At 38.0% G+C, this 245,287-nt stretch overlaps 20 protein-coding genes, 3 long non-coding RNA genes and 6 other non-coding genes across 41 annotated transcripts; 21 read left to right on the plus strand and 8 right to left on the minus strand.

Moving 5' to 3' along the window:
• The first annotated feature begins 9,949 nt into the window (after window positions 1-9,949).
• LOC103701745 (probable trehalose-phosphate phosphatase 6) lies at window positions 9,950-13,041 on the plus strand. Its single transcript, XM_008783906.3, has 11 exons — window positions 9,950-10,504; window positions 10,666-10,806; window positions 10,979-11,050; window positions 11,159-11,257; window positions 11,375-11,428; window positions 11,710-11,811; window positions 11,923-12,000; window positions 12,124-12,193; window positions 12,330-12,400; window positions 12,509-12,601; window positions 12,695-13,041. The coding sequence occupies exons 1-11, from the start codon at window positions 10,205-10,207 to the stop codon at window positions 12,764-12,766; spliced, it is 1,152 nt and encodes a 383-aa protein (XP_008782128.2). The 5' UTR covers window positions 9,950-10,204; the 3' UTR covers window positions 12,767-13,041.
• A 9,885-nt stretch (window positions 13,042-22,926) lies between these two features.
• On the minus strand, window positions 22,927-24,044 carry LOC103701746 (NDR1/HIN1-like protein 13). Its single transcript, XM_008783907.3, has one exon. It carries the CDS (start codon window positions 24,016-24,018, stop codon window positions 23,188-23,190), a length of 831 nt encoding a protein of 276 aa, XP_008782129.2. The 5' UTR covers window positions 24,019-24,044; the 3' UTR covers window positions 22,927-23,187.
• Window positions 24,045-25,386: 1,342 nt separating this feature from the next.
• LOC103701747 lies at window positions 25,387-33,992 on the plus strand. Its single transcript, XR_603213.4, has 4 exons — window positions 25,387-26,108; window positions 32,347-32,439; window positions 32,535-32,811; window positions 33,565-33,992. It is a non-coding gene; the product is annotated as an uncharacterized LOC103701747 (long non-coding RNA).
• Window positions 33,993-40,850: 6,858 nt separating this feature from the next.
• On the plus strand, window positions 40,851-43,391 carry LOC103701748 (putative protein TPRXL). The gene has a single exon (XM_026802478.2). It carries the CDS (start codon window positions 41,484-41,486, stop codon window positions 42,495-42,497), a length of 1,014 nt encoding a protein of 337 aa, XP_026658279.2. The 5' UTR covers window positions 40,851-41,483; the 3' UTR covers window positions 42,498-43,391.
• Window positions 43,392-45,793: 2,402 nt separating this feature from the next.
• Window positions 45,794-48,508, plus strand: LOC120111887 (protein disulfide isomerase-like 5-4). 2 transcript variants are annotated; one of them, XM_039130026.1, is made up of 7 exons: window positions 45,794-46,007; window positions 46,775-46,841; window positions 47,019-47,165; window positions 47,561-47,722; window positions 47,796-47,873; window positions 47,957-48,145; window positions 48,252-48,508. In XM_039130026.1, the coding sequence occupies exons 3-6, from the start codon at window positions 47,022-47,024 to the stop codon at window positions 48,032-48,034; spliced, it is 462 nt and encodes a 153-aa protein (XP_038985954.1). In that variant the 5' UTR covers window positions 45,794-46,007; window positions 46,775-46,841; window positions 47,019-47,021; the 3' UTR covers window positions 48,035-48,145; window positions 48,252-48,508. The 2 variants fall into 2 exon arrangements, with proteins under 2 accessions (XP_038985954.1, XP_038985955.1); XM_039130027.1 differs by having other exon boundaries at window positions 47,796-47,843.
• An 8,821-nt stretch (window positions 48,509-57,329) lies between these two features.
• On the plus strand, window positions 57,330-70,419 carry LOC103701749 (eukaryotic translation initiation factor 3 subunit I-like). The gene is made up of 9 exons (XM_008783909.4): window positions 57,330-57,633; window positions 58,731-58,946; window positions 59,341-59,468; window positions 60,150-60,269; window positions 60,379-60,468; window positions 64,953-65,039; window positions 65,136-65,215; window positions 69,812-69,910; window positions 70,015-70,419. The coding sequence occupies exons 1-8, from the start codon at window positions 57,450-57,452 to the stop codon at window positions 69,885-69,887; spliced, it is 981 nt and encodes a 326-aa protein (XP_008782131.1). The 5' UTR covers window positions 57,330-57,449; the 3' UTR covers window positions 69,888-69,910; window positions 70,015-70,419.
• Window positions 67,098-67,187, plus strand: LOC113462389. The gene has a single exon (XR_003384650.1). It is a non-coding gene; the product is annotated as a small nucleolar RNA U54 (small nucleolar RNA).
• Window positions 67,922-68,015, plus strand: LOC113462392. Its single transcript, XR_003384653.2, has one exon. It is a non-coding gene; the product is annotated as a small nucleolar RNA U54 (small nucleolar RNA).
• On the plus strand, window positions 68,594-68,679 carry LOC113462390. Its single transcript, XR_003384651.2, has one exon. It is a non-coding gene; the product is annotated as a small nucleolar RNA U54 (small nucleolar RNA).
• On the plus strand, window positions 68,801-68,884 carry LOC113462391. Its single transcript, XR_003384652.2, has one exon. It is a non-coding gene; the product is annotated as a small nucleolar RNA U54 (small nucleolar RNA).
• On the plus strand, window positions 69,061-69,145 carry LOC113462393. The gene has a single exon (XR_003384654.2). It is a non-coding gene; the product is annotated as a small nucleolar RNA U54 (small nucleolar RNA).
• Window positions 70,420-74,855: 4,436 nt separating the features above from the next.
• Window positions 74,856-80,628, plus strand: LOC103701750. Its single transcript, XM_039130028.1, has 5 exons — window positions 74,856-75,051; window positions 75,148-75,221; window positions 77,484-77,619; window positions 78,361-78,666; window positions 80,118-80,628. Exons 1-5 carry the CDS (start codon window positions 74,932-74,934, stop codon window positions 80,388-80,390), a joined length of 909 nt encoding a protein of 302 aa, XP_038985956.1. The 5' UTR covers window positions 74,856-74,931; the 3' UTR covers window positions 80,391-80,628.
• A 6,685-nt stretch (window positions 80,629-87,313) lies between these two features.
• LOC103701752 (pumilio homolog 2-like) lies at window positions 87,314-97,985 on the plus strand. Its single transcript, XM_008783912.4, has 5 exons — window positions 87,314-89,084; window positions 89,222-89,384; window positions 92,587-92,750; window positions 97,151-97,409; window positions 97,493-97,985. Exons 1-5 carry the CDS (start codon window positions 87,613-87,615, stop codon window positions 97,598-97,600), a joined length of 2,166 nt encoding a protein of 721 aa, XP_008782134.2. The 5' UTR covers window positions 87,314-87,612; the 3' UTR covers window positions 97,601-97,985.
• Window positions 97,986-98,894: 909 nt separating this feature from the next.
• LOC103701753 (annexin D2-like) lies at window positions 98,895-102,445 on the minus strand. The gene is made up of 5 exons (XM_008783913.4): window positions 102,285-102,445; window positions 101,990-102,135; window positions 101,656-101,874; window positions 100,364-100,576; window positions 98,895-99,492 (listed from the first exon to the last, which is right to left on the minus strand). Exons 1-5 carry the CDS (start codon window positions 102,358-102,360, stop codon window positions 99,199-99,201), a joined length of 948 nt encoding a protein of 315 aa, XP_008782135.2. The 5' UTR covers window positions 102,361-102,445; the 3' UTR covers window positions 98,895-99,198.
• Window positions 102,446-103,041: 596 nt separating this feature from the next.
• TRNAR-ACG lies at window positions 103,042-103,114 on the minus strand. The gene has a single exon. It is a non-coding gene; the product is annotated as a tRNA-Arg (tRNA).
• Window positions 103,115-105,984: 2,870 nt separating this feature from the next.
• LOC103701754 (protein LNK1-like) lies at window positions 105,985-121,202 on the plus strand. Its single transcript, XM_039130029.1, has 8 exons — window positions 105,985-106,076; window positions 106,503-106,630; window positions 109,221-109,747; window positions 109,862-110,159; window positions 110,273-110,371; window positions 113,592-114,236; window positions 114,825-114,973; window positions 120,614-121,202. Exons 2-8 carry the CDS (start codon window positions 106,580-106,582, stop codon window positions 120,759-120,761), a joined length of 1,917 nt encoding a protein of 638 aa, XP_038985957.1. The 5' UTR covers window positions 105,985-106,076; window positions 106,503-106,579; the 3' UTR covers window positions 120,762-121,202.
• A 4,477-nt stretch (window positions 121,203-125,679) lies between these two features.
• LOC103701755 (copper-transporting ATPase PAA1, chloroplastic-like) lies at window positions 125,680-130,085 on the minus strand. 5 transcript variants are annotated; one of them, XR_003384637.2, is made up of 6 exons: window positions 129,561-130,085; window positions 129,397-129,450; window positions 128,432-128,585; window positions 126,773-126,854; window positions 126,135-126,222; window positions 125,680-125,977 (listed from the first exon to the last, which is right to left on the minus strand). XR_003384637.2 is itself a non-coding variant. In XM_008783916.4 (5 exons), exons 1-4 carry the CDS (start codon window positions 130,008-130,010, stop codon window positions 126,179-126,181), a joined length of 702 nt encoding a protein of 233 aa, XP_008782138.2. In that variant the 5' UTR covers window positions 130,011-130,084; the 3' UTR covers window positions 125,680-125,977; window positions 126,135-126,178. The 5 variants fall into 5 exon arrangements, 3 of the variants coding, with proteins under 3 accessions (XP_008782138.2, XP_008782139.2, XP_017696978.2); XR_003384636.2 differs by having other exon boundaries at window positions 126,773-126,869; XM_008783916.4 differs by lacking the exon at window positions 126,773-126,854 and having other exon boundaries at window positions 129,561-130,084.
• A 2,579-nt stretch (window positions 130,086-132,664) lies between these two features.
• On the minus strand, window positions 132,665-134,077 carry LOC120111888 (proline-rich receptor-like protein kinase PERK9). Its single transcript, XM_039130030.1, has 2 exons — window positions 133,443-134,077; window positions 132,665-133,168 (listed from the first exon to the last, which is right to left on the minus strand). Exons 1-2 carry the CDS (start codon window positions 134,043-134,045, stop codon window positions 133,040-133,042), a joined length of 732 nt encoding a protein of 243 aa, XP_038985958.1. The 5' UTR covers window positions 134,046-134,077; the 3' UTR covers window positions 132,665-133,039.
• Window positions 133,928-135,175, plus strand: LOC120111889. The gene is made up of 2 exons (XR_005513296.1): window positions 133,928-134,194; window positions 134,651-135,175. It is a non-coding gene; the product is annotated as an uncharacterized LOC120111889 (long non-coding RNA).
• LOC103701756 (ras-related protein RABH1e) lies at window positions 134,309-146,678 on the minus strand. Its single transcript, XM_008783920.4, has 6 exons — window positions 146,426-146,678; window positions 140,202-140,272; window positions 137,706-137,794; window positions 136,429-136,540; window positions 134,886-134,976; window positions 134,309-134,803 (listed from the first exon to the last, which is right to left on the minus strand). Exons 1-6 carry the CDS (start codon window positions 146,540-146,542, stop codon window positions 134,660-134,662), a joined length of 624 nt encoding a protein of 207 aa, XP_008782142.2. The 5' UTR covers window positions 146,543-146,678; the 3' UTR covers window positions 134,309-134,659.
• Window positions 146,679-151,296: 4,618 nt separating this feature from the next.
• On the plus strand, window positions 151,297-152,552 carry LOC103701757. Its single transcript, XM_008783921.4, has 2 exons — window positions 151,297-151,594; window positions 151,760-152,552. The coding sequence occupies exons 1-2, from the start codon at window positions 151,388-151,390 to the stop codon at window positions 152,177-152,179; spliced, it is 627 nt and encodes a 208-aa protein (XP_008782143.2). The 5' UTR covers window positions 151,297-151,387; the 3' UTR covers window positions 152,180-152,552.
• Window positions 152,553-155,528: 2,976 nt separating this feature from the next.
• Window positions 155,529-156,292, plus strand: LOC120112046. Of its 2 annotated transcripts, none has more exons than XR_005513555.1 (2): window positions 155,529-155,752; window positions 155,833-156,292. It is a non-coding gene; the product is annotated as an uncharacterized LOC120112046 (long non-coding RNA). The 2 variants fall into 2 exon arrangements; XR_005513556.1 differs by having other exon boundaries at window positions 155,529-155,725.
• Window positions 156,293-158,234: 1,942 nt separating this feature from the next.
• Window positions 158,235-160,916, plus strand: LOC103701885 (pentatricopeptide repeat-containing protein At4g19890). Its single transcript, XM_008784104.4, has one exon. It carries the CDS (start codon window positions 158,556-158,558, stop codon window positions 160,695-160,697), a length of 2,142 nt encoding a protein of 713 aa, XP_008782326.2. The 5' UTR covers window positions 158,235-158,555; the 3' UTR covers window positions 160,698-160,916.
• A 1,567-nt stretch (window positions 160,917-162,483) lies between these two features.
• On the plus strand, window positions 162,484-176,161 carry LOC103701760 (probable mitochondrial adenine nucleotide transporter BTL3). 5 transcript variants are annotated; one of them, XM_039130033.1, is made up of 8 exons: window positions 162,484-163,030; window positions 167,282-167,585; window positions 167,946-168,416; window positions 168,531-168,630; window positions 169,983-170,040; window positions 170,216-170,639; window positions 174,550-174,669; window positions 176,101-176,161. In XM_039130033.1, the coding sequence occupies exons 1-4, from the start codon at window positions 162,687-162,689 to the stop codon at window positions 168,597-168,599; spliced, it is 1,188 nt and encodes a 395-aa protein (XP_038985961.1). In that variant the 5' UTR covers window positions 162,484-162,686; the 3' UTR covers window positions 168,600-168,630; window positions 169,983-170,040; window positions 170,216-170,639; window positions 174,550-174,669; window positions 176,101-176,161. The 5 variants fall into 5 exon arrangements, with proteins under 5 accessions (XP_038985961.1, XP_038985960.1, XP_008782148.2 ...); XM_039130032.1 differs by having other exon boundaries at window positions 162,485-163,030; window positions 169,980-170,040; XM_008783926.4 differs by having other exon boundaries at window positions 162,486-163,030; window positions 168,531-168,653; window positions 169,980-170,040.
• Window positions 176,162-176,953: 792 nt separating this feature from the next.
• On the plus strand, window positions 176,954-188,002 carry LOC103701758 (calmodulin-binding transcription activator 3-like). The gene is given in 10 exon segments (XM_026802482.2): window positions 176,954-180,048; window positions 181,037-181,214; window positions 181,335-181,460; window positions 181,559-181,878; window positions 182,281-182,373; window positions 182,375-182,668; window positions 182,829-183,529; window positions 183,620-184,202; window positions 186,179-186,502; window positions 187,671-188,002. Coding segments are annotated over 10 exon segments (2,763 nt in total). The 5' UTR covers window positions 176,954-180,012; the 3' UTR covers window positions 187,779-188,002.
• Window positions 188,003-189,807: 1,805 nt separating this feature from the next.
• On the plus strand, window positions 189,808-208,093 carry LOC103701762 (transmembrane protein 135 homolog). Of its 3 annotated transcripts, none has more exons than XM_008783931.4 (8): window positions 189,808-190,413; window positions 190,502-190,642; window positions 197,807-198,034; window positions 201,121-201,328; window positions 202,800-202,936; window positions 205,375-205,487; window positions 206,930-206,996; window positions 207,083-208,093. In XM_008783931.4, exons 1-8 carry the CDS (start codon window positions 190,151-190,153, stop codon window positions 207,105-207,107), a joined length of 1,182 nt encoding a protein of 393 aa, XP_008782153.1. In that variant the 5' UTR covers window positions 189,808-190,150; the 3' UTR covers window positions 207,108-208,093. The 3 variants fall into 3 exon arrangements, with proteins under 3 accessions (XP_008782153.1, XP_008782152.2, XP_026658287.2); XM_008783930.4 differs by having other exon boundaries at window positions 189,997-190,413; window positions 205,375-205,455; XM_026802486.2 differs by having other exon boundaries at window positions 190,000-190,413; window positions 197,815-198,034; window positions 205,375-205,455; window positions 207,083-207,473.
• Window positions 208,094-212,592: 4,499 nt separating this feature from the next.
• On the plus strand, window positions 212,593-219,126 carry LOC103701761 (ubiquitin carboxyl-terminal hydrolase 4-like). Its single transcript, XM_017841522.3, has 6 exons — window positions 212,593-212,978; window positions 215,248-215,364; window positions 216,471-216,569; window positions 217,291-217,479; window positions 217,596-217,777; window positions 218,254-219,126. The coding sequence occupies exons 1-6, from the start codon at window positions 212,856-212,858 to the stop codon at window positions 218,651-218,653; spliced, it is 1,110 nt and encodes a 369-aa protein (XP_017697011.1). The 5' UTR covers window positions 212,593-212,855; the 3' UTR covers window positions 218,654-219,126.
• Window positions 219,127-222,073: 2,947 nt separating this feature from the next.
• LOC103701886 (transcription factor MYB93-like) lies at window positions 222,074-223,517 on the minus strand. Its single transcript, XM_008784105.4, has 3 exons — window positions 223,364-223,517; window positions 223,135-223,264; window positions 222,074-223,014 (listed from the first exon to the last, which is right to left on the minus strand). Exons 1-3 carry the CDS (start codon window positions 223,494-223,496, stop codon window positions 222,318-222,320), a joined length of 960 nt encoding a protein of 319 aa, XP_008782327.1. The 5' UTR covers window positions 223,497-223,517; the 3' UTR covers window positions 222,074-222,317.
• A 12,928-nt stretch (window positions 223,518-236,445) lies between these two features.
• On the minus strand, window positions 236,446-237,812 carry LOC103701763 (tubulin-folding cofactor C). The gene has a single exon (XM_008783932.4). It carries the CDS (start codon window positions 237,676-237,678, stop codon window positions 236,587-236,589), a length of 1,092 nt encoding a protein of 363 aa, XP_008782154.2. The 5' UTR covers window positions 237,679-237,812; the 3' UTR covers window positions 236,446-236,586.
• Between the last annotated feature and the right edge of the window lie 7,475 nt (window positions 237,813-245,287).

Raw genomic sequence — 245,287 nt, forward strand, 5'->3', positions numbered from 1 at the left:
ATCCAGGACTCAAGTCATGTGGATGGTGGGTTGCAACTGATACATGACATTCGCAGCCTCTTGGGGAAGTGCGCCTCCCATCGAATTACTCATATCTACCGAGAGGCAAATAGCGCGACGGACTGGGTGGCTTCCTTTGCGGCTCATAATTTTGGAGATTTTATTTAGGATAATCATGTCTCGATCCTGTCTTCCTTGTATTCTCTTCTTCTTTCTGACTTTATGAACTGCACTCACACTCATTGCGTGTGACGAGCCGATGTACCAAAAAAAAAAAACTGTCAATAGACTTTGCTGATTAGCTGAGATTCTCTGCTAGTTGCTAGATATTGCTAATGATAGCAATTAGGAATAGAACTTTGCTTATTGGCTGAGATGCTTTGCTAATTGCCAGGTATTGCGGAGGATAGCAAATGGGGATAGAATAGTGACACGAGATTCCTACTTTATTTGTTCTCTCTTTTGCGGAGGACGAAAATATTAGAACCTTACGATGCAGGCCCCTTGAGTTATTCCTTCCATACCACTTTCACGTGCACCATCCAGAAATTCTTGCTCCATCTTCCTCCGGGCTGCCAATTAACTTATTCTCCGATAACTTATTCCGATCATCGTTACTTAAACCTTCATGTTATCCTAGCATGTTAGTCCGTTCCCCGAGCCATCTTCGAGGGAAGTAAACAAAACTTGGGGAATCCAAAGACTCCTTACGTACGTGCTGACATCCATCCCATTGGATTTGTTTACTTTGTTTTATTTGTCTTTAGAGAGAGGGAGAGGTAGGAATGGATTTTATTCCACCAGATTTTGTTCCCGAGTTGGCTCTTCGCACTGAAGTGAATCTAATCAATTGCCGACCGCATGGAATTGCACGTGAAATGATATCTTGCTTAATATAATCCTTAGGAAGAATCGAAGAAAACCCGAGACGAAGAACCTTTGAGAGCATTTGTTCCATGAAATCGGAAATTGTCCCAACTCAATACCTTACTCAAAATGGCTAGCCAGAAGGTATTATTTAAATTCTTTCATCTTATATAAGTACCTAAAATTTATCCAGCAAATAACCGACGTAGGACTAAATACACGACTACACAAGTCCTTACAGAAATATGGACCGTGTAAAGATTTTTAAGAGCTCCTCCAAGTAGTAGTTATATTCGAGGAAATGGATGGTGTATAACATATTTTAGTAGGTCAAATTAAAATAAAGTGATGACATTAGTCTTGTTCATTTAAAATCATCCACTCCTAGCTCTATCAAATGAGAACCATAAAGTTATGATCTAAAGACCTCCATTAAGCATTCTGCATGCACATAAGAAAATCACTGGAGACATATATATTTTTGATTTAATCGTTATCCATGTCTTGCCATTAAGCAAGGACAGATGTGGTTGCATGGCCCTTTTTTTTTTCAGTTTTTGTCCCCACTCATCATGTTTCCTCTTGAGATTTTGTCCTTTCCACCCTTCCCTACTCTTTTACTTTTCTTTGTGACGTTGGATTTATGTGTCGATGCAAACTTTCCATTAACATATTCTCATGAGGCAGTTGAATGCCACAAAAGAGATCGAGAATCCACATGGGAGCTGAGTGCGTGCTGCTATGTAGTTTCTTGGTAGTTTCTTCATAGGATTTTAAAGTTCCAACAATGAGGATTGCGTAAAATAATGGATTTTGGAGGCTGCCCCTATAGCATACCACCTCCATTAGTAAACACCCATAGCTTATGAACAAGGTTTTCTTCCCAAGTATTAATAGAGAGCAAAATTTTATAAAAAATATATAATGTACATTACTATCCATAAATTTATTTAGTCATTTCCCAAAGGACAATTACATTGGTTTTTGAAAGGAATTATGAGAACAGAGAAACAAGGCTGAAACAAATAATATTATTTCATGAACAAATGACAACTGTAAAGGCTAATATCACAATGTACAAAAATCTAGTTGCATTTTATAGCTGTTTAGATCTGTACGGTTGCTATGAGCCTGACTTATTCGGAGTCATTAAGCTGTGGGCGAAACAAATATAAAATACGAGGATTAGAGAAAACAGAGAGCATTGGTACTACTATTGAAGGGGAGAGAATATATTAATTGCCACCCTGAGCCTAAGTGCATGAATCTGACCTGATGAATAGGAAAAGAGAAGGTACGACACAAAAAGCATGATATCTGATAAGATGCAGAGGATATATGATTCATTTGATAAGACTCATAATGTGGAGAGAAGGATTTGGTGCAGCTCCTTTTGATCATATCATATGTGAAATAAGAGAGGAACCTCGGGGATTTGGCTTCAAAGCCGTTTGTTCCGGATTGGGTGGGTCATGACTTGGAAGTACTTCCTGAGATTAGGTAGGTCCACTGAGCTCCAGCAAAAAATAATTAATGCACTCCCAACGTAATCTCGCCCACGCCTGTGGTTTCGAGAAATTATACTCCACATTACATAATGGTACACCACACCAATTGTCTTACCTTATTTTTATAAGCTCTATTCATTATGTGCTCATCTTAAATTACTGTCTCTCCTCGTTTTGTCTCGAATTGTGATTGCGGTATACTATTGATATGGTGCACATAGTATAAGATATAATCTTTCGGTATTGTTCGGCCTTCGGTGTCAAGACTGTGTGCGTAGGCTGGAACTACTAATAGGTCACATAGGATGCTACATCATAGTCAAATCAATTTAGGTGTAATTCAAAGACAAAGCTTTTAAAATTACAGTCAGAGCATCTTTTTATTTTGTTGTTATTTTTTATATTTTTATTTCTCTACAAATTAGTAGAGAATATCACATAGAGATTAATTTTAAAAGTAATAAATATTTGCTACTAAAAACTCTAAAGATTTTACAAAAAAAAGCCGAATGAGAATATAGAGGCATCAATGATCTCATGATATATTTATAAACAAAAGGATTTCCATGCATGTTCGGTCTAGGGCAATTTCTTATTGAATTTTCTTCTCAACTATAGGTTCTTTAAAACCATATGGGTCATATTAAGAAAAAAAAATAATTTAATAAACTTGTGTTGCAGCTTAGGTAGGATTGTTCCCCTGAGAGCTACGTCAGGTACATGTCGTCAACTTTTTCTTTAAGTTTTTCTAATGTAATGGCTAGTTGGTACGATGACAAATCTGAACCTGTCAGATCCCGTGAGTTCAAGTTTTCCAAGTTAATTATTTTAAATTATTTTCCAATAATGTAAAAACTTGACTTATGGTACTTCACCATATCTTGATGCAAAATTACACCTAAGTGATCATGAATTCAACTTCTAAAACCAAAGTCAATTATGGGATCTCTGTCGTGTTGAGTTTAGATTCTACCAGATACACCCGTGTTACTTGCGTTAATGCCATGCACCAACATGGACTTAGCCAGCAAAACAAACAAACTGGTCATTGGCATTCAAGGTGGCTACATCCCAATGTCTAAAGTTACAAGGACAACTAATATTAATGTCATTATTAGTTTTGGACACCCATCACTTGTTGAAGGTGACATTACCCTACTTTTCCACTCTATCAACCACCTAACTTGTAAAGAAACTTCCATGAATCTCACCTAACCTTAAGATAACAAAAAGAAATTTTAACAAAGATAAAAAAAGGATAAAAAAAGTTTACCAAATTTTAGCCTGTTATGCTTAACACGTATCAGGAAAGATGGATCCAGCCCATGATGGCCTGGATGATTGCTACCTTTATTTAAATCACATCATTTGCCATGGCAGTTAACGTCGGTTGAGGCACCCACCACACACATGAAATCTGCGTGCAGCTTCTCCCGCCACTCTGTGGGCTCCTGAAAGCTGTTTAATTTGTTTTTTAATTTTATTGGATGCACCTGTATTCATCAGATATGATCCACTGACCTTAGCAGCAGCAGCAGCAGCAAAAAAAAAAAAAAAAAAAGTGGGCCCACTCCCTACTAGTCATTCTTTTCATAAGACTTTTTGCAAATTATTTTTTTTCTGAAATATGATAATGAGCATTGTTGAGCAACTAAGCCAATTTCTGTAAACTTAAAATGGAAAAAAATTACTAATGATAGCTGATTCATCGAATCTTTGTTCTAACTATTTAAATATATATTTGATTTTTCAATAAGTTTTTGCTTTTATTTTGTGTTAGACTTTTCTTACAAAATACATATTGAGAAATTTTTTTTGATTTATATGAAAAATAGCCAGCATCGTGCAATGCTCTCAATAAAAATAATGCATCTTGATACCAAAAAAGAAAAGAATGCATGCACCTTATCAAAATCAATCAATATGATTATTTCTCTATAATAATCAAGATTGATGTAATAGATGCGATTAATCAGGGTGCTGCATACCAAACATCCAATTCAAATAGAATATATTACATAGTAAATCATTTTTGAGACTATAGACAAGCAAGCTATCACAACTCAAAATAAAGACTCTTGTAGCAAACATACGGGATTCATTTGGTTTGCAGAAAAAAAAGGAGAAAAAGTGTGGTTAACGCAAAAGTAATAAGATGCCTCTTATTTGGTTGAAGTTTTCAAAAGAGAAAGTTGGAAAAGCTGTATTTCCATGGGAATATGATTTCCATGTTTCATGGAAAAATCTTTTCAATGAAAAACATGGGCAAGTTACTTTCCCGTGAGCTGGAAATTACTCCATATTTATTTTTTCTCAAAAAAGCCCTTCAGCATTAAAGATGCATCAAAGACCTAATTTTTATTAAGGATATAATAGAAATTACACATAACTTTTTTAGGAAAGTGGATGGTCAACCAAATATAAGCACTCTGAAAATCTGTCACTTTTCTATTGTTAACCAAACATGCCAAAAATACTTTTTCAGGCATCCTCTTCCTAAGAATTTACTTTATAGGAATCATATTTCTAGGAGGAAAAATACTTCCCGCGAACCAAACGAGCTCATGGTTTCTCCCTCTCTTTTTTTTTCTTTGAAAACTAGAATATATGGAAGCCTGCTCAAAGATTAAAGAATCCTAATCTATTGCATCAAAGCAAGAGTTTGTTGGCTTAACCAGTTATCATTTTTTTTAATACATCCGTGGAAAACTTTTGTTAAACCCTGGACTGACGTTAGAATTCAACACGCGTTAGCGGTGGCTGTGGGCCGACAGCGGGGCCCGCGACGCACACCGCCCTCGAGGACCACATATTTGGGTTCACACGCTCGGGCCCCACAGGATCCGTCGAGTCTTCATCACGTGGCCTTCTCCATCTCAACCTTAGGGTTTGTTTCTGGGTGAGATTCGCGTGTCGATAGCGTTGGTTCCTTTCTCAGTTCCCCTTCTAGCTGCTTGTTGGGAAACTGCCAGCATGCTACCTTGTCGCGGTGCACTGGTCCTGCGGAACCAAATTAAATCAAGCATGGAAATCCACGGAACCAGTAAGAGACCGAAACGTCTTCCCAAGGTTTCGTTTCCAAGTGGATCCGGAGGAACACTATAAATTATAAAATTATATAATTTAGAAAGAAGCAAGCATGCTCATTCCGCAACCTCACTATCAGCTTGATTAAAGCGTTATATGCGAATCATTGATTTCGACTCCATCGGTTAAAGAATTGATTAAAATAATAATGAGGTGGTTGATTAGTTAAAATAAGATGGACATACCAATGCAAGTGAATAACTACGAAGGTGATGAGGGGGCATTGGTGTAACATTCATGTCTTTCTCAAGATTGCTTGTAGAAAGAAAAGAAAAAGAGAAAATGTCAAAAAAGAGAAATAAAAAATAAATTTCACATATTTTATATAAAAAAAATCTACATGAGATATGGAAAGCAACTTTTCGAAGGTTGAAAATTGTAGCAATTATTTTACTAAAAATACCCTTAAGCCATCATGATTTTTTTTTAATAACTATTTTTAATAGTTAATCTTAAATTACTAAAATATACTATTAAAAATTACTATAATATAAAAAAGTTATCTCATTATTAAACATTGTTAGAACTCTAAAAACTCAAGCTACTAAATATTTTTAATACCTATTTTTTTTATTTTTAAAAAATATTTTTTGATTTAAAAATATTTAAAATAGCTATTTAAATTTATGCATGTGATGTTCCATAGGTGGCACGAATTTTGCACAATTTTTTGAGGAAAGTAAATGGTTAGCCAAATATAAGTTAAGTGTATTTTTTATGTCACTTTTCTGTAGTTAACCAAATATGAAAAAATTACTTTCGTAGGTATCAATAGCTAGGTATGAGCTTTCCAAAAAAAAATATTTTAGAAAGGTAAAAATTTTCTGCAAACCAAATGCATCCTTAAAGTTAGTATTTTCTAAGGAGACATAGCTATTAAACTAGCAAGTAGTTTATCTTCTGGCCACAATGAAGAAGAGAGTTTTTTTTTAAAAAAAAAACAAAATTAAAAATTTACGTAGTCAAAAGGTTTATTTTGGTAAAATGGTTCATTTCCTTCTTAGGGGCATAACTTAGGTCTGCGTCGTATGTATAAATTTTATTTGATAGGAGATGTAACCCCCATAATTTAATTTGATTGTACATGGTATTGATTATTTGTTATACAATAGATGGTTGAATGAATATCAATAAGAACCTGTGTCTCTTGTGAGTTACACTCTGCTGTCAAATTTCTTAGCAAGATGTGTAATTCATCGGAGATTAGTTTTCAATCGTGATGAAGTAGAGCTCATTGGTAATACATTGTGGTTTGCAATATATTGCAACTTAAGGGAGTACAATTTTTAATATTTTTTTAATATTTTTTTCGGGTCGTATTAGAGGATTGCATGATTTAAGGAGCATGTACTAGCAAATGTGGTATTTTAGTTGTAGGGAGTGTACCTACATATTATACAAGTACGAGAACCAGGCTATTTCATTATGGATATTTTGATGATGCCATTTATTTGAGCAATTCTCTTTTGCCAATTAGGCTCTAAATAAATTACCGATATTTAATCTAAATTTCAGTAGTCAACTTGATAATATTCAGGTGTGACTTACTTAAGTTATGAATTTATCATAAACTTATTATTACCCCCTCCTGCCTCCATAATCCATACAGGAAACAATTTCTTTTAGATTGGTGCTAGCTACTTCGTGCATGGAAGGGTCTTTTTAATTTTGGCCTATGCCTCAACATCAATCAGAGTTTTTTTTTTTTTCCAATGAGTTTGCTGTAAAATGAATCCAAGATTGTGTTAGCTGCATTTTGAGTTTTTTTTGTCTTCTAGTAGCCTAAGCGCACTTATGTTTGCTAACTTTTAATTGCATATATAGTTCAAGTAGTGACATTTTGCCACAAAAATGAATGTGCTAGAAGTGCTGCATTATTTCACAAGACCATCATTTCACCATGCATGCTAAAAGGTTAAGACTCTCTGTTGCATCTTGCGTCGTGAGCATTGATAGAAGACCAAAATATAACTAAAAGGAAAATGATAGAAAATAATTTAACTATTTTATGCCTGGTACCAGGATAGCCATTATCTTTTTAATTAACAGCTAACTTAGTTCACAGGTGTCATTAATGGTTTTCACAGCTGGTAAATCATGTCACCTTGCGTGCTGCCATGCACAATTATAGCTACGAATATAATGATATTCTTTAGAAAATGTATCTAACTTCTACCCAAAAAAAGGGAAAAAAAGGTAATGTATCTAATTTTTTGAAATTTTCAAAAGATCCGCACAAACATCCATGAGGATGGATGTCTCTGAAACTTTCCTGTACGAGCTTGGAGAGGATGAAAGTATTATTTAACAAAACATCGAGAAAGATAAGTTTTAGAATCATTATCAACGAAACATAAATCACAATCGCTTGTTCTTAGACACCATTCATCTTAGTACATCTTGGTACATCATTACAGGAACGAATAATTATGATTAATGGCAATGCATGGCCATTTAGTGGATCGATGTAGTGCTGGAAATAATTTCTTGGGGCATGCCAGGACCATGGAAGTCACAAAGTACGACAACGAGGCAAAAGACCAAGACCACTCACAACACAGTGACATGAAGATACGAATCTTCAGAGTCATGAGACGGAGAAATATGTCCTAGGCTTGACAAAGGCGATAGAGATTGCGTAACAACTCAGGACTTCACCCCAAAACTCTAAATAGAAATTCATATTTCAGAGCCCGTGCAGGTGAATAAGTTTAGTACGATATCGCTGAAAAGTATCTTGAATAAGGTTCTAGAGTGTTACAGTTCGGCAGGCCAATGAGGCTCCACGATAGCAAACTTAGGAGCGTCAAAAGGCATGTGCGAAAGATAGACAGAGAACCTTTCTTTTCTTTACTTTTCTTTGTCTTGGTTCATGCACAGCCCAAAGACTTTTGACACACAGGAAAGCACAGTCTGTCATTATGAAAGAAAGGATCTGAGAAGAGGTGGAGTGGTCGGTTCCCCATTTGCTTCTTGCAAGTGTCTTCATGTTGGACTCGTAATTGCCATAAAAACTACTTTTTAATACTAACAAGGATCTATTGTTTCAAGGATGTACTTTTGCCCCCAAAAAAAAAAACTTTTTAGATGGATCTTATTAATTTGTTTACAACATACATATTTCGCATTGTGCTTTGAGTCTTTGACACATCCAAACGAGCATGGAATTGTGACAATTTTCATGCGGAAATTTCAGCAGCTCGTGCATGCCGGAAGTATTCATATGACGACTTATAATCTCGAGGGCCTGAATTCATTGAGGATATGTATCCAAGGTGGATTGCTTTGGATGTAGTGTTTATTTAAACGAGAGATCTGAAACACAGGATTTAATAATATAGTTTATGACATATTCAAACTATAGGAAATTCCTACATTTATGTTTCATAGGATCTAACGTACAAAAGAAAGTTAGAAACTCGGATTTATGTCTGAATGTCATCATCTCTGCCAAGATTTTTTAACACCTATTTGCTTTGAATCCATCAGCATATATATATGATGCTAAGAAAAAGCTTGTGCAGCAGACAAACTACAACCACCAATGCAGAAACCAGGCAACAGCGTTGGAAGTAGGAATGAGAAGTTTTACAAACCATCAAACAACTAAAAATCGACAACCAATACTTCTCCTATTTTGCGTCATGTTGCTCGCAACATCTTGATTCCCCTTGGAATTCTATGGGCCTTTCCCATGTCTTTCGCTCTATAGGACCAACCAGAGCTACCAAATCCCACCCCTCATCGATCGGCTACTTTTACCAACGAGTTAAGAAATAGTAATCACCAGCCTCATCGCATGAAGAGAACTGGTTAACTTCCAAGAAATATTTATGGTATATTGAAGAACCCTTCCATATCGGGCAGCCGGTTTTTGGGTGGCCGGGCAGCCCACAGGTGCAGTTTCCTGGGGGCCTCACTTTAGTTTCAGAAACTTTTTGAGAAGACGACACCCCAAAAAATATAAAAAAACTTATGGCAAATAAAGCCGGTGGTAGAGGCGGAGAAAGTGGAGTCACGGACGTGACCGCTCCTTGCAATTAGCTGGTTTGGAGAAAATAGCCCACGAATCCGTGGGTGCTTGACGCGGCAAAACGGACAGGGGGGTTGTATTCTTTCGCGCGAAAAAAGGATTCACCTTCCTTCCCGCGAATTCACCGTTGGATCGCGCAACGGCCACTCGCTTCAGTTCATTGCGATCTGTGCGTGGAGCGATCCAATGGTTGATGCTTTGAAAGAATATCAATCATTCTTTAACGGGAAAGATGAAACCCGAATCCCGCGGCAAACACGTGTGCGTCGAGTGCCGGGCCACCTGGCGCCTCATCATGCCCGCGCTCCCACGCTAAAAGACGGCGGGAAAGTTTGGTGCCTGCGTCGGGCCCACAGGGCCCGGTGACTCGGTCGCACCGTTTTGTCCGTCTCGGGGCTGCCCGCCTCTTATAAATCCCGGGCAACTCCGCCTCTCCCTCCACAGCTCTCAACTAAACAAAATCGAGCTAGTCTTCCTCGCTTCCTTCTATTGCTCCCCTTCTTCTTTCTTTGCTACAAGAAGAGGAGCAGAGAAAAGGATTCTTTTTTTTCTTCTTCTTCTTTTTCTTTGAGGGTAAGGGAGGCAGAAGCCATCCAAATCAAAAAAGACTTATCATATTGCAATTTCAATCTTTATATTGGAAGTTTTGTCGTACCGAAAATTGTTTAAAAGTGTTATAAGCAGAGGAGAACAAATCTTGGTGTCGAAGATGACGAAGCAGAATGTGATGATGCCGGAGGAGATGGCCATCACGGCGGCGACGGCCGCAGGGAAGGTGGCGAACTCGTCCACACACTTGTTGTTCCCGCCGCCGCGTGGGAATAGCGGCAACGTCAATTATGCGAGTTATAAGAGGCTTCTAAGCCAGCTTGAGCTTAACGGTGGCAGTGGGAGGCTCAATGCGTGGGTCGACTCGATGAGGGCGTCATCTCCCACACATATCAAGTCGGATTCTCCGCTCGCATCCCCGGTCGTAGCCTCTGATGATGAAGAGTATGAGAATTGGAAGGTAAGTGCTTTTTTTTTTTTTTTTGTATCTCCCTCTTGTTGGAGTTTTTAGCTGAAACATTTCGATACTGGAGTTTACTTGTTTCCACCATTTTGCTTACAAAAATAATATTAGAATTTGCTTTTGGATTGGTTATTGAAGAATGTTGCTACTGTGGTTAGAAACAACATCCATCGGCGTTAGACATGTTCGACGAGATCACGGCTGCGTCGAAGGGGAAGCAGATCGTGATGTTCCTCGACTACGACGGGACCCTATCTCCGATCGTCGATGACCCTGATCGTGCGTTTATGTCTGATAACGTTAGTTCGATCACCATTGAATATTTTCTTTAGCATGATAGTCTCCTCTCCTCTCCTCTCCTCTATATGCTCTGTTTCTCCTCTGCTTTTCTGCATCTTCCCAGAATTGCAGGTAGTATCATATGGTACAGTAAAGGTTAGATTTTGACATTTGGTTTCTTCTTGGTATCAGATGAGGTCAGCTGTTAGGGAAGTGGCAAGAAGTTTCCCAACTGCTATTGTAAGCGGAAGATGCAGAGACAAGGTGTGTATATATATATATATATTCCCATTTCTTCCCACCATTTGAGGAGAGATGGAACTCCTTCTACCCTTTCTAACTCATTTCCTGCTCTTCTTTGCTTATGGACAGGTGTATAGCTTTGTACAATTAAGGGAGTTGTACTACGCCGGTAGCCATGGCATGGACATCAAAGGACCTGCCAAACAGCCCAAACACACGAAAGCTAAGGTGGCCTTCCCCATTCCTTCTCTTCTGATAAAAGACGATGACTTTTTCCACATGTTCTTCCATTCTTTTAGTTTATTATTTACTCATCTGTTATTTTATTCTATACGGTTGGTTTAGGCAAACGCACTTCTCTTTCAACCGGCAAGTGAGTTCCTGCCCATGATAGATGCGGTGAGGTTTGCTTCCCTGAAACTTCCTGCGTAGATTCAGTCAAAAAAGAGAAACTTCCAATGTAGTTTTTGTTTCTTTATTTATTTACTTTTTATTTATAAAGCTATATTTCCAGTACTCTACCCCCAGTAGAACGCCGTATCAATTCATTGCTCTTTCCTAATCTAATTAAAATATGAATAGAGTGCTTGGATTTAGTCAGTCATCGCACTCATGCTCTATCCTCCAGAGACCACTCCATATTTCTAGTTTTAACTAATATATCATTTTTTTGTTTGAAGGTTTACGAGGCATTGGTCGAGAAAACTGAATCCACTCCGGGGGCCAAGGTGGAGAATAATAAGTTCTGTGTATCAGTCCACTTCCGCTGTGTGGATGAGAAGGTTAAGAGAGCTCGTTTTATATATTGGAAGTGCTAGCTGCAGCCTTATTTTTCACCATAGATGGAATGGTGTCATTTATTTAAAGACCATTTTCTGCCAACTTTTAAACAGAAATGGAGTGCATTAGCCGAGCAGGTTAGATTAGTGCTCAAGGACTACCCCAGACTCCGGCTCACCCAAGGAAGAAAGGTGCGGACATAGCTCAAAACCATGGCCATAGTTTTGAAGCTCTGCTTGTATAGAAGTATACCATTTCAGCTTTGTATCTACTTGCATGAATGTGACTCGGGTTGTTTGCTTCTTGACCTCTAGGTGTTGGAGATTCGTCCTACTATCAAATGGGACAAGGGGAAGGCCCTCGAGTTTCTATTAGAGTCTCTTGGTAAGCCTTCACACGCATTACATCACATCCTTTTTTATCACTTTCAGAATATTAGTTTGCATGTTGCTCTTCTAGTTGCGTCGGTCATCAACCTTCAACCACGACCGGCCACTTTTAATACTCTTTTGCTCTCTAGGATTTGCCGACTGCAACGACGTGTTCCCGATATATATCGGAGATGATCGCACCGATGAAGATGCTTTCAAGGTACTCAATCATTGGTATCTTCTGAGTTAGATGAACATCAACTATATGAACTCCATGGTGAACAGAAGTTTTAAGACTCTGTATTTGTTAAATGGATATATGTTTTAGGTATTGCGTGATAGAGGACAGGGCATAGGCATTCTTGTTTCCAAATTTCCAAAGGAGACCAGTGCCTCCTATTCTCTCCGAGAGCCTGCCGAGGTGATACTAGCTAATTGCCAATTTGATGCCAAACTTTTGATAAAAATATTGAGATATCATGCTGATATCATTATTTTTTAAATGTTTGCATAGGTTATGGACTTCTTACATCGCCTGGTGAACTGGAAGCGTCTCTCCCTCAAGGAACGTGAGAAAGTACTGTAAATAACATAGGATGCAACCCATCATCCCCAGGAAAAGTCCTGGGTTGGGACTAGATGGGAAGAGTTGTTTTCTTGCTCGAGGAAAAGTAGTCGTTATAAATAGTGCCGTTTCTCTTTTATTCTAGTTGCCTTTTTCTTTTCTTCTAGTAGGCCTTTTCTCGCCTCCTCCTATTGGGCCAGCTAGAAAGCATATCAAATTGTCTTCCTGGCCAGTCTTGTAATGATAAATTTTATGTACAATGAAAGAAAAAATAGCAATTGTTTTTGCCCATACAAGAAATATCCTATTATTCGATCTCATGTTATCACATGATTTCGGATATATAGGGTTTAAGAATTAATGTATTTGTAAGCGAGCTGATCAAGCCCAATGACTCTAAGGTGATCTAAGATCCTAAAAGATATGTTTCTTAGGAAGAATATATATATGTGTGATTTTGATCACAAGAGTATTAATCTTGCAGTTTGCTGCATATAAACAAATGGACAACTGCGATATGGGTGGATGGATCTTTTCATTTCACATTTGCATGCTAAAAGATCCCAAGGAAATGGATGTTCTCATCAACATTATGGAAAGTTTCTTACTATGGGATGCAAACTACTTAAAAAACTAACTGCTGATATATATGTCACCTCAAAGAGCCTATTAACATCAATGAAGAGTGTCACAAATTGGAATTCCTCTTGGACCTAACAAAAAAAAGGAGGAAACAATAATAACTCAAAGTGACATTGAGAGCGAAATATTTACTTTAGAGCACCTGCACTAGTTGAGTCAGATTCAGCAGAAAAAAGGTTAAAAAGCTAGACACGTGCCACATTAAACACGTGTAAGGATCAGTACATTAATCATTGTCCTCTCTTAATCATATGAAGCTGTGCTTGGCTTTGACATAGGCTGCATGCTCTTGAAGCAACATGGTGTATTAAATTTTTTCACTCTCCTGCTTGTTTTGGCTCAAAAAGTTTGCTGCTTCAATAGGAAATATTCACTTCGGTTACCGTATCGTCTGAATTTTAACAGCGCAGCGCAGGCATAACTTCAATAGTGCACTTTATAAAAAGAAAATGGAAACCATTTAGGAGAAAATTTCTACTAGCTGAACTAGTTTTGTTGGAGTTTTAATTAAAATAAAATATTTAAAATTTTTTATCTCCTAAACTTTAGCTACTTTAAACGCTTTAAAATACTTTTTTTGTGAGACGACCCTTTCAGAAAAGTTGTAACTCTTGTAAAGATAATATTGGTTTATAAAAAGATATATATCTTCGGAACCATTTTGTCACTTCGATTTTCTGAATAGAGTATATAAATTGCCTCTTCTATGATTGATTCTAATCAAATCCAATCTCTCTCTTTCTCACGGGTATTCTGTTTTCCAAAAATTTCTTCCACAGATAGTTAATTCTTTCACTCTTCAACCTTTTTTTTTATCTTTTTTTCTTTTCTGGATATTTGAAGGAGTCGGTCGGATCAAGCCTCTCCAGTAATCATGCTCGTTAGAGGAGGATCAAGCTGAGCCGAGTTTTATACCTTAGGGACGAGATTACTGCAAACCCGCATATATGGGACGAATCACGTTCTTAGGTAGTGTATATCACACACCTCGTTCTAGATAAGCTATTTTCAATCTTCTGATTTTATTCTAGTAAATTATTTTTTTATAATACTTCTATAAAATAAAGATACAGCAGTTTCTAGGCAAAATATATTTGCAACAAGTTTTGCAGTAGAAATAGCTGGTTTGACCCATAAGTTGAGGTATATATCACCATTTTGGGATGCTGTTCATCTGCTTTGGCTTATATTTAATACCAAAGATTGTCGAAGTTAAAGTGTTTGGAACTACTCAAGTTGGTCATCCTTTAATCTCCATATCTCATAGGAATCATTTGCAGATGAAAAAGGTTGTAGTTGCTTCAAAGAATCTCACAAGAGTCTGGTTCCAATCATATTAACGTGCTGCTTTAAAATTTCGCTTCTGGCACGCACTGAGGGAGGTTAGAAAGGGGGAAAAAAAATCAGAACCATACTTTTCAGGCTAGTCCAGAATTTGTGAGTTGTACTTTAATCTCCATTTGTCGTAGGTATCATTTTCAGACGCAAAAGTGCTCGTTTCTCCAAAAAGAGTTTGGTAACAATCACACTAGTGCGCTTTTCTGTTAATGAAAGATATTTGTTTGCAGATAGTTCCAGAATGAAACCATATCAGATGATCAGAAAGATACCTCACGGACTCCCCTATTTTCAGTTTTATATCATCACTTCCTGGTATCACAAAGCCTCTCGTTTTGCAGTGAGTTTACAGAATTTCGAAAGAAGAAGAGGAAAATAAATTCTAGCGCTTTTTTAATTTTAATTGAATCAACTTATCTAATTTCAGAACTTTGTTATAAAAAAGAAGAAGAAGAAGAAGACATGTAAGCTACTAGTTGATATTTTCAATATTAGAAACGACCCTTCATTTTAGACACACAACCCAAGTTAAAATGTTGTGATAAAAGTATAGGTTGGGCCCCATTCAAATGAAATGGCTTGGAGTTGACAAGCTCTATGCTCCTAATTTTTGTAAATACAAGCCTAGGTTTATTATAAGCAACTTAATTGTTTGGCCACATTGGTCTAATTTCATTTCAAAAGGACTAAGAAACCATAAATGCATTTTGATATTTTTAATATCAAAATCAGCTATAAGAAAATTCAAGATTATCTAAGAGGAGAAGTGCTTGAACTTTACAGATTTGGCGTTTTCTTTTGTTCCAATTTCTGTGTCATTTAAATTGGCAGGTTTGCTTTTAGTATATTCTTTTGGGAAGCAAATGCTTCAAGTAAAATATGAAAGCTGTATTCCTTCACTGAGGTCAAGGATAATACCACAATTTTGTAGTGAAATCTAAGTGATGGTGGTAGACTTATTCCTTTTAGAAGCTCAGTTTTTCTTCGTTATTCCTCTCTCTCTCCTTCTCTCTGGGATCTCAGGCTGTAAGAAGAAAAAGAAAGCTAGTGTCAACTAGAGAAATGAGAAAGCTAATAAATTCAAAATCTGACCTCTTTCTTTTTCATTTTAAGAACACCCATCTGATAGTTCACTGCATTAATTCCATGGTGCTATATGTCACATATCCTTGCTTCGCACTCTTAAAAAACATGCGTGATGCTGTCGTTAGCACAAATGCAACACTCTATTATCAGAAAAATACATGTATGATCTCTGCTCCCTTCTTCCTTATAAAACCCCTTCACCCTCTTTCTAGATCCAAAATATAATATGATAATCAGAATGCAGCTCTTTATGCTTCTTTGCAGTATCAAAAAATGGTCCTAGAGATCCCCAACTCAATATGCTGGAAAAGTTCCTTCAGAACTAGATTATGCGATGCAACCACTATAGGATGCATGAGCTGACATAGATGTATATGAAACAATGATTCCTGTTGGTTGTCTAAATAACCTGAATAAAGTTTCTAATTAATCAAACTTGAGTTGCTACGGCAGAGCTTATAAATCAGATGTGCAGAGAGTAACAGAGGCAACACACTGAAGGGATTTTTCTTATGTCTTTTAAGACTTCATTCTAAGACAGCAGGGCTTACAAATTTTCTGAAAACACATTGGACAGTTCTGGAACATTAAAGAGAGCAGACATGATCATAGAGAAATGAAGAGACACATTGACCATACAACTTGGACTGCATAGGAAAGACAACAGTAATCAAAACAGGTTCTAAGTGCATCAACTTCCAACAATTTCTAGCTCACTATCTTACACCAAAATATGAGGTAACCCATTCTTCCAGAATCTAGAGTTGGGCACAAAACTAAACATAGCACAAATCTAAGACAGAGACAAAACTCCTTGGGCACAAATCCCACATGAGAATCTAGAGTTTCAATTACTTTCTCTAGAAAACTGGGCACCCACCATGCCTCCAAAACATAGCATCATACACCCCCAGCATTGGCCGCCTTTGATCTCAAACAGCCCCACATGAAAACAAGTGGAGTCTCCCCATTATTTAGAAGCTTTTTTAATGTATAAGGGAGTTGGGAGATCCTTTTAACTAGTTAGGCCACGAAAGGGACTCAGAGCTTGCACGCTCAGCGGCGTAAAGGAACATGGTTGAGGGAGGATCGAGTTGGATTCCACTTAGAGCTCCTTTTCCTGAGCAGCACCTGAACCTCTAGTGGGGACACTGCCATGCCTCGAAACCTCTTTGACAGACGCTTCATGCGTGGAAAGATGATGTCCACTGAACTCGGGCCATTATAATTGATGGCTAGGCTGAAATAATCCAAGTGATGGAAGCTCAGATTACTGGTGGCAGCGGCCCTCTCAGGACAGCGACCCATCTTCAATTAATGACACACCGAGCATGAATCTTTTAGGATACGTTTGGTTCGCCAAAATTTTTGCCTAAAATATTTTTTTAAAAAAATAATATATAAAAAAAATAATTTTTGTATATTTAGTTGGAGGCACATTCTGCTTATATTTAGCTGAATATTTACTTTCCTAAAAAAGTTGTTTAAAATGCCTAATATACTCTTAGTAAAAGAAAGGGTTATTACCTCATCCTATCTAAAAATTATTTCAATTAGGTGGGAATTAGACTTTCCTACGTCCATTATAATATTTTTTTAGGAAGTTAATACTTCAGTATATAATGTCTGAAGAAGTAGTTTTTGCATATTTAGTTGACCATGGAAAAGTGCACATTCTATATATAGTTGCCTATGTTTGATCTAGCATATTTAGAAAAAAAATTACCTCAATTTCAAAATCATAAAATATGAAAATCTTATTTCTATGTGAAAGTTATTATTTTTATCTCCCTACTTTGAAGATTTCAACCAAGCATGCGGTCTTTCTCTATTTTTTCGTCGATCATACTTTTTTCCTTGTCCTTATGCGAACTACATGAGTCCAAAATATATGGTTCTTATTCTCCTAGAAAAACTATTTTTCTATTTCTCTTTTTTAAAAACTCTAACAAAATATGTGGCTTTTTTTTATTTTTTTGTTGACCACATTTTCCTAGCTCCTCTTCCCATGAGCAAAATGAGCCCTGAAAACCAAAAAACATTGCTTGAAGAAAAGAAACATTGGATTTAATATAATGATCAAAGCGATTGGGATATGGTTTAGATGAATCTTGCTATAGAGAACATGCTCGTCTTTAGGATTGAAACATGTCATCCATGAAGTCTAGACTAGCTCGCATGCCAGTTCTATGTCGCTGATAGCATGGGAGAGAAGATTGCCGAGTAACAACGACAGGTACATGATTGAAGGAGTTGGCTAGAGAAGAGCCTTGCAGCTTACGTGTCCGTGGAGCGGTTCTGGGCTACGTGCGTTGCAGGGAGAGGATGAGGACTACTTTGGTTCAAAAATAAAATAAAATAAAATAAAATATTTTTTGAAAAAATAATTTTTAAAAATATAATATCTGAAAAAATATTTTTAGCATATTTGATTGATTATAAAAAAGTGATGTATTTTAGAATGGCTTATGTTTGGTTAAGCCTATCCTTTTCTAAAAAAATTATATAAAATACCTATTCTATTTTTAATAAAGAAAAAGATCTTTTTCATGAATTTTGATGACTTAAGAATACTTTTGAGAAAAAAATCATAATTTTCAAAATAGAAAAGTAGTTTTTTTTTCATTTCTATCATGAGTTTTTTTTTATAAAATATAGAAATATTATTCTTATAGAAATACTATTTTTTCACCTTTTTTTAAAAAAAATCTAACTAAACTTTTTTTTTCGTGAACTAGAGTCCTGACGAAATGATTAGTCGAGTGGTGTGTGGATGATTGATTGAGATGTGCATGCATTTGCATCAGTTTGGTAAATTAGGCTGTTTATGACATCGAGTGATGCCCCCCTCCTCACGAAATCGAACGATTGATGCTTGCAGTTGAGTCATCATCTCTCAAAATAGTTGAGTACTAGACGTGGTATGCAAATTGGTAGCGAAAAATCTTTGGCCATTCTAGATTCTGGTGTTTTTTGTTAAAATCTTTGTAAAATTGCTTGGAATATTCAGCAACAAATGCTTCTGCTTATTAGTCTGGATGAGGTTCTTTTCTCTACTGATCATTAGATACTTAGTTTGGAACCATTTAGCCTCTTTCTCTTTTACTTGTTCATCTCCTCTCTTGACAATGTAACTCATCTATGTTGTAAATATGATTAATCTTCAATAAAAGCCGGATAGCTTCTTTCTGCCTTCCCTTTACATCAAAAAAAAAAGGATCGTCCTTACTCTGCGGCAGGCATAGAAAGGATGAAGTGTATTATGACTATTTTGTCATTTAATACATGCAAAAATAATAAGAAATATATAAAAATAAGTTGAGGTGCATTTATCCATGATATGAGTAAAAACTTACAAACAAATGCAAAAGGGTTCTGGTTATGGTAAGCAACACTATAACATAGTAGTTGCATCAAAGGGTGGGCAAAAAATTAGTCAAACCATAAATTTGATCTGAACATGTCTCTTCGGTTTGGTTTATATTATTTTTTTTTAAATTCAGTTTGGTGTTGATTTGAGAAAGTATTGAATAAAAAAATTTGATTCAATTTTGATTTGAATTTTCAAAAAACTAATTAACCGACCCGACCTAACCCGACCCATGTGCATAAATATACATATATTTCACTTTTATTTTTTATTATATTTTATCTTATATATAAAATGAATTTTTTATGTTTAGATTTAGTGCAGCCTATTGAGTCCAATCTATTAAACATCAACTCCATATAAAATAAAATATTTATATTTAGACGTAGCCTAATCTATTTAACCCAATTCAGCGAACATCAACCTGATAAATCGAATTCCAACGATTTTTGTAGATGTTGTTTTAGTTTCAATTTTGGTTTTAGAGAATAGGTTTAATCAGTTCGGTTTTGGGTATATCTCCAAACCGGCTCGACTCAACTTGTGCGTACACCTAGTTCCACCCCTCATCAACTCATTAGGAGAAGATGTATTTTGAGTCAACCCGACCCACTTAGACCTAAACCGACTTGTGCTAAAGAACTCATAGGGCCGGGTCGGGTTCTAATATTGGACCCATTTTATTTTTTGAACCGGGTTTGAATTTATTAAATACTGATCTGATCCGACTGATCTGATTCATTTGATTTTTAGAGCAATTTTGGATTTTCAATTCTATAATTTAATTCGAACTTGTAAGTGAGAGGAGGCAAAAGAGGCGAAGACGGCACTGGCCGAGGCTTTCAAGATGGCAAAGCGGGTGGAGTTGTACGATGCAACTGTTCACTTGAAGCAGTTGTAGAGCAAGTCTCAAGTCGATGGCTTGGGTTGGGTAGTTGTTGATGCTGCCAAGTTCAAACTGGCAATTGAGAAGACTACTGACAGAAAATATGTGGCTGAATGCCCTTTGGATTTGAGAGATACCGAAGACAACCAAACTTGGCCACCGTGATGTAGCTCTTTGCAAGAAAGAGATGGAGTAAACTGAGATTCCAGTCTCTTATGATGGGATAGGGTGCCACATATGTACCTGCAACAAATGCTGTCCTAAGTGCCTATAGAAATGTTTTAGACAGGTTTATTTACTTCTATTAGAGAAAAACCCACGAATGTGCTTTTGAATTAGGCTTTGTTTTCTTCTATTTATAGGTTTGCTTCAGTCTCATCATAATGCTCATTAAGAATATTTGCAGTGACAACTTAAGTTGTATCCTTGTCTAATATTTTTGTTCTTTACAAAATTACTTTGCATGTTGAGAATCTAATTCTTTATTAACTAATGCAGTTTTACTAGCATGAAAAAGACTACTCCAGTTTCTTTGAAATTCTAAGATCTGGTATCTACCTTTTGATCTAGCATTGCATTGTGTTCCAATATGCGAGTTTCCAAGAATGGGGCATAAATGCAAATGCCTGAAGATGCGAAACCTGTCCATAGCTAAGCTGATCCTTACCATGAAAAGCCGTCTGAATGAATCAGATTTTGAAATCTAAAATGTATGAAATAAATAAAACAATGTCATGGATCTTGATCGCCAAACTCTTTTAATGTAGTGTGGTGACTAAAAGATCATCTCAATGGAGATCCAATATACGTGATTATATACGACCTATGCACAATTTTAATTCTGAGCCGGACCTGAACCCAACCCAACCCAGACCTGAATTTTTGGGGTTCGGACTGGGTTATACATGGATCTGACCCAACCTAAATGATCTGTTGAGTTAGAAATTTTAGCCGTGTATCTGATTTGACCCGATCCGATCTTCCATTGGGTTAGGTCTGGTTCCAACATTAGAACCCAAACAAGGAATCAGGTTGGGCCGAGATCACTCATGATCCGGCCTGGCTGACCCATTTGCACTCCTATCATAACATAATTTAGAGAATCATCAAACTCGCTATGGACCATATTGGCCACTTCAGGAAGATTTGGACAAAATCCTGAGCATGATCCACCACATCCAAGGGCTATTCAATCATTAAAGCATCTAGAGGCCATAAATTTCCCGTCAAACATCATCCGAAGGGGTTCCCACTAATATGAGGCTTTAAAAATATTTAGTTCAAGAGACGGGCTGATCAAAGTAGAAGTTTTATTTTTTAAATAAGATTTTTAGTAAGTATATATTTCAATCTAAGAGAGATTAGATGATATAATAAAAAATAAAAGTTGATGTAGAATGTAAGATCTATGTTTAATAAAATTTTAGAATTTTTCGTCATTATATTTATTGGTTACTTATAATCTCTTTTAACTAGAAAAAAAAAAAATTTGTCCCAGATTTTGAAACGGCGAATCTCTCTAGTATAAATAGATAAATGTGTAGTAGTTTTAATCATCTTTAATAAAAGTAAAGGACTGAGAACCTGCTCTTAAAATTTTTAATATTTTTTATTATTTTGCTCTAAGAGATGGTAGTTGAGTTGATCAAAGAAATTAATCCTTTCTTTTTCTCGGACAAATTACAAGGTGTTTTCCCAAATATATGTTCCATCATGACCACAAAATGTTTGGTGACACTTCCACCATTTTTCTCAAAGAAAACCGAAGGGAGAGAGATAGAGAGCTTGGTAAGCCATCAAATGTGGCTTTGCCCATAAGAAGCTAGATTTGCTCCTTCCAAGAAAAATAACAATAAAATTTTTATGCAAACATACTTATTAAGACTTTTCTGGCTCAACTGCATCCAAATCATAACTGAGATTAGACATAGGTGTAAAGTCCGTTAGACCTAACTTATCAAATTTTGAGATACACCTGAATATGCCTTAGCAATTAGGTCAAGCGACCAAGGATTTGGGTTGACAAATAACACGGGTAAACCTAATGGGCTTTCGAGTGGCCTTGGCCTATGCTCTGGAGTACTATAAATGTTGGCTTAAACTATATTAAATGTTGGCTCTGGATGAGAAAGACTACTAAATAGATCATGATGGAACTAGAGAACATTAGGATTAAGCTCGTACCTGAAAATTTGGCCCATTCCAATCCCCAGCAGGCATAGCCTGATATCAGATGGTCAACTTCACCATCATCTTTGTCATCCAGGCCTTTTGATTTCCAACAAATAGAATGTCAATTTTAATGAAGCAAATGTATCAAGTTTACAGCTGCAAAAGAATAAATCAAGTATAGGTGCACTTTTGTTATTATTTTAGGGGAAAAAGTTGTTATTTTAAAATTGTTAGAACTACCTGCATTCTATCCTTGAAAAGTGGATGAATCAATATACTGAGCATTGTGGAACGTTCAAACAAGCATGAATTAAGCATCCATTATGATTGATTTTGGCTTATATTTTTACCAAATAGTAATTAGTCAGTCAGGATGACAAAGATCTACGACAATTAGTTGTGCGAGATTAGCTAACAACGAACTCTGAAGAGAAGATTTGCCAATTCTAATTAAGAAAAAGGAAAACTAGAGAAAGAACAGGCTGCAGAACAACCACTAATGAGTTATTCTAACCCTACGACCCTATGCAACAAAATTTAAAAAAACATCAAGGTTTGGAGGATCAACATGTGACTAAAGTCTACAACAATATATTGCACGAATTTGCCATCGCTTTAAGGATCTCTATACAAAAGCTTCCTATAAAGAAGCCATATTACCTTAGAGAGAGAAGAAAGCTATGCAGCTTTCTCAGAATAGTTTGAAGAGTTTATTATTTCAATAGTAGATATCGTTGACGGAGAGTAACCCACTTATTCAATTATCTCTATCCCGTGTACATTTTTATCAAACTCATAATTCTTTGAATTGGTACAGCCCTAAAAGAGTTAGGAGGAGGAGGAAGAACAAGCAGCAGCAGCGGCACTTAAAAGAACGAATTAGACAAAAGACATAAGGAGATCGAGAAGATCTTCTTCCACTGTTCGAGCTTTCCACTACCACCCTCGTCAGGTGAACTTGGTCTCGCACTCCTGCGACACGACACGGGCCTCCTTCGCCAGTCCACTGACCTCAATGTCACACGCTACATCCATGCTTTTGCTTCCCATAACCATCCCGCCAATCGTCTTCCCCACCGAGAATTCAATCATCAAGGACATGGGGATGACGTCCTTCGACCCTTGTAGACTACTTTGGATCTGTTTTGGTAGCACAATGTGCGATCCCTGGAGGACAAGATGGAAGGTGGTTGTGTTCTCGTACCCTTGATCTAAGGCCTGCGTCTTTCCCACTGCGATGTTTGCACCCTGGTGGGCAAGGATGGCCTTCCCGCCAGCCCCGTAGGAGTACCCCATGCGCAAGCTCGGGTTCTCGACCCTCATCGTGAGATCGTACTCGGGCTTCGGGATGAGGGAGCCGGCTCGAGGATTTGGATTCTTCAGCACCAGTCGGATGACGGAGAAGGAGGGGTCCGCAGGTCGCACGACCAAGAGGTAGATAATGGCGATGATGGCGGCGAGGATGCCAAGGACGAGGGCGATGCCGATGGCCCACTTAAGACACGGGACGATGGGCCGCCGCTGGCGGCGGTCGATGTGGTTGTTGCGGTACTGCTCGACGATCTTGGCATTCTCCGGAGGCGGCACGCGGTAGATTTGCTCCTTGGGGACTTGGACGACGTAGGTCTCGGTGGGGCGGGGCGGGGGATTCGGGTTGGCCGGGGCAGCCGGTGGGAGGGAGGGCCTGCCGTCGGTGGTGTCGGTGGGGGTGGTGGTGGTGGTCGGCTCGGGCCCAGGTGGAGGTGGTCGCGGCGGCGTGGCGGCGACCCGCTCCGCCATGGCGGGACGGCGGGGAGGGGGGGTTGAGGGGGAGGGCAAGAGGGGTAATGGCGAGGGGGAGAGAGAAAAGGGGAGGGGTTTGCATGGCGGGCGAGTGGAGGGAGTTGGAGAGCAGAGGGGGAGAAACAAGCGGACGCATGCAAGGCCGCATGGTTACCGCGTTGCCCATCATTGGAGAATAAGCAATGCTTGACTCGGTCAACGAGGTATCATAGACCGAATGTTTTCGGGGGTATCCGAACCCACTGCAAACTAGCCTGGACCGGCCTAACCGTTTTGGACCGGCACTTGGGTTTGCTATATCATACTATTTTACCCAACTGACCCCTCTCGCTAATCACTATAGTACTTCTTCCTTTCCAACTTTTAATTTATTGCAGCGGATGGGACTCAACCTTTTGGTCCATATATGCTGCACTCTTCCAAAACGTTACTCATATTCTATTTGAAGGCAATTCAGTTACAGTGGTGGGTTGAATAATGAAGGGTGTAATTGATGGATGTCAAATAAAAGGGTGTAGACCCAGGTCCCAGCGGGCCGCCCAACCAAGCTCGAGGTTAGCCATGCCCGTTGAAGCTCATGCATGGTGTTTTATGTGGCTAACTGCTCTGAAAAAATCTTGTGGCTAGGGGAGAGGAGATTATTCAGTGCATAACGAAACTTATTTTTTTTTTTTTGACTGTTTTAGATGTATTCATACTTAATATATATGATATATCCATTTTGGCAGCAGAAAAAAAAAGAAGAAAAGAAGAAGAAGAAGCAGCTCACGCATCATGGTGAGGTTGAAGGTGCTGATGCCAATGATAAAAATATTTTATGGGTCATTTGCCCGCCGAGATAGGTTTCTTGGTTTGAAGGTAGCCAGGGGCACGATCGTCATTTGCCATCTATAATTATTTTAACCCGGGTCCATTGTTAATTGAAGAGACGGGTTTGTTTGCAAATTAAATTAACATCATCTGCGTCAATTTATAAATAGAAAAAACAAGAGGTGCTATATACAATTTCAATAAAGTCTTGGACGCGATATACAAAAACTAGAGGAGGAGTTGCGTTCGGTCTGAGCTAGTTCCGGCTTTCGGTTGCCGAGACTGGTTCAGACTAATTGACTAAACACAAGCACTTTTACGTATCACCCCTTATATTATATAAGTATAAAAATTCCATAACACTGAAAGGGGAGTCTCCACTCCCACATGGGTTCGGTTCTATTAAAAATAAGGTGACACCCATATATACCTATCAGAGCACGCATCTCTATACGCCTCCGGACGGAGAGTCACGCTTCGTCACATGATCACACATGAGAGTTTCCGAAGATCGGTCACAACTCTTGGACCTTTGCTCTGATACCACTGAAAGTGGAGAGTCTCCACTCCTACATGGGTTCGGTTCTATTAAAACTTACTGATTTACCTTTTCGCGGATTCGGATCCCCAATAGTAGTTGACCCGTTACCACGCTTCCTCAAGTTGCAGCAGATGAGGAAAGGCGGTTTCCCGGGCGGCGCCCTTCCCACCTTCGTCGCGCAAGGGTTTATCGGCGGTTATCCCGCACCCTACTCCCGGCCGTGAAACCCTTATAAAACCCTCACCCACCCTTCTCTTCCTCCAATCAGACCCTCCCAAAACCCTCTCCGCCCCTTGAATCGATTCACTCCCGGATCCGGCCGCCATGCCGAAGGTCTACGGCACCGGGACCTACGACTTCTTCCGTCGAGCCCGGCCAGTGGCCGGCGGCGGAGACGCTTCCGGAGAACCCGCCGGAGCAGCGGCCGGGAGGGAACCTCTCGAACACCATCACCCTGCTTGAGATCCAGCGGGACCGGCTCACCAAGATCGCGGCGGCCAACTGGCTGAAGACCGCCGGGGCGGATGCCTCGGCCCGGAAGTTCGATCCAGAGATGGTGAGGGAGATCTACGAGACGGAGCTTTTGGTCTCCGGGGGCCGGAAGATGGTCCCCCTCCAGAGGGTCATGATTCTGGAGGTGAGCCAGTAATTGGAGAACTATCTGTGGCCTAATTTCGATCCGGAGACTGCTACATTTTAGCATGTCATGTCGATGATCCTCATGGTTAATGAGAAGGTATAGGCTGTTTATTTAGAAGTTACGAGCCTTAAAAGAAGAAAATATTGGCACAATTAGGTTTTCTATTAACTCTATTGATTTTCAAGTTCCGGAGAATGTACGGTATACACAACATTTCAGTTTTTTTGTTTTTTTTAAATCTCTTTCCTGTAAAACCTATATGTTTATGATACACTCTACTCAAATTAGTACAATTAGCAAGGTTTAAGGCATTTTGACATACCAGTCCATATCGTACCATTTCAAGACAGACATGGTACATTGGCCTGTGCTCTTGTATCATTTATGTTGGTTCATGCTAACCAACACAACTGATATTAACACTATTTTGCGGAAATGGGTTTTTGACACGTGAGTGGCATGGCTTAATCGAGGAAGCGGAAGGGGGAGGAAGCGGAAAGGAGAAGAACTCAAGCTCAAATATGGAGAAAAGAAATTCAATTACTCCAAAGGTCTGAAAAGTTATGCTTTTGCAAGTGCGAGGGCATCTCCTCTTATAGAACGGATTACAAAGGTGGATTCCAATTCATTTTGGAGTCCGAAAGTTAGTTTATCGCTTATGGCCGACAGATAAAGCAATGACTCGACTTAAAGAAAGAAAATGAAGGACCGAAAAGACTCAAAGCAAAATAAAGTAAGGCATCTTGCTTTTTACAAAGTAGCCTTTCGAAAAGCGTCTTCCTCTTTCTCTAGTCAGGAGCGATTCCTTCCGCCTGAAGAAAAGGTGAGGTTGACTTGATATGACTAAAGCTTCTTTTACAAAAATAGCTTTTTCAAAAAGTAGATTCTTTTTGCTTGCTGGAGAAGATATTGCTTCATTCGCATTGATGTACTGGCATGATGTGCTGGCAAAGCTGATTTGGCATTAAGCAGCTTTAATAAAGACGATTCTCTTTGTTGAATGGAGGAGATATCTTCTGCAGAAAGCTATGTGCTGATGTAGACTTCATGGACATTGTCCTATTTGGCTCTGCTTCAAATGTGGAGTAGAATTGCTGTTTCATGTGGTTCAAACATTTGGCCATGCTTGTGTCTACATCAGCACATAGCTTTCGGCGGAAGATATCTCCTCCAGCCAACAAAGAGAATCATCTTTATTAAAGCTGCTTAATGCCAAATCAGCTTTGCTAGCACATCAATGCGAATGAAGCAATATCTTCTCCAGCAAGCAAAAAGAATTTACTTTTTGAAAAAGCTACTTTTGTAAAAGAAGCTTTAGTCATATCAAGTCAACCTCACATTTTCTTTAGGCGGAAGGAATCGCTCCCGACCAGAGAAAGAGGAAGATGCTTTTCGAAAAGCTACTTTGTAAAAAGCAAGATGCCTTGCTTTATTTTACTTTAAGTCTTTTCGGTCCTTTCTTTTCTTTCTTTAAGTTGAATCATTGATTTATCAATCGGCCATAAGCGACAGACTAACTTTCGGACTCCAAAATGAATTGGAATCCATTTTTGTAACCCGGTCTATAAGAGGAGATGCCCTCGCACTTGTTAAGACAGAATCTTTCAGACCTTTGGAGTAATTGAATTTCTTTTCTCCACATCTGAGCTTGCGTTCTTCCCTAATATCCTCCCCACTATTTACAATCATGACGCTTGTTGTGCCAGTCCTTGAGCAGCACAAGGTGGCATATGATACTTAAACCCTATGAATCAAGGTGAGAGTTGATTAATTCAAAAGTTTTAAAAGATGGCATCCTTGGCTTCCTAAACAAGTGGGGGTTGCCCAGATGTCCACCTTAACATTTTTTTTATCATGTTCAAGGCTTCGAGCATGGAAAGTAGGGTTGAATTTCAAATTACTATTGGGTGTTGGCAAGTTTGTAGTTTTCATTGACCTATTACATCTTATCTGATAAGTTATGTTTTATCTATTAGATTGTAATTATATTTTTAGTTTTCTCTGTATATTTTTTGTTTGTTTTTAGTTTATTATTTTTGGGAAGCTTGATCTTTGGACGCTTACCTAGGTACCCACGTAACACCTAGTCATTAGGCAGCCCTGTGGTCTCCCGTCGTTCACCACTATCTTTAAGACATTGATCCATTCCAAGTCCAAGTAGAATAACCTAAACCTGTGTAGATCATTGACTTTAATTATTTGATGTTGCATTGTTTAATGCTGCAACTCGTGCCACTATATGGCTACCTATTGAGATTCAAGACCATAGAGTATTAAAGTGTGAGACTGACAATAAACCTCATCATCCTTTAAGGGGCATATATTTAAGGTCCATGTGCAACTTGCCTGCAGACCCTTAAATGGATAAAGATAATGAAAAGGAAATGAGAAAACAAAGAGATGGGGAGATCATTACAAGAAAGTGAAGGGGAGAAAGAGAGAGAGTATGGGAGAGAATAGACTGCAGAAACTAGTTCTTGCTAAAAGATAAGGTGGTCAATTTGAGGGAAAGCATAACTAAGATGTGCCTCTCAGCTCCCAATGCTCTCTTTCCTGCCCGGTGCTGGAAGGTCGGAAGGAGAAGTGTAATAATGCTTTAGAGATATTATTGCAACAGTGCTTCCATTTAGCATTTTGTGCTTCTCAATGGCCTTTGTGGATAAGTTAGCAGCCTGACGATCTATCCTGATAAATGGAATACTATTACTTGTTTACTTTTCACTTTCCCTCAATAAAAATGATAGTCTACTTTAATGTGATTTTCTCCCTTGTGGCATATGTAATCATAAGTTGTGAATAACAGAATAGCTATGAGCCTATGACGATGTACCTTTTGCTAAAGTTTTTATTATATTCATCTCAACACAAAGTGCTCATAACCATATATTCTATGTCATGAGTTTAACATCCTAATATTCTTGACTACGATTGGTGGTTGATGCCTTATCAGCGAACATGTCATGTCTGCATCTTGTGTGCCTTGAGCTTGTAAATGATGATCAATACGAGATAAATCTCGATGGATGCATATTAGAACATCGAGGGTGACATTCTACAGCTTAGCAAGAATAAGCTAATGGTCTGCATCATATGAAAAGTTAGAAAGTATAATTCTTAGATACATTGTCTCCTCTTTCACCACATTGGCTCATCCATTAGGTCTCCCTGCCCTGGTCTAATTATGAAACTGTGATCAATCAAAGGAAGAAGGTGATCCCATATTATTTAGGATAGGAACCTATTCTTCATATGATGATTGACTAAAAGCAATTACTTTTGCAGTCATGAGGTTTCTATATGCTTCTAAACTTATACATCATTGGTGAAGGGTTGACGAGCACTCAAATCCTTGTACTAACTTGTGAGTGCAATGCAATAAGAGAGTTGTTTCTCCCTTTTTGAATGAAAAGTATACTAGACCTTGATGCAGACAGTCTGGTCGTACATTAGGCGACACTTTCCCAATGATGTCTGTTTCTTCTATGATGCCTTAAGGAGACATTAAAGCTGTGTTTTTAGCTATAAATTGTCCCATAACAAAGTTAAAGTTGGTCATCTTCATGGTTCCATTCTGCTAACTGGATATCATCCCCAATATGAGAAGCAACATGCGTCTCCTTGCTTTTTGTTTATAGATTGAACATTTATTTTTCTATATCAATGTAGGTGTTCTTTTTCTATCATCAAATTTATCAAAGATAAATGGCACTTGTACACAGTTAACTGTCATTTTAAAACCATTTTAAAGGGTAATGATCTAATGTAGTGATGACGATCCACACATGCATAACAATCAGCTCTCTATTGGGTGGCACTCATTGAATTTGTTGCATAAGGTGAACACTATAATGTCTTCAAAAACTTTCACTTGAAAGGGGAAGCTTTTTGCAATATCTGTGATTACTTGCTCTACACTCATTATGGCTCCAAATGAAACATGTTTGTTGGCCCTAAGACACAACATGGTACAATATTGAATTCATGTGATTGTACAACAGATGGGCAAAAAAGGGAAACGTAGGGATATGCCCTTAAATCGTATCTGTACTTGTTTTATGAAGAAAAAAGGAACTAACACAAAAATAGTGAAATAGGAAGGTGGAATTGAGATCAATCTTAGGCTTTTCTTGTACCATTGTAGAACTCAGAAGTGCTAGAATATTGTATCAAGATCAAATTGTAGCAAATACATAGAGGGACATGTGATAAAGGTGATAGGATAGGACTAAAGTTTTGAAGTGATGCATAATATTGCAGGGAAAAGTTTTTCTAGCCATGCATAAGTTTAATGCCCATAGCTGTGCGACCAACCATCTCTATCATTCAAGTGCTCTAGGTAAACATGCATAGAACACTTTACCTTTGATCAAGGTTTGAAAACTTGGTTTTGGTTTTGGTTTTAGCCAAGTTTTTGGAGTTTCGGTTTTGGCAGTTCCAACAGTATTTGAAGTTCCGCTCAAAGTTTTGGAGTTATGGTAAAAAAGAATAAAAAAGTTGAAGAATAAAAAGAAAGTAAAAGGAATAAAGGATGCCAATAAAAGGTATTGTACATCTTAGAGTATTTTGTGCTATATAGTTTCTTTATATGTGTAATTTTGACAATTTAGTCTGAAGTAACTGTTTCATATCAGTTAAATTTGGTATAATGATAATTATTCTTCTGAACATATTGAATTTTAGTTTTTCAAAAAAAAAAAGATACTATAGAGTTATCTTATTATCTATCTCCTTTTTTAACCAAAGAAAAAAAACAAAAACATTGAAAGTTGATATTGTAGAGCCTATTATTTAAATAATTAAAGTTATTATCCTATACAATTATAAACACCAAAAAATACTCAATTTTTTATGACTAATTTCAATCAATTTTGATCGGCACCACCAAAACCGACCTAAATTGCAGAAACTACCCAAAACTGGAAATTTGGCCAATTAGCTTTGGTACAGTCTTGGATGAAATTGTTCTGTTCTGCTCAAAAGTTGAAGCCTCGCCTTTGATCATCCATTTAATCATTTACAATTTGTTCAAAGCATTTTAAGTTAGTTTTTGCTCAATATTGGGATCCCACAAAGATGAGGTTTGAGTTATATACATGAAATGTATATGTAGATAGCTTCAATAAAGAGTTAGGGAAATAAGAACAAGAAGATTCTAATTATTTAAGAGGAGGAAGGAAAAAAAAAGTCTTCTCTAGATATACCTCAAAAGTGAAGACATGAATAAGATGAGAAAAAAAGAGGTAAAGGAAATTTACTTTCCAAACATTTAGACAAGTGCTCCAGCTGTTTGAAATCCATTTAAATGCCATAGATGGTTTACTTCTATAGCTGTTTGGCGGCCTTGGAAATTGGCAACCCTGTTGTTGAGTGATTGCTTTTTGATTTTTTTTTCTACTAGTGCTGTTGCTAATTGTCAAGAGGCCATAGCTTGCTTTTTTGGTGTGAGAAAACGGGGTTAGGCCTTGTTTTTTGGTGCAAGGAAAAGGGGTTGGGCCTTAGGGTTTGTTATTCTTATTTCAGTAAACCACCAAATTGGCAAAGGTGAAGACATGGTTATTCGTTTTATTCTGGTGAATCTTATAGGAAGAATAAAATTGTTTTGGAGATGGGAGGTGCAGGAATCTCTTACTTTTGGACCCTTCTATAGCTTTTTTGTCCTTCAATTTTGGACTGTGGTTTTAACAGTGTAGTCTAGAATCCAACAGATTTTGAAGTTTCAAGATATTGTGTCAAAAATTATGAGAGAAAACAATCATCTTTAATGATCATATTGCTTTGGGAGATAAGACATACAAACAAGAAATCCTTTTCATGCTTAAGAAGAAACCATCAACTATCTACTTCTTCTTAGTTATTCTCTAATAATAGCATTATGAAGAATCAAAAGTCTGGATAATGGTTGGTTGTCATATGATAACAAGTAGAGAGCTTGGAGGACCATATCTCAAGCTTTTAGTGGAAAATCTGAAATGAAAGAACTAGGAGAATTAGTTGAAACAAAATCTGAGGTATATATGGATGATTCCTGTGTTTTCTATTTGCATGTGCAATGGAGGGGGGATCTGTTTTGTCATGTTGGGCTGATGCAAAAGTTTACCCTATTAGAGTCATTCCTTTTTGAGTTTATCCATGTCACTAAACTGTATCTTTTTGAGGTGGTTATTTTGCCTGCATGCTAGGTTATTTAATTCCTCTTTTAATGAGAACAAAATCTAAAGAGAATGATTTTAAAGCAATTTTGGAGTCCATACAGCACCTTATGAATGAATCATGTATAGTTCCTGATTGGTTGCATAATATATTTTTGGGTTATGGAAACCCCTCTGCTGTGCAGCGGACAAACATGCCTGACCTCCTGGAAGTGGTGGATTTCAAAGACACATTTCTTGATGCAAACCATTTGAGAGACAGCTTTCCAGATTTTCTGGTTAGTCTTGTTATATTTTAATTTTCCTTATTCAGATTGCATATATAATGTCTATTTGTGTTGCATTTTGTGTTTCTAACCTTTTCTTTTTTCAGCATGTTTAGGTTTTGCTTTGTTAATCCAGATGGTACAAAGGACTCGAATCCTAGTCCTCCATTCCGGGTTAAGCTTCTCAAAACAATGAAGGGCAACAATCATGCTCTTCCAGGCAATAAGGAGTCTAGCAATATGTCTGGCTTGAATGATGAAAATATGGCCAACCAAGGTTCTGAAAAGGAAAAGATTTTTGTTGCGGCATATGTTCCTGCCGATCGTGGGACTTATCCCCAAGATCAACCAAAGCAAAATTCAGTTAGATTTACACCAATGCAGGTACTTTTTTGTTCTCTTCATTTTCACTGGTAGTGATAACTAGATTAGTTTTGGAGAAATAGTTTATTTTGAGGATATGGTTAAGAGTATCATTTATTTTCAGTTGTTTTCTGGTCACTGCCTAGTATAGCAGCAATGTACCATCTCCACCTTAATCTATTAAAGTTCTGTTGTTACAGAGTATTGTATAGCAATATAATTGTTGCTTATCAAGCATCTATGATGTAAAATCATTTCCTACGTATGTTCACCAAAACAAGTGTGGATTGGCAATCTTCTATATGATTTATTTTATTTTTTGATATATATTTATAATTACAGAATTATAAGATAACTGGATTATTATACTGGATCATTTAATAGCTCTACATGGGTCTGTAAAACAAGTGAGCCGTTTGTGATTAACTTGTGTTTGCCTTGAGATATGAGTGGGAATTCGCTCAACTATCTATCTGTATATGTATATATATATATGTATGGAAGCCATGAGGGTCCTTTGGCTCTCACTTGATCTCTCAAAAACAAGATGTTCATGAGCAGCTTGAGTTTGGCTCGAAACTACGTGAGCTGGTTCAAGCTCAACTTGATAACAGAAACAAACTGAACAGCTTGCTTGATTTTTCATTTACACTCCTAGTCTATTTAACCTACTTTTTAAATTATATAAAGTGAGAGATACTGGTTGCATCTCAGGGCGTCAACCTAACCTTTCAACTTAACACTTCATGGTGATCGTGTCTATCTATTTTGCAGATTGGAGCAATTATTTCAGGTATGCAGCCTGGGTTGACAATGGTTGTTGGTCCACCTGATACAGGAAAGACAGATACAGCTGTGCAAATTTTGAATGTTCTTTATCATAATTGCCCTTCACAGAGAATGTTAATTATCACCCATTCCAATCAGGCTTTAAATGATCTTTTCGAGAAAATAATGCAGGTATACCTATCATGTCTCTTTGGAGATTATTGTTGTATGGGACGGTAGTTTCTCTTTGAAAAAGATAGTGAAATTTGAGGTTCTGATGGTTACAACACATAGTTGATGGTCAAAGAAGGCATTGTTGTAACTAAGAACTTTTTCTCTATTGATTCATATGTATTTTAGGTAATAAACAAACACTATATGTCTGAATCATTTAAGGACAAGTTTATATTAAAATACATATTTAGTCTGGGTAAGCTGAAGTTGTTTCTGAACCTTCTTTTGGGTCGTTTTAGATCAGCTAAGGTGTCATATTCTATGCCCATTTCCAAACTTACATGTTTGATGTATTTTTACTGCATGTTTGATGTATTTTTACTACATTGTTTGATGGATTTTAGCTGTTCTATTTGTATTTATGTTCTGCCTCAAGGTTTTTAAATTTTTTTGTTTAATTATTCGGAAATCTTTGCAATGTTTTATTATAATAATAACAAGCCTTTTCTTTCTGATATGTTGTCATGTTGCTCTTTATGTATTAACAAATTAGTTCCATCAACAAAATTGCAGTAACAAACTAGACATGTTTGAGTTCGATGACTAAATTTGTTCTTTGTTTATTTTGGTCTGATGCAGTAAATCCTGTTTTTCCTCAGACAGATAACTAGACAAATGTATTCTCATTGGCATATGCCACTTACGCTACTAGGTTATGTCAAATGCACATATTAGTCCAAACTTTTGGACAGACCTGGAAGTTAGACATTGATGCAATAAAATATATTATGTCTTATTTAAAAACAATAATATAATTACAATGTCTTAATGATAATGCACAAATGCTACTTAATGGACAAACCTTTTTTTTTTGTGAAGTGTGCAAGTCAATCTAAGAAATTAAATTTATGGACTTGATCCAAAGAACTAGCTATAAAAATTTAGATTTGGATGAAGCAAATTCTATGTCTCGCCATATAAACAGAAGCATGGAATAAATTCTTTTACATAGAACTGCTACTTAACCTGCCTACATCTTTGAGTATAAAAATTTAAAGCCATGACTTTTGTCAAAATTAGATTATATTAACCAAAAACTTCATATGAACCATTGGATTTAGAACTATTATGTTGGAGCATAATGTAAAACTGTTTATAGCCATATTCAAAAGACTGACGGTCACTCTGAACACAATGGCTTTTGATTGACACAATGTAGAAAATTAGAGATACATGCTTGCAGATGAGGTAATAGGTAATATCTCTGTTAGTGCACTCTTTCCTTAAAATAAGCCCTCGTGCTTTCCATTATTACTGTGGAACAACCTGGTGATGGAAGAAGATTAAGATCAGAGAGCATGGCGGTCACTTTTACAGGTATAACCAACAGAAACAAGTATCAAATTACGAGTTACTTCTCAAATAATCGGTTCCTGTTTTAATGGGAATGTTGTGACTCTAGTCATGAATATGTTTTTGAAATAAATGGTGGCTTTTCCTGTAGTTGCCTAGGTTGCTAAATTGAACCGACTTGCAATATAGTTCAGTCTAACATGAAAAAAAAAATGAATTAGGAATTCTATGTAAAAATTTAAGCCTAATTCACTCAATCTCCTTTTATCTTTCAGCGTCTTACTCTCTATAAAAGTGACTGCATATTACCTATCTCACGTTATTTCAGTATTCTGAATCATTTTATGAAAAGACTTTCGATAAATCAAAATAAAAATTGGCATCGAATTTTGCTACTCTAAATTAAAAAAAGAAACAAAAAGTACTTGTGCAGATGTTAAATATGGATAATATTAGCGGGCACCAGCTAGTGCAGCTGGTAAAGTCACTGGGTTGTGGTACAACCGGGCGACCGGGTAAAGGTGACGCACTCTACTTTCTAAAATGGAAAAATATAGACAATCAGGATATTCTTGTAAAAGACTTGTTAATTTTTTCTTATAACTAATGTTAGAATAAGGTTAAAAGCACATCTGATTTGATACAGGTTGGACATCAGAAATCCATATATGTACATTTAGTCGATGAATATGGATATAAATATTGATATATTCATATTTGTTTTAAAAGAATACAAATACATATATAGATTGTCAATGTGGATATAAACGTGAATATAAATTGGACTGAAACTTTATGAAAACCAAATCAAAGATATCTATAGAATCAAAATTAAATTGAAAATAAGTTAATATTGTCTCTTATTAAATTGAAAGTCTATGAAAGTTATATAGAACTTAAATTGTATTGCAAATAGAGGTAGATATTCAAATATGAATTGGATAGTTGTACATTCATATCTGTATTTGCTTTTTGTTTGATAAATGTGGATATGGATACGACTACAAATATTAGTCGGATGTTAAAATTTGTATCCACATCTGAATAGATTTAGATATGAAAATGGATATGTATGAATATTATCTAGGTCATAGTTTTACTCTTATGTTATGCCTCATATAGAAAGGGCCTATGCTTCCTTAGTTGCAAGGTGCTATAATCCTTGACTCTAGGCTCCTCAAATTCCTGCACCATAGACATGATGTCATTGACTTCCAACAGGAGAACTATACGATATGTAGCACATAGGTCAACTGGCTCTTAATCGAACATAATGTGAGCTAATGCTCTCAATACCTGAATCTACGGAGGAAAGTATGTTGGTGGTACAAGACATGGACCTATAGATTAGGTGTATACCCATTGAGCATAGTGCTGTCACTCCGACTTGTAAACCTCTCCAGAGCTCGGTTGGATATAGGTCCAAAGTCAAACCTACTGAAAATTTCAGGCTAGATCTCGATTTAAGGTTTTGAGACCCAACCTGACCCAATCCCTGCTAGCTACCTGGTTTATTTGTACATATTATTAATTTTATATATATGCACTTCAATCTGTAAACTTTGATATATGAAATTTTGTTCTATAACTTAGCGGGGTAAAAGAAAAAAATTATTACATGTTAGAATATATTTGGATACTTATACTTGACTTTAGATTAAGCATATCTTTTCAATTTTAAATCAATCATTATTCTATGGTTAATTATCAAATAATTGTATTCATGATTTAATTTTTATAGATTTAACTGGATATTTAATTGATATAGATGGCTTTGGTTTGATTAATTGTTTAAATATAATTTTTGGACTCAGTGGGCACAGAATTCGATCCACAATTATCTAAACTTGATCGGAAAGTAGGTATGATATAGATCTTAGCATTCGTTCGAATCTAACCTGAGAAATTGATCCTTTTTTTATTACCCAAACTTGCGCCTTACTTGATGCTTTAATGGCCAGGGTATAGATCAAAATTTTGACGCAACACCCCAATAAGTCGACGTCTAGACCAGATCCGACCCAAACCTAATAGCACCCTTAATGTAACCCCTATCTTGGCCCATTCCAAGTGTTCACCGTTAACAAGAATACGTAAGAAATCTAACATAACATTTTTTTTTTTTTTTTGGTACATCGGTAGCTCATATACGACGGGTGTGGGTGCAGCTAACATATTATTTTTCAATAGTTAAGGAAACAGAATATCTAAGTGAGTTAATCAGCAATTTAGCTGATCTAATCTAATGACTGCATAAGATAAGGATAGTTCCCAAGCATCTAGAAACAGGTGAGCTAATATCATACGCAAAAGGTTCCAAGCTTTAAGCATCAAGGCCTCTAGTATCATTTGACCAAAATGTTTCGTAGGCTAGACTTAGGGCTAAGATAAACTAGCATCGTGACAATTCCACAAACCCAATACTTTAGGTATCCAACTTGAAGTGGTCATTAGCTGTTATCCTGTTAATAAATAATGATTTTAATTTTTAATCTCGTATCATCTCAGGAACAGGATTTTATTCTTCAAAAAATGGCATTGTCATGCAATAAATTATTGCTCTGGTCCATTATTTCCTTCCATGACATCGAATTCCGGTGGCTATAAGCTAACATCTTTCTTCAAGTAAAAGAAGAAGGAGGAGAAGACACACTAGTTAAGGAAAATATCAACTATTATTTCTTTTTGATGGTCAATAACATTATTGGGGGAATATCACTTAAAACCTCCGTTAGGCTTCAAGTGGTGAGATATCAAATAGCCTAGTCAAGGTCACGCAGCCCGGACAGGGACTGGAAACAACATCAAGTTCTCGTGTTAAGAAACTCCATCTTTCCTCAGGCGTCACGAGCCCACTATCAGCCATTGTTCTCCGTCGACCAAACGGAGCTGCGAACTGGTTGAAACCTTCCACGTACATGAACTTTAGGTAGGCCCAGGTGGTGCTCTTTTTGAAGTTATACGCGTCAGTTTACGGTTTGCTTGCTATCTTCTGCTGCTGTAGGAGCTCATCTTGTGATGGGAACAAGGCCAATCTATTGACCAGTCAACCCTGACTCACTTGTGAAACAGATGGGGACATGAACGGCATCTGGTTGGGGCCCATTGATTGGGATACGTGGACCATTGAATAAACCAAACATTGGGCAGGTCCACTGTAGCATTGCAGAAGGGAGGTCCCAGGGCAGGTTGGATAGCAGGTCTTCCAACCCAACCCTAATGCATGACATGTGTTTTTGGTAGTCACAAAGGAGGCTGTTGCCCAAATACAAAAAGGAGAACAATACATCATTACACTCAATATCGACCATAAGATCGCACCTTAAGCATCAGTCGTAAGTAGAAGATTCAATTGTTCTCGAATGGTAGAGCTTTCCTTTCAGCAGACATTTCTCACTCTTAAGTATCAGCCGTAGGTAGAAAATTCTACTGTTCTCGAATAGTAGAGCTTTCTTCCCAACAGACATCTCTCACTTTTTCTTTTCAAGCCAGCCAATTCGCCGCCCGATTTCCTTCATAGTTAACTATGGGCAGCCTTAAACGTAGTTAACGCGGCTTTTATTTGTAAAATATCTTTCAACAGGACGAAAAACAAGGACTTTAGACGCTTCATTAATCCAAGATATTGCATTAATAGAGTCTCCCTCTATCCATACCTTGGTTGCTCTGAATTAAAAAATGGCCACCATTAATCCTCCTCGAGATGCTGCTAACTCTACATAAAATCAATATTTGAATGCATGGTGCATTCTTTGCATAATAACAGTGACCGATTTTATAGTTGATCGATGAAATTTCATCGGCATAGTCTCTTATGATTTGAGACACCTTGCTTTGGATGAGAGCGTGATTAATTTAATGTGGGTCATGTTGTTAATAGTCGCAACAAACTTTGTGCATGGTTCAACTAATTTGAACTTCCAAAACAAGGGAAGATGAGAAAAGAGGCAATTGGGGAAAAGCATCTCGCTATCTTTGTACAAGTCAAGAGATGAGATGTTAAATAGAAGGGTAGGAAATGAGCATGAATGGAAGCTGATGGCTTAAGTGAGAAGAAATTGTGAATGCTTATACTAAATAGCTTGTGACTAGGTCAGAAAAGGTGCGGAGGTTGGAGCAAAGCGGTAGGAATAGCTCCACCAAACAAACCCGCCATTTGTGTGAAGGGATGGCTCGAAAACCTAAAAAGGACCAAAAAAAAAAACATGGATAACATAGCAATACAGACTCCAGAGTATGTTTTTTTGGGGTTTGATTCCACCAACAGGAGCCTTCTTTAAAACATAAATCCAAGCCATAGGCCACGAGTTACTAATTTAACCAATGATCTCTCTCTCTCTCTCTCTCTCTCTCTCTCTCTCTCTCTCTCCCCGCGTGCGCGCTGAGATGGTATCCAAACAAAGATAAGGTGATAAGAGAAGAAGGATGAAATTTGGAAAGTGGTCTTTCAGGCTAAGCATATGTTCAGAAAGGCAAACGAGGCATGGATTGGGTGGCTTCGTATATGGTCAGTCGCTCCGGAGGCACCTTATGGGTTGGAAAAGGAGAGTTGTCTAAAGCACTCCGAAACTTATTGTTTTCTGACTTCATTAGATGTACTTATACTCGAACTGTATGAATCATCCGTCTAGCGCGCGTGCAAAAAAAAAAAAAAAAAAAAAAAAAAAAGAAGGATGGAGGGATGGGATGGCCCTTCCTCTCTTCTTCAATTATTAAATGATACTTCTCCTAAAATTATTATTTAAAAAAAACAACAGAGAAGCTTGAAAAATTTTACTCAATAAGCCTTGTCAATGTTAGAAATATCCACTAATTCTTATAGTAAATTTAAAAAATTAAGTCATATATCAGGTCAATAATTAAATACAATATCATAGTACCACACTACCAAGCGAATCGAGTTTGCAAACATGCACTTAGTGATATAAATGCTATGTTCTCTTGTTTCTTCCAAATTTATTTATTATAAAGTACTAATATAATAATTTTATTATCTAAAAAATCAACCTTACATCACCTTGATTCTTTTGTCCAACTCCGTTCCCTTTTTTCTTTCTAAATACCGAACCTTTGGTATCTTCAAGACTTTTATTTTGGATGAGATATCATAGTTTATATTGGTATAAGGCACCAACTAATATAAATGTATTTAAAATCTCCTCTCTTATGTTGTTAACTGCTATCTCGGCCATCTTCGAGATCAATAAATTGACCAAGATCTATTTGATCTTTTATCGTAGTGAAATAAAGTTTTTTATTGAATAAATAGTAATATGTCTAGTATAAACTAATTGCTTATTTTAATTTAGATTTTTTGCATGAATACCCTTCTAAATATCAAATTTTGCATGAATATCCTTCCAAAATTGATATTTGCATGTATACCCTCGTAAAACTCTGTTATTGTACAAATGCCCGTACGGTTGTTCTAACGGTATTAAAAAAATCGTATTTATATTAATTAGAAATAAAATAAAATTTTAAAATTACGCTATTGTCCCTATTTTCTTTTTCTGCTTTTAGGATCGCGATCTATTTGTATGTCTATCCAATAAGAGTATTTTAGTCATTTTAAATTGAAACCGTTAATTTTTTAACGTCGTTAGATAGATAGCATGAGTACATATGCAAAAGCAAAAATAAAAAAAAAGGTAGAATGACAAAACAAGTGTTTTATAAGGGTATACGTACAAATATCAATTTTGGAAGGTATTCATGCAAAATCCAATATTTAAGAGAATATTCATGCAAAAAATTCTTTTAAGAGGTTGAGATATCCATGTCTTGGTTCCTATTTATATCAATGGAGATCTTGAAATGTCATAGGTTTCCAAAATTTTGTCATCGTTTATTTGGAATAAAATGGATTTTGGTGCACCTCTGCACCAATCACGCATCCTGGCTTTGCGCCTGGCAACCATTCACAGGGACCCCTGGCCCACCTCCTTGCGAGCTCCGGAGGATATTCCAAGTGGAAACATGAGCTCAATCCGTCCCCTCTTCTAGATGGAAGCTCTTAAAGCAGATCCCCTCCCTCTCTCTCTCTCCCCCATCTTCTCCTCTGCACCCACCAAAGAAAAATCATTTTAACTTTTTTCCAACCCGTCAGAGATCTGTGGGCTGCGCTCTTAGAAGAGAAAAGTAAGCATCAAAGAAGGCAAACGCCTCTTTCTCTCTCTCTCCCCTCTTCCCCCTTTTTCCAGCCCCTATATTCTCTGATCCACTCCCTTGTAAGCTTGGGCACTTGCTAAAAACTCTTTCCTAGCATCATTACCCATCTCCCTTCATGGGTTCAAACTCTTGATCCCTCTGACCACCAAATATATATCCATCTTCTTAATTTTCTCCATCTTTCTCTCTTTCCTCACCTTTTTCTTTCCCTTAATTCCTCATCATCCATGGATTCTAGCAACAGTGGAAGCATCCAATCCTCGAGCAGCGGCGGCGACGATGACTACGACTCCCGGACGGAGGCCATCTCCTCCTTCTTAAACCTCCCACCACCAGCAGCACCACCACCTCTTTCCCCTTCTCACCACCTCCACCAGCACCCTTCTCCTTCCTCCTTTATCTCTCTATCACCCTACCTCAACACCTTCCCTTCCACTCCGTCCGACCCCTACCCTCTCAGCCTCGACATGGCATGGGCTAAATCTCTTCCTTCATCATCGCTATCGGAACCGGGTTGCACCATCCTTGGTGGCTTGACCACCGCTACCTCATCATCATCGACAACAACAACAACATCATCATCATCGAAAACCATGGCAGTCGGTGCACCCAGTCACTGTCTACATTCAGGCAACACTAGCCTCAACCCCTCATCGGTGCAACTACAGACCCAGCCTGCTCAACCGGCCGCCGCTCCCCGAGGCTCCAAGAAGCGGTCACGGGCGTCACGGCGGGCACCGACCACCGTCCTCACAACCGACACATCCAACTTCCGTGCCATGGTGCAGGAGTTCACCGGATTCCCTGCAGCACCCTTCATCTCCTCCCCGTTCTCCCGCCCTCGCCTCGACCTCTTCCCTGCAGCCGCCGCCGCCGCCGCCCCACCTTACCTACTAAGGCCCTTTCCTCAAAAGGTTCAAGCTCCCCTCTTTGCTCCCCTCTCTTCTTCTCCCTCCTCCTCCCCCTCCTCCAGTGTTGCTGCTTCTATTGCAAGAAGTAGTACTGCCAATGCAAACACTGGTGCTCCATCTGCAACTTGTTCTAACTCAAGTTCAAGCAGTACTACTTCATCTAGTAACTATCAATGGCCTTCTATTGGTCTCCGACACCCAAATCTACTAAATACGCAAAGCCCAAACTTCACCTTCCAATCCCCCTCCAACCTCCACCTACTCCCGATCACAACTCATCCACCATGCCCGCCTTTGGAGGCGCTTCAGACTTCGCCGCCGGGGGTCTAGGGAGCCTCCTCGCCATGGAGGGAACGAAACTGAGCAGCCGAGATGACGGATTCTCGGGCTGGGCTGGTGGCTCAGCATCGGAGGGCAGGGATCGATCCCAGCTAAGGTCGGTCATCGGAAATTACGGCGGTTTGCAGCTGGTTAGCAGCCATGCAGAGAAGGAGTCTGGGAGCATGACAGCGGCTAGGGGTGAAGGTAGAGTGGATTCATGGATTCTTTCTTCAGATTAGAAGATCCGTATTGTAGGCAAAGTGGAAGGGATGGAAGGAAAAGGGGGTTTCTGTGGAGAAGTAGATCATTGCTTCCGTTACGCTATCACCAGTATAGCTGCTGTACGCATCACGCTCTCTTTCTATTAGTACGTGTATATGATTTATCCTGTGCTTTTCTTTTTAATCACTATGCATCTAAAAGCGTACAGGCTTTTAAAAGTTTTTATCTGGGTTTCTCATGTCTTTATCAAACTAAGCTCGGCCAAATCCTTGCTTGGATTCTTACAAAATCTGACCTCCTAAGGCATTGGCCACAGAGCCACGAGCAGACAACGAAGGGACTTCACTTGTGTACCGTATCCAACAAAAGTTTGGTGCTGCAATGGTAGAGACTATGGGATGCTGGGGAGTTTATTACCATGTGTTTCCTTTTGTATCAGTGCTTATGTTTCAAGATAGTAGTAGTATCTCTATTTCTGCTTTTGACTTGTGTGGTCAGGAGTGATTGGCGGAGAGATATGGGGTCGGTTAATTAGCCACCAAAGTAATAAATGATAACAGCAGAAGCTCCTGATGTGCTCTTACTTTGAAGCTTTTTTTAAGGTTGCTAATTGAAGCACGTACGAGATTTTCCCTGATCCATTTATGGCATGCCAAATATAACTCTGGAGCTTTGCCTATAGATTTACACTTATCATGTCTCCCAATCTTCTAAGTTCCACAACTATAGCATACTCGTTGTGAATGATCTGTTATCTATTAAGCGGATCGAGAGACTCAATTTAAGTTATTCGTACAGTGTAATCGATGTTTGTATGCATGGTGTGTTATTTTTGAAGGTATTTACACAAGTATATTCTTGCACATAAGGTTTTGACTTAGATTTCCTTGCTGCTCAGATCATCGAACGATCTTGTTAATCTTGAGGGCAAATGCATGAATTACATAAGCACATAATATATACATAAAAACATGCATATATACTTACGTACAAATACATAATATAGAGAGGGCGAGTAGTGTAGGTTTTGGGGGAGATAGTTTCTGTTTCCTTTCCTTTCCTTTCCTTTCCCTCTCTAAAAGCCACACAGATTAACCATCTGATCACCTCCTCCAATCTTAGAGGATTATTACTTGGAGATAGATGCCTTCATGCCTAGCCATGGGGTTTTTGGTATATTACTCGGATCGGCCAATGATAAAGTCTGAATTATTATGTCACTGCCTCTTCATAAATTTGGTTGCTACCTCAAAAATTAATAGCTATGGAGAAGGGCTGGAGGGGCCTTTTAGGTGTGGCTTGTGACACTGAAATAATGGTGGCCCATACCACAAGGAATAATTTGTTCAATCGTAATGATGGCATTCCCTCCCATTTGAGGGTCATGTGAAGGAGAGGATTGGTTGGGGTTCTCATCCAAACCTCCTCTGCCCTCTCCCTCCACAGTACTAAGGACCTACAATTTTGGCCGGCCTTCAAAAGGCATCAAGCTTTCTATCTCAGAATGTCGACAATGATGCAATCAGCTGCCATGACAACCATCTATCATATGCCGGAACTCATGATAACCATATGGTTATGAACTGTGTCAAAACATTTGTTTAACACATAGAGCTAAACAAGATTGTAAAATAGTAATTTTGTTGTAATATAAGTAGCAGCAGTACTAATCATAGTAGCATTGATGGTAAAAATAAGGATATCAATACTTGCGACAATTTCTCCAAAAAAAATTGATACTTATAGCATTATTAACATGATATTAAGAAGTAGTTTGGCAAAAAATAATAATAGTAAGATCATGGTCGTGCTATACCGTACCACTATCCAGTACAAATGGCGTACCGACATTCAGTATACCAAAAAAATTTCGTACCATACCGTATCAATATTGTGCTAGTGTGGCACCGGTACCGAAATGGCGAACTTTGAGTAAGATTGTTCTTGTTGTTTCTAGAACTAGTACTTTTGCTTGTTTATGATGAGATTGCTATCTTTTTGAGTTGAAATCTATTGTCAAATTTCACTACCAGAAAACACGCGTATAGTGACGGGACATTAGTGACGGACCGTTATCAGTTACTATTTGTGACGGATTAGTGACCGACAGAAATTTGGTCACCGTGGTGTAAACTTAGTGACCGTTTAGTGACAGACCGGTCACAGAATGCGCGGGTAGGATGGGCGCCAAACCTTAGTGACCATCATAGTGACGAGGTATCTGTCAGCAATATGATAACCAAAATTGCAACCAGACAGTGACAAATGCAGCCGTCACAAATATAGTAACCCTAGTATTTATAAATTTTTAAAAGATTATTTTTGGCAGTAACAGATTATTGACAAAAATTTCTGTCACCAAATTTAATTTTTAATTCCAAAAATATTAAAAATATTATTTTTGAGTAAACCTAAATTAAAAGAAAAGATAAAAGGAGGAATATCCAAAATGAAACTAAGTGTGCCCGCCGTTCCGCCCAAATTTCTTCGATAATCCAAATTCCAATCACTCTCTATAAAACTCAAATTTCTTCTTCTCATTTTAAAATCTCATGGTGTCGGCCATGACCCATTTGCACCCCTATTGCAAGTTTTCTGCTTTATAGAATTTTTTTATCATGCTTTATAGTTTTTTTTTTTTTTTTTTTTTTTTTTGCTGAGAACGGGTGCTTCATACAGTACGGGTATGAATACACCCAATAAGATCAACATACAAAATCTCGCGGAAATCATGCTTTATAGTTCAAAAATATTTTTGCCTTGCAAGTCCCGTCCAATCAGCCTTATAAATAAAAAATAATTTGATATGAAATTTGGCTTGCAAACCGATTTAGCCCAAATCAGCCTTAGATATACAATTTGGCTTGCAAACCGACTTAACAAAAACCCTAACCTTTCCCTTCCCTTCCCTTCCCCTCCCTCGCTGAGAGCCGCCGCCGCCGCACCCAACCCCCCCCACTCCCTCGCCCCCCCTCCCTCGCTGAGAGCCGTCGCCGCCCTCCCTCGCTGAGAGCCGCCGCCGCACCCCCTCGCTGAGAGCCGCCGCCGCACCCCCCCTCCCTCGCTGAGAGCCGCCGCTGCCTCCCCTCCCTCGCTGAGAGCCGCCGCCGCCGGCCCCCCTCCCTCGCTGAGAGCCGCCGCCGCCGCCGCCCCCGCCCCCCCTTTTCCCTCGCTGAGAGCCTGATAGCCGCCTCCTCTCGGTGTCGTCGCCTCTTCAACGACCGGCCGGCGGCTCTTCGCGTCCTTCTCCCCCGGACGGCAACCTCCGCGGCTCCGGTCACCGACTCACAGTCACCGGTAAGAGTTTTCTCCTCCTCCTCCTCCTCTTCAAGCTCGATCCCGGTAGATTTTGCCCAAGCCCGGAGAGAGAAAGAGAGAGAGAGAGAGAGGTGGTGGGGCAGCGAGAGAGCTCGGAACAGTAGGTCTCCCAAAAATAAGGGTTCAATGTAACAGGTATCAGGGAGAGAATATTATTTAGTTTTAGTCATACATTGAATTATCTTAAGCATGCTCAAATTCTATATGTTTCTTTTCAACCCTCCTTTAGCACGACCATCTATTTTGATCCCTTAAATGGAGGAATATTTAGCCTGAGATATTTTTATTTTTTAATATGCCTCACCTCTGCTTCTAGAACTCCTATTGTTTGAAAAGAAATTGTGCTAAAATTCCTCTATGTGAGCCTTATGCAACATAGATATTTAAAAATCCTATTAATGAAGGAAGAAACAAGTGAGCACTGAGTAAATACTTGATGTTACGGGCAACCTAGTCCTCTGAGCTTCGTGCATAAGTAAAATTTGCCTGCAAATTTGTTTTATGTACTTTTGATATGTTTAAAATTGTCTTAGTTGCTTTTAATTGTTGTCGTTCATGCTTATAAAATTTCAAGTACTACATTTTCTACGAGGCTGAATTAGCTTTTGTTGATGTTGTCAATTAACTTCTGCTGTCTTCCATTTTCCTGGGCTAGCAAGTAGTCTTTTAGAATGTTAATGGTCATGTTGTTATATCTTATTTGCTGTTTAGTTAAATAACTGTGATTACTATATCATCTGCCACAGGGAAAATCATGGCCACCATGAACATGAATCTTATTATGGAGAACGGGACACAGAAAGTTTAGTTGTGGTATGCTTATTGTTTCGATTTAAATTTGATGTGCAGTAATTAATCATCGGCACTGTCATTGCACATCATTGCCTTATAGTGTACTCGTCTATCATAAGAGTTAGGCATATGCATTGTCACTTTATTTGTTAGCCCTGTTAACTGGTTTAACTGCTTGTTTGGAGTTCTTAATTTTAGGCAATGGAAACTCTGGTTGCACCTGTTCCAAGAGAGTTCCATAAACTAGCATTGGATGACAAATCTGGTCAAACCATCGATACAGCAAAACGGCCTGCGCCATTGACTAGTGGGTGTAGAATAGAAGGTTTTGTGCTTGTCAAAAAGGTAAAATAAGCTTCTGCATTGAATTCATTCACCATTTTGAGTTTGCAGAATCTTCTATGATGTTAATGCAAATGTTACTGTAAGTCTCGGAACCATTTCTATGTACTTAAAATTTTTTGATTGATCAGATACCTTGTTACTGTTTGATGCTCCATCATGATATCAGTAGTTGACGCTTAGTTTAGCATTAGCAGCACGAACACCAAGCCATAACTTATTTTCGAGGAATTGGACAGGAAGTGAAATATTGACTTCCTATATTTACACTGTTTTGATGTTTCTAATGTTAATCACCTGTCAGATAGCAATGAACAGGAGTTACCTATTTGTACCATGCCGATTATGAAACAGAGGCTGTGAAGAGAGATCTAAATGTACCCTCTTTGGATTTGCAGATTGAGCATTACCTTCAATTGGTAAAGACTGAGATAGCATCAAGAAAATCTTCTCGGGAGTTTAAATTGCTAGAGGAGTATGAGTATACAGCCCACAGTAGTTTGGTGCACAGTCTGCATATTCCTGCTGCCAAATTCCATTTTGAGCCCTCTCCTATGCAGGCTGGTTTCTGACACTTGGATACACATTTACGAAATTCAAAATCTGTGAGCTCATCGTTATCTTGAATTTCAGGTCTTGGTAACTGAAGTTCCAAAATCCTTCTCGCACTTCATTACAAATGTATGTGCTATCATTGGAGGCATTTTTACGGTTTGCACTCGATCTCTTTAAATGATATCTTCGGTTTTGTACTGCCAAATGCGTATGAAAAATTTGACCTTATTGGCTTTCAGGTGTCTGGAATATTGGATTCTATCCTGCACAATACGATCCGGCTTATGAGAAAGGTTGAATTAGGAAAACAATTTTGATGGGCAAAGGTGAAATATTGGTTGTACAACGGGTCCAAAGTTTTGCTCATTCCCCTAGTTAGCAATTCCATTTTGAATGCTTTCACTCATAAGAGAAGTGAAGTTGTCATGGTAAGTATAATTTTTTTATAATTCATAAATATTATTGAGCTTGCTCATGTTTATCTCTTGTTTGATCCACCATAATGTTTTTCTCTTCTTTTAAATCAACTTGCAGGCAAAGTATTCAGCTGAATACTCCAAAAAATATGGTGATGCCTCCACCTCAGATGCTCCTCCACGTGATTATGACTTGTGGTTTGACGCAACTGATGTCCCAACTCATGGCCATGTCTATGGCTTTAGTCCCCTAGAGGATCTCACTGGAATTATTGGGCAATCATCATCTGCTTCCACCTCTACAGGTCAAGCTCCAGAGCTGTACACTCATGAAGACCTTCTACGTATTCTTGAGCAGGAAAAGAAAAAATGGCAAGAGGAGGTTCTTCAAAAGATGAGAGAAGAGATTGGCTTTGGACCAAGGCATGCAGATCGGGGGAGTAATGGTGATTCTGATTTTGCTGATCATGCTTCATTATAATTGTTTTTGCCTTAGATGATAGGTCTTTGCATTCCTAGGAGGAAAGAAATCTCTGTTGATCTTTATGACATATTTTTAGACTTTGATTTTGATGGATTCAGGACATGTTGATGCCAATTTTGAATGACATTTAAAATGACTTTTGCGTAATGTTGAATGCCTTTGCTATTATTATTATTATGTGCCAATCAATGTACCAAATGTACCAGGTTATTAGATTGTGATCGGTGACCAAATTTTGGTTACTAAATTGTTTACCAAGTATTGTGACGGATTTTGGTCAATAAAAATTGATTTTGCTCAGCGCGTTTGTAACCAATTAGTGACCGTAAACTTATCACTAGGTCAGTGACGGGATTAATGACAAATGTAGTGACAAAATGTGTGACCATGTCTGTGACGACTAAATCTGTCACTAAAGGTCGTGACAGATTAGTGACCAAACTTGTGACCGCATTTTGTGACAAAATCAGTGACGAAGTTGCCTTCGTCACTAACTCCGCAACTGGATAGTGACGGGAAATACATAATTTCTTAAATATTTAATTCTTGAATTTGTAACGGCTTAGTGACGGCGGTTCTGTCACGGAGGTTAGTGACGGGAATCGCCGCCGTCACGGAGAATTTAGCGACGCGTGTTTTTGTAACGAAGTCAGTGACGGGAGCTCCGGTCACAAATTCCATATTAGTAACCGGAAACACGGTATAGTGACGGGAATCTCCGTCACTATACGCGTGTTTTCTGGTAGTGTTTTTGATTCCTTATTTCTACCTTCTAGCATCAAAGAAAATGATGACAAATTTGTCATCCACCAAACAAAATTGACATGCGATATCGATGGCACTTCCTTAATTTATTTTTGTTGTGAAAATGAATAAAGTGAAACTTGCTCACTCGCCACAATGATCTTGCACTCATAGCAGTTGAGGTAATTAAGCTGTGAGCCACCCAGATATTAAATGGGAGCTTGGCATTAATTACCAGTATATATCAGCAAATCCATGTGGAGTTCTTTGCTTGTTAATCCGACCTGATGTTTCACATCACGCAATAAAGATGTTCATGTGGAATTTTGCTAGCAAAATTTTCACCAATAACAGTAGCATGATGTCTTGCAAATGGCTCCCTTATAGAACGCCTCATGATTTCTTTTTCTGAAAAAAAAAAAAAATGCCTGATAATTTAGTTATATACATTATCATTTTTTTTCTGGAGAAAATTTAGTTATATACATTATTAAGGAACACGATAAACAGATGTAATTATGTATTCAGTACCGGGTTGGTGTTACCACTTTTTTTCTTTTCTTTTTTTCTTTTTTTTTTTGCTCTTCTTTTTAACAAAAAGAGCAATCATGGCTTTTACTCTCTGCTGGTACAAAACGTTCTTACACATGCAATCCGCTCCTAAATGCATCTACGTCCAACCCTGGCCTGCATGGTTTTTGTAGTTAGTTTCACAAATGGTTTGCTGGGTTCCGTCCGTACGTCAACCTTGCATGTAGTTCTCCCATCCATAAAATTGCTTCATATTTTTGTGGGGCTCCCTTTAAACCATCAAGGACCTATGAAGCAAAAAGCTGCTTAATAAAATTTACATCACCGGGGAGGTCTTCCGACTAGCTTTTTTTGGATGAGGTCTTGAATTATTGATTGTTGCAAATGGGATTAGAGCAAACTCAGTGGTTTAATAAATTTATCCTTCATTCTAAATTATATAAATACTCTTTGGGCAGTTACATATTTAGGAGTGTATTTGGAGAATATACACATACTTTCTTTTTCTGCACTACTCCTCTTAAAAGATTTGAATAAAAGGATGAATTTCTTTCAAAGAAAAAAAAAAGTGTTTACCAATATATGGGGAATGGAAGGACCGAAAACAAATTTAACAGATCTTTTAGGAGGTGGAAAATAGTTTTTTTCATAAAAAACAAAAAATCGCATTAGAGTTCGACATATGTAATGCATGCAAAAGGTGCTATAGATGATTAATTGTATCCTAAATTCATTATTTATTTAATTTGACGTACTTTGAGAAAAAAATTAATTTGATATATGCACATCCAATTCTAGCATATTTATGCACTTCTCCTACATCTCTTCTTACTAAATCGACATATTAATTTAAAACTAAAAAGGTTTTTGTAATGTGGCGATCGACGAAGAATGAAATTGAACAAGGTATAGTCTAACACAATAAAATAGAACACTAACCAATGAGTTAGAATGGCAGTTCCAATTTCTTAGGAAGTATCAAATAAATGACTATTCGAATTAGGGTTTTGAGTATAAAGGAAGAAAAAAAGATAGGCATTGCGAAGGGAGAGTTCGGCTTGCTCGATGATCCCATGACATGAAGCCCTCGTGGATGACTATCTCGAGTTTTGAGTTTAATATGAGAATAGATAATAATATAGATTTTGACTAGGTTACTGGTCCAAACCTCTTCAAAAGAACCGACCCTGTTTAGTCTGGAGCAGGAGTGTTGGCATTAAGCGTTTTAATCATTAAAATAATCATCAGATGGTAAGCATTGTAAAGACCCAAATTTATTGGTCGAAAACTTAATTCGTAGGTTCGCCATTCACCACCTCAATCTACGTGGACTTGGTCGGAGATGATATCACTGTTAGTGTACAATAACAAGGATGGAATGAAATAGTTATGTATAAGAGATTGCTTAGCTTGGAAAAGCAGCCTTTAGAAAGTGGTCTTGACCTAGTGATCAATACCGACTTCAATATATAATTGACCAAACCCAAAATAACCATTCAATTAAATAAAATAACAAAAAAACTTAAAGGTTTTATTTGGTCATTTATCATGAAACATCTGAGGCCTGACTCCATCATGTTTCATTGATTTTAAATCAGAGGATAAGAATAATTTATTCTTAATAAATCATGTTTTGTTACCCTTCTTTGGAGGGGTAAAAAATAGTGTCATGCTTCTATAGTTTCTTGTTTTTTTTTTTTTTTTAACAAACAAACTTGAAAACAAATTTCTTTTTTTTTGTTGATTATCAAAAAAAAAAAAAAACTCAGGTAGCTTTTAGCCTTGGTTTAGAGTTTAGACAGTAGGATCCTGGAACATCGAATTCAACGATGGAAATCAAAAGCGATAAAGAAGGACCGTCCTGGGCAAGGAAAGGTGGATGCCTTCGGCGAGAGAAACACCAGCTAAAGACAATAGAATATTAGCAGCACCAGGTTTAAAGGGCCTTCATATATCTCTCCTCATGATGGCCTGCTCCAAAACCCACCTCTGTCCCTCAACATCATGCCTTCTTCCATCGCAACCATGTCATATTTCTTCAATCATGGCAACAGCTGCAGATGGCATCATTCAAGGTCTAATTATTTGATGGACCAGGTCTAGTGGACCGGTCCAATAGTCACTTGCCACATTGTCTCCTTGTATTTAAACAACCCAAGATCAAATGAGGGATGCCTGTTATCTCCGTACCTATGCTCCGAGATTTAGACTGATTTACTGAACCTGATCTATGTAGTAATTTCTCCTATTTAAAGAATCCTAATCATACATTTAGCGACCACACACCCTAGCATCAGAGTAATAGTCTTAAAATTTATCAAAAAAAAACTTTCCATGATTCACCATGCTATCATACTCTCCCTTGTTTACCTTCAAATAATGTTCGTCTACAGTTATAAATTGGACACTTTACACATTAAATGACTCATTGCTTGACAGAAGACAAATTTGGCCAAATAGAATGTTGAACCGAGAAATATCCTTGTAATGTTTCAGGGCTTGCTTCAAGTAGTTGAAGGGTAGAAGCTTTAGGATGCATTCAGTGATAATATAAATCAAACACCTATAAGTGCATGTTATAGGACAATTATTATCTTGAGATTCATGCAAAATCAAAAAGAGTAGTGTGAGGACCCACGTGGGCATGTCTTTAGTCCAACATCGGTTATTCACTAGGTAAATCTTGGGTATTTATACAGGATCAAGAAATTCAAATAATACTTTCTGGCTAGCCATTTTGGGTGAGGTCCTGGATTGTTACGAGCAGCACCCACAAAGCACTATGGATAGCCATCTGAGAGCCTAAATTGATAAATGCATTAAGGTGATTAACTCAGAGGTACGGAGGTACCCGATGAGCTCAAGATTTTGCAGTGTTAGGATATATATTGTAGGTAGCAGCAATTTAAAAAGATATATATATAAAAATAGCATAGCAGAACTGCACCTTTGACTAACCATCAAAATAATTTGGACAACAAAAACTTGCCATCAGTTGGTTATTTCAAAATTGGACCAACTTGGAGGCCATTGGACGATAACTAATATGCCATCCAATCATACATGGTGGCATTTAGGGCATTATTGGATGTTTTTAGTATTTAGAAGCCTTTTGCTTTTTAGAATTTTAATTAAGCTATTTTTTGAGTCTCAGTCGAAATCCAGAGGCATTTGTAAGTTCTAGTGCATATAAAGGGCCTTGGAGTATTATCTAAATACCCCATTTGACCTCCTCTTTTGCATCATAGAGAATTGTATTAAAAGTTTTAAAGCTCTCTTATGAGTGTCATTGGTGTGACTCCATCTCACTGTAGTACTAATCGATAGCATCCTTCATATGATTTTAAGACCCTTTTTTTGGTGTGAATCCAGGAGATCCTACATGAAATCGGTGCAATATTGTTGGACATGAAGAAAGCACAAGCAAAGGCTTATGCAATTTTGGTCAAATTACAGGATTTGGTTTGTGAGAAACTAACTAGTTATCCTAGCTTAATTTACCTTTTAATTCTTTATTGTTCTTATTTTCTAATCGCAATTTAGGTTCGGGCTTTCAAGTTGAGATTATTAGTTTTCTTACTTCAATAATGATTGTAAAGTTTTTTTTTTTTTTTGCAATTCTAGAAAGTCTCAGTTCCTTCCAATATAGGGAGGTTTTGTTCAGATTTTACCGTATTTATCCCAACAGTATTAGGCACAGTATGTTATCTCCTACTCATCGGTATTATTAACCTAATACTTTCATAACCAAATTAGATTATATTTTTGCTTTCACGAGCACATCTGACTTCCCATAACCAGACCCATGGTCCTCTTGGACTTGGCCTACATCAAAGTGGGAGGATCATATCATAACCTTTGAAAAAACATAATCCCTCCTCATTATATCCACATAAAGGAACCAAGAGAAATAAGTTAATAGATGTTATGAGTAGGATGCCATTAAGTCAATCTAGACAAGACATAAGTAAAATCTTTATGCTTGACATGATGTCTCCACCGATAACAATATAAAGTTTGACAAGCGAGGCAACTCTTTCATACCTTTGATTGTGAACAAGCCAACTAAATTTTCAAAAGAGCAATCTCAATCTTGAAGGGACTCTATGCCTCTGTTCACTCTATTCCTTCACCTATCTATCCAAAAAAACATTCAAACAAACCAAAAGGGTAGGAAGAAAAACTACCATGCCCTTGCAAAGAAGCAGATAGGTGGGCCAGTGGGTCTGATTTAGATTGAATGTATGCAACGTTTTTAATTGGACTGCCTTGATAACTTGTTCTAAACAATATGAATTTAGATATACATGTTAGCTAATTGATATCCCTAAATTTGATTTATCTCTATGTGTTTTTCCTTCCTACGAGCACCTCGTGTTTTATGTCTACATCTTGATTTTATTTTTCTTCACTCATAGAAGGGTTATCTACATATTTGCTTGTAAAATTTTTGTATTTATATACTAGTTTCCATCTTTTTCATAATTATTTTTTAATCTTTGAAATCTTGCTTCTCATTGATTATATGTTCCAATTAATTAGATAAAAATGAAAATGATGCTAATTTCATATCTTTTAGATAGTTCTATCTCTAACTCTTATCATTCCATCAGTGGATTCGTTAACCCATACCCTTTCACCCTTGATTGCTCTGTCCCCTAGCTTTCACCTCTCCACCCCATGCCCTTTGGGTGGCTCTGATTGGGGGCTATGCGACACTAAGCACTTCTAAGTCTTCACCAATGTTTCATTTTTCAGAGAGAGCTAGCATCAATCAAATGGTCTTAATTGACAGTCCAAGCATGATTTGTGACTACACTGGGTCCAAGCTAGTAGAGGGGTGACCCCTTATTAGGTAGGGTTGTATCTTTCACACTTCCACATGAAAGAATTATTCACTTTGCTTTGCGCGGATTCACTATAGGGCACGCTCTAAGGGACGATGTTGCAAAAAAAGATCAATCATTTATTCACACAAAAGATACAACTCGAAACCTCCTCACCGCTCTGGCAATTCTTGGGCCAGACCAAAATATTTCTGTCTGATATCTAAATATCTCAGTCGAGTCGATCAAAAGATATTGAAGACCTTTTTGTAGACTTTGTGGCTAGGGCATAGAGGGAGGACAATATGTGATACAATGTCCCAGGAAAAGTGTAAGGATTGGGACATATATTTAATTTCACATTGGTTATTCATTGAAAAATCTTGTGTGTTTATACAAGGCCAAGGAATCTAAATATTTTTTGGCCAGTCTTTTTAGATAATATACTAGGTCATTACAAATAATATTAGAATGGACGCAATCTCTGATCTATGTGAATTAGGGGACACTGCACTCAAGCTTTTTTGAAGCTGGCCACAACTGGTTGTAGTATTTGTAATTGAATTTGACTGAATTTAGATCCTTAGATGCCATGATTCAAAACAACGGCTAAGAGAGATGCAAGTGGAGAGATCGACCACATTGATAGGGAAGTCGATGTGGTGGGGGATGGTAAAGAAGAAGAGAAGTTCGCGAGAAAAGAGTCATGAGAAGTATAATACTATGGTTACTCTTAATTAAAATCTGATAAAAAAAAGAGTTTGCATAAACAAAAAAAAAATAAAGAATATATAACTATAAAATTTGAAAATTTATTTATTTAAAATAATCAGCCATCTCTATCTCGATCTCTAAACCTATCGTATGGATAGGAGAGAGAAAGTTCTACCCCCTCCAAAATTAGGAAAAATTCTAAACCACCCAAACACGAGACATCATTAATTTGAATTTGTATGTACTCTTCTTAATAGATTCCTTATTCAAACAAACCTACTTTCCTTAATCTTGAAAGGTAAGAAATCTTTTTCCACTAAGACTTGTCAGAAGTCTAAGGAGAAGAGGTTGGAAGATGGAAAAAGAGGTATGGCATTGCCTATAAAGTCAGATCTGGGTGTCAAACACTGAAGTAAGGATATTATGCTGTCCGAGGGCGAAGGAGTGTTTGGAGGCCAATGGTCGTTGCCTCTTGAGGAATGCTTGAAGAAGTTGCAAGGAGTTACTACTGAATGCTTCATCCCAAATCCGAAGGTGCTAGAAAGGAGTCAAAAGTTGTGGCAACTATTTCTACTTGGGCGATTGACTACCTTAGGCTTGAGCTTAGCAAACTTTGACCCCTTAAGGGTCACTTTATGACCTTAGATACAGAAGATTGCTTTTAAATTTAGATTAGAATCTGATATGGTTAAAGGTGGTAACAGAGGGACAATGGATTCTTAATGGATAGGTCCTCACTTAATTCAGTTGAAGGATGATTTTAAACCATCAATGAAAGCTTTCGAGGTGGCTCCTAGTTGAATCAGGATTCAGTTGCTTCTAATGGAGTATGACAGCCCGGAGCTTTTGATCCTTATGCCTATGACTATGGTGGGTAAGCCGAAACAGTATCTGGAGAATGATGTAATTATATACTAAGATTTGTGTTGAAATTAACAACAAACAACTTGTTAAGAGAGGTTTTCGGGTAGGTCATAAGGAGAAATCTATATATTTGGAAGTTAAATATGAATAACTTCCAATATTGTGCTCTTGATGTAGCATTATTAAGCATAGACACTAACAGTCAGCAATGGAGGGGGTCCAATCTAGTGAAAGTAAAGAGGTAAATCCTAATTGATTGGGAGCCGACTTAGGCCTTTCTGATCGTCATCAAAAACTACATCTTTCTTAATAAATTTTCTATTCGAACAAACCTTCTTTCTCCAGTCCCTGACCATTTTTTTGTAATCAGGGCCAACTTGGGCCTCTTCGATCGTTATAAAAAATTCTTACTTCCTCCTAGTTCTCTCTCAAAGAATTCTTTTGACCAAGAGATTCATTGTGAGGATCCATAATGAGCACCCAGAGATAGATTTCCAATCCATAATATATGACAGTTTTATTCATATTATTTACTTTGGAGCTCAACCAAATATGGGATACAATGATAAGAGATGCCAAATATAATCACGTCTAATTTGGTGAGGCCTTTTTTTTTCTTTCATTTATCCATTAAATTAGCCATTGGCTCTTCTTCTACAAATTTTATGATATTTTCAGATCAATTAATTATTGAATATAATATATTTTCAATTCAATTTTAATATAAATTTTTATTTGATGAACTAGTTTAAAATTTCACCATTTCTCCGAGCATCATGCTGGTGTCACACTTCTATGCACCATGCCTGCCGGCATCCTTGCATGCATGACCGGCATCGCACGTGGCAAGTGGCACGTACCTTACCGTAACTACTCCTGCCCTCCCTTTAGATGAGTCACATGCATCGCACGTGGAGATTCGATGTCACCTACTGATGCTCATTCCTTTACATGAGTCACATGCATCGCACATGCTCATCCTAATATCTCGAGCCACACTGTAGTCGGTCGTCTAGATCCAACGGACGAAATTGAAGGGAAGAACCTAAATATATATGTATCATCAGAGCAAAGCTCGAGGGCAGAAAACTAGGGTTTCGCTTCTTTCTTTCGTGAAAAGAAGGGCGAGCGAGAGAGCGAGGCGGAGAAGGAGATGCGGCCGATATTGATGAAGGGGCACGAGCGGCCCCTGACGTTCTTGAAGTACAACCGGGAGGGGGACCTGCTCTTCTCGTGCGCCAAGGACCACACTCCCACCGTCTGGTTCGCCGACAACGGCGAACGCCTCGGCACCTACCGCGGCCACAACGGCGCCGTCTGGTGCTGCGACGTCTCCCGTAAATCTACCACCAATTCCTTCTTCTCCCCCTTTCCATGTCCTTGTTTGGTTTTTATCATTATTTGCGACGTCTCTTCGAGATTTTCCGCATTTTTTCTTTTTTTGGCTATTTATTTGGGCTATTCTTCTCTCATTTCTTGAATCTCAATGTTATCGCTCTGTTTGGTTGCAGTCAGTCGTCCCGCTTCTCCTCCTGGGTTTTTAAAGATTCTTTTCCTGACGTTTTTTAGGTTTTGTTTTGACTTTGGTTTTAGTAGAATCTATTTGTAATTGCGACGTCGGTGGGTACCAATCTCAGCTTACTAATCTCTATCAGTTCTATCTACGAAGGTCGCTTCGCATATTCTCTACTTTGCTTTCATATAAATCGGCCTTGATGATTCTATAATATTCGACTCATCCTTGGTTTTATCAATTTGCCTATAGGATTCAAAACATCATTGATTATTTCATCTGTAACAAAACTGAAAAATTTGTGTTTGAAGCTGCCCCTAGAAAATGCTGTTTGATGTGATTCTGGAGAAGAATCTTGTAGTGGAGCCGAAAGAGGAAGGCTAGAAGGGACATATATGTCTTTGTTGTTAGTGGGTTATCTCTGTATTTAGCGGCGATCAGTAGTAGTTAGGTAGATGGTTATTTTGATTTGTCCGGTTCCTTAATTTCCAGTAGGCAACGGCTAAAATATTGGGGTTAACTTGACCTTTGAATCTCTCACTACTTGTAAGGTAGTGTAAAAAGGCCTGGGATGCCCATTTTAGAAGAAGAGTGAGAATAGTGTGTCTTGGGCACTCAAGAGGGGTGCAGCCCTTGTGGGGAGCGAGGGCAACATCAATTGGCCCAACATCATTTATGGCTCTCTTCTTTTCCCGTACAATATATATTAAAAGTATTTTGCTTACTGTTCTGGTTTTTTGATGTCATTTTCAGTATTTCTATTTAATGCAATATGTAAAATTCTCTAGATGATCATGTCAAATCTATCTGACAGGACGAGTCTTGAAACATTCATTTACTCCGTATTATATTTGCCATCATTTAGATTAGCCCATAATTTTAGTCAATATGCTATAACTTTTTTTTAAAATAATGATGCAGATGATTCTGGACTCCTCATTACGGGCAGTGCAGACCAGAGCGTGAAGCTGTGGAATGTTCAGACAGGAGCGCAACTCTATACTTTTAACTTTGGTTCTCCAGCGAGGGCTGTGGATTTTTCTGTTGGGGATAAGCTTGCTGTAATCACTACCGACCCATTTATGGGGCTTCCATCCACCATTCAAGTGAAACAAATTGCCAGAGATCCTAGTGAACGTATGGATTATTATATATTATCTTCATCCTAATGTAACTGATACACATGCCCTTATGGAGTCTTCACTTTTCTTGTTTTATAAATGAACTACCTTTCATTTAAAAGTTATTATTGTTAAATGCTCTATTTCTTGACCTCCTTTAACAATTGGATGGAATGTGATAAAATAGCTTACACTGAGGTGCCCCTGTTCTGTTATCTTGGTTAAATAACAATAGATAATACTGAAATTAGCGGACAGGTACAATTATCAGTCTGAATTTTTACCCGCATTACTACAAATTCATTTGAATCTGTAGTTATGTATGGCTATTTTATGATATGAAATCATAGCACCGTATAGATTTCAAAATTATGGTAAAGTTTGTTTACTCAGAAATTTATTTCTTGCAGAGACTAGTGAATCGGTGCTTACAATCAAGGGGCCTCAAGGAAGAATCAATAGGGCTGTTTGGGGACCTTTAAACAAGACTATAATAAGTGCTGGTGAAGATGCAGTAGTTCGAATATGGGATTCTGAGGTGGGACCAGCATCCTCATATATGTTTTCATTGTCCAAGTGTATCTATTTTTAGGGGCTCATGAGTTACATGAACATATATTTACCTCTTTACCATTTTATTGATTATATAAGGATTAATGATTTTAGAATATCTTTCTTTATTATATGGTGTCATGACTAGAATTGCATGGCTAGTTGCACTAGATTCAAGTGCATGCACAAGGAGATAGGAATCCATAAAATGATAGGAAGCAGAAATCCATAGTCTCCTTCAAAATGATAAAATTACAGCTTGCATAAACTTTAATGGAAACCATCATTTACGTCAAAGATATTTGCACAAATTAATTTGTGCCATGGAGATGAATTTAGATTCTTATATGAAATCTTGCCTTTGACTGCCTTTGACTCTCTTCATTTAGACACCTTCGGTTTCCAGGTGATTTGTTCCCCTTAGATGAGGCCTTTACTAGGGAAATTGGGTGTCCTGAAGAAGGTGGAAACTCGAGTGATACATGCTTTTGAAATAATACAAAATAAACATAAAAGAGAGTAAATTAAGAAATAAGGGAAAGATATATGATTTTTCTAACTGAAAAGTATTTTTTGGTATGCACGTAGGTCAGTACCTTGCAACCCTTGTTTTTGACTCAATTTACTTGTTTGCTTGGTGCTGGATTTTTTATTTTGAAATGTGCAGACTGGACAGCTGCTGAAGGAGTCAGATAAAGAAACTGGTCATCAGAAAACAGTAACTTCACTATCAAAATCCGCAGATGGTTCCCATTTCCTCACAGGTTCATTGGATAAATCTGCTAAGGTGATAATCTGTCTTGATCATATAGCTTGTTATAAGCTTTATCTTTACACTCCGAGACTGGTTGGTTTGTGATTGTGCTTTTACCTGTTGTTGTATGATATTGGTTTAGCTTTGGGATATAAGGACACTGACTCTTATCAAGACGTACGTGACAGAACGTCCTGTCAATGCTTGTGCGATATCTCCTCTTCTTGACCATGTATGTATCTAACTTCTCATCTTTATCTGCATCTGCTTGTGAGCTTTGTGGTATAGCTTTATTCTATATTGTCATTATTATTATCTTGTGGGTCTTCCAGGCAAAATATCTAACTAATCATCATCATCATCATCTTGAGGGTCTTGCAGGCAAAATATATGCACAAAACCTTTATGCCAGAAAATGTCAAGAATATGCTTTAACATCAGGGACTTATATAGGAATATTTGATGATGCTAGAATTTGAAAATGGAACAAGGATGCATGTATTTTCAGGGTTGGATAGGGGGCTCATGTTATTGGCAATGACCAAAGTCTGGTATCATTTAGTAGTTCCTTCAGTGATCCATACTCTTTATGGACTATTGTCAGAGGGTTCTTATGCAATATTGACTTAGTATACTCCTTTTTTGGTGGAAGATTAGACTGGAACTGCATTTTACCCTACGATAACACAGCTATAAAGCATGGACATGGTTGTGAGATGCAGATATGCAATACACTAATACATTATTATCTTGAAAAAATAGGATATGATGTGGCTGAGATACAACAATAGATATTTATATATCTTTTACATAGAACATAGTGGATTATCACAATATCATAGTTCATGCTTCGTATAGTAATTTCATCATCCACAAATTTTATCATTTTAGTCATCATTCATATTCACAAGAACATCAACATTACAAACTTTAAGCTATCAAAGTCAACTTTCATTCAGGAAAAAAAGGAGAAGGCAGTATCTGTTTCGTTTGGCCTAATAAGCAAGTATCCGAGGTGTAGGTGGGAAGCATTTGGAACACTTTTAATTTTAAATAATAGGATATCCTAACCCTTAAGGATATGCATTTGGCACGTATCCTTAGAGTTGGGCACTGGGCCGCCCACGGCCCGGCACGAAGCGGGCCGTGCCTGGCACGGCCCGCTAGCTACAGTACCGGGCCGTGCTTGGCACGGCCCATTTAAGGGGGCCGTGCTGGGTCACGGGTTTCTGGCCCGCGGGCCGAGCCTGGCACGGCCCGCTCTTGGCCCGCAGGCCAAGCACGGCACGACCCGCGGGCCAGCCCGGCACGGCCCATAAGGGCCTGGGCCGGGCCAGACACGGCCCGTCTCCATAAAAATTAATGCTTCATAAATTTTTTTAATAAATTAATAAATATTGAAAACTAAGGATTTATTAATATAAAGCCACCTTAATAGTGGGGGGTTTGGCATAGACCCCTACCAGTTTATTAATTTAAATCAAAATGGTACATGAAGGGAGGTTTGGACCTTGGTCTGACCTCCAGAATACAATAAGAAAGGGCCGAGGTTTGGACCTTGGTCTGACCTCCAGAATACAATAAAAATGTACAATTATAAAAAATTAAGAAATCTTACTAATCATCAGTGATTCAGTGAATCAGTATTCACTCTTCAGTAGTGTTTGTATCATCATCATCAGAGGATGTTGTATTATGTCCACCTTTATCTTGAAGTCTTGCCTCAGCATCCAACCAATCTTTGAAGCAGAGAAGCATCTCCACCGTTTCGCCCGTCATCCTACTTCTCTTTTCGTTAAGAACACGCCGACCTGCACTAAAAGCGGATTCCGATGCTACCGTGGATATCGGCACAGCGAAAATATCGCGTGCAATTGCAGACATAACAGGATATTGATTTTTAACACTCTTCCACCAAGATAATACATCTAGATTCTCTATTTGATTTTCATCATATGCAGACTGAAGATCATTTCGTAAATAAAATTCTAGTTCACTACTTAAAGATGAAGAAGATGAAGATAAACTTGAAGCATGCGTGTGTTTTCTCTGTGCAATGAATGAAAAAATAGATGACGAGCGAGAACTACTAGAAGAAGAAATAGAGCTTTGTACGGAAAATCTAGATCCACGAATTTTTTCATCATATATAGCATAAATATCATAAAGAAGTTGTTTTACCTCATTTTTAGCAGGTTCAGGATCTTGATTCATATTTTCACAGTATGCATCAAGTAAAATTAGCACGCCATTCAATTTAACTTTTGGATCAAATACAACTAACTAAGTTATGCATAGGACATATCTTGTCCCAATACTCATTCCATTTAGATTCCATTTGGTCAATAATAGGCATTAAAACATCATCATATCTATGTTCTGCAAATTTTTGACTAATTATATATGCTTGTTATAAAAATGAACATGAAGTTGGATAATAAATACCAGAAAGAACATTGGTAGCATTATAAAAACTAAGCAAAAAATCTTCCAAAATTTTTCTTTTATTCCAATCAGTTTCAGTCAATGTAAAGCCTAATCCACGATCATTAATATATGCACTTAATAAGTTTTTATATGGGTATGCATCATGTATCATGCTATATGTTGAGTTCCAACGAGTAATTACATCAAGTTTAAATTTTTTAAAACGTTTACCATGATTTATACATAGTTCCTTAAATTCTTGAAGTCTTGATCTTGAAGCATGAATAAAAGAAACTGCATTTCTAATTTTTGAAATCACATCTTGAATCATGCCCATGCCAGCTTGAACAGAAAGATTTAAGATATGACATGCACATCTAATATGCAATAAATTTCCATCTAACATGGGATGCAATGAGTCTTTTAATAATGTAACAGCAGAATTATTATTAGATGCATTATCAAAAGTAATAGACATAATTTTATCATTAATATTATATGAACATGCAGTTTGATAAATGACATTTGAAATTTGTTGCCCAGAATGTGGAAAATCAAAAGCACGAAAAGCAAGAATACGTTTATTTAATTGCCAATCATTATCAATATAATGAGCAGTAATGGCAATAAAACAATTACTACCTACAGATGCTGACCAAATATCAGAAGTTAATAAAATTTTTACATTTAAAGTAGAAAGTGTTTCAATTAAACTGTCTCATTGCTAAAAAGTTAGTCATTGCTACTCTTCTAAATGTACGCCTACTAGTTCTTTTGTAAGCAGGTTGTAGGTTTAATTGAACATATTCTTCAAAATTAAAAGATTCACATAAACTAAAAGGTAATTCATCCTTAACTATCCATTTTACAAGTGCTTTTCTTTGATTTTCATGATTATATGCAAAATTACCTACAAGTAATCCCCCTTGTATATTAAGGGTACTTTGAGTTTGAGCATGAGAATCATGCATCCTATGACTCTCTTGATGTCTTTTTAAATGCCCTGTTCCCCCACTACTACTACAACTATAAAGTTTGGCACATTTTTTACATTAGCTTTCCAGACTCCATCAACCATAACTCTATCAAATTCATTCCATACAGCACTAGTCCTCTTACGAGAAGAGGTTTGATCTTCACTCGGTTCACTAGTTCTAGAGGAACTAGGAACATGGGGTTGTGGATTAGTTTCTTCTCCCTCAGAAACAGGAGGAATGCCAAAATGACTTTCCTCAAAAGATGACATATCTAAATTGATGAATTCAAAAAATAAAAACTAACCACAAGGAGGAATTGAGTAGAGGGTCGAAGGGCAGAGGCAGAGCCGAGATTCTGAGCTTCCTCTTGTGCTCTCAACAGGAGTGACCTTCTCTTCTCAACAGGAACCTCCTCTTGTGTAGCACTTGAACACTTGCTAAATGCAAACTAAAAATTAAATTGCTAGAAGAGCACTTTAGAAGAGAGAAATAATAGTAGTAGAGAAGGAGAGAATAGTTGGTTTGGTGTGGTGAGAATGAGGGAGGAAAGGGCTATTTATAGAAGCCCCAAAATTTTTTTTCCAAAATACCCCTCAATTTAGCCGTTTTTGGACTGTTGGAAGGGGCAATTTTGGAAATTTCCCAAAATAGCCGTTGGAAACGGCTATTTTTCTCCCCCCCTCTCCAGACGGGCCGTGCCAGGCACGGCCCGTCTCGTGCCGTGCCCGGCCCGGCCCGCCAATAGACGGGCCTGGGGCCGGGCCGGGCTTCCGTTCTGTGCTGAACGGGCCGTGCCCGGCACGGCCCGTTTAGACCTCGGGCCCGGTGGGCCTGGGCCGGGCCGGCCTGGCACGGCCCGATGCCCAAGTCTACGTATCCTAATTATATCAAACAAATAACGTATCTGATACATTATCAGATATAGACACAGCATGCATATTGAAGTATCTCTGCTTCCTTGTTACACAGTGTATCTCATTTCCTTTCTAAAGATAAAATAAGTTTGGACCCAGTTGGGCTGGTGATGTGGAGGCTTGGTCCTTGGATTAGTTCAAGTGTGTGAGTGCAAGATTAAAACTTGTGATTTTTGAGAGATGGAGAAATAGAGAAACTTGAAAGTTTTTTGGGGTAGCATTTTAATATTGAGGGATGCTGTAAATCATAACATGTTTTATATTCAATGTGTATGCACCTACTGCTAGTGCTAGGCACATGTGGAACTAATAGCAAGGTTATTACTGGGTTTTTGCTTTTGTGCTGGTTCAGAGTTTCAGCTTATTTTTGAGTTAAAATGTGTCTTGTTTTCGTATAGGTGGTAATGGGAGGTGGCCAGGAAGCATCACATGTCACAACAACTGATCGTCGTGCTGGAAAGTTTGAGGCTAAATTTTTTCACAAGGTGGCCTTTTGTCATTTTTATGTCAATAAGAAGAACTTTAGAATTTTAAATTATAACTCATATGCTTATTCTTCAAGTTTTCTACTTCCTAAACAGATTCTTCAAGAAGAGATTGGGGGTGTGAAAGGGCATTTTGGACCAATAAATGCTCTAGCATTTAATCCTGATGGAAGAAGGTTCTCTTACTGCCTTTGGAAGCTATAATTTTTGAAAACAAAGAGAATGACATCAACTTCATGTGCTTATTATACACCTTTTTGTATTTGCATGTATTTTCATATTTATGATGCTTTTGCATTTGCCGTTGTATGCATGATTGCATAATTTATGCATCTTATTCATTGTTTACAACTTTTGGATGGTTTTTATTTTGTCCTTGCTCAATTCTTCGTTTTGTCTTCTTTAATATGTTGTTTGTGTATTGCATGCATGCCTGCATGTCCCTATGTGAATGTGCGCATGTGCAAGGCTGGGGTTCTTGTCTAATCTGAAAACTAATGGACTCGAGAATTATCTTTTTTTCCAAAATATTATACTCTTTTGTTATCTTTTACTGATTTTCACCTGGAAATCCTGAAGATTTATTCGCCTAATCATATAGTCGTCAATTTTTTATTTGTAATGGAATAATTTGTGGTGTTAACTTTTTTTTCTTATTATTTCCAGTTCCCCTCTGTGGCAATTTTGGGGGTGATGTGATTAAGCTATTTAGATTTTATATCTATATCTATTGGCTGATAGTATCATCATGGAAAAGAGGATATTGGATCTCTGCTGGAAATTTATGTTTTTATTTAGATTTTTGTTTTTTTTTTGTTGCTCTACTGAACTTTGGATATTATAGTCATCACTGGACTCCAGAGATATGCAATGTTGGATAATTATTTCCTGTTTTGGAACTAAGTTTTTTTTGGGCTCTAGGTTGTGTGAAAGGTCAAACATAGAAGAGATATATAACTTGAGAAGGAAGGTAGATAAATTGGTTGACCAAATGAGGAGGGAGATGTTATTAGTTCATCTCAGGGTTTCCAGTAAATGTTTATAGTATTTTAAAACTTGAAAGGATTTTTTTTGTAAGGATCTTTGTTGGGAAATAATAGAAAGTTATATTATGTGAGCCATTAAGGAGTGACATTGTGGTGTTGAAATGATACTAAGGGTTTAGTTTGTGGGATTAAGTATTCTGATGGGTGAAGTTACTTTAAGTGGATCTAAGTTCAATATTTGAGAAAAAATGCCTCATGAATGAGGAATGGTGAAGATGATGCCAAATGATTGAGACAATGCTTAATGGTTACATGTGTAGTGATTTAATCATGCTCAAAGTACTCGTGAAAAAAATGGATGGACTGTATTTTTTTCGGTTGCAAAAACTTTTTTCCTCCTTTGTCTTTTGAAGGACTTGATTTAGCAAAAGGCTATAAAATAAAATCTGATTACCTATTTCTTTATAACTTTACAATCCTGTTACTAGAATTTACTCCCTAATTTTGATATTTTTGTGGGAAAAAGAAAAATAGAATTGAGCATTTATTAATTTAAGGAGTTTCATGATTTTGCGTTGCCTGCAATTGGTTAGAAGGAAATGGATGAGCTATGGAGTTTGTGTTTCATGACTTCGGAAAAGTTTGGGGAAAAGGATGAGCCGGGTGCAGTAAATATCAAGGTTTTTGTTATCAGGGTACTTAGACTTTTGCAGGGAGCGACAAAAGACTGATACTTATATTTTAGAATACTTAGTTGTTATGGTAATTTCAGTATTAGGGCTTTCCATGGTCATATGCATGCTGGAAACTATGTTTCAGTATGCAGGAAACTTTGAACACATCATGCTTTGGATATCTGTTTTAGTTCTGCTTCTGTACTTCATATTTGGTTAAGGTCCATATGTCTTTTTCTTGACAGGTTCAATTTTTGTATTTTCTTGTTCTTTAAACATAGAAAATCACAGAATTGATTTAGTTCATCAAATTTTCAACCAATTCATTATTTTTATCTTGATAAGTTTTTTTTTAACACTCATTTATTTTTGTTTTGCTTTCTGCTATTGTTTTGTTCAGCTCTATGATTGCAGCCAGTTAAGTTGGCAATATACGCTATTCTGAGAAATTTCTACTTAAAGAGATGACAATGGATGATATGAGAGCTTCTAGTGCTGTTTATGCCTTATTATTCAACTTTCTTATTGTTTGTTTCCTTACCTTTTCACTCTTATTTGACAAATAGTTTTGTGAAGTCATTTTGGGAATTTTGTTAAAATTTTGAGTGAGGCATAATTGAATCGAAAAGGTAATTTATGGAGCTAGTCAGTTATTTTTGGGAACTAATGGTACTGTTATTCAACGTTTTTGATCTTTTTGCTGGTATTGCCAATTTAAGAAGGAAGATCTGTTCATGCACCAAAAAAAGAGCTTTGTTTCTAATGATATTTTGATTTATGAAGTTTGAGGAAACGTAGTATCCATATTCGTCGTCTCGGTACCGGACCTCGTACCAATTCCATCCTATTACTGTGTTGGTATGTGGTATAGGGGGCGGTTCGGCGTACCGACACTTGGTACACCCTCTGTACTATATATCAGTTCAGTACTATTATCGTACAGTACGGTTGGTACGTATCTGTACCGACTTGTACGGCAAACCGTACATAGTTTGTTTTTTTATAAAAAACTACTGCTTCAGAAACCTGATACTTCCCCTTGATACAATTTTGTGATCTCATGCCCAACCCAACCACCCCCGTCCTTTTTTTTTTTGCTTTTGCCTATTTATTATGGCATGGAGACCTTTCATACTTGAACTACCAGATCGGATATCCGTGCAGTTTATTCTGTCTGAACTCATTTTCTTTGTTTCTTCCTCTTTTGGCTTATGGTTTCCTTAGCTCAATGATAGCAGCCAATTATTATTTTGGCGATATACACTATTCTGATAGAGTTTGTTGTTAAGTGCTGGCATTGGTATATACTGAGAGCTTCTGCAACTTTGCTTTCTTAAACTATATTTAAGTAATTTTGGATGCCATAAAGACATTCGTAAAGATCTCTTAGTGTTTGCTGCAGGAAATATCAGAAGAGTCATGCTTGAAATTTCAATCTTGTTGCCAAGGGCATTTTTATTGGTTTTCTTGAAACAAATGTTCTTGAAATCAAGACATCTGAGAGGTTTAAAAACATACTGTTCTGCTTCTTTATTTTCCACTTCTATTTTGTCATTGACATACTTTCCTCATTTCATTCAATTCCTCATTGACGTGAATTTCTGATCTTATTTTAGTTTTTTCTCTTTACCTCTATGGTTTGGAGTTTTTTACAGTGGATATGGCGGATCAGAATTTCATACAACTTATTCTGTCCGTTTTTTATAACCTAAACGATTTTCTATCTTGCCATTTCATTCAGCTCCATTCAGCTTGATTCCAGCCAATAATTTTTTGCCAATATATGCCATTGTGAGAAAAGGCTGCTGCTGTAATGTTTGAGGCTGCTGCTTCTCCATACAATTTTTCTTGTTTTTATAACCTTCACCATTTTCTTTCTTGCATTGGTCCATTCAGCTCAATGATTGCAGCAAATATTTTTTGGCAATATACGCTATTCTGAGCAAGTTTGAGGGGCTGACATTGGAATATATGAGAGCTGCTTGTTCTGCTTTTTCATTGAAATAACTTCCTCATGTCATTATAGTTTTATCTTTATATTATTATGTCATGGAGGTTTTTATAGTTGATCTAGCAGATTAGATTTCCATCATCAGTTCCCAGCTCGATGATTACAGCCAATTATTTTTGGCAATATACGCTATTCTGAGAAATTAAATGGCTGACACTGGAATACATGAGAGCTGCTGATTCTGCTTTTTGTTTGACAAACTTAGTGATCTCATTTTAGTTTTATTTTCATATTGTTATGGCATGGAGAATTTTACAGTTGATCTAGCAGATTAGATTTCCATACAGTTTATTCTGTCTGTATCTTGTTTTTATAACCTTAACCATTTTCTTTCTTACATGGGCTCATTCTGTTTAAGGATTACAGCCAATTACTTTTGGCGATATATGCTATTCTGAGAAAGTTAAAGAGCCGACATTGGAATATATGAGAGTTTTTGATTCTGCTTCTTTCGTTTGTTAGACAGCTCCGATTTATTGGATGAGCTTGTCCCTTAATTAGAATTTATGCTGATGAAGGATTCGCAGACCATTTTCTTGTGAACCCTGAATTCAGCATTACCAGTTATCTCTATTTCTGTTCCAGTTTCGCTTTTATATCCATTAAATTCTATGCGGAAACACTATAATTTTCTGTCTTTTCTCAACTGAACGATAAAAAAATGTGCCAAATCTTCCAAATTTGGAATGATTACTTTTTCCTTGTGGTAGAAAATTAGAAATTAAATTTTTAGTGTCATGAAATATGCAACTCATGGATGCTCCATAAAGGACCTAGAAGTTATATGCAAACATGAGATTCTGAAAACATTTCCGATTCTTATTTTTTTAACATAATTAATCATTTTGTCACTCAATTGCCATAAAATAATAAAATAATATGTTTGTTTTCCAGAACTTAAAGTTGTGTTTGATGCCTTTCTAATGGATCATTATACCTAAATTTTTATTAGATATTATTTATTATCTTTACTAGCTTGATTTCTAATGTTTGCTATGCTTGCTGTGCTCGTGATGTGTGCCAGAGATCCTTTAAGTTCAATCAATTTAGTTTTCTCAGTGGTTCTATGCTTATTCCCTTTTACACTGTTACTCTGGATAGCTTCTCGAGTGGTGGTGAAGATGGTTATGTAAGGCTGCATCACTTCGACCCTGAGTACTTCAATATCAAGATGTGATTTCTGGCATATGAAATTGGGAGGTACTTTTTTATGCTTTCCCCTTAGTTTTGATTGCTCTTGAGACCAAAGACTGCGTTATATGCAGCTTAATTAAAATTTTCCACTTTATTTTTTGTGAAATTAGTGTCGCGGTCAAATGGGCGGTGAAATAGAGCAGTCTCAACTTTTGCGCAATCTTGTATCACCAAGCCGAGGATATTGGAAGATCTTACACCGAGGACACTTCGTTGGTTGATAGGTGGCTCTTGACGCCTCAGAAGTCGGGACATCTAACCTTGCGGTTATGGTTGCAGTACTGGTTGTTGTGCCGAGAGGCAGGCCTCTTGTTTCTGGAGACATTTCAGGCTGAACTCGTCGCTTGTTGTCCTTTTTTAGCAGTTGTTTTTTTAAGATTGCTCCCTTCTCTCAGGCACCGAATACAGTTATGTATATATAACAAATGGTGCTTCTTGATTTTGGAGTTTATTGTCAAAAATCTCTGGCTGCATGCAGCTCGTTTTCAATGGAGACTTCGATTTGTTTTTTCAAATGCCATCTGCTTTCGCAACGATGATGAGTTCTGCGGACTTTTTCAGAAAGCTGAGACCTATGATGCTGCGCTCGGGTAAGTCATTTGGCTCTTCAGGTGCAGCGTTGCACGCTAGCCTCAATTGACAGACTAAGATTTTTTTTTTTTTTTTGAGGCTTATTTTTGACCCATTCAAGTTGTTTACTTATGGCACCGCGTATACTTGGTTTTTTCCCTAATCTTGGCAGTATCTAAAAATGTCATATGGGATCAATCATTCTTCCTCTCGCCCCAGCAGTAATCGACCGAGTCAATCAGCGATATTGCTAATTTAAGGGAAATTTAAGGGGCCATGACTCTGACTCCGGTTACCGTAACCATCTAACCTCTACTGTATGTCTTAGATTACGACTTGATGTCTTTAAGGTTGCAGGTAGATTGAGTTCTTGAGTGTTTGAACCGTTGTAGAAAGAACCTGTAAATGTCCTAAATTTATCATTTTTGAATTGTAGTTTTTGATAATAATTCTCTGTTAGCAAGATAAAGCTGCAATTCTACATTTTACCTTCTGCAATTCTGGCAAGATAATAATTCTCTCGTAATTGTAGTAGCTGAAGTATTATGCATCGATGGGGCAATTAATTGTCTAGCGGCTTACCAAATTTTTATTTTATTGGAGATGCAAATTAGTTTGTCCTAGGTAATTAACTTCTACTCAAACAGGAACAGTGAGATAAACAAGAAGTAAACTGGAGCAATGAGATTAGGATTGGAGATAAAAGCCACCTGATTGGCTTCCCTACATACATGAGAGATTGCAACATATGGGAAGCAAGTAACAGGAATCTATAAATAAGAGGATTAACAAAAGAGTTCTGATGCTCAATCTGTCATGAGGCACATACCGAATGATCACATGGTAGTTCTCCACTCTTAAACAGGCGACGTATTTCGAGACACTGGGCATTCATCTCAAAGCAAATTGAGTGGATTTGCAACCAGCATAAGCTCACTCTTCTGTTGGCTTAGAAAACCAACTTTCATGCTTTTAGTTTATGGCCTAACGTCTTTACCAAGCCCTTTTAACGATGGAGTTTGGAGCGCTTTCAGATCCATGGGGTGGGCGGATCGTTCTATTGCTGTAGCACAATTTACACCCGCTCATGGGCTCCATAGGAATCTACTAGAGTGATCTGCTATGAAGAAGGCCACCGAGTCAGCTACACTATTTGCCTTTTAATACATATGGATGGCCTGAAAGAAGTCACAACCCTCCGCAATCCATCTGAAGGGAACGACGAAACAAACAAAAACTCTCTATTCACGTACGGTGAATGCTTCTTTCTGTACGTGTGTCAGAGTTTATAACATGGATTCTATCTATGCATATCTGTCGGTTCTCCATCGGGTTAACCCTTGCACCCATCCAAGACCCTGTAGTTTGCTGGGAGCCACTTCATGCACGTGTGATGGATCCAGCAATTTCAGACGAAAATTCAAATATGATCAACATCAGTGGCATTAATATTCAATATGTTCTATCGTAAATTGTAACTCTCTTCTGGATGCATGCATGCTTCCCATCCGTCAGCCTCCAGGTTGCTCGGTTTCACCTCTTTTTCCCCCGAAATAACACCCTCGACGTGCCTTTTTGATTCCATGCTTGAACACCACCTCCATCCGCCTAAAATCTAGTAACAACTGTTGAGACCCTAGCTTGAGTAACTTTAACATCTTGAGGACTCGCCACAATATCAGACTTGGAGACGTTCTAACGTGACCAACTCGGTTGACGTACAACTACTTCCCTCATGCAACACTCATCGCTTGAATGATCGAGGAGTTATGGATTGTCGGGCTACAGAAGTGTCTGACTATCCAGGTTAGGCACGTCCTTCAAGAGGCGAACCAAGCTGCTGATTAGGTCGCCTCTTTCGCTGCTCAGCATTTCAGAGAGTTTAGACCTAGCAGTCTTTAGTTTCTTTTGCTTTCTGTAGTCTTCTTGATAGTGATATAGCTGGCTGTGCTCATGTAAGAGCAGTTAGCCCTGAAAGAAGTTCATGGTGCATAGATAATTATTGACAAAAAAAGTTATTGATGGATGATTAGGATCCCATTAATCAATATTACTTTTATTATATCGCATGCAATGGGATCTGACTTTGTGCTATATGTCTTATACTTTTTTTTTCTAGAAAAAGGGAGTGAAGAAAGCACTTGATTAATATAGGTGAGCTAGATTACTTCTCCTGGTGGTTGTAACAAAGTATTGGATTGGCATTTTTCTAAGACAAAAAATCAAAAATCTATTTCTAATCTATCATTCATATACTACATCTCTGCATGAGATGCAATAGCTAGGAAAGTGATAATTCACATGCACTAAGTTGGTAACAAGTGAACGATGGATCAGCGGCACTACTTGCATGCTTTACAAGAATTGTTTGAATACAACACACACACACACACACACACACACACACACACACACACACACACACACATATATATATATATATATAAAAGAGGGAGTATTAATTGGGGGTTGAGATGGTGAGTTAATGTGAGATTGTAAAAAAACATAAAATACCCTTAAGAGTTATAAAAAGTAAAGATATTTGTTGTCCAATAAAAAATGGGTAGATTGATAACCTACCATAATAGAAAGTAGGTTATCAATCCATATATATATATATATATATATATATGTGTGTGTGTGTGTGTGTGTGTGTGTGTGTATGTATGTATGTATGTATGTATGTATGTCTATATATATGTATGTATGTATGTATATCTATATATATGTATGTATGTATATATATATGTATATATGTATATATATATACCGATGAGAGAGAAAGAGTATTAATTGGGGGATTGAGAGGGTGAGCTAATGTGGAATTATAAAAAGACATAAAATACCCTTATGAGTTATAAAAAGTAAGGATATTTTTTATTCAGTGAAAAATGGGTAGATTGATAACCTACCACAACAGCGAGTAGGTTATCAATCCTCATATATATATATATATATATATATATATATATATATATATATATATATATATATATATATATATATATATATATATGTTTAATCTTTAATATTGGTCGAAAGCAATAACTGCGCCAATGACACATATATAATACACATGATGTATGATGTATGGTGGTAGATTCTCTCCAAGTAGATCCATATAATACGTACAAATATTTTTTGCCTTCTGTAATACATGATTTCTCAGCAACTATGGCTTAATCTGGCATGAAAATGAAGCATGTCGGCCAGCGTTAAGTGTATATTTACAGCACAGCCATAGTTAGTCTCTGAGGAATGGTGCCCACTAACTATATGTAGGTGGTGGAATATGATATCTGACATTGAGACCCTGGTAATAGTATGACAAATTCAGTGCTCTGGGTGGCAAGCTAATTCTGACGCTGAACAGTTGTTACATCATTCAGAAACACTGGTTATATAACATAGCTTGCATGGGCTTGGATTCAGGAAATTAAACTGAATTAACTTGAATAAACTAGCCAAACTTAACATAATTCAAATACTTGCAGGTTTATGGATTCTCAGAGTCAGAGCCAAGTACAATTGTTACCCAAATTAAAGTCCTAAACTTAATTTGGCATAATATATAATGGATACAAATAACAAATCCATAAAAGAGATTCATCACTTACATCAATACAGATAATTCTGCACAAGCTAAGCCTAAGATTGTCGGTATTAGTCTAAAATGGTACATGTGATATATCTTTTTTTTTTACATTATTTAATTACTTTTGAAATATAATATAATAATATAATAAATTATAAGAAATAAAAGGCTTCAATAAATAAATTTTTTTAAAGATTAAATAATAAATTTTAATGATAGTGGAGTAAAAACTTACGTAATTAAAGCTTCAATAATTAATTTTGATAATAAATAGATTTTTATCTCGTCATAAATAAAAAAACTCTGATACCTAAATTTTTATTAGATATTAAGTAATAAATATTAATGATTAGTTGAAAAATGCTAGCGTAATTAATATCAGCATTTATCAAAAGCTCTGCGAAAACGCGGGATTCTTAGCGTAATTAATATTTCAGCCACCCAGATACCAAGAGAAACTGTTTCGTACGGACGGTTACGTTACTCTTGCCGTCAACGAACGTTACCGCTCCTATCGCATTCGAAGCCATAAATGTGGATATCAAAGCCTAGATACCATCACCATCCATGTAAGCTAACCGCCAATCCCATCTCGTTACACCGGGTGACCGACGGAGCGCAATCAAGCAAATCCAGGCGAGTGCACAGACTCGCTCGTGAGGGAGGTGACGGAATCTAGAGAGAGGAGAGGCTGCAGGGCGTCGCCACGTCATCCACGGTGTCGACCTCTTTCCCCCCTTTAGAGGGATATATAAGGAAACCTCAGGAAAAAGAAGACCCACCTTTCTTTCCTTGTATTCTACTCTTCTCTTCAAGTGAGGGGATTGGAGAGCGAGAGAGAGAGAGAGAGAGGGAGGAAGCGATGGAGAGGACCACGCCGGTGAGGAAGTCGCACACCTCGACGGCGGATCTATTGACGTGGACGGAGGCGCCGCCGGTGGCTCCGCCGACGGCGGACTGGGGATCGCGCCGGCCGCACCAGGTAGGGCCGCCTCCGGCGGGAAATGCTGTGGTTTTTCCTTGAGTTGTGCCTTTTCACCGGCAGCTGACGGCAAGTTTTTCCGGTGGGCCCTTGCAGCCCTCGGGAGGGATCAGCAAGGTGCTGTTCGGAGGGCAGATGACAGAGGAGGAGGCCGAGAGCGTGCTCAAGAGGTGAGATCTGGTTAATTTCAGGCTTCGGTTTCGGATTCTTTTAGTTTTGGGATCGTAATGTTCTTTGATTCTGACTACTAGAATGTTCTCTTCTGAGAAGCGCTCTGTTTTTAGTCTCCTCGTGATTCGAGGGCGGTGATTTCATGTAGCTAGGATTTTCTTAAAAAAAATATTTTTTAAGAAATGTGCTACCGATGAATCAAAAAAAAAAAAAAACTTCTTTTGTGTATCTGAAGTGCTTTTGTGCTGATTTTTCTTCTTTTTTTTTTTTGGAGAGAAAAAATTAACAGGATTTTCTTATGTTTTTATTTATTATGTCGGATCACTTCTTGTTTTTTAGGGGACATGTTATTAGGCCAAAGTCCTGAGCAACAAAACATTCTTATCAATCTGATTCTGAGATCTGCATTATAGTAAGAGTTCAATTGAATACTTTATAGAGTATATTCAAGTAGAGCTAGAAATTATGTTTTAACCGACTTTAAATAAATGATTGCGGCTGGATAACATAAAAGAGATATTGTAGTTTAAGATGTATTGTAGACATATGGATATGATCTCAAAAACGTATGGTTTTCAGCAATCCAATTAAACATGACTTTTCTTGACTGCAAACATGTGCTTAAGAACAAGAGCTTTCCCTGTTTCCGCACCTACAATTCTAGTAATTTAAGATATCAAGCAAATGATGAGACAATGAAGTAAGCATATTAATTCTCGAAAAATTAATTATACAGTGTTTCACCAAGAATATCATTGTCAAATTTGTTCAAGGAATCAAGTTTATAGAAATAGTAAAAGAAAAAAGAAATCAGATAAGCTCATGAACGAGGTATATATATATATATATATATATATATATATATATATATATATATATATATATATATATATATATATATATATATATATATATAATTACAAAACAAAGTTAGTCTTGACAATTACAATAAAGATTTATCCACAAATAACAAGGACGAAGAGAAAGAGTTGTGATAATAGCATAGATTTATGATGGATGGAGAATGGGTTATAAGTATGTTTGCTTGAACATGGCTGAAGAATATTGAACCAAAACACTTGCAAACTGGATCAGGATGGATTCAGAATTTGTATAAGGACCCAAAAAGGAAAATCAAGGTGCCTAGGATGATTTGTAGATGACCACAATAATCATGCTTTGATTGGATTGAGAAGAATTTGCAGTCCAAGATTTCTATTATTGATATTTTAAGGGTGACGGTGGTCATGAGTGATTATTGTTGGGATGGAAGATAAGAGACTGTGCAGGACAAAGAGAAAAATGGTCATACCAGAAGGACTAGCTTCGTGGATGAGATCAACTCTGCATTATTTTACCTACATAGTTCTCATGTCACTCTTTCTTCTTAGTATTACAATTTACAATGTGTTCACCTTGATATACTCAATTTATACCCTCAACTTAAGAGTGTACTTATAACTCTGAATGTGCATCATCATTCCCACATTCCTCTATTTATTTCAAAATGCCTGAATCTAGTCCCATCTATGTAAAGTAGGGGATGCATGGTAACAAGTCCAGTCCACTTCACTGGATGTTCAGCTTTCTATTTAACCACCAAAACTATATCAACGCCGATCCACCTTCTTAAAATTTCATTATAATTCCATTTGAACAGCATTTACCATTCTTTGGTTTCCTAGTAAAATATGTACTGTCTGAAAGAAACCATTAATCATCCTGCTTTATGTGTGTGTGTGTGTGTAAATGAAAGAAGAGACTGCTAAGCCTCACTATAAATTGGTTATCAATATATGTATAGAACATATGAAGAGGGCTTAAGGCCATTCCTTTGTACAGTGCATCTCGATTGATGAACACGTACTCTGAGCTAAATACTTCTCGCTCCTGATATGTAGTTGGTTAACAAGAGTGCCTATATCTGTTGCATTCTGGCTGTTTTGATTTAAAGTTATAACCTTTGTGAAAACAATTACCACCTTGGTTTCCCTTGTAGCTTTGACAAGTGGTGCTGATAAGAGAAATTGGCTTAAATGCTAAAAAATTTAGAGAGTAGATTGTATACCAATAAACTTTGATTAATTTGATATATGTTTTGCTTGCTTTTGTACGCATATACATAAATTCGTCCATATGCACACATGCATTCATACACATGCACATGCATGCGTTTGTAACTATGTATGCACGTATGCATATATGTGCACATACATACATATTGCCTTAGCATGTTGTAACATTCTGTACTACCATTTCAGGAAACCTTGTTCAGGTCCAAAGTTAAAAGAAATGACTGGTAGTGGCATATTTGCTGCTGACAGTGAAGATGGTGAAGCAGAAGCTGGCAGTGCTTTCTCAACCCCTAATAGTCGAACCGGTTCACGAATTTATCAGGTCTCTCTTCCAGATTAACAAGGAAATTTTTTTCAAACAGATTGATTCACGAATATATTGCATTACAAAAACATGTATTTTATACCGGTGCTTGGAATCCAACTCTACATTATAGTGCCCATGTGGGCTTGTTTTTAGTCTCACATAGATTATGCACTAGACATATCTTGGGTACTTATACAGAGCCAAGGAATCCAAATAATACCACCTAGCTAGTCTTTTTAGATAAGATCCTTGGTTGTTACAATATCCATCCAAAAGTTAGATCAAACTGGTCCATGAGATTGCTTTATATATCTGAAGATTCTAACTAACTTCACAAAAATAGTATGCGTCCACACCCACATACACACACTCATTGAAGATGCTACTAATTTTACTTCATAGAAATAGCATGCACACGTGCTCTCCTACTAATTTTCCATCATAAAAATAGTGCATATGCTTTTATGCACACATGGAGAAAACAGTGCACACCTGCCCGCACGCACACATGCATACACACTGGAATGGAAGTTGAACTGTTTAAACATCATCATTAGCTGCACTATGCATTGCATATTTTCTTTGAGTAAATCCCTTTGCGAAGATAAAAGCAGATTTATTTTAAATTTAAATGTTATAAATCATTGCTTACTAATGACGTATTTGCTTCATCTGGGATCCTGGTTTCATTTTAATTGCATATAAATATCTAATGCTACTTTACTGTGAGACTGAGAGAATTTGTTCATGTATCAGCAAATGGTTAGTGCAATTAGCCAGATCTCATTCAGTGCTGATGAGAGTGTTACTCCCAAGAAGCCAACCTCGATAGCAGAGGTGGCAAAGCAGCGAGAGCTAAGTGGAACTCTGCAGAGTGAATCAGAAGCTAAGATGAAGAAACAATTATCTGATGCTAAGTGCAAGGAACTTAGTGGGCATGACATCTTTGCTCCTCTGCCTGAAATTTCACCCAAGCCACTTGCAGCACAGGATTTGGAGATGAAGGGCAAAGACATTAGAGAATCCACTCCAAGGAACTCACACCCCTCCACAGTCTCCAATGTGAGTGAGATGATGCACAAACTTTGCAATTTCTTTTCTGTAAATATTTCTTTTCCTTTCATAAAATTGTTTGTTATTGTTACGTGGCTTTCACGTGGAAACTAGATTCATCATTTCATTACACATTATTGTTCCTCTTTTAGAACCAAAACAGTGTTACTAATATCTTCTCCAGCATAATTTTGATAGGTTTTGGGTAATATCTTGATTTTGAAAATACTTGCCAGGATATTCCCAATTATCTCAGCTATTTCCCATGAATATGTTTGAGAAAATGTGTCAGTTCTGTTTCCTGAACATTGTTTGACACATAGGAATCCCTCAAAGGACATGAGAAGTCCCTCATAAATGATTTGGGACTGGGATGTGTTCATTGTGTTTCACATGTTATTTAAAGGGTTTCTCCATTCTCTGATTATGAGCATTTTCTAATTTTTGTTTATATAATATATGGAAAGACCCTTCTCTTCAATAGGTTGCTTTTGGTTTTCTTTGTTGAATAAACTGCAGGTGGAGTCATATTGGATCACAACCACCTCTTGAACTTTGGTCCTGTAAAAAAAATGGTGGAATTGCTTTATTTGACTTATTGAATATATTAAGCCTTTGAATTAATAGTTTGCAAAGTGTAAAATTTACTCAAATACCCAGGGTAGGTCTTTCAGTGGACCCCTGGCAAATATGCACCAAGTACCAACCTTTCAGTGTACATGGCTGATCAAACTTGTGTGCGTGCGTGCTGACACACATACATGCAGACTGGAAGAGGGTTTTATGTTCACTGCTTAATTCAAAGATGAGGATTTTTTAAATGAAATCCAAAACTTTGGATATGATCTGCAAGGTTTCAAATGCTTATAAACAATATTTTCCCATGCATCAGATTGTCCCAAATTAGTAGTTTTAATAGCAAGATACAATGTTTTGATCCTTAAATGACCTGATGCATAGACACGGTTCTCTAAAACATATGATCATTTTGCGAGTCTCATCTCTTAAACTGGCAATGGGTGTCAAATCCTTTCTATCCACCCAAAAATATATTAAATATACATAATGCATTTATTTATTTTGTGGCACTTCATTTTCGATTTTTTTTTCCATCTTTTTGCCAAAAATCTATACTTCCTTCTCGATCAATCGTGTGTATTTCTCTATGCAATGTTATTTCTGATTGTTGTCTTCTACATACAGTTGTATGCTAAAATAATATATTTTCACTAGCTTATTTGTTAAGATGCTTTTGATAGGATATCCAACATAAATTCCATTTATGAAATGCAACTTTGAGACACCAATTTTTATGTATTCATTTCACTCTTAAACCGTACACATACATGTTCATGCATTTTCTCTCCTGGCATTGTATCTAGATCCATATGAGTGGGCACGTAATATGTGCTCGCATCTTGGATATCTAACTTGCTTATTGTTTTCCTTCATCCTGTTAGTCTGCAGGGAATCCTAGCAGTTTCTTGTTTGGTGAGGAGCCTGTGCTCAAAACAGCCAAAAAGATTTACACTCAGAAGGTGGCAGAACTGACAGGCAATGACATTTTCGTGGGAGATGCACCACCAGGATCTGTCGAAAAACCACTGAGCGTGGCAAAGATGAAGGAGATGAGTGGCAGTAATATCTTTGCAGATGAAAAGACCACATCTCGAGATTACTTCGGTGGCGTCCGCAAGCCTCCTGGTGGTGAAAGCAGCATCACACTGGTTTGACTTATCTAACAAGTCAAATTACTGTGCTGGCTTTCTGCTTCTAGTGGAAAGAGTGTTTGTATGGACTGGTGAAGTAGTGGTTTCTGCATCTGCTTGATGGCATGCATGTTTGATCTTACCCTGATTTGATGAGATGTGGCAGTGATAATCTAATTTAACATTTCAAATTGCAGAGTGGTTGCGAAGAATCTAATGCAACAACCAATCTAAGGAGCAATTTCTGCTTCATTTTACAATGTATCATGTGTGAAAATTTTTCTAGCTGAATCGGTATTGGTCACTCGAATCCAACCATGCATCATGATGATACAAGGGGAAATGGGGTTGTTTCTGAGAATTAGAACATGACGGTTCTTCTCAAATTTCCAGATATGCACGAGTTTGCTGCATTGTTGAAGCCATCATCACCCACCTATGGATGTGCTGCGATGGCGGGTTGCATATTCTAGTCGAGAATGTCCATTATAGATGCTTGAGCAGGATTATCCATGTTCTACATTTTCTGCCTCAATTCGGTAAAATGAGTTCTGCGTCATTACCAGAATTCTCATGGTCTACTGATGCTAACAGTCCATGGAAGTTCCATGAGCATTATTGGATAATGCCATTGAAAACAAGGTATTACGGGCTAGTTTCATTGTCCTGGAAAGAGACTCGGCCATTGTCATCAGTTGGATCCGGAGGATCCTAGGGGCAATGCTTGCATCTATCTTTTGCTGCGAGACATCTGGGCTATGGTGAGGGATGGCGGGACCTTTCAAGCTAAGCATGTGTTTCGTGAAGCTAATGAGGCTGCGGATTGGGTGGCTGCTTATGTAGTCAGCTATTTCGGTAACATCCTATGAGCTGGTGATGGAAAATTGCCATGGGCACTCCGAGGCATTCTGTTTTTCGATTTTATTGGGTGCATCCATACTCGTTTGGTATGATCCATCCGTCTTAGCGCAAAAAAAATAAAATAAAATAATAATAATAATAATAATAATAAAATAAGCAAGGCTATGCAATGCAGTACATTTTCATCTAACGTGACCAAGGGGGTTGGTGTGGTGGTTCACAGCATTGGGCTATTCAGTGGGAGCCATATCAGCACCATGTTGGATGGTGAATGGAGTGGCATGAGGTGGTGCTGCCATGACAGAGAGAAGTAACATGCACATCTGTGGCTACGGATTCATCACACAGAAGTTTTCAAATGATCTGTGGCACCGGTCTTATAATGATCTTGGAAGAAGAATTATTATCATCCTGATTAAGATAAAAAGACTCCATGTAGCTTACAGTACATGTTTCAGTGAGCAGGAGCACAAGGCTTTCCTGGATTTGCTTTGCGTCTGCAAAACATTTGCATAGCGAACCAATCGTTGGGCGATATGTTGAATTGGGTCATCAGTTTGCCAGGGCCCTAGTGTGGATCTAGTTTGACAATAGTGGCCTAGCTGTAGTTAAGGCTATGAACGGGTTAGATTCTGGCCTGATCCATGATATATCTACATCCGAACTTGATAAGAAAATTGACTTCGGATTCGGTTTGGATCTATCAAAATAAGTAAGTTCCGGACTCTTATCCAAACTTGATTCATAGTTGGACTTGAGTTTGGATACAGTTTTTCCTGAGATTCAATTAAGCACACGAGTTTGGTGGGATAACTAGCAAAGGGTTAACAACTTTCAAAATTACGATAACTCTTAACACAATAGTGTGTGGCAGATTGTAACATGAAAGGAGCACGACATGGGAAGAGAATAATGGGGTTTGAAAAAAATTTAATCCCTTTTGGAACAGATTTAAATTTTTATTTATATTTAATTTGATCATAATCAAAATCTAAATATCGGTTGGGATTTTGGAACTAAAATAGCGATAGGTGAGAGTTATGGATAGCATGCATGATAAAAAAAAAAGAAGTGTAAATCCAAATATGAAGAAAAGGAAATAACAAAAATCATGTAGCCAATTTTTTTTATTTTTATTTTTATATATACTACATACATAGTTTTTCAGTATTCCAATTTTCCAGTTTTCAGATTTGAGCATAGCTAAATTTGAGTTTAATCTGATAAGATCTTATATATAGAATCCAAATATGATCTAGTAAGATTATTAAAAATTTAATTTAGATCCATACCCAATTATTACAATAATCAGGTCAGATTATTAAGTTTTCGAGCATCAGTTACACTCATAGCTGCAGTTCTTGCAAGCTGAAGGTAACAAACTTACAAACATTATAGATGATGGCATTTTTTGGTAGATCAAATCCATGCTCTTATATGTCTCTAGACAAGCTATCATTTTACTTTCTTTCACTCTTCTGATTATAATCTATTTGCTTTTGGAGCAACCTTCTTGAAGAATAAATTTATGCATTAATTCCTTTGATCATCTCCTCACTGCAAAGTTGTGACCTGATAATTATTAATTGAATTATATCACAATAGCAGCATCACACATAGTATTCATAGTTGCTTGCAAATATATCTTTAGGGCATATCAAAATGTCTTGCTGATTAAAATAGAAATGTTTGGGCGCTCTTGCAAGAATGAAGTACCTTTTGGTAAGTTAGCTGATGAAAAATTTTGATGGACAGAACCTATTAATGAAGAATTGATATTTGTAGCGAGACATGGAACTTAGACGTTATGGATCTTTTGAGGTCCTGAGAGTTCAGAAAATGAAGTCACAACTCGTCGAGCGTATATCTAATCAATCTCATCTTTCAGGCATTCACGAAACCAATCACTTGTTTTTTGTCGGAGAAAAGCCTCTTCACTTGTTGATTCATGTCTCGAGCTCTGAATCTGCTAAGCTACACAGGAACAAACAATAGAGAAACACGCTTTCCTTGAAATGAAGTAGTATATGAAAAGATACTATATAGTTCTCTCGCAACAACGCATGTCATTCTTGCTTCTTGAGATTAAAGAAGAGAGTTATACTTGCCTCACTTTTTTCCCCCAAAATTTATTGAGGAAAATCTTGAAGCAAAAATTGCATAAACTGATCTAGACAAATGTGTACAATAAACGAGTGAAAAAGATAAATAAGCATCATCCTAAAATCAGATACGTACATTACTTTCATTGTAACATCATAAGACATGGCAAAATTGTTCCATTCTTATGTTAATTACAGCCTGCATGTGCATGGTCATAATACACAAATCAGTATATAAACATACATGCATTCCATAATCACGAATCCTATTAGAAGATTTTTTTAATAAATCAAATGTATCGATGACGATGAATTTGTTTGACTTTGCATGGTTATTTCTTAATATAAATGTTCATGCATATATGACCGATGAAAAAAAATCTCAATTAGAGATATTAAGTATGCAAACTTTGGGGCGGTGGTCTAAGCAAGCCGAACATGAAAAAGCTATATCAAGCTCAATCTCCAATTATTTTTATAATGAAGCCGATCTCAAATCATATTTAATCTCTAGTTGGCTATCTTTCTTGTTATTTGCAGTCACTGGGCTCCAATAAAAATATAAAATTTCAATTACATGAGTGATTTTTAATTAAATACCTCCATGAGCGATGGCAGGGAGAAAAGTACCTAGATGCTAGACTAAGCCCCCCTATTATCAAAAAATTATTCAAAAAGCCCCCCCCTCATTTGTTAATTGCGTTGCACCAATAGGGCGTTAGTTATTTTCAGTTACACCCGTAGGCCGACCATGCTGTCAACGTGTTTCGAAACCATTGGCTGCCCGGTCATTATAAACGTCACGCCGCTGCCCGTAAAGCCTGGGACGCGCGTGTCGCGATCGGGACCCACAAGGTGGAATCCTCCATGGACCACCGAACGGACCATCATTCGACCGTCTGATCATCCCAATCACAACCCCACCTGTCATCACCTGGGGTTGGACGGTGCGATCGGACGGCTATGAGAAATTACATCTATAATTCGCTTGTTCTTAATGGATGCCCTGATACTATCATGGTCACCCTCGGGAGTGAAGTTTAAGTCTATTTGATAAATTTAGTTCTGCCCCTCGATTGGTTGTTGGTTTACATTTTAGCCCCTGTTTACGGATTACAGGACGTCTAATTTCTAGTTTTGGATTCAAATTTCTATGTCCAGTCCCTGCATAAAATATGCTCAATTGTTGTCAAGATAGGTCTGATTGTCTTTCAAAAGTATCTTAACTGTGTAAAGGATTAAGCATAAAATGATTGATAGTTGAGCAAATAATTGGGTATCATTAGAGGTGTTAGCTGGTTCGCGCCAAGGTTTGATCATATTGACTTCTAAACTCAAAATATATCTGGGGACCCATACCGAATTAAAGTTTTATATATCCATCGGGCTAAAAAAAAAAATTCAAGTATTTAATAAATTATTTTGCTATACTTTTAGATTATTTTTTAAAATTATTTAATAATCCAAAATACGAACTATGAAATAAAAAAATATACATAATAATATAAAACTCCTACAGTAATCACTCTTAGTACAAATATTAAATTATAACAAATATACTATAAAAGATTAATCTATTAGTAATAATTGCTAACTACAAACATGCATTAAATATAGAAATTTAGAGGAACAAGATGAGTTATAATTTGATTACTATCTATTTGATTTTTCTTCTTCTGCAATTGCATACATATATATAATTATGTATGCACGCTAATTGATTTCAGATTGGGTTAGCGAGTTATCGACCACCTTTGATACCTTTAGGTGTTTTGTTTTCTTTTTAACTTTATTTATGTAATAACAATTGATTAATGGCTTTGGAGGTGGTCAATTGGGAGAAAACTCTAATAGTGGAATATGTATGGAATTTACTATTTATTTTACTCTTTTTTTTTTGTCTCTAATGAAATTTCTTTTTCTGTACGAGATTACTCCTAACCTGCCAAACTCTGTGGTAGGAGTACTATTTGGGTGCACTCAGAAAAAGCTTTGAGGTGTGTCGGCGCACATGAAAACATGGGCATTTTAAGATCAACGCTTGTTATGTATCACGCTGAATCCAGGAACGAGAGCAACAAATCGATTTGACAACAAATCTGGCAAGATTTTTATAGATTTTTTTATTCCATCCCTTGAAAGGTGCGTTCAAATTGGTCTTCTTGGTCATCTCATATTTATGGATTTGCAAGGTTTGATACAGGACTGAGACGCGTGGGGCTCCATCTACCTAATAATTTTTTCGAAGAAATGGTGCAAAATAAAAATCATATGAGATGTTCACCATAGGATATCTTATGGAGCAAAATTTTTGTTTTGTCATATTTTCTTTGTTACCCATCTTAAAAAAAAAAATTAAAAGTTAAATGAGAATAAAACTTCTACCACTAGTAGAGTCTATCAATTTCGTAACTTAAAAAATAAAATAAATACGAGATGAATAATTGCTCCGTGTATATTATTTGGTCATGTAGTGTGTATTGATAAAAAATATGTTCTAAAAACTGTGTATTGATTTATCTGAAAGTGTGTATTAGATAAGCTTGTTAGTATGCATTAGAAAGCCGATAAGTATATATCACTGACCATATAGTGTGTATAGATATTATAGAAACTATATATTAATTTGTTAACAAGTGTGTATTGGGTTGATAGATGACTAATTTGCTAAATGTATATCATCTGACCGTGTACTATGTGTACCGTTGAATATAATGTTATAGAAATTGTATCAATTTACCTAAATTTATGTATTAACTTGCTAAATAAATAATTTATTTGATGTGTATTATTTGGCCATATAGTATGTACTGTAATTTTTGTTTAATTTTTTAATCACGGAACCGACTGCTTTATTAATTAAAAAAATCTATAACTTTTGGAATTATACGCACCGAAGAAAATATGGCAAAATAAGAAAATTGATTCATTTTTTTTTTCTCTTCTAATGCTCGCCCTATATGATTTTAGCTTATGAAATTGGTACGTGGACCCCCCACCCAAAAAATGCTTGCTTTTCAAGCAAGCATACAACGGGAGATAATTGTCTCAAGCCTCAGCAAATTGTCATTTTAATCTTCTGTTCTTATTAAAAGACGAGAACACTCTTTACTTGATTCTTCCCCATGCGTCTCCATGGACTATAGTCTATAAACCATTTCTATGAAATAAAAAACTTTGAGATCAAAGCAAGGACTTAAATGCATACAAGTAGAGCCCGTTGGAAATTTTTATTTGATGAGATTTAAATTTTAAATAAAAACTTATTCATATCAACCATCCATCAAGTTGACTTAATTTACTACCCTTCTTCATTCTCCTCAAAAACGAAGACATCTTTTCGCCACCTAGACCTCCATCACGCACGAAAAAAAATCCAAGCATTAGCACCTATCTATTACCCCATCTTAATACAAAAATAAATAAAAGAGAACTCAATAAATCTAAAACCCGCACGTACCATATGAATCCTACCTCTCTACTCTTTTAGGCTCGTTTGGTTCGTAGAAAAAAAAAAGGAGGAAAGTATGGTCAACGAAAAAATAATAAAATATCTCTTATTTAGTTGGAGTTTTTAAAGAAAAGATATGAAAAATTTGTATTTTCATGGAAATATGATTTTCACATTTCATGAAAAAAGTGTTTTTCATAAGGCGGGCATCACTTTATCTTTATTTTTTTCCAAAAAAATCCTTCAGCATTAAAAAAATATTAAAAATTTAATTTTTATTAAGAATATAATAGAAGTTACACGTAACTTTTACAGAAAAGTAGATGGTCAACCAAATATAAATATTCTGAAAATCTATTACTTTATCAAAATAAAAATGCTTCTCGCGAACCAAAGGAGCCCATTAAGCCGCACTTGGCCATGGTTTCCTAACCGTGTGACTCCTATACAGTAGGCAGTGGTATATGCACTGGAACTCCCGTATATTTATGTACGCATATCAAGTGTAAAGGCTGGAAGCTTGCGCCCCAACGCCTCTTTCCTAATCTTCCGATATATAAATCTCTAAACCTCTCTCTTCCCCTTCCCCTTTACTCCCCGTCTCCTCCTCCTCCTCTCCTGCATGCCTCACCGACTCCCCCAAGAACCTGATGCTAACCCCCTCTCTCCAATCCCAATTCCCTTCTCCTAATGTTTCTCTGATGATCTAACTGATCTTCTTTGGCCTCAAATCCTCTGTTGTTTTTTCTTCTTTTTTTGTTCAATTTCTTTTTGATTTTTTTTTGGGGGTTTTAACGAATTTTTAGGGAAGGAGGGGAGAAGGAGGCCGGCAATGAGGCTTGGAATCCAAGAAGACAAGGAGATGGAGATGCTACTCGATGAGATCAACTATGCAACATCGCCTCATCCCCATCATCATCATCATGATGATGCTCGCGCCGGCAATGACGATGCCCGTCGGATACCGCATGTGCATCCGATTCATGACATGAATGGTTCTGCCGCCGATGCATGCCCATCACCATCGCATGCGCTTGTCGATGGCCGCGGGCATGGTTATGGATATGGCGCGGGTCATGCATGCGTGTCCCCGCCGCACCTCGTGTCGGAGGGGTCGTCGTCGTCGTCGAGCTCCCTCTCGGGCACATTGTCCCCCGCCGGTGAAGACGGCGCCCGGCGATCCTCCGCTGGCGAGGACTGGATGATGGAAGAGCTCGGCTTGGTCGGCGGGCTGCGCTCCATGAGCATCGGGGATGATCGGGAAGCACCGCTCGGTTTCCCACCCAAGCCGAAGCCGGCGCTGGCGCTCGCGAACAACGCGATTAGCCCTTATCTTTTCCGGACCAATTATGGCAGCGATTTGGTGCCGGGGGGTGCTGTGGATGATGCCTATGGGGCGCGTCGGCGCTCTGTTCTGTTCTTTGATGTGGACGAGAGGTTGTATGGGTATGGACCGCAGCAGCATTGCTCTGTGGATGCTAATCGATTGGAGTCGTGGATGGAGACCCACCGACTGGATTCTCCGGCGTCCTATTCCAATGGTCTCTGTACTGCACCGGAGAATTTTCTCTGGAGAGAGGAAGCAATTCGTGCCGATGGTGCTTTTGGCGCAAACTCTTGTTACAGGGGATCCCGGGGTTTGGGCTTTCCCTCATCCTTCTTGCAGTCACTGCAGAGTGGGGTGGCTCTCGGCCAGGATCTGAATGCATGGAATTCCTTGAGCCCCCATCATCTCATGCTTTCTAAGCAAGTCCATAGCTTGCCATATAGTTGGGCGCCTCAGTCACAATTTTTGGCAAGAAATCTGAGGAATGTTGAGCCTTTTGGATGTGAGAACAGTTTGATTATACAGGAGAAGGGGCTTCATTATGTTGGGAACCAATGTCATTGTCCTCTGGAGGAGAGGAAAAGGCTGCAGCTCGATGACCGGATGTACTTGAGAGGAATCCGGGTTGCAAATGTGGACAGTGTGCCTGATGTTCACCAACCTGAGCTTGGTCACTCTCCGAGTTTGCCATTGAAATATGATGATTTGATGGGCATTGAGGGTTACGTATACTCCATTGCAAAGGACCAGCACGGGTGTCGGTACTTGCAGCATAAGTTTGATGAGGGGAGTCTTCAGGTGGATGTCATATTTAATGGGATCATTGATCATGTGGTGGAGCTCATGGTGGATCCTTTTGGAAATTATCTCATGCAGAAGCTTCTGGATGTATGCAGCGAGGAACAAATGACGAGAATCATCCTCATGCTGACAGAAGATGCAGAGGAGCTCGTTAGAATCTCTCTAAACATACATGGGTAGTAGTGGTTTGCTCATTTGATAATTGACACTATCTTGCTTCTCGTTAGAACCTACGTTAATATTTAAACATAGTGTTTGAGTTTTATTTTAGGTTTTTGATAGATTGGCCTTTAATAATGCCATATTGTTTCAGGACGAGGGCTGTACAGAAGCTGATCGAGACTCTAAAAAGCAGGCAGCAAATTGCTCTGGTTATTTCAGCACTACGACCAGGGTTTTTGGATCTCATCAAGGACCTAAATGGCAATCATGTGGTACAACGGTGCCTGCAATGTCTTACAGTTGAGGATAATAAGGTATATGCATAGGCTTCTCCTATCAGCCATATAGAACTATCATGGTTGAATTACTATAGAATAGCAGTTCTGAATCCTATTCTCAGGAGATGTTCCTATAATGCTTTTGATCTCTTGGCAGTTGTTTATAATGGACGTGTGCACAGTTTTTGTTAATTACTTCAAAAGGTTCAATTGAGAGTTTTCTGCTTTCTCTTCAAGTTTTTCTGTGGATCAAGTCAATATTCATTCATCACCGATTAAACTCTATATATACAGAAAATTCTTTTATAAAATTTAAGCAGACTTCACCTTTGAGCAGAGCATTGAGAACACATTGCTTCCATTCACCACATTAGTAATACTGGCTTATCTACTTTTCACTGGTCAAATTTTGATTCAATGTTATTTATAGAATCACTCAAGTAATAAACCTACTGGGATGTTTTTTATAGAGCTGCCAGCTCTTGAGATCCTTATCACGATTGATTCAAAAGTAGGAAGTGTCAGTTTCTTTTAGTAGTTGAGATATATGAAATTTGATTCATGAGATAGTTTAACAGATCGTTGATGTGCTGCCTGTGTTTATTTCATTGACATTTGAAAATACCCTAAACTTTGCAAACGTACTTTAAAAATAGCTTATGGTGTTTGATGTATATGCTAAATTTATAGTGTTTGGAAAACCCTTCACCTGAATAATCAAATTTAAACAAAATTTATGCTTAACAGTAGTTTTCCACAATGTCATGGCAAGAATCAGCCATAATTCGTCCTATTATGCTTTGAGTGCCAGATCCATGAATACCATTTACATATTTTGCTTAAATACTTGATTTTCTAATTATCCTTGTAACGGATGTGTTTGAAACACAAAATATAGGATTCTGTTTGCATATGAATCAAGGTTACATATTTAGAGAAAGGTAAGTGCTGATTCATGTGGATCTTTATCATCCTGGTGAGATGCAATTTTGCACCTACTGTATAATGTGGTACTCAAAGATAGTTTAGACCATAAGAGATGAAGTTTCTACAAACACCTAACAGAACATGAAGCTTGATTTCCATCAAGATTATTCTCATCCATATTGATGCATAACTAGCATGCTTCATTATGCATTTTCAGCTCCTGCACTATAGTAATCCAAGTTTCTCAGAACAACAAAATTTTTCTTGTTCTTCGAGAGACTTGGATTTATATCCAATGTACAGGAAGCATCAAAGAAGCCATTGTAGAAGTAGATATATTTCATGAAAAGTATAGGTAGATCATAGCTATTAGAAATCAAATTCTTTGGAAAAGTACAAGTGATAAGGTTTTGAGACAACATGGCCACAACTGGTAAAATACGACATTAGGAAACCACTACTCAGAAATGACACCGACTTCTCCAATGAAGAAGCTTCAGGAGGAGTCCTTCGACCTTGGTTGGGTCAAGCACTGCATGGATCGGATCTCATGAGACTTGCCCCCTGAAAAACAGATGTTAGGCTTACTGGTTGATTATTGAGTGTAACTAAAGCCTATACTTTTGTCCATCTATAACATCTTTTGCTGCATCTCAATTACTAAAGTGCTATACAGCTTTTTAACTTGAGATGCCTTTCTTTATGCAATTTGCAAACTTAGTTGATTCTATTGAAGATATTTTTTTCCTTGTTCTTTTTTTTTTTTGGCCCAGCATATTTCAACCTTTGACCGATATGATTCTTCTTGTTGATAATACACCAAAGTAAGGACCATCGTGAAAACTTCGAATTGTACTCTTTTTTTTTTCTAGAGACAGATTCATGCCACCAATGTATGTGAAATGGAAATGTATCTCTTTTAGGGTTGAAGTGACCCCAATAACATTGTCGATTCATACTGCATCAATTCTTTTCACCTTGGTGGTTGAAGAATACATTACTAGATTGGCTTTCTAGCAGTAAGCCTTGCATACTTGGAAGCAAACTACAAGAGCCTATCTCCATTGGGGTGCATCTGCTATGATTGATTTTATAGGACCACTTTCTTGCTTGAAAATGTCATTTCTTTGTCACAATCTTGAGTCAATAGTAGCACTTTGGTGCCATGTGCCATCTTACTACTCATTTTCATAATTTGTGTTTACACAAGTTTCTATCCAATGGCAAGTCCTACAAACCTTTAGCTTTGTCTGACACTACTTCCATCTAAGTCCTCACCCAATTTTCCTAAACTTCTACTCATATTTGGGATCCCATTTCTGCTGAAGTTTTTTCACCTACACCTTAATCCAGACCATCTCGCATGATTTTCTCTCACTTTATTATCTCTTAGTGTTGCTTCTAAGTTTCTTGTTATGAACTCTTTTTTAAATTTTTTTCACTAGTTTACGACATCCATCTTTACAACCTCTTTTTATTTGACAAAACTTAATGACCTCATTTACTATGCAAATCATATGCTTATTGGTCCTATCCAGTGCCAAAACAATTCAAATTATACAATAAAGTGTTGTATAATTATCTTATTCAATCTCTTTAAACTGAATGGTATTTGAAATTTTTTTAAAAAAAATCTAGAGATCATCTCCAGTTTGTTTACGATGCTTTGATCCTTTTCAAACACCTCCCTTCTTACTGTTCTTTGTTATACTATAACTAACGTACCAAACACAATTCATTTGCAGAATCTCGTGCCCCACATTTCTAAAATTTTCCCTTCTCATTCTTATTCGCTCTGAAGCTAAACTATACGTACTCTGTGTTGGTACATCTAATTACTAATCTTTGTTGGTTACAATTCTGAAACATTGTCCAATTTAATGTTCAAAAAGAAAAGGATGTAGCTGCTTTTTCTTAAATATCATTTTATGCGTCTGATCATGAGCATGAAATGGCTGAGAATTCACTTATAAAATGTTGGAAGATCAAAGAACTACAAATATCTTGCCAGATAGGAAAATTTTACAATATGTATTATAATTCATTAGATGCTTCAAAGTTCAAACTCTCAAGAAGTATTTGAAAATTTTTTCATCAAGTAAGAATAAACCTGAGGGGAAAAAAGATTAGAAATATGAGAGTAGACAGAGATACTTGGGATTAGGTTGTGACTTGTGACTAGGTAGCATAAGGTTCAGCTGATTTTACATTCTATTCAAATTCAATTCATGCACAACACCAACATATTCTGTTCCAACTATTCTTCTGTTGTTTCACATACACTGACCTCAAACAACATTATATGTGACAGTTTATTTTTGATGCTGCTACAAAGCATTGTGTTGATATTGCAACCCATCAACATGGATGCTGTGTCTTGCAACGGTGCATATCTCATTCTACAGGAGAACATTGGATGAAATTGGTTGCAGAAATCTCTACTAATGGACTCAAACTAGCTCAAGATGATTTTGGGTAATATTCTCACCAATATGAATGCAGTTTATTGTTCTTCACCTCAAGACTTTAAACCTGATAATCTAATTACAGGTCCTTTCGCATAGAATGGTAGTATTTCTTTTTCATCTTAAGTGGATTGGTCACATGGTTCTTCAGGGGCTTGTAGAACTTTGGAAGGGGGAAGAATGGGGTCTTGATCTTCAAGATCAATTTTCGGTTATGCCACTTGAACTTCTTTTGGAAGTCTTAACAGTTTACACACACACACACACACACACACAATGGGCTTATATGCAACTTCAAAGGCGTGTTTTGGATACAATTTGACAAATGCCACATGTAAAAACCCACCAATCTTCAGTAAAAATGTAATCTTAATGAGATCTTCATTGCATGCACACAAATTTGTCATCCACTATATGTGTGGATCATTGCAGCCTATTCACTGAAGAATAGATAATATAAAAGCTCCCTATTGACTTCTAACTAGTCATTTTTTCATCACCCAAGGTGCTCAATCATGCTTCATAAGGCACCTACCAGGGCATGACAATCACCTTTTCAGTAGAGGTTTCAAGTCTGAAATCTGAGTAGGTACAAGCCACTGCAACCAGTGTGTTTGTGTTTACATATGTATAAACACATATAGCCATACATTATACAAATATATATGTATATATGCATATATACTTCTATCATGGACATGAAGATTCATGTCTAAAAACAAGTGACTTAACTTCTGTCGACAATCTGAATGAGTTCATTGCAATAGAGTTTAGAAAGAGATGATATCAGTTGCAGATAATCATGGGAGAGAGTGAAGCAATTGGACATAATTTTTTCTAACATTTACACAATGTAGACATCTTTAGTTTTATCAAAATAAATAATGGCAATTTCAGCACTAAAATTTATAGGCCCTTGAGTTCATCTTGCTCTTTTTCATAGTGCACCTACATCCATGCTTTCTAAGACCTCTGATCTTGCATGCCTCAAACAGTGTTGCCATAAAGAACGCACAGTATTTAATATTTTTGCCATGTTTTTTTTTGTCTTGTAATAATCATTTATTATCAAACTAGCATATGGTTTAATAGGTATTCTTATTAAAAAACTTGTGCTTAACAGCTTATAGATGCGCAGTGGTTCATCGGAAGTTTCCCATCTGTTTTATTTCTTCATTTTTCATAATATAATATTATCAAAACATGTATTATATTTTTCATTGCCTGTTCCTTCTAATTTTTAATATTTTTTCTGTTATAGTTGACCTTGTTCTTTGCTTGGATGTATGAGTTGGCTTCTTTAATTACAATATACATATGATACCCTACATTACTGCATCATCTTTGACATCATGCTAAGACTTGCTCTTTCTTTCTGTCCTCTTTCTCTCTCTCTCTTTGAATTGCTGATCTTATGCTCACAACTTAAACTGCAAAAATTGCCTTCAACTCGTGCATAAATATTACCTGATTACACATGATAGAAAATGAATTAGTTGAGTCATACTTATTGGTCATTTTTTCCCATCATCAATGAGAAATCAAAGCATTGAGTGTTCAATTTGTTGAGGAATTCCCTTGCATCAATTAATGAAAAATTTGCAGTCCTAGGATTTTTACATTACATGGATAAAAGCATCAAGGATGAATAGAAAACTTAACATGAGGATTTTGCATTTAGATGGTGCCTTGAGATGAAGAGTGTTACTGTCTCTGCTATTCCTATTAAGTACTTTAAAGATCTATTCATCCCATCCAAAGCATGAGATCCAAAGTAAAACATTTCGCAACAGCTCAACACATTTATGGACCTCATGAAAGATGTAGGGTTACAGTGAGGCAAGTAGTGCTCATTTGGTAGTTGGTGTAGCTGCCTGTCAACCTTTAGCTGTATATATATTTGCATATTTGATATTTGTGGACTTTCTTAATTATAAAATTGTTTGGCTATACAAGTATGTCATTAGATTTATCATTTTAAGTTAGGTACATCACTATTGTCATTATAACACTTAAGGCGTTAAACATTTGGAGACAGGGTATATGATGAAGAGCCACAGCCCACATGCCATGGTTGGGGATTGTAGAACTTAGAACCATGTGAGGGATTTTGAATGCATGATGGAATTTAATAGAATATGTTAACTACATGCTTATTTGGGGATGTCCATCAAACCATGATTTAGACATATAGCAATTTCTTCTCTAAAAGTTTTATATATTCTAAAACATAATGGTACTTGCTTTGCTGTTAAATGATTCAATAAGGAATGTGCTTCCTTGCATGTTCAATACATTCTTTGAAGGATATACAAATTATAAAGAGTAACATATGTACTATGAGGTCCTATCCCTGTTTACAGACGTGAATGCTTTTCTTCCCAACCCCTCCCCTCTCTCTCTTTCTCTGGGCTCCTAATTTTATTTTACTAAGATTTTACTGTACTATTAGATTGTTAAACATTCTATTGGTGGATTACACATTGATCATTTGTGTTTGTTTGGAAGCATATGGTAATTGTGGGCCTTTGATGGATAATAATGCATCAAAGATGAAAAGTAGCTAGGAATTCTGATGGTATCAAGGGCTGTTCCTTAATAAAGATTAAAACTCTTTTCAAAGTTTAACCACTCCAGTAAATCCAAGGTTTCTTGGGTGTGACAGAGGCAGAATATAAGACAATGTACAGTCTGGCTTCTGTCTAGTTCTTTCATTAGTATTGAAGCCCTTTTCATATAAATACTCAGTGAAAAATAGTTAGTCCTTCAGTTTAGCTTTAAGATAAAAAATTGCAGCTTGAGTGATATTCTGATTTCTTCCGTTCCAGTTCTGTCACCTGGACTCTTTTTGAATCTTGTATTTTCTTAAAGAAAGACAACTATTTTTTTTTTCTATGGGCGCTATGAATTTGTATGTTCTCTTCAAATTTTTTTTGTGATATCCTGTATCTTATGCTATCGTTCAGTCTCTTGGTTTTTAACCATTTTTTGATTCCTTTAGCAGATATAATATTATCTCATTTTTTGGGCATGGATTTCTATTACACAACATGTAGTTATTCATCTGTTGCATATCCAATAGTTTCAGACTCTGCTTTTGAGTTTCATGTAGGGATGGGACTGTTAGATACTTAAAGCCAAATATTAAAGATAAATAAGAAGAGAAGATTGGTAAAAGACAAAAGGCCAGGAAAAGAAAGAAACGTATATGGTAAGGAGATATCAGAATGCATGTTTTAGGGCTTAAATAATAGAAAAAAATTATGAAAAGAATCTTTATGGAGCAGGGACCTTTTGGCTGGTAGCTTGGTAGAGGCATTCGAGTATTTCCCCTATTAGAGATTGTGTTTGAAAATGATCGAAGATTACTAGTTGTGGGGGGGCAACATATTAAACTCCTGAAATAAAACTACTCCCATATGAAACTCATGAACTAAAACCTCTCCTGTACTAAAACTATGCAAAAGATGATGTGAAAGGTGCCATCTGTTGCCATCTACCATACAAAATAGAATTATGTTGCAACTAGATTATAGTAGTACCTGTTAGCTGATTGCTAATTAATGAGAGAACTGGTAGCTTGTCGATAAAACCTTTGTTTCAAAGGGCAATGGAGAGGGAAAAATAAAATGTAGTCCATTCTGGCTAGAAGTTGACCTAGAAGTCAATGGAATGGAAAAATATCGAATCCATTCTGGACATATATTAGAATCCAATAATATCAAGATTGTGATGAGCACAAATTCATATGTCACAATAATGCTAGTAGAGAAGCACAAAGAGAGATGTAGCTTACAAGTATTTGCTCACTAAAGCAAAACATGCAGCAGGATTGGCAGGATTTATACACTTGAAGGAAAAGATATATTATGGCCTATTCTACTCTCTGCTAATGTCAGTGTAATATAGATTTAAAATGCAAGGGATGTGTATTATTTGTTAAAATTTGTATCGTTAGACAATGTTCTTTGAGTATAACCCATTCTTTTGGAATGGAATTAAATTCTGATTTAGATAGTACTGGTCTCAGATCTTGAGTACAATTGATGAACCTGACAATTGGGTGTATCTGTCTGGACATAGACAACTTCTGTATTTCGCCAGGGAGCATAGCATCAGGAGGCCCATTTTGAAGAAAGAATTGTGGAATCTGCATTTCTTCTAAAATCCATTTTGACAGTCTATAATTGTTTTAGTGCTTAAATTCATTGAATCCTTTGCATACATCAACTAAATGTGAATAAAAATGTGGTTATAAGTTTTTTACTTGATTGAAGCTCGTATACATCCTTTATAGATCGAATAAATGTTTTTATCTTTTCTGCCATATTTTTTGGAAAAAATGTTATATATTAATTTGCTTTGTGCCATTACATCTCATATTTACAGTGTCTTTTATTGTTGTTTCAGAAATTATGTTGTTCAATACATCCTCGACCTGAAAAGTCCATTAGTTATTGCAAATTTGGTATCGCAATTTGAAGGAAATTATGTACAGCTCTCAATGCAAAAATTCAGCAGCCATGTGGTAGAAAAATGCCTCAAGGTGTTTGGTGAAGATGATCAGGCAACTATCATATTAGAATTGCTTTCAGTGTCTCAGTTTGAGCAGTTACTGCAACACCCTTATGCCAACTATGTCATTCAATCTGCTCTTCAAAACACCAAGGTTTTGAATCACCAGCCAAATTTAGTCATTTAAGCATCTTACATTCTACTCTCCTTTTCTTATCATTCCCCCCCTCAAAGCAGGGTTCTCTTCATGCCACACTGGTCGAAGCCATTCATCCTCATGCAGCGATTCTTCGAACCAGCCCATACTGCAAGCGGATCTTCTCTCGAGCCCTCCCAAAGAAGTGATGTACATTTTTGATTTGCAAGATTGCATGTTGTAGTTTCCATATTTACAGGCAGTCATTGCTGGAACCACTGAATCAAGAGTTCCAACTGTAACTGAAGTGCAATGGGTTGCAAGGAGATCGAACAAATCAGGTTGTAGAGTTGTAAAAATAAGCAATTTTGCTTGTGAAATGCTTAACTATGTATCTGTTGTAATATTCCACTGTCTTGGCCGTCCAGAGTAAAATTATCACCCTTAGTACATGTGACTGTACAGTGTAAAGGCAGTACCTTTTTTGGCTTCATTTTGGTCACATTATTGAAGCATGGATGCTACTAGTAGATGGATTTTTGTGTTATAGCGCATTAACATACAGCTACAGACTACTGCATAATGTTTTGCCAATATCTTGAGTAGTTAAGGCGGTGGAGATTCCTTCGCAATATGTGGTGTATCATGCTGTACTTGTACTTTTTGTGTAGACCATACAGGCTATTACTTGCCTTTCTTCTTTTGATCTACTAGCAAAAATGTTGCCAGACAGATACATTTTGTTAATTGCTAGTGATTATATTCTTACTGAAAAAAAAAAATCTTGATAAACTTGGGTTTTCCTTGGTTGTTTGTAGCTTGTGGAAGTTGAAAATGTAAGCGATCGACTTATGTTGTAGTCACAACTGACTTCAAGCGTTTGGTTGGGTCTGAAAGTCATGCATGCAGAAGTGAACTTTTTTGTAGAAACTGAAATAGGACATACTAACTCCCAGTCAAGTCTAGTGTTTGGTTGCTCTAAGAGCCAGCTGAATCTGTTCACCTCTCAAATGAATGCTGAAGTTACGCCCCAAAGTTCATTAGCACAACATAACTCCGCCACGATAGAAACATATATAGAACCATAACATCATGGTCACAGTGCTCTTTACCGGGAAGCCCTGCAATTACTGCATGGAATTATTTCACTGAGAATTTTATTCAGCAACAAAGCCCAATGATGGATTATTCATAAAATTTAAAAATGCAAATAAAATTTAAATTACCCTCAAGGTAACTATTACTTCTGTTGTAAACTTCTGTTGTAAACTTCTGTTACTTATGGCCTTGTGCACAACTTGCATGCACGAATAATGGTGTCTCGCCTCCTATGTTCTCATAATTTTATTCAACTCCAGCATGTTCTCGAATCACCCTGGCACGTCAAATGCGTCTTGAAATCCTCTATCCAAAATAGGAAAACAACCGTAGGTTGTGAATTGACACGTCGTGTCCACAATACATGATCTCGTAAGCAATAAATCTTTGCACAATACTTGTAAATTATTGAAAACATGCATTTATTACTCAAACACAAAGGATGAATATATTCAACATCTTGGTGGAGAAAACCCGCATCCAGCAATGTAACAGAATACTGAAAAGAAGTAAATGCGTGCATCAAGTTTACTGCTAGGCACATAGGGACACACTTTATTTTTATACCTTGGCATGGTATAAGACCTGCAACATGGCAACGCACGCTAAAAGGCAAACCAAGATAGCGCTCTCTCACAAAAAAAACGGGACGACTTCGATGGGATATACCAAGTTACCAAGATGCTGAAGTAGCGAACCTCAGGAGAGCTCAGGCATCCTGTCCTATCAATGCAACAAGGAAGTCCTCATAATCTCCAGTGGTATCCTTTTTAAGGGCATGATCCAAGCGTACGCTGTTTCTCTTGTAGTAGATCTCTTTTATGTGTTTCATATTCACCTCAGCACGAGTGGTTATGACTCGAGTAAGAGCACACTCATCTGTTCCCATTTTGTTGATGGCAAGCCGGATAACCTTCTCAAGATATCTTTCAGGGCAAATGATGCAACGCATGATGGCCCTCAGTGCAAAGAGGAAATCATCCTTAGGATCAGACTTCAAGTCCTGAGAAAGCAAGCAACAATAGTTTTAAATCAGCTGTCAAGTTATGATGCGTATTTCATCTTTCAGTGCAGTGTAGTTTCTGCTCACCCACTTTTGTTTGTACCTATTACAGTTATCAGAATCATGCACAATCTCGCTTATTATAGTATCACTATAGAGGATAAGTTTTTTTCCTATTCTGGCAGCAATATATCAAATCCAAGTTGGATAGCTGGCAGGAAAAAAAGCACCTACAAGGTGTTGTATGATAATTACACAATAATAGTACGCTTACAAGTCTAAGAGCATCCGTTATGTGTGCGGGAATGTCAGGCAATAAAGAGCTTTCAGTATTCACAAAATTTACAAGGTCAAAGTCTTGATAGTATTAGGATGTGGTGTGGAATCCTCGTGGGTTTCACTAACTGGTACTAAATTTGCAACAATAGAAATCAAAGTGATACTATGATACCCAGATGAAATATAACTGGTCTTATGCTGGTCCCCTGGACAACACCTCTGTCCTCTGTGCAAAGACTATGGAAAGGTTCCAGAACCCCGAAGTTGGCATACCCACCTTATTTCCCGAAGGAAAACAAACAAACTGGTTACCTGCAGTGAAGACCGTATAGAACCTAGTAAATGGGACTCAAATGTGTGGGCAGGCGGCATTAACGAAAGGCAGATGGCACACAAGGATGTATTCAATCCTTATACAGGCTTACCGTGTGTTATTCTGGCTGTGGTTGAGACAGATCACAACCAACAAAAATATTGTACATCAATAACATGACCTAACTTCATTCCTTTATGTTACACTGTGAGTGCAAGGGAGAAATATAAACCATAACATGGAAAAAGAAAATTTCAATAATTTAATATTAGGACATACCTTGTTGATTGGATGACCAAACCCATTGTTGTAATCATTGAATGTCGCAAACAGTTGTGCTTTGCTCCTTGTTGTTAGAATTCTAATGATTTCTTCATGGCCATAAGCTTTCTCATTAATCTTTTCATGCAGTATCTTAGCCTCTGATTTCGCCAATGATGCATTCACTTCAGGCCCCTCATAGCGATATGAGCTTACAAGTGGCACAAGAAGCTGGACGCAAAAAGCATTGCCCAATAATTCACCAAGCAAAATTAGAAGTAAAATTGTTCTCAAACTTTCTTGACCTCTACCTCTTCCTATTCAAAAATATGATCAAGAGGAAAGTAAAATGGCATCTTAATTATATGCATGATCAGAACACTAAAAATACCTATTGTGAATTTAAGCAGAGAAGCTGAAACTACTAGATGCTACTATTTAACAAAACAGAGTCAGACGTTAAAACCTCACCAATTGCTTCCTTACAGTGTGATTGCAATGACTAATGACATTGACGGCCCATGAGGCACAAGATTGCAGGTGCAGGCCAAATTTCTGTGAACTCAGCAAACAATACTAAAGTGTGCATGTCATGGTACAAAATAGCAGTCACCGTGACCGTTGTAATTATTTCAGAGGTCCATTATATAATAGAACCAACAGCCTTTATTTGATCTTTCCATCATTCAATGAACAAAGTACGCACAGGTATTAATTCAAAAATTATATGATCTTTGAGCTGTTATTTTGTCAAATTATGCAGTTGTTGTACTATATCCTATTATTTCCTGTGGCAACGATCAATGGTAGCAGCAAATATAGGTCCTTTGTTATGACTCCAAAAGAATGAGGCCCTTTTAGCATTAGAACAGTCAATAATGGTGACCCCTTTGGAATACCATTATAACCGGATAACAATGGCATTACCAAAACCTTCATGCATGCAGAGAAACGCATTCAAAAGAAAAACCAGCCACTTCTTTTAAAAAAAACAAAACCAAAATGAAAAATCAAAACATTTCCTTTTTTTATTCTGAGAAGAAGAAAAATCATATGTTTACGTTAAAACTTTAATGTTTCAAGGTTATAGAAACTATAGTTCTAAATCAAGACAAGGAATGCATAATCATCTCCCAATCTGGGCATAATCAACACCTGTATCCCCATTTTAGCTTTCCTATTACAACACAAGCAGAGCGTTAATGGGATTAAAGATCAAAACTTTCACGCAACCACACCAAAATAAAACTTTTAATTTTCTGAGATCACCCGGATCAAAGACGGGACCGGTGATCAGCGCGGCGAGTTACCTTCCGGAAATCCCCATTGGTGTGGGCCGCCACATCCTCCTCAAGCGATCTCTTGAAGCGGCCCTGGTACGCCCTCCGAACGGCGAACATCTCGTCAGCAGTTCTTGTCACGGCGATCTCAATCAGCGCCCGGTTGCCGGGTGACCACTTCTTCAAGGCCTCGTTGGCCAGCACGGCGTCCCTCTCCGGCGGATCCAGTATCCACAGAAGCACTGCTTTCTGTTCCCAGATCCAAAACAGATCAAAGATGCAAAGGAAAAAGGAGACACCATTCAGATAAGGAACTGGGTGGGGGTGGGGGAAGGGTGAGGGGAGAGAGAGAGAGAAAGAGTACCTCGAAATCGCGGGTGAGCTCCTTGTCGAGGGCCTTGAGGAGGTCCTCGCTGTGGGCCTGGGCGTAGGCGTCGCGGATCTGGCGGCGCTGGGCGGCGGAGCGGTGGGCCAGGATCGAGATGATCAACCCCTCGTTCGTTCCCCATCCTGTCAAGAACAAGAGAACGAAGAGAGATCGATTGACCTCTAGAGTTTCCAAAAAGAGATCCCAAAAGCCAAACCCTAACCTATCTCCGATCGCGAGATCGGAAACAGAGAAGACGCGCAGCAGGAGGAGGAGGAGGAGGAGGAGGTACCTTGGAAGGCCTTGCGAAGCTGCTCGCAGTCCTCGGCGGGGGATGGAACGGAGACGGCAACCGAGATGGTCGACATTTTTTCTCGAGGAAACAGAACCGAGGGATCTGAGAAGAAGGAGAAGGGATCGAAGCGAGGAAGACGATACGGTGGCGGTAGGGGGGGAGGAGAAAGCTCTTCTTAAAGGCGAGCAGAGCGGAGTCCGAAATGACGTGCATGAGAAATATATGCAGAAACTAGATCGGCCGTCCACGTTGCCTCCGTGAAGACATCCGAGCCATCGGTACGTTGATGGTGGAGGAGAATTGTACGATGAAAGAAACGTGGTGTTAAGGATTTGTGCTGGGGGTTTGCCGACGGCAGATTGTTCTTCGCATATGTGACTTTTATGCGGAAGGTGAAGATATTTGCGTTCATGTGTCCGTCGTGTACGGGGACAGTTGCGCGGGGACTCGACGGTGCACGCGCACTATAAAAGGATAGGTCCCGACGGGATCATCATTGGGATTTCGACCGGAGTTCAGTCACTAAAGAATACACCCTCACTGCTCACTTGGTGACACGCGACACTCCTTACTGTGGGCCCCGGGTGCTGTATGGATGCCATTAATAGTGGGTGGATTATGGGAGTAATTTTTTATTTTGGCAAAATTTTGGTTGCTGTCCCTAATGTCCTTACGTGTCGGTTTCTTCTAATTTATTCACATAGGACGCGCAGGCCAAAAAATTGGCGTTCAAACGTAAAAAGAACAGCGGAAACGACTCCACTGGGGATCGAACCCAGAATCTCTGGTTCCGTAGACCAGCGCCTTATCCATTGGGCCATGGAGTCAAGTGTTTACCCGATGGCTCGCGAAAATCTATTGATCCAAATTAGGATTTGGGTCCCCCAATTAGGATCAATGAAATGCTCCATCTGCTTTGATCAATCACAAGCATTGCTTGCGGTAAGATCGTGGCAATTTTATCAGTATACTTCAGGTGAATCCATGACATAGATGACATAAATTAAAAAATAAAAAAAACAAAAGACAGAGATAAGGGGCAGAGAGTTTTAAGATCCAAAGAATTATTATTAGAATGATGCTATTTTTCTTTCCGAATAAGTACGTTGATGTTACAATTACCTCTCTAAAAAACAAACAAAAGTATATAATGCAAGAGAAGTAAATTTAAATGAAAGGTAAGTCTGAGAATGTAGATGCAGTGTGAAAGTATTGAAAACAATAAAAGAACTGAGTATTCAAATCCGGAATTAATACTTCCTATTCTCTTTTTAAGAAATATTAATCCTAAACTGTGAAAGTCGATGTTGTTTTGGAGAAGTCTAGTTGACGTTGAAAAGGAAAGTCCATATATAGAAGAAAAACTAGAGATGATTATAGAAATAAAACACACTTTGTATACAAATAAAATTTTTATTTCCATGATTTTAGGGCATTATATGAATACATTGTACGATTAACGAAGCCATGTATTAAGTTTTTAGAAAATATGGTTGTGAGGTTGTCAAGTTTTGGTAGAATGAGCTTAACAAAACTAAAAATGATTTTTTTATGAAACTAGAGTTTTAGCAGCTTCTTGCAACTTGTTTTTGTAAAAAACATAACAAGTCACAAAATCTGAATTTTGACTTTATGCCTTGTTCTATACAGAATCTTGATATGCAATTTACCCACTTCACAAAAATCACAAGCAACTAAATTATATTTTAAAAAGATGTGTACAATTCTTTTACATGCTTGAGAATTTTTTATTTCACACAAAATAACATGCTTCATTGGCCACATCGAGAGTCACTCCAAGCCTCCTATCATCAAGTTTACATTTGAAGTGATGGTCCTTTAACAGTTGAATTAAAAGACCTAATATTCTCAGTCCATAGTTTGGCACTCATAACAGCAAAATGATTCAACATTTGCACTCATATCATTTTATTCCACGAAGAAGTAATGGTTCCAAATGAATGCAGACAATAATATAACTTGAGAAAAAGAGTTGCCTTCTTCCGACATTAGTGGATGTATTTAAACTAGATGGGTACAAACCATCTGTGTAATGAGAAAAAAAAAAGCAGTTGCCATTTGACTTCTGACTCTTTCTTATGACCAAAAACTTTAGTTGGACTTTAAATTTAAATCCTTTATAATATGTGGCATTATTCTAGTGGCTAAGTCCATCAGGTCCCATTTGTTAGGCAAGGGGCTGTGCTTTCATTACTTAGTCGGAAAGAGCCTTGTCCTATCTTCCATTGTTATAATACAAACTCCACCAAAATTCCAATCTATCATCAGCCTTGGATTCTCCCTTACCTTCTCTCTCTCTCTCTCACACACACACACACACATGCTGAGTACTCTCCTATGCAACCCCTTGTAGCATCACCCTTTCCCTAATCCCCTTGATTTCCCAAAGTGAGCTACTCTCACTCTTTGATGACATGGTCCTCCAACCATGGATATGCCATGTTGCTTGAGCATCTTTTGTCGTACCGATATATATAGCAAGCACCGTTTGGAAGTCAAATGAATCATTAAAGCAAAGGCTCAGGTGAAATTGATGTCTACCATCACTCTAAACTTCAATAGGCTTTATGTTAGATTATTAAGAACCAAAACAAAAACATATTAGCTTTATTTGGAAGAATAGGTAAAATCAGATTCAGGTTGTATCTTTGGCGCGGAAGAATGATTGTTCTTATTTCACAATCGATCATCGAATTGTATTTGTATAGATCTCAATGCATTCCAAACTCTTTCATTCATTCATCTACCAGTATAAATTTTAAAGCAACTACTACCTAGACCAATGGTGGATATGTGCGAAGGAAAGGGAATCATTCTTTCACGCAAAAGATACAACCCGTGGCCCCATCTTTTCCGCAGCTGCAGAAGCCATGCTTGAGCTACCGATATGTTATGCTACAGACCAATAGTTCTTTTCAATCTCCTAAACATTTCTCAATTTGTGTGTATTATTGCAAAATAACAAATTTTTTCGGGTCCAACACTTATTCTAGTTCATATAGAAAGGAAATAAGTCGAATCTAAACTATAAATCAATAGGTTCACTAAGTACTTGCGCATGGTATCACCTCTTGCCTCTTAGATAAAAGGACATGGATTCAATTCTGGTTAGCATCCGGATAGGGTGGTATGGTATAGTGGGTAGGGATTGATCTCTTGTGATCTTAAAAAAAAAAAAAACAAACCAATAGCTGGCTAATAAACATACCTGAGAGTGGATAATAACTAGCTCCTAAGTATAAGCTCATGTTTTTCTAGCACCGCTATTTAAGTGGCTCTGTGAGCCTAGCTTGAACACTCCTTGTCCGGAAACTTGCATTCTCCTATGGAGTTGGGCTGGCCCAACGAAAGCTCACCCGCGGAGCACGTGCTCTCTTTCGGAGTCCCCAAGTGGGGCCCACCTTACAGCAGCGTGTACGAGAGGCCGCTCACCGCCTCAAACCTCGAGAAGGCGAGAGCCCTTGTCCCGACACGTGTCAGTTCAAGAAGGACCCGGGTCAGCCAGAGCCAATAAAAATTCGGCATTTGATCGTATCCGCTCACGCTCTCTCGTCCACGAGTTTCTGGGCCCCACTGCACACGTCCATCGATGCTCTCCACCGCGAGTTTAAAAATAGAATTTATACCGTTAAAGAAAGAAAAAGAAAAAAAAAAAACCCTCGGCTGGGTGTGTGAGAGTCAGGACGGGAAAGGAGGCATCCAGAAAGATCGAGTTCGAGCTACGGTCAGGGTTCGGATTAGGGTTTTCGGAACGCCTCCGCTCTTCTGGTGAGGATTCCGGCTTTTCAGCTTCCATTTTGGAGTTCTTGAGCTGGTTTTGTTTTTGGGGAACGGGGGACAAGCTACTTCTGAGTCTCGACAAATTTTGTTTCGGATTTATTATTGGATGTTTATTTACTTCTTCTAAGTTTAGCTGGGGCTCCTCAGCTTCGTTTAGGATTTTTTGAGCTAGTTCTGTGAAAAAAAGCTTTTGCTGAGCCTGGCGTTAGGTTCTAACCGGGGGTTTTCCTCTTTTTGGTGGTTTTATGATTGATTTTCTGATAATTTTGACAGTTTGTTTTGTCCTCTTTAGCTTCACTTTTTGGAGTTTTTGGGCTGGTTTGTTTTAGTGAAGAAGTTTTTTTAGAGTCCTGTGCTAGGTCTTGTTTAGGGTTTGTTTTGGTGATCCTGTGATTATTATTTTTCGTTTTAAAGATTTCTATTGCAGGACTAGATCAACTGAGATTGCGTGGTTGCGAATACGAGATCGGATTCAAGGGAATTGTGCAGTTATGGGCCAGGATAGATTGATGAAGAGGATGTCAATTTCGAACCCTTGCAAGGTAGCTTTGCTTCAGTAAATTCTTAGAATCAAGTATTTCTTTCCTTTTTCCCCCGGGGTGGGGGGTTGTAATTCTTGCAATAATATTATCTAATGTTGTTGATGCACACAGTACATCTGTCCTTGGTGATAAATTTGTAAGTATAATGAATGGGAGTTTAAATGTTCAACGATGTAGGACTTATTTGGGAGAAATTTACCCCTTTTTCCCACAAAAAATAGACTGAAAGCATATATAAGAAATATTAGCAGAATGATTTTAGAGATAAATATGAACTCTGCAAAAAAAATAGGTCGAAGAATAGGTTGTGGATTTGACACCTTTCTTTCTGGTTGGCAACCAAAAATCATAACCCAGTACTGGATAAGTCTTAGAGGGATTTTATTATCAAAACTAATTGATTGAAATCACCAATTGGTAATCTTTCTCAAAAGCGAAACGGTCATAGTTCGATAAGATATTTTTCTTTAAGAACTTCTGGTCTCGTCTTTGGGGACTGCTCGGGGATGGCTTTCAGGACCTAAAGACCTAAGGTGGAAAGCATTATGCTGGAAATTCATCTAGCTGTTCTATGGCAGAAAAAGTGAAAGAACTTGTTGATGAATTGAATATTAAAGTTCATAAGTTTCTGTTTAAGATTTTAAACAAAGGTAATGCTACTAGAATAGGCGCTCTTGCATTTCATGGCAAGTGGAAGTTGTTCGTAGTAGACTTGCTGTAAGAAATTCAGATTGCAGATACTATTCCAGTGCAGAACATAAGGAAAGGAGTGCAATAGATTAGAATCTAAGTGAAAATGTTTCTTCGCATCAATAGTATAAGAAGATCCTTTTTAGTGTTTGTTGTATGGTTCATTGGAGAAAGAAGAAGAACACAAGAGAGTTACAACGGAGATGAGTATGTTTGAGGTCTGCTGTTAAGTGGAAATTTAGTTTCCACTTTGGGCCTGCATATGATATATTGTGGACTTTGAGATTTAGAAGTGGCTTCCTAACAAGTTTTGAGTGCACCACTTAGCATTATGGTGAACACACATCTAAAAAATCTGTTGTGATCATAGGTGGGCCTGGAGTGGAAACCAAGTTTCCACTTCTCAGTGGACCCTAATAGAGATTAGGAAAAAAAGAAAGAAATAAGTAAAAGAGATAGGAAGGAAAACTAGAAGGGATTGAGCTGGTCTTTAACTCCTCCATTTTCTCTTGCAAAAGAATCCTGTATGCTGCCTTTTTTGGATGGCAAACCATTTCTGTGATCTTTCCATGATATCTTTAGCATAAATGATAAGGCACTTTGCAATTCAATAATTAGTTTCCATATGGATGCTCAAAAGTATGGTACACCATACCAATTAGTACCCGTATATATTAGGCAAGCCGTACCCTGCCGGTGCCAAACCAATATGCAGTACGGTGGGTGTATTGAGTGTCGATATGCCGAACCAACTCCTGTACCAAGCATACCGACATTGTTCCAAGATGTTACTAGTATGGGGTCCAGTATTGAGAAGGTGAACCTTACTCAAAAGTCAAAACAATACTAAATTGCGAAATTTATTTCCTATAGTACCATACATATAAAGACACAGAACTTTTCAGCATCAACCCAACATCTAAAGTAAGATCTATACATACAAGTCCTACTGAAGAAACGAATTGAAGATACACCAAAATTTAAAAGGAAACTAGTATTTTCTTATAATTTCTGATTTGCTGCCTTAGAGAGCAAGATGGTCCTATGGAGTCGAGTTGATCGGGTCAAGTTTCGAGTTGACTTGGTGAGTTTTTGAACCATGGGTTGGCTTTAGTTTAGCACAATGAGGCTCGGTTTGAAGTTAATTGAGACGATCTTTACTCGTCTCAATTACTTGGCTCCTAATCTCGAAATTAATTTGAAACCAAGCCTCAGAAGGAGCCTAAGAAGAGTCCAGCTCAATGATTCTTAGCTTGATAAGGCTTGATATTGGGAATATTATTTGTAATATACATGTAAGTGTATAAGTAACTATTGGAATATATCCAACAGCTGATGCGTGGAGTGCTTGAGATTAAGGCTTTGCTTAGTGGATCATTTAGTTTGTCTAAAACAGGTTAAACTTTAATTTAATTTTGAATCAAGCTGGAAGCTTGCTTCAATTGAAGTATGAAGCAAGCTTGATGTAAGCTTGGCTAGTTTCAGCTCCATTTAATGTTATCAAGCAAATCAAATTTAGCCATGTCTTTGGCTTGGTTAGAAATTAGGCTTGATCAAATAGTGACCTTCAGGCTTAAAATTAATTTCAAGCCAAGCTTGATCATATTCTGGCCTGATCAAGCTTGACTGGATTATCCCCTATGTATTTGTAAAAGTATGATACAATAAGTGTTCAATTATCTGCTATTGATTACCCCAAGCTTAGCTTCCTTTGACACTGAACTGAAAAACATTTATCAACTTAGGCCCAATTTTGTTATATCAATCTACTGATAACATATAAGGATGTCATCTTAAAACCTTTGCAGTCATTTTTGCTTGTCTACCTATGTTGAAATATCTGTTAATTAAAATAGTTAAAGCTAAAAAAAACTGCTAATTTCTTTGAATATTTTTTCAGCTGATAGATAATTTGTGGGATGAATTTGCTCAAAATGATGTTCTTGTCATGCCTTATCGAGGTGGTGAAGTGAATGAATCAGTGGATGTCAGTGGTGCCTACCAGAAGTCACGGCATGTAGGAAGTAATGTTGGAAAGAGCACTGGTAGCAGAGGATTGACTAGAACTGTACTCTGGAAGAAAGAAAAACCATATCTGTTTCCTCCTATGAATTATGGGAACCCTGATCCTGAGTGCATTCCTAATGCCATTATGAGAGTGTCCCAGGATGCTGAAGTCTCTGATAGTTGTATAACGGACTGCACCATAAACCCAGATAGCAATATATTTTGCACAGGAAACTCTATCGTTGGGACTGGTGGTTCAACAGATAGGAGCAATGACTGCTGTTTCTTATTTGATGATGCTTCTCCAGCTGTTAAGGATACCGACCTTTTGGAAAATGGACATGAGGACAGGGAAAATGATCTTGCATATTATGACTGGCCTGATATCGCCAATTTTGAGGATATTGACAAAATGTTCAGGTAGTTTGATGAAATGTGTTTTTTCCTGACATCTCATTTTATATTTTGTTTAAAATTTCAACAATGAATTTTATTTTCATTCATATATGTATGTTTTGATTTTTGGAGAAACAGTGATTCCACATCTGGACAAGGGTGTACAGACAACGCGAACGAGCTATCATGGTTTCCCTCTTTGTCACACTCCATTTATGGTTCAGAAGTTACTTCTGATCCAGGCTTACAATCCTCATGTTCAGAGTTGAGTATGCTGAATAACGCATTGGAACATCAGTCTGCGAACATCAACTTTTCGCCTAAAATTGATTCACCATCTGCTATTAATGATAATTCATCTACTGTTGGCTATCAACTTAATGTCGATTTGTTGGATGCTGGTGCTGGAAATAATGACAAATTTGCATCCAAAAAAGTATGTAGCATTTATCTCTTTCACATTGCTCTTGAATGTTTATGGCTGGTAGAGTCAAATAATTTCACTTTTTAATATATTTTTCTGATAGACATTTGATGTCTATGTTCCAGTTTTATGATCAGAGGGATGAGATGAAGTTATCAGCTCTTAACCAGACTTGCAGTGGAAATGGCTTTAGTGGATCGGAGGACCTAGATATGATAACTGCTGTAAGTTTCCAGAGACAATCCCTGACCTCATTGCCAATTTATAAGAAGTTTCCCTTCCAAATGATTATCTTTTGAATTCTGTTTTGACAACAATTTATGGTCAGACAATAAAGGTTACATGTGGTTTAATACCATGAAGAGATGGAAACGCAAAATATAATGAATACGTAGGCCATTAGGCTACACGCTGCCGAAAACTTGCAGGTTGTGAGTGGCTTTTCACATTCAATACCAGGCTGTTGACCCCCCATTGACAGATTGAGAGCTCATCACATCCTCATTGACTACTTGGAGATTAGTCTTGTAGTAAAGCAGGATTGATATGATCCATGCTCATCTCCTTCTCAAGCATAACTGGCCATTGGCCTACCAGATGTCATATTCATTGTTCTGTAGCCATCTGATGGAAGAAGTCGTTAAATAGAATAGCAGGTTGGCTACTTCTAAACTGATTCTACTACTCATGCTTATAAACTTATTCTGAGTTTCATAAGCTAAAATAAACTCTGCCTTGAAGAGTTTCATAAGCTAAGATAAACTCTGTCTTGAAGAGTTTCACATATTCTTCACCTCCATAATATCATCTGTTCTGATCATTATCTCATCAATCATCATCCATCCCATGTTGCTGGCTTATTTGTTGATTCCATCATTCACATGGAAAATGATGAGGCTGACTTGCACTGTCTGAAAAATTTGTAATGAAATTTGGCATAAAAGACTTTGAAGAGATCCGCTACCTTCTTGGTGTATAACTTCTTTCGTTCTCAGTTAAAAATGGTTTTGTCTGGAACTCAATAAATTTGGTACGCAAGACCCCAAACTTATTAAACACCTGGTAACCTGAACCATATATCAACTATGCCTGATGGCAATCTTCTACTGAATTCAACTGCAAACAAAGGCATGACAGTCAGATGATATTACAATCTCAGATTAGTTATCTCTTATGCCGTAAATCATCTTATCATCAAATGTAGTTATTATCTGCCACATCATCATCCGTGTTTATGAAGTTAATTGTTACATAATTTTATCATTCTCATGAAAATGATGGAGCTGGCTTGCTTTGTCTTAACAAATTTCTGATGAAATTTGACATACAAGGCTTGGGAGAGCTCCACTTACTTCTTGGTATATAGCTGTTACTAAGATTTCTTTAGTTCTCAGCTAAATTTAGCTTTCTCTTGACCTCAATAAATTCTGTATGCAAGATCCCAAACTTATTGTTACTCCTAGAACCTTAATTATGATCAAGTAAGCCTTACGGTGATTGTCTACTGAATTTAGATTCACACAAAAAGCATCACAGACATATTTTAGCATCTTGGATTAATTATCTCTTATTAAATATGTATTTGTCACTTTAATGTGCCCAATATGGTTTATTATGCTCACATTCTCCTTACACTTTGCAACTCTAAGGAGCAAAATGTAATTCAGTGTAACAAATATGTATCACAGGTTTAGATGCATATCACATTCTTCTTTTAATATCAGACGTACATTGAGTGTACAAATCGAGTTTGTTATGTACAGACACCCTCTAGTGTGTAGCCTTTCATATGTGGTCTCAATCAGAGCTACTATAGTCTCCCATCTTGACTCCTTTTTTAAGACTCCTAGACTTACTCTAAATATAAATAGTAAGGTTCGCCGTCTCGGTACCAAACCCCATACCAGTGCCACACTAATACTGTATTGGTACGGTATGGTACGGAGTCTTTTCGGCGTACTAAGTGTTGGTATGCCCCATACCACCCAGTTCAGGCCATACCGGCGAACCATGATGAATAGTGTCTTGCACATTGGGTTCAAGATCTTGCGAGTATAAATATTTCCATGAAAGACTATATTTTAGTTGCCCGACTGTGCTCTTGAGCTACAATTACTTTTCAAGCATTTTGAATTTGAACTAGTTCGGTGGTCCTGATTCAGGATGCTAATCTTTGTGTTTCTCTTTTGTTTCTCGAGCAGCAGACAGATCTCTGTTAACTGTTTCACTTGAATACTGCTGACTACTCTGTTAACCAATTGGCATTTTCCTTGATGAGCTTCAACATATTCACCTTTATGAGTGCTCTTATCTGTGATATCATCATGCACCAGAGATGATCTAATCTTTCATTCTCTCACTGAGCATATTTAGTTGAATTACCATGTCGTGCTTAAAATACATGTAACCTGATGAACTTAGTCTCCTATGTCTCATCCTTAGGGTAGCTGTTTGACATCTTCACTGGAGGACTTCTTAAAGCAATATGTCTTCTCTTCTGCTCCAAGCTTTTATTCAACTTGTAAATAAGTGAAGAGAATAGAGATAATGTGGCATATTTAAGTAGCATGTTGGTACTCTATTTGCTACAATGCATATATTCCATTGATTTTGTCTGACTTTGTGAAACAGAGTATGTGAAAAATATGGCTGAGGGCATTATCTCATTTGATTCGTTGACATCTTTGAATCATCAATCAGGATATCATAAAGAGGGCATAACCCGTTAAAGCTTGGATGGATAAGTCGAACCAATTAACAAAACAAAAAGAGTTCAATTTTTATAGAACTGAGGACTATTTAAAATTTATGCAACAACGGAAAAACATAGTTTAAAGTTGCATCTGTTTCCACTTGTAGGTCATTGCATTGATCGATAGGTTTGTGTTAGCCACGTGCTAGATGTTCCATTTCTTCAAGTAGTGGCAAAATACTACCATATCTCCATGGAAGAATCAAAATTACATGTTCAATTATGGGATATCAAATTTCTCAAGGTCTATACATTGTACTTTCCTGAGTTTTGGAATTAAAACAGATTGCAAGAGCATTCCAGGGAATCTTGTTTTGTGCTTGAACCAATTTTGTTTTGTTTAACCTTTTTTTTTCCATCTGATTACAATAAGAACTGATTATATCTTATGAATCTTATATTTTGATACTAGCAATCTTAAAAAGAATTTGCCTTGTCCTTTTTCTTTATCCTTTCTGCAACTTAGTAATGAAAGTAATTTCTGTAATGACATGCTGACCGAGCTGCCAAACTTTTTTAATGGAGTATGATTTTAACTTGACCTTCATAATGCCTTTTTAACATTCTTTCCCTAGACGACTTATGTTTTTACTTGTGATGTTAAAATACCTTTGAAATGGAAATCACTACAAATGCTGGATTGTTTCGCTTTTTAAAACTTGATCTTATTCATAAATTTGAACATAATGCAGATTGAAAGCCAACACTCGTCAGAAAAAAAGATAATACAGCAACTTGCAGATCAGAAGCATCCCTCTTCTGCTGTTTCAGCTTCTGAAGCATACCAATCTGAAAATATGCTGGAGCAAAAGCATTTCTTGGGATCTGCTTCATCAAGTTACATGCACACTTTCAATCCTTATTCAGACTTGGAACCTAGTTTTCCTGCACATCAAGTTACATGTACACAAACGACATTAAGTAAGGCATTCAAAAATGTTACTGAACTTTCCTCTTCTCATAGAGTCTTGGATCATGTTACAACTGATTCCTACCAACGCATAAAGAGGTTGCCTAATGAATCATCTTTGCCTCCAACAATGACATCAGAGGGAAAAATGGAGAAACATAGACAGCAGTTACATGGTACAATGACTGTTGACCACAGGCAACAGCATGCATCGTGCACAAGTAAAACTATGGTTCTGAAAAATCAGCACAAATCTCAGCATGAGATAGGATGCAGCAGTGAACAAGGAGAAGGAAGCATAGAACTTTCCGCCATTGGGATGGATTCTTCTTTAGTGCATGAGAACTCTTTCATGACAACTATTTCTTCTGATGGCATCTCGCTAGAACCAACCAGTTTTCAACAGCTTCAAGACGTTATTGATCAGGTATAGCTACTTATCTTGGGCCTTAAAATACAATTCGTGTTAGAGCGTATGTATGTTGTAACATATGATCATTTTGGTGGTTTCCTCACCATCATTGGTGACTGCATTCTTTTGAGTATGTATTTACATTGAGTCATAGCTTAATAAGCATTTCACATTTTACCCATCTTAGCTTCTTCCTTTTCTGAACCAACACTTCCATCCACAACATTCAATGCGAGAATTTCTACTTTGCACAAGTATTTCTTGTAATATGCTATTGTTGTATATTAGTACTTGCAGCTTGCATCTGTCTAACTTGGTGATTCCTTTCTGTTACCAGAAAATACCTTTTGACCTTGAGTATTAGCTTTCTGAAAGTATAATTTCCCACTTTTTAAAATTGTGCATCTTAAAATAACTAGTTGTTTGATCTTTGATCTTTCATGGACTTCGCATTATAATGTGTCCAATTGTAGTTTTGGGAATTACTTTTCTTTCAAAGAAGCTTGCCACTTTTTGAATATGCTGTGCTTTATAAATCCCTGTGCAAGTATGTGCACATGATATGGGCAAAGTGACAGTAACTTTTGCCATTTTATTTTTCAGTTGGATGTTAGAACAAAGCTGTGCATGAGAGACAGTTTATACCGTTTGGCAAGGAGTGCTAGACAAAGACATAATTTTTCTAACACAAGCAATTGCAGCAGAGAGAGTAGAGATGCAAGAGGCATCCAAAGTACAGAAACATCAGATATGTATGGCTAATCATGTTCTGGTTTTAAAATAAAAATCATTTATAATTCTAGATTTTATGATTTTAATAATATTCTATGCTGTCTTGTTGGTGATATGATAGTTTAGTACACTATAAAAGTATAAATGGTTAGTGATCATTTCTCCTTGAAGTTTGAATACGTTCTTTCATGACATGATTTCCAATTCTTGATGTTATGAACTATTAGCTTAATCTTAAATTCTTTTAGGAATCTACAAGATAATTTTGAAGATGATTTCATCATTTGACTATGTATTATGTACTACAGTAATGAGCCATTAGGTCAGTGTTAATTAATATGTTTTAAATGTTTCACCATAAGTAGCATTAAGATTATATGTGTACACTGGGATTATCTAGTAGGAAAGCTCACCAAGTGAGAAACCAACACTATAAGATGAGACTCATGGAAGCATTGTGTGATTTAATGGAATGTCAAAGATTCTCTTTTCACGAAATGACAAATATGATTATGCAAAAGATAATAGTACTAAAAAGTTTTTTTTTTTAAAAAACAATTATTTAACTTGGTCCACTAATAAATTGGGTGATTGCCAATGGGACTTTGGTCCATGCCATAGAAAGGTGTGTTCCCATTATTATTCTCAGAAAAAAGTTTTGATCCATGCCGTTCATTAATTCCTTGTAACAATGCCAAGCCAATGCATACTAACACATGTAGGTATATTTATGCATAAAAGAAAAAGGATATTTCTTATAACTCCATTATCGTTTATGCACAGGTAAGACCTGCCCTATGTCATTTTTCTAACATGACAAAGTGCAATCTTTCAAAATCTTCATGGAAAACCCTGTTATTAAGTTTCAAGACTGAAACTTATAGGGTTTAATTGTTTGCTTTGCTTTATATAACTAAATTATGGCCTTTATGCCCTTAGGTTACATGGTTAATGCAACATGATGCCCTTAAGGTACATAGTTAACCCCAAAGCTAGCCCTACTGCTAGATCCACTCCATCTTGTCAACTTGGATACCACATAAAAGAAAAAGGATATTTCTTATAACTCCATTATCGTTTCTGTGCAGGTAAGACCTGCCCTGTTTCATTTTTCTAACATGACAAAGTACAATCTTTCAAAATCTTCATGGAAAACCCTGTTATTAAGTTTCAAGACTGAAACTTATAGGGTTTAATTGTTTGCTTTGATTTATATAACTAAATTATGGCCTTTATGCCCTTAGGTTACATAGTGAATGCAACATGATGCCCTTAGGTTGCATAGTTAACCCCAAAGCTAGCCCTACTGCTAGATCCGCTCCATCTTGTCAACTTGGATACCACCTCAGGCCCACCCTAAGTTCTCAAAATCCACCCCTTGCCCTGTCTTTCTTATCCCCATGCCTAGCCCTAGTGAGACCCACTGAGAGACCCATCCCAAGTCCCTAGTCCTCGTGCCACCTTAAAGATCCCAATAAGAGAACTCCTTCCCTTCTTTACCCTAGCCTCCCACTCCATTGATATCCCACATTAACCGTAGGCCATGGCTTCCACTACTAGTGACCTGGTTTGAAGCTTGCGTTCAATCCTCCCTCCCCGGTCTTCATGCTAACCCTCGGACCTAATCATTGCTTCAGCCAATAGCCTTAGCTCTAACATCAACATCCATCCCTCAAAAGCTACTTATTAAATGTGTTGGGTTTAGGTTTTGGTTTTTGACCTGTCTAATAAACATATTAGGTTTAGATTGGCTATTTTTCTTAGGCCTACATCTCAACCCGATGCAAAACTGGCCTGACCCAATCCATTGCCACCTTGATAGAAAGTGATCAATTATATGGATCATTGACTTGGATGACCCATAATGCATTTTGTCATAGGGCATAGAGGAAGGAGGGTGGGGAAAAGGTTACTTAGGTGGCTAGTAAGGACAAATTCTGAATTAAAAGAAGGCCAATTTATTACCAAGTTCTTATTGTAAGAAGTTTACCTTTTTAGGAGGGAAGGGGAGGAATCATGGAGTTATATCAATAATGTGCATGTCTTGGTCGCAGGTTTGAAAAGAAAAGGTTAGTTGCATATAGAATTACAATGCACCGAGTCACATGCAAACTCCCAAAAGAATAAACCCATCTGAGCTAGTCGAATTGTTCGGTTTAGACTAGATAGCATGGAGGCATTGATGGCTTGACTCCTGTTGCCTGGTCAAGAAAATGTGAAATTTAATGACCTATTGAACACATTTGAGCTGACTTCGTAGACCCAATTGATTCAACTTGACTATTTGTATATGAAAATCCATATGATTTAACTCGATCCAACATCAAACAACTCGCCATAATTCAGTTCAACTCAACAAACTAGACTTGAAGCCAAAACCTACCATCATGTCATGAAATATGTTTGACCTGAACTCATTGAATATTAATTTGGCTATAGTCAATACAAAGTATTCATGTTAATAAAATTTATACCATGTCTTTTTTCATTTGGCCACGAGATGGGGGGAAACCTATGAAGGATACTGATTTTGTAAATAATGTGAATTATATGAAGAGAAATGGAGGTAAAAGAGAAATGATAATTAAGAAAGAGACTCGAAATAAAAATGGTCCAACTCTAGCTAGGCTTGAGCTTGGTTGAGAAACCCCAGCTCGAGCTTGGCTTTCTGAAGCTTGAAAACTGAATTTTGCCAAGCGCAAGCCGAGTCAAGCATTTTTAGGTTTAGCTTGACAAGAGGCTGAAAGCTCGCAAGCTCTGTTATGAGCTCAGCTCGATAAGGAGCCCAAATCAGCCATAGCCTAACTCAAAATCAGTTGTATAAAGCAGGAAAAATCTGAAGCTTATACCAAAAAAATAAAAAAGTTCATCAAAGAAAAAAATTATGCCTGTACAGAATATAATGATACTGACCTACTATAAAAATGCCATGACTGAAAACAATCAATGGAAATGGCATAATTTGACATCATTCTTTCAAGAAAATCACATGATAGCAAACAACCACTTAAACTAAAATTAGATATCTGACCATTGTTTATGGTTGAGCATTATATGACCATAAAAATTAAAACCAATTTCAGGATTTCAGCTAAACTGATCAAACAATTGTCACGCCAACAAGGTTTGATGAACTATTGTTGTGAGCTAACAGCACCTAAAACCTAAAAGCAATTTCAGCTTTTAGTCAAAGAATCAAGAAAGCAAATAAATCAATGTAAACTTGATCGATCTTGAAGTACTGGAGTCTTGTGAAGAAACCCTAGAAAAATAACACCAGGGTTTTGAAGAGAGGATATTGCCAAGATCTCGAAGCAATGCTACTGGGATCTCAATCCAATGGAGGATCTCAAGTTGAAGCCAGAAAGGTAGAGGAGAGTTGGAAAGGTCCAGAAAGAGGAGTGCAGGCTGGTTAGGCAGAGAATAGTTGAAGCTAGAGAGATAAAAGTGGCTGGTCGGAGTGGGAGATGGGGAGCTGGTGATGTAGTGCAGCAATGGGAACCAAAGTTGGAGGGGCAACAAGGATGCTGTAGAGGTGGAGGATGACATAGGGAGAAGCATAAAGAGTGATTTGATCGTCGAGATTAGACTTTGAAGATCATCCTACAAATTGAAGCTATCTAAATCATGGTCCGCTGAACTGGTACCGATAGGCATACTGGTGGCCTACCAGACCGGTTTGGACCAATTCGTACCAGTACTGAACCAATTTGTGGTACCCACAGCGTGGCGCGCGGTTTCCAGCGCAGGCGCGCTGCCCAGCGGGCACGCGGGAGCGCACGTACTGCGCGTACCGGTACGGTTCGCACCGGTACGCCTCTGTACTGGTCGATTCCGGCCCCAGAAGGGTCGAAACCGTTTTCCACCACTATACTGTACCGGTCAGGGGCCGGACCGGTACGGTACATGTTGAACCGGCCGGTACGGAGTGGTATGGTACGTGCTGAATTGAAGAACCCTTTGTTTGGTGAAGTTCTCTCCGAAAAATTGTATTAATATGTCAAAAGGTTACCTTCATACAATGTATTAGAAGTATATATAGGCCATGACCCTAACCCTAGTTCGGGCATTAAATCCGGTATAAAATCATTCTCCAAAATAGAACTCGATAATAAGAAAATATGCTAAAATTATTCAACTACAATATTGAAACCCATCTAAAATTCAATATTGTCTCCAACAAAAAATTTATAGGAAAATCCAGTGAAAACCTTTGAATCCACTGGCTCCTACGAAGCTTGGTATGGTCTAGCTGGTTATAGTACTTGTTTTTTGCAGCTTGTGCTGCACCAGAGGAGATTTGCTAAAGTGGGTTCATGGATTTGAGAAGTGAGAATTAGAAAGATTTAGGGCTTAAGGCCTTCAACCAAGTTATCACTGGTCGATAGATTCAGCCATTGGATTTTAATCCAACAGCTAAATCTATTATCAATCAGCCAAGTTGTTCAGCCATTGGATCATTAATAAATAATTATATCATTTACTAATATCACATATATTTAAAATTGGCTTGTAAGCCAAAACTGAACAAGCTGAAAGCAGCTCGAGCACCAATAGTTCACTAAACAAGTGAACAGAGGGCATGTCGAATTTCAAGCCAAATACAAGCTGGCTCATGAACGGATCATTCATTTGACAGTCCTAGAGGGTGCCATAAATCACCTCTAAACAGTTTTTTCTTATCAAGAATTTCAGGATTAGGGATCTAACAACTCCCCTGCATCCTCTAATTCTGTTTCTTAATTTATTTTTCTTATTTCTTCCGTTTTTATATATACTTAAGACTGGATAAGATGCCCAAATGTCCAAACTGGCCATGAATATTTTGATATTTGAATGGAGTAGCTTCACAAAGGATGATTCAGTAATTTTCTTGCTAGGGCGATTTTCTAGGCTCATCTTGGATGACCTGGATTTTGTGACAGCTGTGAATTTATGGCTTCTATGCTATGAACTTTTGCAGTTTGCTTTTATAAAATTCTGACAGTTATTAGCAATTGTTACATCTTGAATCTCATACAACTGCACGCCAACCCAAACTAGTAAGTATCTGACATTATCGTGATTTTGGACCTCGATCCCAGAGTCTATGGCAGTGTATACTGCCTAAGGGGTATCATGTCCCAGGACCTTGCCAATTGGGGTTGCATGTGGAACAGTTCAATGTGGCTTCCACATGCACAATTCTCACTGTTCACTTGCATAGTCCATCCATAGATGGGCATACAAAGTGGTGCCACTGTGGTGTGCTCAAGTGTTTGTCAACCTGTGAACCTAAAATAATGTCTAGCAAGACCACACGCACGACGTCTTTGAACCCCATCCTAGCACAGTTTGAATAACACCTTCATCAATTTCAAAGCACTCCTTTTTTTTAGTTACATTAAAACTAAAAAAATCCTATCTTTAGCTTTAGCATGCTCTGTTATCCTCCTTTTTCAGTCCTCTTATTGCTACAAATATCTCAGTGAAGCATGTGACGCAATTTTTTTTTCCTTCAAATTAACCTATATATAGGAATACACTAAATGAGAATTAATGGTTAAATATAATTGAGATTTCCCTATAACAAGAACTTATCACCGAGAGCAATGAGTTGTTCATTAGTATTTCCTTCCTGTCTGCCATCAATTTTTTGTTTGACACGTGTGTTTTAGCAGGTGTGAAGAACTTACAAATGCTGAAACTGGAACAAATCCAATAGATCGATCTGTAGCTCATCTACTTTACCACAAGCCTTCAGGCCCTTCTACAGGACCTGCTGATGATGCCATATCATTCGAGTCTCGCATCATTGTAAGTTGGTAGTTGTAGCAGTTTGAACTTGCTGAGCAGTGATCAACAATAAGAAAAACTCCGCACTCCAGCAACATTCTTCTCCTTGGAAACTATCATTTGTAAGTAGACTACTCAAAGATAGTGCATGTATATTAGTTACACTTCGGTGGTAAGTTAAGAGAGTGATGAAATATTGTGTATATACTTGTATGCCTCAAAGATTGTTAGGGTGCACTGACATGTATTTAGCTGATGCTTGTGCTAAGCTAGTACGTGCTGGTATTTTTGCTTCTCACTGTGCCACTTGCACAAACCAACTAAAGCATTGAACTACGCAATGAAAAAAGCATATGGTGTAGCCATTGGAGTGTTTTGTGGAGCTCAGAAGAACCGGAGGTATTTACAGCTACTATGATTGTAACAAGATAATAGACTGTTGCAATTAATTAATATTCCATTATTGTTGTTACCTGTATTGTGTATTAAACTATTGATTCATCGTTGTTACAGACGTTCATCAGGCCTTTGTGTGAAATCAGTGGGAGACATGTATAGGACATCTTTCTGAGTACATTTTGTACTCATGTACGGGACTCTACGTTCATTAAGCTAGTTACCATTCTGGGTGCTTTCTTCACTAACTTGGACACCTCTTTTGTTTATATAGAAAATCGTGACCGTTTCCATCCTGATTCCTGGAATTAACGTGAAACTCTACGAGCTCTTAACGAAGATCAGTTGTGTTGGTTCTGAATACAGCAATCGATATGGTTCGCATACCATCCATGTCTACGTAGCGAAGAGATAGCGTACCTTCTTACTGAGAGTCGCTCAAAACTCGGTTATTCTCAAACATGCGTCTTATTGGCATTTTAATAGCTTGTTTCTGCTTCATAATCTCTCAGAATAATCAGTTTTAGAGTGCACTTAGCATTGCTTAAAAATAAGTCGATGGCAGACACAGAGGAAACACTAATTAACAGCATATTGGAAGTGATTTCTCAATGGGGGGGACAACATTTCAGGGAATTTAGAAAAACTCGTCTCTATCTTATGTTTATTTGAGTTGGCTACTTTCTTTGTTGGATGTAATTAACTTCAGCTTACTCAGAGAATCCAATGGACTTACAGGCGCGCAAGTGGATGGATCAAACCTAAAGATTAAAATATCAAGTATATGTTGGGTCCAACCGTCCAAGTCCTAAATCGAAGAGCATACGTGAATGGTATTGGATTTTTAAGATAGCTAAATTTATCCCTACGATCGTGAAGGGTTCAAAATGATCTTGGGCATGCGATGCACTTGAGAAGGAGGTGTACTAGGCGCTGCCATAAGAGCAAGATAATCCCTCTGGGGCCGGTGATTAAGATACTCTCAAGGTATAGGCATCAAAGTTCCTTGTTTGTCTCCAATCAAACTCAACCTCACTTTATCTAACCCGTTTACACCTGGTCACACTTGATCCAATCCCATCTAACCTAATCCAACTTAAATCTGGCTACTTATCATACTCAGTCTTACTCGATCATACCTGATCATGGCTATTTAAATCAATTATACTCAACCTTATCTAAACCTAGCCATCTGATCCAGTCTGGCTTCACCTCATATAACCGTTCTAACCCGGTCATACCTCATGTACACCTAGAAAGCCTATAATCTACACTTGCATCTGAATTGAATCCAACATGAATCCAACGTAGGCTTAGACTAGACCACACTAACATCACCCGTGATATCCTCACACCCCTCTCCATTAGCATAGATGCATTTTATGACCCTCTTTGTACCTATTTTGCTAAAACACCCTTTTTTATGGACTCCATCATCCCTTCTCTTGGATCACTCGTCTCTTTGTACGACAAATGGCACTCAAGTAAGCTTCCACTTTATTTTTATGATAATTCCCAATAACCAACTCAATTCCTCACCATCTCCCCTAAAGCCATATATCGACCCAAAACTATTCTCCCGGATGACCGCCTTTGCACCAATCCCAACCCCAAGTAAGGACAATGGTGAGATATCCTTTAACAAATTCTCTTTTTGCTGTGCAGCAGGCTAATTTCGCTCACGAATCAGTACATTTTTCTATAAGCATGCTATTTGCATTCCAAGGACATCATATGGTCTATGGAGGATGCTCTTTTAAGATGCAGAGGCATGGTTACATGCTCATAAACCCAGCCTATTGTAACTCCCATGCTATCTTGATGTTGATAAGCATATCTATGAGTCTGAATTCACAAATCCTCAGCATTCTATACATTACCTGAACTTAAGATTTATATAGCAAGTTTTGATAATGCGTCCACTATGTCTCTAGCTTGTTTTGTAAGTTTGTAAGATGATGTCTTAATAAGTGGCCGAGGCTGACAGTTGCCTATGTGGTTAAGCATATGTAACTTAATTTTAAACAACCTTAATTTTATTTTATTTTTCAAGCTAATCACTTTCTATTTTGTCTCCAGACATTAAATAATCTCTCTTTTACCAAGATTTGAATCCAATATTAATCTCAATCAATTAATTTTACTGTTTTTTAATCACAAGAAAATTAGTTTAGATTGTTATATGGATTATTATATGGATCATATAATTTTATGAGAATTTAGCCTCATTCTGATATTGTTCGCCACTATCCCTGACTTTTAACACTAATTTTTTTCTAATACATGTTCCTCTTTGCCATAAAAAACCTATTATAAACTTGGCTACAACTTTGAGTCCTATCCCAAATTTAAATTGACATCCAATTCCTTTTTGAGAACTAAATTAGCTTCCAAATCAATTAAATTTTTGATCTTAATCCAACTTCAGTCCTAATCATGATCCTCTTCATAATCTCCCTGGAATTTTTGGTATGAGACATCTATCCAGTTATAAATATTATGGGGCTGTTTCATTACAAGGTCTGGAAAAACAAGATTTTAAGCAACATGGTTTTATTTGGTTTTGCCAATCATATGTTAGGTATGATGCTAAACCAAGTTTTAGATAAAATCAGTTTCTCATAAAGCCCAATCATTGGCATCATGAGAAACCCAGGGACCCATAATTTTCTCAAGATATGTTGTTATGATCTGAAATCCCACCTTTAATGCTTTCCTCCATCTTTTCTCCTCTTCCTGTCATTCCCTAATTATTTTTATGAAGAAAATCATGACACCCAAACTCTTAGACAATAAAAAGGGGAAGTAAAAGAAAAACCTTTCTTCATCCTTCATAGTGTTTTGATATTCTAAAGTTATAGATTAGTCATTTCCAGAAGAATTTGATGAAGAAATCAGTTATATCTTTTGCAGGAAGGTTCATCTGTGGGTGATACATGCTGGCCGTCTCAGAGGAGCTTCCAGAGGAATACCAGGTATTTCACACCTATGTGTCTATGTTGCAGTGTTGCCATGTTCTGTTGCTTTCTTGCTATTTAGTTGAAGCACAAGTACTTCAGCAGCTACAACTGCAATATGTGCCTCCCAGCCATGCTTGGATGATCATATGCCTGCTTCTTACAGCATGTATCATGTATAAAAATGAACCATTTATTGGATGGGATCTAAAGTTGTCCAACAACTTTGTGAGTTTGTGGAACCAGTTCCAAGTTACTTAGGTCTGACACCAAACAAGACTGGATGATGCATACAATCTTATATAGCTTTAATCAAAAACAATGTAATGGTTTTGAAGACAGTTCAATTTCTTAATGCCAGAAGCACAGCACAGCAATCTAAGTATTGCCTCAGTATTTAATAGTATCACTCTTTAGAAGCAGTCTGAAAGTTGGAAGTGTGCATACATCTGAGTTCCTCTATTACTGATTTCTTTTTTCCGGTCTTATTAGTTCTTTGGGGTTTGTTACATTGAAACCATTTCTCTTCATTTACACATTTTTCATTTTAATAATCTGAACTAATTGAATAACACATCTATTGTCCTTAATAAAGAGAAAAATATGATGTGGATTGAAGAGAAGAATCTAAGATCAAGATCCAATTGGAGTGGATGTTCCAAGTTCTTTTTATGTCAGTTATTCAGCTAAGCAAAAGAGGAGTTTAGCAAGACCCTCGTAACATCATCAAGAACCAACAGCAATCATGTGTATGCAAAAAGGTGATGAGACTAAGGTGGGCTAACAGCCTAAGCTATATTGGTTGACATCCCTCTCCAACTGGGAGAGGTCCAAGGTTCGAGCCCTCATAGAGGTCTGACCATCATATTTTTAGAGAGATACAGACTCAAGTGCGCTACATGAAGAGTGAAAAGTATACTTATTAATGTCGCATTATAAGGAAACTAATTAGCCAGCTGGTCTGTTAGCAGATACCTGATTCTCCATGTATGCTTAATTTTCTAACAATCCACTTTATCCAGTTACAGCCTTGATATATGATGGAAGATCGGACTTGTCTGGACAAGTCTGGTGAAGATTAATTATAGTTATCATTCTTTGTCCTGATTATTTATGAATCCTCTGTGTCAGTCATCTTATTTATCACAAGCTTTTCCAAATCCTTTTCAGCCTCCATCTATGTTAGTTCAGGTCTTTTCCTCCACTTCTTAATCTTTTCTTTTTTTTTTTTATGTGCCCATACCATCTCATCAGTTTGATCTTTAGTTGATGCAGCTTCTATAATTTCTCTATTATACCCATCCCTCAATAATATCATTGATTTTACCATAATTGACCGCAACATTATTGTTTAAGTTTGTTTTATTGGTATAGGGAAAATTATAAACTTCTGCAACAACTACAACATAGCAACTCATCAATCTGGCAGCTTATCTGGATAACATAATTAAGCGGCAACTGCATATCATACCTTTAAAGCATGTCAAGGAGTAATTTTTCCAGACACTGGGCATATGAAGCATTCTACTGTTAACTAAGCTATTGCAAGTAGTTGAGTAGTAGCGCTAGTAGCTTTTCTGGAACCACATCAAGGGGAATGAACTTGAAAAACTGGAGAAATTTCATGTACAACAATCAAACTAAACTTGCAGAATAGTGAAACCTAATATAGAAAGTCGCATTGCTTTTCTAAGGCACAGAGCTAAATATTAACACAACAAACAGAGCTGGCTGGTATTGTGTTCTACTAGTTGCATGATAAAAATCAGATCCATTTAAGTCTTCAATGTATGGTAACAGCTCAAGTAAATGAATGACAACAGAGGAAATTTATGATAATAAAACTCCAAGCCAGACTGCAAGTCCTTTGTTGAGTCCATCAACTGCCTCCAACATCTATAGAAACAAATTTGATTTGACAAAGCTTTCAGCTAAGAAATAATGAAACATATGGTTCTACATGTGAAATAAAAATCATGATATCAATAAGATGCTGCTCATAAAGAGTGAATTCCCTTTGAAAATTTAAAACAAGCAGAGAAAAAGCATATACCATTTTAATTGTGAAGAATCAAAGCAATGTTCAACATTGCATCCTTATCCCCCCTCAGATTGAATCTCTCCAACTGCGTGTCCTTGTCCTGCTAATTAAGCACCAAGCTTCATAAAAATCATGGAGTAACGTTCACACTCAAGGATCTCTCAGTCATCGAGATGTTTCAAGGCACAAAGCCCGTCACTATTTTTTCTTTTTCTGTTTCTTTTTTTTTTTTAATTAAATACACACAGACAACAATTTCAAGAGACCTACACATCCTTTCTAATTTCTTAAGCAAAGACAAGAAACCCCAGGGATGAGAAGCCAAACAAATATCATGAGTCTCAGAAGCTCCTTCATTCCCCAACTATAGCTTTTTCATATTATCACACTAAAAATTATAACATAACAAGGATCGTGTACACCTGGTACTATATGCCTGGAGAAATTTGGCAGTGTTAACCTTCCAAAAGATGGTTATCCAGCAGAAGTTTAGCTAGCAAGATTATGCAAGCTGGCAAGAATTATACAAAGAAAATAATGTATTCGACCTACATGTCACAAAACTCCTATCCATTAAGTAACACATTAATAATGAATATAAACACGGAAAGTTTTAGCAAAATAATGTTAATTTGCACTTCTCAACTCACCGAGAGCCTTAATAGCCAGCAGAAACTGTATATTCTGATGAAGAAGAAAGTATGATGCTACCATAAGGTCTCGAGTTAATATCTGACATGCAAAGAACTGATGAAAGAGAAGCGTTCTGATGGCATCAAATGGGATTCAATAAATAATGAGCATCTTTTTGATTTGGACTAATGAAAGTTTTTCTTGATGACAAAGACGCTCTTTAGAGTTTAAACATGCCTTATGGGGCCAAACATCAATTAATTTTCTTGTCAAATAGAGATAGATTACAGAAAGTATATGAATTAGTGATCAGCATCTTCAACTTACAGTTTGTGTCTTATAGATGATTATAGTTTCATACATTAGACCTTGCCTTCCTCCCCATCTTGACTCATTTCAAGTCTTGAAAAACCTTGGAGGTTTGCTCACAAAGGTAGGTCTCTCTGCCCACCTGCTGACCCTTCGTGTTTCATGATAAACCCCTCTTTTGTCCATCAATCATGGATATGAAGTTAGAATTAATTTAGAAGAATGTCAGGATAAAAGCTGGTTGTAACAGTCTCACAAAATTTTGTGGATAATATTAATAACTTGGTTCTCATAGCTGACACCATGGATCGAGTAAGATATGCTGTTTAATTGGAGACTAGGATTGGCAACCACTTTATTTAATCTGAGCTGTTTATGCAATTTGCCAAATGTTTGTGTTGCAATTGGTCACAAAAGATGTTTCCTTGTTTTTGTTCATTTAAACTTCTGCTGTGTTTGTTGTATAACTTCTTGCCTTTACCCACATATAAGATACTTTTTTCTTCAACTAATTAAGCAAAAAAAAAAAAGATCTTGCTATTATTGTTTACAAAATTATATCATTATGATGCAAAAATGCATGAACTTAAGAATATAGTCCTTAAGCTTGGGCACAAATTATAAGGTAAGAAGATTGCAGCATCAGTCAAAATAGTGGTTCAACTTAGATGTATACAAAATGCCAGCAAATTTCTGGAGCACATAATACACAAAAATATAGAATTTTATGGTCTCATACCCATTAAGAAAATACCTTTAAGATCTCAAGTTGAATTCCTAGGCCCTTAGCCATATTTAAAGATTTAAATGTCCAAAATTAGTTAAAAGTTGAAATATACTTGAGGTAAGATTTTATTATAAAATCAATGAGATCTTAACTATAAATAGAATCCTGTAGGTGAATGCATGTACAAAAGAAAAGAGTTATTAGGATTTAATATGTTGGAGATTCCAGAAGTCCTCAAAAGGCAATTGATGAATGCATGCTCTCTGATTCAACAGTCAACAGTATGCAATTTAACTATAGACAGAACACATCAAATGAGGAATCTAGAAGACAAAATGCATCAAATATCAATATTGAATTATAGAAAAGCATATATTTTTGTTTCTTAAGTTCACCAACTAGTTATATCAAGCACAACTTACAGATCATCTAGATGGTTTCTCTTCTTGTTTTTTTGTTTGTATGGTTGGTGGTGGGTAGTTGTTTAGAAAGGAAAAACAAGGAAGACTGATAGTTATTTGAACAATGAATGAGATGTGACCCCTAAAGTAACAGAGGCAATAATGGTCAAAAAAATCTCCTTTCCCACAGGTCATACTTGTGGTAAAGAACGTAGCAAAGATTATAGATTAGATATTACCTTTAAGGCCAGACTTAAATCCACAAGCGGTCAAGTGGTTTGCTAGTTTCTCCCCTAACTGCTGCTGCCAATCCTGTGTAACCTTGACTTCAGGTACAACGCAAACGTATGCTGTTTCTGTCTCAAGACTAACGGTGGCAGAAGACACTTGAGGCTGCCGTGCATCCATGTCCAAATATATTTCGCATAACCAGTACAGAAGCAAATTACATCATAGGCAATCAATTAAAATTGTATGGAAATATAATAAGAGTCAACAAATTCATCCACAAGGCAAAAATATTTGTCTACTAAGTCATGGCATCTTGCAATGAACTTATGTAAACAAATTGAACAAGGGAATATAAAATCTATAAAGGGCCGCCCATGCACTAGGCCGCTGCCGGGGTATGGGAAGGGTAGGATATATGCAGTCTTACTCCCACCTGCCGAATGTAGTATATTTCCATGTTTTGAATACATGGAGCAATCTTAATGTTGCACCAAGGCTCACCCCCTGGAATATAGATCTATCAGAAAGCATTTGATGGGACCATAGAGGTTGTTATATAAACGAACACCTTATGGTGCACCCGCCAGATTGCTCGACCCAACATGGCATTGGCGTGGCAGGGGCAAAATCTGACATGGCACGACCAATTCCCATAAATCGCACCAATCTCCTCGTCCTGCCACGTCAGACAGGGAGCTGGCGGCGCTCCATTGCAGTATTTGGAAAGAAATCCTAAATGTTACCCTTAGGAATACTAAGTTCTCACATAAAAGCTTGTTAACCAGTGCTGCCACATCCACATAGTAATGGAAAAGATGCATAGCCTCTTACGTTAGAGAAGACGAAGACTATCATCATGGCGAAACAACTATCTCGAAAATATCTAAAAATCAAAAATTTCCCATTTCACTCATTTGATTCCACTTATAAATAAAGTAGTTTTCTCGAAATTTCACTATAGTCGAATTCTTACCTGACTTTCTAAGATTCGTTTCACGCTCGCAGCGCATCCACCGCAAGACATTCCCTGCAACAAATGTCAACTTAAAACCTAAAAATCGCATTTTCCCCCAAAAAAAATGAGAGCGAAACCAAGAATTTGTCAGAGAAAATAAACAGGAGGAGATGTCAAATTACTCCGACATGGAGAACGATCACGTCAGACCCCAAAACCGGAACCTCTTCGGACTCCCCCGCGATGGACTTCACCGCCGCCTCACCACCGCCCGATCCGCAGTCGCCGCCGCCCCCGCCGCCGCCGCCGCCCCCGCCGCCGCCGCCGCCGAGGGGCCCGCCGCCGCCGCCGCCAGCACCGGAAAAGGCCGCGGAGTTCGATATGGAGGCGAATCTACTCGATACCGGAGCCGTGGGAGAGCTCCGGAGTATATTCCCTCCGAAGAAGATGGGGACGAGATCGAGGGATCTCCGAGAGTCGAGACTCCCAACGCATCGGGCTTTCGAGGAGGAGCAGCAGGAGGAGGAGGGGAATTGTGGGAAGGGAAGACGGAGGTGGCGATAAACGAGGGAGGGTTTGAGGGGTTTGGAGGAGGCGAGGAGGGGTATTCTGGGAAGAGACGCGGACTCCATCGGAGAGAGCTCTTTATCTCTTCTCTCTCCGTTTCTTTGCTCAGATGTCGGTTTTGACGGTCATGAAAGCGGGAGCCAGGAGCTTGGAAGTGGTAGGTGGCGTTGGAAATTATCCATGTGACCAAAATAGCCCTGCAAAATAATAATTTTGCAAAATGACCCAAAAATTTGTTGCATGGAATTTTTAAGAACTTACTTAGCTTAAAATTCCGGGGTCTGAATAGAATTCTTTATTATGTTTCAGACTAAGTTCATAATTTTAGTATCTATTTCCGGAATTTCAAACCTCCTCTAAGATGATAACCAAGTCCTTGGTTTAATCCTTTCTTTGCCTGGATTTGTTTCCATCATTTCAATATTTATCTGTTCTTTTGGGCTCCTTCTCATCATTTTCTCCCCTCCAAGAAAACGAGCCTTATGAACGTCTGCAGGTTAATGATTGATCACTCATATATTAGGCTGAGTCATAAATGGTCTGTTCAAATTATCAAATAAATAGCCCACACATATTGTTATACAAACAAAAACCAGCAATCTCTTGATGGCAAAAGACAAATACCAAAGCATTTGTTCGTTGGATACCTAAGTTCCACAAGAGACATACGCCAACCTAATATCTGATCATCATTAGATTTATTTCCAGGTATAAGACTAATTTTAGATGTCTGATTTGAATAGGTGATTAGATCATTAGTATGGATAGAGCACAATATATGTGCTTTCCATGTAGTTTGCATGAAACGATGCATGCACAAAGTGATATGGAGCCACCAAGGTTTTACGTAAATGTGTTCGCTGAGAAGCCTTAATTTGGAGTACAGAAAATCAAAATTTTTTCAGAATTTTTTTTATAGTTCTGTTGTATATGGAGAGGTAGATATGTTTTGATAAATCTAGAACTCTATGCATGGGTTACTCAAAAATATGTACATGCAAATATGAAAAGTATGTTCAAGATGTTGAGCTAATACAAGCAAACTGAATGACTTTACATGAAAATAAACAAACAAATTTATTTCTTGCTATTTATAATTTCACTTTGTTTATTTCTCTAGTGGCGGGAAGAATTGAACTTGCCATGAATAATGTGCTCAAATACAAGTTGTTCAGGCTAGTTTAGTGATCTGCTAGCTCTATGAAAGCTTTCTTCAATATTCTTTGCTGGTGAATCGCAATGTTAATTTCTGCACCTAAAGCACACTAACTCTAAGTCTGCTGGTGGATCTTTGAAACAAACTGCCATGTCATTCCATAAGGTTTTTTTGTTACAATGTAATTCCTTTTGTAAATAAATTTTTTGAAATATATATTTTTTAAAAAATTTTAGTTGGTTGAACTGAATTGAGATTGCGAAGAATGTTACATCTTGTATTAGACCCTGTTGTAGTTGTTTCTTTCTCATACGCATTGATTGCTGTTGGAGCCAACTGAGAATGTCCAGACCATTTAAAGCCAGCTATCTGACAATCACACCTCTCGCTAGCTTGCTGGTCTCAATTGGAATATTTCTAACACTAGGAAAACCAGAATTTCAACCTCATTTTTTTCCTCTTACCTTGCATTTGCTACCCTGTTTGAATCTTCACCTGTAGAAGATGCAGGCTTCAAATTGCCATATCTTGCAGATGAAGTTTTCACATCCGAACTTGTTCCCAGATGCCATTCTTTGTTGTTCTCATGAATTTTACTGATTTTAACGATAGTATGAGTGGAATATTATCCTGAAATCTTGGAGCACTTCTTCTTTTTTAGAGAAGAGGCTTGTGGTTGACTTCTTTGAATTACAAATGAGCTACACGATTTCAAGTTGTGTGTATTGGTTACCAGCTGCCATATCTCTGAATCAGGCTTCTTTCTGAAGCTTGTGCAATCAGCAAAATCAGCTCTCTTTGCTCCTTTGATTCTTAGCTTCCTTTTAAAGTTAGTCGTGTTAATGCATCAAGGCTTACATTTTGTGGGGTTTCTAAGCCAAGTCTTGTTCCTATTCTTCTGCTCCTCTTGATCGTGAGAATTATGATTTGCATACTTCTCATCCTCAAATCCTTTTGCTTCATTGGGATGGCGTCGGGATTGGCTTTCTGCTGCTCAACATTAAGGCCATGCGCTTCTGCCCAAACAAAATGTTCCATGAAACTTTTAGGCCCCAGGATTTGATGCCGTCTTCGGATTTCAGTGTATTTGTACTAGCGAGATATCTGTGGCCAAGCACATTTGTCATGTTAGTGTCTGTTAGTGCCATGAATCATGCAGAAGGGAATGCCTTGAGAAGTAAATGCTGGATTAGCCAATATAATGGTATAATGGGTCGGTGAAAGGCATCGGGGTTTACCACTGAGGTGGTAGCCTAGTAGGAGCATTTTGAAAGGACGTATTGCTCTGCTGGTAGTCTCGATGGTGCCAGGTGTGACGTACTCATACATGATATTCGTACCGAAGCCCAGAGGGGTAACCGAGCCGGACCCACGGATGGGGAGAGTATGAGTAAAACCGGCCGGGGTGCCCAACACACGGTCATTTCTGCCCGCATCGAACATTCTTCTAACGGGATGGAGGCCCAGTGGAGGCTGCTACGCAGGGTGGGCTTGTCCCTTCCTCCCTCTCCTTTCCTTTTTTTTCTCAGCACAAAAAAAAAAAAAAAAAAAAAGCATCGGCGTTTTATGAAGCAATTCCGGTCACAATCACAACGCTTGTAACATTTCACTTCCGTGCAATTATTTTATTTCAACGTGTTTGTAGGACAATCAAGCCTTTACACCCACTGTACATAAACAGCATATCCAACCCCGACGTCCGAATTATTCCAACGAAAACCGGGGTGAGAACAAGTTGTTAAAGGGTGCAAGAGGTGAATGGCTTGGGAAGTAAATGTGGGTGTATCAAAGGATCTTTCCTGTACCGTACAACATGAATCAGTTCCGTCGGGGATATCGAACACGGGAAGAAGAAGATAACAAAAGCCGATCATCATGGATCGGGAATCTCCTCATCAACGGCTGAGGGGGCCGTTGCAAGGACTCTCTCTGTCGTCTCTACTGTTGGAGGAGAACCACCTCGCGGACGACACCGCACTCGCAGTTGACGCTCACCCTCACCGCCTCCCTCTTCCGCCACTCCGCCATGCCCCTCTCCGACGACGCCCCGCCATCCTTCATCCGGACCTGAAAATTACCAAAATGCCCTTCAGCACTTATACCCTTAATTAGAGCTAAAATAACCAAAATTATGGCGGCAAGAAAGACCCAAGGTCGGTAGTTTATTGTAATTTTACACAATAATTTCTTCAAAAATCAAGAAAATGTATTTCGTTTCAGATGATCTGCTACATATCAAACCATCCATCCGATGGAGATCGGACGGTCATGAATTCTTGATTGGATCACTAAGGATAAAAAAGAATGAAGGATAAATAAAAGAAGAGGGAAAAGGAATTACCCTCCTATTGCTGGACGCGGGGCAGGTTATCGCCGTATCCGCCGCTGGGGGGGTGCCCGCGCTGGAATTGGACCGGTCGCTGCGACGGTCCGACAGCGCGGGCACCAACAACGACGGCGGCGACATCGGAGGGACAGGATCCGAGCGCAGGTGCACGAAGGGAGGGGCGGCGGTCGGTGGAGGGGAGCGGAATGCCTCTGCGGGCGATTCAACAAGGGGAGGGAAAGCAGGGGAGACGGTGCGGTCTAGCGGGGCGGAGGGGAAGGAGTGGGAGCGGAGGAAGGCAGAGGGCGATGGCGGCGAGGGCGCGAGCGAGAGGCCGGCGCGGCGGGAGGAGGAGGGGAGGGGGGACGACTCGGAGCGGAGGAGGGCGGGGCGGGTGGGAGAGGGGGAGGGAGAGGGTACGGAGGCGGAGGCGGGCTCGAAGACGAGGAGCTTCTTTCGGGAGCGGGAGGGGGGGTGGAGGCAGCGGCGCTTCCTATTGCCGCAGCAGGGGCACGGCTCGGAGAAGCCGACGGTGGCGGAGGAGGACTCGAGCCGCACCTCCGAGATGTACGCCGTCACCTCGGCAGCTTCCGGCGGGTTCTTGGAAGCCGCTTCCATCTCTGGTCTCTCTCCCACTTTTGGTAGATAGGGCGTTCGATTTCTTGTTCAAATTGTGGGGAGGGTGGGAACGGAGTCTCTTATATGGGGAGGAGACGGCGGTCGAGATTGTCCGCCTAAGGCATCGGGCGGCTGAAATTGCTCTGCAGGTAAATTAAGATTTCAATCAAGAAAACTGTTAACAAATCAACAACCTGCTCCAACAAGTTTAGGTAGGTCTGATAGTTCTCTGCCATTACCAGAAAACGTTTTTGCTTCAGGAATTTAAAAAAGAATGCAGCTCTTTATAGAGTTTATTAAACACCAGACCAAGTACAAGAACTAATGAAACACCCCTGGCAATCAAATAATGTAGCCCCTAGTCAAGTTCTAGCGTTGGAAAAATTGTAACGATACATATAATTTAAACCACAAGGCTTTTACTATACAAACAAGACAGAGAGGAAAAGTCTCCATCAATTAGGAGATCAGTCGGTAGCCCACCGCAAAATCCAAAAGAATGACACTTCTCCAGACTCATGCATATGAAATCCTCAAACTGCACTTGTATTAACGTCTGTAAGTTCTCCTTGGCCAATACTTACTTTTGCCTGTATACTCTGCAGGTATTTTCTCTAGCATGAACATCCTCCTGATTGCTGTTCCGTCTGCGAGGCAGTGACGGTGGGCTTCAAGTTGACGTCAACCATGTCTTCCTGTTTGGACGAAGAAAGAGTCTCCATCCCTGGTAAGGCTGCAGCAATCTTGCGGAAGAGAGGCTGCAATTGTCCATTTTTATTTCAACATTAGTAACCAGGAAGTGATGTTGGAAAAGAACATAGTCAAGCAGATACGATTCACCTTGATGTTGAATCCTGCTTTCGCACTGGTCTCTATGAACATGACCCCAAATTCACGGGCCTTGGCTTCTCCTTCTTCAATAGAAACTTGCCTGTTATCAGGGGCAGAAAACATGGTTGTTTGCAACTGTAATGGAATTATAGCTGAAGAAGATGCAGGTAAAATCACATAGTGTAGGCTAAGGTGAATCAGCTAGAAAAAGGATTTCCTAAAAAAATTAATAATCTGATCGCTGCTTGGCTTTGCATTTCAAGAAATTAAGTCCATATGCGGCAGCAGACAGTTGGACATGTCAGTGAAGTCAATAAATTGAATCTGCACGCAATTTTATTTAAAGAACCACATGCCAATCAGTACATGACGCTACATAATTTTTTCTTTGCTGTAACTTTTATAAAAATAAATTTCAAGTAGAAAATATATATTAAAATTAATAGTGGAACCCTAGCAGACTTGCCAACCCAACACAAAGTTAGCAGGTTTGGGTTGGACATAATCCGGCTTGGATCACAAGCAGGTTGAGACAGCTGACCATTTATTAAATGTTTTGGTTTGTGCCTAAGTGCGTACAGCCAGGTGAAATATCTGATTTCAGACACAACCTGATCTGACTTGTTTATCACTTGTCTAATAAACATGTTAGGTTCAGGATCAGGTTTACCGACCATTTAACAGAATTCCTGCATCCTAGGCAGATAAAAACCTGATCCAACCCAACCAACTGCTAATCCTGACCAAAATGTACAAGGAAGTTAACAATTAATAGTATATACTTTGTTTATAAACCTATTCAATATCAAATCATCAATGGTTTGGTGCTTTTTTTATTTTGTTCCTGATTTGTATACAGCTCTGTCATGCAAACTGAGAAGACTAGAGTGGAGTATACTGTTGACTGCAAGAAATTCAATCACATATTACTGGCACAAGGATACACTTCACCAAAGAAAAAGAACAAAGAAAAAGATAAAGGATAAAGTAATGAAACGAATCGAGAAGTCAACATTTTTGCTACCATGTTCCAACTCATATGGAGCTATTTCCACGACATTCGTCTCCTGATACCCGCATAACAAGTGTACGAGTCCATACAATCAATGGCATTCTTTCAAGAGAACATCTTATCAAAGATATGAGTTAAAGAGAAGGAAAACGGCCATTTAATCAGCTATGCAAGCACCTTCACATGTTAGATGGCCACCAGAAAATTTATATAGAGGTATCTACCACTAAAAAACTGAATGCACATCTTCTCTAGTGCTTGTTAAACTAGTGGACTCAGTCAAAAACATGAATCAATCAAAATAAAACAATTTTTGATGAGCCAGGTTATCGCAATTCCATGGTTGTTTTTAAAGCTAGCAACTTCACACATCAACACAAACAATTAAAGAACTTCAAAAAAAAACAATTTTTGATGAGCCAGGTTATCGCAATTCCATGGTTGCTTTTAAAGCTAGCAACTTCACACATCAACACAAACGACGAAGCAGACTCAAAGAAACTTAGACAACAAATAGTTGAGAGGTTTCAGGGTTATCACCTTTTGTCAACAAGATCCGTCTTGTTTCCTACCAGGACAATAATAACATCACTTCCCCGTTCTGTTCGTACTTCCTCAATCCACTTTGAAGTGTTTAAAAATGATTGCCGATCTGCACAAAAAAACATATAACTGTATATCCAGATTGACATCTTACTTGTTATGTGGATCAGCCCATTTCTGTGAGTACTTGATAAATATTGTGTTTTGAAATAATTAGAAGCAGATGAATATTCTCTATTAGTGTTCCTGGATATGGAAATTGTTTTATCCAGTACCTTCTAGGGTGTGTGTTTGCCTAACCATTCCTTGTAAATCTACCTGGCTTTTGATTTTAACTTATTCACAAAATGTAATGTAAAAGATAGAAAACAATCTGCAGTCATGGAGGGAGTAATCCCAATCTTCTAGCAATGATGTGGAGGAAAAATTTTGAAGATGTGATTTAGAAACCATAAAATTCTAGAAACTTTTATGAAGTTCTGGTTGCAAAAAAATTGTAGGACTTAAGTGGCAGTCCAGATTGGTAATATCATACTAGTCACCTTCACAATTTACATCCAGCACATCCTGGTCCTCACAGTACTCTTGACAAAGCCATCTCTTTTATAGTGAAATTAAGATACCTTTTGTTTCTGTGCATGCATGTAAATTTAATCGATTGGCAGGTAACGTAAAAAATGAACTGTGATATCTAAAAGGGAGACACGTTTTCAGAATGACATTATTAGTCATGGTGTCTTATTTATATACATCATGGAGACAGATGAAAAGTATGATAACTGTTCTATTTTAATTACTGATATCAGAACACATAATATCCTTTTCTTCAGATAAACCCAGTCAAGGATTTTACTAAGATTTCCTTGGATAGGGAACAGCAGGTACTGCAATTGACAAAGGGATTGGTTTGAATGCTAATGCGTCATTTAGCCGTCCAAGGACATGAAAATGTTGTTTCTTGATTATTTAATTTCTAAATATGTACGAAGGCCTGAGCAATTGTAACATAAATAATTGCTAGTACCTTAAACCATGACCATGCAAATTTCTGCACGCACTCTCGCTAGACTTATATTCTCAGAAAATAGAAAAATATCAAAATGTCCCTTATTGAAAACAAACTGAAGCATAGGAAGCCAATGAGAGCAACATAACCACAAAAGTGATGATGATGATGGTAAAAATTAGATAGATAGCTAGATAGATGATAAATCATGCAGCAGCATCTGAAATGTGAGATGACTGTTGCAAGAAAAAATACAAGTATCACTTACTGGCTACATCATAAACGAGTACTGCAACAGAAGAATCTCTGATGTAACTTGGAATAAGACTCCTAAATCTCTCCTGTCCAGCAGTATCCCTGCAGATTAGATGACAATAAAATGATGTTATATAGACTACTGAGTTCACTCCTCCTATTTGTCTTCTAATCACTTTGAAATGGAGAAGCTTAAATAGACATTTCTATATATAGATAAAAGTGAGAATAGTTGCTCAAAAAAGAAAGCAAGGATATTACATATCTAAGAACATAATCTATTAGAAACTAGAATTTGTTCTCTCATATACATGAGAAGAGATTGCAACTCCTGCCAGAGGAACAGTCAGTTTCCTTCTATGCAGGTTAAAAATTGGGATGCTAAAAATAGTGAAATGGGTAGCATGTTCTTCACAACCAGAGTGATCAATGATAATTACGCATACATACATACACACATACATAGTATGTGTGTATGTATGTATGTAATTGTCTCTCCCCGCAAAAGAATTGGACACCAGAATATGCGATAACAGCAAAATATAGTATTTTTGCATCATTATATAAACTGAAACTTTTATTTGCATCTAGACATTTAATGCAATAACAGAGAAATTACATGTCCATAAACATATGGTCACTAGCAGTCCCATAAGCCCAGTCCCCACGAACCTAACTTAAGGAATCAACATTTTTATGTGGAACAATAACATCAAGAAAATCTGAAGATATGCAAAATCGCTTGATCTACATCCTTACCATCATTTGTTCTTTACATGCTACATCCTAAGTTAATGCAAGTTTTCGCAAAGTCTTAATAACAATTTCCACCCAATTTTTCTTAGCTACAACCCTCCTATATTCTTATCCTGCAGCATAAATCCAAACTCTCCTTGTATTCTTCATTGTACATAATAATAACAGAAGAAGAGGAGGAGGAAGAAGAAACTGAACTGGTTCTGCATCACATTATCCTTCAACAAACCATATATACATCTCAATGCTCTCTCTTTGTAAAACTCACCCTATATTGCTAATCTCTTCTCATGTCGGTTATGTTCTAAACCTTGTAGCATTCCCAACCAACCTTATTGGTAAATTTAATATCTTATGTTTTGTCATTTCATGTTTTGATCATGCTATGCTCCAAAAGCGATATTCACGTCACTCACCGTACCCATATTTAGTCAATGTCAATATTTCTGTTTCTATTTAATTGTAATTGATAAAAAAAATAATCACTTGGCTGGATGTCTTGGCCACTTTTTCATTATCATTTATATTGATATATCATTGCATCAGAAATACTCTATTAGCTCAACTAGTTTTAGAAAGCTAACCCAACAAAAATATTCTTGAAATCTAGCATCCAACCTCGTGGTCTTTCATTAATAAAAGCAAATCACTAGCAAATAACATACAACATGGGTCTTTCTCCAAGAAAAGAGTTGGTAAGATTTTTCGAACATAACAGCAAAATTAATGACCAAGGAGCCGCATATTTACATATTATCAGTAATAATGATGCAGCAATATAGAGACAAAAGAGTACAGAAGAGCAGATAAACAGAAGAATAAACAAAAGGAGCTAGGAGATGCTTGTTAAAAAATTTTAAAATGCAATGGAATAGCAAACTGCTCATATAAAGGACCTGACCATTACAGCACTCCCCACTTGCTAGCAAGGAATCCAAAAGGAACCTTTTGAATTTAGAAAACAAATTCTATTAGCTTACAAAAATTAGATCCTCATGAGGCCCCATATTGAAAGTTGACTAAATAACTACAGCAGAAATATGTCCAACAACTCTAGGACCTCCCAACTCAACCTATAACAAGCAAAGAACTTCTTAACACTATTTCTAGTCGCTGCAGCATTCTGAATATGAAGGGCTACAACAACAGGAAATAAAAGAACAGCGGCCTGGCAAGGAGGCTGATAATGATAATTGAACAAGGAGTCTTCCACAAATCCAAAACTAAGGATTTCCACTTGGAAACCTTCTTCGACCAGCACATGGGGAATGCTTGCCGAGCTAGTACCACTTGTTTTCTGGAAAAGGAAAATATTGCCCACAAAATTATAAAGTAATATTTTTTATTTTGATAAATCATTATAGTAGAGAAGGAATAAAAGGGCAAGGCCAGCGCCACCATTCGAAATACTGGGTCACATCATATAGAAAATGCCATTACAAAGCAAAGCCTTCATTTTTTTCTGACTAATATGATCATGTTCCTATCAAAATCTACTTTTGCACTTTCTTGCACTGCATTTATGTTTTGTGCAAGACCAGTGCAGTTCACATTTTTCATGCATGAAACACCGTTATCCACCTTATCTCCCTCCCCCCACCCCCCCCCCACCCCCCCGGGGGGCGCCCGCCCAAAAAAAAAAAAAAAAAACCAATTACATTTTATGCATGTTTCCCTTAAACTGTAAGAATGTAATCCAAGTTAAGTTAAATTTGATTTCGCCATCAGAAAGCAAGAGAAACAGACACCTTACCAAAGCTGCAAGCGAACTGTGCGATCTTCAAGGTACATTGTCTTTGACAGAAAATCAATCCCAATTGTAGCCTGCAAAGTTTTTGCGGAGTGTGAAAGTAAGAAACCATAGTTACTGGTATAGATATTTATGCACCAATTAATACGATGAATTGACACTTATAACTAATTCCCACAATGCACTAAAATGAGGCGATGACATAAATGTTGAGTCCTCGAAAAGTATATTAGAAACATTCAAACATTCCTTGGGAAAGACTCCAAGGTTAACAAAAAGAAGAACAGTCCAAAAATTGCAAGCTCTTGATACAAAATCGCTACTTCTCTTAGATCAGGGTTTTGGGAGAAAGAAAAAACAAATCTCATCTCTTTCCAAGAATCAATGCTAGATAACATATATCATAGATGCTTAGAAGAAGTAAAAGATAATTTTTGTTATGGGAACTAGAACTCTAGACAGAAGTCAGAAAACTGAACTTATAATGACATCAAATTAATTATAAATTACTGCAAAAATTGAAAGACACATTTGCATCTAGTCTAACTGGTTAAGAATTTTCCTCAACAAGAATATTTCTTTTTCAGTAATATAATTCTGCTATCATATATCAACAAAAATGCAAACCAGAAAACCTCTGTCCCAACATTTCAGCAAAAAATTCCTCAAACAGGGTAGCAGACATAACCAAAACAAGAAGTCTTTCAGAAATAATCTATCTAACCTTCCATCAAAACTCCTCTGACATTATCCAATAATAAAAAAGTGGAAAACAAAAAAAAAAAAAGATTCTGACACTTGAGCAAGGAAAACAAGTAAAGACTGCAATTACTCATGATAGAATTCTAGCGGGCTTAAGGCAACAAACATGGAGCCATTATAAGTCGCTGGTCATGTGTATCCCAATTCATTAATGCTGCTACTACTTTCTCTTCTTTTCCTTTAAAGAATAAGCCACTACTCACTAAACGTAACATAGCTCCTAGCCTCCTACTGAAATTTTCAGTAAGAAAAAGTGCAACAAGTGTCCTAGTACTGCTATGAAAGTAGTAAATAACCTCAACAATGGTTTATGTGTATTGTCATAGGAAAGAGATTTCTTTTTCAGATTGTTTGTGTAAAAGTAATGAAGTTTAATTATATGCTAATTTCCTCATTTGATTCCATGATCATTTGCTTGAAAATTTAGGGTTGACAATTCACTTTTCGATTATGGACCTTCAAACTTCACGATTTACCCTTCTATTTTCAAAAGCAGGTTCCAAAATCAATTATTCTGTGCATGCGGATATAAACCCAATGAACATTGCATTGTTCTGATGGTAAAGCGATGCATCTTGCTGATCTACATTCAAGTTGCTACCAGAATATAGATATATGTTGTTAGACCAAAAGAGCAATTACATTTTCTAACGATTGTTTTTAACATATCAAAGAGAGACCATGAAAGAGGGAATTAATGCTCCATTAATTCAGATCTATCCACTCTAATGGAGTAAAAAATCAGAAGAGCTTGGCCCTAAGGTTCAGTTATCAAGGACTCAAATAATATATATATCCCCAAAGAAGAAAAGACAAGGAGGACTTCGCCTTTTATGAGAAGCTAAGTAAGAAAAGGGATCGCAAAGATCGTCTGTAGAACCTATAAAAAAGAGATAGTTGTGGCGCGAAGTGCTCTTGTGCACCTACGTCACTCGGCTCTTGCGCAACGCCGCCCTATTATGTTATGGAAGAGGTTAGCTTATTGCTGGGCAGGTTATTCAGAGCCAGCAATTGGCTGTCGGATTTTGTCCCATCCATAGCGCTTCAGAAGTCACTGTAGCATGGCTGAATGTAGAGTAGTCCGTGACGGAACAGCAAATCTGTAAGATCTAGAAGCACAACAGTGATGCCTAGTTGAGCCAGTAAAGTCATTAGGTGTTAGCATAGACCTGGGTTCATTCCCTCCTGCACCCCAATTTTCAAGAAGCTTAAGCATTGGGGATGATTCTGGAACCTCAAATGTTCATGATCATGTATAAATGATATGACCCCCCATGCTCGCTGTATAAATGATCTGGTGATTGCATACTACCAACAAGATCATTTGCCAAAGGACTGATTCCACATGACAGGCAATCCTCAAGTGGACACCATAATTCAAAAATGAGTAGAAATTAGGCAAAATCTATGCAACATGATAGCTTTCACTTGATCAAACTTTTATAAGAGGTATGTGAGGCCCAGCCTCATTGGGCCAGCCTGTTGGCCTAGCCCAGCATCCCAACACAACCCGAAGACCCGTCCGAACCAGAACCAAGGCAAAACCTTGGCTGAGCATGGCGGAGGAGGACGAGTCCTCCTCCTCCTCGGACTCTGTCGGAGACTATGAAACCCTAGTCTCTGCTTTAAACATGGTCCCCCCATCCTTCCCATCCTCCCCCATCGAAGAACCAGCTTCAATAGGAAAGTAGTCACCGGATATATTAGATTTTTTTCTCCTCAATCGTCGATCGCCATCGCGCCACTGCCATTTTTCGCCGAACTGCCAGGTAAGAACCCAACAATCTTTGGATAATTTTTCTCTCCCTCCTCTGTGACCTTTGGAAGCTTAGTGTCGACTGGTGATAGCTGGATGTTTGACCGAAAAGGGGCAAAGCCCCTGTTTCTCGTATTTTTGCAAAAACTGCTTTATTTCCTCTTGTTTCTTGCTGGTTCTGCCACCGATTCTTATCGTTGAGGCCTCCCTTTGTTCCTCTGCAGCGACCTATAGCCTTGGCTAGATTTTCGGCCGCCGGGATACCTCGATTCTGTGATTTAAGGGATTGAAACTCCTGTTTTTGATGGTTTAGGCACCACCAGTCGCCGTCGGCCGCCTGTTGGCCGGTCGTGGGTGCTTGACTCCGGGCACCTTTTGCAACCACCTTCCCTTCCTTCCTTGGTTAGAGAGAGGAGAGTGTTCTTCTCTCTTACCAATCTCTCTCTACAAAATTTCTCTCTCTATCTAGACTTTCTCTCTCTAGAATTGATTAGATTCCATAAGTATGACTCTTAGTGATTTCTAGATCAACCTACATGAAGTTTTCGTCTCAGCCTCCATCCTGGTCCTCGTCAAACACTGTTAGAAATCACCCTAATCTTTTTTTTTTGCTTAAAGCGGGTGCTTCATATAGTACGTGTACGAATACACCCAATAAAGTCAAAATACAACAACTCGCAGAGTGTCAGTGGCAGCTCCCCCTCCCCTGACCAAAGGTTATACCCAGAGTGGTGGGCCGCGTAGGCAGCCACCCAGTCGGCCGCCCCATTGGCTTCTCTAAATACATGCTTGGCCTGGATGGCCCACCCATCTCTCATCATCATCCCTATGTCGCAGATCAAGGGGTGGTCTGTGCTCTCACCCCTCGACCCCCTCTGAATCCATCCGATAGCCGTGGCCGAGTCGCCTTCCAAAATGATCGAACTGGCCTGCAGCACCACCCGCGCATGTCGAAAACCCGCCCAAGCAGCTCGCAGCTCTACCCCGGAACCGACGTGTCAAACAGCTAGCAGCCACTTGCTGCCACCATTCTGGAGTGCGGGCCCCGTATGACAAAACCTGCACCGCCCCGCATACCGCCATCCAGCACCGACCCGTCGAAGTTGACCTTGAGGAAGCTCGGGGGTGGAAGCTCCCGGGTGAAAAACACCGTCTGAGGAGCTACCGGAGCAAAGAGGGAACCCTAGGTGTCCCGAATTGTCAAAGGTCTATCTAAAGAAGGGGTGGGCCTGATCTCTGGGGCCTGTGCTCGAGCAAACTCCACAACAAACCTCGGTGACACCCTCCGCTCGCCGAGAGTACGAGCATTTCTTGCCAGCCAGATCTGATGTGCTGTGCAAGTCGCTCTAATAGTCTCCTGACAAGTCCGCAAACTGGCCAACCATTGCCATATCACCTGAAGGAACTGTGGCCTCACACTCCGAGCCCCCTGCGAAATCCCTGTCCGCTGTCATGTCAACCTCGCCCATGTACACTGGAAAAGCACATGATCCACCAACTCCTCAGCTCCACATGTCCCACACTCTGCGGGGATCCTCCAGCCACGCCTGGTCAGCACTGCTCTCGTCGGAAAGCGGTCCCAAAACACCTTCCATAAGAAGAGGGCTGCCCTCAGGTAATCACCCTAATCTTTGTTGAACCCGTTGTGCCCTAGTTCGAGCATGATTCAATGAAATTACCTTGATCGAACCAATCCAGATGTCGGGCACTTCTGCTTGGTTAGCCTTGTGAGGGTGTTGGCTTTTAGAATTTTGATTTTTAAAATGATTATGATGAAATTTTAATAAATTTTTTTGAATATTAGGCTTTGAAAAAGATTTTCGGAATTGATTAGATCTGTTAGTTGGATTGTGTGTGCAAGGTAAGTAATGATCTATCTTTTCTAGATTTTTTATTTATATAATATTATTTTTACATCAAAGAAATTGTTAATTGACTTATATGTGATTTATAAATTTTATGAGATGGTGTTTTGAATGAAAAATAAATATGTAATTCGAAGTAATATTTTCGGATTATTGTTATATTATTTACCGATCTTACATCGTATATGCATATTTTAAATTAGATTATGATATATATATATTATTTTGTAAGAAGAACTTTGATATGTATCAAATTTGAACTCTCAGCCTGACTATGTTCTCAATTCTGCCAATTGGAAGTTATTCATTGGCACTCTAATTATTATTGAGCTTATTGATTCTGTTTCTGACCCCACCACAGGGTATAAGTGCGGTATTCTGGCCCACTCTATAGGGTATAAGTACGGTATTCTGACCCACTCCGTAGGGTATAAATACGGTTCTATTTCTGGCCTAACCATAGGGTATAAGTATGGCCATAATCTAAGGCTGTTGAGTTGAATGTGATTTGTTTGGAATCGGATGTATGATTACGTATACGAATATTTAAAAAATATAGATTTTTAATGAATTTGTATTTTGAAACAAAATTGATTATGTCTTTATACTAATTTATCGTAATTTGTATTTATGTTTTATATTATTATATGAATTGTCTAGTTAGATATTCATTACTTACTAGGTTGTTTAGCTTATTACACGGTTTCTTACTATTTTTACAGATCCGAAGAATTAGCCCGATTCAAAGATTTATCATGGGAGAACAATTGCAGACAAAATTTTGACATCTTTATATAGATTAGATTTTGTTTTAAATTGACGCAAGATTTTGGAATATTATTGATTTGGTAAAACTTTTAGTTCTATTATTTAATTAGAAGTTGAACAATTATTATTTAAATTATTTCTGCTGCCTGATTATGATATTATGATAAGATGCCTTGGATGCTCATGAGGAGAGTTTTCTATGAGTATGCAACAGTTGCCGCAACCCCGGCTTGCAATCTCGGGTCGGAGGTGTGACAAGGTATAAGTTTAAATTTTATTCTGTCAATTGTTTCACAAAAGCCTGTTTCCTTTTCATATGAACAAAATATCATATCATGCATGTGTAGTCTCCAAATAAAAATGAAAAGCAAAGTCGTATGGGTTAGATGAAGAAGCTTATTCAGTAGCAACATCCATTCCACTTAAATAGACAGATATAGGATTGATTTTGGTGACATATAGTGCATAAGGCATTAATATGCACGCCCATATCTAATATTATTACGATCTATAGCTGCAGATACTTAAAACCCTCGACAGGAATGAATTCGGTCTCCAGTCGACAAACCCTTCATTGCGAAGAATAGCCATACAATTTTCATATAAATCCCATTAAACTATTGAATATGTTTTGGTAACATATCAACACCAAGGTACCTCGATCCAGTTGTACTTCCTATATATGATCAATGAAATTATACAAAATATACATGTCTAGGAAAATATAAGCTAAATAGGTCAAGACAGATCTGATGGAGCACAAGTTTACAGAACTGAGTTCTTTTATTCTCTTCTTCTAAAATATCGATCTGAACTCAGCAGTCGCTCGCCATCTCAACAAAAGAGACTTAGTACTGATCCAAAAGGCTCACTTCATAAATCTGAATTCCTTCTCCGAACCCAGACCCCAAATCAAATTTCTACCTACCCAAGATCTAGCAATCAAACCCCTTGCGCCCTCCAAATCAATATAATTTTTCCACCAAAATACGAACAGAACAAGCACAAATCGCATCAAAATTCAAAAACCCCAAGCCAAAAAAACTGGGAAAGAAAATCACGGAGGGATAGATCACCTGGTACGTGGTATCAAATTTGTCGTACATGAATCGGGTGATGATGCTGGTCTTCCCGACCGATTGATCCCCCAAGAAGACCAGCTTATACTTCGCCAAAGCCGATACGACCGCCATTAGGGTTTCTCCTCTCTCTCTCTCTCTCTCTCTCTTTCTCTCTCTCTAGATCTTTGGTGGCGAGAAAGAGGAGAAAGAACGGATCCACCGATCCAGAAGACGAGATCAAAAGTGTCGAAAGAGAATGAGATCCGTTGGAAGCCCTACTCTATGTATATCGCCAGGAGGCCACGGAAGCTAGACGGCGGACGGGCGCCCGCCAACCGCGGGACGAATTAGCTGTATTGTCTCAAACAGAAAACACCGAATTTCTTCCGCTGTAAGTCCCGCCTGCTGCGTGGGCGACGTCATCTTTGTTAACGTGGCGAGTTCTGATAGTGGGAGTTCAGTGCGTGGCGTGTGATCCGACTCGCGAACCGTTCCGGCCACCCCCATGGAGGCGATCAGGGGGTCAAACCGCCTTTTCGAAACAAAACGCGTCGGACAGCGTCGGGGCCGGCACGCGCTCACAGTCGGTTCGATGCATAAGAAAGGCCATCAGAACCGTCAAAGTGGGGACAGTTTCGAAGTCGGATTTCCAGCCGTCGGATCATATTGAGCCGAGTTGATATTTGGACCGGGGCCGACCATTGGGCCTTGGTTCATCCAACCCGTCCACATGAAATGCACGTGGTAGAGAGAAAGTATCCGGGTCTGATCCTGTCTTAATTTCGTTATAGTTACGCCCACTTTTTAATTGATCCACCTCTTTTGTTTCCCACCATCCAAGTGACTAAAAGAGGTGATTATAGACATGATGATCCGTCCAAATGGCACTAATGGGATATTTTTCATGGAAAAAGTTTCATTTTGCCCCTCTATAAACCAAACAAATATACCTTGATTTGTAATTCTATAAGAATTGATGAGGCCGGTCCGTTAATTGACTGCTACTTCATATTTTGTTCTTACATATTTATCCTTTTCATGTTTAATCATACACTAAGCCAATATTTTGCATAGATTTATGTCTGTTTTTGTATCTAGTTATATCTTTATTGTAGATGATTATGCTGAAGTGTGTACAATAACAAAACTAACCATAAAATGATCATGGGAATCAAAAGGTAGGAATGAATTTCAATAAAGATTAAACATAAAATGGCAAACAAACAAAGGATTGAGTATGGATTACCTCTTACCCGCGTCTAATATAGAGAGATTCACAAAGACTATACACAATACAGGCCAAGTGGTCTTTTATAATGAGCCAACATATTCAGGTTGTGCATTTATTTCTTAGTAAGGTAACTCCTATAGAGCATAGCCATTTGCATATATTGTGATCCAATATTAACATTCATACAAATGATTATAGGCTTTGAGGTAATATCAACTAAATTACTTTTAAAACCTTTGATTATCCATTTGTGTCAAAATTTTTAGATCTCTAATTACTACATGAACTAGGAGTAACCTTTCCTAAACACTCATATAATTTCTCAAATTCCCATAAAAGTGACATTTAAATCCAGCTCTTTTATACAATCACCAAAAGACTTTACTGACTAGGTAGGTTGGCACATTCAATTACTAAAATCTGGGTTGATTGGTGTAATATATAAATTTTATACAAGTTGAATATACCAAAAAATAAAACATACATGTTGATTTTATATGTTTTTTTGTTGAGATGATGGGAGGCTTAGACACCAAAAAAATTATTTAATTGAGATAAGTTACAGAGTCAAGATTGAAGCAAGAGTAGAAAACAAGGAGAACTGAGAAGTACTCATTTTCCTATAGGTTAATCATAAGAAGAATAGAGTAACAAAAAGATATTCTGTGTTGCAGTAAAATCTGCTAATAAGTAATGCTGATTGTTATCTTCTATATGCGCAGAGAAAGCTCTCTTTCATTGCAATTCCAATCTTCTGCCAAAGCCAAGTTGATTGTATACATTAAAAGACTTTTCTTGCACCTTCTTTATATGTGTTAACCTTGACTACCGAGCATCGAACTACAATGTCAATGATGTCCCATTGGCGGGACCAAGACGAGACGAAGATTTTGCTTGCTCCAAAAGGAACAACCATTTTTTTCTGGCTGACTTTCTTTGTCCAGGAGACTAGGAATTTTTCAATTCAATAGAACTTTCTCTCTAGAGAGATTGCACCCTCGCAAACTAGGGCTGAAAGATCCAAGACTAAGGACCTCGCTGACCCAATCGTTGATCCAGTAAAGTAAAGCCTTGATTTTGGTCTGACTTTTCGAAGAATTTGGGGCATTGTCGGTAACTATAAAGGGTCAAAAAGGAAGATTATTTAAACGTTGGAGTATGGACGAACTGACCTTACTTGTCCTACCTTAGCTGACCTCGACTCTAATAGATCTCTAGTCGAAGAAAGACTTTCTTTTTCGAGTACCGAGATCCATCGAAAAATCAATGGAGGAAAAATAATATGAGCATGGGCATATATTAACTATATAAAATAAAATTAAAAGAAAATGAAACCAAGAAATCTTTTTTTTTAGTTTCGCAAAACGATCAATGTAAACAAACAACTAAGTATAGTTTAAATTTACAACAATTTGATAATACAAGGAGCTATTATCCACAGCCAACAATTCAGACACACATATTTAGTGATCCTTCTTCAAGCATTGGTTTGCTTGCAACATTTATTCATGGATGTCTCACAATGGGTAAGACTTTCAATAGTAATGGCCAAAGATCAGTGAGATAGCATCCCATATATCATCATACGAGAGAGAGAGAGAGAGAGAGAGAGAGAGAGAGAGAGAGAGAGAGCAATGATCCTTCGTCGAGGATTGGGTTTCTTGCAACCTTTATTTTTGGATGCCACGTAATGGCTAAGACTTTCAACAGTAGGGGCCAAAGAGCAGTGAGATAGCATCACATATATCATCATACGTGTGTGTGTGAGAGAGAGAGGCGTTGGTGGTGGGTGTTGGCATTTAAGAGAGACTAGTGGCGATGAGAGGAGGAGCTATTACCGTTGAGGAAGAGGAAGGCTCTTAAAGGGGGCATTCACGTAGAGTTAATGGCGGCAGGTGGGCTCGAACCATTGACTCATCCATCTTCTTCCAGCTTTTAATATTGGGGAGCTTACCTCCGGCACTGGCCTCGTCGATCTCTGATGTACAATTCCAAATATGTCCTTTCCATGTAGTAAATTGTTGTTTAAGTTCCAAAATGGTTATCTACCGATTTTTTTTTTTTAATTTTTCATTTGGCCTTGACATTTCGAATAATTTTTGATCAGGGATGCTTTTATTCACTATTTCTGTTAGGATCCGACTAGGTGACCTAGCCTCCGCTTCTACTTACAGACCCCACCTCTACTTACGAGCCACCACTGTCGATCACCGCTTTTATAGCTCTTCTCATCTTCTTTTTCTTCCAAAAGCCCTTTCCTCAGACTACTAAAATCATGGCGCAAATCCTTGCTGGAGACAAAGTAATGGGCACTAAACTTTTTTCTCCGCACTCTTATGGTCCCTAGGCTATCACCGTTGGCCCGTTTGAAGCCGCTTGGCCGCCGAATTTAGCCATGAGAACTCCCATATTTCGGATCCTTTCTTTCCTATTATATATTACAATATAATATAATATATAGAATACATAATAATATTCTATATAATATAATATAATATAGCTATTATATATTATATATTATATATTATATTATTATATTATTATACTCTTATTGTATTATTATATTATTATAGGGTTAGGAGTATTTTAGGAATAACATAAAAATATTATTTTTTTCGGCTGATGAGTAGTTGATTTATCGATCTTCTGGGTGAATAATATGTTCGATCTGTCTATTTCATGGTTTATGCTACTCATTGAAAAATAAGTTATGTGACGAGTATATTGAAAAAGTTGAACAACTTTTTTATGATATTTATCTGTTAAAGAATCGGCCTCAGATTTGAAACCGAAAAATAGGATAAGGTCATCAATGGCATGAGCATTAATTTTACATGAATTAAATGGGGCAATTCTGACCTAAGGAATTTAAGAAGCACGTTATTAGGAGAAGTGGAGGGTGTCTATTTATTTCACGGGGTATGCTTGTTTTAAATTAGGGTTTAAAGAGGGTGTTGGGGTGCTTTAAATTTTTCTTTAGGTGATTCAAATGCGGAAGTTGGGAGTCAATGGAAGGGCGAGAGCATTCAATCCATTCTCAACCGTATGGTCTTGCCCTTTATTTAGTGCCGCCTTTTAATTTTTCACCCTCTTTCGCCAACCTCCCTCTCTTTCCTATCTCTTTCATAATCTCAATATCCCCATATGATGATATTTTTGGTGCATCCAAGGCAAATTGATCAAATGGCTGGGGTTAGACGGGCCAATTTCCATGAAGCTAAGCACATCGAGTTGCGGCTCTCCTATATTGTTGCTTGTGGTTTGTGACATGTGATACGATGAGAAACTAGAAAGTTTATTTGTGAGGATCTGTGTGAACGTATGTTTTGTCATACATTAGTTATTCAATGGATAGATTTTGGACGCTTATATAGGATCAAGAAACCAAATAATACCTTCCAGCTAGCCATTTTGGAGGAGATTTTTGAACTCTTAGCCTTTCAAGGACGTTAGAGCTTAAAGAATATATAAAGATCCATTTTGTTTGGTAGATTTTGGATACTTATATAGAAATAAAAAATTCAAATAATACCTTCCGATCAGCTATTTTGGAATGAGATGGTGGCTCTTATGGCTTTCTCTATCAGATCCTTGCGTGTAGTTCTCTGCTCTTAAATGAGCCTTTTACTCTAGCCTATAAAGCAGTCCAAAATCCACCGTCGGAAACACAGAAAGAAGCGAAGGTTACACGCAACAGAAGAGAGGTTTTTGGAAACGGAAGTGCTCGGTTCTTTTGATCAGAAGCTATGGTGTCCTTGCAAGCAGCCCTTTCCCTGGAGGAAAACTTATGCCTCAACCTCGAGACCCAGCTATCGAAGAAAAGGAAGAGGGAGGACGGCGACTTCTTTGCAAAGGAGCCCGACTTGTTAAAGTCCAATGATCCGAAACCCGACCTCGAGCTCCACCTTGACACTCCCTCGCCCTTGGAATGGCAACGATGCCTTGATATCCAGGTAGATTCATAATTCTGTCCTTCTAGATATTGATTCCCATAGAATTCGATTAGAAGTAAAGTTTAATATATGCAACTCTATAGAACTAGAATTATAAATTCTGTAATATCGAGTAGCATTGCTTGGAAGCACTAACAGTTGCAGTAACCATTTCTGGCACTGCAGTCAGGTGGCCAGATACACTTCTACAACACCATGACAAACAAAAGGGCCTCCAAGAATCCTAGAGGAAGCTCGGAGCCACCGACTTCATGCCCAAGCCTGGACCTTGAGCTCAATAACCTCACGTTTGAGCCCCCGAGAAGCCACATCAATGGAGAAGAGAGAGCAAAGCAGGACTCTTGCGGCAGCTGGTGCAATTCCAAGGATAGTTCTGGCAGGATGTTGAAGTCCTTGTCCTGGTTCTCTTTTGATGCCGATCAGCCGGCCGAGATGGTTGCTGCTGTGTGCATGCGGTGCCACATGCTGGTCGTGATGTGCAAGGCCACTCTAACGTGCCCGAGTTGCAAATTTGTGCACCCACCAAACCGCAGCTCGTCCGCGTTGGTTAAGCCGGGGTTTGAGCTTTTACTTTGCGAGGATTAAGGATTAAGAGAGGGAGTTCATGGCAGATGATGACCATCAAAGAACCGACTGTTAATTTGATGTCATGGCCTTCGTCTACCTCTCGGTTTCCTTGGCACACCTTCCCATTGGAATATAATTTAAAGTAAGGTTGATAAGAGGATCAAGATATATATATCCAAGTATCCAAACACAAATTAACTTGTTTAGTGCCAAGTTTAGGTATCAAGTATTGTCTGTGTAATATATTCACCTTCCACTTCCAAGTATTAGATGGTTGTCGCTGAAAACAATGTCCATGTAAGGTTATTATTCTGACATGAAGGAAGCAAGACTGGTAGCTTTTTATGCTTTTTTTTGACTGGTAATAGATGGCTTGCCTCGTTCTTTCCAATAGCTTATTATTTTATTTAGCTGGAATAAGTGGTTATTTTGGGTTTGAGAATGCCGTCCTACGTGAGGCCTACCGTGTGATGGGTCCGAGCTTAAGCATTGTACTAATTGTGACACGTTTTAAGCTCACTTTCATTATAAGGTGCAAAAGACTATATTAATGGGGGTTCTAGCAAAGGTGGCCCCATATTTAAATCTTGTACGAACTCTGCAAAAGAAGATTTTTTTTTTTTTTTCCAGTCGTAGGAGTAATGAGCCATCAGTCTTTTAGGTGAAGTAGACTCAGCCAATTAATGCTGATTAGTTTGGATGATAGCGTTATGATGTAATGAGTGCTGTAAACTGCGGCATTTAAGATAATTGAGCTGTTTTCCTACCGCCCTTGCTGAGACCGATCCTAACTTATGGACTCGTTTGGTACGACCAAAAAAAAAAAAAAAAAAAAGAGAGAGAGAGAGTAAGAAAAGTATGGCCAATAAAAAAATGTTATGAGATATCTCTTATTTTATTGAAATTTTTAAAAGGGAGAGACGAAAAAATTATATTTTCATAAAAATATGATTTCCACGTTTCATTGAAAAGTCTTTCTCATGAGAAACATGAGAAAGCTATTTTTTCCGTGAGCCAGAAATCACTTCATCTGTATTTTTTTCCCTAAAAAAGTACTTCAGCATTAAAGACCTAATTTTTATTAAGAATATAATAAGAATTATACATAACTTTTCTAGAAAAGTGGATGGTCAACGAAACATAAGTACTCTGTAAATCTGTCACTTTCTCATTATCAACCAAACATGCGAAAAGTACTTTTTCAGGCATGCTTTTTTCAAAAATCTACTTCTCAGGAATCATATTTTTAGAAGGAAAAATGCTTCTCGTGAACCAAATAAGAGCCCTATATGAACTTTCTAAGTCTTCACAAGACTAGTGAAAAAAAACGTATAAAAAGTTTTATTACGAAATCAACAAAGATAAATCAATGAGATAAAACTCAAAGGAGGATTACTGATGGATCTAGTGGAGATGAATTATGAATCAAATAATCTTGTAAGTACTAGTTATGATCATACAATTTTAATTATGCTGAGTAGAGCATCATTCAGAAATTGATATGACTAATCCATTTAGGAATTGGATTGACTGGATATGGATATTAACAAAAGATTGTAATTAAAATTGATGCTGTCACATGAACGAGTAAGCCATTAACTAGATGTGGGATCGAGACATGGAATACATGTGAAATCATTACCTTGTGGCTCCTCAAAAACCACCATTACAGATTGTGTCATCTCAACTGTCAGTGTTTGTTAAAAATTAATAAGCATGATTACTAAGATTTAGCATTGAGAGTGGAACCTTTTTTGAGAGGTCCGAGGAAAATTTTCGGGTAATGATATCTAGACATTTATATGCTTCTGCTATGGACTTAGACATGTGTTTGAGCTAAGAAAGAAAACGTTTCTGCATAGAATGAACATCATGTAGCTGGAATCCAGGACTATGAGACTTGTGGCGGAACTTGGTTCAATTAGACTTTTGCATTTGTTTACTTATATCAATTCATACACTTGTTGAAGATCTTAACCCTAGCTAATTCTATCTGCACCTCTGATTTTGAAGTCTCTTCCTAATTAAGGTCTAAGACACCCCTGCAAATGGCTCGAATTGTGGAGATACAGGTCAAATCTAAGCTGGTGCGGTCATTTTTTTTCTGTTTTCAGGGAAAGCATTTAACCCTATGGAGAAAAATTCAGGTTGCTTATGATTCGTGATACAATTGGGTCAGGTCGACATAGGTACATGTGATCTAAAGCCAACCATTTTCCAAAATTCAGGCCCCTGGTGAGGCATAAACTCCCAATTATGTGGCAAAGATCCATAATCCAACATGTAATTATTATCTCATGTTTTCGAATTTGACTGCAAAAAGACTACACCTAAATTACAATCTCAATATTAATTATGTTCTTTTGCAGATTGCTAGCCACTTACCAAAGGGCAAATCATCTCACTTACTCCAGGGTAGAATTGCAAATTAATTGAGCTTAAGTGTGCATTTTGGGCCTTTGGTTTAGTTACACGGAAGCGGTGTTTGAGCTTGATTGGAGCTCAATAACTTTACAAACAATCCTAGTTGATACTCACAATCTCAGCATGTCAACTGCTTAAATAAATTGATTCACAAGTTAAACCAAAAAATTAAGGTAAGCACTATTCCATCTTCGCTCGCTTGTAAGTCTAGCATGGCCTTGCAAATCGGTTTTGGTCAATTGTCTAAACAAACAAGGTCATGCGAGCATAATGTCTAGTCAAGTCTAAGCTTCTCATAGACAAGTTTGTTGATTTATAGACCTAGGTAAAGTGAAGCTAAATGATGGTTTTTAACATGATATAACTTCAATAACCTACAAGTTCCGCAAAACACTAGCATCCTTGAAAAGGAAACCCCCCTTTAGAGCTATTATAATTATAAGAAAAGAAAAATTACTATTTACCTAATTAGCTATCAATTTGATTATATTAGATCTTGATATTTGCTGTCATATTTTCATGTAGGCTATAGAAAATTATATGAGAAACCAGAAGGGCTGGTAAAGTCACTTTGATATTGGATGCCAGCCACCTAAGTTCAATCTTATCCTAATTCTAATTTCATCGGAGCTCCCCCTCCCTTGCTGATTTTTTAATCAAGCTTCCTATCATCTTACTTCCAAAGATAATAATAATAATAACAATAAAGAAGCAAAAAATGGTATTATTTGATAAGGTCATTGCTTATATATCAAGACATAATCTTAGAAGCAACATGAACATTTCAATTGGAAAAGAGATATAAAATTTTTATTAAAAGCACCATGAATGACACCATCAAACGGAGGTTATTGCCCTTATTATGAATTTGGCTGCTATGTATCTATAATCTAAGCAAATTTCCCATCTTTTAGAAAAAGCGGGAACCGAAAGGTTTCAAAAGAGAAGTTGCCCCTCGTCGGTGGAGAAGAGAAAGAAAGAAGAGAGAGGCGCGGGATGGGGAAGGACGGCGAGCCCGACCCCGCTCTTAAGGTCCAGACCGCGATCCAATGCGTGAGGGTCGCTTCCATGCTCGCGGAGCTCCGTTCGTTTCCCCGCCGGATCACCGCGCCGGCGGCGCAGGCAGTGGCGGACCGTCCGGTGATTCTCCCTTTTTTCCTCCTTTTTGTACGGTTTGTTTGCGTTCTTTTGGAACCCTAAGCATCCGATGGCAACAATTCTTCGTTTTCACTTAAGATTTCAACCAGGAGAGTGAGGATTTGCGGAGCTACGCTGCGGATCTTAGGGCGAAGCTGGTTGCGGAGCGTGCGAGGAGGAGGAGATTGGAGCGCCTCGTTGGACAGGAGGTAATGCTTCATGTTGTTCTTTTGGCGATGATGTTGTGCTTCTCCTTGTTTCTTCTTTTGATCTGATGGAGCTGATTTAGAGATTTCAGTTAGGGTTAAATTTTGGGTTGTGATTAGGTTCTTGAACTTGATCGGAACTGCATAGTGTGAGAAAAATGGGAAATTGATGACAAAGGTACAAGGCGATGCTGATTTGATTGGAAGGTTTGCAAAGAATTGTGTGAGATGATTGGGATGTATGTTCAAATCTTGTTTTTTAATAAAAGATTGAAAGATACAGACGAATATTGGTTACATTTGTAAAGGTTTTAAAGATCGGAAGCATGCTTTGTTTATCAAATCAGTATAATTTTCTTTTCAAGGGCTTTTAGTTGGTCCTCTTGGTGCCTCGGGTGTTAGATTAGGTTGTTTCCAGATTTTTTTCATTCATTCTCTCTGACAGTGTACCGTGGAAGATATAGAGACATTCTTGATCTGGGGAAGACTGCTATTGCCGATGGGAAGACACAGCATAGTTCTCTCGTAGCCTATTCCACTATGCTATACTTTTTTTTTTTGCGTTTGTTTGTGTTTGTATGCATGTCTTTGTGCATACATGAACATGCATGTCTGCACGAGCTTGCATGCATGCACATGACCATATGCGCATGTCTGCATGTGTTGTAGGCTTGTAACATGGCTTTTATTATTGCAACTTTATATAAGATCGTTGCTAAGGTTTTAAGAGGTTTGAGAGTTCTACTTTCACCTCATTATCTAATCTACTCAAGGACTTGTACAGTAGGATGAGAATAAGCAGAGGAAAATGTGAAGAGGGGATTATGAAGGAAGTGTGGATAAGAATAAGATGTTCGGGAGGTGTGATCTGTGGCATATTTGTTAACTCAAATTGTTTTTCTACATGAATATAGTGATGATGTTTCTACATTTTTATTCTTTCTTCTATCTTCGTATACGGGGATTTTATTAGATCTAGGTTCATAGGGGCATCTAAAGTATAGTGAAATTGATTTGATATCCCAAGGTGATGCAGATGGTTTGTAGATGTTACTAAGGGTGAGTTCAGAATGCAAGGCATACAGCCCAACTTCTGGTGTAGTCAATGTATCCTTCTGGATTCTTATCTCAGACCTCTTTCAGAAACTATGAGACTATGAAAGCTAAGGGCCTGTTTGGTATTGCTTCTGTTTTCTGTTTTCATTTTCAAAAAACCAGGAAAAAGGTATATTAGACTGAATAGCATGTATGATGAAATCCTTTTGGTCTTTAAAATTGCTTGTAAAATCAGTAGATCTTTTGGAAGCATAGATTTATTGCTTTCATAAAAGAGTGAGAATAAAAGCAAGGAGTTGGGAAAATTTTGTGCGAATGGTATCTCCAATGTACATCTCCTGCAGTATTTCACTGATTTGGAGGGAAACTAAAACATAAAAACAACGATCCTAAAGGGGCCCTAAGTGTCATTTTTCCAGTTTTCAGGAGGAACTCTAAATCTCAGTATCTTCTCTAACGAGGTTTAGTCGAGGAATTTCCCTATACCTGCTAGGATACTGAACGTAAGGGAAAAAAATGAGAATTCTTTCTAATTACCAACTTTCAAACATCACTAGCTACATTAATACCAGGGTATTTTGAAAATCTTTTATTTTACCTAATGAATTAATGATACAGGAATGGCTGGACAGGCAAACAGAATATGTGACCTACTTTTATCTTTGCTTTTCTATCAAGAGCATTAGTTCAACAATTTAACGAGTGTATTGCTGACTGGCAACTCTGATCCTGCAATCTGGTTTTTATTTTGTTTTACTTTATTTTGAGAGAACTGCAATCTGACTTTTATGGTCAAGTTCAGTTGTTTAAATCAGGATTAGCTCCATGGGACTCTGCTACCGGACCGAATTGTCTGAAAGTTTTGTGAATACAGATGGGAATTGAATATCTTAGTTGTTGGGATTGCTCTGCTACTCAATAAAATTACAATATTCTTACTTCTTACAGGGCTCAAAATTTGGATTACTATCCTACTAGAAGCAAGAACAGCTGCAGATTCCAGATCCATCTTTAATGAAGCAAGCATATTTGGGCCATCATGGCGATAGCAGTGCCCGGGGTGTCGTTAACTGAGATGCTCGGCCCATCCTTGGGGTATGACTAATATCTACACTAGTGCCATTGAACTTACTATCATTTTAGACTTTATTGATTAAATATTTTATTTATTATCTTTAATTTTGGATCATTTTAAAAATAAATATATATTTTATAATTAAAAAAAATTGTAAGGTGTATGAAACTCTACTGAAGAGGTTATGTCTCTCCTCCCCAGATTCGTTGCACGCGACGGATTGTCTGGTAAGTGGTTATGCGCGAAGAGAGACATAACCGTATAAATCTAAAAACTGAAAACAAACATAAATGCGCAAGGGGGGTGAGGACATGGAAGGATTGAGAGTGTAGGGACTTATCATAAATTCAGAGCCAGACAAAGGACCGAGTGAAAAGTTTACCTACAAAATTTTCTCCATCCTTAGCATTGCCTGCTTTCCCCTCCATTGTCCGGCCATCTGAGCACTCTCTCCGTCCCTCCATCCCTCTCTCTCTCTCTCTCTCTCGAGAACGGCATGCCCTTCTTCCGCCGCATTCCCTCCCTTCGTTCCCTCCCCCTCATCTCCTTCCCCAATCCAATCCCCCGCCCGTTCTCCCAAGCTCACACTTTCCCACTCCCAAACCCCCAACCCTCCCCGCTTCTCCAAATCCCACCTCTCGAAATCACCAAGCCAAGCCATGGCGGAATCGGATCCCAATCCGTCACCATCGACGGAATCTGCCGTCTGGTCTCTCAATGCTTCGACGACGGCGACAAAAAGCTTCGGTCTTTCCGACTTGATGTGACCGCAGAACAAGCGGTGGCCGCCGCCGCCCTCCTCGCAGAGCGAGAAGGCTCGATGGTGGCGCTAAGCTTCTTCCACTGGGCTATCGTCCGCCCGGAATTCAGGCAATTCATGCGGTTCTACATCACGGTGGCGAGCTCGTTGGTCGGTAGGGGGAATTTGGAGAAGGCCCAAGAGGTCATGAGATGCATGATTACGAGCTTTTCCGAGATCGGGAAGCTGAAGGAAGCTGTGGAGATGTTGTTCGACATGCGGAGCCTGGGGCTGCCCCTCAGCGTCCACACCTTAAATTTGGCGCTTAGAATTGCTGTTGAGTCTGGCTCGATAGCATATGCTTACCAATTGTTCGTGGAAATGCCGGTAAATGGCGTCTTTCCGAATACTTGCAGTTTCAAGACAATGATTGCCGCCTACTGTCGAGAGGGCCGTGTTGCCGATGTCGAGAAGCTGTTGAGAGCGATGGATGGGAAAGGTTTCCGTGTAGATAATGCAACCTGCACTTCGATTGTGGAAGCGTTTTGCCACAAGGGTCGCTTTGGCTGGGTTTTCGCTCTCTTTGAGAAGATGTCAGAGATGGGCCTGGCTCCAAACGTCATCAATTACACCGCTTTGATAAATGGGTTGTGCAAGAAGGGAAGCGTGAAGCAAGCATTTCAAGTGTTGGAGGAGATGGTTGGGAAGGGGCTGAAGCCAAATGTTTATACCCACACTTCATTGATCGATGGGCTGTGCAAGATTGGGTGGACTGAGCGAGCGTTCCGGCTGTTTCTGAAGCTTGTTCGGAGCGACTCATACAAACCAAATGTGCGAACTTACACTGCAATGATTGCAGGGTATTGTAAAGAAAACAAGCTTAATCGAGCTGAGATGTTGTTGGCGAGGATGTCTGAACAGGGGCTGGCACCAAACACTAACACGTACACTACTCTGATCGATGGGCATGCTAAAGAGGGAAATTTGGATCGAGCTTATGAGCTGATGGACCAAATGAAGAGACAGGGTTATCTTCCAAATGTTTGTACATACAATGCGGTCATTGATGGGCTCTGCAAGAAAGGAAGGGTTAGAGAGGCTTACAGGATGCTTCAAGAAGGATTGAATCAGGGTTTGCAGCTGGATAAATTCACTTACACTATTCTTATAAGCGAGCACTGCAAGCGAGGCCAGACTGCTCGTGCTCTAAAATTGTTTGATCGGATGGTTGGAGCCGGTTGCCAACCGGATATTCATACATATACCACCTTGATCTCTGCATTCTGCAAGCAAAAGAGGATGGATGAGAGTGAGAGGCTCTTTGAGCGATGTCTTGGTTTGGAGTTGGTTCCAACGAAGCAAACTTATACGTCAATGATAAGTGGTTATTGCAGGGTTGGAAAAGCAAGCTCTGCTTTGAGAGTCTTTGAGAAGATGATCCAGAATGGATGTGTAGCTGATTCAGTTGCATATGCTGCTTTGATAAGTGGGCTTTGCAAAGACTGTAGACTAGAGGAGGCACGAGCACTATATGAGGCCATGTTAGATAAAGGTCTGGTTCCATGCGAGGTCAGTCGCATTACATTAGCATATGAGTACTGTAAGAGAGACAAAACTGATGCTGCTATGTCCGTGTTGGAGAGGCTAGAAAAGAAGCAGTGGGTCCAGACAGCCAATATCCTAATAAGAAAGCTCAGTTCCGAAGCGAAGGTTGATGCAGCTTGTTTGTTTTTCAGCAAACTGTTGGATGAACATTGCAATGTTGACCGCATAACTTATGCTGCATTCCTAAATGCATGCTATGACAATGATAGATATTCTGTTGCCTCCAATCTTTCTGAGAGGATTTCCAAGGGAATTGTTGGCTTTGGCGGAGAAAATGGTGTTGGAGTAACTTGAGTTGCCTGGAGTTTTTGAGCCATTATACCGGTTGCTTCTTGTTTCATTTGAAGGATCGATTCATTCAATCTCTGGGTATATGCCTGACGAATGGAATTCTCAGCAATCTGTGTAGATGTCTGGATTTTTTTGTGATGTACACATCAGACAAATATTGAACACATTGCTATGTAGGAAGTTTCTAAGACGGGGTTAACAAGCAATGCCTTTTTTTTTTTTTTAATTCCATGGCAACTGATTTTTCTAAAACTGCTTGGCTCCTATGGAATTCAAGGAATTGCCTTTTGCTTATTAAGTCGTGACAAAAGTGTTTGTAAGTGCAAAGAAGTCATAATTTCTGGCACTTAGGGGCATTGGTGTCTGAGAAAACAGTGAGACTTTTCTTTTTTTTTTTTCTCTCTCCAAAAGTAAGTTCAAGAATGTTTTCTTGCATTCTTCCACCCAAATCCTTGCAAGCTTTTGAATCAGATTCGCCATTTCGGTACCGGATCTTGTACTGGTGCCACATTAGCATTGAGTCAGTACAGTATGGTACAAAATTTTTTCGACGTACCGAGTGTTGATACGCCATCCATATCAAATATCGATACCGAACCGATTTGGTATAGTACGTTCTGTACCGTCTGATTTAGGTCGGTATGATGAACCATACTTTGAACAATATCTGATTTAGAAACCCATTCTAATGAATGAGTAGATCACGGTGCAATTGTAATACATATAGTAATGGGGCTCACGTCGGTAAGCATCAGAGCTCAAGCTTCATTGATCCAGATCTCTTGTTAAAGGCGAGAGATGAATAGAGTGCTCCCTAGAATCCTTCATCTGGAGAGGATCTGACAATAGCATGAAAGAGTTTGCATGGTTGTGGACTAGGTCGTGTTTTTTTTAACTTGCTAAGGTCAAAACTGTAGGTGAAGTTAGTATCAGTGAATGGCTGCAATGGGGAAAGAGGTGCCTCTGCTTTTTTTTTTTTTTTTTTTTGACTTTGAGAAATTATTATCTACGCCGTGTGCACCATGTGGCTCTGTATGTAGGCAATAATGACCGCTAGTTTCTATAAGCCTCGTTCATCAAACGCATTTTAGTGCTTCGTTATAAAAATTAGTGGTCGTGATTGATATGTGCAGATTTTATGGTGAAGCATATTAATATTGGCATCATTAATACTATTATTTACATGGTGAATGAATAACTCTAAACTAGTTGAGGTTTCATTTTACGCATAATAGATGTGACAATATATAATCACAACTCAAATGAATTTGGTGAGCTAGTGTATGGATGGAAACGAGATCAATTAAAATAACTTAATTAATAATCTACATAATTCTAGCACAACAGAGTTTTCAAAGGAGGTAAAGATTTGGTTAAAAATAATTAGATAAACTATTAGAAAGCTAGTTGAGCAGATGGGTGCTCTTTCATAAATATAAAAAATTCTGCTAATATATCGCTAAATATTTTTTTGAACAAAAATTCATTAATAAAAATTAGCAGAAATGCTAATCAGAAATAAAACTTCCTCATAGCAGGCCATGCGGCACGTGTAGTTACCCCGCACGTGTACTAAACGTGCCCGGCCATCCACGGCCGGCATTCCGCCGCGTCCCCGCGCACGTTAGAGACCACCGGCAGAGCGGTTGCATGTCTCCGACGCCGAAAGCCTAAAAGAAGCACGCACGCAAGTTGGGAGATCGATGGAAGCTATGCCGAATCCTCGCCACTATGAACGGGACAGATTCCCGATAGAGAAATAAAGAGATAAGAATATATTTTTATTAAAAAAGAAATAAGAATATATTTTTATTAAAAAAGAAATAAGAATATATCCCCGCACTCCCTTCTTCCCCAAATTCCTCTCCGCCCATCCCCTGCCGGCCGGCGCTCCCCCCGAACCCTAAACCTGTAAACCGTCTCCTCCGAAGCCAATTCGCTCCCTCGTTTTCTCGATATTAGCCTTTTTCTCTCGTCGATCTCGTCTCCGCAATGCCGGGGCTGGAGGTCTGGTTCCGCGACGTCCTCCCCTCCCGGATTCCCTTCCCCGCCGAGGACCCCGCGCTCATCGTGGCGGGAGGGCTCTTCCTCGATTCCTCCGTCCCCAACTCCCTCGTCTCCTCGATCTCGGTCGCGAATCCGGCGGCCTCGGCTGTTAGATTGGTTGCTTCTCGCCCGAAGCATTTCGTTCTGGGGCTATTCCGGTGGGGGAGGGCCGATGGTGTTGGGTTCTTGTCGGTGAAGAAGAACAAGTTTAGAGCTCAGGGCGCAGGAGCTGGTGCCATGAACACCATCAAGCATCTGTGGGCGGGGGCTGGGGCTGCAATGGTTTCGAGGTAAGGAGGTAGCTGTTGGTTGTTTTGTTCACTGCTTTTCCTGTTGTTGCTATTATTGGACGCTGAATATTATGTTCCGTGAATGATTTAGTGAAGTTGATGTAGAGCAAATTTTTAGTTTGCTGTGCCTTTGTATTCGATAGTAAAAAAATTACGTTTTGTGCTGTTGATAGCTGCGATGTCTCAGTAGCTGCTGTTATTGGCAACATTAACATTTCATATCATATCCAGACAATTCCTGTCATCCTTATGATCAGGAGTCTGTCTTTAGCCAGTCTTGTAGGATTAACCTAATGAAATTTTGTATCTTTTTGAGCATTCAACCTTTTCTTGTAGGTGCTAGGTTTTGTAACAATAGTTTGACTGAGGAATGGTTCTTTTGAGTAATGGGAGGATTGGGTTGGTATGGGATGGAGTTGTCGTCCTTCCAAAACGTACTAAAATTATAAAACCACTCCCACAGTTTTGTTGTCAGATAGTTCAATATGGAAGTAAGGGCTTGGAGTACCAAATTTGTGTCAAGAAATTTCATGCAGAGATTACCTTGGCCCTTGCTAAATCATACTTTATTAACTGTAATCAAGTTGAGCTTTCTTATGATGATAAACTAACAGCAAGGAGGGGAGTCTCTTTGTCCAATGTGGATTAAGAAAGAATAATCAAATAGCGATGAGCGACTTCTATATCTCAGGGAGAGAAATTTTAAGTGGCATCCTTTGAGAGAATTAATTGATGAATCTTTAGAGTTTATACAAACTTAAGGTCCATGCACAATTAAGTTCTGACTAATTGAAATTGTCTTTAAATCAATAAGTATATGATCATTTTGACACTTCTTAATGGCATCAGCTAAAGGTTGAAGTTTTCAGATAAAGCTTTTATTATGTTGTCGTTGGTGCTTCATATGAGTACTTTGTTACTACACACTCTTTATGGTAAAAATGCTATGACTTAGTGAGTTTTACCAGTGTACACATGAGCAATACATTTGGTCTAGTAAGATGAATTCTTGGCTTGTTAGAAGGAATTGTTTAAATCATGGGTTGCTGTTTCACTGGAGTTATGTGAAGCATTTGGAGAACAAATATATCTTAATACTTGTCCAAGGAAAAGAAAAGAACATTTTGTTATTTTTGTAAGAAGTAGTGCACATGAAAATGACTTGCAAAAGAGGGTGCCAATTGGTTGAGTTGGTAAAGTCACTAGGTATCAGATGCCAATGAGCTAGGTTTGATCCCACCTTCACCCCAATTTCGCTTGATTTTCGCCCATCCTAGTCCTTAGAAAGGAAGACGAAGATGAAGAGGAGGAGAAAGAAGAAGAATTATTTACCAAAATTCTACTAGATTGATGAGTCAACATTGAAAATAAAAATCAAGATTTCTAGGGGTAAAGAAATGCAACCTCTCTATTTTTTAAAAAAGATTTCCTAAGATTACTTATAGTAGAAATAAATGATGAGAAATAAATTGCTCGGATCTTTTTTCTTGTTTTTCTATTTTCAGATTTTATTCTGATTTTTTGGCTGAAATTCTGAAATTTGGAGGGAAACTGCTGAAACAGCCAAAACCGAAACTTTACTGAGGGAATTGTAACTAATACTATATTTTAAGTTGTGATGATTTTTATAGATGTTTAGCATCTATTGAAGTTTAAGAACTCATCTCCCCAATCTATTGAATATTTTTACTGGATGTAATGGAAACCATATTAGTTTTGGAGTTAGATCCTTGGTGATCTGGTTGTTATAATTAGAGAGAAAATGAATGTCTGCATGTGCTATCAGCGAGCAAAATGATGGGCAGAACTACAGTATTAATTTATGGTCATCATGTCTCAGTATTTGTACCATATGCATTGAGGTCTTGTTAGTGAAGTTTCTAGAGCCATATAGGAAATTATTATGCATCCTGTGTTTTGTGTTCTTTAGAGTCTGTTTAGTTAAATAGCTTCATGATATTTTTTGATGCCAATTGTTCAAAACTTTGCATATGATTCCGTCAATTGTTTCAACAAAATTCCTTTGGTTAGAAAGCTTGCAATTTTCACGAACTAATTGTTGAGCCCTATTTGGCATTACTATAGGTAGTAGATCCTTTGTTTGTAGAGCTTCGAGTAATAGGGTTTTTGCTTATAGAGCTTTTAATAAAAGGCTGTTTACTGTTTAGTAACTACAATTCTGAAGTATTGTTGAACTTTAATATCTACTTAGTAACCAAATTGAGAAGGTACTATTAGTATCAAAAAATGATAATAAAAGATACTATATAGTACTTTCAATTATCTAACTATTTGTACTATCAAAAATTGTTACTAAAGTTTCTTAATTTATTAATTATTTATCTTGATATTTTAATTTAGATAATGTAATAAAAATACTTTCTATATTTATTATAAAATATAGCAATATCTCTAAATTTGGAGGGAAACTGCTGAAACAGCCAAAACCGAAACTTTACTTAGGGAATTGTAACTAAAACTATATTTTAAGACCTTGATTGTGATGATTTTTATAGATGTTTAGCATGTATTGAAGTTTAAGAACTCATCTCCCCAATCTATTGAATATTTTACTGGATGTAATGGAAACCACATTACTTGGAGTTAGATCCTTGGTGATCTGTTTGTTATATATATAGAGAGAAAATGAGTGTGCATGTGCTATCAGCGAGCAAAATGATGGGCAGAACTACAATATTAATTTATGGTCATCATGTCTCAGTATTTGTACCATATGCATTGAGGTCTTGTATAGCAAAATGAGTGAAGTTTCCAGAGCCATATAGGAAATTAATAAGCATCCTGTGTTTTGTACTGTTTAGATTCTGTTTAGTTAAACAGCTTCATGATATTTTCTGATACCAATTGTTCAAAATACTCTTTGCATATGATTTTCTCAATTGTTTCAACAAAATTCCTTTGGTTAGAAAGCTTGCAATTTTCATGAACTAATTGTTGGGCCCTATTTGGCATTAGTAGAGCCTTTGTTTGTAGAGCTTTGAGTAATAGAGTTTTTGTTGATAGGGGTTTTAATAAAAGGCTGTTTACTGTTTAAGTGTTTAGTTACTACAGTTCTGAAGTGTTGTTAAACTTTAACATCTATTTAGTAACCAAATTGAGAAGGTACTGTTAGTGTTAGAAAATGACAATAAAGGATAATATATAGTATTTTCAATTATCTGACTATTTGTACTAGCAAAAATTGCTACTAATGATTCTTAATTTATTAATTATTTATCTTGATATTTTAATCTAGATAAAGTAATAAAGATAATTTCTATATTTATTATAAAATATAGCAATATCTCTATAATATTATTCTATTAATATAATATAATTATAACATAATAATATGATATTGTTATTTAGTAAAATATTATAATAATATTATAATATAATATCATTATCATATAATTATTATGTTAGAATTGTAATAACGATAATAATATCATATTATTATGGTACAATACAATACAATATAATATAATATAATATAATATAATTATATTATCATTATATTCTATTGTCAAAACTATATTGTAAAGTATTGTTAATTTATAAATTATTTTTATATTTTAATCTTAATAATATAATAAATAAATTCAAGGTCCTTAATTGCATGATCATAGTAGAAAATATACCAACTTAAATATTTATAGCAATAAAAATATTTTAAATTTATTTTAAAAAAAATCCATTGCTGGGAGTCAAATGTAGATTTCTTAGGTGAGCTTTTGCCATCCAAAAAAGAAAGTGCTTTCCGATGCGTCTCAAGTAGAGCTTTTGCCTAAAAGCTCTAAATTTGAGCTTTTTCCTAGTAGACCTTTTTTTAGTTTTTGGAGGAGCTAAAAAACTATTTTAAATTTTTTACCAAACATCTTAAAATCATCCAAAAGAGTTTTTGGCTGTCCAAGAAGCGCTTTTTGGCCCTTCAAAAGCAATGCCAAATGGGGCCTTAAATGTTTAGTTGGGTATATGGTGAATCAGCTTCATAGGTTGCATATTTCTTTCATAGATATTTTTTAGATCATAACATATTACCTAGTTTTATGTTGCATGAGTAAATTTTGCATTGTGATCGAGCTTTTGACAAAGTTGTTAAATAATGTACCATTCCTTTAGTTCTGGAACTGAATACTTGAAAGAATTTCTTTACTGTCATATGTGTTAATGATTTTAAAAACTAGTCATCTTTTTTATTGATGTCACCATTATATTATCTTTCCTGAACATGATGTCATGATGTATCAGAACCTTTGTTGCTCCTCTTGAGAGACTAAAGTTGGAGTATATAGTTCGTGGCGAACAGATGAATTTATTTGCGCTTATCCATAAAATTGGAACCACACAAGGTTTGAAAGGCTTCTGGAAGGGCAATTTTGTCAACATTCTTCGTACTGCTCCATTTAAGGCAGTAAATTTCTATGCATATGATACATATGGGAAACAACTTCTCAAAATGTCTGGAAATGAAGAAACAACAAATTTTGAAAGGTTCCTTGCAGGTGCTGCAGCTGGCATCACTGCTACAATACTATGTCTGCCAATGGACACGGTATGCGTCATTTGGTTGCATTTCATCACTTTTGGGGCCTGCAATTCTTATTTCCATTATATATTCTGTATTTACTTTGTCTGAGATTAGGGATTAACTGTAGCACTTTGTTCCCAAATGTTAGATGACAAGTAACCAGGTTATTTTGTGAAAAATTGCCCCGGTTGTTTTTGTTGTGAGATAGCATTAGCTAAATAATATCAGGAATACTCTCAGGAAGCAGCATATCTGAAATTCACTGGTCTCTTCTGAGAAACACTATTATTTTCATTTGTTTAAGAAGAAGCATGTTCTTTCTGCAGTTTCCCCTTTTTTTCCTTCTTTAAAGATGTCTCTTTGCATACAAGCTTTAAATTTCAGATCCGTACAAAGATGTTAGCACCTGGAGGGGAAGCTTTAGGTGGTGTTATTTGTGTTTTCCGTCACATGGTGCAAACTGAAGGGTTCTTTTCTCTTTACAAGGGATTAGTACCTGCTCTTATTAGCATGGCCCCTTCTGGTGCAGTTTTCTATGGTGTTTATGATATATTGAAGTCAGCTTATCTTCATTCACCTGAAGGAAAGAGGAGGATATCTCTAATGAAGCAACAGCAAGGTAAAGATGTGAATGCCTTGGATCAACTAGAGGTGGGTCCTATGAGGACCTTACTGTATGGGGCCATTGCCGGTGCTTGTGCTCAGGCTGCCACTTATCCTTTTGAAGTGGTCAGGCGACAACTACAAATGCAGGTTCAAGCAACAAAACTCAATGCTTTTGCTACGTCTGTGAAAATAGTCGAGCAAGGGGGAATCCCTGCTCTCTATGCTGGCCTGATTCCCAGCTTGTTACAGGTATTTAAACCAGTCATCTGAGAACAGAGTCATTTGTGTTCTCTATCTTTGGATAAATTGTTAGTTGATAGTTTCTAGGAATTATCTCGTTAAATCTCCTCTTTTCATTTTCAGGTTTTGCCCTCTGCAGCCATTAGTTACTTTGTATACGCGTTCATGAAGATAGTTCTGGAAGTAGAATGAACACGGGGCTAATTGCCCTCCACAGAAAAAGGTGTTCTGGAGGTGCTCTAGCTGGTATAGTTTGAGCATCTAATTGTTTGCACAAGGTTGTTTCCTCCTTGCTGGAGGCTAAGGCCCTGTTTGGGAGAGCTGTTAGTAGTAGAGCTTTTGGAAGTAGAGCTGTTGGAAGTAGAGCTGTCTGAAGCAGAGCGTTTATAAAAAGCTGTTTGTTGTTTGGTAACTATATTTTTAAAGTGCTGCGACACTTTAACATGTGTTTGGTAAACAAACTGAGAAAGTACTTTTGTATGACAAAATGACCATAAAGAACATTGCCAGTATTATACAACAGAGCATAATAAAATATAATATGTATTAATACATAAATATATGATATAGTATAATATTAATGTAATGTAATATAATATTATTATAATATAGTACCATAATATTATGTATTATAGAATAATAATTTAATATAATATTAAATTATTTAACATAACATATCAATGTATTATGATATAATGTAATATAATATTATATTTATAATATAATACAATAATAAATATGTAAAATATTATAATTATTAGTGTAAATTAATTTTTCATCCTTTTAATGATCATTTCTCTCAAACAAATTTTCTAGCTAGGTGATAAAATTGGTTAAATAATTACTAATATTTTTATTTATTTATTTATTTAGATCAGATTATTTGCTACTTACTCATTATTTTTTTATTTATTTTATTTAGTTATTTATTTATTTATTATTTTATTTCATTGAAATATAGAGGGGTCGCCGACCATGGGTGGTGGCCGACATGGTGGCTGCCACCGTGGCAGCCACGAGCTCCCAAAACAAAAAAAAAAGAAAAAAAAAGAAGAGGAAAAAGGAATAGAGGCAATGACATTGAGAGGAAGAAGAAGATAGAGAGGGAGAGGGAGGGGATGGGTGAGAGAGGAAGAGGTGAGATGAGGGTTTTGAGGGAAAAAAGTGAGATTTAAATGGAGGTATTTTGGTCCAAAAAACAGCTTCCCGAAAAAGCTGAAAACAGCATTTTTGGAAAGCTCCAAATTAAAGCTTCTCCCCATAAGCTGTTTTCAGCTTCCCTCAAAAGCTGAAACAGCTTTCCGAAAATTTTATCAAACACCATTTTTTATCTAAAAGTACTTTTGAAGGGACAGAAAATACTTTTTGGCCCTCCAAAAGCTCCCCCAAACAGAGCCTAATTCGGATATGCATTTACGAAATTCTCGACATTACTCCATTGCTTTTGTGAATTTTAAAGCAGAAGAGCATGGAGTGACTACTGCATGATTACATGCTTGCACCTTCACTTAAGATTCAGTGGAGCTCTTCCCTTAAATTCTTCTCTCTTAATCATGCTAGTTTTGTACTCAGCAGTGACAATGGAGGTCAGCAAGAGCAGTCAGCTAACTGACAGGATAATTCATGTAAAAAGGTACATTCTTGACTCCATGTTTGGATGCATCTCTCATAAAGAACATTTTCATGTTTTGCCATGTATTGCTTGATTTGTTCCCTAGGATCTCAGCCATTCAATATTTTCTCCTCTGCCAATTATCATAGAAAGATCAGTTTCAAGAAATATGCTCTATTTTCTCTCCATGTCTCAGCAAGTCTGCAAACTGCACTCATTTCTGGGCCTAGTTTAACCAGTGGGGGCATTGCTCTACTACCAATCAACCCAAGATACCTGAAGCAGCAGCCTCGGCTTCCACTCAGCAAGTCATACAACTACAATAAGATAACACAAGGGAGTTGGAACACCAATCTTGACGGCCACCACCTGCAAGTTTATAGCCAAATGAAACTCTTTACCGGCCCATATTGCCAGTCCCGTATGTATTCGATTGATGCAGAGTCCACTTCTAGAAGAAAAGGTCTTCACAAGTAGCCGTATACTTGTCTCCCTAAGGAAATCTATAACCGTGTGAGATTAAAAGCAGACACGTTGCAGAATCACAGTTGCAGCGGAAATGAACATAAACAACTGGGTCATGCAGCCGATCTCCTGAAATGATTAATAATCTCCTCCTGGTACGAACTAACTTTCCGCCCCTTTTATTCATGCATGGAGTAATGCAGCATGACCAGCTCTACATAATTAAGAAAGAAAAAAAAGAGAGGAGTGTCGTGCATATTTTTTTTAAAGCAAAAAAGCCATGTGGCAGCGGCACAAGAAAATTAGTTTGACACGGTAGTGGCGCGGCACATGGTGGAACTTTGAATGGCGTACAAATTTCCTTGTGGCTGTGAGTGTTACAGAGTTTTCTTTTTTATATAATATTGTCGTGTTGCTTGTTTATTGCGTGATGAAGATCCAACTTCCACATGACGCTCATTTATTTCATGTATTGCTCCTGTTTGCAGCTGCCGCATAATTCCTTTTTGGATACCTAGAGAATCCAGATCAGAAGGCTCATGTCTTATTATAAGGCTTTATGTACCATGGAATAATATAATTCTTAAAACTCTCAGAAACCAATCAAGGTTTTGTTTGGAGGCTAGCACTAATTATTCATGTGGCGGGTTCCGGGCGGTGGAAAAGGGAGAGAGAGAGGAAATATGATGATGGAACAATTGCTCTAGCCACCAAGGTAGTAGCCTGGTGGTAAGGGGGCGACAATTCCGCCCAAGTTGTCCGGGTTCGAAACGCACGGGCGTCGATTAAATTAGGGGACCGGATGCCCCACGCTCGGCTGGCTTGTTGGCGGTTATGCTTTCCTTCCACTTGTACCAAGGTGGCACTGGGGTGACGTACCCGCACGTGAGGCGGTGAACCCAGTGGGGTGAGCCCACGGGTCGGGGAAGGCACGCGAAACCTGCGACCTATATCGAACATTCTCTAGTGGAAGGGGGGCTCAGTAATGGGGCTGCTACGTGGGCTGGTCCCTCCCCCCTCCCCTCCTTTTTTTTTGACCAAAAAAAAAAAAAAAAAAAAACAATTGCTCTCCATATCCGGTATCTCTTAATTTTAGGGCTAATATAAATCATGTAAGAAATGTCTTCCCAGAAATTTAGGAATCGTGATTTCCTTTTACCGGCGGGCGTCTGCCCGTGGACACGCTAATTGGCCACCCAAAACAGGATCTCACTCGCGGATAAGCGGCGGTGCACTTTGACCGCAACCATCTTATCCTCACTCGAGGTTACCGTAGCCGATGAGATGGAAGTTGACGGGACGCCATTGGACGCTCGGAGTCGACCGCTGACGAGCGAGCGACAACGATGCCCCCGTTAACGGGCGCCACTCATCTCACCTCCGTGTGAATTCCGCACTTTATCCCCTAAACCCCGGCATTTTCCATTTAATGCGGCTCCATATCTGCCCTCCGGTCCACCTTGAAACGCATCTCTTCCGCCCGTATATCCCGTCGCGCCTTGACGCCTTTGCGTCAAACCGACGGCACAACTGCGCCTTTTTCGCGTTTTGTGCCCGTCTATTCTCTCTCCTCCGAATTCCATCTCGGCGGCTGCTGCTGTCGGCTTTCCTTCGAAGGTTCTCCCTTTTCTAACCTCATCTCATCTCCACTCAGAAATTAGAAAGAATTCCGATCTCCCCAAGTCCCTGATCTCGAATCCTCCCCCTTCGTGAAAGATTGGTCGATCCCGATTCCGGCTCTCTAACTTTGAATTTGACTTGATCCGATACTGTTCTTGCTGCAGTTTTCGGCTCTGGTTCTTCGAATTCTGATGCGAGAGGAGCTAGGGCTTTGAGATCGAGTCGTGCTTTTGGGATTAATTGTGGGTTGAGACCATGGCGGATGCTCGGCGGTATGGGTTGACCCCTCGGTTAGGTGAGAATTCGCGGAGATTTCTGCTGATTGAGTTGCCTTTTTTAGTTGCAAATTTTCGATCTTGATATTGGGATTTCGTATTGATTTTGATGGATATGATAGTGGTTTTGGAGTGATCTCTTCTTCTGTTCTTGCCCGGTTTGTATGTGTTACCGTTATCAGTGTATTATGCAGAAGTTTCTTAGTCGGTCTTTTAATCAATTTAATAATAGTTTTGGACTGATCTGATGATCGGTTTCTTCTTATTATTCTTTTTATTAAGGAATGTAGGTATAGCAGCGAACTGATTTACGGTGGAACATCAGTGAAATTAGCAGTATGTGACTCCTTTATATGGTGGCTATGATTTAATATGTCCGATGCGTGATATGGATCGTGACTTCTTTTTGAAAAAAATAAATATAAGAAGGTCCTGTATGTATGGTTGAATTCCGTGAAGGTGACAATGATTCATTCGTGAAAACTTAAAGTGCAATTTGATGAATGGTTGTTAGCCAATTTGAATATATCTAGGATGGGATGCTTGATTAGATCAAGCATGAGTTTTGCGATGGAGCAAAGACCTGGATTTCATGCCTGAAGTGTTGCCAGGGATTGTATTCTATTGACATTCATTACTAGAAGAGGCCCAAATTCTTTAATAAGTGAAAGCATGAAAGATTTTCTGTTGTCATTTAGAGAATAGTATTTCTGAAGGCTTCTGAACAGCAATGATTCAAATTATATTGGCCAATTTGGGTGTGGATCACCTTGAGAAACTATGCTGCTTTTGCTATTCTAGCTCTCTCTCTCTCTCTCTCTCCCCCCTCCCCCCGCTCCCTCTCTCTCTCTCTCCCTCCCCCCGCTCCCTCAGTTTGTAAAGAGACTTAAGTTTCCTTCACCTGCGAAAAAATAATGGAGAATAATTTCTTAAAAGTGCAATGGCTTGTGGTGCTTAAATGAATTTTGATCAACAATTTGTAAGATATAGTCCTATGATAGCTATAGAGGGTCCAATTAAAAAAATCTTTCCATATTCAATTTATGGAACATTAACAATATATGATTGCTAGTGGAAACATGTTTATATTTGTATCATGTAATTGTCTCAGAACTCTGTTATTTTTCAAAATTTATTATACCTATTCAAGTTATAAATAATTTGAGCTACAGTGCTCTATCTCCTTTTGTGCATGTTTTGGCACTGTTTTGTTCTTTCTATATGTAGTGTTTGAAGCTGCGGCTTCCCTCTCCTCTATGACCCTTTTGTCATTACTTAAGCATATCTTTCTTAGGTCTCTTGATAAGGATGATACTTATATGTCTTTGAAATCACATAACTCTCCATGTTTTAGGTATTATGTAAATTTTAATCTTATGGTCGTATATGTTCCTTTTAATGACTGTGGTATGAGCATTACAAATGCTCATTCTATTACATAATTAAAATCAACCATGTTAGTATTTGGCCTATCAGTTCCTGTAGCATTGGCATATTTATCTCAAGTGAAGAATTGTTCCACTAGAAAATCTGCAATCTTGTTTCCTTGAAAATCCAAATCGAGTAATAGCAATGCTTCTAAGTTCTTATGGCCTAGAAAGCTCGTGGGAGGGTTTTTTTCCTTCCAAGAGAGTAACCCAGTGGAGTTATCTTTCAGAATCCCTCTCTCTCTCTCTCTCTCTCTCTCTCTCTCTATCTATCTATCTCACGCGCACATGTAGGTGACGGAAGAGGCACTAAGCTTATTCTTTGCCTTCTAATTTTTCAAGTGAATGTCTTGGTCTGTTCTTGCTTCACATACAGACAAAAAAATCTGGGAGTTTTTGTTTTGTGTCAGCGAAGAACAAGTTATGCTGGGAGCTTATCTTTCTTCCCTCATTATTATTATTTTTTTTTGTAGGCACACAACCTTGCTTCCAGGTCTTAGTTTTACTGTGCATTTGTCATGCATGAGCACTTATTATCTGTTGTATGTCCAAAAACTTCTAGCTTAACGTTTTATAGCAATAAGAAAACATTGCAAAAAACCATTTGCTTAATAGCTAAAAATGCTCTTTTTTTTAAAAAAACTGTGCCTTGTCTTTATCAACCATACTTTTGTTCAGGTTTATGCCTCTCACTTAATATGTAATTTATTGTACTAATCTGGTAAGTGACTGTGGATGTACAGATATTGAGCAGATACTTTTGGAAGCACAACATCGATGGTTACGCCCTGCAGAAATTTGCGAAATTCTTCAAAACTATAGAAAATTTCGTATTGCCCCGGAACCACCAAATAAACCTCCTAGTATGACCTCTAATTTAAACCTCTCTTTATATGAGTTGTTTCTGTAAGTTTCATCTAACTTCATGCTTCCTGTATGTTAAACAACTCACGATGAGCTTTATTTATTGATGATTTAGTTTCTTGAGAAATCACTATTTCTCTTGGCTGCATGACTGCATGACTGAAATCATAAACAAAGTTCGACATTTGGAGGTTCATTGTTGCTTACTATGGATATTATAGAACATTGTTACTTCTCAGTTAGATTTTTTCTGCTGACCCTTCTAAACAGTAGGAACACATGACCTTTTCTGCTTAGTAGCTAAAATCTTTAAAAGCTCTCTATAGTCTTTTACCTGCTTCTGGGGCTCTTATATATAGATTTTTTCCCCTGAGAGCTGCTCTTCCTCAAACCTGTACCTTTGCTCAATTCAGGCAGCTAAAACATTTTGCCTTCTATGTACTATATCCAGTCCTTTGGTTCTTTTTTACATATCTGTTGATGCATATGTATGACGTTAAACTTAAATTTATGTACCTGTCTGTTCAATGCATCAACATGCATCTACAGTTCCATACATACATGCAGTCATATAGTCATATGCATCCAATGTATTTATGCTGGTGATATGCACATGTCTTTAGATTTATACTAATCCATATATGTAATTTATTATTTGACTTCAGAAGTTCTAAGATTGTTTTGCACTCAACCTTTCGCACCTCCTCCCAACCACCACCTAAAAATTATTATTTTCTGTTTCACTGGTAGATATTATTAGATTGGGCACAGTTTATTTATCAGTAAATGCCCACCTGAATTAGCTGGAAGCTTGAGACAGTATTCATTAGTGCTGTTTGTGGTTATCAGCATTTGTATTTGAATCAAGTATTTGCTGTTTAGGGTTTGATTCTAAGTTTACCAATACGCGGCGGATCCTAACCAGGGTATGGGTTTTTGATAAACATTAAGACTTCTCATATGTTCACCATGGTATGGTTCTATGCATCCATTGCATCATTTAGGCTATTTCTGTAATTAATTGGCTGGCATGAGTGGAGTAAGCAGCATCTGTACTAATAATTGTGCACATTAATGAATTGATACACATAAAAAGAAAAGCAAATGCTTTATTGCCAAACAAATGCTTTCAGCATTTCAAAATTTATTTACCATAATCAAATAAAAAGCTATGCAGATTCAATATTGGATGTGGTTGATTTTGGTTTCTTTCCCTTGTTTCTCTAGTTGTCTATCAATTGTTACTTGCTGTTTAATTGATTTAATGCTTCTTCTTGGTGAATCTTGGAATCAATATTAGTCTTTGAAGAGTAAATGATCCTGAGACTGATATTTGAAATGATTATCAACTAAGGAATTATGTATACATTGCTCTGTTTGATCAAATATCCACATCAGGCAGATCCTCACTTGGCATGTATTTGCATTAGGTGGTTCACTTTTTCTTTTTGATCGGAAGGTATTGAGATACTTCCGGAAGGATGGCCATAACTGGAGAAAGAAAAAAGATGGAAAGACTGTGAAAGAAGCGCATGAGAGGCTAAAGGTAAGTCTGAATCATGCATTTGTCCATGCTTATCTTGAAGGACAAATGAGATAGCTTGCTTGTAGTAATTCTTGAAATGCTGCTAAAGAGCATGGAAGGGGGATATATTAAATATAAAACAAGGGCAAATGTTTGTATTCTGTGTTGTTCTATATTTTTATAAACATATATAGTTGAGTGTTTGGGAGATCTTGTATGGTCATTGATGTTCAAACATTGTCCATGGTCCTTAGAAGTTCACTGCATATTTCATGGATTCATGCAATTGCCGTGCATATGCACATGTGAGTATGCATGTATCATGCACATATTGTTCAGGGTGAGTGGTAGTACTAGTAGTTTGATATTCTATTCTTGTGCTTTAGCTTTTAAATTTCTAATTATCTAATTATATATATATATATATTTTGAATAAACTATTCTGGTGTAAATATTTCATTCTTCAATGATTTATTCGCCATAAATTTCTTTTAACAAATTATGCAAGAATTGATTAAGCTTCAAGCTTCTGTGATGGAATATGTGCTTTTTTTTCTCTAAGATTATTTTCTTGATGTTTTGGAACAAATATCATGAAATGGATGCAATAAAGCTGATGTAGTCTACATTTTTCAGGTTGGAAGTGTTGATGTTCTACATTGCTACTATGCTCACGGGGAAGAAAATGAAAATTTCCAAAGACGGAGTTATTGGATGTTGGAAGAGTATGGAGGCAATTTTGTTTTGTGTTTATAAGACCTTTAACTTATAATCGCATTACACCTTCTTTTACAATATCGCTTGTATCCTTTGTTGTTGTATTTAATCATACAAAATTGATTTGCATCTTAATGCCCATTTTGACTATAAGTTTGTTTTTCATATGATTGTTACAACATCAATTCCTTAGAATGCTGTATTACATGATGAACATATCCGCTTATTATGTATCCCTATTGTAAATTTAGGTCTTTTTATATTTTTATTTTAGAAACTGGATTGTAAGTTTTTTTTTGCTTTATTTTGTTAGTTCCTTTCCCAGATACTGATTGATTACATGTTGAAGTCAAATCTGAGAGAGCATGTTGATGCAGGCTTTGATGTACTAGTTTCATAAGTGAGGGAAACTGAGTAAAGAACTGTTACTTTATGGTGACTAAGAAGTCATTCTTGGAATAAGATGTGTGTTCTTGTAGGGCTTTGGGCATAAGAGGCAAATGCAAACTAAAACCTCTACGTAATTGTAGTCTTGAAGGTGAAAAACTCATCTTAGTCTCCTACTGGAATATATACAATCATATTGGACCAGAATCTAGGAATATATGAAAATATACATTAGGTCAATGTTTCTAGGATGAGGCGATTTGGTGTACGTACCTCACCAGTGTACCTAGCGAGTAAAATCTTGTGGACAAGGTACTACATCATAGATTCAGTGTTTCAAGGCTCAATGTAAGGCCTATCTGTTTAACGCTTCGTGCCTGTAGGAAGAGAGAATTAATGACTACAATCGAGTTTCAAGGCAATTTCCAAGGTAAGGCCAACAGAAGTAAGATCATGTATAAAGACAAAGAGGGCAATAGTCAACTACATCGGAATGATTTTGAAGTTGGGCAGAATGAAAACGTAGATTTGACCATTAGGTATTATGAAAGGGGAATACTGAAGATGATCTTTTGACTAGTTAAAGTGAAATCAATCACGAGCAGGAAATACAAGGAAGAGTGAGGATGCAAAATTGCAAACTAATTAAAACCCACTAAGGGATGATTGATCACATCCACAAATGGTGTGATTTTGGCTGAAATTATAGTCTTCAAGTATTTTGGAGGAAGATGAATTAATCTTGAAGTGAAGCAGATGTCTAATTAATGAGAAATATTAGTTTTGAAGTTTTTTTTTACAATGTGATGCAATAAAATTACAAAATTAATTTATCCATCTAGGGAAGTCTCTGGGAAGAATGCTCCCTACATGGCAAGGAACCAGCCAAAGGCTTGGCGGTGAGTGCAGATCTCGCAAAAATGGTGTGAGGTCGCTAGAAACTTCAAGGCAAGATGATGGCGGTTCAAGGGACCAAGCAATCAATGAATATTGTGAATTCAACATATAGTGAAAGGATCCTGCTGTGGTGTTATAATGAATAGTTGGAAGATGGTCCATCAATTTGCAAAGATAAACAGCCAGTTTGCACATTCAGAAACAGGAGAGAAATCATTTTTTTAGTTGATTACTAGAAAAGTATGTGTTGTATTATTTTCTTTAGCAATCTAGAGGGAAGGTTTCAGGGAAATGCTTTTAGGATTTTGTTGTGTGATCGGAGAGGGGCTGCAGCTGATCTGAAATCAACTGCAGACCTGTTTCTGGATCATGTGTGAGAAGGAAACAAAAATTCAAAGGTAAAATTTATAATAAACAATTGATATAGTTGTGGTTGTGTGGTTAGTTTTTTGGTTTGGATTCTCTTAATTTGATATGAGGATTTAAGATCTGAGACAGATCTAAAGGCACTCTAATCATCCATAGTTATAGCTTTACTTCTGTTATAGATATTAGAAACTACAGCAGCAGAGAAATCAGAACACTCAAAAATATCAATAGAAAGGAGTTGAGAAAGGGTTTAAGAGGGTGGAAAAAATGGAGTGAACAAAAAGGCTGAACGTGACATTCTGTATTCTTTATTTCCAACAAAAAAAGGTAATTGCAATGTTCTTTCTTCCAGTTGAAGGTCTTTAAAAATCCTTCGCATTGACACCCCTCTTACATCATTATTTGAGTCCTTCAACTCCTAAAAAATGGAACAATTTCTATAAAGATACTAAACCTGACAAAGTCATGACCCCCAAGTTTGAGCTTTTATTGGAATCTACAATAACCTCAACTGTAGCATGAACAGTTCATAAACAGTACCACTTAGTCAAGCCCTCCCTTTTTCTTATTTCTGAAACATTCCTAGACTCTTATCCATTATAAATGAAGGCTTAGAAGAGCAGTTTTAATGCACCAAATTGCGTTGATTTAGCTTCTTTTTCATTCCAAAATTGAGTACGAAGCTCAGAAGTGGACTGCAGAGACTCTTTCAATTTATATATCTTTCACTGAGCCCTTCGTTGGTCCAAACTGGCAACCATATGCTTTCGTGTGTGTCTTATGCCTTAAGCTACGGTCTGTTGAGCTCCACTCAACTCATCCTTGAACTGCTTGCACTCCTTGCAGTCACTGCACCAGCACTTAGGCATTAGTAGCCTCTCCACGGGGAAATTGCATCTTGGTTATTAAGAGTCCGGAACACTTTCTTGCCTTTGTCTCTTGCGTGGAGCATTTTGTAGGAACAATATTTGAAAGCATGTGACACATCAACACTAATGACATCCAAGCCTTTACCCAGTGATATGTTGGTTAATTATGAAAATCAACTCTAGGTTGAGAAGGTTTCCATAATGATCGAACAGATATCTATGGTAACCTATCTGGTCGATATCAAGTCTCCCACTAACTACATCATGCCACTATTCTAGGTTTATGCAATTGGAGAAAACTTAGAAAAGCAACAGATTTTGCATTCCTCATGAAGGCAATAAAAAGTGCAGGCCATGGTCATTTTTTGTTATTTTGTTAATGCATGTTTATTAATTAGCTCTTCAGTAATTTACCTTTGTGCTTCTTTTATATTATTTTCTTGTAATATGCAAATATACACAGACAAAATTTTCAGGATGATGTCAAGTGCACATGGTCACCTATTTATTCGGAGTGTTATCTTATTTCTTTGACAACATTAACCATTTTTTGATCTATTTTGTGTTGCAGAGACTACATGCACATTGTTCTTGTACACTATCTTGGAGTCAAGGTTATAGTTCACTTCCCTCTCCTTCAGTTATTGCAAGTGATCATGTTCATTTTCAATATTCTGCACCAAGTTGTCTTCGCATTTATCTTTTTTGACAGCCTTTTGAAACTAATTTGAGTTCTATTGGTCATGATCTTCTTTTCATTTTCTTGTTCTTAGAGTGTGTTTGTTTCCTAATAACTGAGCCCGAACTCGACATCAGTTTGACATGGGCATTTCTGACCGTTTGTTTCCCTGTAACTGAGCCCGAACTTGGAACTCAAATTCTCAGTTCGCCCAAAAAGGCCAAACTTGACTTCGGAAGGATGGGAGCTCCTAGTCAAGTTCTAATTGAATAAGCATAGCATTTAAGCTACTATAATGCTCTCTCAATCCCTCTCTCCTGATAAAAAAATTGTTTAAGCAACATCTAACTGATAGTTATTAGTAGTAATTTAATGATAATTTCAGTGTTTAGAAATGGCACTTCTTATGCACTTACTTCCCACAAAATAAACAGCAGAAAACACATTAGATGTCACTGGATTCTTAATGCCAACATCTTCCTTGTTCAACATCTCAAGGGGAGAAAAAAAGATGAAGTCTTAATCCAGACGACTTATGTAATCAAGTAGATATCATAGCACATTGCTTGGCTTTCAGCACGCAAATAAATTTGAAATCTATTAGGATTTGTAGCAGATTGCATGTCAATGGAACCATGAAAAGCTATTGTGAAACTTCACAACGCCATCCAATTTTGTATAAAGCATTGGTTATTTATATTTGCTAACTTTCATTTGAAATGAAAGCTATTTCCAACCTAAAACCTTAAGCTAATAGTGCTCGACCGGTTGGATATATTCAAAATTTTAAGTGCATGTATCGGTATGGTGATTGCTGGCTTATCAGGAACCATCCTTGCCAACTTTCTCTTTGTTTCTTTGTGATAGGGACTAGCTTTGATTCATTTGCAGATCATGCTATAATGCAGAATTTTGATCTTCAGGGTAACAAACCAAATTTCAGTCATACTAGAGATGTTGAAGAAACTGCTAAAGTTGTCAATATGGATAGTCCTGTCTGTTCTAATTCTTTCACAAATCACAGCCAGCTGCCTTCACAAACTACGGATGCTGAAAGCCCAAATAGTGCACACACTTCAGAATATGAAGATGCTGAGTCTGGTACGACTTATTCCATCTTGAATCTATCGTGCATCATCTTACATTGTATATTGCTTCACTGATTTGTATTTCAATCATGCATCCTTTCTTTCAGTGTATCTAAAGCGAAATTCGATGCAGCAGATAACTATCAGGCAAGTTCCAGACACAACTCTTTCCTTGAGATGCAGCAGCATGGGGATGGACCTGTGACGAACGTTCATCTGTGGAACCCTTATTCTCCAATTGCTTCCATAAATAACCAATGTGAGAATGACAGTAAACATTGTTTCTGTTCAGTTTGAGACTTAAACTATAGTTGGCATACTAACTGAATGCTTTGCTTTGGGATTTTTTTCTTTCAGGTGATATTCAGGGAGCACAGGCTACGGAACCTAAATCAGATTTTTATTCAGTTGCTCAAGAGGATATAACAAGAGTTTTTGATGAAACACTCCTTGGATTAACTTTTAGTGGGTCCAGAACACAGTATGATTTGACATCATGGGGTGAAGTCCTGGAACATAGTACAACAGGGTTCCAAACACCTTCTTTCCACCCAGGACAGGCTGCCGCAGTGGAGGACAATCCTAGACTGGAGACTTCGACAGGGGAACTATACGCAGATGACCTCGGGGTCAAGCAAGTGGATGTTACCACTGCTCAAGACAAATCATTGTGGCAGGTACTTAGTTTTTTCTATCTGATAAGGTCAAACTTCCAGTTTGCTGTAATCTGGCTTCAAAATAGATAAGGATGTCAATTTGAATTGGTAGAGGTCTACATGCCACCACAGAACTTAAACTAAATAATAGGAAATGTTTGACTTTCCTTAATGCATGAAAAGATAGAAATGAAATCTGTCATGAAAATTGTGCTCAGTAATGCACCCTCATCAGGCTAGCATCTAAAAGTGATCTCATATGGCTTTCTAGCTATCATTAGTTAGTGTTAAGTTTATGGATTTATTCTGTGGACATTGTGGTGGAATTTCCTTATATGTACTGATCTTTTAATTTGCACTGGTAACATTTCTGTCAGAAGGTACGAAACAGCCATCTGATATGCAAAATGTTTTCTGTTGCAGCTTTCTACTGCTGACATTGGTTCCCTTGGTACATCAAATGCTGACCTGGAAAATGGCATGTCTATAGAGGACAATGTCAATGCCCCTTCCCTTATAAAAACAGGCATCATTAGATTTCTCTAATATGGAAGGAGAAGGCCTAAAGAAATATGACAGTTTCTCAAGATGGATGAGCAAGGAACTTGGAGAGGTGGATAACTCACTTCCGATATCCAGTTCTGGGGTTTACTGGGACACTGTTGAAAGTGAAACTGTTATTGAAGATTCTAGCATGTCTAATCATGAGAGCTTAGCTGCGTATATAATGAACCCCTCACTTTCCCAAGACCAGCTTTTCAGTATAATTGATTTCACTCCCAATTGGGCCTACACCGGCATGGAGACTAAGGTATGTCCACTCAGATTTTTCAATTTTTTATTTATTTAATTTCTTCCTGGGTGATCTAATAGATTCTGAAATTTTAAATGATCCTTTGTGGAATAACGATGTGCTGAAAGTAGAATAGCATTGACATAATTATGGTTACTTTGTCCTGTAAATTGAACAGGTTTTAATCTCTGGAACATTCTTGAAGAATAAAGAAGATGTAGAAAAATGTCAATGGTCATGCATGTTTGGGGAAATTGAAGTTCCAGCTGAGATTTTAGCAGATGGAACTCTTCGCTGCCATGCTCCAATGCACAAATCTGGAAGGGTTCCTTTTTACATCACCTGCTCCAACAGGTTGGCTTGTAGTGAAGTGCGGGAATTTGAATTTCGGGCTAATGATGCTCAAGATATGGAGACTTTGGATTCGCATGGTTACAATACAAATGAAATGCAACTTCATGTACGTCTGGAAAAGCTGCTTACTTTGGGACCAGTTGATCAACAAATAATTGCAGCTAATAGTGTCAAGGATAATCTTCATTTAAGCAATAAAATTAGTTCACTGATGATGGAATTTGATGATGAGTGGTCCAATCTGCTTAAGCTAACTCATGAGGAAGGGTTTGCTCCTGACAATGCCAAGGACCAATTGCTTGAAAGATTAATGAAAGAGAAATTGCATTCCTGGCTTCTTCACACTGTAGCTGAAGATGGTAAAGGCCCCAGTGTCTTGGATAAGGGGGGACAGGGTGTGCTTCATTTAACAGCTGCCCTTGGTTATGATTGGGCTATAAAACCAATAATTACTTCAGGTGTAAATATTAACTTTAGAGATGTTCATGGATGGACTGCTCTTCACTGGGCAGCATGCTGTGGCAGGTAACCCTTGAAATGTCATTGTTCATTGTTACTTTTTTCTGTATGGTATGTATAGATCTTTAATACTGTTTGATCTCCTTTTATTATCAGGGAGCGCACAGTTGTTGCCCTCATTGCCTTGGGTGCAGCTCCTGGAGCTTTAACAGATCCTACTCCTGAGTTCCCAACTGGAAGAACACCTGCAGATCTAGCATCTGCAAATGGACATAAGGGGATTGCCGGCTTCCTGGCAGAGTCTTCTCTGACTGACCATCTTTCAACCCTCACTTTAAAGGAGTCAGAAGGCAGTGATGTAGCAGATATTTCTGGTATTACAGATGTTGAAGATGTTGCAGAAGAGAGTGCCATTCAGGTTGCTGATGGGGATGTGCAGGCTGGACTTTCACTGAAGGACTCATTGAGTGCTGTCCGCAATGCTTCTCTAGCTGCAGCTCGAATCTATCAAGTTTTTAGGGTTCATTCATTCCACAGAAAAAAGCTTATCGAGTGTGGAGATGACAAATGCGGAATATCAGATGAGCGTGCTCTTTCGCTCATATCTCTCAAGAAGGCCAAGCCAGGACAGCATGATGTGCCCCTGCATGCTGCTGCAAGTCGTATACAAAACAAGTTTAGAGGATGGAAAGGAAGAAAGGAGTTTTTGATTATTCGGCAGCATATTGTTAAGATCCAGGTGTATTGTCATGGACCCACCTACTCAGTTTGCTTATAAAACTGTGCATTTCTGGTTTTTTGTTTTGTCTTCTATGCTCCAAGTTGCCTTTTCTTGCTTCTTGTACATTTATTTTGTTTGTTACCAAAAAATGATTTTTCCCAGACAGCATTATCATCTTCTGCTAAATTTATCAAGGTAATGAAATACATCTAAGAATGTCCATTGTTGTCATATTCTGGAATAATTATATGAGTTGGCTTTTATACATTTTGTAAATACTAGATGGTCATAAACTTATAAGCAGAAGATTATGTGTATCTTCTTTTGGTTTGAAATATGTTCTTAATAAGAAGTTTTATGTATCACTTGTTGATATGCTTGGAATAAGATTAGTGACTGCAGCAATAGTTCTAATTATAACCATGTATATTCACCTACCTTACAAAATTTCATTTCCAATTATTTGATCGTCGACTTTATGATTATCCTTGAATCTCAAATAAGACTAGTTTTGGGGCATCATATATCTCTGGAGTTCTAGTGTTGATTATTAGTGCCTGCTAAGGCTTCAGATCTGTTTTCCAGAGACCTAGATGTACATAGTCCTCAGCTAGTCAACTTGAACATAAAAATGACGGCTCTCAACTGTTCATTTAAATGACAGGAACACTCTAGACAGCATCATCTACATTCAACTACTCTCATTTAGAAAAATCAAAATAAATCGTAGGTATATATTTGTCTGTTGTTTTTATTTTTTAGTTTTACCTTTGTTTTTCGAGGTGAACGGGTTTCCAAAAATGGGAGACATGTTGAACCACTGACATGAAGTCCTGCATATTTCTATGAAAGCATACTGATACTTTTCTTTATGAGAAAATACGCAAGGAAACAATTGGTTTTTAAAACATGGTGTTGAAGCAAATAATGCACCTTAGTTATAATATGAACCCAAAACCTGGATTCCTATGTATTAACTTAGTATATACTTAACCTACATTATCAAAACCTTTGACAGAGGTGACACCCATTATTCTTGTTAGGGTGAAGGTATCCTTTTTAGCATCACCTTAGTCAAAAAGAGAATGAAAACCACCTTATGATATATAGGAGTTGAATTCATTTTCTTCCAATTCTCCCTTTGTCTTCCAGTGTATTACTTCTTCCTTTATCTAGCTGTTTGGGTATCCATGCAAATGAGATTTGTTAGCCTGAATCATTTAGCAGGTGATATGGGTCATGCCTTGTATGCATTTTGCATTTAATTAGAACATAACCTTCTGACAAGGATGGCTATTTGAGCTCAAAATCCTTTACATTCTCCAGTTGTGACCAAGGGCATCACTCCTCCAGAACTTTTTTCATAAATTCTGCCGAACTTTATCACAGCTTCCTCATCTTTTGGGAAGCTAGAACTATTCACAGAAACAATCATGGAAATGAACTTGCCTTGATTATATTTTTTTATATTATTGGTAGTCTTAGCATGAAATGTGATTATAGGGTCTTTTTTAAAAAAATCATTCAAATATTAGCTTCACAGATTGACTATAAACAGGTTTAGTTTTTATTTTATTAATTATATAACAATATTATTGTTTAAGTTTGTTCCTTTACTTGGATCTGTCCGCAGCGAAATATTCAGAATATGCCATGCTTTCAGTAATCTTCAGAATGCTTGAAGTATCAGAGGCTATAAAAAATTAAGTAGCTGTTTTATTCCTTATATGTTAAAGTAATTTTTCTTTTCGACTAATCATGATTTATTATTTTTCTTTTTTTTTTTTTGTAATGCTGGCAACTCAATGAAAATTTCTGTTGTTGTCTGTTACAGGGTACCAAATATATAGTACAGTTTGTAGTTTGTTCAATTCTGATCTGTCCTATTTTCTGATTCATTACCATGCACAGTGCATACTTCTTTATCAACATCTGCTTAAATTTTCCTCAATAATATTATTCATCTCAGTTTCTTACTTCCTTTTGCTGACTAGGCCCATGTACGAGGACATCAAGTTAGGAAACATCACAAAAAAATTGTCTGGTCAGTTTTGATTGTGGAGAAAGCTATATTGCGGTGGAGGCGGAAAGGAAGTGGATTTCGTGGTTTCCGGTCTGAAGGACTACTCGAGGGTCCTAGCATGCAAAACCAAGCAGCTAAGGAGGATGATTATGACTTCTTGCAAGAAGGCAGAAAACAGACTGAGGCCAGGCTACAGAAAGCACTTGCAAGGGTGAAATCCATGGTTCAATATCCGGAAGCAAGAGATCAGTACCGAAGGCTTCTAAAAGTTGTCGCCGAGCTCCAGGAGTCCAAGGTAGCATTTTGGTCTCTCATTTCCTGAGTTATTTTATCTCCATAAGTGTTAACTTTGGATTGTTCATGTAATTGCCAGCCCAGTAAGCTTCTTAAGAATTGGGGCCTAATGGTAAATTGAACCAAGCATTGGCTTGGTTTCTGTGCAATATGGGCTTCCCATAGGGCCTGTTGGTTGCATGCAATTAGGAAGCTTATAGATAAAGTTACATGTGGCTGTAATTCTAGTATTTTTAACATGTCAGATTCTTAACTGTGTTGGTCCATTTGCAATAAATAGAATAACATTGGTTATGTATATGTAACTAAAGAGATGTAATTATACACTATAACATACTACTAGTTTATATTAATATCGTCATAATTTTGTTATTGCTATAATCTAAATTTTAAGAAAAACATATTAATTGGTATTATAATAGTTCATCAAAGAATGATAGTATATGTGGTGTACTGTACTATTATAGCATAAATTATGTGTTGCATTATGTTGTAATAATACAATCAAATTAATATTATTATTAATGTTATTATCATTATTATAATAATATTATCGTGCAGTTCATTTATGGTTTTTAGTACTTGTCAAGGTATAAAATTACACTAGCATAATATATAATGACATATATGATTAAAGTTGTATATAACCATGCTATTATAATACATTTATTGTTATTAGATTATGTGTATACTGTACCTTATATGATATTGTCAGTACTGATAGCATAATAATAAATATATCAGCATGCTAGTATATCTTATACAGGAAGCGCCATTGCAGTATAATTGATAGTATTTTTAGATTACATAAAGAATATCTATATTTTATAATACATCAATTCTACGTTCACCATTCTGCTTGCTATTAATGGATGTTATGAAGGCCAGTTTTCTTGTCTTTTGCAAAAAGAGCCATTCTACCTGCTAGTCTTGCAACTACATTTTACAAAGTCCAGTAGCTGTTTAATCACAATGTATGCAGCACTTTTTTTTTTGGAGAAAAACAATGGGAATGCTACTGGGCAAGTTCTAACCTAGAACCTCTCCGCCGGACCTATTTTCTTAGTGAGACTTTATTCCATACAAAATTGGACTTTATTCCATACAAAATTGTTAGTGGTTCACCTTATGAGCAGTTCGGTTCACATTTCTTGCTATTTTTTGTACAGGCCATGCAAGATAGCATTTTGAAAGAGTCGGCGGAGGCGGCTGATGGTGATTTCATGATTGAACTGGAAGAGCTCTTGCAGGGTGACACACCCATGCCCACAGCTTGATAAGGTTGAAACTGCTTTCATAAACCGAAGGTTTGCATCTGTGTACCATCCAACTGATGCTGTAAATTATCTACTTCGTGGGTTTTGGACCTCATGGTCAACATATATGCTGTATATAATTTACTAATTATATGTAACTAAGGAACGGACTCATAGATATCAGTGTTTTGGATTAAATTCTCTTGTTGTCAGGTCTTTGTAGCAATCATTAATCATTCTGACTCTATTACTGGCTAAAAAGAACCACAATCGCCGAATTCCATGAATTGAAGAGGGGGGAACACCACATGGACTCCGGTAGCACAATCTGAGAACTGTTTTGGTTACTTTTGAGTCCAAATCAAGCTTTTAACAATGTATCTTCAAGAGAAGGCTTGGGAACCTTTTCTGTATATACTATCTAATTCTCCTGACCCCCATGGATACAGTATCAGGGTTGAACCCTGTTTTCTCCTGCAAAACTTACCTGCGATAACTGGTTCTTATGCCATCGCTCCCATGCATCCAGCTTTCTGGTGACCATTCCCGGTTGTCTTCCCAAAGTGGCTTTTGCATTATTGATAGATACCGATTTGATCTCGCAATTAATTCTTGGTCAGGCTTCAAGGTAAGTGGCTTCGTGCCTCTTTTCACTACGTTGGACACTTGCTTTTTCTCCATCCGTACCTGAAGATTCTAATGCAACTCCATCCCTGAAGATTTAAATGCAAAGAATTAATAGACTGACTTAGCTTCCATGTTGCCACTGCATGTATCGAGAATCATCTTTGGAGCTACGGTGATGTTCTTGAAGTCAGAGACCCCAACGACAACCTTTTTCAGTTGTATGGTGGTACTGCCATTTGATTACTAATATAGCATAATTAATAGGGCCCAAGAAGGAAGCGCAGCTAAAGATTAGCAGGGAAGCTGCAGGCAGGCAGGGAGGGTTAAGACTAATGCTCGAAGCATCTTCTAATATAAATGTTTCCGTCTATTTTCCTCATGCTGCAATTTATAGCTGTTTTTTATACTTGAAATTTATAGCAGGTAGTTAACACTAGCAATCAGTGAAGCATTTTCTAAGATAAATGTCGCCATCTATGTTCTGTAATCGATAACCAAGTATGATTGATAATAACCACCAAAAGGAAATTAGAATCGAAAATAGCCCTATTAAAGCGATGTGTGTAGAAAATTCTGCAGAGTTGGTTGTGCCATTTAATGAATTCGTTGGGCGACAATCGCTCACTTGAATTAGAATTTTGGCTTTGCCAATGCTAGGTCCCACTGTGAGCTTGTTCATATGATTGGAATCAGTGATCCAATGGGTCTGAGGATCACGTTCTCCATCTATTCCGACTGCGTCGAGACTTGAGAACACGTCTTTGATGGCATTTATTCTCCATCAAACTCCGAACGGATTCCCGTAACTTTCGGGAGGAAGAAGACGGTGGAGAATAAATCCGAGCTTTATTCTCACACCATCTATTTCACGTGGTTCACGGCACAAACAACTACTCTCTCCGTATACTATTAACTATTCTAGGGAGCAAGGTATGGCGGCCTGGACACTACAAAGCGCGTCATACCATATCGGTCCGATATCGGTACTCGATATAAGTAATATACTGAATGTCGGTACGTCAAAAAAATTTTATACCATACTATACTGACATTGTACTAGTATGACACTAGTATAAAATCCGATACGAAGACGGTATTTCTCAAGAAAAAAAAAACATTAAGATAATGAGATGAAGCTGTTGAAAGCATAAGCACGAGCTGAACTGGAGTGAAGAAGCCAAGTTGAAGGTCGCAAGATGGGCATTGCTGGTGTGTAGCACCAAGGGTGGAGAATATTAGAGCTAAAAATCTAATTTTCTTGCATACTTTCCCACTCGTGCATCTCTATATATGCCTTGTATCTTTGAAGGTTGGTCACCACCCGTGCATCAGATGATACATCTCCCTTGCACTGGGATAAATATCTAATTATTTAATTTTTTTCTAAAAATATTTAATTTTGTAGCTGTTTAATCTCTAATTATTTAATTTCTTTCTACAATTTTGGATGAATTTCCCATGCATGCATGAAAGGGATACAGCCGTTCTCCGGTTTCGTAGCGAAATTTGCACCGTGTCGGCGTGTCCCGCATCTTTTCTGTTGGCCCCACTGAAATGTTTCTTGTGGGCAGAACCGTTCAAAGGTTTGCTCAGCTAATACGGCAACCCCAAGACAAATATTCAAAAAGTTTCCCGTCCTCGTCGGTTCTCCGTTCCTTCCCACCTCTCTCTCTCTCTCTCTCTCTCTCTCTCTCTCTCTCTCTTTCTCTAATTCGTCTGATAGCTCTCCTTCTCGTTCCCGTGTTTAGTTCCCCCCCGCCCTCCAAATGTCTCCGTTCCCCGACGACGGAGGCAACGACCCGCGCGGCGGCCGCTTGCCGGATAACGCCAGCTCGGAGCCTCCGGCCACCCCGCGTCCTATTCGTGGAGTTCTTAATCAGGGAAAAGATGAAGAGTGGAGGAGATTCCTACGATGCGTCGAGGCCGCCGGCAAGGGTTTCGCCATTGGAGCCGGCCTCAAGGGGGGCCTCGCCCTCTTCTCCATCCTTGTCCGGCTGCGGAGCCGCAGATCCGTGGGATCTTCCGCCAGGTGCGGTGGATTAGGGTTTCTGTTCTCTAATGTATTGCGGCTTCTTCTCTCGTGCTGATTGAATGGGTCTCTTTTAATTATTGTTTAGAAAGGCGGGAGCGATTACGAATGAGGACGCGGTGGTGGAGGCGGTGAAGGAGACGTTAAGATATGGACTGTTTCTGGGCTCGTTTGCCGGAACTTTTGTCTCGGTTGATGAATGCATTGCTGCTATTGGGGGCAATAAAAGGTGACTTCTAAACTTGATTCGTATTTTCTAATTGTATCTGTTTTACACCCATCCAATTCTGTGCCTGGTTGTACTTATTTCCGTAAAAGGAATTTGTTAATCTATGTTTGTTTGATCGAGAATGGCATTGTTATTTGATGATAACAATTATCGATTTGATAATTGTGATAGAATTTGTGGTGTACCTTGAGATAATTACCCAATGATGAAGTTAACTATGTAATGCTACATTTTAGTCTGTGGTTGCTGACTCTTCTCTAGTTATAATCTTGTAAGTTAATGGTAATGGTTACATTACATATAACTAGTGCTGAGCATGCATGACTAATGCAACTGATCAAGAACGAAAGAGTCACTTAGAAGATTGCTATAATCCCATTGACCAATTAAACATTTTTCATATCTTTTACCATGATGAGTTTGTGTATTTTTTAGGAAATTCGGTTCCACTCTTGGTTGATGTGCTTTTTCCTTTTTTCTCTCTCTCTCCTCTCTTGCTAAAACATTTATCTAGAGAGACAGAATCAAGAGGGGTCTATTTACTAAACAAATGTGATGTGCTGTCCCCTTAATCGGACCTCTCATGGAAAACTCTAGATCTGAGAATATGTCAGGCTTGATTTGGTGAATCTATGATGATAGTTGCTTAAATTTTCTGCACAATGGATTTTGCTTTGTTCTGGACACAATTAGGTGTTCTCGGGATCCAACCTAAGTGATTAAGGCCCTGTTTGGGGGAGCTTTTGGAGGGCCAAAAAGCACTTTCTGGCTCTCCAAAAGTACTTTTAGCTAAAAAATGGTGTTTGGTAAATTTTCTGAAAAGCTGTTTCAGCTTTTGCGGGAAGCTGAAAACAGCTTTTGGGGGGAAGCTCCAATTTGGAGCTTTCCGAAAATGCTGTTTTCAGCTTTTTCGGAAAGCTGTATTTTTGACCAAAATACCCCCATTTAAAAAAAAAATTTCCTCCCAAAAACCTCTCTCTCACATTCTCACGGTCTCTTCCTCTCCCACCCAACCCCATTCCCTCTCCCCCGCCGCCGCACCCTCTCCCTCTGCCCCGCCGTCGCACCCCCTCCCTCTCCCCCGCCCCCATGGTGGGGAGGTGCCGAAGAAGAGGAAGACAGGTGGTCTTCCCCTTCCCGCGGCCGCCGCCGGCGATGATATCCCCGTCACGGAAAGGGATGGTGCCGAAGAAGAAGGAGGTCCCACGGCCCCCCTCCCGCGTCTGCGAGGCCCCGCCGTCGCACCCCCTCCCTCTCCCCCGCCCCCATGGTGGGGAGGTGCCGAAGAAGAGGAAGACAGGTGGTCTTCCCCTTCCCGCGGCCGCCGCCGGCGATGATGTCCCCGTCACGGAAAGGGACGGTTCCGAAGAAGAAGGAGGTCCCACGGCCCCCCTCCCGCGTCTGCGAGGCCCCGCCGTCGCACCCCCTCCCTCTCCCCCTTCCTGCGGCCGCCGGCGGTCACGACCCGCCCCCCTCTCGCGTCCGCCACGGCCCGGCCCGGCGCTGTCGGCCTCGTGGGAGAGCACTTCCCAGGGGGCCCGCCGTGGCCGCCGTCGGCCACGACCCGGCCCCCTCCCGCGGCCGCCGCCGGCCGCCGGCCCCGGCCCGGCCCCCTCCCGCGGCCGCGGCGGCCTGGCCCCCTTCCGGCGCCGCCGGCCGCGCGGGAGGAGAAGAAAGGAGAACGGGGGAGAGGAAGGAAGGAGAAGAAGAGAAGAAAAAAAAAAGAAAAGGAAAAGAAAAGGAAAAAGAAAAGAAAAGAAAAGAAAATTTAAAAAATAAAATAAATAAATAAATAAATATTTATATAAATGAATGAATGAATAAATAAGATAATAAGTAAATATATTTCAACATTATTAATTATTTACACTAATAATTATAATATTTTATACCTTTATTATTGTATTATACTATAAATATTATATTATATTACATTACATTATAATACATTAATATGTTATTTTAAATAATTTAATATTATATTATATTATGAGAAATTAATTTATACTAATAATTATAATATTTTATGTCTTTATTATTGTATTATACTATAAATATAATATATATTACATTATATCATAATACATTAATATGTTATGTTAAATAATTTAATATTATGTTATATTACCAAATATTAATTTACTCTAATAATTATATTACTATTATGCTATATTATAATAATATTATTTTATATTACAAAAATATTATACTATATCGTATATTTATGTATTAATATATGTTATGTTTTATTATATTCTGTTGTATAATACTATGCAATGTCCTTTATGGTAATTTTGTCATACAAAAGTACTTTCCTAGTTTGTTTACCAAACACAAAACAAAGTACTACAGCACTTTACGAATGTAGTTACCAAACAGCAAACAGCTTTTTATAACAGCTCTACTTCAGACAGCTCTACTTCCAACAGCTCTACTTCCAACAGCTCTACTGCCAACAGCTCCCCCAAACAGGGCCTAAATAGGAGGAGACGGCCAAGAAAAAGGGTGAAGAAAGGAGAAAAACGTCCTCCATGTTTAAATTCTAACATACTAAAATCAAATCTTATGGGCTCTAATGACTCTCCTATCATCAGCCACAAACTAATATGCAGGGAAGTCTCGGAATTCACCTACCTTATTCGATACAACAGGCTCGATGCTTTCCTCCTCCTTCTCCTCCTCTTTTCTTTCTTTCTTTCCTATTCGTTTCCCACCACATTTATATCTAGAAGAAGGATGCCCTATACATTGACATGGAGCATGGTAGAGATGGTTGATCTTCTTGTGGTGTAGGTACTTGCTGATTGGAATGAGTTATGAGTCAAATAAGTATATGAAAGACACCATGAGATCTAATCAGGACAATCCATTAGCTAGACCCTTAAGCAAATACTCTGCTTAAGGAACATAAAACTTTAAAACTGTAGTTATAGAACCAGTATAAATCTAATGCTTTCTTAAGTCATGGAAACCAAAACCCAATCTCTAGATCTATGGCACTCATGATGCCCTGCTTTCAAACCACGGGCTTGATCATCCACCCGAGCTGGATCAGAGTGGATTTGTAAGTGTATGCCTTGGTATGATGCAAATGTCTAGCGGTTCTAGATCATTTTCTTCAATGTAACAGATGGTCCCTAATTTCTCTTTGGTATATAAAGAGTTAACTGATATCCTGCCATTTGCTTTGTCGTTATGTAAAAAGGATTTTCTGTGTTGACAGAAGAATCTAATTCATGTTTCCAACTAGTATCTTTAATTACGCAACAACAATACCAACAAGCCAACAACAAAATCAACAGCCTAGACATATTCATCATGAAGAGTTTAGCTATGGAGTACAACTATAACTGAAGGAAGCTTCTTTAAAAGGTGGTAATCGATATACAAACTGGCCTCATTTTTGTTCTTGTTATGTTCCCAGGCATATGGATCGACACATAGGCACGATATGGCATGATAACGTACCGTATCATGACAACTTGTGATTAGCATAGAATTGATCTAAGGTTTGAAGTACCATGGTAAGGCGGTATACTAGTCACATACTAGCATAGTATTTATCATGGTAGCCCCAATATGTACTCATGGTTTGCCGATACAGGGTAATATGGCAGGCAGTATCTGTCAGTGTTCCATAGTATAGATGGTACACTCTGCGAAATGGTCGGTTTTCTAAACCATTATTTAGCCCATTTTTGGCATACATAGCTTAATTTGGATTGCTTGAATTCTTCTTACACCATTTTTGCTAATAATAAAGTGAATCAAAGTAAGACCATGTTAGAAGTGAGCATTATTTGGTTGATATGCGACAATTTAGGGACTAATGTAACCTTCTTTTCTCTTTTGCTATCCTCATTGAGCAGCGATTGTGTCAGAACTGGAAATGGGTACACTAGTGCACACATAGCAGTTGCACCGATTAAGAAATCGAGCAGGAGAAACTGAAAATAGTATGGGCATGTGCAACAGTGATTGGTGGTAGGTCCAATGAGGAGAGGGCTTTGATATGTTTTAAAAGGGTAGGACTTAATAAAGACAGGGCCAACCCAATCCTTAGGTGACCGAGGCGGTCGCGTAAAGCCCCGACCTGCCTAACGAGGCCTAAAGAAGGCCTAAGGCCTCGGCGCCCCTAAAGAATGCCATTCCAGCCCAATCAAGTCAACGATTAAAACCAGCCTTGCTGTCTACCAAGAAGCCAGCTGGAGCAGTTGTTCGTCCTCCTTTTTCTTCAGAATAAACCACCCAAAGCTGTCAAAGATTTAAGTCCTGCATGGAAACTTGTACCTAGACTCCTGAGTCCATCACAGCACAAACCAACAGTTTTTTTTTTCTAAGTAGGACACCCAAATGATTGAATTTGGAGTCTGGGACCACAGAAAAAAATTCCACAACTTGAACTTGCTCGGTGCTGCTCATCCTCGAACCTATCACATCTGACAACTGCTGCTTTTAGAAGCGGCAATATTGTTTAACCCCTTTAAGCTACTTAACTTGTTTCAACTTGTTGTATTTCGAGTTGGGTTACTTATTTAATAAAATGATTTGATCCATATAGCCCAATCTACACCAAGATGAGCTGGGCAGGGAGCTCTTTTCAGATGGAGATTTAATCATGATTGTTGTGGTCCTTGTTTGATAACTTTCTTTGACTTATAGGAATGTGAATGGTCCTTCTTTTGAAAGCATATTTACCACATTGGTTGGTGGTACAATGACCAGATTATGTGCCATTTAGTATCTAGTTTTAAATATGTTGGTATGGTTTTGTGTCAAAGTTCTTATATTCTTTGTTTGATTTTTTTTGGGCCAACTAATCTTAACTGGGGCTAGTTAAGGAAACCACTACGTTTGCAGCAATAACACTGTTGGTCCCGGCCGGAAATTAAGTGGACTTTGTGAGACAAAGTATCAGCAGGTTAACGTATGATGACTTAAAATAGGATTTATGAGGGTCGGGAACGGGTCCATGGACATGACCTGCATAGGGCCAAAGCTGCACCAAGATGAGATGGGTAGGGTTTTCTTTTCTGGACGAAAATTTAATCATGAGCTTTGTGGACCCTAATTTACGACATTCTTTGAGGTCCTTCTTACTTGAAAAGTTATAAGAAAAATGGATTTATGTTTGCTTTGATTTCATCTAAAGAAATTGCAAATGAAATGGAAAGAAAATCTATATTTCGTGAAAATCGTGTGATCCGTAGAAGAAAACAATTTGATGAAAAATAGTGATGATGAGACAGCAAGATCAGCTGAAGAATCTTTTAGAATTGATTACTTTTTATATATAGTAGATCAAGCTATTTCTTGAATTCAAAATAGGTTCAAACAATTCACCATATATGAAGATGTTTTTGATTTTTTGTTTAATTTTAGAAAGTTAAAATCTTTGAATGAAGAGGATTTGAAAAAGTGTTGTCTTAATCTTAAAAACTTTTTAAAGCATGGTGAATATTATGATATTGATAGTCTTGATCTATTTTCAGAGTTAAAAGTTTTAAAAGAAGTTTAATAAACAAAAACTAATACCCCTATTGATACTTTAAGTTTTATAGAAAAATAAATTCTTATCCAAATGCATGCATTGCTTACAGGATATTGTTAACAATACCTGTAATAGTTGCTTTTGCTGAAAGAAGTTTTTCAAAATTAAAGTTGATAAAATCTTATTTACGGTCAACTATGTTACAAGAAAGATTAAATAAATTAGCTATATTATCAATTGAAATAGTATTTAATGAATCTTGAATGCAAAATTTTGATTAGTAATTTTGCATCTCAAAAAGCTAGACGAATTATTTTTACATGAATTTTTAAATTATTTTATACTTATTAAAATTTTGTATCATTTTTTTAATAAAAAAAGGCCTCCTTAGTGAGTTCGCCTTAGGCTTCCAAATGCATAGGGCCGCCCCTGAATAAAGATATGGCAAAGGCTTTGAATAAGTGGTTGTAAATTGTGAGAAATATTAAGGATGACTCAATATGAATGATAAGCATAGTGCTCCAAATTTTTGGGATAATGCTTGATAGTTACAAACTCCCTGTTCCTACTGATAGTAATAAATGATGCAAAAAAACTTGAACATCTTTTGAAATAACCTGGACTATGTGAATGGTGGGTCACCAATACATAGTAACATCTTTGGAATTTTTCTCTATATCCTTCAATTTTTTCATAAATTCTCCTTTCCCTTTGATTTTAGATTGATTCATTTGTCCATGTCATGGATGATATGAAATGTTTTTATCAAGAATATGTGTTTTGCTGCTATGCTTGAAATTATAAATTAAAATTGGTATATTACTACATAGATGCTCTGAAATATGACCAAGAATTTTGGCTAGCTTTAACCTGAAAAACTATTTGTGTATGGAACCCACAAATATCATTATTTGAAACCTAGTAATGTTCCCCATGTTGCAGGAGGGCTATAGTAGTATATTAGAATTCTAGGCCAAGAGACTTCCTGTTTTTCTCAATCTACAGAAATGTCATTCAAATTAACTATCAAGAACATTATATATTTTTTAACCATGTTGCCTGGATTTTCAAGTTGTCTGGAAGTGTCAACACTTTTGAATACCTTGACACTGCTGGATATGACATGACATGGCTGGACACTCCACTTTGAAGTGCCCTGCTGATGTCAGCAAAAGGTGTCTGATATTCAGTACTTTTTTTTGAGTGTCATGCAGTGGAATCTTAGTTTTAACATTTAAGTGTTGGACACTTTTAGTGAAGCACCCTTACATGTTTAATATAAACTTATCCAGATTATATGAACACTTGAAGCACAATATCATTATGTTTTAAATATAAAAATACCATAGTTGGCATCAATCTAAGTATACCAAAACATCTTAAATGAACCTATCAAATAAATTAAACAACTTGTAAACTCATGACTATTCTATTAATTTTATTCGTTGAATACAATCTATTATTCTAATTTCCTTTTTTGAATAAGCATCAAAAGATGCTTGTCGAGATTTTTGGAGGCTGTTGTGTCCGACACTTGAAGACACTTGGCACCCGTGTCAAGTGTCCAGGTAACACTGTTTTTTTAACAAGTTCCATTTTGTGCAAGTAATATTTACTTTGTGAAAATTCAATTCCAGAATAACAACATTATGTTATGTCCTATTTTGCTTCAGGACTGCAGGCTGGAGGGCACTGGTAGCGGGATTATTTGCTGGTCCGTCAATGCTCCTGACAGGACCAAATACCCAGCACACGAGCCTGGCTATATACATTCTTATGCGTGCTTCTGTGCTAGCATCTCGCTGTGGGGTAAAGAGCAAAAGATTTGGAAATGTTTGTAAACCTTTGACTTGGTCGCATGGTGATATATTCCTTATGTGTCTCTCCTCTTCACAAATATTGTATGCTTCCTTCTGGACATCTCATTTTCATTCGACATCTTACCTCACTATGAAATATTGTATATTTAGTTCATTTTGTTGCACAATAGAATATTACTTTACATGTTGCATGGTGCCTGGGTTTGAGTTGCAGATCTCTTTGTTCCATACTGAAAGATATCTAATTAAAATGAAAACCAATCTTATCACGAATGAGATATATATGAATTTAGGTACACCATAAAAGAATAATTTAAAAGCAACTGCAATTCATGTTAAATGAAGGTAATGAGCAGAAGCAATAAAAGAATTATGATAATGCGCTGAATGTAATCCGAGCAACAAACTTGGTTGAAAGCAGAATCTTTTTATTCGAATACTTTATGTAACATGACCAACTGATTTGATAGATTGATGATACGTTATGATTGTGCACCTACTTGAAGTAACCTTTATATGCAGCCTTGAGATCGCCACCACTGCACTTGAAACCATAAATTATTTATTGCATATTATACACTTGGTGACTCTCTGACCTTTCTTAGTTCTGATGCTGATTTAATCTTCTTAACACTTTTTTTGATGTTTCTATTCTTGTAAAACACTGCACTGTTTGTTTGAGTGAATGATTATGTTAAATGTATAGAATAGGATCACTGCCAGTATTGTTGATCTCAAATTACTGGTTTGTTTTACTCTTGCTTTGTGAAAGTTCATAAGCTCAATTCCCTGGTTCTTCCAGTTAAAATCTCTAGCGGCATTTGTTTTACGGATGGTTTGGCCTTTGGAATGACAAGTTCCGATATGAGTTTATTTGTATATCAAACTTTCAGGTGTCTCTGTTCCCCCTTTCAGGAATTGCTTATGATTGTTAAAACTTGAATTCTGGTCAAGGTGATTGAAGTTGGTGCTGAACTAGACCTGACAACTACTTCTATTTCATGATTGTAACATGGGTAGTTTGAATCTCAGAAGTTGCATATAGGATAATAACATTACAATAAAACCAAGAAAGGTTCAAATTGTCAGTTTTACTTAGATCCATTTAGCAAAATATGTTGAAAAATCTATAAGAATCTTCCTTGTGCTCAACATTGTTTTCCAAGGGTAGAGAATCAGTTCAGAAACAAACATAGGTTTAAACAAAATTAAAAGTTCAAATAGGCTCCTCCAAACTAGTACTTGCATAAGTCACTTGCCAAACTTATTTTACTCACCACTTTTTATATTCAATGAAATTCTAATGCCATTTATTGGGTAGGTTGTTTTGGATAAGCAAATAAAGAGTTGTAGTGACCAGGAGAAATGAGTCTGAGTCAGGAAAGAAATTGATGTCACTATATTTTTTCCCCAGTGTTTATAAAAAAGAAAACATTGTTTATAAGTAAAATTTGATGTTGAGTATGGAGTACTCTCAGTGGGCAATCAAGTGGATATCTTACAAGTGTGGTGATACATAAGGGGGTACATGTATCGGTCATGATTGGTTTATTATGCTAATGCAAGTATCGCCCTAATATGCTTGTAGGTATGTCATCAACTGTAATTGCATGTGTAGGGACTAGGGAGCAAAAACATCGACTTAAAAATATAAAAAAAGGAAAACATAAAAAATAATTAAAATTATAGAAAACTGAAAATTTGTAGAAAACTAATAGAACCTTGTTAAGATGTTTTCTTTTTAGGCAACAAGCAAGTCTATAATCATTTAGTCCATAAACCGTTTTGAAATTTAATTGTTATGCTTCTGCGCGTGCATTTTTTATTTATAGACTTGGTTTTTCTTAATTCTAACAGTACAAGGAAGTGTAGGCACATTTTTAAGGAATTTGTCTCTTTCTTTTAGCCTTTTTTCACACTTCAATTTCATGCTCCCAAGTTTTTCAAGGGCTGATGTTTTGGCTAGTTCACCGGATGACCAGTACCAAAGAACAAGGCTATCGGCTTATTTCGGCCAAGATGGAAGCCTGGAAGAAGTTTAAAAAACTGAGATATATCGAGATCTTGGCTAATGTATCATGACTGAGATATTGAACTATTGGCTGATATAGTTAAATCTAGATCTCAAGAACCTTTTAAGCATTGATTATACTATTTACTAAATATAATCCCATTCAAACTACTGAGAAAAAGATTAGAAATCTTGGCCTATGCATGGCTAATGCATTGGCCAATATCTCAGGATATTTGATTTTGTTGAAATATAGATAAGAAGGGCCAATGTTTCATACAGATTGTATCGGTGAGTGCACATACCAATACAAACCAATATTTTGATTGTGATGAGAACTGTGCAGGTTGCTCCAAAATCATGACGACATTGAATCAACATGCTTTATGACACAAATGTAGCACTGAAATGAATCTATATGCACTGAATTGGCTTTACCTGTTCATTGTTGTCTTGCCAAGGTTGCACTAGCTAGCCATTGATTTTGCAGGCTAGATCAACAGGCATGGCAAATATGAATGTGGTTTTTCCTGTGAACCAGCCAAGTGTGAATGCCGACGTCAATTTTGTAAAAATTACAGCCCATAGGGTCCTTAAATCTCTGGTTCTCCTTTTCTTGGTCTACTCGGTGAAAAATAATTGTCTGATGGTTACCTCTACATGCGAGCACTGTTCTTTATCCAAGGGAGTGGGTGGGTTATCTGAGAGTCCGTTCAGCCCTCTTCTTTTTGTTCATGGCTTTGGCTATAAAATTGTAATTCTAGAGATACCTGTTTTACTTATTGTGTTTTTAAGTGGGGAACAATTATGCCATCTTTTGCAACAGATTACTACAATATTATATTATTCATCTATTGCCATCTCCGAAGAACATTACCATGTTGACAATAAGCAAGTAAACTGATAATTGTCAGCTTGTTAGAGTTCCACATTACAATAAAATGCAAAATGAAATAATAAGATTTGTAATTTTGTGATTTCTGTATGTTGATCTGCAGTTGGAATATGCAGCAATGAATTTTCCCATGTTGAAGGGAAAAGTTTGTTTAACTTCTGATCTTTACTGGCATTAGTTCATGGTATTTTTACCAGTTTTTCTAGGACTTAAGAATAAGATAACATGCATATAATATTGGTTCTCTAATACATTTTGCAGGTCTGCTTACATTTTGAAGCAAGGCAGTTTGCCATCATCATACAAGTCATTTCTTAATAAGCATGGTGGAAAGAATGCTGTTATTCTGCAGGGAGTGAAGGATATTGCATGTAACATTCCTTTCACCAACTTAGAGGCGATTGAGAAGTATTATAAGACCTTGGGTGTTGACATAAAACTAGACCCTCATATGAAAGTACCATGTTCAGTATGTATTCCACCCTTTAAATTTCATTTTCTTTTAAAAAGGCTTACTATAGGAAGCAAGGTCTGTCGTATAGTACCGTACCGTCCGGTATGGGGTGTACCGTACCATACTGGAAGAAAACTGGTACGGAACACACCTTCAAGTCGGTACAAGCTCCGTACTGTCCGTAACGAGGCGTACCACCCCGTACCAATGCGTATCAGTCCGTACCGAGACGTACTGAGATAAAAATTGAGAAAAATAGTTAGAGAGCTATTTTGGCACAGAGGTGTACTGTACCGTGCTAAATCAATAAAATACCAATATTGTACCCGGTATTGAGATTGCAGACCTTGATAGAAAATATTTTACATGTGGATTTTAAATGTCATTTATTTCTGTATCTCTTGGTTGTATATTGGTGGTTTATCTTTTGTAAGACAAAAAGGAGTTCTTGCTAGATTTGTGTGCATTGGGGGGAGGGGGGAGGGATGATTTCTCTTTTTACATCTTCGGAGCTTTTGATTGTGGATCATGCCTTGAAGCAATTGAAGTGAAGAGAGAGAGAGAGAGATGTCAATATGGGTACTCTCTTCCTTGTTTGTCTTTTTTTGAAAGGTCATCTCATGGACTTCTTTTGGTTAATGGTTCTCTTGTATAATTTTCTTGGATCGTAGTCACTCTCATGTCTGTTCATATCTAAATCCAATTCACTTCTATTATTTATATCTGAATTTAGCTGAATATGGATTAAACAAATATAGCAATAGATAAATATATTAGCACGTTTTACATTTTTGTTGACCATTCGAATGGTCTCCATTTTTCATAGCTTCTATGAGGACTCATGCGAGCGTGTGTTTAGTCCCACATCGGTTATTCACTAGGTAGATCTTGGGTACTTATACAGGATCACCTAGGAACCTAAATAATATCTTTCGGCTAGCCTTTTTGGGTGAGATTCTACGTTGTTGCAAATGGTATCAAAGCGGACTGGGCCCATAATCTATATGGACTAGGGGACACTGTAACACGGATCCATTGGGCTAACCACGGGTCGATCGTGGTGCTTGTGATTAGATTTGAATGGATTTGAACCCTTAGCCCTGTCGAGAACGTTAGGGCTTAAACGGGGGGAGTATGTGAGGATCCGTGCGGGCGTGTGTTTAGTCCCACATCGGTTATTCGCTGGATAGATCTTGGATACTTATACAGGATCAAGAAATCCAAATAATACCTTCCGGCTAGCATTTTTAGGTGTGGTCCTGGGTTGTTACAGCTTTCTTGGTGTTATTTACGGCACATTCCTTAATGTAAAGTCTTTATTTCTAGCATGTAGCTCAAATTGATTGTTTGGAGTACGATGCTTAAATATTTAACTCATGTTTGTATTTTTTTGGCGATGATTTTTAGAAAAGAATTGTCCATCTCTGCAGTTATGATATTGCTAATTAATATCATTGATCAATGAACACATGATTTTCTGTTGCAGATTATTCATGGTAATCAATCTTGTGTTGGGCATTTCTTTTCTTTCCTTTTACAAGCATATAAAAGGGCATTGCCTGTTTATCTTCCGGTATACTTGGTTCCTGCACTTATAGTTCATCGTCAAGGCCTCTCGAAAAGGTATAGAGCTACTGTTTTACATTATTTGTACTTTCTCAATAAAGAATAAGATTTTATATTTGAGATATAATTTCTTGACGTAAATATTTAAACGCTATTGGTCGTTAATTCCACACTCTTTTTGATAGTTATGCACTCCTTGAGAATAGTTTTACAGGTTAATCTGCCCAAATCATCCTCATATGCCATGGTCATTCGTAGACAAATTGGAGAATGATGAGACTTTAAAGGTCATAAGGAGCAAGGTATACCATGCTGGAACCGGGGCCCGGACCAGTTGTCCGGTGGCACGGGTTGGTACGCCCCGTACCGTTCTGTGCCGGTCCATACCGACACGGTAGAGGAGGCAAGGGAGAGGGAGAACGGGAGAGAGGAAAAGAGAGCCGTTCCGTCGCATGTGCTAACATCATAAACTTCAAACTTAACCATGCATCATTAAACAAATAATGTCCATCAAAAAAAAGAAAAGGAAAAAGAAAGCCTTCCATATTGTTGGAGGTACTTGGAATTATCTCAAGTATTTTTTTTTTGTATTATCCAGAGTCCTTTTTAAATTTAGGATGCTTTAGATAAGTATCTGACAAGTATTCTAGAAGTATCTGGCAAGTAATGTTATCTACTGTGTATCCAATACAATGGCATCATGTAATTTGACGTATCCATGCGTCCTATGTGATGCAAAGATCCTGCTGCAAGAGGAAAAGAAATCATCTCGACACATATCTAACAATTCTGTTCATGTTTTCCTGTATATCTGAAACCATGAAACAAAAGAAAATAGTTTGTGGTGCATTCAGGGCTATAGTTGTATGTTCCTAGTATGTCGGGAGTTGTATATTGACGGAAGTCCTTAACAGGCCATCAATTCCTAATAATTTCTTACTCAAATGAGCATCAGACTCGTTTTGTGTAAGGGCCTTAAAAAACCATAAGTATACTACAAGTATTCTTATGTCCATTCAATTTGAGAGCCTGCAAAAGTAGTTACTTGGTTTGCAATGTACACTGAACATTTTGCAGCCTGATGAGGAATGAAAGTTGCTGTCATGAGTTGCAATGTACCAAAATTTTTGGGTTGAGGGAGGCTCATTGACTGCCATCCACTGGATTCAGCGTCTAAACTTATCTTCTCCAAACATTATTCTTTTGCTCCATCATGTTGTCATTGTACATATCTCTCATGTGTACTAGGAAGCCAATCATCCTGCTGATTGGCTTTCCAAAGAGAGGCTTCAGCAGTGCTCCAGCAGGCAATTCGTTTCCAATTTTCCACACGAACTCATGCAACTGTTTTCTACTGACTCAAGTGCCATTTTTTGTAAACAAATGGTGAATCAAACTACTCAGGTTCTTGCCTTCTTGGTACAAAAAAAAAGAGGAAACAGTAGTTACTTGTTGGACTAGATTTCCTGGACAAGTAGATAGCTTTACATTCTATACACTATATACTTTAATATTGAAGATCTGAAACATGTATAGTTCATACAATTTTCACTTTCAAGCAATGAAGTTGTACATAGATGATCTAGACTAATTCTGTGAGCATACTTATGGACCTTTCTTTTCACCTGTCATCGGAATTGTAATCTTGCTCTTGTTCTTTGAAATTTTGAGTTCAGTTCCTCCAAGGCAACTACTTGGCCTTATTGCATATCAAGGATTCAAGTGTCCGTGCTGGTGCCAGCACATTTACAGTTTCAAGTTGAAGAAGAAGAAGACAATAATAAAAATAAAAATAATAATAACAATAATAATACTGATAATAATAACAACAACAAAATAATAATAATAATAACAATAATAAGAATAACAAGAATAATAAACAATAAAAATAGTGATAATAAATGACAGTGATAATAAAACTTAAAAATAACCTTTATTTAGTTAAATTTATTTAAAAAATGGATTTAGTAGGTGCCATTCCAGCTTGTGCTAGGTGCTAGTATCAGCCTGGTACATTCTTTCTCTGCCAGCAAAAGATGAACATGGCCAGAACTTGAAACCTATTGATGGATATTGATGAAATCAGGTCTGATATGCATATAAGCCCCGATTTCATCAATATTTGTCAACAAAACCATGTTATATCTAAATTGTGTGTGTCTCTTAACTTTCTTGTTCTTGGCAATTCCATCTTCAGCTCATTCTTTTTATGCCTTTACGTGATAAAACTACTGACACAACTAGTTGATCTTGGATACTTGAGGCTTTCTCATTGTTATATCTTGCTAGATAAGTTCCTCTCTATCCTCAAAAAAAGGAGATACCTGTTATTTATGGCTTTTCATCACTATAGCTTTTGTCATAATCTAATATTTGTTCTCTTCCTTTTGCCCTTTTGATGGAAAACTCAGTGGTACTTTTTATTGTTCTCATGAACTTTTCCCCTTTTGTTCAATAATTGTGTTAATCTCATATCTCCGACCTATACTTTGCAGGCCGTACGCAATTATGGGAAAGAGTCTTCTGGGTATTGCAAGATCTAGTTTGTTTCTCTCCGTATACTGTTCATCAGCCTGGTTGGTCTTTGCTTCTGCTAAATTTCCTGCCAGTTATTCATCTTGACTTGCATTTGCTACTGCAGTAATAGTTATTCCTTTTGCAGCTGTTTTATGATGAGAACCAATTAGCCGAGAATTATATGATTGAAATGATAATTATGCAAGGCATGTAGAAAACTGTCTCTAGTTTATTGTCTAAATGCTGTATGGATTGAGTAGTAGTTTCACTTGACAAATTCATATTTAGGTGACAAATTCTTTTCACTTGACATTTGAACTCCAAGTATGAAAAATAGAGTCATATGTAGCTTACACCTGCTTTTAGAAAGAATGAGACAGCATCACTGTGAGAACCTGTTAACTTTGTCTTTAAAATTTAACACTATGTTAGACTTTCGGTTCAGCTACTGAATACAATAGATGATGTTACCATATGATCCATAGGCAATTGTCTTTATATTCTTTGAGATCCAAGAATTGGTTGAGCTAAAATGGAGTGTAGCGACTTTGGAAATGAAGTTGTAAGGGCAATTTTCTTTTTATGTGTAATAGTAAATGCCTGATAGGAAAAATTAGTTCAATCCAGCAACTTGCAACTCTGGAAGTGTTCATCAATTCTGATTAAATTAGTCCCTCCGTAAGGAGCAGAATTTCTTATGTTTAGGACTTCCACTTTTCATTCCACCACCATGGATTTTTTTTTTAAAAAACAGAAAATATGTTGATGAAAGAATATTATAATAATACAGCCATTATGTCTTTATAAATCCCTTTCATCCATCTGAGCCTTGATTAGAACTTCTACATATATCTCAATTGTGCATCCCTTAATTGATCAACGGAGTTGCAAACCCCGGTCTCAGTGTTCCATTTGGCAATGTTCTCTTGTTTTTCACACAGAGTTCGTTATTTGAGAATTATGGTGGCAATCCAGGATCCTGGATTGTCTGGAGCATAACAGGGTAATGAGCTTTTTTTTTTTTGGAAGAGAAGTTCAGGACATACCCAGGTGCCTGTAATGTTTACTACACTCGTGTCCTGAGTTATATTCTGATGTTGTCAGATTCATGATTAGACCAAAGATTTTTGATTTAAAAAGTGAAATGAGGTTTATATTTTCAATTCAAGTATAAACTCCCATTACATGCTAGACTACGGCATGACCTGCAACAAATAATAATTTTGTGAACCTTATGCAATGAAATATGCCATTTAGACAAAAAGCATGAAAGAAACATACATTTGGTTCAGAAAACTATTCCTCAATCCACCTTTCTGATGTACCCTTTCAAGTTATTTGCCAATTACATAAGTGGTAATTTTATAACAAAGGTTAGTGGTGTACTATTAGCTAGAGAAATTTTGAATCATTGTTTAGAGGCACATTAATAATGCATAACCTGAAGTCCAGTTAGCTGCCATGATGTACTATAGTTTTTTTTTGTTGATTCTAGCTATATAGGAAAACATGACTTTCTTATTTTGCTTGCAGGGCTTGGACTTGCCTACTTTTTAGAACTCTTAAAAGATGCAATATTCCAATGGTTGCAATGGGGACGGTAAGAAGCTGCCTCAAAGTTGTATATTGTTTATATCATGCATCAAACCAGATTCTGTATCAGTTACGAAGCAACTGTTCTGACAGTTTCCCAGTGGCCTGGCATTGCTAATTGAGAAGAAGAGCAGGAGGATTGAAATATCGTTATATTGCCTAGCCCGAGCCATCGAGAGCTTTTTCACATGCATGGCAGATGCAGGACTGTGCCCTCCAGCATCAAAGCTAAAGCGAGCCGATGTAGTTGTATTTAGTTTAGCAACAGCCATCATCATGCATTGCTATGCATGTGAAAGAGAGGTGTTCCGCTCCAAATACTTGAACGTGCTTGACTGGGTGTTTGGTGTGCCACCTGCATCAGATGATGAGCGTGACAAAAAATGCTGAGAGAATTCAGGGAAAGTTGCTGGTTCAGCAGAGTTTTGTAAGGTTGTATGATGGATAGTGTGAGCATTTTTGATTACAGAGCATGATCCCAGAGTGGCCCCATTAGTGCCAGCTGGGGAACAGAGAAGCCAGACTTGTTGATTTTTGTTTTTCTTGGTCTACTTGTTGATTCAGCTAGATATCCATGGTACCTAAGGCCTGCTATACGCTGCCAGATTGATCTTTGAATATGGAATCCTCAAGCCCGCAGCATATAGGAGGCAAAGGTTGTTTGATTTCCAGCCCCAACCTTAATATCTGGTCAGGTATATATCTTCGCAGTTTGTCAATTGATGATACTTTCTGATTAGCCAGCCATCCGAGGAGATGCTTGACAAATTATCATCTGACCAGAAAGCAGAAAATTCTTGAAGGAGTCCTGCACTCACTTTGAGAAACCGCTCCTGGTTGGGAATTTAGCAAGCACAATGAGGATGATGTATCGACATCAGAAAGTGTTATTTGTTGCAGAGCTGGATTTTGATTAGCAAAGAAAATTTTAGTAGAATTCAGGAAATGTTGCTATACTCAGGAACTTCATTGTAACTACTATAACATGAAAAAACACAGATGACAATCAGTGATAGTTTCGGTAAACGTTCACAAAATTTATGTGATGTTCCACAATATTCTTGCAGCTTCTGTATTCAATAAGATCCATTGAAGTTTATGACACATTGCTTTTTTTATGGTAAACTGAAGAGCTGATAGCTAAATTAGGAATGAAACATTGCTTTTCAATAAGTTCTTCGTGTGCAGAAACCTGTCAGTTCTCAGTAGCGGCTAGTCATGGGAATTGGGTAAATTGTAGTTACCGTCGGTCTATTTGAAAATCAATGCTCACGATCTTCTAACGGTAACCGGTTATAGCCGGTTTAAACGCGAGGAGGTGCGCGTGGTACTTGGGGTGCAGCTGTGTGGTACTTGGGTTTTGGCTTGGCCAAATTGTCCTCTCCGGATTTGCGACCCTTCCTCCCTGGTCCCCCTCTCGCTCTCTTCCGGTCCCTGGAAAAGGGAACGAAGAACGGCAGCAGAAGCCTGCGGCTCCGACGAGGCCATCTACGTCCTTTTCTGCAGATTCTTGGCTAACGACCTCTATTGTTCAAATGACAGTTAAGATTCCTTTGGTCTATCAGGGTCATCTATAGAAATTTTTGACCCGTGCTCAGATATTTTATTTAAATAATATTATTTTTGACATTAGATAAATAAATTATTGATTTATATGTGATTTATGAATTTTCTGAAATTATATTTTTGAATATGAAAAGCAACTCTGTAATTTTGAGGCTTTTGAAAATATTATTAATTTATTAATTTATACAGAATATACGTATTTTGACTTAACTTTTGGTATATTTGTAAAAAATACTGATAAGTATTAGATTTGGACTGTCGGTGAATGGATACTACATCCTACCAATTGGAGGTTATATATTGGCACTATGATTATTATTGTGCTCATTGTTATGTTTCTAGCCCTACTTTAGGGTATAAATGTTGTATTTTAGCCATGCCGTAGGATATAAGTTCGGTAGTTCGACCTATTTTATAAGGTATATGTGTAACTCTGTTTTTGGCCTAACCACAGTGTATAAGTTAGTTAAAGGCTGTGGAGTAAATGTGATTTGTTTTGAAACAAATTTATGATTATGCATATAAATAATTGAAGGATATTGAATTTGTAGGATTTGAGTTTTAAAAAGAAATTAATTATATGTTTATATTGGTTTATAGTAATTTATATTTGGCTATTATATCTTATGTTGTTATATAAATTATCTATTTAAGATATTCATTACTTACTGGGCTATTGAGCTCATTATCTCTTCTCCCTTAGATATTTAGTTGCAGATGCAAGTACTTTTGTGGGAGTGAGACTAGAAGCAAGATTCGACGATATTGATACAATTTAGATTTAGTGTTATTATAATCTTTTTATAAAACTTATTATTTGAGGTTTAATTGATATAAAATTTTTGAATTCTATTTGTCCATAGAACTCATTAATTAATTAAATTTTAGATTTTAGTTATTTAAATTATTTCTGCTATGATGCTTTTGATATCATTTTAGAATGTCTTGCATGCTTACGATAAAAGTTGCCCATGAGTATACGGTTGTTACCATAATCTCGGGTCAGAGGCGTGATACTTTCAAATCCCAAATCCTTCTCAACCTAAGACAAAAATTGCCCTCAAAGTATTGAAAGTGAACTTTGATGGGGCATATTGGGCAGCTATTAAGTGCTAGTGGCAAGAAACTGCCGCCCTATTGGAGTGCCTTGTGCTGATTTGGTGGCTGCTTGGCTGGGATTTGTCTCTTGTTTTCGGGCTCAAGCTGTAAGGTGATTCATTAACTGTAATTAAATGGGTCAATGATTTTGCTGTTACCAGGCATGAGGTTCATCCACTACTGAAGGATACTATTATATGGCTTGCACCGCTACGAGACCAATCCCAGAGCGGACCCATTAGTGCCAGCTGGGGAACAGAAAAGCCAGACTTGTTGATTTTTGTTTTTCTCAGGATCTAATCAAAAAAGCCGTTAAAAGTTACCTATTAAAAATTAATTTAAGTTCATAACAGAATCACTAGGAAATAAGAACATAGCAGGAAAACACATCCATGCATGCGCAAGATGCAAAGTTATATTATGCTGATACTGGCACAAACCAATATCTCGATGGAGATGCACAATTAGATAGCTTGGAATTAATCCAGTTATTTTAGATAAATAAAAAATAAAAATAACATGTGGAATAACGAATTATTTTATATGAAAAACAAATAATTTCTTTGCCGTCCAAAACCTTGGGATATTTATTAAGTTTTTTTTTTTTGGTACAACGGTAATTCACACACGCCGGATGTGGGTGTAGCCAACAGTATCAGAAAAAAAAAATAACACAGAGCATGAAGTACCGACACGGGGTCACTTCAGTTGAAGCCTCCAGAATAGTGGGCTGCGAATGAGGCCACCCAGTCAGCCGCGCTGTTCGCCTGCATATAAACATATGCGACCCATGAGAGATCATCCTCGTCCAAAAGCCTGCGGACGAGGAATTATTTTTATTATTTATCTAGCCTCCTCTCTCTCTCTCTTGGTCGCCTCACAACAGATGGGCCGTTCTTTCAGCGATATAGATGACGACTGTGTTTTTAGTGGCTGCAACAACGACTACTCTAGTAGGTTCTCCCCCTCCTTCGGCTCTTTCACCGCAAATAAGTAACAACAGCGGCACTGCCATCCATTACCTCCTCATCTTATGTGGTGCGGACGACTCCAACGTGATTTTCGAATGGCTCCATCTGCCCTATAGAATCCTAACGAAAGTACATCAATTACGGCCCACCTCCGATTTCGTTTAAATTATGGTATTTACCTCCATATAGACATATGCGACCCATGAGAGATTATCCTCGTCCAAAAGCCTGCGGACGAGGAATTATTTTTATTATTTATCTAGCCTCCTCTCTCTCTCTCGGTCGCCTCACAATAGATGGGCCGCTCTTTCAGCGATATAGATAACGACTGTGTTTTTAGTGGCTGCAACAACGACTACTCCGGTAGGTTGTCCCTTTCCTCCGGCTCTTCCACCGCAAACAAGTAACAACAGCGGCACTGCCATCCACTACCTCCTCATCTTATGTGGTGCGGACGACTCCAACGTGCTTTTTGAATAGCTCCATCCGTCCCATAGAATCCTAACGAAAGTGCATCAATTACAGCCGACCTCCGATTTCGTTTAAATTATGGTATTTGCCTCCATATAGACATATGCGACCTATGAGATATCATCCTCGTCCAAAAGCCTGCGGACGAGAAATTATTTTTATTATTTATCTAGCCTCCTCTCTCTCTCTCTCTCTCGGTCGCCTCACAATAGATGGTCCGATCTTTCACCGATATAGATGACGACTGTGTTTTTAGTGGCTGCAACAACGACTACTCCGGTAGGTTCTCCCCCTCCTCCAGCTCTTCCACCGCAAACAAGTAATAACAGCGGCATTACCATCCACTACCTCCTCATCTTATGTAGTGCGGACGACTCCAACGTGATTTTCAAATCGCATCAATTATGGCCCGCCTCCAATTTCGTTTGAATTATGGTATTTGCCTCCATATAGACATATGCGACCCATGAGAGATCATCCTCGTCCAAAAGCCTGCGGACGAGAAATTATTTTTATTATTTATCTAGCCTCCTCTCTCTCTCTCTCTCTCGGTCGCCTCACAACAGATGGGCCGCTCTATCAGCGATATAGGTAACGGCTGTGTTTTTAGTGGCTGCAACAACGACTACTCCGATAGGTTTTCCTCCTCCTCCGGCTCTTCCACCGCAAACAAGTAACAACAGCGGCACTGCCATCCACTACCTCCTCATCTTATGTGGTGCGGACGACTCCAACGTGATTTTCGAATCACTCCATCCGCCCCATAGAATCCTAACGAAAGTGCATCAATTACGGCCCGCCTCCGATTTCGTTTAAATTATGGTATTTGCCATGTGGACATCAGATTCTCACCGGCTCTAACCGGTAACTGTAGAAAAAAATCATGGCCATCCATTGTAAAGAATATATATATATATATATATAATTTGGGCAGCTCTGCAGCAAAACTATTATTTTTGTTAGAACAACTACTTGTATTTCACTTGTAGATCTGTTCATGGGCCAGATGGCTCAGGCCTACCGGTGGGCCAGACTCGGGCCTAGAGATTAGAGCCCAACCTGATTTTTTTTTTATTTTCTTATATATTTGTTTATGCTTCATGTGATTGCACATTTAATTGACAATTATTGTTAGCAGCATTTAATTATTAATATTCAGTATTTTTTATTTATTTTTGCTTATTTTTAATATCTTAAAAAATTAAAATTAGTATATCTGAAGCTCGAGTGAGAGACGGGCTCGGGCTTAGATGATAGGGCCTAAAGATCCTGGACCCGGCCCGAGCTCCAGCCCAGCCCGTGAACGGGACTATCGCTTTCTCTTGCAATCTGGAACCAAAAGATCCGATCGGCATACCTTCGGTGAGCCTAGGATTTGCGATACCGCGTCAGCAGCGCAAACCGCCTCTCACTCACTGCCACCTGGATTTTGAGTGGATTCTCCCGTCTCTCTCTCCTTTCGTCATTATTTTCTATATATACCATTTGCTCTCGCTATTGGTTTTTTTGTTTTTTGGGTACAATATTTGATCTCGATGTTCGCCGATCGCCATTAACAGCAGTCAACAGATATTGAGAAGATACCGCGAAACCCTAGGAATGACCGAACAATCCATCTCCATTTCTCCTCGTCGACGAAGAGACAGCCGCTGAGAGAGAGAGAGAGAGAGAGAGAGAGAGAGAAGGCCGACTAGTTTTAGGGTTTTTATCGAGATCGGGGAACGGTGGTGGAAATTTTGGCGGCGTTGAGGAGGAGTTGGATGGTGATGGGAGCCGCGGGCTCCAAACTCGAGAAGGCTCTGGGGGACCAGTTCCCTGAAGGCGAGCGCTACTTCGGCCTCGAGAACTTCGGCAACACCTGCTATTGCAACAGCGTCCTGCAGGTCGGTCTCGCTCTCTCCTCGGCATCCGATCATCCAAACGCTGATCAAGTTCCCCTTTTTTTTCTTCCGATTTAACTGCCTTTTGGATTAGTTACGCGTGGATAAATTCGATGGAATTGTTTTAGAAGGTGCTGAATTTGGAGTCAAAATGTTTTTTAGGGGGATTATAAATTTCGAGATTTGGTATATTCTCTCTAGGGTTCTTTGACGGTTGTAGATTTGATTTCAGTCGCTTAAGTTTGGTTATGGATGGTAGGGTTTTCTTCGCTATTGCGTGCAAGGGGTTGATGTTATGAGTGTAGCCTTTTTCGTTATATTGACAAACATCGCCTTCATTTTTTATTTTTTATTTTTTGAAATTTGTTGGTTGATGCATCCAACATCAAAAGTATGTTCCCATGCTTCTTAGAGCGGCATGTAATACGTCCGGTCTTTATGTTTTTGGCTCGGCTTAATGGCCTCTAAGACACATTATAGCCATGCCTGTGGGTACGTAGCTTTACATTAATGTGAAATAAGTATTGCACCTTGGCATGCATTATTTCCAAGCATCTCGATCCCACCAACGGCACCTCCAATTCGTTTGCCTGCTGCATATGTCTCCTATTCGCAGCACAGATGTTCAATCTCGCCCAAAGTGAAGTTGGAAACGGAATTCCTGGGTAGTAGCGCCCATATTTAGTGCCTTCATCAATTGCAGCAGTAAGGCTTCTCCCTGATATCCATACGGGACATAGATTGTCAAATTTTATGTAGATGCGATAGCAATTTTATAACCACAAAACAATCGAAGTTGATATGATAGAGTAGCTGGTGAATAACTCCTTGGTAAATTTTTGCTAATGATTCTTATTTGGATTCTGAATGTATGAATATCTCATAATTGAGTAGTGCGTAGAAAGTCTGGATAAGTGATTGTAGCATTGGTAAATTTTTGCTAAGGATTCTTATTTGGATTCCGAATGTATGAATATCTCATAATTGAGTAGTGCATAGAAAGTCTGGATAAGTGAGTGTATCATTGGTAAATTTTTGCTAAGGATTCTTATGTGGATTCTGAATGTATGAATATCTCATAATTGAGTAATGTGTAGGAAGTCTGGATAAGTGATTGTATCATATGATATAGTTGTAAGCCTTATGCTGACTATTTCTATTCAATTCCATGAATCTTTGTTGCCACATTTCTTTTTAGGGCTATGACACTGTCACTTCAAGCTTTTCCAAGTCCTTTCTCATAATTTTTTTCTGATCCTCTAACACATAAGTGTCCTGCTTGGCGTCAGGTCCTCTTCAACTTTTCATGGCATATATGGCTACCATCCTAATTGATTTGTCAACATGTTTATGCTCAACCTATACAATTGTTATGTTTTCTTAGATGTACTTTTTTCGGATCTTAATGTTCCTTGCTTTACCATTAAGCTACTCATCTCTGTGACTCAACTTAGGAGCATGGGCCCTCTTTACATGCTTAACACTGATCACTACAACTTTGTAGGTATTGTTGCTGTCTGATAAAATTTTCTTCCATCTCAGAGGTATGCTGCAGTCACAGAATAGTCCAGATGGTCCTCTCCATCTTTCTCACATAGCTCTAGTTATTAAGAATTTGTTTTATCTAAAATTCTCAAAGCGCAGTAATCTCTGTGATTTTTCCACTGGTGTGCCTATATGTGCATTGAGTCCTGAATTGAGGTACCCTCGTGTCAAAGTATAGATTTTGTCATTCACATAACATGTATGTCATCTCATATCATTGCTAGCTTTTCTCAGCATAGATGTGTGTCTAAATGTATGGGAATGATTTCCATTCCCGAGAAGATTTTAGGAAAAACTTGAGTCATGGCATGGTTAAAGGAAAAAGTCGAGGTAGCTGTTTAGATTGGCATGATAAAGCTTGATCATTAGTGACAAATTTATTACAAATCCTCTTTTGAAGCATTATTTGATAAATTTATTTTAGATGTTTTCTGCAGTTCCTGAAGCAACATAGGAAATCATAACATCATTATATAGCTATCAGCACACCACATCCCATCTAAATTTTACATTATCCTTCCTTGTCGCCAGCACCTCTCATATCCATTAGTTCAAGGAAGTTCTTGAGGTCTTCATTGGTGTAACTGAAATGCTTGAAGTTTGAAATTGAAATAACACCTGTTCAGCAAATCTTTTATGTTGATATTTTTGTGGTATAACTTTATCCTTTTTCTAATCCAATGATCAATTGGCTAATATACTACAAAGTATATGTTTTTTCATGCAGGCACTTTATTTCTGTCTCCCTTTCCGAGAGCAACTGCTGGAGTATTATGCAAATAACAAAAATGGGGGTGAAACAGAAGATAATATTTTGACATGTCTGGCTGATCTATTCACTCAGGTGTGCCCTAGAGGTTTATTCTGTGTTTCCTTTGTATCTCCTTCATCCAGGATTTTTTTTTTTTTTTGCTTTGTGTCAAGGAATTTTAACTCCACTGCTTTGCTACCAGAAATGATCGTACACTTCACTTAGGATCTTTGAGTTATACTAATGGTTTCTTGACTGTTTTACTCTGTCATTTTAAAATCTAATGCAGAAAATTTCGGGCCTTTGTTTGAATAGTACCTCTGCAGTCCTTTTTTGTGGGTCTCGAAGATCAACATTTTGTACAATCAGATAAAAGACAGTTAAATTATTATTATTTGCTTGGAACATTTGTCTTTATATTAACTGCATGGCCACATCAGATTTTGTTTGGAGGGGCCTTTTTAAACATGCTTGCAATTTATTTATTTTATTTGTAAAGATACTTTAACAATTGGAAAATAACTTTCTTTTTGTTTAAATAAAAGTAAGTCTGCTTTGTAAATATCTACAGTATAAAATTCTGACATCAGGTTTTTCACAAATAGCATTCATATTATGGCCTGCATATTATTTTTTGGTGGCATTCTTGCTAATATGAAATTTCAATTCTACAAAAATGATTCTACTCAGGAAGTCTGTTGTCAAAGATGTTCAAAGAATAGCTGAATAACAGTGATGTTGCTGGTGCAAATATTTTTTTGTAGATTATGAGACTTCAATGAGGAGAAGTGCATTATAGATGTTGCGTCCTGCTAGTTAATAGATGAATCATGTCTTAAGTTGCATTATGCTCTAACGTATTTCATTATTTTCATATTGACTCTTGTAACTAATCTGCTTTTGTGGGTTATGGATGGGAGAAAAAAATCTTATAGCAATCAGTTTTGAGGTTACCACCTTTTATGCTGCCGCATTTGAATAGGTTATATAAGTGGCACTGTTAAACTTTTGAATGGTTTGATATCATGTTAAAGTGGTGGCCCAATCAATTGGACTTGCCATTTAGATCTTCGTAAAAAGTTCAATTTTGATATCTCTATTCTCACGATGTTTTCAAGTGTTAACAAAATAATATTATAACATATGTAGCCTGTTAAAATGTTTTGCTGCGGTTAACACATATCTGCTACTCTATGCAGATTAGCTCCCAGAAGAAGAAAACTGGTGTTATTGCTCCAAAGCGTTTTGTGCAAAGAGTGAAGAAACAAAATGAGATTTTTCGCAGCTACATGCACCAGGTAATCCATTTTGGAGGTGGTTATGTATTGAAAACAAACGGACATGGACATCTTAGCAGGCTTTGGAAAATTCTGACAAAGCAGGATGTCCCATGGTTATCAAAATTTGTCTGTTTATATGAAAAATAATAGTTCCCCTACCTCTGTTTTAAATGGATTGTAGTGATGTCAGCTGAATTTCTAAGAATGAAAATGATTGCTCCTGATTCAGAGCTAATGCTCTCACAAATGCTTAGTCATAAAGTTCATAACTGCTTCTGATTCCTTGGTACTGTCACAAAGTTCATAACTGCCTTAATATAGCATCGTAAATGCCTGGAATTAGTAAATTGTCATAATTGTCTCGATGTAGCATCAATATGTTTGTTTCCCTAGATAACTCATCTATCACTGGTCTAAAGTGGCATGGGGAGAGTGATCCCTGTGATTTATTTTAGCCAGCCCAAGAAACAACCCTTGTGATTGTTTAGCAGTCATAGGTGTAGTCTTTGTTTCTTTCAATAATTCATCCTTTTCTGTTTCTTTTCAAAGTATAAAGAAAGATGCAATTTTTTGAGGCCTTCTAAACGTCCCTTCCTCATGGAATGACATACCTTCAGCGTTTGTTCATTCTGAGTTTAATGCTAGAATATCATGGCTTACTACAGTGCCTCCTATTGCTTGCTGTGTTATATCTTAAGAGTTGCTTAGCTAATCTCAGAACTGTCTCCTCTTTTCGTAGGATGCTCATGAATTTTTAAATTTCTTGTTGAATGAGCTTGTTGACATTCTGGAGAAAGAGTCTAATGCTGCAAAAACTTCCCCTGAAACCTCATCATCATCAGAAAAGATTGCAAATGGGCCTAGCCATCCTCAAGCCAATGGTGTTCGAAAAGAGCCAGTTTCCACATGGGTGCACAAATGTTTTCAGGTGAATGAAGCAACTCAGTGTAGTTCCTAAGTGTTGCTGATTTGATGTTCCATTATGTTTTCTTTGATTTATTTCCTGTAACCATTTTTTTATGACTATTTTCTTTTAATACATAGGGCATTCTGACCAATGAAACGAGATGCTTACGGTGCGAAACTGTCACCGCAAGGGATGAAACTTTTTTTGACCTCAGTCTTGACATTGAGCAAAATAGTTCAATCACGAGCTGCCTCAAAAATTTCAGCTCAACAGAGACTTTAAATGCTGAGGATAAGTTCTTCTGTGACAAATGTTGCAGGTACCCTGATGCTTTTATTGTTGACTTATCATCTACACAGTAACCTTGGCTTGAATTTTATATAAGAATGGAAAAGGCCTGTGCATATAGTGAGGGCATACGTGGATACATGTATACAAGAGAGAGAGAGAGAGAGAGAGAGAGAGAGAGAGGAATTACTTTCTGCTGAATAGATGCTGCATTTGCCTAAAGTTTATGTTAGTCATGCGTGATGCTGAAACAATAGTTCCTACATTATTTGTGGATCAGCCAAATTGTTCAGTTGCAACTATCTTAATCCTATAGGCCATCATTTGTGGATTTTTCGAAAAGACAAATAACATTATATTAGATACGAATGATTGTTCATTGCATTGGATACAACTTCCAATTTCAGTACTATTCCTTTTTTCATGTAAATGTCTTGTGAACTACTTTTCTCAATTATAACTAGTTGGACCTATCAAACTTGGAACACTGTTTATTCTTCAATGCAGCTTGCAAGAAGCCCAGAAGAGGATGAAGATAAAGAAGCCACCAAACATCTTAGTGATCCATCTCAAGCGCTTCAAGTACATTGAGCAGCTTAGCCGGTACAAGAAGCTATCATATCGTGTTGTGTTTCCTCTGGAGCTGAAGCTTAGCAACACTATTGACAATGCAGACTGCGAGTACTCTCTCTTTGCAGTTGTGGTGCATGTTGGAAGTGGGCCTAACCATGGCCACTATGTTAGTCTCGTGAAAAGTCATGACCATTGGTTGTTCTTTGATGATGAAAACGTGGAGATGATTGATGAGTCCACTATACAGACTTTCTTTGGGTCCACACAGGAGTACTCGAGCAACACTGACCATGGATACATCTTGTTCTACGAGAGGCTCGGCGGAAGGAGTTGAAAGCTTTACAAATTTTACACTCGTGGGTAATTATACCGATCATTTATTCTCGCTGTATCAAATATTTTTCCTCCCTCCATTCGGAAGAGCTCACAGAAATCTTCATGGTGGAGTGAGGATGCAACATCAGAGGTGGTTATGTATAGTGGATGGTGACGCATCATCATGTTCGTTTCATAATAAAGAGTGTAAATCAGTTTCGAGGGTTTCGGCGAGGGGAAGAGAGATTTCTTTGTATCCTTCACTGCTGGATATATAATATAGCAAAATGCTATTTCCTCAAACAAGCTTTCTGGGAGGTTTGCTTGGAAGTTTTTCTTCTGAAAGCAGGATTCTAGCACTGCTCATTCTTTTGATCCTTCAATTAATTTGAGGTACTAAGATGTAATAATGGCCGTCTTTCAAACCGAGGATGACCTTCGCTGTACTTCTCTAATCTCAACTTCAAACATGCATTTCAAGTTGTCAGTGAATGATATCCATTTTCTAAGCACTCGCAGGTGATAAAATTGTAATTCTTCAGTCTTTGCAGCTGCGAAGCATAGTTTCAACTGCTATTAATGATGCTAAATTTGCATCCTCTTGCAATGATGTTTGCTAGGCAATCTACTTGATTTTTTGGCATGGAGATTGAACCATTGTTGCGTTTCTTCCACGGAAGGGAGCACCGTCATGGCCATTACAACTTCTTCAAGTTCATCCACTTCTGGAACAATGCAGGCATCTATTTTTTCTTGGTTTTGCTTTCGAGTAAAACATAAGATGACGTTTCTTTCGGCAAGAGAGGAGTAACTCTTTCAAAAAAATGCATCCATCCCAATTCGTCTATATCAAAAGGGAATTGGGGAGGGCATGAGTCCATGACCTTATTTGCAGAGCCAATGGAGGAATCCGTGACTCATCAAGCAAAGGTGGAATGAGCAAAAGTGGCAGCTTTGGCTGCCAGTACCTGGCCCTGGTGGTCCCTAACAATGAATCCCGCACCTGCCCCTGGAAGTGCCGGAGGATCAACTTTTTTTTTTGGTGAAAACGGCAATTCATATTACTCTAACTTGAGTACATCCAGCCATATCAAAAGAAAGTAAAGATAACAACGGAGTGGGACTATCAGCTGCTGAAGTCCAAAGAAACTCTCCGGAATGCCTAGCTACGTAAGAGGCGACCCAGTCAGCAGCTCTGTTCGCCTCCCGATACACATGTGTAACATGAAAATCACTCATCTCCTGAGCCAACCTCCTAGTCTCACGAATGAGTGGATGACCATCACCGAACCTATCCACACCCTGGATCCAATCGATCACCACCGAAGAATCACCCTCTAGATGCACCCGGGCGGCGCCGAGGATCCTCCTCGCATAAGATAAGCCCTCCCAAGCAGCTCTCAGCTCTGCTCCAACAATAGTAAGCCCTGGGATGCGACGACCACCGGCGGCTATCAGTCTGCCCCTCTCGTCTCTGATCACAAAACCCACACCTCCAGAGACACCATCCACCGAGCAACTACCATCAAAATTCACCTTGAAATGACCAAGGGGTGGGGGTACCCAAGAAACAAGAGCGAACCTGGGCGCTGTAGCAGCGGGAAGGATACCCCAGCGCCTCCGGAGGATCAACTTTGGTGGTGTCCAAATCGAAGACGCAGGGGGAACCTAAGCGGGCCGGCACCCAGCGCAATGATTTAATGGTCGGCGTGGGCATCATGGCCCACTACCTTCTGCTCGAACACGCACGAGCCAAAGCCCATAATTCGCACAGCTCTTCTAAAATGAATGTGTCGAAGCTATCTTTGCCGAAATAAAGAGCTGCTAATTTCGAGCAATGAACCGTGTTTCTGTCGATACATTAATAGGTTGGTATCCAAGTGCGTGTGAAATTTCTGTGCTACAAAAAGAAAGGAAATAAAAGATATTTTGCCAGAAATGACGTGAAATTTAATTTGGTGTCTTATTAACATGAGGGGCAAACACTCGTTGAAGGGTAAATGACCTGAACTGGAGCATGGTAAGCCTGGGCTCATCTTTTAGTGATGTTGAGCTTGAGACAGCTGATTTAATATTTGAGCTAAAGCCTAGTTGTTCACAGTTCATTTCAGAAAGTTGCTCCTGAGGTCCCTTGTGGCATTCATGCTTGTCCTCCCACCTAATTTCCATGGTTATACATCAGCCTTTACAATCGAAACACATTCTATTTATAAATCTATGATGGTCTTCATAGATGATAACAAAACTTTTTTTGTATATAAATGGTAACTAAATAATATATGTAATTTACTATTTTTTTTTTCATATATTGGGTTTGGTTCTAGCTCAGTGTTTTTTTACCAAACTAGCAAGCCAAATTCTATCCAAAGAAGGGATTGCCCTCGAATGGCTCTCTCATTTGACAGCTATATATATTCGCTTGCTATGCTTACCATGCCTCCGACAGCAAAGACCAGGCTCAGTTCTAGTTAGACTTCCACCAACAAGAAATCTACGGAAGGCTTTATGCAATGTAAACATACCATCAATTGGGATATAAGGCTCAGTTAGTGTGGGCAGCAGGAGTCAGCCTCTCGAAGGAGAAGCAATCATTTCCACCTACTCGCTAGGAAAAATGTGACTTATTTTCTTTTGAATTGAGGGCATAGAAGGTGCAGGTGCTGCTCTTCATGAAGAGTAGAGTGACATTTCTTCTAGGCGGACGGCCCCATGATAGTTATTGACATTGTGATCGATGGTGTTGATAAGAAGGTGGAAATTAATGAGGAGTTATACGCATCGAATCTGCCGAGCACTTCGTGTTATTATTATTATTTGTTCTCCCATCACTCTCTTGAAACGACAGCCTAGTACAAGTCTCTAGCTACCTTGCGATCGCGTGTTTCTTCGCTCCTTTTTATTTAATACTGTCATCTCCTTCTAGAAGAAATACCTTAATCATAGGCCTCCAATTAGTCTTGCAATGTTTTAACCTTGAAAGATAATTGAGCCAAAAAAAAGTCCTAATTTTCTTGAATATTTCAGGATCGATCGAGACTCATAAACCAATAATATTTTCATTTTTTTAATCATAGAATTTGTGGAAAACTACTTGAAAATCATGTACAAGGGACTTCACCAACTTAACCGGTTGGCACCAGCACTAGGGATCACAAAAGAAAACAAAAATTTCACGCTTTATCAATTTTTAGTCGCATGCAGCACTATAGATGCATAATAGTTAGTTGCTACAGTTGTATATATTAAACTAAAATAAGCATGTCCTTAACTCATGTTACTAGACCAATATTGTTATTATTTCTTGGCATTACTTCTGTTTCTACGCCTAATTTACTATTGCTTTTAGTAAATTGTTTTAATGCAGTTAGATTACTATAGTTGTCAGTGCAAGACAGCATAAATTATAAGGATTGCAAATCGATTAGGCGGCCTCAAAAAATACCAACCAATAACTAGTGAGCCATAAGATTACCAAACAAGTGTTCATAAAGTGGCTTCTGTGTGTACATCAAAAAAAAAATAAAGTGGCATCTGTGTGTACATAGATGTGTACAAGTAATTGACTGGGAGATGCATCGAGTTACTGCTAGCCACCAATGCATGGTGAGAGCCAATAACACTGTACAAGAGACGGGGTGGTGCACCTCCTCTTAAACTGCCCAAAATAACAGAGAAATTAAGTTTCAAGCAAACTCGGACATCAGGGGCTCATCAAATAAGAGATCGGGCCAGAATGTAGTAGTGACGCTCCCGCCATGGCTAGAAGAGCTACAGGCATCTCCGCTGCCCATCGAGGCAACAGCTAGAGGAGGAAGAGTCGAAGGAGGAGGAGGAGGAGGAGGAGATACCACTGGGGTTGCAAGGCCTTTGCTCTCTCCCTGGCTAAAGTCCATAAATGTGGAACCCTCTCTGGCATCACTGCCCAAAGGCTGCTCCAAACTGCATGAAAACTCTGACAAGTGGTGAAGTCGAGTTTGAGCATTAACTACTGTGAAGGGGTTATGGGAAGGATTTGAAACGACGGCATTAAGAGGCAGCTGGTTCGATAAGTTCATAGCATCCATTTCCCCAGTAAGAGTGTTGCCATTGGAACTATTACTGATCGCAGCTGAAGACTGGAGAAAGTACTGAAGGCACTGGAGGTTGGCCAACCTAGCAGCTTCCGCACGTAACTGGTCATCCAACGAGCGGCAGTCCATGAGACCTCCAAGGCTTGCAAGGGCCATGAGTTGGGGCAGGGTGGCGAAAAGGTCGGTCCTTGGCCGGTGTGTCATTGGGTCGATGCCCACACGGATCAACTTCTTCTTTAGATGGGTGTTCCAGAAGTTCTTAATCTCGTTGTCCGTTCGGCCTGGGAGGTGCGTTGCGATTGCTGACCACCTAAGTAAACAAAGCAGTGAGATAGGTCTCTCTCTCTCTCTCTCTCTCTCTCTCTCTCTCTGGAATGCAGGCAAGGGTTATGTTATAGAGGATGCATGGTCAGAAAGTGAGAAATATTACTTGTTGCCAAGGATGGAGTGGAGATGGAGAATGGTCTGCTCTTCCTCAGAGGAGAACTTCCCTCTCTTGATGTCTGGCCTCAAGTAGTTTGTCCATCGAAGTCTGCAGCTCTTGCCACATCTCTGGAGTCCTATAATAGAATAAAGTAATTAAGCCGCCCTTTACATAGGTATATATGAGAGAAATTTGGAAATATCAGAGATATGATGATGAGAGGGAGAGAGAGTACCAGCAAGTTTCGGCAGGGCCCTCCAGCTGCCGTGGCCATGCTTTTGGATGTATTGGATGAGCTTCTGGTCTTCTTCAGGAGTCCAGGGGCCCTTCTTGAGGCCGATCTCATCACAACAGGGGGATCTTCCCATTGTTTCCTGGTTCTGGGGGAGTGGTGGCCCAAGTTAATTTCCTCCCTCGCTTGTCTTCAGTCCATGGCCATTTATACACCTGCTTAGCTTGTGTATCTGACTAAATTTTTAGCTTCTTTGGGAAAATGACTATTGAGCCCTTCCTTCGTACGAATATATAACAAGATTGCTTGACGTAGCGAGAAAGATTTTCCTTTCCTTTTCTTTTCCAGATTTGTTGGTCGCACTAGATAATAACATTTGGGGACTTGCAGCAACGCTGACTTGCAACAGTCAGCTCGAAACCTTGTGATCAAATTAGATCAGGCGTATGGGAGGAATTGTGAATGCTTTACACTGTTCTTACGTTGATAGAACACATAATTGTTTTAAAATTTGATCTCAATATCCAGATTATATCAACGTTTTTGAGAATACGCATATCATGCAAGCACAGAGAGAGAGAGAGAGAGAGAGGGATAAAGATAATCCAAGGGATTTAGAATCTAAACATTATAAACTAATTAACTCACTTGGCATGGCTTGTGTTTGGAGTGAATGTCAAAGATTCCCATGTTTCTTCACTCTGTCTACTGTTTTTTTTTAATTATTTCTTTTGCAATCCTTACTTGCCAATAGGATCCACTTATGCAGCTAGTGTAAATGAATAGTTTAATAATCAGTGAAAAGCATCAGTGTATCAATTTTCTTCCTTAAATTTCATACAACTAATTTCTTTCTTTTTTTTTTTTTTTGATGCTCGTATCCAACACTAGTTGGCATTAGATTGTGCCAGCTAGCTTTAGGTGCCACCCTAATTTTGTACCCCAAACTTGCCTACGGGTCTCGTCTCCAAAAGTAATATATATGCACATAAATTGATAACACTAATCTCCTTGTGAGGGAAAAGCAAAGGCACCTTCAACCAAAGTGGTAGGTATTTTTATAGGGCATGACAATAGAATCCAGCGACTCCTGCCATTTGGATTCTTGATTCTCCAACGGAGGCCATGTCAAGGCACGAGAGCGACCACTGAAGGTCTAGTTGCTGCCATCGTTTATGAAGCTACTTCATTGGACAATGTAATTGAACTGGAACCCAAGAAACTATTGCATGACACCATGGAGGGTCGTGGGATTATGGCCGAAGGCTAGGAGAAGCTGACGATAAAAACCTATTCTTTATGAGGTTAATCAACTAGCTAGAAGGTGGCAGTGGGGGACTATATTGACAATGCCATCCAGATTATTGAAAAACTCTTGAATTGATTATGACCTTTGAAGCCATTCATAAATTATTAGCATATTCATGATTAAGGATGGAAATTTTCAATTTCTATGTGGCACAGTCTAATTTTTTGCTATTTTACAGGTAATAGCAGATCAAATGATGCAGAAGAGGGGACCTGTGGCCTAGGAAGTGACAGTTTTCCCACTCTGACCAACCTCTTTTCCCATTGGCTCTCATTCTATAGTTAGATTTGGGTTGTTTATATATATATATATATAATGCTGACAGCCTAAGAGTTTATCACGCTGTAATTAATTAGCATGTCATTAACATAACATAGTCATGAGTTAGATACAATGAATCTGATCACATCGAATCTATCAATGGTCTGATATCTAAGAACACCTTGTTTTGGTTAGGAAATTAAAGAATCGAGCAATTAAAGAATTAGAACCTGCATTCTCACTTTAGTCTACTTAATTCTGGTCCCTTTACCTTCTTTCTTCATAACATCTCCTCAAAAATAAAAGAAAAGAAAAGAAAGAAAAAGACCTTGAAGACTTTGAGTTGGTCAAACATTATTGTTATGGAGCAAACATCTGGTGAATAAATAACCCTTCTTCAAAGAGATGGGAAGGGTGTGTCTGAGAGTGCACAACGACAAAGCGCAGTAAAGGTGGGGCAGGCTTGAGGGAAATAAGGGCTCGATGGCATCACTAGAACAGAGCAGTTGGGCCGAAGGTACGGCGTGTCTCACATTGGTAGAGGAGAAAACGAAGACATGAAGACATGATAGAATTTCCTCTTAAATTATTTGAACGACAAGTACATACAAAACAATCACCAAATGAATGAAACTAAAAACTCCATAGCAAATTAAAACTACAATGGAAAACAGATTCTCCAGCTTTACATTGGCCCAAGTGTTTTTTTTTTTTACTTCCGACTGTAGTCTACCATGAAGTGAAATCTAAGGTTAGCACATTGTTGTTATGTATGATCAGCATGAAGCTTATTAACAAAATCGTTATTGTCATCTCCATAAAAGTTAGCATTTCACAGTTTCTAATCAGTAGAATATTTCAATGTCATGGAGACTAGCGGACGCGACGTTTATTATTTTGATGATGCAGCAGAGTCAGGGAAGGAGTTGGTGCAGCTAGCAACCAAAATATCCATCACCTTCCTACAGTGCCTTCGCAAAGACATTCTCCATGGACGACGTAATACCCTCCCTCTATGAGCTGGAAAATTAGGTATCACCCTTAAGGATCACCACTATATATATAACTGGGAGATCAGAAGTGGTATATTCCTGAATTTACTCACAGAAAACATCATATTGTAAGAGAAGACTATTATAATAAATAGTTTGAGAGAAAGAGAAAAGAACTGGAAGGTGGGTTTTATTCCCTTCGTCTTCTTTGTCAATTTTCTTTCTTTTCTTTTCTTTTTTTCGCATGCCTTATTTTTCTTCCTTGCTTGCATCATTTGGTGAAGGCCACAAGCTTTGCAATAAGATAACCCAGGGTTAGAGGAAACCTGGCCAGCAACCACTTCAACCAGGCTAGAAAGTTTGACATTTTTGTAGGGTGCTTATCTGGTGGACCATCCTCGATCTATGGTATGTAAACATGATATCTCTTATGTCACCCTTCTAATAGCAGATAAACAGACCCCAGCTAACAAACTGATTTTCTCATAAAGTAATTTCATAAGAGGCAAGATAGGGTGGAAAGAAAAAAGGAATGCATAGACAAAAGCTCATTCAGATGCTTCTGCTATAATTTGCTGCTTCCCTCCTGTCTAATATATATACACATCTAGTTTGGACTGCACAAAGATTATTTTAAGCATATAGAATTTTGATTTAGTATGTACCAACGAAAAAATCGATACAAGACTGGATGGCATAATGATCAATCGATCTTACAAAGATTACTAGTTATCCAACTATTACCTGGGGTTGGATTCACGGATGCCTCCCTCCCTCTCTCCCCCTTTTTTTGGTGCCACAACTGTCGCAACTGAGGATCTCACAAAAAAGGCTAGCCGAAAGATATTTTTTAGGCTTCTTAGTCCTTTTTAAGTATCCAAGATCTCCTCGATAAATAACTGATGTGGACTAAACAAATCCCGGCACAGGTCCTCACAACAAAACAACCGAAAAAATGAAGAGATTCTGGCTAGATACACCTTAGGAAAAATTTAATTATTTGCTGTAGGTCTCGTTGAATAACATACTGAAGGAATCTGACAGTTAAAACTAATGCAGCAGGATGGGAATTATAAGCACCACATCATTATCAAAAGAAGAAAAGAAATGATATCGGCATGAGTGTAGAACATCCTATATATGCACGTGAGTCGTATTCAAGTCATAATATTAAAAGTTAAAACCAACAAACCCCTCCTAAAATAATGACAGACAACTGTATATAGGTTTATTTGCTGCAGGGTCAAATAAATTTAATGCTAAACTCGTCAGATCTCTACCATAGGATGCTAGCTCCTCTCTGTGTCTCTCTCGGAGAGGGTGGACCATTGTAGTAGCTTGGTGGTTATGACTTCAGTCTGGAACTCTCTTACATCATAGGCCGGATCCAAATTAGTCCATCCATCATAATGTTGAAAAATGGACATGGTATTGTTACATAGTTGCAATGAGAAGAAAAAAAAAATGGATAATAACAAAAGCTATTCTTATTTTGATAATTAAGGTAACAGTAAGTTTCAAAAAGAGAACAAGTAGATGTTCAGCAACATGAATAACAGCCTAATTAACAAGAGTGAAAGATCCAAGTATCTTGTAGTGCAAAACTGAAAGCACAGAGTGTCAAAATTCTCATCTAATCTTTGACATGTTCCTAAAATTCAAATGGTATCACACAATTATTTAGCAAGAAGAAAACCAGAATTTTATACTAAAAAAATGGAATGTGAATTTTCCATGCCAACAATAGGTGCAACCTCTATAATAGCTGCCATGAAAGTTGTACACATTTCATCTGGACTATATATATTGTAATCTACAAAACACTTGAAAACATTTAAAGAATTGGCAAGCATACTTGATACTGCTCATTATTTGAATTTGATAGACTATGGTACAAATTAACTCTTGCTAAAAAGCTCCCGTTTTCTGTAAGCGTATGAGAGAAGCATAGCTGCAGTCATATTCTCCACCAGGAGTCATCGTGTTGCCATTACAAAAGACAAACAGCTGAGACTAAAGAAGGGCAGTTCCGCAACAGAGTACAGTTTAGGTTTGTGAGCAAAGAACTTCCCCCAGATGTTGGATTTTCTCAGCAACTCCGCCCAACATCATGGGAATCTTTTGCTTCTGTGATTGATAATTTAGTTCATTACACCCATGGAAGATTATGTATTTCGAGCCACCTAATCTTTTTTTTTTCTCCTCCCTGCTCTTTTTCCCTCTTAATTGTGTGTCAGTCAGCAACTACTACGGTTGCTCAACTACAATAGTAATTATGACCTTAGACCCCTAGTTGAGACCTATCAAAGTATAAGAATGAACTTATTATATAGCATTCATCAACTTGATGATCTGAACATGGATATGAGCTACAATCAGTAACAACCTTAGACCACCTTCCCCGCCTCGGTCAATATTACATTATCATATCAAGGGACGTGTCTTACCAAATCATAGATTTTTTTGCATGAAGCAGTCATCATGCAGATTGGTAAATGCAGTACATGCTATGAAAATATTTGTGAACAAGCTATCTATCTTTGGCAATAAATCAGTTAGAACAGCCGCCATGTCTGATTCCATGTAGAAGAAACCAAGTACTTGGTTTGGGTGCAGTGGTTTTGCAGCCAACTGATTCGTAGACATTTTATAGCAAGGTTCTCAAACTTGTCAACACCCAAAACTGCAATATCCTGTAACAAGGTTAAGATACTCTGATGATAAAGAATCATGAATCATATAAGTACCATCTTAACTTTGCATAAGACTAGTGAGTTGCACAATACCATTATGTTAATGACTTCATATATTTTCCACTTCTAGTGATCTCCTAATGATTTAATTAACACACAACTTGCAGGGTTCTTTATCCACTAGATCATAATACATTTTTGTGACCATATATATATATACACCATGCTGGACTAGGGTACAGTGTTAGCTCGCTGTAAAGATATTCTCCGAAACAAGAAAGTAGACAATCTTCTGGTCCTTGATTGATCTACTTTAGCCAATTAGACGAATCTAATTATTTGATTAATGGATTTTGATCATGGTTGTGGTCTTTCCCGGGCTTGTTTAATTTTTTATTTTTCATTATAAAAAACTCGTTGGATGATCAATTTTTTGGTGCAACTTATTCATGCACAACACTATTGATTAAAGAATCCGACGTATGCAGCAAGCAAACTAATAGTAGAGATGGGAGCCAAATAGCCTCAGTTTACAGAAATACCAGATTCCCTCTTTTAATTCCTTAATGTCGTTGACTCACGTAACACTCATTTAGCCAATTTTTTCAGTGATCAAGGAGCTGCTCTTTCAAGGAAAACCCCACATGTGAACACAAGCTAAAGAATGCCAAAGCTTAGTGGTAACATGTCAGAACAAGTATCAATTTGCTCCAAAAATCATACTGGCTACCATTCCCTAACCTTTCGAGTTTTCTAACAGTTGTACTGCTACTTATGGCTACCATGACTCTATCTAAATTATGCTCCTTTAAGGTTTTATTCCATTTAACTTAAGATGATGGTAATATTTATGTAGAAAAGGCATGCAGAATGATTTATCTACTATTGATCTTGGTATACATATGTGTATCTTTAGTTTGCGAACATTAGTCCCCTGAAAATTTTTCCTTCAAAAGTTCTACTGAACGAAGCATCTTATTCTTCCATCTCTAGCATCATTATGAAGTCGGCATCTGAGTACAGCAACTTTGCTAGTTTGCCCTAGACAAATTTGGGTTCGGAACAAAGTCAAGACATGAGCTATTGAGATATCAAAATGTCTTGATAGTTTAAAAGGAATATAAGACTTTAAATCCATTACAAGATAAGAAGATGACCAACTTGCAAGCCTAGCAAGGAAGGTTCTTATCTTCATAGTCATCCATTCCAAACATTCAGTAAGTGACGACATGGAGAAAAATTTTTGTGGCGCATTATGGTTGCAGGGTACAACTTAAAGAAAGAATAAGTGTAGATAGGAAATCATATGCTCATAAAAGGAAGAAGACAGACAACGAGTAAAGAAGCCAAGGGCCTCCTAGATGCCCCCGCCCTCTGGTTTCCTAAAGATAAACTTCAACGACAGTATAGCTAAGGACGGAAGCCGTGGAGGCACGTAATTTGTTATTAGTGACTATGATGCCAGACTAGTGGCGGCTGGAGGGCGGCGGATTTTCGACTCATCAGTAGTATGCGCTGAGCTTCGAGCCGCCTGAGAGGGTGTCTCCTACGCGAGGCGGATACTAGGCGCGGACTACCTTCTTCTCGAGGGGAACTCGACCACAGTGATTGAGTGGATACGGGGCCGAAGGTGCTCAGTCGAGGATCGGTCACTACTCCATGACATTCATGGAGTACTGAGAGAGTGTGACTCGTACCAGGTCACGCATGCTTATCGGAAGGCGAACGACGCTACATATTGGGTTGCGTTCTACGCGGCTCATCACTCCGGAGGCTTCACCTGGACAAACCACGTGCGTGGTTGTGCCACTGCCTTTACATTGTATTTTGTTTTCTGATTTTGTTGACCTTATTCACACCCGTCGTGTGTGAGCCACCGTTGTACCAAGAAAATAAAAAAAAGTAAAGAAACCAAGGTGTATTTTGAGATCCTATTATATTCCTCTACTTACACCGAAATGTCAAAATGAGGCAGGCAAGCATAAAAGATATGGCAGCTGAATTTTTATTATTTTGCAATTCAGCATACATGATTAGAGCTCTAATGAAATGGATTAGATGATGATGGATGAGAGATAGATAAATATCCTAAAGATGCTGCTAGAATTTTCAACTAAGATGTTAAGCAAGATATTTAAAATCTTTTCACGTTATTGACCTAGAAGATGAAAGATGAGAAATGGACTACCATCCTGAGACAATTTGTAATCTTTCAAAGATTTCACTGTGAAATGGGTCCTAGAAGGAAAGTCGTATCGCCAATGTCTGTGGAAATTCACAGATATGGAATGGCAAACCTGGACATGATAACTCCAGGAACCTACTCTTTCAACCAGTGGAGAAACCAGCGACGGCAGCCTGTGTTAGCAAAAGGTCAATTGGCTTCAGAATATAGACAAGGTATGTCACTTTCAGGAGCAGAGTGGTTATGTAGTATTCTGTCTTATGTTACAAAAGAAGATGCAATATCTTAGTGATAATGCAAGAAGCCTGAACAAATTCTTAAAAAAATTAGATATGTTGGTTTTTCAGCAGACAGTAGTTGAGGCAAGACCCTGCCTTGCTCGAAGAGAATTTGCCCAAGCATAATGGTTTACAAAGCAATTTTCATCAAGTTGATTACTCATGAAAAAAGAAGGTTGGGTTTTTAGCGTATTTTACAGAAAGATGATGTCCAGTATCTGTTGATATGCGGTCTAACCTCAAGTAGGCATTGAAGAGATAATTTTAGCTCTTCCAACCACTCCTTTTAAAGTAGAAGCTGAAGCTATGTGGCTTGCTCTATAAGAAAATCGATTAGTCCATAATCAATTCCTATTATCTGAATTTAGTGATATTCTTAAAAGGACAGTGGTGGACTTGTGAAAAAATGACAAAATGTTGATCAATATTGGCAGGTGACAAGAAACTTTGAAGAGTTCCTAAATGCTGAACTGACTCCCTAATCAATTCAAGAATGTGAATGCTCTCGCAAACTGGTGGGTTTGTACAAAACCTACAATTGCAACCACATTGATGATGTAGAGTTCAACTCCTGCAAAGCTATGAAACTGTTTCACCTTGCTGTAATGCTGTTAAAGGTTAATGTAATAGAGGTGTTTTGCAGTCTCAACCACTCCATCCTAACCAAGAAAGAATATAATGATTTACATATATTGTAAATAGATAGACATTTCAAACCACAGGATCACAATACAAATGCCCTAGATAAGCTGACGAGAATTTTGGGTGACATTATATACCAAACCATCAGTTAAGATTATAAACCATATCACTTACAAATGTTCAGCTGCTTTTGTTTCCTTCTCTGAGCATAAAAGGGCCTAAAGCAAAAATTTAAACACAAACCAACATACAATAATTGAAACAGGTGAAACAGGACTTTTTTTTCTTTCTGTTACCCCTCTGAAAGAGATGACATGAATTCTACTACATTGTTCATCACCATTGGGTTCTCCATAAATAAGTTGCAAAGACCTTTTACAATTGATGTTTGGAACCCATTTCATTTTTCACTCCAAGGCATTCTTCAGCTTTCTACTGCTCATGCCACTATCAAATGCTAATATGAACACATTTTAGCGCTTTTAGAAAATTAAACCCATGCTCCTTTTCAATTTTGGCTATTTTGCCTGATATAGATCATTTTCATTTTCAAAAAAAAAAAAAACTACCTATAGGAAATTTATATTACATATTAGGTGTAGTATATGATGTAGATATTTTATTAGGAGGTCCTGCTTCTTACAAATAATTGGGATCATAATATCCCTGCCTGATTACCAGAGTCCATCCTCATTCCCACTCTTTCTTTATGCAACCATATCCACAGGAAGACCATGCGTCGAAAAGGACTGCCACCATTATTTGATGTAAAAACTTCATCCAATGAACTAAGCAGGTCCTGTAACTGCTTTATGCAAGTGGAACAGAGAAAAAATGGGTTGCAATTATTAGATAGGAGATGATCTTTGAAAACAAGGACCAGAAACTTTTTGAAATTGGACATGTAACAAGAGGCTTTAGTCATAAAACAGATAATAATACAGTCAAAGAAAGAGGCATAAATTTAGTATCACACTGCCAAATGAAGGAAAATAAAGAACCTAGACCTAGGGAGATGGAAACAGGCCAGCAGTCCATTAGAAACTGAAATACAACAAATAAGAAGAAACTATCCCAACCACTGCAAACCATCAACTCCTGAACTATAAAAGAGCTAAACATGCTTCCTGCATCCAGATGAGTTGCCTCAGCTAATACTGCTAAAGATCCTACCACTATCAAACAAGCTAGCGTACAATGCAGCTACTGGATTGACATACACTGGCATTGCAGTTTTCGCTATGATGACAATATTGGTTAACATTAATTGCTCAAAGAAAAATGTAAACAGTGACCATGTGTAGGCATTTCCCATCCTGAGACTTTTTTTTGATGAATATCTGCACCATCATCAATAAAAAAACTTGAGTAATTACCATCATCCCCATAACCTGCCAATGATGATTCCAATTATGACTGCCTGCGATGATTTCAAACATGCCTGTCATCATAAATGGCACCTATAACACAATTATCAAATAGCCTAGATGCTCTCCTGTTTGCACCATCCTGACTTCTTTTTCTCTGAGGTTGGCTAGTCTGAACCTAACACTGTCAGTTTTTCTCTCCTCAAAACACTTCTCAAGCCTTCCACACGCTCATCCATTATGCTCTTAAAAATATATAAAATACTAACAATATTAATCATTTAAATGACTAGTCGATACTCCTTTTAAAGACAATGGTGCAGGTCAGCAAGCTTCTCATGAAGAGGCACATTATCATCATAGCTCACTGTATTCAGAGTCGAGCTAAGCTATCTTTTATCTCATGCAGCTCATTTTGAAAGAAGACAACCTTTTCATGTCCTTTGGATTTCAAGAATCTCACAAAGAGAAATATTAAGATTTCAATTACATAACTCCATGTATTATAACCACTACTTAGCCAACCCATCATGAAACTAAACAGGCAAATGTGCATGACTGAAAATATGTTAAATGTAAATGGCTAGAACATGCTAATTATAAATTCTAGATTGCTTTTCCCTCGGCAACTGCAATGCTACATTGATATGATGGTGCCAGTCAACAAGAAAAACTGCATCAATATATGATGTATACAGTTTTTAACTTATGCTTACCTTACTAGTCATGACACTGTCTATTAGAATCTGGTTCCAAATAATCTATGACATTTTCAGCACCTATGCATGATGCTTTATCTAAAGTTTAACATATGTAATGGGGAAAATCTTGGGTTTAAACAACAGCTAGGCTTATTTCATCTTATTTGAAGAACTTGTTGAACTTTCAAGATGAGCCTGTTTTATGTGTCTACCAGTTGCACAAATATTTGGATGGAGCTGCTGACCTCACTAGTTGCAACAGTAAACCAGCACTTGTCTAATGCATTTCCCCACTTTATATATATATAAATGTCTCAATCCATGGTAATAGATAGAAGTTCAAACAGAGCAAGCACACACTTGAACTTCTACCAGAAATGTTCACAGAACACCCTATCAGCTATTATTCTCCTAATTTGTATGTCTTTATTGATCAACTTGCGAAAATTCAGTTCACCTTTTTGAAATGTCATCACTAAACTTATAGAGGCTCTCAAAGGCGATGAGACAGGGCAATATATGCAGTGTTTAGATGTAGGAGCTCGCAATTATTTATCACCAGTTTATAAATACATAGATGGGAAAGAGAGGGAGAATGATGTATGCTGATATCATTGACCTCTTATTGCAAAAATCATTCCTAAAGAGATTACAGCAACTTGCAACACTTGGCGCTCATAACAAATGATTGTGGTTCCAGACAATCTTTTACAAACTGCCTTGTAACAGATCCTATTGGCATGATAGTAAGAAAAACTTCACTTGCCAACCTACTCAACAACATAATCTATATCAAGTGATACAGATAATCCATAATATAACATTAAATTAGTGTTACCTAGACATTTGGTATGGCTCTAAGTGTTTAAGTGTCCTCAATTGTTGAACACGGCAGCCTCTAAAAACCTAGGTACAAGGACACGGTGCACGAAAACACATATATTACATTTATACATGCATGCACACTAATGTGTTTGTGTCTTTTTTATGCTTATTTGAAAAAAGAGAGACTTGGAATCATAGATGTTATATAAGAAATAAATTCAATGGAACATCCAGGAGTTTGTAAGTTGTTTAATTTATTCACTACGTTTATTTAAAATTACTTAAAATGCATTGAGATACTTAAATTGATAAGTATGATACATTATATTTAAAAATAATGACATTTTGTTGAAAGTGTTCATATAATTGTCATCACTTCAGATACAATGGTACTCTGTTGAAAGTATCCACTTAATATTAAAAAATGTAAGGACCTTTTGCTTGAAGTGAAAACCTTGAGACTTCAGTTGACATATCCAACACCTAAACCTAAGATCCCTTGCATGAAACTCCAAAGAAAAGTGCCAAGTTGCAGACTCTTTGCTTGCATTAGCAGGAAACTTCAAAGTAGAGTGTCCAGCCATGTTGTGTCATGCCATATCCAAGTCTCCAAAAGTGTCGCCACTTCAAGACAATTTAAAATGGAGTGTTCAAGTAAAACAGCATCAGATACATTGAAGGACTCTAATAGGAAGTTAAACACTGATCGAAAGGGAAATATGGTACGAAAATGATGATGGATGTCCATGTCATGCATGTTCATCAATCAAACTATAATATGAAGCACCTCTAAGTTTAGATCCTATTGAATCTTAATCCGAAAAAGCAATATTATTGCTAGTGTGGATTAGAGGGCTAAATTTCTAGGACCAGATCCTAGGTAACATCGATCATTGGTCGACATGAAGTGAAAGGCATTTATCTTTGTTTGAATATAGTCACCGATGAAGAACTTCAGCAATAATCTCCCCATATATCCGTATACATCATTGATCCCTTTCGTTGCAGCTTGTGGAAGAGTATAAGTACAAGACTCCGTTTAAAACATAAATTAGTCCAACAAACCTACAATTATATTATTTGTTGCTTGGTGTCAACACCGGTAATTTGTTGCGGCTCATTCATCCTTTATGAAAAGCAAATGCAAACTGTCCAACATAGTATCCAGACAGACCATTTAATGAAAAGCAAAAGTAAATGCAGATGCACCTCCTAGGCTTAACTTCCATAGCACTATGACAACCCTCATTGTGCAAGGTTCAAGTATGGCCACATCGTCCAAAACTGAACCTGGATCTTGAATCAGGTTGAGCTGAACCATTCTCTGGAGTTTGGATTGGATTAGAGTAGCAAACAAAAAATCTAACTAATTTCCACTTTGATTATGATCGCGTTAAAGGTACAGGTAGCCAAAACCACCTTAAACCAGATTGGAATCAATACACATAACTACTACGTAAATATATATCAGCATGTGCAATGATATACAAGACAAAAATAAAAAAGAAAAATTAAAGAGGAAAATCCATAGTAAAAAGGCACTAGGACCATGACCTATGTAGCATTGCTGAAGAAGAAAACACTTGATGGAAGCGGCTTGGAAAATAAATAATAAAAGGCTCACAGGAGAAATAAATCCAATGTCTTTGCATAATCTAAAGCATATTTCACTAAAACAGTTCACCTGATGCTTATCAATTTTTTCCACAAAGTAGTTAATTGCTGCAGCAGTTTATAACTGGACAGTGTGCATAAAGGATATTGTGCTACAACTTCATACATCAAAAGTGGATTCACTCATTCACAATCAACAGAGTAATAAGCACGACAAATGAATATAAGCCAAAATTTTCATGTAAGTATAGCAGATGAAATTTCTCAGAGACAAAAAAAAAAAAAAAAACCAAATAAACCATATATGATTTGCCGAGCCCACAATCATGCTTGCGGGCAGAAATTAAGGTGAAGATAAACTATTTATCATCACATTGCTCCTCCCTATCTGAAGCATTCATGGTGCCCACACGTTCTTCCTCAGGTATTAAGCACCAATTTGGAGACTGCACAGCTCGTAACCATTTAAAATCATCCACATTGGCCCAATACCCTGTCTCCTCCCCTAGACCAGAATCTTTCAGCTCCTCATCGATTCCTTCATAAAACAGCCGGTATGGTGCAAACCTCACACCGCTGCTGTCCTCAATGATCGGCCTACTCCTGACCCGGAGATAGAAATCCGTCGCCCTGGCCTGGTGGATCCTGATCTGGTGAGAGGCCAGCATGAACAAACAATCATTCACATCTTCTATCAGGACTGATCCCTGGACAGGGCCAGCAAAGATGCGGCAATTCCTGAGCCGATGTACGAAGAGTGCTCGAATCCGGCCTTTGAGGTAGACCTCACAAGAACTAAGGTCCGAAAGAGAGAAATCCCCCTCGCCCTCTTCAGAAACCCTAAAACGCTTCACCAAAACCGCATCTTCCTTGTTCCAAAACCCTGGCGAGTCCCGGACGCACACAGGACTCGATTTTTCCGCATCCAGGACCTTGATCTGCTCTATTTGTTTGACCAAAACGCACGGATCTTTCTTCGGTGCTTTGTTTTTGAAAGAAAACTTCTTCCTCGGCATCAGCTCCGAGTTGGCGCTATCCAGCGCCTCTTTCAACTCAGAGATGGCCTTGAGAGAGGAGCGGACCTCGTAGGACGGCAAGAAGTAGGAGTTCTCAGCGACGAGGCGGTCCAGATCGGCGATGGAGGCGGAGACCTTCTCGAGCTCGGGCTTCAGGTTGGGGGCCGAGGCCGGATCGGAGGCGAGGGCGCGGCAGCAAGCGAGATCGGCCTCGATGGAGCGCTTGGAGTCCGAGAAGCGGTCAAGAAAGGAGCGGACGGACTCGAAAGCGGGGGAGGAGGCGGCGGAGTCTGAGCGGCGGGCGGCAGACTGCTGGAGGCGGGAGCGCTGGAGATTTGAGAGGCGCTCGAGCATGGTGGCGTGCTTCATCTGGGCGATCGGATCTAGGGTTTCCGAGGAGAACTGGTTCGGCTGAGATCGGTCTTCTTCATCCATTGCGGCCTTTGTTAATTCGAAGGCGGAAGCCCGCGAATCCTCGCTAAAACAGAGTGGAAGGAGAGCGGAGAGTCGGAGACGGTGCACAGAGAGAGAGAGAGAGAGAGAGAGAGAGAGAGAGAGGGCTAATGAATTATGAAAGGGCGGACACACACAAGCTGAGTGCAATAAGTCCCGTGTCGGTACCAGAGCCGACATGATAAAATCCCAAATTACTGATCCTGTGTCTTTCGCTACCGAGTACCGAGCAATCCAATCTGCAGCGCACTGTAAATTTTGCTATACACAAATTATCCTAAAAGACTCGTAACATAGAAATCAATCTTTCTCAAATCTGCTAAAACAGGCTATAAGTCATAATAAATAGTAGCAGCCTCCAATATCCAACTGACCACGGTTTTTTGGAGTTCCCTCTAGACATAGTGACTGCATAAATCAGCCCTTATCAGGCTCTTCTCAACTATGCAATAAATATTTTAGAGATCGTAATATCATAAATATGGTACCCTTCAACTATCAATCGGCGTGATCCATGATTGCAGATAACAAATTCCGCTCCTCCTTCTAAGTGGAGGCTTCTAGATGAAATACATCATCCTAAAATATACTAAGGATGCAATACGAAGGAGTGTGGTCGAACTCCTCAAAGTTTGCATTATGATAGCAAAAAAAAAAAAACTAAAACCCCATATTTATTCATTTAGTCAAATAAAACTAGTTTAAATTTTTATTGAATAGCATATCCAACAAATAATCCTTGACCATCCATATTTTTCAAGATCACTAAAGTCAATAACACTACCATACCTCGATTGAAACTTTTTGTGCTGCTCTCACTAGGTCATAAATCTTGCCATTATATGGTTTGATGAAGACTTCCATTTCAATATTTTTCACGATCCAAGCTCACTTTGCTCTTTTCTTTTCTTGCATTTTATAGGTTATAAGAACAACATAGAGAAAATAGTAACGGCAAGAAAGGTATAGAAAAGTTTAAAAAAATAAAATAAAATAGAGGGAAATAGAGTTGTTATCTGGACTAAGTGACATAAGGGCCTTTTTTTAAGGAAAAAAAGAGTTTCAGACATGAGAAAGAGAAGAGAGAGAGAAAAGGAAAAAAATGGAGTTTTCCTGCTCTCTAAATCTTTGTGCCTTTATAGAGAAATTAAAACATGCGCTATGAAATTTTTCCTCTTAGTTCTCTTCTATTTTCTCCTTATTTAACCATCCAAGTTAGAGATTCTAACCTTCTCTCTTAACTAAATGAGGAATTCTTAATTTCTCTTCCCTCTCTCTCCTCTCTTTTTCTCTTGAAATCTTGGGTCGCAAACTAGAAGTGAGAGAGAGAAGGATAGGTTGATGAAAAAAGAGGTGGTGTGGCAACTTTCATGTGGATGAAACACTGGTATTGATGAATGCCCTTTTTTTCCTTCTTTTTTGTTGGATGGACATAATTTACCAGTACCATATAACGATCTTTTCACTCAATATAGGGACCAATCTTCGACAAGATTCATGTATCAATAAAGAGTGTGCAAGTAGGCACAAAATAGTTATATTGTATTTTCTCTATGAAAAATTATATTTGGAAGCTTGTTTTGGCACAAAATCCATTCACACTTACCATAGTCCCTTCCATGCTAGCCTGAAACCATTTGTGCCATATGCTTCATTTAATAGAAAACGAAGGAAAAAAAAAGGGGTAATTAATCACCGGTACATTTATTGACCGGTCTCTAATGTTTAGTCCCTGTTGACTGATTGTTTAACAATCAGTCCAGCCATATTTCAATACTTTATTATGAGACGAAAATGCCCCCTAAGAATATTAAAATGCCCCTGCCCCTTTTGATCTCCCATTCCCAAATAAGAAGAAGAAGAAGAAGGAGCAGCCGCCACCGACCATGGTCCATCCCCACCCGAGCTCCCTCCTGCGGCCGCCACCGACCCCGTCTCGCTCCCTCCCGAGCCCCATCCCGCGGCCCCGCCCCCTCTCGTGCCCCTTCCCCTCCTAATCTCCCGTTCTCGGAAGCAAAAGGAAAAGAAAAAGGCCTGGCCGTCGCCGGCCCCTGCTTGCCCCCTCCCAAGCCCCCTACCGCGGCCTCGCCCCCTCCCGCGGCCGTCGTCGGCCCCTGCTCGCCCCCTCCCGCGGCCGAGCCTCCTCCCGTAGCCGAGCCCCCTCCCACGGCCCGCCCCCGCCCGAGCTCCCTCACACGGCCCACCCCCGCCCGAGCTCCCTCCCGCGGCCGCCGCCAGCCCCTGCTCGCCGCCTCTCGAGCCCCCTCCCACAATCACGCTGCCATGAATGCCCCCACCCCCGACCCCGCCCCTTCACGAGCCCCCTCCTGCGGCCGTCGCCGGCCACCGCCCACCCTCCTCCTGCATCTGCCGCGGCCCGGCCTCTTTCTGGAGCTGCCGGCCTCGCGGGAGGAGAGGTGTTCTCCACTGCCGCCTACGGTGGCCTCGCCCCCTCCGCGGCCCCCTCCAACGGCCCGGCCCCCCTCCGGTGCCGCCGGCTCGCGGGAGGAGAAGAAAGAAGAAGAAGAGAAGAAGAGAAGAAAAAGAAAAAAAAGAAAGAGAAAGAGGAAAAAAAAGAAAAATAAATAAATAAATAAATAAATAAATGCATAAATGAATAAATATAAATAAACAAACAAATAAATAAATAATATATTCTAATAAAATAAAATAATTATAAATAAAAAAGAAAAGGAAAGAAGAAGAAAAAGAAGAAAAGGAAAAAAAAGGAAAAGAAAGAAAAGAAAAAGGAAGAAAAGGAAAAAAAAGAAAAGAAATAAGAAGAAGAAAAAGGAAAGAAAAAGAAGAGAATGAATGAAAAAGAAAAAAAAGAAGAAAAGAAGAAAAGGAAAGAAAAAGAAAAAAGAAAAGAAGAAAAAAGAGAAAAGAAAAGAAAAAAACAGAAGAAAAAGAAAAAAAAATAAGTATGTATAAAGAAGACTTAAATGTGTATAGAGAACACTTAACTAATTCGTTTTTCTTTCCTTTTCTTTCTTTTTCTTTTAACTTCCTCTTTTTCGTTCCTTTTTTTCTTTCCTTTCCTTTTTTTTTCTTTCCTTTTGTTTTTTTTCTTCTTTTTCTTTTCTTTTTTTTCTTTTTTTTTCTTCTTCTTCTTTCCGTTCTCTTCTTCTGTTTTCTTATTTTTCTTTCCTACTCTGCACATAGTTAAGTATTCTCTACATCACACAATTATGTGTGTGCAGAAAAAACTTAATTGTATACAGAGGACACTTAACTGAGTGCATTACACAGATAAGTGTGTGCAGAAAAAACTTAATTGTATACGATTAAACTTGAAGCACACTTAACTAACGATGATACATACTTAATTAACCTCGAAATACAGTTTTCTGTTCTGTGCACACAGTTTACTATTTTCTGCACATAGGTATGGTTTCTCTGCACACGATTTAGTTAACAATGCTATATTACTTGTATACCAAGCTTACTAACCCAACTGTCACCCACTCATTATTTTTTTTTCTTCTTTTTTTTCTTTTTCTTTTCTTCTCTTCTTTTTCTTTCCTTCTCTTCTTTTTCTTTTCTTTTTATTCTTTTTCTTTCCTTTTCTTCCTTTTTTTCTTTTCTTTTCTTGATATTGATAGATACAATGGAAGAAAAGACCAAAAAAAAGAAGAAAAAGAAAAGAAAAAGAAAAAAAAGGAAAAGAAAAGAAAAAGAAGAGAAGGAAAGAAAAAGAAGAAAAGCAAAAAAAGAAAAAAGAAAGAAAAAGAAGAGAAGGAAAAAAAAGAAGAAAAAGGATAGAAAAAGAAGAAAAAGGAAAGAAAAAGAAGAAAAGAAAAGAAAAAGGAATAAAAGGAAAGAAAAAGAAGGAAGGAAAGGAAAAGAAGAGAAGAAAAGAAAAAGAAGAAAAAGGAAAGAAAAAAAAGAAGACAATTAAGTATTCTCTGTGCACAATTAAGTCTTTCCTGCACACAGACTTAATTATATCCAGAGAATATTTAACTGCGTACAAATAGCACTTAACTGTGTGCATCACATAGTTAAGTATTCGTTGTATAGAGTTAAGTATTCTCTGCACACAGTTAAGTGTTCTCTGCATCACACAGTTAAGTATGTACAGAGAATATTTAACTGTGTGCATCACACAGTTAGGTGTTCTCTATACACAATTAAATCTTTTCTGCACACAGTTAAATATTCTCTGCATCACACAATTAAGTGGGTGCAGAGAAGACTTAATTGTATACAGATAACATTTAACCGTGTGCATCGCACAATTAGGTATTCTCTATACACAATTAAATATTCTCTGCACATATTTAAATTTTTTCTGCACACAGTTAAGTATTCTGTACATCGCATAGTTAAGTTAAATATTCTCTGTACACAATTAAGTCTTCTTTGCACACACACTTAAATCTTCTCTGCACACAGTAACTGTTCTATGCATCACCCATTTAAGTATTCTTTTTCTTTCCTTTTTTTTCTTCTTTTATTGTTTTCTTTTTTTCTTTTTTTTCCTTTTCTTCTTTTTCTTTCCTTTTTCTTCTTTTTCTTTCCTTCTCTTCTTTTTCTTTCTTTTTCCTTTTCTTTCCTTTTCTTTTCTTTTTTCTTTTCTTTTTTTCTTTTTTTTTCTTTTCTTCTTTTTCGTTCCTTTTTTTATTTTTCTTTCCTTCTCTTCTTTTTCTTTCCTTTTCTTTTTTTCTTTCCTTTTCTTTTTTTCTTTCCTTGCATACAGTTAAGTATTCTCGGCATCACACAGTTAAATGTGTGCAAAAAAACTTAATTGTATCCAGAGAATACTTAACTGTGTGCATCATACAGTTAAGTATTTTCTTTCTTTTTTTATTTTTTTATTTTTTTCCTTTTTTTTCTATTTTCTCCTCTCGTGAGGCCGGCAATGCCAAAAGGGGTTGTGCCATGGCGGCAGTGAGAGGAGGCCCAGCCGCAGCCACTTTATTTATTTATTTATTATTTTATTATAATATATCTTATATATTTATTTATCTATTTATTTGTTCATCACATATATATATATATGTATTTATTTATTTATGAATTTATTTATTTATTTATTTTTCTTTTCTTTCTTTTTTTCTTTTTTATTTTCTTCTTTATCTTTCCTTTTCTTCTTTTTTTTTTCTTCTTTTTTTCTTTCTTTTCTTCTATTTTCCCTTCCCGTGAGGCCGGTGGTGCCAGAAGTGGGCCGGGCCGTGGCTGCCGCGGGAGGGGGTCCAGCCACAGCAACTTATTTATTTATTTTATTTTATTAAAATATATTTATTTATTATCTTATTTATTTATTTATTTATTCTTTCGTTCATATATATATATATATATGCATTTATTTATTTTTTCTTTTTCTTTTCTTTTCTTTTTTTTTTTCTTTTTCTTTTCTTTTTCTTTTCTTTTTTCTTCTCTTCTTCCCGATGCCCCTTCTTCTTTCTTCTTTCTTCTCCTCCCTCCTTTCTTCTCCTCCCGCAAGGCCGGCGGTGGCTCGGCGACATGGCCGGTGGAGTGCGGCCCAGACTCTTTCTCCTTCGGATCCTCTCGCGGGTGGCGATGGTGGAGAAGAAGCACAGATGGAGGTCGAGGGCGAGGGAGGCGGTGGCGGAGACAGCGGCGGAGAGGGAGTTGCATTTGGCCTGGAGGTCGGAGATCTGGTAGGCGGCGGCCGAGTGGGCGGAGGTTGCAGAGAGGAGGGCAAAGGCGAGGGAAGCGAGGAGGAAGAGGAGGTCGGAAGTGAGGAGGTGCAGGAGGAGGAGGGTGGCGGCGGCGAGGAGGAAGATTAGGAGTGAGGCGGCGAACTAGAGGGCGCCGACGCGGTGGATGGGGGAGCGGCCGTTGGCCGTGGCGGTGGATAGGAAGGCATAATGGGGGAAGAAGAAGGTGAGTTTCGGTGGGGAGAGCAACTGGCTACTTTTGAGGAGGGGTATTTTCGTCTCATAAAAATACTCTAAAGGACCGGAAATTAAACTTACTAAAATTATTGGACTAGTTCTTATAAGACTGGTCAACAGGGATTTATTGTTATTCTGGAGTCTTTTGAAGGGTGGGGAATTAATTTCCCCAAGAATAACAAGAAAACTTACTAGCGTCATGTCCCCTCCAACCCTTCCTCTCTCTCTAAAACATGAACGCTTCTATATCATTGTATTTCTCTCCTCTTCTTTCCCCATGAACCCTTCCTTCTCTTTGCCGATTCTATGCATGAGATCCTCCCAAAGTACCAAGGCTCCTGTGAGTCAATGAAGAGGATCTAGCATGCTACGTCCAATTTGAGGAGAAATTATACTTTATGCCCAGTGCACCAGCTCAGTCTATCCCGAGCACATAGAGGAGCCCGCAACTTGATCACCTAAGCAAATGGCGGCGAGTTAGTGCCACCCACCTCTTCCGATCCTCTTCTGAGCGTCCTCTGCTTCCTGAGTACCACTCCTCTTCGCCGAGCAACCAACATCCTCCGCAAGCATTGTCTGTGTCCCATGTTTGAAACTCTAGCTCGCATCCTCCGCCTCCCAAGCGCTGCTCCACTCTTCGCCCGATCACAAGCATCGCTCCGCCCACTCGACCCCTCTTCCTCTCTCCTAAGCACTGCTCTGTCCGATCTAATATTTCCTCATACCAATATTTCCCCTCTAGTGTCCTCTCTATAGCATGCATCCTGGCGAGGAAACAGGTGGAGCGGAACTGTCTCTCATGATCCACAATGAGATTCGGTGGTTCTTGGATGTAGGATCACCATCCTCTACCTCGCCCTTAGCAGCCGCAGGGAATCTACTTTTGGCTCAATCGTCGCTAGCGCCACGGTGGAGCTTCTGGAGGAGCATGGTGGCAAAGAGATGGTCGATGGAGAGGAGAACGGAACGTTCGCCAGGCTCGAGGAGCTTCCGGAGTGCAAGGTGGTGTTGTAGCGAGAAAGGTTGTGCTCCCCTTCCTTTTTTTCCCCCTTATTCAGAGGTGGGCAGAATGGTACATGTCGTGAAAATTAACTAGCCTGGTATATCGAGCTGGCACACCAAGCGTAAGATATAATTTCCCCGGAGAGCTCAAGACATGCAGCTATGTCTAGTTTTCTAACCTCATCTACTACAAGATGAGCATCAAGGGAAAGCTGTCCCATGATGACGGCGATCAATTGCAAAGACTTGGACCCATATGCTTCATCGAGCATTGGTTCATGGCGGATGCACACCATGCAACGTATGATGACAAAATCCTAACGACTTTTGACAAAAGAATATTCGGCCAATGCAAAGGGATGAGCTAAGGATGGAGCAACCTAATATTTACTTGCAGCCCGTCAACCACAAAAGGAGACAGATTCCGAAACCAACACTCATAAGCAGGAAAAAAAAGAAGCAGCAGAAACTGCAAGCAGATAGACACAACCAAAGGTTTTGCAAGTTTCCACCTGTGCATAATGCACACCTCTACAAGGCAAAGGCTTAGAAATATATGTCTTTTATTTCCAGATACAAGGACAATATCAGGTTGGCAAAAACAAAAAAAGAAAAGAAAAAGAAGAAACTGATCCTGTGGTTCTGGTTCAGCATTTATTTGTCGCAATCTTGTCTATTTTGAAATACCTGCCATTGGCCCTTTGGCTTTGGATCAAAAGGCAAGC

Source organism: Phoenix dactylifera, chromosome 9 (assembly GCF_009389715.1).
Source record: "Phoenix dactylifera cultivar Barhee BC4 chromosome 9, palm_55x_up_171113_PBpolish2nd_filt_p, whole genome shotgun sequence".
Taxonomy (NCBI): Eukaryota; Viridiplantae; Streptophyta; class Magnoliopsida; order Arecales; family Arecaceae; genus Phoenix; species Phoenix dactylifera.

What these genes read in the sequence shown, in the direction of transcription:
- LOC103701745 (XM_008783906.3), top strand. Translation starts at nt 10,205, where the DNA reads ATGACGAAGCAGAATGTGATGATGCCGGAGGAGATGGCCATCACGGCG. An exon ending in GCGGAAGATGCAGAGACAAG is followed by an intron (nt 11,051 to 11,158) that starts GTGTGTATATAT and finishes GCTTATGGACAG; the next exon opens with GTGTATAGCTTTGTACAATT. An exon ending in TCCGCTGTGTGGATGAGAAG is followed by an intron (nt 11,812 to 11,922) that starts GTTAAGAGAGCT and finishes ACTTTTAAACAG; the next exon opens with AAATGGAGTGCATTAGCCGA.
- LOC103701746 (XM_008783907.3), bottom strand. Translation starts at nt 24,018, where the DNA reads ATGGCGGAGCGGGTCGCCGCCACGCCGCCGCGACCACCTCCACCTGGG.
- LOC103701748 (XM_026802478.2), top strand. Translation starts at nt 41,484, where the DNA reads ATGGATTCTAGCAACAGTGGAAGCATCCAATCCTCGAGCAGCGGCGGC.
- LOC120111887 (XM_039130026.1), top strand. Translation starts at nt 47,022, where the DNA reads ATGGAAACTCTGGTTGCACCTGTTCCAAGAGAGTTCCATAAACTAGCA. An exon ending in GTTTTGTGCTTGTCAAAAAG is followed by an intron (nt 47,166 to 47,560) that starts GTAAAATAAGCT and finishes TTGGATTTGCAG; the next exon opens with ATTGAGCATTACCTTCAATT. An exon ending in TCATTGGAGGCATTTTTACG is followed by an intron (nt 47,874 to 47,956) that starts GTTTGCACTCGA and finishes ATTGGCTTTCAG; the next exon opens with GTGTCTGGAATATTGGATTC.
- LOC103701749 (XM_008783909.4), top strand. Translation starts at nt 57,450, where the DNA reads ATGCGGCCGATATTGATGAAGGGGCACGAGCGGCCCCTGACGTTCTTG. An exon ending in TTCGAATATGGGATTCTGAG is followed by an intron (nt 59,469 to 60,149) that starts GTGGGACCAGCA and finishes TGAAATGTGCAG; the next exon opens with ACTGGACAGCTGCTGAAGGA. An exon ending in AGGCTAAATTTTTTCACAAG is followed by an intron (nt 65,040 to 65,135) that starts GTGGCCTTTTGT and finishes CTTCCTAAACAG; the next exon opens with ATTCTTCAAGAAGAGATTGG.
- LOC103701750 (XM_039130028.1), top strand. Translation starts at nt 74,932, where the DNA reads ATGGAGAGGACCACGCCGGTGAGGAAGTCGCACACCTCGACGGCGGAT. An exon ending in GATCGCGCCGGCCGCACCAG is followed by an intron (nt 75,052 to 75,147) that starts GTAGGGCCGCCT and finishes GGGCCCTTGCAG; the next exon opens with CCCTCGGGAGGGATCAGCAA. An exon ending in CCGGTTCACGAATTTATCAG is followed by an intron (nt 77,620 to 78,360) that starts GTCTCTCTTCCA and finishes TTCATGTATCAG; the next exon opens with CAAATGGTTAGTGCAATTAG.
- LOC103701752 (XM_008783912.4), top strand. Translation starts at nt 87,613, where the DNA reads ATGAGGCTTGGAATCCAAGAAGACAAGGAGATGGAGATGCTACTCGAT. An exon ending in ATCTCTCTAAACATACATGG is followed by an intron (nt 89,085 to 89,221) that starts GTAGTAGTGGTT and finishes ATATTGTTTCAG; the next exon opens with GACGAGGGCTGTACAGAAGC. An exon ending in CTAGCTCAAGATGATTTTGG is followed by an intron (nt 92,751 to 97,150) that starts GTAATATTCTCA and finishes TTGTTGTTTCAG; the next exon opens with AAATTATGTTGTTCAATACA.
- LOC103701753 (XM_008783913.4), bottom strand. Translation starts at nt 102,360, where the DNA reads ATGTCGACCATCTCGGTTGCCGTCTCCGTTCCATCCCCCGCCGAGGAC. An exon ending in AGCTCACCCGCGATTTCGAG is followed by an intron (nt 101,875 to 101,989) that starts GTACTCTTTCTC and finishes ATCTGGGAACAG; the next exon opens with AAAGCAGTGCTTCTGTGGAT. An exon ending in CCAATGGGGATTTCCGGAAG is followed by an intron (nt 100,577 to 101,655) that starts GTAACTCGCCGC and finishes TTTTGCGTCCAG; the next exon opens with CTTCTTGTGCCACTTGTAAG.
- LOC103701754 (XM_039130029.1), top strand. Translation starts at nt 106,580, where the DNA reads ATGGGCCAGGATAGATTGATGAAGAGGATGTCAATTTCGAACCCTTGC. An exon ending in CAATTTCGAACCCTTGCAAG is followed by an intron (nt 106,631 to 109,220) that starts GTAGCTTTGCTT and finishes ATATTTTTTCAG; the next exon opens with CTGATAGATAATTTGTGGGA. An exon ending in ACAAATTTGCATCCAAAAAA is followed by an intron (nt 110,160 to 110,272) that starts GTATGTAGCATT and finishes TCTATGTTCCAG; the next exon opens with TTTTATGATCAGAGGGATGA.
- LOC103701755 (XM_008783916.4), bottom strand. Translation starts at nt 130,010, where the DNA reads ATGGAGTCCGCGTCTCTTCCCAGAATACCCCTCCTCGCCTCCTCCAAA. An exon ending in TGATCGTTCTCCATGTCGGA is followed by an intron (nt 129,451 to 129,560) that starts GTAATTTGACAT and finishes CATTTGTTGCAG; the next exon opens with GGAATGTCTTGCGGTGGATG. An exon ending in ATTTAAGTCTGGCCTTAAAG is followed by an intron (nt 126,223 to 128,431) that starts GTAATATCTAAT and finishes CTTAATTAGCAG; the next exon opens with GACAAGGACACGCAGTTGGA.
- LOC120111888 (XM_039130030.1), bottom strand. Translation starts at nt 134,045, where the DNA reads ATGGAAGCGGCTTCCAAGAACCCGCCGGAAGCTGCCGAGGTGACGGCG. An exon ending in CCGCGTCCAGCAATAGGAGG is followed by an intron (nt 133,169 to 133,442) that starts GTAATTCCTTTT and finishes GGTAATTTTCAG; the next exon opens with GTCCGGATGAAGGATGGCGG.
- LOC103701756 (XM_008783920.4), bottom strand. Translation starts at nt 146,542, where the DNA reads ATGGCGGTCGTATCGGCTTTGGCGAAGTATAAGCTGGTCTTCTTGGGG. An exon ending in ACTCGTTTATGATGTAGCCA is followed by an intron (nt 136,541 to 137,705) that starts GTAAGTGATACT and finishes TTTTTTGTGCAG; the next exon opens with ATCGGCAATCATTTTTAAAC. An exon ending in ACGGATCTTGTTGACAAAAG is followed by an intron (nt 134,977 to 136,428) that starts GTGATAACCCTG and finishes CCCTGATAACAG; the next exon opens with GCAAGTTTCTATTGAAGAAG.
- LOC103701757 (XM_008783921.4), top strand. Translation starts at nt 151,388, where the DNA reads ATGGTGTCCTTGCAAGCAGCCCTTTCCCTGGAGGAAAACTTATGCCTC. An exon ending in AACGATGCCTTGATATCCAG is followed by an intron (nt 151,595 to 151,759) that starts GTAGATTCATAA and finishes CTGGCACTGCAG; the next exon opens with TCAGGTGGCCAGATACACTT.
- LOC103701885 (XM_008784104.4), top strand. Translation starts at nt 158,556, where the DNA reads ATGCCCTTCTTCCGCCGCATTCCCTCCCTTCGTTCCCTCCCCCTCATC.
- LOC103701760 (XM_039130033.1), top strand. Translation starts at nt 162,687, where the DNA reads ATGCCGGGGCTGGAGGTCTGGTTCCGCGACGTCCTCCCCTCCCGGATT. An exon ending in GGGGCTGCAATGGTTTCGAG is followed by an intron (nt 163,031 to 167,281) that starts GTAAGGAGGTAG and finishes ATGATGTATCAG; the next exon opens with AACCTTTGTTGCTCCTCTTG. An exon ending in TGATTCCCAGCTTGTTACAG is followed by an intron (nt 168,417 to 168,530) that starts GTATTTAAACCA and finishes TTTCATTTTCAG; the next exon opens with GTTTTGCCCTCTGCAGCCAT.
- LOC103701762 (XM_008783930.4), top strand. Translation starts at nt 190,151, where the DNA reads ATGTCTCCGTTCCCCGACGACGGAGGCAACGACCCGCGCGGCGGCCGC. An exon ending in ATATGAAAGTACCATGTTCA is followed by an intron (nt 201,329 to 202,799) that starts GTATGTATTCCA and finishes TTTCTGTTGCAG; the next exon opens with ATTATTCATGGTAATCAATC. An exon ending in CGTCAAGGCCTCTCGAAAAG is followed by an intron (nt 202,937 to 205,374) that starts GTATAGAGCTAC and finishes TATACTTTGCAG; the next exon opens with GCCGTACGCAATTATGGGAA.
- LOC103701761 (XM_017841522.3), top strand. Translation starts at nt 212,856, where the DNA reads ATGGTGATGGGAGCCGCGGGCTCCAAACTCGAGAAGGCTCTGGGGGAC. An exon ending in ATTGCAACAGCGTCCTGCAG is followed by an intron (nt 212,979 to 215,247) that starts GTCGGTCTCGCT and finishes TTTTTCATGCAG; the next exon opens with GCACTTTATTTCTGTCTCCC. An exon ending in GGGTGCACAAATGTTTTCAG is followed by an intron (nt 217,480 to 217,595) that starts GTGAATGAAGCA and finishes TTTAATACATAG; the next exon opens with GGCATTCTGACCAATGAAAC.
- LOC103701886 (XM_008784105.4), bottom strand. Translation starts at nt 223,496, where the DNA reads ATGGGAAGATCCCCCTGTTGTGATGAGATCGGCCTCAAGAAGGGCCCC. An exon ending in GGCCCTGCCGAAACTTGCTG is followed by an intron (nt 223,265 to 223,363) that starts GTACTCTCTCTC and finishes ATTCTATTATAG; the next exon opens with GACTCCAGAGATGTGGCAAG. An exon ending in CACTCCATCCTTGGCAACAA is followed by an intron (nt 223,015 to 223,134) that starts GTAATATTTCTC and finishes TTGTTTACTTAG; the next exon opens with GTGGTCAGCAATCGCAACGC.
- LOC103701763 (XM_008783932.4), bottom strand. Translation starts at nt 237,678, where the DNA reads ATGGATGAAGAAGACCGATCTCAGCCGAACCAGTTCTCCTCGGAAACC.